Here is a 288,358-nt window from a genome sequence, read left to right as displayed (position 1 = left end):
TTCCGTTCCAAGTTTGATGATAAGGCAGTTTTTGGACGACTTGTTGGATATGTTAATGACAAAGATGGGTTCAGAGTTTGGATTCCATCTAAAAGAAAAGTGGTGTTGAGTCACGATGTAAAATTTAAGCCAGAAATTGTTTGTGATTTTCATAGTGATCATGTTGAATTTGAAGTCCCTTGGGAAGAATTTAATGATCCGAATTCATCTAAAGATGACCAATGTAAATCTCCTAGGCTGTACACTTCTGGAGGAAGCCAAACTCAAGAAAAAATTGGCACTCTCGATTCTAGAGAAAGTCAAGAGACGAGTGAATCTGAAGAAAATAAAAAGTTTCTAAAAGCAGAAGCTGCTGAATCTTCTAATGAAGAGAAACAGAAGAATAAAAGACAACGAAGAAAACCAACCTGGATGGAAAGTGGTGAATTTTGTATGGCAACAAAAGTTGATGCACCTTTTGGAGGCAAGCATTATTATGTATGTATCAAAGACGATTTTAGTAAATTTCGTCTTTGAAACATACATAATAATGCTTGCCTCCAAAAGATTTCGTGCTCATTGGTCCATTTACTATTGTTCGTGTTTTGAATGGCAGCCTATGCATCTTTCCAACCGCACAGCCGTCACAAAATTCACTCTTGGCATCTTCCACATTAATGTTCATTCCGCTGCTGAATCTTCTAATGAAGAGAAACAGAAGAATAAAAGACAACGAAGAAAACCAACCTGGATGGAAAGTGGTGAATTTTGTATGGCAACAAAAGTTGATGCACTTGGATACAAAGATCCAAACTATTTTTCAGAAATATTGCAGTCAAACGAGAAGGAAGAATGAATGCAAGCTATTAGTGAAGAACTTCAATCACTTAAGGAAAACAATACCTGGGTGCTGGTTGGCCGTCCGAAGAATGCCAAAGTATTGCAAAACCACTGGGTTCTACGGCGAAAGGTCGCAGTCAATGGAGGTACTCGCTTTAAAGCCAGATTGGTTGCAAAAGGCTGTATTCAGAAAGCAGGAATTGATTATGACGACGCCTTTAGCCCTGTGGCACGTCATGACACCATACGAACTCTGTTGGCTGTAGCTGCTTCAAAGAAAATGCTGCTAGAACAATTCGATGTAAAGACAGCTTTTTTGAATGGAATACTCGAAGATGAAGTATATATGGAACAACCAGAAGGTTTCGAAGATGGTACAGGCCGAGTATGTTTCTTAAAAAAGGTCTTTATGGGTTGAAGCAAGCGCCACGTTGCTGGAACAAACGTTTTGTTGAGTTCATGAAGAAAGCTGGTTTTTCTAACAGTGATGCAGACCCATGCCTATTTTATGGTAGACAAAATGGAAATAGCCTTTATGTGGCAATCTACGTTGATGATGGCCTGATTGTCGGCAGTAACAAGAAAGAAACTGCTGTTTTTATGGATGTTTTACAACATGAATTCGAAATAACAACTGGCAGTCTTGACAATTTTCTTGGCATAAAAATAAAGGAATATGAAGATGGAGCAATAATGATAAGTCAAGAGAAATACACAGAAGAAATTCTGCAAAGATTTCGAATGGCAGAATGCAATACAATCTCAACTCCTATTGGACGTGAGGACAATAATCAAAACGAAGAAGTTTCGTCATCTGTACCCTACCGTGAAGCAATTGGTTGTCTCATGTACCTTTCAACAGTAACTCGTCCAGACATCACTTTTGCAGTCAATAAAGCTGCTCGAGCTGTGGAGAAACCAACCACTGAAGACTGGAATAGAGTAAAGCGCATTTTCCGGTATTTGAAAGGGACCTTAAATTTTGGAATTGTATATAATAAAAAAGAAGAGTTAAAGATTTACGCTGATGCAGATTTCGCAGGTAATAACCGGACAAGGCGCTCAACAACTGGAATTCTTGCAAAGTACTAAGGTGGTGCAGTGTCATGGACAAGTCAGTTGCAGAAAGTAGTGGCCACTTCCACAACCGAGGCGGAAATAATTGCAGCTAGTGAAGGAGCAAAAGAGTTAGTTTGGTTACGTCGTCTGCTATCAGAATTAGTGGAAATGTCGGGGCAGCCTCCAGTTCTTTACATTGACAATGCTAGTGCATTGAAGTTGGCAAAAAATCCAGAATATCATCGACGTTCTAAACATATAGAGGTCTGACATTTATATGTTCGTGAAAGATATCTGAACGGTGAGATTTTCTTGGAACAAACTGATGGACACAACCAGTTGGCAGATATTTTGACGAAACCTCTTGAACGAGTTCGATTTAATTTTCTATGTTCAGAAATTGGCATGCAAGAGACAAAGCAACAATTTCATGATTTTTTCTTTTGGAGGAAGTGTTAAAAGAAAAGAAAAATTCCTTGACGTCTATATTTATGTGCTGCTCCATGACTCTGCTGTCAATATCTTTATTCTTGGCTTGTGTGTAACTTCTGTGTATTTTCTTCTAGTAAATGTTTTTTTCGTATCCAGGGTGTAATTACAAAGCTAATAAAATGTTTTCTTGCCTTTAAATAATATTTTTCATCACACCTGACCAAAAGTCTTGTTCCTCCTGCCACCGAACGTCACTAATTCCCACTATATTATAACTTTAACCTATCCATTTCCCTTTTAAAATTTTCTAACCTACCTGCCCTATTAAGGGATCTGACATTCCACGCTCCAATCCATAGAATGCCAGTTTTCTTTCTCCTCATAACAACGTCCACTTGAGTAGTCCCCACCCAGAGATCTGAATGGGGGACTATTTTACCTCCGGAATATTTTACCCAATAGGACGCCATCATCATTTAATCATACAGTAAAGCTGCATGCCCTTGGGAAAAGTAGTTTCCCCTTGCTTTCAGCCATTCGCAGTACCACAATAGCAAGGTCATTTTGGTTAGTGTTACAGGGCCAGATCAGTCAATCTTCCAGCCTGTTGCCCCTGCAACTGCTGAAAAGGCTGCTGCCCCTCTTCAGGAACCACACGTTTGTCTGGCCTCTCAACACATACACCTCCGTTGTGATTGCACCTACGGTTCGGCTATCTGTTTCGTTGAGGCACCCAAGCCTCCCCACGAACGGCAAGGTCCATGGTTCATGGGGGGGGGGGGGGGGGGGGTAATCCCATAAGAACTGTGTAACAAGTTCTGGACTAACTAACGTTTCTGTAGAAGTTTGTTGACAGTATTCATACAATCAACATATATGTGTGACTCATGCAAAGTAATGTTCTTTCTGGTCACAGCTTTCTATCAGCATCATGAACATTTGTGTATTAAAGTTACACAGCAAGAAATCAGGTGTATTCATTGACTGTGTGAACTGAAACTAATGCTGTGTTACTTTACTATCAGAACGCCATTATGAATGTGCAGTGTGAATATATGGGACACTGACGTACTGAATAATAACTGGAAGTGCCCCTGTGTGAACAACATTTTATGTACATGCCGGTCATCATCTTATCAATAGTAACAATGTATATGAAACAAGTAAAATAAATTAAAAGTTGTGCTCTGTATGTTATTGGAAAAATTACCATTAAACCAGTTTACAGAAATGTAATGATCTTCCATTGCGAGCTAGAAATCACCACAGATAGTTACATTTTAACAGATATGTTGCTTTTCATAATGTTGTGCTGTCTCCATTCTTCATACGACAGCATATTGTGTCTGCCATGATTGCATTTAAAGCATGTGCTTGTACTGAGAGAGTGGTTTGTAGTAGAATGTTTTCCAGCCCTGCAAAGTAACTGTGTTCTGCAGAACTAATATCTTAGTTATTCAGTAAATATCCAGGATACCTTAACTGCCAAGAGATATCATCTTCCAGGAATGTTTTCAGTTTAAGAAGAGTCAGGATCTATTAATTTCTGTCATTTATTTGCATTTAAATTGTGTTCAATAAAACCTGTGCTATCGAAGAAGAAGGTGTACAATACTTTTAATAACAGCTTTTCACAGAACCAATGTGAGACATAGTTGTGTGTTAGTAAAATCTGTGTGCAAAACCAAATTTGGAGGCTACACTAGCACTGTTACCAAGGTAAAAAATTGTAGCTGTGTCAATATAAAATGTTTTTAATCATAATAAAGTCTTTTAATAGTTTGGTAATAACAGAACTCTATTTTGGACTTTTAAATTGCAAAGCAAAGTTTCAGCTTCCTTTTCATCACTGTTTTTGGAGTTTAGCACTGGACAGAGACTAGCAGATGGACAACATTGCTTTATGAAGGTAACAAAAAAGAATCTGCTACTAGAATGTGCCACTGAGCTCATGATATGGCAATGTATGTTGCTCGGTGCAGTGTTGTCAGTCTGGTACACACTGCTCTCTTTTGATGATGATTGTTGGTGTTACAAGAAATAACAGATGAATTAAAAAAATAGCTGATAAATATGTACTTATCACATAATCAATTTTCTTTTCATGTATGTAATAATGCATAGTAATGCTGCTACACACTCAAATGATAACAAATTAGTGTTTCCTTTATTATACAGGGTGTATCAAAAAGAATCATCTGATTTAAAAAAAAAATCATAACTATTATGTTATTGGAGATATGTACATAAACAACATACTGTTAGAAAGAGCAAGCTCTTGAGTTTTACATGGTTCTTGCTAGGTAGCAGCAGTGTGCACCCTCTTGAGTTCTAGTAAAAATGGTGTCTGGACAACAGAAAGCGTTTTGTGTTCTACATTTTGCGTAGTACGGATCTGTAATAACCGTTCAGTGTGACTTTCATACTAGGTATGGTGTGGATCCCCCTACAGCACTGAGCATTAGATGATGGCATGAACAATTCCGAGAAACAGGTAATTTGTGTAAAGGCAAATCGCCGGGCCGTCCACGAGTGTTTGACACAGACGTCAAAAGCATCCACCACAGTTTCACAGGGGGTCTGCAGAAATCCGCATATTGAACACCTATTGGGGGGGGGGGGGGAACTTTTGAGTCTCCCATTCATCAAAAATAAAATTCATTGTACTGGTATATGTTTATTAGTTTCAGAAATATAGATAAGCCAAATTGGATGATTCTTTTGATACACCCTGTATTTCTTCTAGTTTCTCTTGCTAGTTTGAGTGTTGTAATGGAGTCATTCTTGTAGTTTGAAAATGGACAACATAAAGTGATGAATTATGAAGCATTCATGATTTTAGAATTCCCATCTGACAGTGAAGATGAAGGTCTACTACATCTGTAAATGATCTGGAATCTGCAGGTAGTGCCAGTGAGCCTGAGACTACTATGGGGACTGGACATAATTCAAATAATTATTTCAAGGATGATAATAATGAATGTGTTGCTGTTATACCAGTACTATGAGCTTTTGAAAAACACCTAAGTATACAGAAAAATCAAATCATTTCAGAAAAAAACAAAATGCTTTTTTGTAAATGCAGTTTTTAGGTTCAAAGGAAATACCACACTGCCCCAATCAAAGGTAGAGTTATCTATGCTGCATCAGTTTCTTAAATATTTTACTAACAAATTAATGGCAAAATTTATAGATTAAACTAATTTTTGCAGTGCCGAGAAAATCCAGACAAAACATTTAATTGTGTTGTGGGTTGACAGGAGAGCCAACCCCATGTTTATTAGAGGAAGCCGAAAGGCACGCGTTTTAGCTCACGCAGGCTAGCGTGAGGTCTGGAACAGGACAAGGAAATTAGAATTTAGAAAAACGGACGTAGCTGGTGGAATACTTAACTTTAATCCATAAATGGTGAACATCGCTCTTGACTGTACATGATTCATAATATCAATAGTAACCGAACATGCGCCTTGCTAGGTCGTAGCAAATGACGTACCTGAAGGCTATGCTAACTATCGTCTCGGCAAATGAGAGCGTATTTTGTCAGTAAACCATCGCTAGCAAAGTCGGTTGTACAACTGGGGCGAGTGCTAGGAAGTCTCTCTAGACCTGCCGTGTGGCGGCGCTCGGTCTGCAATCACTGATAGTGGCGACACGCGGGTCCAACATATACTAATGGACCGCGGCCGATTTAAAGGCTACCACCTAGCAAGTGTGGTGTCTGGCGGTGACACCACAAATTGCAACTTTCACGATTTTCATAAATTTATAGGCATATGTGTTATTAGTTCTTGGCTCATCCTACTTCTGTTTGTGATGTCTGGTGTTTAGCAAGTAAAACAGACAATGTCTTAGAGATACTTTGAGAGTCTAATGACCACTTTGGATTTCAATGACAATACAAAGTGACCAGTTCCTGACAGTGAAGATCGTAGTGGCTAGTGATTAACAAGTAAGAAGTGACTGCAACCGTGAAATGTGATATACCTTTTATTTAGTTTTCTTTGTATTGCTTTATGGTGCCTTTTGTACCGTGTAGCAAAACTGTATTGTACATGTTTATCATTATCAGAGTGTTGTTGTTGTTGTGGTCTTCAGTCCTGAGACTGGTTTGATGCAGCTCTCCATGCTAATCTATCCTGCGCAAGCTCCTTCATCTCCCAGTACCTACTGCAACCTACATCCTTCTGAATCTGCTTAGTGTATTCATCTCTTGGTTTCCCTCTACGATTTTTACCCTCCACACTGCCCTCCAATGCAAAATTTGTGATCCCTTGGTGCCTCAGGACATGTCCTACCAACCGATCCCTTCTTCTAGTCAAGTTGTGCCACAAACTTCTCTTCTCCCCAATCCTGTTCAATACCTCCTCATTAGTTACGTGATCTACCCACCTAATCTTCAACATTCTTCTGTAGCACCACATTTCGAAAGCTTCTATTCTCTTCTTGTCCAAACTATTTATTGTCCATGTTTCACTTCCATACATGGCTACATTCCATACAAATACTTTCAGAAACGACTTCCAGACACTTAAATCTATACTCGATGTTAACAAATTTCTCTTCTTCAGAAACACTTTCCTTGCCATTGCCAGTCTACATTTTATCTCCTCTCTACTTCGACCATCATCAGTTATTTTGCTCCCCAAACAGCAAAACTCATTTACTACTTTAAGTGTCTCATTTCCTAATCTAATTCCCTCAGCATCACCCGACTTAATTCAACTACATTCCATTACCCTCGTTTTACTTTTGTTGATGTTTATCTTATATCCTCCTTTCAAGACACTGTTCATTCCGTTCAACTGCTCTTCCAAGTCCTTTGCTGTCTCTGACAGAATTACAATGTCATCGGCAAACCTCAAAGTTTTTATTTCTTCTCCCTGGATTTTAATACCTACTCCGAAGTTTTCTTTTGTTTCCTGCTAGGTGTGCTTTTTAATTGCTTGTATCCACCTACTGCATCTACTTTTCCAAGCAGCATTCCTACAGTTGTGACCAGGTTCTGAGCAGAAAATGGTGACTTCTCAGAGCAACGGTGGGGTAAAACAGGAGGACAATGGCAACTCATAGCTACCACTCTGGGCTGCTAGATCAGGTACTTCCAGTACCCTACAACCGCAACTGCAGCAGTCTACAGCACAAGGTAGGACTACACAGCATGTCAAAGTGCCAGCATCAGCACCCATACTTTTGTTCCTGCATGCAGAGAGAATTTTTTTGTCACCACTACATTCAGAGTGATATGTTGCAGTTCTAACACATCATTGCATACCTCAGAAAATCCCAAGCAATTCTAACAGAGGAGGTTTTACAGCCTCACGGTTATGTGGTACTTAAGAGATGCTTAATTAAACATTTCACCAGAAAAGAGACTAAAGAGGTTAATGACCAATGGATATTTGTGTAACAAGTCAACCTATCAACTTCTGCATGAACTTCATATGCTAACAGGACTGGATTTGCTGTTAGAACCATCCTTATGCATGCTTTGGCTTAAGAGACTATCAGAAAATAAGAGAATATTTTGGCTGCAGACAAAGATGCCCCCTTCAATTACTGGCAGAAAAGTCTGATGCTATGATAGCATGCTTAGAATTAATAGTTGATAATGCTGTCAATGCATTACTTCAGCTGGAGGCCCTGAACTGAGCATTTCAGCAATGGTCACATGCAATCGCCCTGGAGCAAGGATTGAGGGGGAGCACTGGTTTCCAATACTGAGGAGCTAGTACAAAGTATTCAGCTTCTCATTGCACAAATTGCAGCCCTGTAAAACAACCAGTGCATGCCAGGCACAAAAATCCAGCAATTTGCAACAACAAGGCAACGGATAGTACAACAAGCTATAAAAGAGTAAGAATCACTGATGCTGGTTCTGTCAGAGGTTTCGAGATAAGGCATTCAATTGCATGGTTCATGTTGATACTCAAACTCATTCAATGACCTCTAAATGGCACAGCAGATTGTCACACAAATTTATCAGTCTCTACTACCACAAAACTACAATAAACCCTTAATCAGTTATCCAACCACTAATACTACTGTAAGCACTACAGAATTTGTTCTTTGTTTGTTCATTTATTTTGGTGCATTTAACTTGTAGCTGGTTGTTTCCACTAATGGTTCCATCCTCATACTACTGCGGTCAACAGTCATTGTCTGCTGGATTTCCTGGGCATTGGGCAGCATGTCAGTAGCATTTCCACTATAACAAGTAATTTCACCCATCACTGTTATGCATTAAAGTCCACACTTCCATGATCATTTGCATAAATGCAAAGTTGATTCTTGGGACACTATATCATTCAGTGGTCTCTGAATTCAGTTACCTTCTCTTCAACTGCAATGTTTTTTCTATCCTGGAGAGCAGCATGCTGACTTATTGCTGCATGCCTCATGAAGTCCTCCTTGGCTTTCCTGGACACAGGATGTGCCATGTTGACTTGCTCCTTAGTGCTATTTTCAAAGTCAACATCCTTAATGCCTGACATCCATTACCCACTGTATCTTCCTAGAGCATGCAGTCCCACAATGTGTGCCCACATTGCCATAGATGGAGCTATCTCTCATCTGTTTTCTGATTCTGCACAGACATCCTGATGTTAAGGAGAAATTCATATGTACTTGGGTTGAAGTGTCTCATTCATTTAGCCACAGTTGTAATATGTGATCCTTTATTGCCTTTTCCAAATAAGCCTCAGTTCGAGGCAACCTTCTTACTGCCATTTGGTTGCCTTCCTTTAACCAGTAAAATTTTCCTAATTTCCAAAAATTATCAACAAACCATCATTCAGGGTAGTGCAGTAGGCAGCTGTTAATCTTAATAACACTCCACACTGAAATATTCGCACCAACAAGGGTGGCTTCACTTGCTGAAATCTATGAATGCAAACACTTCCACCATATTGGTAATATGTATTGTTGATATACTCAGATTGTTTTCAAGGAAAATCGAAATTGCCTATTTGCAGTGGTTATAATTTTATTCATCACATTTGTACCTTTTCTGCCTACTTACTCTGTATGATGTGCAAAGCATCATGGGAATAGCTTAAAAAGCATCTTCAAGTTTTTATGTGCCTACAGGATGCTGATGTCATGGTCAACAAAGATACGTGTGTTTACAGCCAGGTCACAGTGAAATTCCTGGGCTTTGAGGTGTGAGTGGAATGACTCACACTGATTTACAGCCATTCAGAACGTTCCCTGACTGAAAACATTCGAAAACCTTAGAAGATTCCTCAGGTTGCTAATTATTGCTACTGGCACTTAACCTTGGCTGCAAAATTGATGCCACCATTAACAAATCCACTCAAAGGTAAACACACAGCAAGATCAAAAAATGTACCTTGAAATCCATAACAGGTGACAGTGCTTGGGAAAATGAAGGAATATGTTGCATATGTGTCCTGCTGGCTGCTGCCACACCTGCATTTTCAGGTGCCATGGACTCTCATAACTCACAAATGACACAAGTCAGCTGGCTGTGGGCACAGTACTCTAGCAATTTACTGAGGGCACCTGGCAACCTTTAGTACTTTTTCCCAGCCACCCACAGATGCGTAGAGGTCTTGGAGTACTACTGTCATGGAGTTTTACGCAGCAGTCCAACACTTCAGGGATTCAATTACAGGAAGAACCTTCACAATTTAATTTACATGGACCACATGCCAATCACTGCTCTAGTCAAGAAAGATCACCTAATGGCTTGGTCGTCTTGATTAGACATGCAGATTTCATATCACACACACCTAAGCATCTGGTCTGAACCTGAAGCAAGTAAAGACACATCAGGTAGTTTAAGCTTGTGGTGCGATGTCACATAGGCATGACACAAGTTTTCATACCCAAGCTGTCTTAGCACATCAATTTTGAAGCATTCCTCAGCCTTAGATATCAGGGGCACTGCTGCTGGCTTAAGAGATGGCACAGCCTGGAATCAATAAAGACTGCCATAAATTGGCACAGCAGTTTAACCACTGCCAGAGATGTAAAAAGGGCAGACTTATGTCTGGATCAACAAGATCAATTGTGACTCCAACAGCATGTTTTGGAAACATTCATGTTGTTTTGGATGGGGTGCTATCCTCCAATATCTGATTCATTATTTAATCCGAATTTTTTATTATTATCTCGACCACTGTAGACTTCAACAGTGGTGAGCACACTATTCAGTGGGTGGATTGCAAGATTCAGCACACCCCAAACAATAACAAACAATAACTATTGACAGGGCTGACAATCTGAAGCCACAATACCGGTATTCCAGGTGGCTGCAACCACATTCTCCCATCCAGCAATGGGATAGTGGAACAATTCCACTGCATCCTGAAGGTGACACTCATAGGTAATGAGGTTACATTGGCAGAGGTTTCACCAGTGGTGGTGTTATGATAGTGGTCAGCCTTCATGGAAGACGTGGAATCTATGCTGGCACAATTGGTTTATGGTGAAGCTTTATGACTTCCTGCCAAAGTGATCTCAGACAAGATGGCAAATATCCATCAACGGAGTTGAGTTCGGAATTTGGCAGACAGTTCAGTGAGACGTGCCTTCTTTGATCAACTGTTCCCAAGCCTCATGGAGAATCCATTTTTGTCCACAGGAAGCTGTCCATGTCATCACACATGTGGCTTCAGGATAAGTCTGTTCCGTCCCCACTATAGCCTCCTTACACAGGACCATTCGAAGTGGTGCATCGGGGGCCACTCACATTTAAGGTTTGCTCAGACAGACAAGAGGTGGTGGTGTCTATCGAATGGCTTAAACCATCTCATCTGAACATGAAGGTAGGGGACACACTGGCTGCTGCCTCCACGCCTCAGGTACGAGTTTTTCTGGCAGTCTGCACACAACCGAAGTTGATGCAGGCAACAGCATCTTGAACATCAGGCCCAGAACTCCACGGAGAGATACACAGGAATTTCCACTGATGAAGATGTGAGCTGGATGCATAATCAAACAGCAGCACCCATACATTTCTGGAGCTCCACGTCCTTTTGTTTTTCAAACAAAGAAAAAGGGGGAGGGAAGTAATGTATTGGCTAGTGCTCAACAAATGACAAGTGACTGCAACAGTGAAGTGTGATATATCTTTTATATAGTTTTCTGTGTATTGTTTTATGGCACCTTTTGTACTGCACAACAAAATCATATTGTATGTGTTTGTGATTATTAAAGGAGTGTTTGTTATAACTGCTTGTGCCCACTTACTGCATCCATTTATCCAAGGAGCATTCACACAAGATCACAATAAATTTACAAAATTAGCTCTATAATTTATCATCTGAATAAAAAATATCTTTCAATTGCAATGAGTGAGCACTTGATAACTGATAAACAAATTTGTGCAAACAAAGCATGCATCACATGAAGATATATATGAAAGACAAACAACATAAATGGGGGTACACACTTTTCATTTTATGTGGAGAAATGGGGTTTGCACATAATATTGAAATCTACAGTGAACAAGATAATAATTAGGGGACTGATGACCACAGATGTTAAGTCCCATAGTGCTCAGAGCCAATAATCCAAAATTTAGATTAAATAATGAATCAGATATTGGAGGATCTGGAAATGTTGTGATGTGCCTCATAATGAAAATATCAACAGACAAGAACTATAGGATCTACTGTGGCTGGTATTATATCTCTGTAGATTTAGCTGTCTACCTGTTCAAGCTAGAGATCCAGTGTGTAGGAGTGATTCAAAGGAATAGATGGATGAATCCTTATGATACTCTGTTGGACGCTACTTTACCCAATCTGAAGGAAATGTTCAGAATTATGTAAGTCATATTCTGGATGTATCCAACAAACTGCAGAACACGGGCAAACCAGTTGATGATGGACTAATTGCACTTATTGTCCTAGGAGGTTTACCAAAAGTTTGTCTGCCATTCTGAATCAGTATACATTCTCACACCACAGACGAAAATTTCCCTTCAGGGAACATCAAAGCAAAGCTCCTAAATGGAAGTGTGGAAGAGTACCTCAGATTGGACAAAGGTGGTTGTGATACTGCTTTACTCACAAAATGTTGTAAGAAATCACAGCAGGGTTCCTCAAAATACAAATAAAAAAATAAAATGTACCAATTTCTGGAATTATGATCATTTCAAGTCTGACCCAGATGCAAGAATTATCAATCAGATGCAATTATCTTTTCCGATGAAGTTTTAATACCTTTTGTGACCCAAGTATTCTGTTTATTGTTAGTGATAGTCTTTGTTTTCTCTGGTAAATGGCAATCAAAGTAATATTCAAAAATCTGCAGAAAATTGTTATATTTTTCTTTTGTGGTTGAAGAAGTAAATACAGTTTGCCAGTCTTCTTTCTTTAAGTTGAATACAAAGTAATTTATGTTACTGTCACTATAACTGCTACCCTTAATAACAGTTTTTCCTGTTGGGAGTACATTGAGTGGTGGATTAAAATGTATTGTTAGTGCACTGTGATCTGAAAAACCAAGATCTACAATTTTTACAGTGCAGTGTTAGTAGGAACCTCATCAAGACAACTGTTTAATCTTGTTGGACATATAACTTTCATATTTAAGTTGAATGACACCATTAAATTTACTATTCCTCAAGGAAATCAATGTTGAGATCATCACATAATATTATAATTTTTGAGTTATTGTGGCATGTTTTTTCTAGCAGCAGTGAAAAGTTTACGAGAAAGACAGAAAAGTTACCACTAGGTGATCTATATACACACATTGTATACATATTTAGGTTGGCATGCACTACCCCAACTATTTCAATGTCTTTGTCTAAGGAATACACTTCACAGGGATGGAAAGGTTCACAGCTAATGCTTTTTCTTATGTAAATACAAGTTCCACCACCTTCGTAATTTTTCGTATAGTAATGGTGAACTAATCTAAAGTTTTGAATATACTGATAAGGTAATTCTGACTCCTGTAGCCAGTGTTCTTACTTTATTTCTCAATCCTTGTACATTGTGACAGTATATGTTAACGGTGTCACATTCTTCTATGTGAGGAAGATTTATGTCTGCTGTGTCCTCTTGCGAAAGAGGTGACTTGCCCATAAAAAATCTTCGTTATTAGCTGACACTTTTTTTATTTTTCTTGAGGATCTTCTCAGAGATATTGAGATCTTGCTGCTTGAAGCTGTACTCCCAGAAGAAACGTGACTCTCCAACGATGAATATGATGCAGTGGGAGTATGTTGTGATCTCATAGACTTTTCTTGTTGAGCTGTTATTCGAATAGCGGTATCCAAATTTTGACTGTGTAATAATTCGCCTCCAGTTTCTTGTGTTTTTGTAGGTGAAGTTTTCCTATCTGCTTCTTCATTAATTGCAAGTGAATTTTTTGATGCAGTTGTTTCTTTTCAGCTGGTGTATTCATATAGTTTGGAAGTTTCTGTTAATAATGCGTCAGCAAGTACATGTTTCCCTTGGCAGTTTCTGTGCATTCCATGGCAGGTAAAGTAGCTTCTTCCTACGGAGCTACTGTCTAAGAACTTGACATGTTTGAATGCTTTACAGATTTTTCAGTATTTAGACATGAACTTTTTATTAAGTCATGTCTGTATGGAATGCTAACGACGAAATTTGTTGCGAAATTCTTTCCAACGTTTGGCGTAATGCTCTGAATGCATTTTTGATGCATTTTTATAGATCAGATTAGATTAGATTAGTACTTGTTCCGTAGATCATGAATACGACACTTCTTAATGATATGGAATGTCTCAAGTTAATACAAGTTGTCGATATAAGATATTACATTACACAAAATATTACATGACAATCTGAAGGAAATGTCAAATACCGTACATCATTAGTCCAGCAATCATGAATCTGTCACCCAGCACGAAGTCCCAAGTGACTGGATAAAAGCGCTGTATATAAGAAGGCTAAAATCTCGTTTCGATGTCTGGAACGGTTTAGAAAATATGAGGAATGTTGCGAATGAGATCGGGAGTGAACACGCTACGTAGGACCCACTTTGTCGAGATCGGAGGCAGATAGAGACCTCCTCCCACGTCCAAACAAAAATTCAACGTGTTAGCTAAATTTCATATGCAGCAAACTGTACGCATCGCAGTATGCACAGGACCAGCGCGACATGTGGGGAACGTGGACGTCGCGCTGTAGTATCGTGTCACGTCGCGGCTAAGCGCAAATTAAGGCGCGTTTCGCATGTCACGACACAACAGCGCGACGTCCACGTTCCCCACATGTCGTGCTGGTCCTGCGCATATTGCGACGCGTACACATACTTCGCACGCGCCGATTGGCGACGCTCTGCAGTGACAGCACCGAAACGCACGCATCTTGTAAACTCTCTCAAACGATTGTACAGAAAATATTCAGTGAAAATATTTTATTTTTGTCATACTTGTAGCGTTATATGTCATCTTCGTGGCGAAGTGCCCATCTCGCTAATGATCATATTTGGATATACACATTTTAGTAAAATACTACGCAAAATTCAAAAAGTATTACACCATGTGTTGCAGCATATGAAATTTAGCTAACATATTGAATTTTTGTTTAGTTTTGGAAGGAGGTCTCTCTATCTGTCCCCGATCTCGAGAAAATGGGTCTTATGTAGCGCATTCACTCCCGATCTCACGCCCGCGGGAATGAAATCTTCTAAACCGCTCGAGATAGCGAAACGAGATTTTGGTGAATGATGGCACACAAGGAGGAGAGTTCGTAAACACACTGAACTTCCTTATCTTTGCCGATATATCAGAAATTCTACTTTCTATTTTATTTTTTTCATTCCAGTGACAGTCATTCTTTAAGAGTTATCGACAACTAGTGAAACAACAGTTTCCTAATAGGAAAATAAACTTGAAATTTCTTCTATTATGTTGCCTCAAACCGACACAATGTTTCTCGTAAGCAATTGAGCTCGCTGGTTGCCAATTACTTGTTTTATGTCACAACATCTGCTGCAAAAAATGAGTTTGTGCAAATTATACGGTGTTTTGGCAAAAGAAGTACAATTAAACCTGTCAACAAGAGAAATGTGGCCTTACTTATAAATGGTTATGCTTCTTCGAATGAGAAAAAGTTAACAATTCACACTAAAGTAAATCGTCAATTCTGTTGGAATTTGAATCCCATAATCCATCGTATTTCTAACACTGAGCGACTGGAATGGAAACTTACCAAAGGACTTTATTCCTTTTCTTCATCTGAGCAGTATTAAAATAACGATGAGCGTACGCTTCAGTTGGAATAACACCCATATACCAGATGCTGGTTACTCACCTACTCGTTGCCATTCTGACAATGACGCGCGCGAGAGGAATGCGGAAGCTAGCCAATGTGCTTTGTGAGAGGAAGAGTTCACGTCGTTCGAAAAGCTTTGTCATGAAAGTAGATCTGCCTTTGTCAGCAATACATTTCAACAAATTAAATATATCAAATCACCACTCTCTTTCAGGATAGTCATACTTTCAGAATAATACCGAGCACTACTTCATTTGTGTAGCCTGTAGTGTAATCAGTTTATTAATGCTGGTTGTTTGTATGCAACCACTCAAATGCTTTTCATCATCACAACGAGCCGATTAAAACATAGTTATTCGTGAGGGCTTCTCGGCTGTTTCTAGATGCAATGGAAATGTGATGTCCACATGTACGTAGTATACTGTCTTACTACATCCATATCAAGCAATGATAGTGAAACTTATACAGTTCATATATCGGACGCTTTTTACCAGGAGCACAAAGGGGTCATACCTGTGGAAATTACCCCCTTTCGATTTTTTGCAACATCGCAGAGATACTGCTGATGAAATCTTCTCGGGCTTCCATCCGGGTAGCCGCGTCGAATATCCGCGACGTTTCGAAGATGATGAGAATGACTCTCATCGAAACGTCGCGGATTTTCGACGCAGTTACGCGGATGGAAACCCGAGAAGATATCATCAGCAATATACACCGGGAAAGCCTACATACACATATATCGTAGAGATACGTCAGCTTAACAGACTGCAAATACATAACCTTCTTTTACTTTCCCGCCTTGCTTCTAGATCATAAGATTTCATAACATTCACTAACCTCACAGTGAATCGTCTGTCCCTTCTTACGATCTAAAAACATTGTGGAGGCAGAAGATACAATTCCCTTTGGCTAATGGCTCACCATTTATTGAACTGGGCACTGTTCTTGACAAAAGAATAAACAACACAAAAAACTATACAAATATATGTAACTGAAAACTACTATTACTAACGAAAAGAGATGGAGCGCTTAAACAGCGAAAACCGAACCCTACTCAGTAGCAATAAAATTCAATATACCGTAAGGCTGATTTTTCGGATGGGCAATACTTCCGCTGCCCATATGCGCCATGCCTAATAACAGAGCATATGGCAGGACTCCCTTCCCGCTCCCCGCCACAACCGTAGTGGTCGCGAGAATCTGTCATCCCTACGCCTTGTCTCTTGGCTAAGGCACGATCTCACCATATACTGAAGGTGGCGGTTCAAGTTGCTGTAGAATCGGTCACTGGACGAATCAACGACCCTAGCCACCAACTAAGTCCAAATTACCCCGAAATGTTAATTGACCAGTGCGTCAGCTCAGCGTCGACATCGGTAGACTGAGGCTCTGAACCTTGATCTTGATATGTGTTGAGATTTCCCATCTGATTTCCAATCGAATATGGAGTAAGAGGAAACCTCGAATTACTGAGTTTTCTGCCTCTCACAGTTTTTGAGTGCCCAGCTCCGACTCTTCCGAGCAGATACCGATCACACTGCTCATCATGAAAAACTTGTCTCCTTCCCCTGACTGTTTAACCAATGGCTTGGGTCCTACCATACTCTGCCGCCCGCTGTGACCGAGCTGTTCTAGGCGCTTCAGTCAGGAAACGCGCTGCTGCTACGGTCGCAGGTTCGAATCCTGCCTCGGGCTGGATGTGTGAGATGTCCTTAGGTTAGTTAGGTTTAAGTAGTTATAAGTCTAGGGGACTGACCGAGCGAGGTGGCGCTGTGGTTAGACACTGGACTCGCATTCGGGAGGACGACGGTTCAATCCCGCGTCCGGCCATCCTGATTTAGGTTTTCCGTGATTTCCCTAAATCGCTCCAGGCAAATGCCGGGATGGTTCCTTTCAAAGGGCACGGCCGACTTCCTTCCCCGTCCTTCCCTAATCCGACGAGACCGATGATCTCGCCGTCCGGTCTCCTTCCCCGAAACAGCCAACCAATCTAGGGGACTGATGACCTCAGATGTTAAGTCCCATAGCGCTTAGAGCCATTTGAACCTACCATACTCTACCGAAAAACCCTGAGCGGAGAAAATCTCCGAACCAGCCGGGAATCGAACCCGGGCCATTAGGTATGCATTCCGTCGCGCTGACCACCCAGCTACCAGGAGCGGACAATATACTGATAATGCTTGGTCAAATTTGTTTTTCAAAATTTCCTGATAGTAGCACAGCCCAACATACTCATACGAAGAGCGTTCTAACAAGTCTCTTCAACGATGATCTTTGCAAAGATATAGGTGATACGCATTTCAGTTTTCTTATTAACGTCTCAACGAATACTAGCGTAAGCAAATATTTGAGGTTGGTTATTCAGCACTACAACGAGAACTGTGGAAGCAAAGTGAGTTCTTAGGTGCTGAATGTTATTCTTAAAGTGTGAACAGGGTTTCGAAGCCACGGTAAGTGTACATTCCTTCGTCTTGCATTGTAAACAAAATCAGACAAATACAATCTTATGTAGGTGAGTCAGTCCCACTACCGTCTGCACCGGTAGCTAAGTGGTCACCGTGACGCATTGCCGTCGTACAGGCCCGCGTTCGATTCCCTGCTGGGTCGGAGATTTTCTCCGCTCAGGGACTGGTGTTGTGTCGTCTTCATCATCAGTACATCCCCATCCGGCTCGCAGGTCGCCAAATGTGGCGTCGAATGTAATAAGACCTGCACCAAGGCGGCCGGACCTGCCCTGCAAGGGCCTCCCGGCCAATGACGCCGAACGCTCATTTTCCATTTCCAGTCTCACCACCATGCGCAGGCGATATTAGATGAAGCAGTGCTAAATATAGGTTTCATGGGTGCAAATTAATGTATAAATTGACATGTACAGTAATACATATAATCCTTTTTGAACTTTTGAGAAGGCAATTCTGTTTCCGCGCTGTTAAGCATATGTAATTCAAATAAGTATAGATTCATAGTTATTCGTTTGCATTAATGTAATCTCCAGCAGATTCCAAATTAAGAAATAAATACAAATTCACGCTAGTTCTTACACAACGTATCGGAATTTATTTTAAAATTAAAACTAAGCAATAGTACACATTCTTTTTTTAGCTTTAATCTGCCTTTTTTTGTAGACGCCTCGAGCTTATTTCGTTTTGGAGCGTTGGCAGTACTGGTTGGTTGGTTGATTTGGAGGAGGGGACCAAACAGCGAGGTCATGGGTCCCATCGGATTAGGATAGGATGGGGAAGGAAGTCAGCCGTGCCCTTTCAAAGGAACCATCCCTGCATTTGCCTCGAGCGATTTAGCGAAATTGGGAAAAACCTAAATCAGGATTGTCGGACGCGGGTTTGAACCGTCCTCCTCAGTCCAGGGTTCAGTTGTGTCAGAGCGACTGCAGCATCAGCAGGTCAAGAACGACGATAAGTTATTTCGGGAACCGCTGCAACAGTGTTAAGGCATACATCACACGCCTAGTCGTGGAAGTACTATTTCAAACTGTCAACGTTCTCTCTTGCCCGTTTACACGAAGCGGTATGTTGAAAAGCGATATGTCTTACAAGGGAATGGTCCAAAAAGACAAGTCGAAACCTACGCTGAAATTTTTTACGCAGCAGGAAGACAACGAAAGAAATGCACTGTCAAAATTTTAGCTGCTAAGAGGCACTATAAGAATAAAAAAAAAAGCTGAAAATTGTCAAATACGTAGTGCGCCAAGCGGCGGTAGAAACACAACCCTACTGACGCTGTAGCAACTGCGCATGTGCAACTAGGCACACACACACACACACACACACACACACACACACACGTTACTATTCTCTCGAATTAGCCACTCAAGTAACATCTATTACAAATTATCTGTTGCTTTTTGCAGTGTTGGTAAGTACTGACAATACAAATAAAGCTGAATTAATATTTATTGTGCTTTGGTAGGGCATGCCTGAAAACTACTATTACACGGTAGTGTGAAATCCAATTAACGTTCTCAATTGATGAAATATGAAGAGCATGGTTTCCAACAGAAATCATCTACTTCTCCTGAGGACGAACATATGTGTCATTCGTTAGAAGAGGCCCTTGACATACTTTCGAATGATATCGACATTTGGTTTGCAATTGTGGATACGTTAGAAGAAACAGGAAATAGCTGTGACGATCCAAGAAGACGTCAGTTGCGCCAGTAACAGTTCTAAAGAAGCATACCTTCCAAGCCGTTTTTTTTTAAAAAAAACATACTGCAACAGCTTTCAGCGACGAAGAAAAGACAGTGAAATATTAGTTAAACGAAGGAGGGAAAAAACGCTTGTAGTTACGCAGCGTGCAAAGGCGTTTACGTTTCGTAAAATCGGAGAATGAAATGTATGAATGGAAGAATGAATTACATGAAGTAAGAAATATGCGCCAAACGGAAACCCGAAACCACCTGAATGAAAGACTGTTCGAAAGATTTAGAACTGCTCGTGAGAGGGTATACGACTGGGCCCTGCAAATTGCATCTGACATGAACATTGCTCATTTCCAGGCTTCGTCGACCTGGCTACCCGGCTTCGAGAAGTTGTACAGTATAGGAAGTCGCAAAATCACCAAATTTACGTCACGTAAACGTGTAGAAAAAAAAAAAATGGTTCAAATGGATCTAAGCACTATGGGACTTAACATATGAGGTCATCAGTCCCCTAGACTTAGAACTACTTAAACCTAACTAACCTAAGGACATCATGCACACCCATGCCCGAGGCAGGATTCGAACCTGCGACCGTAGCAGAAGCGCGGTTCCGGACTGAAGCGCCTAGAACCGCTCGACCACAGCGGCCGGCGTAAACGTCTAGAGCAGCTGCCAGTCATAGACAATGCCATAGAGAAATTGATAGCTGACGTAAAGACGAAACTTGCTGTTTTCCCCGCAACTGCTGTTTATAACGCTGATCAGTCAGGTTCCGTGAAAGAACTGCGAGCACACCGCACTTCATCATTTCGGGGTGAGAAAAAGACGGCATCGGTTGCGCAATCATGAATGCAATGACACATTCATATACGATAACGTCAGTGATAAGTATGAGTGATATACTGTTTCCGCAGCCGTATATCTATCTTCAAGAACCGGAAGGCAAATTAGGACCAAAAATAAAAAGTGGACTGTTTAGTTGCAAAAATCTTGTAATCTACGTATCAAAATCTGAAAAAATGGGAAAGAATAATTTTCAACATTTTGTTCGAAACGTATTCCAACCAGCTGCAAAAACTAATTCATTGCTTTGATTGGATTCATCGTCTGAACATAGCAACGTCTCTGTCTTTGTGGAGGACGAGGAAAAACTTGCAGATGTAATGTGGATTCCGCCTGGACCTACTAGTGCGATTCAACATCTCGATAAAGAATTTTTTCGACAGTGGAAAGCATTTTTCAGGAAATTATCAGACATCATAATTCCCGATACCTCACTCTCATTTCAGGTTTATCAGCGGAACAGTATTCTTAAGCTCCTGTCATATGTGCAGTACCAGTTTTCTTCGCCACGCTTTGCGAATTTGATCAAGCATGCCTGGTATGCAGCGCAATATGCAGAACAATGGCCGGGACCTTTTCCAACTCCAACCAAGTTCTGTCTAAATAAAACTAGTGGCTACTGCGAAGTGCCTGACTGCATCAATTTTTCCTTTGTCCGGTGTGCCTGGTGCAAGAAGAATGTTTATTTTGTCATTCAATAGACACTTCACATTTTTGTCACGACTACAGGGAATAAACAAAGAACTGTTTCACTGATAGTCAAATGTACGACATTCAAACGCTATTATAAGGAATAGCCTACAGGAACTGTTATAAAATGTAGTACAGCAAGACACACTTTATTGCAACAAATGAAGTCCTCATTGATGGAAGTCGTCTACATCAAAGACTGCCATGATTTTATTTTCTCTGCTGGCCACTTTTATCAGAATTACATGTGCAACACTTGATCTGTCGATATGAAGTTATTCAAAAAATGCTTGTATAGTTTAAGCCAGGTTTTCACCGGAGCAAACAAGCAAGAGCAAAAGAGAATTCTGTCCGGTGTACCCTGTACTGGACGCCACTGCAGCTACTTAACGTGTCCCTAACCTTCCCCAGTTACCTATTCGGAAAATGGAGATCTGCAGTTAAACGTGGAATCCGAACCATATGTCTTTCGTGGCTACACCAACATCTGTGAGAAGTGAATGCTTGGTTGAAAACCATAGTGCAAAAGTTGCGGTCTGAACGGGATTTGGTCCCGCCGCTCTCTCTGGATCATGAAGCGTGCGCTTTGCCGCAAGACCATTCTTGTTTTAGGAAAAAAAATAAAAAAAATATGACCACTAGACCTTACAAGCGTAGTGGAAACGCTAGCTGTGTCACCTCTTGAGATGATGCTCGACGTCGGTAATTAATGTTCTGTTCATAAATTTCCCCTAAATGGTAACGAGAACCCAGGGAAAAATGGTAGCCGACACACAAGGAAAATTTTGCACCACTGCTAAGGAGACATGGAGATGCAATTCCGTATAAAGTGGGCGATCTCCACGCATGTCACGCTTCCATACAGATTGAGACACTTAAATTCTTCCTTCCCTGGGCCATTTTGCATACTCCGTCAAGAACAGTGTGCTCGCTATGCAAAATAATCCCCACTGAGTTGCAAAGTTTCTCATTGTGGCTCTAGCAAGAGAGAGTTGTATCCTGTATGCCGAACAATATCTCCAAAAACTAAAAACTAATAACACAGTGGCCATATGCAATGTTCGCTATCCGCGATCTCTTCCGTTCCAAAAAAAAAAAAAAAAAAAAAAAAAAAGTGGCTCTGAGCACTATGGGACTTAACATCTGAGGTCATCAGTCCCCTAGAACTCAGAACTACTTAAACCTAAGGACATCACACACATCCATGCCCGAGACAGGATTCGAACCTGCGACCGTAGCAGTCAGGCGGTTCCGGACTGAAGCGCCTAGAAGCGCTCGGCTACCGCGGCCGGCTCTTTCGTTCCCTCTAGTATAAACTATTCTACCCATATACAAGCGAATGTTAGTGAATTTTCTGCAAATGCTTATTCACACGTGTTCGCTTCCATTTGCTCCATTTCAAACCAGACTTCAGTTGCTTAAAATTGGTGTCCGTGAACTCCGGGTAATTCCGCTACGCGGTGCTGTGTGAGTGATTCGCCGATCCGCACGCTAGGCGGGCTGCTGGGCTGTACAAACCGCTGTTATACGTTGTTCTTCGCGAGGCAAAAATATGTAACTTCAATATTTTTTACAAAATACTTGCAGTGCCTCTCAGCAGTTAAGAGTTTGGCAGCGCATTTCTTTCTTTACCTTCTTCCCGTGTAGGTTTCCACATGTCTTATTGGACTATTTCCCTGTTAGATAAGTCTGTTATTATACCTCAGCAACTGCTAACAATAGTTTGTGTTTCTAACTTTACGGCCAAAAAATACTTGACAGAGGAGAAATAACAACGGACGCTTTTAAAGGTGCTTGCGGAAGAAGACAGCGGAGATATTGTTTATTTGTTTTCTGCGGAGATGATACGGTAATAATATCCAGTGTTCATGATAGTGACTTTATCTAATGTTCAAGATAGTGGCTCTGAAATTGAGTGTGATTGAAAGATTAACTTTCTTTGATACTGAAGATGATACATTTGTTGGTAGGTACAAACAAACAAAATGGATGAAAACTGATAAGCGTAAAAAGACATTCCCTGTACCAGCAAAAGATACCGTCAACGTTTTTCCAGGCCTTTAAATGATTGCGCGAGGTATTGTAGAGGAAACTGGTATGATGTATGAAACTGTGCTTTTTACAAATGTATACATTCACAGAAAAAGGTAAGAAGGAAATTATTTTGAAAGTAGGGATGTAAAGTTGACAGATCGAAATGAAATTTATGCGGTATTAGGCATTTTTCATTTGACTGGCCTCAGAGGTGGAAATCACACAAATACATTGGCACTTTGGTCAGATGATGGGACATGAATGATTGTTTTGCGATCCTGTCTGAATCACAATAGATTTTTGCTGTTTCTTAGGTGTATTAGTTTTGGTCATAAAGAAACTAGGGACATGAGACGTATAACAGGTTAGCAGCTATTGGGAACCTTCTGGATGCACTTTTCAAAATACTACATCACTAGTTACAATCTTGGAGAATTTGTTACTACTGTCGAGAAGCTAGAAGCATTCAGAGGTCGTTGTAGCTTCATATGATACAGTGCCAACAATACAATACAGTCCCAACAAACCAGCTAAATACGGCATCATAGTATTTGCTCTGTGCGGCGCCATTCTATACTGGTTTGTAGGAGGTATATTGTAGCAGAGAGCCAGAAGGAGCATTTTGTTTCTAATAGTCATTTGACATTGTATGTGGACTGACCGAGCCGATAAAAGGCACAAATAGAAATCTGACAGTCGATAATGGGTATAATAGCTATCCGCTGTCTCTCTCTCTGCTGTAAAACGAAATCACTTGTTTAGGAACCCTAAGAAAGGATAAAAAAAGAAATCCGCCTGAGTTTTTATCCAATAGAACGGTTTTGCACTTTTTGGATACCACGAAGACATTATTATGGTATCGTATGTTCTTAAACGTAACAAACTTGTTGAACTCATTTCCACAATGAAGGAGCAGCAGATGAGGCCACTAAGAAATCTCACATTATACTAGATTATAATTAGACAAAGGGTGGGGCTGATACTGTCGATCAAATGTGCAATATAAATTCAGTAACACGAATGACAGGAAGATTATCAATGGACATCGGGTACGCATTGTTGAACATGGCTGGTATAAATGCGCAGATGTTTTTTCAAGCAAGTGAGAAGAACGAGAACCATCCACGTCGAGTTTTTATAAAGAACCTTTCTTTTCAAATCGTGAAACTACATCTTATCGAAAGTTCAAGAGACGTATACACAAGAGCAACCAACGTAGAAAAAAGATAGATGTGTTATTTGTGGAAGGGCAAAGAATAAGATGTAGCTCTTGTAATGATTTTGTTTTTTCTCAGAAATTGTTCTCAAAGAATAGTTCCCTGCGAAACTGCAATGTGGGTTCACCCGAGGTCGAAAACAATTAATTTGCAATCGGGCATGGATGTGTGTGATGTCCTTCGGTTAGTTAGGTTTAAGTAGTTCTAAGTTCTAGGGGACTGGTGACCTTAGAAGTTAAGTCCCATAGTGCTCAGAGCCATTTTTGATAAAGCAGTAGCAATAAACAGCCAATCATCCACAAAAATGCAGTTCCCATCGGCTGAGGGAAGGAAATCGGCCGTGCCGTTTCAAAGGAACCGTCCCGACATCTGCCTGAAGCGATTTTAAGAAAATGACGTAAAACCTAAATCAGGGTGGCCGGACGCGTGTTTTCACAGTTGTCCTCCCAAGTGCTAGTCCAATGTGCTAACCACTACGCCACCTCGCTCGTTACGGGGTATGGGCGCCCTTGAAGTGAGCGTAATATACCTCGCACTTGCTCTTGTAAAATAAAAGAACATGCCCGCACTAGGGTTAATGCAACTACTACCCCATGATCATATTCGTCTGCGCAGCGGTGTGATCCACAAATAGGGTGTCACAAACCTTCAGGGTCGAAACTACACAAATGCTACAAGACCTGAAACTGAATGCTTGAGATATGGAACTAAAAAGTGAACATCTCGTTTTTAATTGACACAACCAGCTTACACTTTAAAACAACAGCGTGAACTCAAGAGAATTATTCGGGATGACCATTTTCCACGTGGGCGGCTGTTTATTGCTAAATATGCTCCCATACGTTCGAAAATCACGTGTTAAATTTCTGTTGCGCGTGCAGTTCTTTCGTCTCTCTTTACTAGTTCTCTGCGTTTCGAATTACACAGTTTGTCGTGAATTTCTATGAACGGCGGTAAATTCCTTCCAATTACGATGGCGCCTGTTGCGACAGTTTTCTCTGTAGATTTGCTCGACTATCTATCTAGGTACTGCATCTTACTGCACCGTACATTAAGTGCACGGTTCCTGGTCAACTAGCGAGTAATACTCCATCTTCACCAAGTCCTCAAACGTATATTAAACGTGGAAACGGACGACTGGGTGCAGTCTGTTCAGGGAGTGCAGCCAACGTAGATGAAGCAGCTGTTTTGAAACACTAAGATAGTGACCCACCCTGGCTAGTACTAAAGCCGTCCTCACACAGGACGAGGCAGCTGACGTTGAAGTGGACGCGGAAAGCACATCCGACCTCACGAGAACAGCGACTTTGCATTAACCACCAACACTCTGTAATAACGTACTTCTTCATTTAGGATTCAACATCGAGATTCGTTTCGTAATTTCATTCGAATAGAAGAGGAGATCTGCTCATCATCACTGAAAAAGACATCGACCGGCAAGATACTAACATGAGCCAGTCCATTTTACAGAGAGTTTCATAGCAAAAGCTTCCTGTGTATAGCCTGTTAACTTTCAGACGTAGACTAGCAGTCACGGTAAGATATCTGACCTCTGGGGAAACATTCAGCCGTTGGCTTTTGCAACAAGAATCCCAGCGAATACATTATTTATAGTAAAAAACATCGAACTTGGACATTATACTTGTATTAGATGTATCAGAAAGACCCACAATGTTTCAGAAAACGAAACGTGGAAAAAAATTTGGAAGGAGGTGAATGTGAACTCGCTACTTCTTTCTTCATAACTCATGACGCTACGAGCTGCGCTACGGCTTCGATATAGTAATTTCTTATATGATATTCGCTGTCTGAAGACAGTATCTACATACATCATTAATAGAGATTTAATATGCACACAGTACCAAAAAGATGCGTTTTTGATAGATCGTCGTTGTGCCGTAGCACTGAGACAGTATTCGTTCGTAGAACACACGTTATAACACTAACACATCAACTACAGGAAGCTTCTACCTACCGATGTGTAGTTTAACGTCATTTTATTATAACAAATTGTAGCTAAAACAACACGTTTTCGAGAGATCCTCAATCTGCTTATGTTTAAAAGCTTATATTCATACCACATACTCTCTGAGCAATAAATAAATAAATAAATAAAAAATACCCAAGCAAAGCAAACATTTGTGTAACGGCAAAATCGTCTGTTTCCTAGCGGTGTTTTTCACAGCACGCCTGAGCAACGCCAGTATGTGGTGGAATGTCCCATTTTACAGATGCAGGCGTGAATCCGTCGTGGTAAACCATCGACGAGAGCACCACGCCGAGCCTACCCTGAATTGTGCCACTTCTTCAACGGTGATTCTACTAAGGCGCGCAGAGTACATGGTCGTTGTCGAAACATACCACGTTTTTGTCGATCCCACGCATGTTCGACTGACTTCAAGACTAGAGAACGGGCAGGATACTCTATTCAGTTGATCCTAGCTTTCTGAAAGAACGTGTCCGTGAGAAAAGCACGGTCAACACACGAGTTATTATTCATCAACATGAAAACTGTCACCGACAGCCGGCTGGTGTGGCCGTGCGGTTCTAGGCGCTGCAGTCTGGAACCGCGTGACCGTTACGGTCGCAGGTTCGAATCCTCCCTCGGGCATGGATGTGTGTGGTGTTCCTATGTTCGTTAGGTTTCAGTAGTTCTAAGTTCTAGGGGACTGATGACCTCAGCAGTTAAGTCCCATAGTGCTCAGAGCCATTTGAACCATTTTTTTGTCACCGACATGCTGGCGACACAATTCCCATTTTTGGTGGTAGAATCTCGTCCTTGTACCGTAGAGCAGTCAGACCCTCAACAACTACGAACCGCATAAATCACTTCACCACGATTTTGTTGCACATGTGGGAAAAATACTGGAGGCAATCGATATTACCGTGTTGCTACCAAACACGTTGTTTGTTGTTATCAGGCTACGAACACATCTGGGTTTCGTCCGTAAACAACACCCGACGCCGATCCTGGGGCGCCTAGTAGGCATGATTTTTTGTCCATCTGTACCGGAGTCCATGGTGTCGCAGTATAAGGCGTGGTCGTTGCCATGGTCGTCGGGAATGGAGATTCGCACAATGCAATCGTTTCCTAACAGTTTGATGGGGTACATGACGTCTCATAGCTTCTTCGATCGTTAAGTTCAGTGAGCCGACGGTCCCTTTGACTCAAAACCTCTACATCTACGTGATTACTCTGCTATTCACAATAAAGTGCCTGGCAGAGGGTTCAATGAACCACCTTCATGCTGTCTCTCTACCGTTCCACTCTCGAACGGCATGCGGGAAAAACGAGCACTTAAATTTTTCCGTGCGAGCCCTGATTTCTCTTATTTTATCGTGATGATCATTTCTGCCTATGTAGGTAGGTGCCAACAGAATGGTTTCGCAATCGGAGGAGAAAACTGGTGATTGAAATTTCATGAGAAGATCCCGTCGCAACGAAAAACGCCTTTGTTTTAATGATTGCCACTCCAATTCACATATCATGTTTGTCACACTATCCCCCCTATTTCGCGATAATACAAAACAAGCTGCCGTATATATCGATCATTCTGTGGAGCTGACGAACTCTCTGTCAACGGCAACCGATTCCATGTCCGACTACATCACTTTGATTCGATTGCACACTTCGAGCGACTTCTGTGCATAGCGTGGTGATGTGGGTCAGATCATTGGTTACTATTGTCCTTCGGATTATGATGGATAACCACTCTTCTGTTACGCATACGTCTATAATGCATCCTCACTAGTGATTTACTTTCAACTGAAACGCTATAATCCATTGTAGTGCGGCGGCCTATCTGTAGGTAGAACTCGTGGAGTCAGTAAGGATCATTTGTCTAATAATTACCAAATGATTTCGTCCAGTGGTGTTGCATTGCTTAGTGTTGTTAATAGATTTGCTAAAAGTATCTTCTACATTTTTCCTTAATGTAGTGTACTTTAACTGGAATACTTCAACAACTGAAAATGTAAATATCACTTTACTGGATATTAATAACCGGTTCTCTAGAAATTGCCGATTAATGAATCTGCATAAACACAATACGTGCAGTTGTGTACCCTAATTGTCCTGACCACACCATTAGTAATAATACATGAGAGTCTACCAACAAATGAAACAGAATAGTCTCAGTTCTTAGATGTCACATGTTATGGATCTAAAACTAACTTCTACGTAACGGATAATATCACTTGTGGAGATGAAAATGTTGAAAATTTTACTTAATTTTCTTGTTTTCATTCACTAACGTCTTATGCCATCCTACTCCAGGGCTACCCGAGTTGAGGGAAAAAAGATGTTTATTGCACACAGGCGTGTAAAAATATATGGCGCCCATTCCTGAACCTCTTGTAGACAGCTCTTTAAACAATTGTGCACACTGACAACAGCATCACAGTACATTTACATCCTAGTGAAGTACGTTGTCAGCAACCAGCCATAGTTCGAAAGCAGCAGAATAAATCATGCCGAGTACACTAACACTCAGTCTTGGTGTAGTACAGAAAGGAGTGAGGTATTCAGCCATAAAAATATTCCACAACCGACCATGTAATGTAAAGAATTTAACAGACTCTAAAATTAACTTCAAACTCAAATTGAAATCATATTTGATTGACAACTTCTATTCCACAAAAGAAATTTTGAGTATTAATTTTGGGAGAGCGAAGGAGAGGCATTGGACATAGACTATCTGAATGTAAAAAAGAAAAAGTAACTTAAGAGATTCATATATAAATGTTCTGTATGATGGTAAACTAATCGATGATAAGACGACCTGGGAAAACAACAGTCTGCCCTTGATGCGGCCTTCAGCAGCAGGGAACTGACCTTGAGTCTGCGATCCTCTCGTCGATGCGGCGAACCGAATCTAGCGTCCGATCGACGAGTTGACGTCATTATGTCGTTCAGACGCTTGCTTTTACGTTGCTTCGGCCGCTGTTGTTCCCTCGCATCTAGACGTAATTGCTTAATTAGACACAATATTGGCAAAAGAGGATTATTGTTATTTTTGTTCAGATTAAGTATTCTAGCACTAAATGTTGCATTTCTCGAAAAAAAAGAAATAGATAGTTGAAAATACTTCTCTTTTTCAGAAACAATAGGTGATAGGAAAACATTTAAAATTTAGCGCTAAAAATAAATACGAAGGGAATCAGTTTATAAGGTAAGTGTGTACATAATGAACGATATCGAGAAAACAATAAAAAATATTACACCAGCGTTGTGTGTGTTTTCATTCATAATAATAAACAAGACACTGAAAGCACTAGCATGAATGTGGGTTAGAGGATGATCATAACAGTTTTAGGCTAGGTAGTCGCTATGTGAATAAATACTGCAATACAAATTCGAGAAACAACAGCTAATAAATTAAAAAATAACATAACTTCACAAATGACAAAAAATATTTTAGAGAATTTAATGATGTGTTATCTGTGGGCCATAATGACAACAAATGGGTATCCAGAAAAATCACCGAAACAGAATCTACGGAACAAACCAAAAATTGCTATAAATGAAGAGGCAAAAAGAACAAAAAGAAATGCGATAATGGTGCCCATTACCATCCACTTTTCTAAAAACGGATCAGCATCCAGAAATGATAGAAAATAATAAAAGATGGCATTTACATCAACAGACAGGCTATTTTACTACAACATGCTGATAACTTCAGGATACTGCAGGAGACTGATGATGACTTTCAAAGATCAATTCAGCATTAAATCTACTATTTTAGACTTGCAGAATGAAATCTCTAGAACTAAAGTAAGTTCACCACTTTCTTTACTAGTGGTTCCCGACCTTTCTGAGACCATTACTTCTGAGTCCATTCAGATACTAATATTGCCTACTAGCCCTCCGTCCCTCCCCTTGGTCCACCATCATCAACATTAGTAGTGCCCGACTTAACTTTAGAATGAAAAAGAAATTTCTTTGCAGGAAACGACGAAAGATGACTGATACTTATTTTTTGTAGATGTTTCACTAAACCACGAAGTAACGAGTCAATGAGACAATTGGTACTGCTTATTTCTAACGTCTTTTATTTATAAAATGATGAAGCAATCTCAGTGCGTCGCGAATGCTACCACAATTTCTTCTCAGAAAAGAAAGCGAACAGCCCACAATGAAAGTGGAGACTTGCTACAAAACATGTTTCCTCTGCTCCACTCCTCTCCATAGTGACACGTGTTTCCTGCAACAATATTTAAAACCAACCAACTCTAAATGTGTGCACTATAGTTACTTCTGAACTGGCAGAAATTGGAAAACTTCAGGCTACTAATGTGTCTCGCATTAACGCCAGTATCCGAAAAAAAATTTAATTATTGGTAACTGATGTAATCAGTGTTGCAGTCTTTCGAAATAGCGATAATTGTAATGATCTGCTAAAGACATTTTAGCTTTGTGACTGAAACACAGTCGAATCCTTTTGCTTTTACCCCTCAGAAAATTTCATTTTATCACTGATGTGACAATTACCCACAGCTTGGGAACCATTGTTCTATAGGGAAACATTGTTATGAATTGTGTGAATTACATATAAAATATATGCATGGGGCACAGTACATTCAGTTTGAAAAAAGACCGGATATAAGAGTGAACTTTCGCAAAACAATAGCTGTCTCAAATATACTATATAATAGTGAGAGTTAAGAAGATGAGTACTATCTTACAAAATTGAGACAAGACATTTTAAGAGCGAGTAGGGTATACAGTAGAGATGACAGGGAAATAACGAATAGATTTGGAGGCGGTAGAGTGCCTTGTATTTGGTAGGATCGGAGCTCTTATCACAATCCGGCCATCCTTATTTAAGTTTTTCGTGGCTTTCTCAAATGACTGCAGAAAATGCTGGAATGGTTCTTACTACAAAGCTACTGCTAACTACTTGTCCCATACTTGTCAGGTTCGACCTATAAATATTTAAATGCCTCTATATATGAATCATTTTTTGATTTTAAACTGTACATGTCCAACATCCTTTTGAAAGTAATTCGCGGGTTATTAAAACTTCCTGCTACCACTACTATTACCGCAGTTACTACTATATAATATTCGTAAATACCAAGATCGAGGAATACTACAGAAACGGCTTCATCGCATGGAAAAAGTGGAAGAATCCATATCCCCGTAAATGTCTTAAGATAATTTACAAGGTGGAACAAGCGATCTGGGAAGCCCAAAGAAGAAGTGGCGCGAAACGTCGACGTAAATTTCGAGCTGTTCTTTTTGGTGTAGGCAATTCTAAGGCATTGTGGATGTTGTCAGTAATGCATCTAGTCTTATCTTTTAGTTCCTTGTCGCACACGCATGGACTCACTCTTTGCAGACGTTTGCAAGCGAATATAATTTCCGCTGGTCATAAAATACAATTTTCGTATTTGCTATACTTGTAATTTGTAATGACTGTGGTAAGTTTTAAAAAATATTGAATAATTTACTCTCGATAAGCGATGCATTGACCTATTTATCTCATCCTTTCATAATTTCTGCCTTATTTTTACCCTGTAAGCAGAGTGAGTCATGTGAAAGTAATAGTACTAATAGCAAGTGAATTTACGCTTTGGGAGTACTCACCTGTTTCACTGAAGGATTTCACGAGATGTTTCATACTGTTTTTTTAAAAAGCGATTTACGTTATGATGAAATTTGCACTACTTTAACACTAGCAGGTTTGGATACTGCATTTCAGTATCCTTGTTAATAAATTACTTTTAAATTACGTCTAATGACGTAGCAACTATTGTTAGATTTATCAGTTTCGTGAATCGGCACCGTAGCTTTCCATTTTGTAGTCATGGACGTTACTGTAGAATATTTCTGCGCATCTTTATTTTCTCTTGTACTCCAGACTGCGCAGAACGTCGATATTTCATCGCAGCTCTCATGGTCCGTGAAGGCAGTGTGATTTCTTGAGTGGTGTTGTTATCGCTTAATTACTTTTGCGTAGTGAGTGACTTGCAGATGAAAGTGTTTTGAGAGGGCGCAAACAGTGCAAGGTTTAGCTGCTGTTGGCTGGCATTCTCACTAGCACAACAATAAGGAAACTGATGCGGTACAAGTCTGCAAGAGAATGGGCTTTCGAAATGCAGTACAAAAGACGCTGCGGATGTTACAAATGCTAAATATGCCTTTGCTGATTATGTTACGGACTTGTGTTCGGAACTGCTAAAACAAGCGCTTAGAGCGACATATTTCCATCGTGTAATATGTCTTATAGTAGTAGCGTCAATGATAGCACACCACGTGCAACAGAAGAAAGAACGTTTCAACAACCGTAAGATTTATAGTGTCAGCATAGAGACTTCCAAAACGCCTTCACCACCGAAGCAGAGTGCTGATCAGTGTACATTTAGAGATCAAGCTGTTTTTAATGTTTCAGATAAAGCCAGTTCACACATTTTCGTAACGCCATTACAGGGGTGAAATGCTCGTCTGGAAAACATGTGTATAAAATTGCGAGCACGTAACGAAGATCCTCGAAGTCAGTTGTCATCTAACAAAATATACTTGTGTCTTACTGCGCAAATGACAGAAACGCGTTTGCTTCTGTGTTGCGCTTTTTTTTCCGCGGAGACTTACCAACAATCGCTCTTCCCCGAGCAATTTGCGCCTGGAACAGGAAAATGCGAAAGTGACGGTGGTACACAAAAAACCAGTTTTCTGTACACGTGTTTGCTGGCAGCCTAAGTTACAGTATCCTCCATTATAAGCTTGCGATTTGTCATAGATTTTCGCATTCTCTTTTAAAGAATATTGTCATTTTTTAAAAACTAAGAACCTTATTTTTATGAACTACTTGCATCCGTTAACGTCGAGGCTGGTAAGTTATGATCTTGTTCACAGTACATCAGTCCCAGCTTTCTATAGGATATTTTACAATCCAAAAAATAAGATGATGCACCTCGTCTCAGCTGCTTTTATCATTTCTTCTTTTGACAGTTCCTGTGAAAAATCTGGAAATAGCACTGATGCTCTTAAACTCTAGAAAAAACTCCTAATGGTCGGGGAGTGAGAAGGGGTGACTAAGTCCTTCGTTGCCTGTAATTGTTTTTCGCAAGTTGTTTGAAAATTCTTTTTTGGTTCTTCATTGCGCCTCGGGAACACAGTCGCAAGTAGTTAAAAATGTGGAAACACGTGTCAAGAGGTTGCAACATTCACAAACGACGGCTACAGAAGCAGCTCCTCTGCCACAGACCACCTCACCTCTCCCTGTGTCAAACGGCGACGTAACGACAGAACGAGCATACGAATACACACATTAAAAAAAAGTAACTTCGTGCTATTCAGTCCCGTAACAAACGTCTAATACAGAGGGAGACCAAACAATATCTCAGAATCGTTTAAGTACAAGCAGTATTGTTTGCTTTGAGTAGCGCAATGTGTGCTGTAAGTTGAAAATAATTATTGTGATAAATTATTTTGCAAGGAAATGTGATACAGCTCGGCATACTGTTGCATGACTTTTCTGATTCCACTTGACGCAAATCAACATCGTTCAACATTGATGCAGTAAGTCGGATCGGCCGGGATAGTTTGTTACTTAGGCTTTCACAACAGTTTTTGCAGAATAAATTTTGGCCCAAGGTGATCATCTTACCAATTGTTACTATTGTGGTCTTCAGGCCGAAGACTGATTTCCTGCTGTGCTCCACGCTACTCTACCGTGCGCAAGTCTCTTCAGAACTGTATTCATGTCTAGGTCTCCCTGTTTAATGGTTATGAACTGTAATTTCCGTCGTTCGCTGTAAAAGTGAAAGTGAAGATAACCTCATGATACGCCTGCTTTGTGAAACCTGTGATATGGCATTAGTAAGTCCAACCAATGATATTTAATACTACCGTCATTCAACTTGTTACAATATCAGTGTACTAATTTTATGTTACTAACAGGAGATCAAAAACAGGAGTAAATGCAGTCGTCATACTGTAATCACAACAATGTTTGCACACCGCTAAAATCGCGTCTCGCTAATAGTATAAAACAGTGCAGCTAAATTGCAGAAGGTAAAAAACGTGAGCTACATTGTTCATTCATTTCTCAACTCTGCGTACGCAACGCACTCTACCGTCTCCAGATCTATTCGTTATTTCCCTGTCATTTCTACTGTATCCCCTACTCGCTCTTAAAATGTCTTGTCTCAATTTTATCACTGATGTGGTAATTACCCACAGCCTGGGAACCATTGTTCTATAGGGAAACAATGTTATGAAATGTGTTGTGTGAATTACGTATAAAATATATGCATGGGCTGGAATATTGCAGAATGATGTCTTTTCAAACCATCGGTTATACACTCCTACCGCTGTTTGCCGCCTTTGATGATGCAGTTATACAAGATTGAAATGTATCAAGATTTTTATGTCTTAGTGTTTCGAAATGTATGCAGACAAAAAATTGTGGTTAGAGCCACAACGACTCATCGAAAATACATCTCGCGGAGGCCGGAGTAGATTTACAAAGCTTGGTGGTTATTGACTTGAACGACGAATACTTCATCCGGAAAAACAGAAGTTGCTTGCCTGTCTGAAATGAAAGTAATTTTGTTTTCTGGACGGCTCTGGTTATTCTCATTCCACCTCGGGAACACGATCGCAAGTAGTTGAAAGTGTGGAAACACGTATCAGTGATGGCAACATCCACAGTCAATGGCATACAAAAGCAGTTCGGTAACACTCATCTCATAAGACGTTTTCACAAACTGATGTTATTTTGACGTTACACGCAACATCGACAACTGCAAGAATTGCTATCGACCTTGTGACAGGCATGACAAGAAAGAATACAAATATTATTGTTCCTCGTTTCAGTCGTAGCAATTAATGCTGCCGTCTTACGCTCATGCCTAACCACACACTCGGAAACACCACATATTCGGAAATAAAAAGCCAAATATTGGTGAGAAGGAAGAACATGAATTTTATTCATGCTCATTTCAGTCGCAGCAATTAAAGCTGTTCTCTTAGGTTCATGGCTAACCACACACTCACAAATAGCCAAACATTTATTTCATTCTCCGATCTCTAATCAATAGGAAATGTAAATAACATCGAATACCACGGAACACACTTGTATTATATTCAAAAGAGAATCCCAGAACCTGTTAACAAAGCTAAGACGAGAAAACTGTAACATGTAGTGGGATATGTGAACGTAACCCCACAATAATTCATAGTTGTATACATTATCTGTCTACATGTACATCTACATAGATACACGTAAGTGCCTGGCAGAGGGTTCATCGAATCACCTTTACAATAATTCTGTGTTATTCCACTCTCGAGCAGCGCGAGGAAAAAACGAACACTTATATCTTTCCGTGCTACCTCTGATTTCCCGTATTTTATTATGATGATCTTTTCTCCCAATTCAGGTCGGCGCCAAAAAAAATTTTTTTCGCATTTGGAGGAGAGAGTTGGTGACTGAAATTTAGTGAAAAGTTTCCTCGGCAACGAAAATCGCGTTTGTTTTAACGGTGCCCATCCAAAATCTTGTATCGTGTCCGTGACACTATCTCCCCTATGTCGCAATAATACAAAACGTGTTACTCTTCTTTGAACTTTCTCGATGTACTCCGTTAATACTATCTGGTAAGGATCCCAGATTGCGCAACAATACTCCAAAAGAGGACGGACAAAGCGTAGCCTAAGCAGTCTCTTTAGTATATCTGTTACATTTTCCAAGTATTCTACCAATAAAACGCAGTCTTTGGTTTGCTCTCCCCACAAAATTTTCTGTGTTCTTTCAGTTTAAGTTATTCATAATTGTAATTCCTAGGTATTTAGTCGAATTAACGGCCTTTAAATTTGACTGATTTATCGTGTAACCGAAGTTTAAAGAATTCCTTTTAGCACTCATGTGGGTGACCTCACACTTTTCGTTATTTAGGGTCAACTGCCAATTTTCGCATCATTCAGATATCTTTTCTAAATCGTTTTACAATTTGTTTTAATCAACTGATAAACGATAGACGATAAACGGCAGCATCATCTACAAACAACCTAAGACGGCTGCTCAGATTGCCTCCTAAATCGTTTATATGGATAAGGAACAGCAAAGGGCCTGGAACACGACCTTTGGGAACGTAAGCACTTCTGTTTTAATCGACGAGTTTCCGTCAGTTACTACGAACTGTGACCTCACTGACAGGAAATCACGAATCCAGTAACGTAACTGAGACGATATTCCACAAGCACTCAATTTTACAACAAGCCGCTTGTGTGGTGTAGTGTCAAAGGCCTCTTGGAACTCTAGAAATACGTAATCAACTTGAAATCCCTTGTCAGTAGCATTAAACATTTGTGTGCATAAAGAGCTAGATATGATTCACAAAAACGATGTTTTCTAAATCAGTGTTGAGTGTGTGTGTCTATAGCCTGTTCTCTTCGAGGTAATTCATAATGTACGAACACAATAATGTTTCAAAATCCTGTTGCATATCGACGTTATTAATATGGGCCCGTAATTTAGTGCATTACTCCTACTACCTTTACTGAATATTGGTGTGACCTGTCCAGCTTTTCAGTCTTTTGGTACGGATCCTACGTCGAGGGAGCGGCTGTATATGATGGCTAAGTACGAAGCTATTGAGATAAAAAGAAGAAGAAGATGGTTCAAATGGCTCTAAGCACTATCGGACTTAACATCTGAGGTCATCAGTCCCCTAAACTTAGAACTACTTGACCAAACTAACCTAAGGACATCACACACATCAATGCCCGAGGCACGATTTGAACTTGCGATCGTAGCAGCTGCGCCGTTCCGGACTGAAGGAGCTATTGCATCAGAATACTCTGAAAGGAGTATGCCTGAAAGAAATTTACTTGTTCTAAGACGACTTGTTGCAAGAAAACAATATCACTATCATTTGTTTTAAGAAATTTCCCCAAAATGTTCATCATCTTTTCGTTTCTAATCCCACAAATATTTAACGCCATAAACGTGAGTTCTCTTCTGTTTTCCATGCAGCTGATAGTTAATATTAGCTTCTTCACGCGTTCTTTTTTTTTTTTTTTTTTTGTTAGGATTCGCTTTCCGTATCAATCTTTCCTGTGTTTTTTGTGTTGTGCTTTCTCCTCTTCATTCTTCATTTTATAGCCTACCACGGTAAGGTTTGGTTTGAACTTCACCTTTGACGATTTTACTCACTATGGCGTTTCAGTGACTTACGGTAGACGGTGTTTTTCTCTGTATCGCTAGCAGGGTGCTCAGCTGGTTCGTCAGTGACAGTGAGAATTATTTTCTAAGGGTGTTTCGCTTTGCTTCCTTGCTTATTGTTTTCATTTTTATTTATAGCTGTTGAAGTCTTGTCAGTCGTTGCTGCATTGTAGCCTGTTGAGTTCCGTCGTCTATCAATTGTTGTTTACTTCCTTGTGGGGGAAGGGGGGGTCAAGATTTATGAACATCTGCACTGATTTTAAGGCATTATAACACTGAATGTTGTACCCACTGGACCATCTTTCGAGTTCGGTGTTTAACCTGGCTGTATTTTGAAAAAAAAACCTGTACTAAATCATTATTTCCTAGTTCCGGGAGAAGATTCAGAATTCTAACAGTTTTCAGTTCATGTTTGCATTAGATATGTCAATGATTCTAGCGGAATCATCACGTTTGCGGAGTTCAACTTCTACCCGAGTTTTCATTAAAATATTGTCCAGCAAAACAACATTAAACAACTTAACAAACACTATCAATCTGCGTGAATTCAGAGTAATTTGCAAGAATAATTGCGTATAGTTCGGGCGGGCCCCTAAAGATATATATCAAACGTGCGGCTCTATGTCGACCAAACGACTCACGAATTATGGTGAACGTTTAGTGCGTTGCCGGGGGACATAGTTTATCGTTTGCGGTTGTAAATAACGATGAATGAAAGCGTTACAGTTTCGAGTGCGTATAGTGTCACACGCAAAGTCTAGTCTCTCTGTTATGTAATGTGGAAAATTGTGTGAAATTTTGTTAGGACTTCGGGTTGCTTTCAAATGAGAATGGTAGTAATATTGTAGGATGTCATGGCCTTAACTCCGTGAAACTTCGCAAAAAAGGTGGGGGCGCTGATGTTCTTTTACAATTGTACTGTGCCCAGTGCACAAGAGAACATCTTTAAGAAAAAACACATGGTTTGACAGTTCCGAGTTACCGTTGAGAAGAGCGTAATTTTAATTTCTTGTTGGATGAGAGATTATACGTTAGAAGCAGCAGCTCCTGAAACACAATTGTCGACGAACAAGGTGTGCGACTACTGCAATTTTTGCTGAGAAGTCCGTTATGACATAGTCACGAACGAGATTGTTCCAGTGGGTGGACAAAACAAGGCTTTCGAAACAGATGAATCGCATATAGCTACTAGGAAATACCAGAGACGACGACCGTTGAAAAATGTAGTTGAGCATATTTGGGTATTTGGCGGCACTGAAAGAGAATATCGCAAGTTCATGTTTATTCAAGGGGGAAAAAAAAGCGTAAGCCCTCTGATAAAGCACTTTGTGTAGCCAGGCACGAAAGTGATAGCAGATGGCTTTGTGTTATACAACACATCAAAGAAAACAGGATTTCAAGATGAACTATGAATCATTTTGTTGAGTTTGTGTCATCGGACGATTCGTCTTTCCATACACAGAATGCCGAACGCTTGTGGAAACACGTGAAATCGTCGATAAAAAGAGAGGGGTAAAAATTGACCCTCCAGATGCTCTCCCGATATTTCTGACTAACATAGCAAGAGTGCATCCGGGATATGGGGAAAAAAGAGGAATAGTACGAGGGTAATCCCAAAAGTAAGGTCTCCTATTTTTTCATAAGCACAGAACTCTGTTTGTGTGGCAGTTGGTCACACTGATATAAAGAGTGCTTCACGCGATGTGTGTAAACATGAGCACGCCGCGCCGAGCAGCTCAGTCTTGGCTTGGCAGCCGTTAAGGTGAGCTCCCGTTGGATGTTACCGCCAAGTGCGAATTGCGTGCAGTTATTCGATTTTTGAACGCAAAGGGCACTGCGCGGATTGAAATCCATCGCCAATTGACGGAAGTGTATGGTGAGTCGTGCATGGATGTCAAAAATGTTCGTAAGTAGTGTAGAGAGTTTGCAGCTGGTCGGACCGAGATTCACGACGAACAAAGGAGCGGGAGACCATCAATTTCTGAGGAGACAGTGTTGAAGGTTGAGCAAAGCATGCGTGAAGATCGGCGGATCACCCTGGATGATCTCTGGATATCGGTTCCTGAGGTTTCCCGAAGCACCGCTCACAGAATTTTATCGGAAACATTGAACTACCGGAAGGTGTGCGCAAGGCGGGTGCCACGTATGCTGACTGAGGAACACATGCGACAACGAGCTGATGCTTCCCGCGCATTTCTGCATTGCCTTGCAGCCGAACAGGACAACTTTCTGGACTCAATTTTCACGGGTGACGAAACCTGGACATACCACTTTACACCTGAGACCAAGCAACAATCACGCCAGTGGCGGCATCCTTCTTCGCCAAAGCCGCGGTGCTGGCGGCGAGTTGGTATGACATGAGCGTACAAAAACAGCTACAGCATCTACAAAAATGCATCGACAGAAATGGTGATAACGTCGAAAAATAGCTAAATGTTCAAGCTCTAAACTGATGTAAACCATTGTAGAAATAAACAGGTCTATGTACTTAAAAAAAAATAAGGAACCTTACTTTTGGGTTACCCTCGTACATGAAGAAGACGTGGCTGACGAGTAAAGTAATGTTACTACTTCCATTTGAAATTAATTGTAACTTGGTAAACGTCCGTCTTTTGTTGATGCTCTAGTGAACGCTATAAACAGGATCCATAACTCCCGCCACCAGAGTCGTGTAGTCGACACAGAGTCGCATGTTCGATATATGAGGGTCGTTCAATAAGTAATGTCCCACGTTTTTTTTCTTTAGTGCATATTTATTGTTAAGAGTCAGATTTTGGTGACAATATACATCAACATGTCTTGTCCATGTCCTATGTTTCTACGTAGACTCCATCACGTTCTATGGGCGTACGCCAACGTTGTGGAAGAGCATGTATTCCCTGCTGGTAAAAGCTCTGTCCCTATAGGCGTTGCCATGTTTTCACTGCATGACTGACATTCCCGTCATCTTTAAAGTGTGTTCCCCGTAAAGAATCTTTAAGCGGCTCAAAGAGATGGAAGTCCGAGGGTGCCAGGTGTAGACTGTAGGGTGGATGAAGCAATGATGTCCAACCCAATCTGGCGATGTGTTTCCGGGTTCTCAGACGTGTGTTTGGGCGTGCATTGTCGTGTTGGAGAAAGATTTCTGCTGGATTCTTGTCCTATTGAACACGTCGGAAACGGTTCTTGAGTTTATTCAGTGCCTTCACGTATGCCGCTGAATCGATGGTTGACCCTCGTGGGATCACATCCACGAGAATGACGCCATCACAATCCCAGAAGACTGTCACCATGACTACTCCAGCAGAGGGCGTTATATTGAATTTCTTCGCCGGCCGGAGTGGCCGAGCGGTTCTAGGCGCTACAGTCTGGAGCCGCGCGACCGCTACGGTCGTAGGTTCGAATCCTGCCTCGGGCATGGATGTGTGTGATGTCCTTAGGTCAGTTAGGTTTAAGTAGTTCTAAGTTCTAGGGGACTGATGACCTCAGAAGTTAAGTCATATAGTGCTCAGAGCCATTTCAACCATTTGAATTTCTTCTTTTGAGGTGAATGGGGATGATGCCACTCTTTGAACTGCCTTTTTATTTTCGGCGCAAAGTGGTGCATCCAGCTTTCGTCCCCATTAACGATCCGTGACAGAAAGGCCTCTCTGTCGGCTCAAACGCTCAAACAGTTCAGATAAAATTGCCTTTGTTTGAACCTTGTGGTCCGTTGTGAGCATTCGTGGAACCCATCGTGAGCACCTCTTTGAATATCCGAGAGTCTCGATCATTGCAGGCGCACTTTCAATGCTGACCGACAAGTAGAGCCAATTGTCAAGTTGTGATGCGCCAGTCGGCACGAATAATGGCATCCGCACGATTCAGCATGTTTGGAGCAGTGGCTGTGACAGGACGTCCCGAGCGTGGCTGATCACGGAGCTCTGTTTCAGCATTTCCTGAGGCTGCATGTAACTGTCTTTATCCATCGCCCAACTGTACTCCTTTTCAACTGCAGCATCGCCATACACTGCACACAAACGTTTATGGATGTTCACCACGGCTCCTTTTTCTATATACAAGAATTCAATAACAGCACGCTGCTTGTAACTTGAGTCGTATGTAGACGCCATTTTGACGCTGAACTACGGCTCTGCCATCTTCCAGAACGGTACGAACTTTCACCGGCGCACACAACAAACTTCAAACGTGAAGCACCATCAAGGTCGTTTGTCTATGTATATTAATGGTTTTTATTTTAAAAAAAAAGTGTGGGGCATTACTAATTGAACGACCATCGTATATCGTTAGGGGCCAGCATGTTTGATGGGCAGTCATTCTTGGAAATTACCAAATTCAGTGTTATCTCCTGAAATATCAAAGTTATCATATAACAAATCATGGATTTCCCAAGCGGTAGGTTGAACATGACGAGCACTCTTGTTAAACGAAGACCTTAATGCATTTTTTCTGAGAGATTCAGAAGACATGGTGAACGTGAGGGAAGCGGAAAACCCGCTTCTTCAGCGAACTCAAAGGAAACTTGGTTAGTAAGAAGTAACACTTACAAGCCCGGAAATTTTACCAGATCCACTAAGAATGCTAAGGTCCACAAAGTACCACCACGAAGCACCTGATGGATGCAAAGCCGGCCACCATTCGCAGCACAAACGACCGCTAAGCACGACGTATAAATAGAAGTCTTCGATGCGACTCGGCTTAAGCGAGTGACGGCTGCCTCAACAACAAGGAAATTATTTGTTGCCTGCGGCTTTGTCCAGACGTGTTTCACGTCAGACAACAATGTTTAGGGCCGAACTGTTAATAACTAATCTATATTCCTTAATATTTTCGAGAGCAATCGAGAAACAAAGTTATTAGAGATACTATGCAGAGATGACACCAGTTACGCTAACGCTTAGTCATGTGGTTTAAATGTCCTGCCTTTGTTATTATAGTATTCTGAAGGCTTATATCGTTGACGCATTATTAACTGACATTTAACGATATTGGTGACGCGTTTATTAAAAATTTTCAATGCGTCGTTGCTTTGAAACGGCATAATACAAAACGTCTAAATATGTCAAAACCAATATGGCGCCTGTCGCATCGATTGTCGATATTGCATGTGACATCAAAATTACGTCACTTTTGCAGGAATTCTTGTGAGAAAATTGTAACACAAATAGCTCCTTGCCACAGACCAATACAGCTCTCCCTATGTCAAACGGTGACGTAAAGACAGAGCGACCACCTGACCACATATACTAAAATGTCAAATCGTTAAAATAAAAGAAAATAATGCGAAAAAGTCGTTCTGTGCAATTCAGCCCACTCACAAACATTTAATACAGAGGCAAAACAAACAATATTTCAGTATCTTAGGAATTAGCAGAATTGCTTTTGCTTTCGTTAATGTAATGTGTGTGGTACATATGAACATGTATGCATCGAACTGTGAGACTAACCACTAATGCTTTGCTGCAAGCAGTTTCAGTTACTGTACTGTCATGTTTAAATACGTAGCCATACAGGAACGGCGATTGTTTTATTTCTTTACTAAATAATAATACGTATATATTAGAAGGGCTGCTTTGGTGTTACTTTTTAAATCCACGTGCCGTTAGAGTCGGTCGGTAACTGCATTTCCCGCACGCAGCCGAGTAAAAACGTGGCGACCGTTCAAGGAATTGCCAGTCTGTTATGTTGGACCATTCTGAGTGTGACAGGTTTTTATTTGTTCCAGTTACTGGGCACAGTCCACAAGTTGTTAACAAAGAGTAATTTTCAAAATGATCTGGATTGAATTCACACAAAAATGACATTAATACTGTTAGGAGGTGCCAAATTATATGGAAGATTGCATGGAGAAAACGGAGCAAGGTATCTTTATCTCAACATCTCCCGTATTCAAAGTTAATGATACAAAATCACAAATTATAATCAAACGGGAAATTAAAGTAAGTAGCAAGCTGCTCAGAGTATGGAGCAGACTAACGCAAATTGTGGAACCTACATTTCCAGAAAATCAGTAAAACGTACACCTATCAGCAACAGACTGAGGCTGGGAGATGACCTGTGTAGTGGCCAGAACTAAGAAACTTCGTTCTCTGCCTTCAGCTGTCTACTTCCAAAAAACTGTACATGAAGAGGGCGGCACAGTGCTGTTGCCAATGCGATGGACGAGAATATCCCTTATTTCATGAGAAAACGGGGGAGCGGCAGAAACTTCCCACTCTTGCCATACAAAATGCTTTTAAACAGACACGTGGGTGTTACTGGCCTATAGCACTGCCTACACGATTGGTCAGTCTCTTCGCACCAAGCATGGTGTTGGTGACTCAATTCAATTGGACGACCAACATTTTGGAGCAAAAATAATCGTGCTTCTCATGCTGGTGGGGTGGCGTCGTGGGCTCTTAAACTTTGATGTTTATTCAGAAATGGTAAAAATCTCATAATTATTCACTGGGGACAGCAGTGACACCACAGCATCCTCTGCCCTCAGCTAGGCCATGTGTCAGCTCTGCCCACAGAAGCGTGAAGCAGGCCACCGACTCACTTCCACAAAAACTGCCCGTCTCCTTGTTGAACTCGCCTCTCTTAATGAGATTCTCTGACTGCCTTCCTTCGACGAGAACCTGAGACAACACTGGGTGTGCAACTTCCAAGCATGAAAAATGTAAAGCCTTCCTCCAAAGCCCACATGTACAGCACTGTGTTCTCAGCAGAGAAACAGTAAGAGTAAAATTCGTTGATCAGCACAGCTCAGTGACTTCGAAGGTGAACTAGTCATTGAACGTCACCTGAGTACAAACCCATCAGCCCTTCTAAAACTGCGTGAGTCGACAGTTGGTGATGTGATTGTGAAGTGGAATTGTGAAGGGACAACGATAACTAAACGAAGACCTTACGTACTGACTAACAGGGACTGTTGAGCGCTGCGGAGGGGTGTTGTAGAAACTCACATGAAATCAGTGGAAAGAATCACTCGTGAGTTTCACAGTGCTACCAACAGACAGCTAACATAATGACTATATGTAAAGAGTTAGAAAGAATGGTCATATAAATCCCCATAAGCCACACATTTTTGTAGTCAGAGCTAAGCGATGCTTGAGATGGTGTAAAGAGCGACGACACTGGGCAGTGGTTGACTAGAAATGCATGATTTGGAGCGATGTGTCACGGTACACCCTGTGACAGTCCGATGGAAGGGCTTGGCTTTGTCGAATGCTTGGAGAACGTTACGTGCCATCATTGTAGTGCCAACAGTGAAGTATGGAGGAGGTGGTGTTGGTGTTATGGTATTGGGGTTGTTTTCATGGTTAGGGTGTGCTCCCCCATAGCGCTCAAGGAAACGCTAATTGCGAAAGGATATGGACACATGTCACAGCGTTGTTCAGAGACGATGATTGTATCAGCTTGACAATGCATCCTGCCGTGAGGCAGCATCTACAAGCCAATTGTTTGCGGACAGTAACATTCCTGGAATGGACTGGCCTTCCCAGAGTCCCGATCTGGACGCAATGAACCACCTTTGAGATGAATAAGAACGTTGATTACGCTCCAGACCCCAGCTCTCCTTTCGGCAGTTGAGCCAGTATGGGCTGCGATTACTCCACATACATTCAGACAGCTCGTTGAAAGTGCCCCCAGCAAAGCCGTCATAGATGCAAAGGGTGGATCCCTGCCGTGTTAATGTCCATTAATTGGTGTCCAGATACTTTTGATAAGACAGTGTATATTCTCTTTTGCTAATATTCATGTTCTTTTCCCGTAGGATCTTACTTTCAATGATGATGATGATGATGATGAGTCCCATACTTCTTTACAGAGCGTAGGGGAACGACGCGGGAGCCCCGCGCCGCCTTACTAGGCAAGGTCCTAGTGGAGGTGGTTTGCCATTGCCTTCCTTACTTTCAAACTACAGTAAATTCGTTCGAGGAGAGCCACTACCTCAGAGCGGGAAGCACGGGAAGAGGAGACATCTGAAATCTTGTTGAAGATCTCACTCCATCATTTAGCTAGAGCGGATCACGGATACAAAAGGGAAACGAAATTAACACATTCGAAGTGGGATTTGAGTGTGACTACTCACGTGCTGAACGCTTGTCACGTTTCATAATTTGTTGATTGTCAATCAGATACGCAACCGATGATAAAGAGGGTGTTACGATAATCTCACAATCAGACAACCGCTTCAAAGATTACACGATTATATCTTTAATTCGCTGCCGACAGTAAGAAGATATGTCGCTTATCAAAAGGAGCTACCAATGTACAGATTAACCTGTCCATCTGCGTCGGAGATGTCACAAGTCACAGTACTTTATCGGTATCTCACTCTAAGGTTGACAATGCAGGATGTGATTTGCACATGGAAACAGCAATGGTTTGGATAACTTTTCAACTCTTTTATTCAGAATAATGAAGCCTATATCCGAAAGTCTCCTCTGTCTTCAGCGACTCTCGAATCCTTTTCTTTTAAAGTAATCCACGAATCTAAAAATATGCCGTTGACGTATTGACTGTTGCCTTTTGTATAAAGATCTCCGGCAGACGTTTATTTAATGATTTTTCTAACGTTTTCCCAGCACGAGTGGCTGTAATTCTGAATGATTTGCCGCCATTGCTGGTAGCGGACTGTGTATTCTCCCTGCTAACGTCCGGGGGTGGTGTTTCCCTGGTCAATATCGCTGTAGCTCCTCTACTGTTACCCGCAACGGTCGTTCGTTGCTGCACGGGGTACCGGGGTCTATTTGTACTGAGGCTTTCTTCTTTCTTGTTTAATCTATACTTACGGATTCAATGGGTTCTCTGAAGAAACGGGCATGGTAGCTCCTCTTCACAAGGAGAACAAGCGTTCTCCTCGGTTCTTCGCGTGATACCACGATCGTACACAGCGTATCACGTGAAGAAACTAGGAGTGATCAGCGCCAGCCATAAGGGGTTTAAAAAATTGAGGATGGCTTTAACATAAGCCGAGACCGGTAATATTAAACAAATGTCATTGGAATCTCGACTGTTGTTTTAATCAAAGTTAGCATCAGATCGCTGCACTCCACAGATTTATGAGAACTAGCGTGTCGGCGAATTTTAGTGATTGGTCTCACACCGCGTGTTCCACCTCTCTACTTCAGCCACACATGGGAACGACTCGCGACATTTCACTAAGTTGAAGAAACTAAAACTTACTACGATATCCGGAAGACGTCCTCATGGATAGTCTGCTTGGTCAGTTAATTACCAGTTTTTTTTAATGGGTTATTTCGAAAGACAGGCGCTGGTCTTGGCACCCTACAGACCTAAATGCAGGTACAGGTACGTCGACGAAACTTCCGTCATGTGGAGCCATAGCGAGGAACAGCTCCGTGATTTCCTCAGGCATCTGAACAGTCTCCACGCCAATATTAAATTTTTGCTATGGAGGTAGAGGGATGATGAGAATCTGGGCCGTCTATCATGGTACTCGACCGCTATCTGCCACAAACATATTTCTGCTTCTAAGGCAATGGAGAGACAACCGTGTTCTACGATGGCGGTAACTTTCAAGTTGGGGCTGCTCACGGAGAGACACGTCCTACATCTTCAAACAACTGGATACTACCGACAGCCGGAGATCCGATCTCCGTGCTTTTATTATTGCAGGCGACACACCACAGTATGTTTCCGCAAGAGGCGTAGAGGTGCCACGATGCCAACATTACATGGTGAGGAGACACAAACGGTGCCTGTTGCCTTAGAACGACGAAGGGATCTTGGTCATTTGAAGTTAAGGTTGTCGGGCCTGTTTGGGCGCAAATTCTTTGGATTTGTGGCCCCTCTGGTCACATTTCAGAGCAACGGCTCCAGCTTTTAAGAAAACTCTCCATCTTGAGAGATTTTAATATAAACTGAATGGCGAACGGGAAAAATGTTTAACCCCTCCACCCGATAGTCAGCCATGGAGGCGTGCGTTGGCGGCGTTTATTGGCCGCATAAAATTAGTTTTGATACTCAATTGACTAGTTTCGTTAGTGAACTTTTTAATTGCGCAGCTAATAGGTCCCTGCTTAGTAACAATGAACTCGTCACCATCTCAGCGTGATGAATCTATAATCGATTTTCTAGATTAATTGTACGTCGCTGTCTCTCTCTGTTTCCTGGTACTCTAAGGGCATTCGGGTAGCTTCGCTACATACTGTGTCTTTCCACAGAAAGTCTTTGGTTTTTATCTTTACAGTTTAACACTGTGTGTGCTTACTGGGACACGAACCTAGGGTATTCTCTTACCGACAGAAATGATCAGATACAAATTCATAACTTGTGTTCACAACTTCAGTTCTAGCAATGCCTCTTTTTTTCCAAATAGTGTAGGGCTCTGCTTTATACACTGAAGCGCCAAAGAAACTGGTGTAGGCATGTGCATACAAATACAGAGATATGTAAACAGGCAGAGTACGGCGCTGCGGTCGGAAACACCTACATAAGACAACATGTGTCTGGCACAGTTCCTAGATCAGTTACTGCTGCTACAATAGCAGGTTATCAAGATTTAAGTGTTTGAACGTGGTGTTATAGTCGGGGTACGAGCGATGGGACACAGCTTCTCTGAGGTAGCGGTGATGTGGGGATTTTACCGTACAAACATTCTACGAGTGTACCGTGAGTACCAGGAATCAGTTAAAACATCAAATCTCCGACATCACTGCAGCCGGAAAAAGGTCCTGCAAGAACGGGACCGCCGGCCGGTGTGGCCGTGCGGTTCTAGGCGCTTCAGTCTGGAACCGCGCGACCGCTACGGTCGCAGGTTCGAATCCTGCCTCGGGCATGGATGTGTGTGATGTACTTAGGTCAGTTAGGTTTAAGTAGTTCTAAGTTCTCGGGGACTGATGACCACAGATGTTAAGTCTCATAGTGCTCAGAGCCATTTGAACCATTTGAAGTACGGGACCAACGACGACTGAAGAGAATCATTCAACTTGTCAGAAGTGCAACTCTTCCGCAGATTGCTGCAGATTTAAATACTGGGCCATCAACAAGTGTCAGCGTGCGAGCCATTCAAGGAAACATCATCGATATGGGCTTTCGGGGCAGAAGGCCCATTCGTGTACCCTTGATGACTGCACGACACAAAGCTTTACGCCTCACCTGGGCCGTCAACACCGACAGTGCACTGTTGATAACTGGAAACAAGTTGCTTGGTCGGACGAGTCTCGTTTCAAATTGTATCGGGCGGATGGACGTGAATGGGTATGGAGACAACCTCATGAATCCATGGACCCTACACGTCAGCAGGGGACTGTTCAAGCTGGTGCAGGCTCTGTAATGGTGTGGGGCGTGTTTAGTTGGAGTGATATGGGACTCCTGTTACGTCTAGATACATCTCTGACAGGTGACACTTACGTAAGCATCCTGGCTGATCACCTGCATCCGTTCATGCCCATTGTGCATTCCGGCGGTCTTGGGCAATTCCAGCAGGAGAATGCGACACCCCACACATTCAGAATTGCTACAGAGTGGCTCCAAGAAGACTCTTCTGAGTTTAAACACTTCCGCTGTCCAACAAACTCCCCAGACATGAACATTATTGAGCATATCTGGGATGCCTTGAAACGTGCTATTCAAGGGAGATCTCCACCCCCTCGTACTGTTACGGATTTACGGATAGCTATGCGGGATTCATCATGTCAGTTTCCTGCAGCACTACTTTAGACATTAGTCGAGTCCATGACAAGTCGGGTCGCGGCACTTCTGCGTGCTCACCGGGGCCCTACGCGATATTAGGCAGGTGTATCAGTTTATTTGGCCCTCCAGCACGTCTATGGTACACACATTTTTATCCCTTCAGGAAGTTTTCCGATGGCATTCACACACACAGCTGATGGACGTTTCCGTGCGATATCCCTCCTCGCGAGATTGCTGATTCAGAGGGGCGACTCGATAGTCCAGTCGATATTGGCATTATTATTTGCAAACGACTGAGATTTGGGTTCGAGTCCAAGTCTGATACCTGGTTTTAATCTGTCGGGAAATTTATTTTCGCTACGTGTCACTAAATGACGATACGTGGAACTGTTCATAGTGATCCATCAGTCGAGTGAATACGTTAAGTAGGCCCTTGATTCTAACGGGCTTCGTATCAGCACCGGTGTTTAGAATCACTATTCCATTCGTTTCATCCGCTTCGTATAACAATTTTCGACTGCATAAATGCTCATCGCAGTCACTTATACGATACACGACACTTGATATTTCACTGACAGGTCGGCGATGGACACCGCTATTTCTCCAATAATAACACCATGCTAAGGAAGCAGTGCGGGTGTCCTCCCTATCATGCAGCTCAGCACTGAATTTAATGTTAGCGCTACGAATTTAAAATATTTTATTGTTTCTAGTGCTTCAAGGCCATAGGAAGGGTGGTTGTGACACATACAGTTCTTCTTACAAAGAAATACAGCAGTAATAAGTACACCAGACCAGTAAAAATCTGCAGTAGGGATACAGTTTGATACGTCGTGCTTGCATTGTGTCGCGGTGTAATGATCCAAGAAAATACTATGTACTCTGAAACTCTTCAAGCTCAACAACCTTCGTGAAGAGAATAATGGCCAATGTCAGTAAGTTGACTAGTTCAGCTCACTTTGTGTGTGTTCACGTGACTTAAGCCTACCCTACATTTCTGAAATTACAGTTTGTACAAAGTAATGATGTGTCCACCCAAATATATTTAATGAACAGCTCTTTAATGAACAGATAATCTCAGAAAGTTCTGACTAGAGACCCTGGAACGTACATTGTCTCGGCAAATTTTTCTTTCCTGGTGATTCATTTTCTTTTCAAGTATTATTTTACAAGGCAGTACATGAACTTTGTTTCCTTGGAACGGTAAGAGAAATTCTGCACTGCGTCTGGATTCCTATTAATTAGTTACCTGTTGCAACTAATTGCCGATGCGGACGGAAGTCTAGAACAGATATGAGATATATTCCTTATCACACTGGTGATGCAAAATCTCGAAAGGCGATAACTTGTTTTCTTGAGGGTACCAGCCCATTGTTTCTCCTCTGATATGAATCTTTACTAAAGCCGAAAGTCTGGCGTATCATGTTGTAGGACTGACTGGCTAGTCACGTAATTAATTAACATTATCATCTGAGCAAATCCATGACTTACGTGCTAGTGCCAGTGATCTGTATAATTACCAACTGAAAAACGTCCATCAACATCGTCGACAAATATTTCATTAATTGTTGGGTTCAATAAATAGAGCGCTACCCGTCTAACTTTTACTGTCGTTACTCTTAGCTTTCTGATTTCTTCGTCACCTTGAGTATCTTTCACCATGAGGAAAGCTTTCTCTGTGATAAACTCATACGTATGACGAACTAATTTGAGAGGATATCAGTAATGAAATGGGACATACGAGAAAACAGGTTCACCTGAAACGACCAGTCAAAATAATATTTACGTATTATTATTTATTACTGGAATACCAAGTAATCCTACAGGAAACAGTTGAACTCTAGAACCAGCGAAGGTTACAACTTGATAATATTCATGTCACCTGCGCGTCAGTCGACCTGCACATGAGATCGTGATGTAACTTGTCAGTAGTCCAGTATCTGCTTGCTTTGTTGTTGTATTCGGTTCGAAGACTCGAGTCATGCCTCTCCACTCTACTCCATCCAGCGCCGCCGCGCGGGATTAGCCGAGCGGTCTAGGGCGCTGCAGTCATGGACTGTGCGGCTGGTCCCGGTGGTGGTTCGAGTCCTCCCTCGGGCATGCGTGTGTGTGTGATGTCCTTAGGATAGTTTAGGTTAAGTAGTGTATAAGATTAGAGACTGATGACCTTAGTAGTTAAGTCCCATAAGATTTCACACACATTTGAACATCCAGTGCCAACCTTTTCATTTCCGAACAACTGCTGTAACCGACACCCATTTGAATCTGATTACTGTATTCATCCTTTGGTCTCTGTCTACAATTTTTATCCCGCATACCTCCTTCTGATATCAAAATTGCGATTCCTTCGTGCCTCAGGGTGAGTCTTATCAACTCACCCCTTCTTTTAGTCAAATTTTGCCATAGTTTTTTTCCATCGGTTCCATTCAGTACCTCCTCTTTTATTTCTCAATCTTCGGCATTCTACTGTAGCACCACAATTCAAAATCCTCTATTCTCTTCTTGTCTGAACTGCATGTTGTCCATGTTTCAGTTCAAAATGGCTCTGAGCACTATGGGACTCAACATCTTAGGTCATAAGTCCCCTAGAACTCAGAACTACTTAACCCTAACTAACCTAAGGACATCACACACACCCATGCCCGAGGCAGGATTCGAACCTGCGACCGTAGCAGTTCCGCGGTTCCGGACTGCAGCGCCAGAACCGCTAGACCACCGCGGCCGGCTGTTTCAGTTCCATACAAGCTACATTGCAGACAGAACCCTTAGGAAAGGACATCCTAATACGTAAATCTATTCTAAATATTAACAAATTGCTCTTTTTCAATATTACTTTTCTTGTTATGGCCTGTCTACTTTTTATACCCTCTGTACTTATATCATCTTCAGTTATTTTGCTGACTAAATACAAAACTCGTTTATTACTTTTACTGTCTCATTTCCCAATTTAATTCCCTCACCGTCACCTGATTTAATTCCGCTAGATTCCAGCATTCTACTTTTACTTTTCTTGATGTTCTTCTCATAATATCTTTTTAAGACATTATCCATTCAATTCTACTGTTTTTCCAAGTCCTTTGCTGCCTCTGGCAGAATTACAATGTCATCGGCAAACCTCAAAATTTTTATTTCTTCTCCCTAAACTTTTAACTCTCTCTCCAGATCCGCCCTTGGTTCCTTTTACAGCTCCCTCAAGGTACAGTTTGAATGACATTGCAGACAGGTTACAACGCAAACTTAATCCCTTCTCAGACATCACTTCCTTTCCACGTCCTTCAATTCTTACGCTTGCAGTCTGCTGGAGTCTGATTTCTGTACAAGTTGTAAATAGCCTTTCACCTTTGTATTTCATCCTTGCTACTTTCACAGTTTCAAAATGTATCTTCCAGTCAACATTACCAAAGGCTTTCCCTGCATCTACAAAATGTATAAACTTAGGTTTGCCTATTTTCACAGTATCGCCTCGCGTGTTCCTACATTTCTCCGAAATCCTAGCTGTTCTTCCTCAATGTCGGCATCCACGAAATTTTCCATTCGTGTCACTATTTTAGAAAGATGATATGTTGTACTGGAGGTTTGATAATATTCACAACCTTCAGCACCTGCCTTCTTTAGAACTGGGATTATTCCATTCCTCATGGACTCTGAGAGTATTTCGCGTCTTATCTTACACATCAGGTGAAAAAGTTTTTTCGCGGCTGGCTCTCCCAAAGCTCTCAATAATTCTGTGGGAATGTCGTCTACTCGAGGGGCCTTGTTGCTACTTAGATGTTTCACTGCTCTGTCTAATTTTTCTCTTAGTATCGTATCTTCTGACTCATATCCTTTTTACATATTCCTTCGATCTTTCAGGCTTCCTATCTTTGCTTAGTACTTGTTTGTTACCCAAGCTCTTGATATTCATAGAGCTGCTTCTCTTTCCTCCAAAGCTTACCTTAATTTTTCTGTAGGCGTTATCTATCTTTCCTCTGCTTATGCGTGCCCTTACATTCTTGCATTTATCCTCTGCCATTTTGCATCTCCTGGCAATCCCATTTTTTGGACGTGTGTATTCCCGTTTGCCCGTTTCGTTTGCTGCATTGGCCTTCGCCAGTTAGATTCAATATGTAATACGTTATCCAAGGATTTCTACTGAGTTTTGTCTCTTTGGCTGTTTAATCCTCTGCTGCCCGCTTTATTTCATCTTTTAAAGCTACCCGTCCGTATTCTGTTGTATCCCTTTCCCCTGCTGCAGTCAGTCGTTGTCTAATGCCTCACCTGAAACTCTTAACTACCTGTGATTCTTTCAGCTTAGCCAGGTTTCATCCAGTCAGTTTACTTTCTTGGTGCGATATCTTCAGTTTTTATCTGCTGTTCGTAACCAATAAATTATGGTCAGTCCACGTCCGCCCCCTGGAAATAGTTTTCAGTTTAAATCTGTTTTCGAAATATCTGTCTTACCATTATGCAATCAGTCTGAAATTTTTCAGTGTTTCAAGGTTTATGTCACGATTCTTAAACCAAGTTTTAGCGATGGTTAAGGTATGGTATGCACAGAATTCTACAAGGCGGGTTCCTCTTTCCTTCGGTTCCCTTAGTGTATATTATTCTATTAATTCCTCATCACAATCAAATTTTCGTCTCCCTTAAATGTCTGCTAATTTATTTTATCTCATCATACATTGTTTCAATTTTTTCAAGATCTGCAGAGCTCGATGGTATATAAACTTGTACAGTTATGCTGAGTGCTGCTTTATGTCTATCTTGGCTACGATAACGCGTTCGGTATGCTATTCGTAGTCGCTTACCTGCGTTCCTGTTTTCTTATTCATTATTAGACTTACCATTGCATAACCCCTCTTTGATTTTGTATTTGTAAGCCTGCACTCACTGACAAAAAGTGCTTTTCTTTTTGCCAGCGCCCTTCAATAATTTCCAATCTGTCTATTTGCCTTTTAAAGTACTTTACCCTACCTACCAAATTAATGGATCTAACATTCAACGGTCCGACCTGTAGAAAAAAAATGGCTCTGAGCACTATGGGACTTAACATCTATGGTCATCAGTCCCCTAGAACCTAGAACTACGTAAACCTAACTAACCTAAGGACAACACACAACACCCAGTCACCGACCTGTAGAATGTGTTTTGTTTTTCCCAATGAGTTCTTATAAACTGAAAACACAATTACTCACACCAGCCCTACAAACTGCTACATTGTCAACTACGTCAGGAATTTCGAATAATTCCTGACGTCCCTGAGCTGCAACTCTGCAATCTGCTGTCGGCGTTCCTTCTTATCTTGTTAACATCCTCTGAAGCGGTCAGGCCATCAGTTTTTTCTACAACACATGTTGAACACATAGAATGACAAGTAAACTAGATATTTTCACGTTATCAGTACACTGCTTCTCAAATTAAATAATAAGTGATGCAAATAAATGTGATTCCTATAGTTTTTCCCTGAACTCTTAAGAAAACCGACAATCTCTTTATACAGGCGAACGTCTTTAGAAATCAAAAGAGAAGACGCTGGTTGAAGGATGAGGTAACCCATACTCATCAAAGTCTTCAAAAATTCCGACTCTTCATTGCCGAATTTGGAACGTGAAAACAAAGATGTGGTCTAAGCGGTATCGTGTATCGATACCATGCCACGGCATATCAAGGTGGTAACGGACTGGCATGTTTCCGTTTGACGCTGATAGCTGTCGCGTGGGATCTGGCGGACCCAATGGAGCGCGTCCGCTGAGCTACACCGCAAGCAGTTGTGTGCTGTAAGCGCCCTCTGCCACCGCAATATAGGCATCCCTCAACCGACTTGCGCTTGGAGCCACTATGTTACGACACCTTCGTGCTCCTTCCTAGTGACATTGATAGCTGGACTCTATTTCTTGTTGCATCATTTGTAATGAGTCTCCATACGTTTCGAGAAATGTAAGTTAAGTAATTCTTCTGTTTGCTGTGTTACTTGTTCACTAATCTACTCCAGTCCAGCTTTCGTACGACGACAGTTGTTGCACCACTCTGTAGCCGCCCTCATTACTGCTGTGCACGAAGTTGTACACAGTAGTTAACATCAAATTCTGACTCAGATTCACACTTACATCGAGAGGAATCGTAAAAGTTGATTTCATACGAACACAGAGGAAAAGAGGCATGGTTAAAGCGGAGTCGGATGACGATGGAAATCTTAGACCAGGGCAAAGGCATCTTCATAAACCACCGGCTTATAGAAATTTGAAGCTGTAATGTGTTGTATCCACCTTTCATTTGTTGTGACACATCCCACATCTCTTGCCACTACTGTTTTCCATGTCTCTTGACTTCACTTAAGTAATCTGTATATGGTAATTTCAAACCAAGAACAATTCCTGTAGTTTCACCTTGCTTCGCTAATACATTAACTTCCTTGTCATTTGGTAGAAATTGCAAAAGCAAAGCCACACAAGAACAGTAACTGAACCAAATTTATTCAATAAAAATGTGAACTGAATTAATTTTAAGGACAAGTCTGGGGTGGTTATATGTAGGAGCACGACAGCGGAAACGCGGAAAACAGAATTTAATGTCTAATCCCAATGTGACAGACGGTTCTAATTCGTCTCGAAGTTTCTTCCTTTAAAGTATCACGGAATTATGACTCGTAGTACTGTTCAGGGTTATCCATGACCCGACTGGGTACGTCGAGCTCGGCATTTCTCTTGGTTGTAATCGAGTGGAGTGAGTTATGTGTCAGCATCCCGGTTCAACATCGCCATTCCATTGCACCGAATTTTTAGAAAACTTTACTTTGTATCCGATGGAGGCAGTCATCACAGGGAAACGGCGTTGTCTCTTCCAACATGTTGTCGTGTGTCGGATGGCGGGCGGTTGTCGTCCGATATGTGGCCAGACGGCAGAAAAGCGGAAGTCGGTATAGCTCCATGATCCACAACCACGGGGCTGGGGCAGACGGCTTGCGTCTGCTGGAGGACATCGCTTGTTGGTACTGCCTCCGGCGTCAGTGTGGGAGAAACAGGCAAAACTTCCATAGCGTCGTCTAGAGGAGTCGACGCCGGTGCTGACTGATTCAGAGTGGGCGCAGCAGGCAGTCCGCCGCGGCAGCGTTAAGATAAAAGGTAACATAGCAGGCGCCGTAGGAAGAGCAACGTCTCCGATGAACCAGTCTACGTCGGAGACATTCAGAACGGACATACCCTTCCGGCCACAACCGGAACAGGTGAGCGGCTGGCCATTGTACATGACGACAGCCCTGCAGACCAAGAAAGAACGACAAGTTTTCGTAATTCAGTTTCGATATGACGGACAACACTGAGGACACGGTAGGTTTCGAAAGTCTTCCTCGTTTCAGCAACGTAACTGACAACCGTTGTACAGAACACCAACGTTGCACTCGCCTACTGCAACCCAGTAAGTCTGCAGTTGCGGAACATTGTATTTCCAACGGACATTCAATGGAGTACGTCTAAACTTCGATTTTGGCCACTGCAAAAACTTTTTGAGACTCCATTATCAAAGAATCGGTTGAAATACGCATTGCGGGAAATCTAATGAACCGTAGCAGTGGTTACCAATTGAATAACGCATGGAATCCCGTCATCTCCGAAATTTGCTCGAGACGAAGACGCCAGAAGACTTCGATAGCTGCGGCCAGCGACAATACCGACGGCAGCTGATTACTGCAGTTCCACCAGCGAGGGCGCTGCCGCTGGTCGGTATGGCCCTTCTGTCTCCGCAATTGCAACGCATGCGCGGCAGCACTATCAGCGCACTATATACGCTGAAGCGGAGAACGTCTTCGTCAGTCCTTGTTCGGCTCACCTGAAGATGGCTGGCAGTTGTCCAGCCGAAATATCGTGCAATGAAGTTTATGACGACCGGCTGCAAACCCGAAATCTTTTTGAACAACGGTGGCTAAGGTTTAAAGGCGGCCACCACAACGTCCGACGGTACCTCAAACGGGAGTTCGAAAACCCTCAATGTCTGGAGGCCGAATACAGCATGATTAACCACGGCAGTCCCGTCAGAATATCGCAGCTTGAGATCGTTACTATGGCGCCGCACATCGTCGGCGCATTGCTCGTCTCTTTCTAGCTTTATGTACACACTAGCACTGAGAACGAAAACTGTATTCCGAGAACATCTTGCTTCGGGAGACGCATTTCGTCCCGTATAAACCGTTCAACTTCGTACGCTTTTGGTCGTCCATGATCCAAAGGAAACGTTGATTTAATTGTGGGTCGGCGTGCAAAACGCCGTGGTGATCGGTGAATTCGGACACGAAGATAAGCCTCTACGCCGAAGCAAACAAATGTGCGCTCGCTAGCAAGCAGCGCAACAGGCGAGACGCAAACAAGGCGTGCTCGCCTCACCACTGCCGAAAGTAGACTGCAATTCGCTGACTGCGCATATCTTGGCATTAGATGTGTTAGGTATAGATATACTGCCTATTGTGACCTTTGAAAACTTATGCCGAAAACGGAATCGAACCGGATTTCCCGCTTATTGCGAACGGTCGCCTTAACCACTTCGGCTATCGGTACACGCCAATTTATTTCGAATTAATTTATGACGGCTGTGAGTCGTTAGTAATGACTGTTCATCCAGACATGCAAATGAATAATACCTATGTCTTACATTCACCTTGAAAACATTAATGAAAATACACTCCTGGAAACTGAAATAAGAACACCGTGAATTCATTGTCCCAGGAAGGGGAAACTTTATTGACACATTCCTGGGGTCAGATACATCACATGATCACACTGACAGAACCACAGGCACATAGACACAGGCAACAGAGCATGCACAATGTCGGCACTAGTACAGTGTATATCCACCTTTCGCAGCAATGCAGGCTGCTATTCTCCCATGGAGACGATCGTAGAGATGCTGGATGTAGTCCTGTGGAACGGCTTGCCATGCCATTTCCACCTGGCGCCTCAGTTGGACCAGCGTTCGTGCTGGACGTGCAGACCGCGTGAGACGACGCTTCATCCAGTCCCAAACATGCTCAATGGGGGACAGATCCGGAGATCTTGCTGGCCAGGGTAGTTGACTTACACCTTCTAGAGCACGTTGGGTGGCACGGGATACATGCGGACGTGCATTGTCCTGTTGGAACAGCAAGTTCCCTTGCCGGTCTAGGAATGGTAGAACGATGGGTTCGATGACGGTTTGGATGTACCGTGCACTATTCAGTGTCTCCTCGACGATCACCAGTGGTGTACGGCCAGTGTAGGAGATCGCTCCCCACACCATGATGCCGGGTGTTGGCCCTGTGTGCCTCGGTCGTATGCAGTCCTGATTGTGGCGCTCACCTGCACGGCGCCAAACACGCATACGACCATCATTGGCACCAAGGCAGAAGCGACTCTCATCGCTGAAGACGACACGTCTCCATTCGTCCCTCCATTCACGCCTGTCGCGACACCACTGGAGGCGGGCTGCACGATGTTGGGGCGTGAGCGGAAGACGGCCTAACGGTGTGCGGGACCGTAGCCCAGCTTCATGGAGACGGTTGCGAATGGTCCTCGCCGATACCCCAGGAGCAACAGTGTCCCTAATTTGCTGGGAAGTGGCGGTGCGGTCCCCTACGGCACTGCGTAGGATCCTACGGTCTTGGCGTGCATCCGTGCGTCGCTGCGGTCCGGTCCCAGGTCGACGGGCACGTGCACCTTCCGCCGACCACTGGCGACAACATCGATGTACTGTGGAGACCTCACGCCCCACGTGTTGAGCAATTCGGCGGTACGTCCACCCGGCCTCCCGCATGCCCAGTATACGCCCTCGCTCAAAGTCCGTCAACTGCACATACGGTTCACGTCCACGCTGTCGCGGCATGCTACCAGTGTTAAAGACTGCGATGGAGCTCCGTATGCCACGGCAAACTGGCTGACACTGACGGCGGCGGTGCACAAATGCTGCGCAGCTAGCGCCATTCGACGGCCAACACCGCGGTTCCTGGTGTGTCCGCTGTGCCGTGCGTGTGATCATTGCTTGTACAGCTCTCTCGCAGTGTCCGGAGCAAGTATGGTGGGTCTGACACACCGGTGTCAATGTGTTCTTTTTTCCATTTCCAGGAGTGTATTAGCACCCTGAAACTCTTGCAGAGTATCCCATAACAACTGTTTCTGTTGAAAGTGAAACTGATTTATCAGAACAAAGTTGCAGAAAAGAAAAATTAATAAGGAAAATAAAATTACTGCAAGAAAAAAACCGATATTTACAAAATAAAGTAGCCCCGTTGTCATACGAAGCTAAAAGAAATGGTAGTTCAGAGCTTGCACTTGAGAACGGTAATGAATTTAAAAGCTAATGTGATAAGTTTTTACTTAAAGATTTGACACAGCTTGTTTCACTAGCGTTTCCATTCGTAATTTTTTTATTTAGTCTGTAAATTACTTTCGTTTCGTGATAACGTCCATTTCGAGCGTAGTAGTAAGGAGCTATAATTTCGCATTTACTCGGTTTCAATATGGCGTCGAGCGCAACGCTTGACTTGAAAAAAATCAACGGAGCCACCCCCTGCTTTCCTTTCTGTGTACTGTCTATTCTGTGGCCGTACCGAGGGCGTGGGAGGTAGTCCCCCGCAAAGGATGCAGACACAGAAGATGCATAAATCCTGATTGGAAAAAAAATCAAAGTCAGAAAGATAGTTTAACTCTGAAAAGGTACGGCGCAGATCGGATCCAAGTTAACTGTTCAGTTTTCCTCTGCACTGCTCTATCCGCTCAGTGCAGGAAGTAGAGCCGGTCAGGAACCCTATTAGCCAGTCGTGGAAAAATGGAAATTGGTGGTAAGTACCTATGGGACCAGACTGCTGAGGTCACTGGTCCCTAGGCTTACACACTACTTAAGCTAACTTAAACTAATTTACGCTAAGGACAACACACACACCTGTGCCCGAGGGAGGACTCGAACCTCCGACGGGGGGCGGCGCGCGAACCGTTGCTAGGCGCCCACGACCGCGTGGCTATCCCGCGCAGCTAGCCAGTCGTGTGACGGTTATTGAGTGATTATAGGTACCACGTAGCAACGTCTATCCTGGGTCGTATCTGACCCGATTGCATGAGTAAAGTTACTAATTCTACTATGAATGTTTTCACAGTTTATATACGAAAATGGCTTGGGAACAGCTGTTACACACACATGAGGCAGTTCTTGCTGAGTTACGTCGCCAGGAGGATCCTTCAGACCAAGAGGGCGGTGACTCTGACCAGAATCTGACGGTGGAAGCCTTCCAACAGTGATACGGAAGAAGATGTTTTCGACTGCAATGATGTGAGTGACAAGTACAGTAGTAAAGGAGAAAGAAAAGAAGATAGAAATTTTGATTAGGTATGGACGAGCAAACAGTCTGGACCAACAAGTCTTTACATTCAAAATATTCCCGATCCCTTTCTTCAAAAGTGATTACTCACTAACTGTCTACCCGACGGGAGGCCCTAGTCACACGACATTTCATTTTTACTCACTCGGTGCACCTAAAGGGAAAGCGCGAGGGATTACAGACGAAAAAAACATGATTTGCTCTTTTTATGACCGATAGAAAACATTGTTCGTCATATTAATTACAAAACAGAACCCACTGCTTATGTACAGCAGTCATTTTTACCTTCGATAGACGTAACTGAGATAAAAGCTTTCATTGTTCTCTTGTTCATGAATGATGTCTTGAAAGATTCTGGCTTATGCCAAGATGATATGATTTTCCGAGATGCATGGGCCGAAGATTTTTCGTTGTGCTATGTCGCAGAAGAGATTTACATTCCTTTTTCAAAATTTGAGATACGATGATAAAATTACCAGGGAGTTGAGAAAGGCTAAAGATAAACCTGTGCTGCGTTTTGGGAAATATGAGATACTTTTGTAAGTCATTGTTTCCAGTATTATAGTCCTTCAGAGTATTTGACGATGGGTGAATCGTTACTGAGTTTCTGTGGTCGGTGTCCCTTCAATAATGTTTATACCATCAAAACCTGATAAGTATGGTTTAAAAATAGTTTCATTGTGTGACGCCGGAACGTTCGATTTCAAATGGCTCTTGAGCACTATGGGACTTAACATCTGAGGTCATCAGTCCCCCTAGACTTAGAACTACTTAAACCTAACTAAGGACATCACACACTTCCATGCCCGAGGCAGGATTCGAACCTGCGACCGTAGCAGCAGCGCGGTTCCGGACTGAAGCGCCTAGAACCGCTTGGTCATATCGGCCGGCCGTTCGATCTCATTTCAGGCATCCCATGTATTGGGAAAGAGCAGACGAACAAGAAGGATGATGTATCCATACCGACTCCATATGTTCTTAGACTTACTGACGCAGTGACAGGGAGCAATCGAAAATTGACATCTGATAACTGGTTCACTTCATATGAGTTGGTAGAGAGAACTTAATGCTAGTCAGTACACTATGTAAAAGTAAACGTGAGATGCCACTGTCTATGTTGTCAACGGTCCCAGCTGGCACTGTAAGGTCCTTCTATCAAGACAACAAAAAGTTGATTCCTTTCACACCTTTAAAAAAAAAATTTGAAAAATGTCATCCTCATGTCAACAGTGCACCACAGTGCAACAGTAAGCGATGAGTCAAACAAGTCAGAGATTGTTGAATTCTGCAACCTAACAAAAGGTGGAGTGGACCTGTTGGACCAACTTCGCAAAGACAAGACTACCAAACGGAAAACCGGAAGGTGGGCATTGAGAAACTTCTTCGGACTGTTAGACACCACAGCTGTGAACAACTTCGTTTTATTCAAATGTAATAAGAACCAAGATTCATTTCCAGTAGATGCACGGGCCACGTTCCTATGTAATCAGGAGCTGTGTTTGACCAAACCCGTGATGGAAAGAAAGGATGCCCAACCCAAGTACGTATTTCGAGGGCTCTTTGTTTGGCAATTGGCAAGATGTTAGGAAAAAGGAGGAACAATCCACTGTCACACACAATCAGAATTTGTAGATAGAACGAAGAAGATGTAACGTGTATGATCCTTCGAAAGACAGAAAGGGAAAAGAACTTTGTGTCAAATGCAGTTCATACGTACATTGTGAGCGTAAAACAGTATTGTGGGTTAGGTGTGTGACTGATGATTCTATTGAAGAAACAGATATATGATATTCCTTTTTGTTTCTCGAAACATTTCATTTTTTTCTCTATATTATTTTGAGTTCTGTCAAAAAAGACAGGAATTGTGTTTCATTTTGTGTAGGTGCTTTGATTTGGATTTGACGGCCACCGAAGGCTAGCGGTTATATATTATGTCTACAAAAAGGGTTTTATCAATTTAGCCGGCCGTAGTGGCCGAGCGCTTCTAGGCGCTACAGTCTGGACCCGCGCGACCGCTACGGTCGCAGGTTCGAATCCTGCCTCGGGCATGGATGTGTGTGGTGTCTTTAGGTTAGTTAGGTTTAAGTAGTTCTAAGTTCTAGGGGACTGATGACCTCAGAAGTTAAGTCACATAGTGGTCAGAGCCATTTGAACCATTTATCAATTTAACATACTATCAGTAAACTTTATTATTCAATAGCAATGCTTATTATGTACCTACGCCCACACAAACCTCACTGCAGAGGGAGCGGGTCGGATCTGACCCGACCGTTCCGTCTATTTCGTCTCCAACCACCACATGGTTTGACGATTAAGAATTTATCGGCAGAGCAACGTGACTTCTCCTACCCCCGTGCTACCATCTGCTTTCCTGCGGCTGTAAACACAAGGTATCATCTCTCCACTGTCTTATAGCCCACGTAACATATTTAGTGGGTGGGGGAATCAATGAACACCATGGAGAGAAGGAAGAGCCGTTCTTTCAGCAGTCATAATGGAAGTGGCTCTCCCACTTCGGCATTGTGGGTACGATAGATTGAGAAGGGCTACGGGAATATGTCGGAGGTGAAAACGGCTGCAGCATGACAAAGGTTAGCATGTAAACTCTTTGTAACTCCAAAAAGCTACAGCAGTTACGGATGGGTGCTCTCGTACGGCAGGGCGTCCCTGCGTCCACCAACGGCCTCCATGTTCCAAGGGCGTTATATATTCCTGACATTGCGCCAGAATGGCGGCGATCTGCAGTATAATAAACTTAGAAGAAAAACTTCAAAAATCTAGGATCGCTAGTAAAGTACTATTTTATTTGGTTTCAGTAATACTACATTACCACATTCGGCTCTGCAGTGGATAGAACTAAGCTGACGGGGTAATATGTTTACAAATCAAGTATAACAATGATCAAAATTAATTGCCCATACGCTCGAAAAACTAACATACCTTATATTTATGTATTTAACTTGATTTGCTTAGGGCAGTCAGGTCGTCTCCTACATCGGAGCTGGGTCGCACACATATAGTACCTTTTTTACATCTCAGATACCTAAGAAATAACAATTTCAGTATGTCATCTAGTATTAAAATGATATGAGTGTCTGAAGTGGGAATGACAGTAAAAACAAAATTCAATACAAATTCACACTATCTCCTCCATCTGTGCTATGTTCCTGCCACATCATGAATATGCATGTGAAGATCATGAAAATCTCTAGATATCGGCATGTCAAATTTAAAATAAGCAATATGTACTAACATAAGGGTAGTGCGCCGAATGCAAATGCTCACACGACAGTTGACTACAACCTGAGATTCAGAGTAAACACAGCTGTTCCATATGCTTTGCATATAAATAATGGTTTCTCGAAAGCTCTTTTTTAGTTAGCATATTACCAAGTACTTGGTATTGTATATTCACTCCTTTGTTCCAAACAAAGCAATTCCAGATTGTATTACCACAGGGCCACCTGGAGGGCTTATGGGATAGTTGTTGCGTTTACTCTGAGTTTCAGACTGTATTCTGCATTGCGTGAGCAAGAGCATTTGTATTCGGCTCACTGTCCTTATGTTTGTACAAACTGTTTATTCTGAATTTCACATACCAATACCCAGTGATTTTCATGGTCTTCACATGCATGCTCATGATGAGACACGATACATGGATCAGATCATATGAATATGCAGAGCAAAAGGTATGTTCATTTTTCAAGTGTATGGTATAATGTTACATGTCCCTTACTATCAAAATGCTCGTCGATACGCAGAAAGTAAATATCCTACTTTGAACTGTGTATTATAGTGTTGTCTACATTTATATAATTTCATAAGGGCAGAAACATATTAGCAGCTAAATGTTACGTATCTTGCTATGGCTGTTTCATTATATAAGGTATTGGTTACTGTTTATGGTTCCCAATTAAAAGGTCCAAAGTTTTTTGTTTCACTAAAAGCCGATGGAATATTATTGGTTGTCGACATCATCAGTATTTATTCAAGAATTCTTGACACTTTCTACACCACCACTTGTTAAGCAAATGCATTGAGCAACATTTCAACACAATATAAAGAACTTGATAGTTAAGAGTGACCAGTCTCGAAAACAATTGAAACTATTATGGTGCTTTGGCGCCTAAAATTTCTACAAGTATTATGTACATAGCTTCCAGATCCTTCTAGAACAGCGTGTAGTTCAAATGAATTTAGATTGTCTTAACTGAAATTACTTTTCAGGTATAATGTTGTTTGGAAATAATTATTTCTGTAAATATGTATGCTACTCACAAATAATAACTAAGATCGAAAATATTGACAACGTAAAAAGTATCAGCTTCCTGTCTTTCTATAATTGTCGACCGAATTATGGATAATAAAATTAGAAATATTAAAAATGGAAACAGAAATTTTGTTTATTTGAAAAGTAAAGCATAATAATATGGGTTTCACTATAACGTGGTTTTTGACTCATTTAAGTTAACATTGTGATTACTAATTTTCTTATTTAAGATCTGTATTGCTAAATGCATCGATATGATAAAAGTATATTACGAAAAAAATAGTGTTTTAGTCATCAAATACATGCAAAATTAATTTTAGATGTGGATTATACGATGTAAGTATAAAATTTAACCTGAATTAGGCCGGAATTTATACGAAATCGAACATTTTGAAGTACGAAAGTACTTAGGAGGTAAAATTCGTTACAGTGGACAATTAATTTTGTACACTGTTATAGATGACTTGGCTGTCACATTGGTTCTATCCCTTGCAGATCATGAGATGGTAACGTAGTCTTACTGAAAACGGTGATCGAAATAAACGCTTTACTAGTGATCTTGGCGCTGTGTGTAAATAAGGCTCCTGTGATTGGTTGTCTGGCAACGAAGGAATGCAGCGCTGGTTGACGCATTGCTGTGTCACGGCTTGTTACGAGAGCGTTGCCGCAAGTTGACGTAACGTGTGGCGCTTTCTGCATGTGGGCCATGTTTTCAGTTGCGTGCCCTCGGTACGGTAATTGGAATACCGCGTCCCGAATGTCCTTGAGGTCGCGGCTGTGCACTAACACGTAATAAAGAAGCAACTCCTACCCTACAGACTTCTATCGGTGACATGGTTTATGTGGCTTTAAGTACGCTTGAATCACACAGCTGTCATCTACACAGTTCGCTCAAGCCCAACAGTGCCGTTGCTGATGGTACTTCACTGCGGTATTGCAGGGATTGAAAGGTAACAGAGCGGATGCTGAAGTAAATATGCTATTTGAACGAAGGCTTCCGGTCTTTACCGATTTCTGCCGTAAGAGGGCTGGAGTGAGTCGCAACGGTGCAGACAGCAAGCAAAAAAGGTGAAGGGGATATATGTTCCTTTGAACTATGTAATTCTCTTCATTTCTACCTGCATCCAGTACTTTTGCTGCTCCCATGTTTCGACTGGCACAATCTGATGTGTAAGTAAAACAAAAATCCAAAATTAAGTTTTCTGTGGTGAGTAACAGTACTGCAGGAGTTGTGCTTATAGGCGGCCATAATCTGTTCATCTAAGTCAGTGGGAGCAAATTCCTTTGCTCATGAGCCAATACTGACGTCATGAGGCGGCACCTCGGGCCACATATGTACCGATGTTGTTATTAATTGGTGACCTACATAAACTGGTATGTTATGAGTTCCCAACAGACTAGCTGTAGAAGGGAGCGAAAAGTTAGGCAGCGGCCCCCAGGTACTGAACGTTAAAAGCTGGCACCATTCAGAACAGTTCGTTCAAAAGTTCAAATGGCTCTGAGCACTATGGGACTTAACATCTGTGGTCATCAGTCCCCTAGAACTTAGAACTACTTAAACCTAACTAACCTAAGGACATCACACACATCCATGCCCGAGGCAGGATTCGAACCTGCGACCGTAGCAGTCGCGCGGTTCCGGACTGCACGCCTAGAACCGCTAGACCACCGCGGCCGGCAGAACAGTTCGTGTCGACTGTTCCTTGTTTCAGTCTGCAGCCACCTTAGGCTACACAGTTGTGACACTCTATTTGCCTGACGAAGCAGTGCTGTGTGGTCTGTGTGAATGGATCATTGATTAATAACATAATTGTACTCATAGTTATCAAAATTTACACCATAGCAGCTGATCGGTACAATTCGTGCAAACCTTTGAGTTGTCCCCGCTGGAAGAGCAATAATAAAACATTCCCCCTCTCACATCCTGTAACCAGCAGTGCGGCGTTACTTACCCCTCTTCCCCTTTTGGTAAGCTGCCATCTGTAGGTAGCTCACGGCTGAATTCATCAACGTGAATTAAAATTAAGCTCATCTTAAAATATTACTTCCTCTGTATTTTCTTTATTACTGAGTAGGAAAACTATGTCTTAAGAGCCTCTTAATATTAGTTGTCGTTTCTCAGTTAGGCTGTTAGGTGCTAGATGCATGTTGTTTCGGTGAAAGATCATAGAAAACAAAGAACACAAGATTTACAAACAAAATACCTTTACTGGCATTCAGAATAACCGCCTTTAGCTGGAGCACATTTATGACGCCGGTTGTAAAGCTACTGGAAACTGTCAGCAAACGCTTCGTGTGGCGTCCCTTGAAGCACATTTGTCACTCGTAGCTGGATATCCGCAGCACCTGTGTGCTCAACTTTCTCGCTGAACGCAATGCGACTGTCCATAACACCGCCCTTATTCTGCAGACTTCTTTTTCTTTCTGCTCTTAAAGGCTTATGCTTCGCTGAAATTTCGAGCGATTCCACAAGAAGCGTTTGTCGAGAGTTTCCAAGAGTTTAATTCGCGATCGGTGTTTCGAGCGATTCCACAAGAAGCGTTTGTCGAGAGTTTCCAAGAGTTTAATTCGCGATGCTGGAAGGGTGATGTAGCTAATGGTGATTACTTTGAAGGCCAGTAAAAGTATTTTGTTTGTAACTCTTGTTTCCTTGATTTTGCGAGACCATTCACCAAACTTTTCAGACGCACCTGTTAAAATACCGCTGACAACCGTGGGCAGCGCGAATAATTGAATCGGGCCGCATGCAGATTGGCGGCGACCACTGATTTAAGATGAATCCTCGAAAACACAAACGTATGCTCTACCATTGTTCTTCAGCTTCACTGCTCATGCGTTTTCTGTCGAAAGGCCACTTCGGGCAGGCCTTGCTTATGCGTTATGTATTTTGTTGTTCTAGCGCGATTGAAATTGTGACAAGCGCTAAGCATCAAATTTTCTTCGCTAATCGCCGTGATACACGTTTAAGCCATGTTGTTTTGCATAAGATCTGATATGACACTCTGTTTCGTTGTGCTTTCTCGCCAGAGGATGGGGCCTGCACAGAGAACCAGCTCCTTGGAGTTAAAGAACTCGTGTTCACAAGACACGGCTGTTAAATTCTGCGATGCCGCGTTCTTGGATGCGGCGCTCTTTGCAGAACTACTTCACATTTTCTGATTAGGTCTACGCCATGCAAACATAATGGTTATTAATATGACCATCTGTCAAAAGCCTGAATAACCACTTTTTGCAGCACGGACGTGCAGGAAGAGAGTCACTGAGGTTGCGTCACGTACCGACAGGGATGTGGAGCCACGCCGACTTCAATGGCGTGGTCAGCTGCGCTAGGCTGAGGATGCATCGCATAAGCGGCCCGATCGAGGTGGCCCCATAGATCTCTAGACTGGGTTTAAATCCGGGAGTTTGGTGGTCAGGGATGTACTGTAAACTCATCCTGGTGCTCTTCGAACTAGGCATGTACCCTGAAAGGTGTGTGACACTTTGCATTGTACTGCTGCTAGGTGCCATCGTCCCAAGCGAAAACAAACTACATGTAGGGGTGGACATGGTCCCCAAGGATAGATGCATACTTGCCTTCGCCCACTATGCTTTCCAGAACGACGAGATCACACTGGGAATGCTACAAGTAGTTCCCCAAACTACAGGGTGTCCCGCTCAAACCTCCCTGATTTCAAAGACCCAGGATAAAAAAAAAACCCACAGCAGATACGACAATGAAAAATGCACCACATTGTAGAGCATCTCAAAGAATTCATTTATTTATCACCAATACACCTCTACACGTGAACCATTTGCGGCACGAAGAGTATCGAGTCTATATTCAATTTATTGCCAAGTTCTTTGTAGCATTTCCTCTGATATTGTTGCAATCGCATTAGTGATAGTATGTAGCAATGTAGTAATATCGTCCACTTGGGTCGCATACACGCTGTTCTTCACGATTCCCCACATGAAGAAATGAAGTGGCGTAATGTCGGGTGAACATGGTGGCCAGCAGTGGGTCCTCCGTGTCCGATCCAATGAAGCCTTGTATCTGAGGATACAGAAACTGCTGCAACATGTCCAGATACACTGACTGATTCACTGTTTGTTCTGCAAAGAAGAATGGTCCAACAATCCTGTCGTGCATTAGCCCGCACCAAACATTTAGTTTAGGGCTATCACGAACATATTCAATGACAATGTGCGAATTTTTCGAACCCCAAATCCGGTCATTATGCCTATTAATCCTTCCTGATAGATGAAAGGTTGCCTCATCTGAGAAGAAACATCTTTCCAGGAAGCTGGCATCCATATCACCACACTGCAGCATATCTGCAGCAAATTGTTGTCGGCGTGGTTTGTCGTTCGGCGTCAGATGTTGCAGAATTTGCACTTTGTAAGCACACATACGAAGACGCTGGTTAACTACAAGATGCAATATTGATCGAGGTACATCAAGTTGTCTCGATGCTTGACGAGTTGACTTACGTGGGCTTCTGAGAAACGTTTGTCTGATATCCTCCACTCTCTCTTCTGAAAATCCGTAGCGTGCACCGCCAGACTGTTTCAGAACACTTCCTGTTGCCAGAAACTTCTATACCATACCTTAATTGTTTTCACATAAGCTCGATCACATTCATACACACGACGATAATTTCTTTGCACAGTAATCGTCGATTTTGTTTCTGCCAACCACACTACTGCTTACGCACGCTGCTGTGGAGTCGCCATTTTCACTTCATGCGACCTTGTTGCACTCTGGCAACGATACTTGGCACTTGTCTGCAGCTGTTCTCTCTTCCCGCGCCCGGGTTCGATTCCCGGCGGGGTCAGGGATTCTCTCTGCCTCGTGATGACTGGGTGTTGTGTGATGTCCTTAGGTTCTACATTTACATCTACATCCATACTCCGCAAGCCACCTGACGGCGTGTGGCGGAGGGTACCCTGAGTACCTCTATCGGTTCTCCCTTCTATTCCAGTCTCGTATTGTTCGTGGAAAGAAGGATTGTCTGTATGCTTCTGTGTGGGCTCTAATCTCTCTGATTTTATCCTCATGGTCTCTTCGCGAGATATACGTAGGAGGGAGCAATATACTGCTGGACTCTTCGGTGAAGGTATGTTCTCGAAACTTCAACAAAAGCCCGTACCGAGCTACTGAGCGTCTCTCCTGCAGAGTCTTCCACTGGAGTTTATCTATCATCTCCGTAACGCTTTCGCGATTACTAAATGATCCTGTAACGAAGCGCGCTGCTCTCTGTTGGATCTTCTCTATCTCTTCTATCAACCCTATCTGGTACGGATCCCACACCGCTGAACAGTATTCAAGCAGTGGGCGAACAAGCGTACCGTAACCTACTTCCTTTGTTTTCGGATTGCATTTCCTTAGGATTCTTCCAATGAATCTCAGTCTGGCATCTGCTTTACCGACGATCAACTTTATATGATCATTCCATTTTAAATCACTCCTAATGCATACTCCCAGATAATTTATGGAATTACCTGCTTCCAGTTGCTGACCTGCTATTTTGTAGCTAAATGATAAGGAATCTATCTTTCTATGTATTCGCAGCACATTACACTTGTCTACATTGAGATTCAATTGCCATTCCCTGCACCATGCGTCAATTCGCTGCAGATCCTCCTGCATTTCAGTACAATTTTCCATTGTTACAACCTCTCGATACACCACAGCATCAGTGAACTTCCTGTGTCATCCGCCAGGTCATTTATGTATATTGTGAACAGCAACGGTCCCATGACACTCCCCTGTGGCACACCTGAAATCATACTTACTTCGGAAGACTTCTCTCCATTGAGAATGACATGCTGCGTTCTGTTATCTAGGAACTCCTCAATCCAATCACACAATTGGTCTGATAGTCCATATGCTCTTACTTAAACGACTGTGGGGAACTGTATCGAACGCCTTGCGGAAGTCAAGAAACACGGCATCTACCTGTGAACCTGTGTCTATTACCCTCTGAGTCTCGTGGACGAATAGCGCGAGCTGGGTTTCACACGACCGTCTTTTTCGAAACCCATGCTGATTCCTACAGAGTAGATTTCTAGTCTCCAGGAAAGTCATTATACTCGAACACAATACGTGTTCCAAAATTCTAAAACTGATCGACGTTAGAGATATAGGTCTATAGTTCTGCACATCTGTTCGACGTCCCTTCTTGAAAACGGGGATGACCTGTGCCCTTTTCCAATCCTACGCTCTTCTAGAGACCTACGGTACACCGCTGCAAGAAGGGGGGCAAGTTCCTTCGCGTACTCTGTGTAAAATAGAACTGGTATCCCATCAGGTCCAGCGGCCTTTCCTCTTTTGAGCGATTTTAATTGTTTCTCTATCCCTCTGACGTCTATTTCGATATCTACCATTTTGTCATCTGTTCGACAATCTAGAGCAGGAACTACAGAGCAGTCTTCCTCTGTGAAACAGCTTTGGAAAAAGACATTTTGTATTTCGGCCTTTAGTCTGTCATCCTCTGTTTCAGTACCATTTTGGTCACAGAGTGTCTGGACATTTTGTTTTGATCCACCTACCGCTTTGACATAAGACCAGAATTTCTTAGGATTTTCTGCCAAGTCAGTACACAGAACTTTACTTTCTAATTCACTGAACGCCTCTCGCATGGCCTTCTTCAAATTACATTTCGCTTCGCGTAATTTTTGTTTGTCTGCAAGGCTTTGGCTATGTTTATGTTTGCTGTGAAGTTCCCTTTGCTTCCGCAGCAGTTTTCTAACTCGATTGTTGTACCATGGTGGCTCTTTTCCATCTCTTACGATCTTGCTTGGCACATACTCATCTAACGCATATTGTACGATGGTTTTGAACTTTGTCCACTGATCCTCAACACTATCTGCACTTGAGACAAAACTTTTGTGTTGAGCCGTCAGGTACTCTGTAATCTGCTTTTTGTCACTTTTGCTAAACAGAAAAATCTTCCTACCTTTTTTAATATTTATATTTACGGCTGAAATCATCGATGCCGTAACCGCTTTATGATCGCTGATTCCCTGTTCTGCGTTAACTGTTTCAAATAGTTCAGGTCTGTTTGTCACCAGAAGGTCTAATATGTTATTGCCACGAGTTGGTTCTCTGTTTAACTGCTCAAGGTAGTTTTCAGATAAAGCACTTAAAAAAATTTCACTGGATTCTTTGTCCCTGCCACCCGTTATGAACGTTTGAGTCTCCCAGTCTATATCCGGCAAATTAAAATCTCCACCCAGAACTATAACATGGTGGGGAAATCTACTCGAAATATTTTCCAAATTATCCTTCAGGTGCTCAGCCACAACAGCTGCTGAGCCAGGGGGCCTATAAAGACATCCAATTACCATGTCTGAGCCTGCTTTAACCGTGACCTTCACCCAAATTATTTCACATTTCGGATCTCCGTCAATTTCCTTCGATACTGTTGCACTTCTTATCGCTATAAACACGCCTCCCCCTTCACTGTCCAGCCTGTATCTGCGGTATACATTCCAATCTGAGTAGGATTTCATTACTGTTTACGTCTGGTTTTAGCCAACTTTCTGTCCCTAGTACTATATGGGCGTTGTGACCGTTTATTAATGAGAGCAGTTCTGGGACCTTTCTATAGGCGCTCCTGCAGTTTACTATTAGCACATTAATATTGTTATTCCCTTTTGCATTCTGCCTACTCCTACCTTGCCGCGTCTCAGGAGGCGTCTTGTCGGGCCTAGGGAGGGAATTCTCTAACCTAAAAAACCCCCATGTGCACTCCACACGTACTCCGCTACCCTCGTAGCCGCTTCCGACGTGTAGTGCACGCCTGACCTATTCAGGGGGACCCTACATTTCTCCACCCGATAGCGGAGGTCGAGAAACTTGCACCTCAGATCTCCGCAGAATCGTCTGAGCCTCTGGTTTAAGCCTTCCACTCGGCTCCAAACCAGAGGACCGCGATCGGTTCTGGGAACGATACTACAAATAGTTAGCTCTGATTCCACCCCGCGAGCGAGGCTTTCCGCCTTCACCAATTCCACCAACCGCCCGTACGAACTGAGGATGGACTAATGACCATAAATGTTAAGTCCCATAGTGCTCAGAGCCATTTGAACCATTTGAACTTGGCACTTCTAACGCGGGAATATAAATTCTTTGAGATGCTCTACAATGTGGTGCATTTTTCACTGTCGTATCTACTGTGGTTTATCTCTCCTGGGTCCTTGAAATCAGAAATGTTTGAGTGGGACACCCTGTATAGCGTTCCCTCCTCCCGCCTGGACCATTCCGACGATTGTTGCAGGGGCGTACACGCTAATGGCCTCCTGTCCGTTGAAGTATAAAACGTGATTCATGTGAAAACGCAACCTCTCACCACTCAGTTGTCGTCCAGTTTCGTTACTGGTGTATACATACCAGCCTTCGTTGCCGATGGACAGCAGTCAGCATGTGTCCATGAACAAGGTGCCCGCTGCGGAGGCCCCTATGCAGAAACGTTAGTTGAACGTTCGTTGAGGAGACACTGTTGGTAGCCCTTGGTTCATCTGGGTGGTCAGTTGCTCAACGGTTGCACGTCTGTTCTCCCGTAGACAACTCTGCAACCGTCGTTCATCTGTATTGAGTCTGGCTTCAGCCGCCGGAGACTGTGGTCATATGTGTATGAGTTGCGTTTGTGTGCGCGTGTGTGTCTGTGTATCTGTTGTCTATTTTTGACAAAGGCCTTGTTGGCCGAAAGCTTACTTTATGACAGTCTTTTTGTTGTGCCTATCTGCAACTCAGCATCTGCGCTATATGCTGAGTAGCAACTATCCTTTTTATAATATTGTTACTTTCCATTCATTTATACACAATTAAATGGAATTATTTACGAATAGTTTTTGTATATAATTTTTTTTCTCTAAATCATAAGGAAGGTGACAAAGATGTCTCTTCTCTTCATGCAAAATGCCAGAAAACTTTTGCGGAATTACCTTGCGACGATGATGATTAAGATGATGTGTGATGTTTCTCTGAGCTTGAACGTGATACGATTGAAGAAAGTGAATAGGATACAGTACTTTTTCAGATATTACTGTCACTTTTGGTGTAGAAACGGTTACTGTGAATAATGGCTACCGTTTCCTGATCTCTACCGTAAAACAAAATGAAACAAGTAGCCGTTTAGCCAAAGAACCCTGCTAAAAATAAATAAATAAAAACAATATTACTATCACATTCTTTCATGGAAACCCAGTGCTCAGATTTGGAAAGTTGGACCCAACTGTAAAACAAGTCTAGCACAAAACTACATCTCTTTTTTTTTCGCCGTAGCTGCCAGTTTTGTACGTTATATAGTATACTAGCTTAGCGCCCGCTGCTTCACTCGCGTAAATTGAATTGACCGCACGCGTTTTTTTTCTTTTTCTTTAATCACATTTTTATGTTGTTCACAAACTGCAACACTTTCTAAATTTTTCACGCTAATTAAGGCCATAGAAGCATGGTCTTTTACGAATGCACTTCTAACCAGAATGTGATTCTCATAGCTGGACTCCAAGGTTTTTGTTATACTTTTGCTTTCTTGTGGCCGTATGTTCTTAGAAACTTTCGTCCCCTAACACATATTTATTTATATCTAATTGAGAAGTGATGTATAAATTTTCATAGATTTAGCTTCAAAAATGTTTTAATCACGAAATAATTTCATAAAACTTTTCATTCCTTATCTCACTACCTTAAGGGGGCTGAAGTTCCAAAAGCACCGAAACACGTATTTTTTATTTCTAACCTAGAAGACATACCAGTTTTCAGAGATGTAGCTTTAAAAAAGTTTTAGTAGTTCTTTAATAATGAGTTATTTTCAAAAAACTTTCACCCACTATTTTACCCCCTTAATGGTCGAATTTCCAAAACTGCTGGAACACGTGTGTGTTTATTTCTGATCGAGAAACCAAATACCATTTTCCTAGTTCTAGCTTTAAACTGCCCTAATAGCGACATATATCCAAAAGGCTTTCATCCCCTATTTCATCCCCTGAGGAGTGGAATTTCGAAAAATCCTCTCTTAAACTACGCCTATAGTATAAGATCAACATCTTCTCCAAATTTAAAGTTTCTGTTAGCGGTTTGGGCTGGGCGATGATGAGGCAGTGAATCAGTCTGGTCCTATTTCACTCCCTAAGGAGTTGAATTTCCAAGAACGGTGAAACGCGATTTTTTTTAAAATTTCTAACCGAGAGACCAAATACGAATTTCCAAGGATTTAGCTGTAAAAATGCTTGCCTAATGAAATATTTCCATAAAAATTTTCATCAGCTATATCACCCCCATAAGAGTCGAATTTTCGAAAACAGTGAAGCATGAATTATTTTGTTCGTAACCAAGAAGTGAAACACTAGTTTTCATAGAGTTGGTTTTAAAAATGCTTCAGTAGTTCTTTAATAATGATTTATTTTCAAAAAGCTTTAACCCTTTATTTTACCCCCACTGGTTAAATTTTAAATTCTCAAAAATGGTGAAACATGTATTTATTTTTGACTGAGAAATCATATGCCAGTTTCCTTAGGTCTAGTTTCAAAATTGCCTTAATAGTGACACATTCTCAACTTTTCATCCCCTATTTCACCCCCTTAGACATGGAATTTCAAAACATCCCTTCATAAACGGCACCTGCAGTATAAGATGAACACACTCTATAAATTTTAAGTTTCTGTGCTTAACGGATTCGGCTGGACTATGAAGAGTCAGTCAGTCAGTCGGAGCATCGCCTTTTATGTTTTTTTTTTTTTTTTTTTTTTTTTTTGTCATCAGTCTACTGACTGGTTTTATGCGGCCCGCCACCAATTCCTTTCCTGTGCTAACCTCTTCATCTCAGAGTAGCACTTGCAACCTACGTCCTCAATTATTTGCTTGACGTATTCCAATCTCTGTCTTCCTCTACAGTTTTTGCCCTCTACAGCTCCCTCTAGTACCATGGAAGTTATTCCCTCATGTCTTAGCAGATGTCCTATCATCCTGTCCCTTCTCCTTATCAGTGTTTTCCACATATTCCTTTCCTCTCCGATTCTGCGTAGAACCTCCTCATTCCTTACCTTATCAGTCCACCTACTTTTCAACATTCGTCTATAGCACCACATCTCAAATGCTTCGATTGCTTCGATTCTCTTCTGTTCCTGTTTTCCCACAGTCCATGTTTCACTACCATACAATGCTGTACTCCAGACGTACATCCTCAGAAATTTCTTCCTCAAATTAAGGCCGGTATTTGATATTAGTAGACTTCTCTTGGCCAGAAATGCCTTTTTTGCCATAGCGAGTCTGCTTTTGATGTCCTTGCTCCGTCCGTCATTGGTTATTTTACTGCCTAGGTAGCAGAATTCCTTAACTTCATTGATTTCGTGACCATCAATCCTGATGTTAAGTTTCTCGCTGTTCTCATTTCTACTACTTCTCATTACCTTCGTCTTTCTCCGATTTACTCTCAAACAATACTGTGTACTCATTAGACTGTTCATTCCGTTCAGCAGATCATTTAATTCTTCTTCACTTTCACTCAGGATAGCAATGTCATCAGCGAATCGTATCATTGATATCCTTTCCCCTTGTATTTTAATTCCACTCCTGAACATTTCTTTTATTTCCATCATTGCTTCCTCGATGTACATATTGAAGAGTAGGGGCGAAAGGCTACAGCATTGTCTTACACCCTTCTTAATACGAGCACTTCGTTCTTGATCGTCCACTCTTATTATTCCCTCTTGGTTGTTGTACATATTGTATGTGACCCGTCTCTCCCTATAGCTTACCCCTACTTTTTTCAGAATCTCGAACAGCTTGCACCATTTTATATTGTCGCACGCTTTTTCCAGGTCGACAAATCCTATGAAAGTGTCTTGATTTTTCTTTAGCCTTGCTTCCATTATTAGCCGTAACGGCAGAATTGCCTCTCTCGTCCCTTTACTTTTCCTAAAGCCAAACTGATTGTCACCTAGCGCTTTCTCAATTTTCTTTTTCATTCTTCTGTATATTATTCTTGTAAGCAGCTTCGATGCATGAGCTGTTAAGCTGATTGTGCGATAATTCTCGCACTTGTCAGATCTTGCCGTCTTCGGAATTGTGTGGATGATGCTTTTCCGAAAGTCAGATGGTATATCGCCAGACTCATATATTCTACACACCAACGTGAATAGTCGTTTTGTTGCAACTTTCCCCAATGATTTTAGAAATTCTGATGGAATGTTATCTATCCCTTCTGCCTTATTTGACCGTAAGTCCTCCAAAGCTCTTTTAAATTCCGATTCTAATACTGGATCCCCTATCTCTTCTAAATCGACTCCTGTTTCTTCTTGTATCACATCAGACAAATCTTCACCCTCATAGAGGCTTTCAATGTATTCTTTCCACCTATCTGCTCTCTCCTCTGCATTTAACAGTGGAATTCCCGTTGCAATCCTAATGTTACCACCGTTGCTTTTAATGTCACCAAAGGTTGTTTTGACTTTCCTGTATGCTGAGTCTGTCCTTCCGACAATCATATCTTTTTCGATGTCTTCACATTTTTCCTGCAGCCATTTCGTCTTAGCTTCCCTGCACTTCCTATTTATTTCATTCCTCAGTGACTTGTATTTCTGTATTCCTGATTTTCCCGGAACATGTTTGTACTTCCTCCTTTCATCAATCAACTGAAGTATTTCTTCTGTTACCCATGGTTTCTTCGCAGCTACCTTCTTTGTACCTATGTTTTTCTTCCCAACTTCTGTGATGGCCCTTTTTAGAGATGTCCATTCCTCTTCAACTGTACTGCCTACTGCGCTATTCCTTATTGCTGTATCTATAGCGTTAGAGAACTTCAAACGTATCTCGTCATTCCTTAGTACTTTCGTATCCCACTTCTTTGCGTATTGATTCTTCCTGACTAATGTCTTGAACTTCAGCCTACTCTTCATCACTACTATATTGTGATCTGAGTCTATATCTGCTCCCGGGTACGCCTTACAATCCAGTATCTGATTTCGGAATCTCTGTCTGACCATGATGTAATCTAATTGGAATCTTCCCGTATCTCCCGGCCTTTTCCAAGTATACCTCCTCCTCTTGTGATTCTTGAACGGGGTATTCGCTATTACTAGCTGAAACTTGTTACAGAACTCAATTAGTCTTTGGCCGGTCGGAGTGGCCGTGTGGTTCTAGGCGCTACAGTCTGTAGCCGAGCGACAGCTCCGGTCGCAGGTTCGATTCCTGCCTCGGGCATGGGTGTGTGTGATGTCCTTAGGTTAGTTAGGTTTAATTAGTTCTAAGTTCTAGGCGACTGATGACCTCAGAAGTTAAGTCGCATAGTGCTCAGAACCATTTGAGCCAATTAGTCTTTCTCCTCTTTCATTCCTTGTCCCAAGCCCATATTTTCCTGTAACCTTTTCTTCTACTCCTTCCCCTACAACTGCATTCCAGTCGCCCATGACTATTAGATTTTCGTCCCCCTTTACATACTGCATTACCCTTTCAACATTCTCATACACTTTCTCTATCTGTTCATCTTCAGCTTGCGACGTCGGCATGTATACCTGAACCATCGTTGTCGGTGTTGGTCTGCTGTCGATTCTGATTAGAACAACCCGGTCACTGAACTGTTCACAGTAACACACCCTCTGCCCTACCATCCTATTCATAACGAATCCTACACCTGTTATACCATTTTCTGCTGCTGTTGATATTACCCGATACTCATCTGACCAGAAATCCTTGTCTTCCTTCCACTTCACTTCACTGACCCCTACCATATCTAGATTGAGCCATGCATTTCCCTTTTCAGATTTTCTAGTTCCCCTACCACATTCAAGCTTCTGTCATTCCACGCCCCGACTCGTAAAACGTTATCCTTTCGTAGATTATTCAACCTTTTTCTCATGGTAACCTCCCACTAGGCAGTCCCCTCCCGGAGATCCGAATGGGGGACTATTCCGGAATCTTTTGCCAATGGAGAGATCAGCATGACACTTCTTCAAATACAGGCCACATGTCCTGTGGATACACGTTACGTGTCTTTAATGCAGTGGTTTCCATTGCCTTCTGCATCCTCATGTCGTTGATCATTGCGGATTCTTCCGCCTTTAGGGGCAATTTACCACCCCTAGGACAAGAGAGTGCCCTGAACCTCTATCCGCTCCTCCGCCCTCTTTGACAAGGCCGTTGGCAGAATGAGGCTGACTTCTTATGCCGGGAGTCTTCGGCCGCCAATGCTGATTATTTATCAAAATTTAGGCAGTGGCGGGGATCGAACCCGGGACCGAAGACATTTTGATTATGAATCAAAGACGCTACCCCTAGACCACGGGTACCGCACCGCCTTTTATGTACGTAGACTGTAAAAATCAGACATTGAAATTACAAGGAAATAGAATATGTGCTGATCATTTATTGTAGTTGTAACGTCAGATAGCGGTTTCATTTAGTATTTACATATTAAGTACGTGAATATAAGATGAATTTCTGATCATAATAGGAAAAAAGTACATGAAGGAATATTCCCTACAGAAAATTTGGCGATTGATGAGTAATGCATTAAATTTTAGGCACGTTACTCATTTAAGCAGTATTTGCCTAAATATCCAAAGAAATTTTGAATAAGAGGGGGTTGCTGCAGTAGAATACAGAAATTTCTATTTGCAAATATTTAAGGTATATACAGGAGTGCATTTGATGGTTAATTTGTGCAGTCAGCTCGTCTTTGAAGTGTTCTTAAACATTCAGTTAATCGTGTAAAAGACTCGGGAAGCGAAATCTTTAAACGTTCGCACATTAAACTCCCGTGTCATTTATAATATGAACCCCAGAAAAAAGACACACGGAAGAGTTTGGTAATAGCCATATATTCCATATTATTAGAGAGAATGAAGTTGTTTCAGATGAGGAAAGTCGTCAACTCAGCAGCTGTAGGAAGACCAACAAAAACATGAGGAGGAAAGAACTGGTCTAACTGTTACGGCGTAACGACAAGCGCCGGCATGACTGTCAAGAATGGAAGAGCAGAGAGGGCTGTGAGACAACGTCAGACAATAGTACACTGAATAGGATGACACGAAGACAGGAGCGGCCTCTATAGGAAGAGAATATAAGCGCCGCGCTACCTAGCCGCGGGACATCTCTGGCGGTAATCCGCAAGCATACCGCCCTTCGATTGCTCCATTCCAGCACTAATCGAAGCGCTAGGTTTTCAGGTGCCAGCCAGCCAGCCAGCCAGCCAGCCGAGCAGCAGCGGTCTAGCCGAGCAGCAGCGGTCCAGCCAAGCAGCAGCAGCAGCAACAGCAGCGGTCCCGACCAGCAGCAGTGGTCCCGACCAGCAGCAGCAGTCCAGCCGGCAGCAGCGGTCCAGCCAGCAGCAGCGGTCCAGCCAGCCAGCCCTCCAGCAGCAGCAGCAGTCCAGCCAGCCCTCCAGCAGCAGCAGCAGTCCAGCCAGCCAGCCCTCCAGCAGCAGCAGTCAAGCCAGCCAGCCCTCCAGCAGCAGCAGCAGCAGCAGCAGCAGCAGCAGCGGCCCCGGTCCCGTCCGCAGCAGCAGCAGAAGCAGCAGCTGCGGCATTCCTGCCAGCCGTCGCCAGCGCCAGCGCCAGCACCAGCAGTGTGGGACTCTGGTCTTCATCCGTCTTTGTCTTAATCTTCGTCTTCGTCCGTCTTCGTCTGTCCCCAGTTTTTTCCTTTCCTTTTCGTCCTGTGCATTTTTGTTTATCCCTGTCTTCATGTCAGCCCCACCACCACTACCACCACAGCCATAGTTTATACTTCCCCCTCCGCCGCCACCATTACATGGTGTGCCCAGTCACACCCCCCCTCTTTCCATCCCTCCTCTTCCCACTTTCCCTTCGCCCTCACTCTTTGTCGCCCCCTCTCCAGCTCTTCCTCCCGCTCCTCTCCCTCTGATCCTTTCCCCCCACTCCTCCAGCCTGTCACTGCAGCTCCAGTTAGGGTGGTGGCCTGTCGGGCCACTGCCCATGCCCAATTCTCCCCATCGCCTTCGCCATCACCGCCACCACCGTCGCCGCCGCCTTCACCATCACCATCTCCGGCGCCGACTGCTGCATCCACGCCGGGACCTGCCCCTTCCAGCCACCTCCCTATAGCACCTGTCCCTCATGTCACCACCCACCCTTCTGCCGCCGTTAAACGCCCTAGTGGCACCACCACCTCCTCCGCTCCCAAAAAGGCCCCGCCCTGTCCTCCTTCCCCCCCCCCCCCCCCCCAGGATGCCATGGATGTCTCCCCGCCTGACCCTGCTCCCTCCGCCTCCTCCTCCCTCTTTATACAAATACCTCTTCTCCCGTCCCGATCCTTCGCTTCTCGAGCCCTGAAATCTTTCCCTCCTCGTCCACCAACACTTCCCTGGTGCCCCCATCTCTCTCCTCACTCCCAGACAGGATTCCGTTCTCATCTCCTCCCCCAGCCCAACCCTCCATACTGACCGTCTCGTGCCTCAGTAACACCCGTTTTGGCCCCAATGCCTCCCTCACCCCTGCTCTTTCTCCATCTCCTACCCACCAACCCCAACCCCTGTGTCGCCCGCCAACCCTCACCACCGTGATCACTCAGCTCAGTCCGTCGATCACAGAGGAGGAGGCGTTGGTGGAGCTCAAGGTGCATCCCACGCTGGAGGTGCGGGCAGTCCGCCGCATTTTCATCTCGGCCAGTCCCACCCGCCTTATGTGGGTTTTCTCCGAGGACACCCCCTCCATTGACCGTCTCCTGAAGGAGGGTGCCCTCCTCTTCAACCAGGGCTATAAGGTCGACCCCTCCCGTTCCCCTCCTCAATCCCTGCGCTGCCAGAGGTGTCTGCACTATAACACACACCCAACAGCTGAGTGCTGTGAGGCCCCCACCTGCCCGCATTGTAGGCAAGCGCACTTCCTCTGGCAGTGCCCTAACCTTCAATCCCTTCCCTCCTGTAATACCTGCAATCTCCCCCATCCCACCTACTCCCAAAAGTGTAAAGCCTAACCCCCTCCCACCACTCCTGAACTCACCGTCCCTGTCCGTCCTCTGGACGCTCCCACCCCTCCTGGCAATTCCCTTCGTCCCCCCCCCACACCGCTGAGGACATAATCAGGTTCCTCACCATTGTCCTACAAAACGTTCACCCTTTCCAGCGCCCTCAAACCCTCCAACAGGTCTCCCTCGCCACCCATTCCATTTTCCACTTAAAAATGTATGCTACCTACTCCAACAACCAGGCCATTTCACCTTCTCCCGTCTTGACACCCTTGTCTAAATCCCTGTCATGGTGCGACAGCACTGTATCCTTTTCAACAACATCTGCTCCCTTCCCGCCAACAAGAACCTCTTCCTGCACACCATTGCCACCCACCACGTGGGTGCCTTCCTCCCCAATGAAACTTCCCTCCAACCCCACCACACCATCCACATGTCGCCCTACCTCCTTCACTGCTCCGATAATCCCCTCCCGATTGCGCGTGGTGAAGTTGCCATTGGTCACTAACGCCAGATCCCAGTTCGGCTCCAACCTCTCCTTCCCGACCCCACCAAACACCTGATCCTTAGTCTCTTCTTCCCCGGCCTTACCGTCACCTGCGCCACCATCTATGTCCGCCCTAACGTCCCTATTCCCTTCGACTTCCTCTCCCACATTGACCGTACCTTCTCCTCCTACGTGATCGCCACCGACCTCAACATCCATATAGTCGTTCCGCCACCCAGTTACGGCAGTGGCATCGGTTCCTCTCCTCCCTTCAAGGCGACCTCATCCCCATCCCCCAGCACACCCATCCCGAATCCAACTCCACTCCCGATGTTATCTTTTCCTCCCCTAACCTCCTTGGCCCCATAACGGTGGATGTCCTGGAGCCTATTGGTAATGACCATCTCCCTGTCCTCCTCACCGTTTCAGACGGTCGTCGCCCTCGCCCCGACCCTCATAATGACCTTCCCCCAAAGTACATCCATGACTATTCGCGTGCCAACTAGAATGCCTACCGGGATACCCTCTCCACCCAGGTCGATAGCCACCCCTTCACCTACCTCCACCCTGATGACGTAACCCAAGCCACCTCCTTTCTCCAGCAGACCTTGTCTGAGGCCGTGGAGGCCCACGTCCCTACTGCCACCATCCACCCCCACCACCCTACCTTACCCCCACAGGCCGTCTCCTCCTCCATGAATCCCTCCGTCTCTACCGTTCCTTTCTCCACATTCGTGACCCGGTCACACTCTGACGCCATCGGCAACTCCAGCGACACATTCGAAATTTGCTCATGGCTAAGAAATGCCGGGACTGGCGACAGACATGCACCCTACCTATAAACTTGTCCAAGTTCTGGTCAGCCTTCTGTCACCTTACCGGAACTAAACCCTCCCCCTACTATCCTCTTCTCCATGCTGATCACCCCTTCCCTGACACCCTTACTAAGGCCAATTACTTTGCCTCTTACCTCTCCGATGTCTTTTCCATCCCCAATGATCTCCAGTTCGATTACTCCCTCTTCCCAGATGTCCGTGATCGAACTGACACCTTTGTCCCTCTCCTTGCACCTGGTTTCCAGTACTTGGACAACATTGAACACACGGAACTCAATGCCCCTATCACTCCACAGGATCTCATTGCTACACTCCGCATGAAACGCAACACCGCTCCTGGTCACGATCGTGTCACCTACCAACACCTTTGTGAAGCTCCTGTCTCTTTCCTCTCCACCCTGGCCAGCCTCTACAATGTAGTCCTGTCCACCGGTTACTACCCCGACCTGTGGAAAACCTCCCGTATCATGATGTTCCTTAAACCTGGTAAACCGCCATCTGCCGTCTCCTCCTACCATCCCATCGGCCTTACCTCGGTCTTCAGCAAGGTCCTGGAATCTATCCTCACCCACTGCATCCACCAGCATCTCCGCCAGCACCACCACCTTCCTGTTACCCAGTGTGGCTTTCGGCCATCCTTCTCTTCTGACGACCTTCTCCTTCACCTCACTCATCTCCTTTCTGAACAGCTTAATTCCTGTCGCTCCACAATCTTCCTCTCCCTGGACCTCGAACGTGCTTATGACCGCGTATGGCATTCTGGTCTCCTCTTCAAACTCCAAACCTTCGCCCTTCCCATTAACAACATCCTTCCGATCAGCTCCTTTCTCTCCCACCATCCTTCCTACATCACCATCCTGGACTCCCCTACACCTTTTTTCCCTCCACCAGTGTGCCCCAAGGCTCCGTCCTCTCTCCCCTTCTGTACCTTTTATATATGGCGGACATGCTGCCGCCGTCACCCCCATCCACCTTCTCCAGTTTGCCGATGACATCGCCTTCCTTGCCCTTGCCCCCACCCTGCAGCGCTCCCAACACCTTCTCCAATCCCATCTTCACCAGTTCACCCCCTCCAAAACCCAGGCGATCATTGTAGGCAAAACCACCCCTTCCTTCCGCCTCCTTGATTTCTATCTCACCATCTATGGCCATCCTATCCCCCTCACCCCCACCCTGAAGTACCTTGGCGTCACCCTCGATCGTCGACTCTCCTGGACCACCCATCTCTGGACAATCCAAGCCAAGGCACGCTCCTCAAGCTCCTTTCCGGCCGTACTTGGGGTCTGGACTCCTCCACCATACTCCACACCTATAAATCCCTCATCCGCCCTATCCTTTGTTACGCTCATCCGGCCTGGATCTCCGCCCCCCCTACCTTTTATAAATCCCTTCAAATCCTTGAACACCATGCTCTCCGCCTCGCCTATCGCATCCATCTTCCCTCCCCCACGTGGATCCTGTACAATGTCATTCCGTTTCCCCACCTCCTCCTTTTCCTTGAAAGGATACGGATCCTGTACACCTCCCGTAAACTCGATCCTCCTCACCCGCTTGTCTCGCCCATCCTCTCCCGCTCCCGCCCACTGCCGTGCCTGTATTCCCACGTCCCACCCGGTCTCCATCTTTCCACCCTCCTTACCCTCTCCCAAGGTGGCTTCTGCCAGCTCCCCCTCCCTGACGATGTCCTCCTCCCCCCCCCACTTCCTGTGTCCTTTCCTTTAGGCACCCTCCCTCCCTTCCCCTCCCTTCTCTTTCCTTTTCCCCCATCCCCCTCCTCCTCCCCTCTTCCCCTGGGCTTCCCCTCCCCCTTCCTCCCTTCCCCCTATCTCCCCTGCCCATGGCATCTCTGCTCTCCCCTCTCCCTCTCCCACCCCCCTCCTCCTCTCTTGGCAGGTCCCCGGACTCGTACACGCTCAGTGGACTTTCGCGCGCCGGAGATCATCGCCATCAGTGTCTCATGGCTTCATGTTTATTGTTTTTTGCATCTACATTTTTTGCACGCCGTTTTTATTGTATTGTCTGTGTCACCTATATGTCATATTATTGTACCACTTAAGGTTAAAGAGCAGCGTAATATGCTGCTGACAGCCCGCCTGTATGAGGTGATTAAAATTACAATAAATAAAAAAAAAAACAGCCGCGGGAGGAGTAGAAGACAAGCCTTCATACAAACTCTACAGAAGTGACTTATGAACTGTATTGTTCTGCTTGCCTTGAATTTGTATATAGCGATGGACATTGATTAACTGCATGACGCCATTTGCTTGTGACACACATTTGTGAATATGCAAAGTATTGTCAATTTAACTTACTGTAATAAACTCCGTTAAAATGATTTGATTGAATTGTTGTCTACCAATCCAAGAAAACAGTTTCCTAGGCACCCTATATTAGACGATAGGCAGGATACAAAAACTGATTACAAGGATTCAACAGAAAAAAAGAACCGCGCCTCGCGGCCACAGAATTTTCTTTTGTGTTTTTCTTCCGCCTTAATTCTCTCGTCTCTGTTTTGTAGAGGTGTAGGGGTGTTTACTTGCTTTAACAGTCTCTTTCGCCAGTTTCCTGAACAAGAAGAGAAATGGCTCGAGTGACTGCAACAGTTCGAAGCCCACGTAATTGCTTACAACATACCAGGTAGTGCGAAACTTCCCTATCTATTGTCCACGGTAGGCAGTGCAGTGTTTAGACTAATCCAAAATCAATTTCCTAATGCCACTCCAAGTGAACTTTCGTGGATCAGGTTGTAAATTCAGTAACTATTGTGACCAACAAGAAAATGTGGTAGCAGCTAGGTATCAATTCAATTGTAAAAAATGGTCAGAGCAAACTTATCGCAACTAGGTAACAGATTTGCAGGGTATGACGAGGAAATGCATATTCAGATGTGCTTGTGGTGCTTTATATTCAGATGCTATGTTGTGTGATGCAATCATGCACAATGTAACTGATGTCAAACTCAGAGAACAGATTTTGAAACAGTATGATCCATCATTTCAGCAAATAGTGCAAATACTAGGTCAGTACGCCGGTTGGAGTGGCCGTGCGGTTCTAGGCGCTGCAGTCTGGAACCGAACGACCGCTACGGTCGCAGGTTCGAATCCTGCCTCGGGCATGGATGTGTGTGATGTCCTTAGGTTAGTTAGGTTTAATTAGTTCTAAGTTCTAGGCGACTGATGACCTCCGAAGTTAAGTCGCATAGTGCTCAGAGCCATTTGAACCATTTTCTAGATCAGTACAATTCAGGTGCCCTGTCGGCCGATAAATGTGAGTAGCCAGCAATTTGTTGGGCTGAGTTCCTTGTTTGCGACTGGCTCATTCGGCTGCGGCAGCTTGTGCTCGCCACGCCACAGAAACAACTCTCCATGCCTCGTAAGCAGCTCGCTAAACAGGCGGCTACACAGATGAACAGAATTAAGTCATGCCCTCGGTGTTATTTATGGCACAATTGCCAAGACTGCCCCTCCCAACATGAACATAGGTATTCTTGTGGCAAGAAAGCACATGTTCAATCCGTATGTTTACAACGGAACAAACATAAGAATTCGGCCCACTCCTGAAAATCTAGTTATAAGGCCCATGACACTAATGCGGTATATTCGAAGTCTGCAACAGGCCTTAGCAAAACTAACAAGCAAGCAGTTTCATCAGTGCTACGGCAGTCCAACAAACTTTTTGTTCATTTACTTCTTTGTGGGAAACACGTGAAATTTCAGTTGGACACGGGTGCCTCTATTACAGTGTCATACATATGAAATGTTAGGCTCCCCATGCCTGTCTAAAACTAGCATGCACCTGATGGCTTATAATTGACAAGACATTCCCATTCTCGGAAAATGTGTCTCTCGCATACGTGAACAGTGACTTTTATGATGCTACAATCATGGGATTGTGAGAACATATTTGGTCTTGATTCATTTGATTTGTTTGGCTTTGAAATTCAAGACAACGTGTTGTCAGTGACTGCATTCAATGCAAAAGACGGTGTAGCTTGCTGAAAGAATTCCTGGAACTCTTTTCTGAAGATTTAGGCAAGACTAACAATTTTGTTGCACATGTTACTCTAAATGGCAATGCTCAGCCAAAATTTTTCCGTGCCAGAACTGTCCCACTACATTAGGGGACAAAGTCACTGCTGAACTTAAAAAGCTATTTGGACGATACTGTAGTAGAAGGTTGAACACCTGAAGATCATATTGCAGATTTGCGTGCTTTGTTTTGTGTGTTATCTGATGCAGGACTAAAGTGTAGACTGGACAAGTGTGTTTCTTTTAAAAACCTGAGGCGCAGTATCTTCGTCATGTCATAAATAGTCAAGGTGTACATCCTCGTCAGTCGCATTTGTTAGCCATACGAGAATTGCCAGTTGCTCGCAATGTCACAGAATTGCGGTCACTTTTAGGGAAAATGAACTATTATATTCGGTTCAGACCGAATGCTGCACAAATCGCAGCTCCATTGCATCACTTGCGTCGCAAGAATATCCCCTTTGTTTGGACGGATGAGCGCCAAGTAGCTTTTCAAAAACTTAAAGATGCATTGTCCAATGATCGATGTTTAGTTCACTTTGATCCTGACAAACCAGTTGTATTGCAAGTTGACTCTTCCTCTTACGGAATCGGTGCAGTACTTTCACACAGAATTTGTGATAAAGACAGGGTTATTGCTTTCGCATCAAAAGTGTTGTCCAAAGACCTGTGTAACTGTTCACAAAATGAGAAAGAGGCTTTGGCTATTGTGTATGGTGTCACCAAATTCCAACACTATTTGTATGGCAGAAAATTGTACTTAGTAACGGATCACAAGCCTTTGCAATCCTTGTTTCATACGACGAAACCGGTTCCTGTACGAGCTGCGCAAAAATTGTAAATATGGGCTTTGTTGTTGTCTCAATATCAGTACGAGATTGTGTAATGCGGCCCACTTTCACGTCTTCCAATTGGCCGTGATACAGACTTTGAAGCTTCTACTGCATCTTGTTGTCACACCAATACTCAGGATTCTGAATTGCTTCAATCTTTTCCACTGAACTATAGAAAAATTGCAAAGGCCACGGAAGCTATTCAGAATTGAACGTTTCGCTAACATACATTCGCACATATTGGCCTCATTCCTTGCACAGCATAAAGAACTCTGTTGTGCGCTGATAGTTTGCATGTCAGCATAGCCTCGTTATACAGAAAGGTGTGATTCTTATTCAGAATGACAGTAGACAGTCACATGTGTTGATCCCTAAAGCTTTGCAAAAGGAAGTGCTGCAGTTACCAAGGACACTGGACGATTGTTTGTGCGAAACAGTTAGAGCGTCGACGCTGTACTTCACAGGGTATGGACTAGAGATGGGCCGTACGCGAACTAACGGGTCCAAAGGATCGGTTCATCAAGATGAACGGAACGAGTGATGAACGAATTCTAAGGAACGGTCTTTCATAGTTCACTTCGGTCGCGGCTTTCTACTTGTAGTTCCCGGGAAAGGGAAACGGTCGGTCTCGTTCCCGCAACGGCACGTCGGCCGGTCTCGTTCCTGCCTCGGTCCCGTTGGCATCTGTCTCGGTCTTGCTCGGCCGGACTCGTCCTTCTCCGCGTGGCCATTCGTCGCAGTTCCACTGCCGACTGCTCATAGTTAGTTCAGCATAGTTGTTTGTTTCGTTCGCTGCGCACGCCCATTCTAGATCTGTTTCAAACCTTTTTTGAACTCTGAACTTCTGGTTCTTTTCGTATTCTATTCAACGTCCATGACCGGTAATTAAAATGTATTTTATAATTACGTAAATTTCATAAAATTACGTGGTATGTAATACATACATCTTTTCAGATAACAAGATGGCATATCAGCTTACTTCACTATTTCGATAAACAGCAGAAGAAATATTTGTAAAAAGGCAAGATTTTTTTGTTATTACACATGCAAAGGAAACCGGCACGGCACACACGAGTGGCCATTTTCCGTCTTTTTTTGATCCAAGGTAAAAGAGCACGTTCATTGTTATGGAAAGCATACCGACTTAAACCAAATGCATTCCGCGTGATAACTTCTATAATATTATTTCAGTGGTACAGGGTGGCGCACAAAAAATCGGCCCAGGGAACTAGACTGCTTACTGTCGCTTACCAATCGCCATCTATTGTTTCGAAGTTGTTTGCATTAGCTTATTTGTCATTTCTTCACTGCCTAATTATTACATGTTTATTTATTCTGCTCGTAGCGGTCAACAAATCCTGCGTAATTGGCGAGCAATCAGTACTCGGGGCCGGATTTTCGTGCGCCACCTTATATTATTTCACTGCGATCAGCCACATAACGCTGTAGTTGGCTAAACGAGATGTTTTGCAGATCACGAAAGTTACACGTGTGTGAGAATTCTGTTATGAATAAAAGCTCTGTACTCCAGAGGAGAGGCAAGTGTCCCCTCTTGCCACCTTCCGTCTTCAGTCACCTATGCTACTAATTTTCAACTTTTCCTAAGGACCATATACCAAGCACAATGAACGATGAACGAGCAAAAATGAACGGTTCCCAAAAAATAGCGATCACAAATGAACTAGTCCCATAGATGAACGACTTTGCCCATCTCTAGTACGGTGACGTCAAGTTGTCGCTGCATTCTGTTGATAAGTTGTTTGAAGTTCCTTCCAGAGGTTAGGAAGGCCGTGTCATCGGCGTACATACTGGCGGTGACGTATTGAATGGTGGGAATGTCGTTAATATACAAATTAAACGGGCATGGTGATATCACCGCTCCCTGTGAGATGCCAGCTGGGACAGTTTTCAGTGATGACTTCTTCCCATCTATTTGTACAAACTGACGCCCGTCCTGCAGAAAGCTATCAATCAGCTTGTTGTAACAATTGGGGAGACGGGTTTGATCGACACGTTTGAATATAAGCTTGTCAGGTATGCCTTTTCGATATCTAGGAAAACTCCAACTGTGGAGCTTCGTCTGTTCAGGTTGAATCGTATGGCTTCTGTGATCCGAAGCAGCTGAAGTTACGCCGATAACTGTGGATGGAAGCCAAACTGTTCTTGGCAGATGATGTTACTTTCTTCTTTGAGACGCTGTAGCAGCACTTTTTCCAATATTTTGCCGAGTGTGTAGCTTTCTGGCAACGTGGGATTTTTTCCTCTTTTGGAAATAGGAATCGTCTTCACCATCTTCCAGTCTGCAGGGAAGTAGCGCTTGAGTAAGCAGCTGATGAGGTAAAAGAACGAAGGCCTTAAGATCGGCGTTGATCAGAGTCCTTGTCAGGCGCCGAGTTGTTCGCCTTCCTGATGAGAACAGAACTCTGTTGTGTGGGGAGTTGGCGAAAGTTGGCGATTGGCTGTCGGATACGGTCCTCTTCCCTTGCGTCCTCTGCATCCTGTGGGGGCGGAGCTGTCATGTGGTGTTCATATACATCGGTATAGACAAGGGTTATTCGGAAAGTAAGGAACGATCGGTCGCGAAATGGAAACAACAGTGAGAATCCGATGAAGTTTTGCGCAGGTGTGTTGGGCAGTGTCTTTAGTATGCCCGTCGACCGCGTTACGTCGTTCTTTTTAGTTCTGAGCACACAGGGAGTACATAAAGATACCTACTATAACAATAGTGCCTCCCGCCAAATACGAGGGGCTAATGAGAAATTTCGCCTGAAGCTATGCAGCCAATATTACATAACTGTCGTGAGTTTTCTTCTTCAAAACAATCCTCAGCTGCATTCTGCAGGGGCAATGAAGATGCTCCTGCATTTTTTTCAATTGGAAATGTTTGATTACCCACAATACAGACCATAATTGTCTCCCTCTGAGTTTCATCTCTGCTCACATGAACCGCTGTCTATGGAAGCAAGATTTTGGCACAGACAGTGAGCTGTAGGCCAGTGTAGAGAATTGGTGGAAAGCACTGGCGGCAGCCTTCTATAACGAGGGTGTTGGAAAGTTGGTACAATACTACGACAAAATGTCGAAGTCGGATCGGCGACTATGAAGATAAGTAGCTGGAAGTTGTAGCTAACTGTTGCAAATAACAGTTTTGATTTTGACTGTGGTTTCCATTTCGCGGCCTATCGTTCCTTACATTCCGAATAGCCCTCGTAATTCAGCTTGGCCAAGCGAGTCGTATGAGAGACCGCCAGGGCCGCGTATTGATGGTCTCGGTTGGCGTAGTGCCCTGACAAGTTGCAACTCTTTTCTAGTCTGGAGGAACATTTCGTCTGTGTTTGTTTCTCAGGTGCCTTGACGCCATTCTTCAGCTTGGCGACGTAGCTTCCGGGACAAACGATGCATCAGCCGTCTATTTTCATGATGTCTGTATCGTTACCATCGTTTTCTGTGCTTATTCCGGCGATGCTTGATTTCTTTGAGATGAAGGAATGTTTTAAATTGACGCTCTCGACGAAAGATATCAGTTGCTGCATTTCTTGTTGCCCGTTGGATTTTAGTTGTCAAGGTTGCCTCAGCGATGTCAATTTCTGGAACTGTAGAGACTGCTTGGGGTCGGTCGGACGTTATTGTTAAGATATGTCGAAAAGAGATCACAGTTAACAGCTCTGGAGCTTGGAGGTGGTATTGGGAGTATGCCATCCTCGAGAAGTCTGAGAACTGGTAGCTGATCAGATGACAGGTCCTGGATGCTCTTGAGCTGTAGATTTGCAGCGATATTTTTAACAATCGCTATATCGAGAAAGTCAGCCTCCTGGACGGCCAAATCAGGGATACGTGTCAGCTCCCGTAGCCCATAGATGGTGACTTGGTCATTCTCTACATCGTAGAGCAGCTGTCCCTTTCGGATGGCCCTCCTTGAATGCCAAGCCCCCATGTTTGGAGTTAAGGTCTCCTCGCAGCAAGACCTTACTGAATCGGTCGAAGACAGCATGGAGATCTCTGGCCATCAACTGTTTCTTGGGGCTAATATATGCCACCACCAGAGTTATGTATTCAGTCGCCGTGAAGATTGTAGCCGTTGTGGCTCCCAGTGATTCCTGTGACGGTAGATCCTCCTGATGACGTCGTATGGTGTTTTTGACGAATACTGCAGTTCTGCCACCTCGTTGTCCAATCCAGTCGATCCTATAACCATGCATGATACGTAATTTGAAACTAGCAATCTCCGTCAGGTGCGTTTCCGATATCAGAACTATACACAACCTGTGCCGAGTAACAAATTAGTTCCGTTCAGTTTGTTTACGTCTTTTCCGTTGTCATTCCAAATGCAGTTTCGAAGGTTTCTTGTTCTGCTGCCATTCCTTAAGGAGCAGTGAACGCTTTGATTATTCCCTCCACCAGCATGAGGATTGCTGCCAGTTTTTGTTGAAGTTGCATAAGTAGGACTGCGATGTCTGTCAAGGTGCGTAGGGTGGCTGTAGAGCTGGAAACAGATGTTGCAAGTTTGTCTCCTAGGCGACAGTATGTCTGCATAGGATCGTGAAATCCGAACGTCTCGGAGTCCTCTGTAAGGTAAGCTGACATTTGGGGCTGTCCGGATGGCTGTTGTGCTGGTGCCTGACAGCCCGTCTTGCTGGTCGTCGCTGGCGTTGTCGATTGGTGGACGATCTTCACCGTCGGTTTGTTGGCCTGCTGTTGCGGCTGAACTTTTTATTTCCGTAGGAGTGCCTGGTATTTTTCGCAGCCGCACCATGAGGCGCAGTGGTCTTTATCACAGTTAGCACATTTTGCTTTGGAGGTGCAGCGCAGGCTGCAGTCCTTGGTTCGATGGTCTCCAACGCATTTTACGCAGCGGGGTGGCAGCCAGCAATAATTTGCCGTATGCTCGAAGCGTTGACAGTTTTTGCACTGTGTTGGCCCATTCTTGGACCGATAATCTTCAATGCGCAGTCTCGTGAAGATAAGATAACGGATTTCGTAGTTTATATGGTTGTTTTTTGCCTTAGGAAGGCTGACAGTAGGTGATGTACCCTGGCGTGGGGGAATCCTTTTTCACTTAATGTTCATGGAGTTGACGTTCTGTGACCTGTGATCACCACCTTAAGTTGTAAGGTGGCATCATTTTGAGCGACATTACAACTACCACTCCGGAAGTATAAACATCGAGACAGGAAACCATTAACGATATTGACATCGGCTAGGGATCTTAATTTGTAGCAGAATATCTGCACGTTGGGCGATAGTGAAGCGGACGGAGACGGGAGGCTGGCAGGAGAACGGGAAAGACACAAGCGTAGCAGGCAGGCCTGAGAGCTGAAAACAACAGCGCCCGTAAGCTACTCTGGAAACCCCACGCGGGTGGACCGCGGCTTAGCGGGAGCCACGTGACCAAGGACAAGGAGAAGATACAAGGGCTCGCTCACAAAACGCATGGCGACGTGTAGGTGGTTTTCCCAACGGCCGGAGCGGAAGCTTCTGGAACAGTCTGGAAGCTTCTAGAAGCTTCAGTCGGTTGCAAAAATGAGATTGGTCGGCGCTCGGAAACGAACGCCTTCCAGCAACATGATTGGCCACACACATTAAAAGGGGGAATAAAAAAGAACAGGAGCTACGAAAAAGCGTAGCGACTGAGAAAGACTTGTTCCTGGAGCGTCGAGGAGAGAGGTTGGTCCTGGCGAGGTGTGCGACCTCGTTACTGGGACAGAGTACTTGTAGCGAGAGCCTGAGGATCGTCTGGTGTTCCACGGCAGCCGTGGAGGTGCCCACGGAAGCTTTTGGTGAAGTAGAATTTATGTTATCTCTCTGAGCCGAGAACCTTTGCAGCGATAAGCGTCAGATCACTTTAGTGGTCGTACGAGGGAAGTAAAGTAAATTGCTGAACACGTGTCTTTTTCGTTCTATGCTGAGGCTTCACGTTGCTAGTCGCGAGTGTAGTTCTAAATATAATTGCAATTGCCATAGCTGATGTCAGTATTCCGCGCTTGAATTAACGACCGCGATTATATATCACAGGACAGTGCCAGACAGAGCGATTACCAAATGTGAATAGGCAGAACTATAATGTTGCTCGTACTGTGTTACCTTGAATAGAGTGACTTGCAGAAGAGTAAAGAATTTAACACTACTGAGTGTATCATTTCATAGCTAGTATTTTCCTTTGTCATTTTATTATGTCCTTATTTGTGTATTTCATGTTTGCAACCACCCGGAGGAGGCAGTGTTTGTAGGTCAGCACATCTGAACATTCTAGCGTATACTGAGGATATGGTTAGAAACTAATAAGATTTGCATACAACAAGTTAACGTCACATATAGAGCAAAGGATAAGCTTACCCTTCTGGAGAGCGTATAAGTGTCAGGGCGACAAATTAGCGTTATAAAATCCGTTGTGCAAAATTTTCCACTTATACGTTCGACTCTCAGGCTTAACCATCAGCAGAAAAGAGCAAAACAGAAGCGGTAGCTTACAAAGTTCCTTTTCCTCCTGTGGTTGGTGTGTGAAGTGTGGCAAGTCGTAGGTTTCAAAAAATTTAAGAGCCTTTCTTTGATCCTCAAAGGACTCGAAATGGTATTTAATTCGGTCCGTCTGGAAGATGGCCTTCAGGGTTCCGGAGAGTTGCTGTTGTAGCGCATTATTCAGTTCCACTTACTGGCCAGTATAATAAACAGTCACTGGTGGAACACATTTTTGTATTGCTGCGTCGGATGCAGCAGCGGTTTGTTGCTCCGACGTTCCTAGTTCGAGTTTCCGTGTCTGAGTGGAGTCGTCCTTGTTGTCATCTCTGGGGGTAATAGGTGCGAACCTATTGGTGGTATCAATCGTGTCAGCTCGTTGTTTCCGAGGTTTGGCGTCTCCGATAGCGCCGTTCGTGTCACGCTAGGACGATATCATCCGTTTCTGCAACGCTGATATCTCTTTCCAGTGGTTCTTGGTTCATCAATTCGACGTTCTCGCCGAATTCCAGGGTTGTTGTCCTAGCCTGTTCGACGTCAGGTTCGTCGTGAAGGACGCTACCACGTGGAGGGTACGAGTTTTCTTCGTCCGTGAAGGTTTCAATTATGCGCGTTGCCGACGGTTCCCGCGAACGCTCTTGTTTACCGGTAAAAGCGGCTGTTCGTGTGTGTGTGTGTGTGTGTGTGTGTGTGTGTTGTTCTCTTGCCGCGGCGCCAGGTGGTTGCACAGCTCCGCCCGAGTGAAACGTTGTACCGTCATAAACCATTTCCACAGCCTGTGTCGTCTCCCTGCAATGTCAATCTGCTGATGCCAAGTCGTCGTAAGAGGAGTGGCCGATGGGACTGGCGGCGGAGCAGACACCGCCGGCTGGCGATCGACCCCCCCTTGTGTGCGCGCTGCACGGTTTGCTCGCGTTCACATCGCCTTCTCGTGTCTCTTACTGCCTCTCGGACCATATTTATGTACGGGAGCAGCGGACGGCAGAAGGGAACATCTGCCGTCATCTGCTGTATGTCCAGGTAGCAGCATCCGTCCAGGCTGTTGTATGTCCAGGTAGCTTTCACGAACACATGTTATTTAGTAACTCTGTCGGGAATCAGTTTACAATCTTCGTAATTTTTGTATGAATGGAGTTAAGTTGGCTTTAATCACAGAAAAAGTTTTAGCGCGATTGCATTTAAAATATGTCGGCAGGATTTTTTTGAAGGGAACTGACAATAGAACATGACTTCTGAACTAGATCTTTGAGACTTTGTATTGATTGTTATTTACATCAAAGTCTTGAAACCTGTTATATCTTCATTATTTAATGGATGTAATCAAGTGCTGCCGGCCGGAGTGGCCAAGCGGTTCTAGGCGCTACAGCCTGGAAACGCGCGAGTGCTACGGTCGCAGGTTCGAATCCTGCCTCGGGCATGGATGTGTGTGATGTCCTTAGGTTAGTTAGGTTTAAGTAGTTCTAAGTTGTAGGGGACTGATGACCTCAGATGTTAAGTCCCATAGTGCTCAGAGGCATTTGAACCATTTAGATTACGGCGCAAAACTTTGTACGCTACGCACAGGCGCGTTATGATGTAGCGCTAGTAGCAGTGAACTGGGCTAAGTCCCGGCACATTAGCTCGCCTCTGCAAATGGTTCAAATGGCTCTGAGCACTATGGAACTTAACATCTGAGGTCATCAGTCCCCTAGACTTAGAACTACTTAAACCTAATCTACTAATCACACACATCCATGCCCGAGGCAGAATTCGAACCTGCTTCCGTAGCGGTCGCGCCGTTCCAGACTGAAGCGCCTAGAACCCTCGGCCACCGCGTTCGGCTCTGCATCTCTCAAATTTTACAGCGCCTGTTTCGCCACAAGATATTGTAAGAAGACTGCTAGATGTCACTATGTTTTTGGCTGAAGAAAATTTTCCATTTCGCGACCACAGAGAGCACACGCTAGCGGAAAGCAAAGAAAATTTTCTGCAACTAATTAGACTTATCTAAATATGATGCTGTATTCGGAGAACACTTAATGAAATTAGAACAGTCCACTCAATCACAGTGGAAAAAAAGATTTACAAGCTATTTATCCCCAACCAAACAAAATAAATTTATCTCATTTTTTAGCGAAATTGCCATGGAAAAGACTGTAAATGATCTAAAAACTTGGTACCGTTTTTGTATCATCTTTGACAGCATGCATGGATTTAACACCATGAAGAACAAGTGAATTCATGTCACAGTTTAAGCTCGACAATCGAATAGATGCTGTGGACTCTGCCACTGCTACTGCTAGCTACGAATTTTTGACCGAGACCATGGTTTACCATTGTCTCAGGTGCTGGATGTAGTTTTACAACTATGCTTGTTAATTTTATTCTGCTCTTGTCAAATTAGTTATGTCAATGGACAAATTAGGGTTTCTTCTTGTTTTAATTTTGTACATCTACGTAGACTAACATGGAAATTCCGGTTAATCAAGTGCTTGTTTCACTTGTCACATTAGATTTCGAATCCATTTCGTAAGCCTTCTGGCGACCTCGATCCAGTACGTCGTGGGAGGAAGCATTGTGGTCTGTTTCATCGGAATCATCTGTGAGATGGATTTGAAATTCTTTTCATCATTTAGGGATCGAACAAGAGGGGAATACGAAAGCAATGAACAGTGCATACCCTCTCCTGCGACTGATCTCAAGGTGAAAAACACTCGAAGGTGCAAAACTGTGCTCTGTTCGCATTTAGTTTCAGTTTCTGTGTTAATGAACATAATTTTCAGCTTCTTCTTTTTCTGAATCCTCAAATGAATTGATCGCTGAGTGGCATCGAATAATTAGTTAGCTATGTTTCTTCTTGCCCGACCGGATAGCCGCGCGGTCTAACGCGCTTCTTCCCGAGCGGGAAGGCGTGTTGATCTCGGCACGAATCCGCCCAGCAGATTAGTGTAGAGTTTCGGTGTGCCGGCCGGTCTGTGGATTTTTTTAAGTCGGTTTTCCATCTGCCTCGGCGAATGCAGGCTGATTCCCCTTATTCGGCCTCAGTTACACTGTCAGCGATTGCTGTGCAAACACTGTCTCCATGTACACGTACACCACAATTACTCTACAACGCAAACATTTGGGGTTACACTCGTCTGGTATGAGACGTACGTTCCGGAGGGCTATGGCGGGACGAAGCCTCTCCAAGGTGTTTTATTTTTTCCTTTTTATTTAAAATGGAGCTGCAAATTGCCAGAAGAAATTCCTTTATAAAATCTGAAGAAAACCCTGTACACATTAAGTCTTATTCCAACATCGACTCAGTAAGCTGTGTTAATGATCATAGATGTCTGCTTTGTGAATAACAAGCCTCTTTATTATACAAACATCTCTGAAGAAATTCGACTCGACCGTCAACGACACAAATTTGTTTTCTGTTCGTCATTTAGGACCTAAATGTAAAGTGAATAGTTCTGAAGTGGCTATAATTTCTCTGTGCTAGATCAGTGTAACAGCCATTAGGCACACCTGTAGACATTTGCTCACACTGGAGCTAGCAATTTCCTACCACTTTCGGGAGCTTCAAAACCAATTTTGTAGATATAAATCTGATTTAATACCGTCAGTATTACTTTCGATCAATATAAAGTTCTCCGTGAACCCATACGTAGACCTCAAAATGTGCAGTGTGCTTGCGTTACTGTAGAGTAAATGTATTCACACGGTTTATAGCGTACCTTTACCGTAAGAAATCAAACAATATCGGTAAAACTCATTACACCACAGATACTTACTATGGCTTGAGAAAAAATTACGAATTCCTGGCGGAAAACTGCACATTTTATAAGAAAGAGGTATGGGGCATGAATAATAAAATTAAACAACGTAGTGAGGCCTTCTGATTGGGTCACAAACTATAACATTAATTTGGAGCCACACTCGTGTTTTGTATATTAGTGTAATACAATACTCATCATACAAAAACGGGTCGTTTGCCACCATTTCTATTGAGCGTGAAATGCAAATCATAGGTTTTTTTGTGGAGCATCAATCAGCAAACAGTAAAGCATTTTCTACCCTCAAAACCGATGACGGGTAGCTGACGCTGTAGACACAGGGAGAGGGCGCAGCTCCGCCGCGGCAGCTGCTGCCGAGTCCAAGCCATGTATGAGTCCTGGAGATGCCTGACGCATGGGCCGTTCGAAGGCAGTCTGACGAGAAATCTGCCGCAAAAATGTTATTGGGCGGAACTATTATCACCGGTGTGTCAGAAAGTGAAAGACAACGTAGCTGTGCTACCATTACACTCAGGAGATACGCATTCACCCGAAAGACTCTATAAAAAAGTTTAGACAACGAGCGATTTCGCCCGCGAGACGTTGCATTTAGAAAACGCGCTGTTTACTGCTAAACCACGAGCGTAGACATAGCATAACCACTTGAACAGAAGACGAGACTGTCTCCAGGAACTGTTGCAGCCTACAGCGTTGCCAGAATGTGCAATGTGCGGACTGATAATTTATCATCTTGGCCGTATTATTTGTCTCACGTCGCTACTTAGACTCCCTTTATTTCAGAGTGCGCATACGTCAGCTTTATTATAGAGTAAAAATGATTAACGTCAGCATATGACATACAGTGTGTTAACTGTAAGACGGAAGAGTTGTGAGGGGAGTGCCGGGAGAGGAGGAAGCACAAATTACGCGTCATGCTTACACGAAAGCAGACGAAAGGCTTGGAAGAAAACTCGCTTTAAATGTTGTTCGTAAACGAAACTGGAATCGTCATGTACATTAAAAACTACATATATAAAAATTAATGTATGTATGTTTGTCTACTATGCGCTCACAAACCATTCACCCGATTGCACTGAAATTTTGGTGAGTTGTTCTCCAAACGCCCGAAAAGTGTAATGGACAATGTTTCAACAGTCAGGTCACTGTAGCATGCGTAGCACGGTAGCTCAGCGTGTTCGGTCAGAGCGATAGCTGCGCTCTGTAATAATAAAAAAAAACTGAGTTAATCGATCAACAACGAACTTAAACGGATGTCTTACGACGTCCGCCCCGAGCAGATGCAACGAACAAAAGCGAACAAAATGAGATTAATAAAAAAAAAAAGGAAATTCTTGTCATGCAGCGGACCTGGGTTCGATTCCCACTGCTCGCAATTTTTTTTAATTTTATTTCATTCCCCGCAATGTTAAACTATTAATTGTTGTTGTGGTCTTCAGTCCTGAGACTGGTTTGATGCAGCTCTCCATGCTACTCTATCCTGTGCAAGCTTCTTCATCTCCCAGTACCTACTGCAACCTACATCCTTCTGAACCTGCTTAGTGTATTCATCTCTTGGTCTCCCTCTACGATTTTTACCCTCCACGCTGCCCTCCAATACTAAATTGGTGATCCCTTGATGCCTCAGAACATGTCCTACCAACCGATCCCTTCTTCTGGTCAAGTTGTGCCACAAACTTCTCTTCTCCCCAATCCTGTTCAGTACTTCCTCATTAGTTATGTGATGTACCCATCTAATCTTCAGCATTCTTCTGTAGCACCACATTTCGAAAGCTTCTATTCTCTTCTTGTCCAAACTATTTATAGTCCATGTTTCACTTCCATACAAGGCTACACTCCATACAAATACTTTCAGAAATGACTTCCTGACACTTAAATCTATACTCGATGTTAACAAATTTCTCTTCTTCAGAAACGCTTTCCTTGCCATTGTCAGTCTACATTTTATATCCTCTCTACTTCGACCATCATCAGTTATTTTGCTCCCCAAATAGCAAAACTCCTTTACTACTTTAAGTGTCTCATTTCCTAATCTAATTCCCTCAGCATCACCCAACTTAATTCGACTACATTCCATTATCCTCGTTTTGCTTTTGTTGATGTTCATCTTATATCCTCCTTTCAAGACACTGTCCATTCCATTCAACTGCTCTTCCAAGTCCTTTGCTGTCTCTGACAGAATTACAATGTCATCGGCGAACCTCAAAGTTTTTATTTCTTCTCCATGGATTTTAATACCTACTCCGAATTTTACTTATGTTTCCTTTACTGCTTGCTCAATATACAGATTGAACAACATCGGGGAGAGGCTACAACCCTGTCTTACTCCCCTCCCAACCACTGCATCCCTTTCATGTCCCTCGACTCTTATAACTGCCATCTGGTTTCTGTACAAATTGTAAATAGCCTTTCGCTCCCTGTATTTTACCCCTGCCACCTTTAGAATTTGAAAGAGAGTATTCCAGTCAACATTGTCAAAAGCTTTCTCTAAGTCTACAAATGCTAGAAACGTAGGTTTGCCTTTCCTTAATCTTTCTTCTAATATAAGTCGTAAGGTCAGTATTGCCTCACGTGTTCCAGTGTTTCTACGGAATCCAAACTGATCTTCCCCGAGGTTGGCTCCTACTAGTTTTTCTATTCGTCTGTAAAGAATTCGTGTTAGTATTTTGCAGCTGTGACTTATTAAACTGATAGTTCGGTAATTTTCACACCTGTCAACACCTGTTATCTTTGGGATTGGAATTATTATATTCTTCTTGAAGTCTGAGGGTATTTCGCCTCTTTCATACATCTTGCTCACCAGATGGTAGAGTTTTGTCAGGACTGGCTCTCCCAGGGCCGTCAGTAGTTCCAATGGAATGTTGTCTACTCCGGGGGCCTTGTTTCGACTCAGGTCTTTCAGTGCTCTGTCAAACTCTTCACGCAGTATCGTATCTCCCATTTCATCTTCATCTACATCCTCTTCCATTTCCATAATATTGTCCTCAAGTACATCGCCCTTGTATAGACCCTCTCTATACTCCTTCCACCTTTCTGCTTTCCCTTCTTTGCTTAGAACTGGGTTTCCATCTGAGCTCTTGATATTCATACAAGTCGTTCTCTTATCTCCAAAGGTCTCCTTAATTTTCCTGTAGGCAGTATCTATCTTACCCCTAGTGAGATAAGCCTCTACATCCTTACATTTGTCCTCTGGCCATCCCTGCTTAGCCATTTTGTACTTCCTGTCGATCTCATTTTTGAGACGTTTGTATTCCTTTTTGCCTGCTTCATTTACTGCATTTTTATATTTTCTCCTTTCATCAATTAAATTCAATATTTCTTCTGTTACTCAAGGATTTCTACTAGCCCTTGTCTTTTTACCTACTTGATCCTCTGCTGCCTTCACTACTTCATCCCTCAAAGCTACCCATTCTTCTTCTACTGTATTTCTTTCCCCCATTCCTGTCAATTGTTCCCTTATGCTCTTCCTGAAACTCTGTACAACCTCTGGTTCTTTCAGTTTATCCAGGTCCCATCTCCTTAAATTCCCATCTTTTTGCAGTTTCTTCAGTTTTAATCTACAGGTCATAACCAATAGATTGTGGTCAGAGTCCACATCTGCCCCTGGAAATGTCTTACAATTTAAAACCTGGTTCCTAAATCTCTGTCTTACCATTATATAATCTATCTGATACCTTTTAGTATCTACAGGGTTCTTCCATGTATACAACCTTCTTTCATGATTCTTAAACTAAGTGTTAGCTACGATTATGTTGTGCTCTGCGCAAAATTCTACCAGTCGGCTTCCTCTTTCATTTCTTAGCCCCAATCCATATTCACCTACTACGTTTCCTTCTCTTCCTTTTCCTACACTCGAATTCCAGTCACCCATGACTATTAAATTTTCGTCTCCCTTCCCTATCTGAGTAATTTCTTTTATTTCATCATGCATTTCTTGAATTTCTTCGTCATCTGCAGAGCTAGTTGGCATATAAACTTGTACTACTGTAGTAGGTGTGGGCTTCGTATCTATCTTGGCCACAATAATGCGTTCACTATGCTGTTTGTAGTAGCTTACCCGCATACCTATTTTCCTATTCATTATTAAACCTACTCCTGCTTTACCCCTAATTGATTTTGTGTTTATAACCCAGTAGTCACCTGACCAGAAGTCTTGTTCCTCCTGCCACCGAACTACACTAGTTCCCACTATATCTAACTGTAGCCTATCCATTTCCCCTTTTAAATTTTCTAACCTACTTGCCCCATTAAGGGATCTGATATTCCACGCTCCGATCCGTAGAACGCCAGTTTTCTTTCTCCTGATAACGACATCCTCTTGAGTAGTCCCCGCCCGGAGATACGAATGGGGGACTATTTTACCTCCGGAATATTTTACCCAAGAGGACGCCATCATCATTTAATCATACAGTAAAGCTGCATGCCCTCGGGAAAAATTACGGCTGTAGTTTCCCCTTGCTTTCAGCCGTTCGCAGTACCAGCACAGCAAGGCCGTTTTGGTTATTGTTACAAGGCCAGATCAGTCAATCATCCAGACTGTTGCCCCTGCAACTACTGAAAAGGCTGCTGCCCCTCTTCAGGAACCACACGTTTGTCTGGTCTCTAAACAGATACCCCTTCGTTGTGGTTGCACCTACGGTGCGGCTATCTGTATCGCTGAGGCACGCAAGCCTCCCCACCAACGGCAAGGTCCATGGTTCATGAGGGGGGGACTATTAATTATAAAATTTAAATATACTTAAACAGGTCACATAGTATAACGTAACTGTCAATCTCTATATATAAAAATGAATGTGCGTTTCCATTTCAGACATTTTGTTCGCGGAAATGGAAACTCACCTTTTCTTGCCAGGTGTTTGTGGTGATACGCCAGGATGATTCTTGGAAAACTCTTTGAATCTTCCATTGCTACGCATGCTTTCTCCTGTGTATGTATCAGGTATCACTGAAGATTTGTAAATGGGGTGAAGCAATTTTTTCTGCTCCCTTTCCCTTTTGCATGATTCAATCACACGCAATATAATTTTGCGAGCATCGCTACGCAATACTGGTTTCCTTCTAACCGTAGGCCTACCGATAGGGGTTGTTGGCGACTCCCGAGATGGGCCAGCAACTGCCTCTTCACTCATTTGGATAATGTTTAACACAACTGCACAATAAAAACACGCAGAACAGTACAGCGCAAAACAATAACGAAGCAGACGACAATGGCTACCTTGTACAACACAGTCAGCTACGTAATGTTGGCAGCAGTCGAAACTGCGTGCCTACCGAAGCCTCCCGAAGTTTACCGACTTCTACCGTTTCAGGACTAGGGAGAGGTCTGCCATCTAAAAGTTTACACACTGTAACAGTGCCCATGTAGCAACCCTACACACACCTATAGCAGTAACCCGATCGCAACAATGCTCGCGCGGCAAATTGGTATCTATTGAGTGCTGAAAAGAACCGAACTGCGCACGCACTGGATACGCTGCCCTACGGCTAGCGGTTTCATTGTACAGAAACAGTGATCGCTTTTTTTGTTTGTTAATGAACTACACTAATGTCTAAGTAGCGAGTGAGGTGTGATATAGCGGTCGAACTATCCCTACGAGCTATGCTTGTCAGAAACGTATTTCATTTGCCACACACAATATATTTTTATTTATTAATTTTGTACAAAAATCGTCTACACTGGGGTGACAGAAGTCACTGGATAGCGATATGCACACATACAGATGGTGGTAGTAGCTCATTTCTACTCATATGACTCACGTGAAATGGTTTCCGACATGACTGTGGCCGCACGACGGGAATTATCAGATTTTGAATGCGGCTAGTCGTATGGGGCATTCCATTTCGGAAATCGTTAGGGAATTCAATATTCCGAAGTTCACAGTGTCAGGACTGTGCAGAGAATACGAAATTTCAGGCATTACCTCTCACAATGGGCTGCAGTGTCCGACAGTACTCACTTACCCAGGAGAGCAATCTCGTTGGCGTAGTTGTCAGTGCCATCATACGAGCAACACTGCTTGAAATAACAGCATAAATCAGTGTGGGAGGTGCGATAAACGTATGTGTTGGGACAGTGCGGGGAAACTTGGCGTTAATGTGCTGTGGCAGGAGACAGCCGATGCGAGTGCCTTTGCACGACATCGCCTGTCTTGGGCTCATAGCCGTATCAGTTGGACTCTAGACGACTGGAGAACCGTGGCCTGGTGAGGTGAGTCCCGATGTCAGTTGGTAAGAGCTGATGGTACGGTTAGAATTTGGCACAGTCCCCACGAAGCCGTGGACCCAAGTTGTCAACAAGGCACCGTGTACACTGGTGGTGGCTCAGTAATGGTGTGGGCGTGTTTAAATTGTATGGACTGCGCACGCTGGTCCAACTGATCGGATCACTGACGGGAAATGGTATGTTCGGCTACTTGGAGACCACTTGCAGCCATTCATGGACTTCATGTTCCAGAACAATGATGGAATCTTTGTGGATGGCAATGTGCAATGTCACCAGGTCACAACTGTTCGCAATTGGTTCGAAGAACATAGTACACAATTCGTTCAAATGATTCGGCCACCCAGATCTCCCGACGTCAATCCCATCGAACATTTTTGGGACCTAATCGAGAGGTCAGTTCGTGCACAAACTCTTGTACCGGAACACTTCGGCACTTATGGACGGCTATAGAGACATTTTGGATCAGTATTTCCGCTGGGGACTTCCAATGACTAATTGAGTCCATACCATGTCGAGCTTCTGCGCTACGTCGGGCAAAATCAGCTCCGACACAATATTAGGTGGTATCCCATGACTTTTGTCACCCCAATGTAGGTGATAAAGATTCTGCCACTGCTCTTACCATTCCTGTTGTAGGCTGTCCAAGAAAGACGACAGCAACGACAGTGTTATACGTTAATTTTTGTACACTCAGCTGACAGTGTCCGGGAATTAGTGCTTTAATGTGAAGAGGCTTTCTCACTGTGACGTGACGTGTTTTCATTAGGCATATTGCGAATGTTATAAACTCTTACAATGTCTCGTGGCAGAAAAAAGTGCCTCGCAGGCAGTCAGTATAGGAAAAAGGTGAGCTTTAATAGAAAATGTAAAAACGAAACTGAAATTTTCATTAGACACGTTATTTCAACTTGAAGAAAATTTCGATCAAGATGAGACATGCACGAATGCAGATGTAGACGTAAATCAGGATAAATCTTCAGTGGGTGAAGATGTATTTTCAGCGTCAAAGGTTAAGAATGTGTGAGCTCTCTAACGAATACAAAAGTGTTCCAGTTCAGTCTATTGGCTGCACATGTCACACTCAAATAATCAGTTATGTAGTTGATTCTGATCCCGCAAAATGGCCCGACAAAATAGACTATTTTCTTGGGACAACTTAGTCACAGAGGTCTCCCTGAAAAAAATAATTGAATTTTAGAGGAATCGTAAGGATCATTACAATGTCGCTTCTAAAAATTACAATTACACTTTTTTTATTCAAAAAGTGCAGGACTTGTTTTCTGTTTATGCTACTTTCGAACATTAAAATAATACTTACTTGAGATGGTTACATTAACTGGCGTTACATTTCCGAGACATTAGCTAGCCACGGTAGGTTCCAAGTGCACTTATAATAAATAGCACAAAAAGTGGCTGGAGCTCTTCAGAAGATTATAATATGGCAATACTGTCGATGCAGGAACTCTGCAGATATTAAATGCGGAAATCCAGCATTGGAAAAGTGCATTCTGTTGCCTTACAGCAATTATGGACTATTTGGAAGGCAATGTCTTCCTTAAGAAGATTTCCGACAAACTTTTTACTCCCAACAGTGTGTATTTCTTAAAGCTGGTTTAATTATTTTTAAAATTTGATTGAGTTTTAGGTGGACAAATAAGGAGAATAGCTCGTGGTGAAAATATGTTCGTCATTGTCCGGGAAAAAATTTCAAAAGAAACAATTTACATTCTCTATCAAGAAATTATAAATAACATATTGTCTTTATTGAAAGCTGCTAAAAACTATAGTATAGTTTTTGACTGTATACCACATATTTCTGGTGTTGAGCTGATGGCAGTAACACAGTATTCCGTTAATATGAATTCTACTGATGTTGATACGTGTGATATAAATACAAGGTGTCCATAAGTAAAGTTCCAGTTTCTAAACGTTGTAGAACGAGAACCACTGCCCAGAATGACGTCAAATTTGAACAGCACATTATTCACACAGGGGGAAACGGCATGGAACAAAAAACAATCAACTAAAATTTGACCAATAGCTGGCACTGTAAGCGTCACAACATGCACACCAAAAAGACGCACGGCAGACGGCTGTTCCTGAGTTTGCGTCTGAGACACCCAACGTGACTGTCTCCACGAAGGATAGTGCGCTACTGGAAAGCTATTTTTCAAGAACGTGACTGTGCGCCAGTAGCCCTGCAGAAGTTGCGGTCAGGCAAGGCTCAAGGGTATGAAAAGCATTGTTCCGGTGTCTGCTAAGAGCCTGGAGAAAATGGTTAAAAAATTCTAAAAGACACGTTCTTTTGAAGTGCAGTGTGTCAGAGGGAGGAAAGCAGTCGAAGACGTGGCCACAGCATTCCAGGAGGAGTCGAGCGGTGATGTGCTAACCTGCAGTGCTGGGGGAATTGCTCGAATGTTGGATACAGCTGCGAGCACGGTGCATAAAATCCTACGAAACATCCTGCATTCTATCCATACAAAGTCATTCATTTTCAGGAGTTGCTCCTGCTGACCTGCCAGCAAGACAAACGTTCGCACTGTAATTTCTTGCTCTCATGGAAGTCGACAATGAATGGCCATGGAACGTTTCTTGACCAAACGAGACTCATTTCTATCTCTAAGGGACATGTAAGTACGTAGATATGCAGAATACTGACAACGGAAAACCCGCACTCACATCAAATGGTACCACTTTATTCTGCAAAGGTGACTGTGTGATGCGGATTGACGGCATTGTTTATCGCAGGACAACAGTTTTTCGAAGAGTTCTGTTACATGTACGTCACTGGTAAACGCTATGACAGTTTTTCCGTACCGGCGTCATTCCAAACCTTCAACGGCGTGGATCGGTGGGCAGGATCATTTTTATACAGGATGGCAGTCCTGCGCACATTGCACAGCCAGTGAAGCGGGTGCTGCATTTCGGAAAATGCTAGAATTATCAGCCGTCATTTCCCTACAGCCTGGACATCCGGACCACCTGATTCTAATCCGTGTGACTTCTGGCTGTGGGGTTATCTGAATGATGCTGTATTCAGCTACGAACTTAGCCAAACTGAAGACATGCATTGCCAACGCAATCTGAACGTGACCCCTGAGACACTCTGATCTGTTGTGGAACATGCTTCTCGATTTAAACTTGTGGGAGAAAACGGCAGACAGCACGTTGAACATGTCTAGAGCCAGTCTCACGACAATTAGAAACCGATGTCATTTTGCTTTTCTTGCCGTTTTTCGTCGCAGTACAATTAAAAACTGATTTTTACCCATCCGATGTGGTACGACATTGCCGTGGTGGATGGGTTAACCAAACTAACAGTACCACAACCGTTGGCTGCCGAACAGCCACAGCCGTCGTATTACAACTAATCTATCAGTTGTGGCAGACCACATTTACGCTGAGACGCTTACAGTGCCACCTATTGGTAAAAGCTCGTTAAATGTTTTTGTTTCCTATGACGTTTCCCACTGCGTCAATAATGTACTTTTCAAATTTGATGCCATCAAACTGGTTCTTTAATTATGGACACACTGTATTAATAAACACTTTCTTGGCTTTGTATCTGTAAGAGATACATCTGCCCCCGGGCTTACAGAGGTAGTCTTAAAACAGCTAGAGGAAATGACAGTACCTATGGAGGACACGAGGGGGCCAAGGGCATGATAACGGTTCATGAAAGGCAAGAACTTACGAAAGCAAAAATGGAGTTTAGATTTACTTCCTAAGCCATTTTATGTTCCCTCCAGTAATCATTCCCTAAATCTAGTTGTAAATGATGCTGCAAACGTATCAAGATAAACCGTTTTATTCTTTTGTTTGGTGAGAAAAATTTGTTTCTGTTTTAGCATGTACTCCAAGCTGGGCAGTCGTGAATGGTCGGTGAAGCTGCTGAGCATAAGAAGATGGGACAGTAGGACTGCCGCAGTCGCCTCTCTTAAATATCACACAGGTCTATGATCCATTGGTTGAAATAACCGACGACGAAAATAACGGACAGAATGGCTACACATGAGGCTGGCATTTTTACTAACCTTATCCGTGATTTTACGTTTCTTTGTTCAGTGGTGATATCGTACGATGTTTCAGTATTACCAGAGATATATCGAAAGCTACTGACTTAGTCTGAAAAACAACAGAGTATTTCACAAACTGCAGGGAGGACCTCAAATTCCAAGATTGCCTACTACACGGTAAGGAACTGGCAACTCGACTCGATACAGGAAACCCAACTGTAGGTAGCAGAACGTAAATACGAAAGAGACTGAACAAGAGGCTGAGAGAATTGAAGATTCAGAAATGCAGCGCAAAATATATTTTTCTTTAAAGTACTGGCTGTTTAAATAAAGTGCTCTCAATGCGAGATTTCAACAGCTTAGAAGGCACATGGAGCTTTTCGATTTTTTAGCTACATTAGTCGTAAGTGACGTTCTAAGTGACAGTATTCCAAACTGCGCGACTGTTTTAGTCATTGACACGCTAAGGGCATAGCGTTATCGATTTTGAAGATGGACTTAAAATAGTCTCAGTGTTGGTAAAACTTGGTAGTACAACACCTGAAGCTTTGAAACTCATAACAGTATGGTTTTGCAAGCAACGTAAGTTACCCTTAAGTATTTTGCTAATATAGCCGGTGACAGTGGCAAGTGAAGAAAGAGGTTTAAACTGATTAAAACGTATCTGAAATCAACAATGGGCCAGGCTCGGCTGTGTGTCAACTGAACATGAACTAGCTGTATAGATTTCAAAGAAGTCATATAGGAGTCTTTTGATGCCAAAGCAAGAAAAATATCTGCAATATAAGGCAAACATGTAAACATATGCTTGTCATTAATTTTAGTTTTGGGTTATTTAAGTACGTGGTGCTGTTTGTTTTATGAAAATGCAAGGAGTTGATGAGAAGAGTGGGAAGGGAGGGGGGCGGGGGTTGCGCTTAAATTTTTCACATGGGGCGGCAAAATTACTGAAACAGGAACTGACAGTTCCATCATATGTGACTTTTTTGAGAGCCTTAGAATGTTTGTGCGTGTTTTATTCAGCTTTTAACCATAGTTGATCGATCCTTCGGAAAAACATGGGAGTTAAAGTTACAAGACTTTCAGATATACGATGGAGTGCTGTTAAGTCTGTGTTTCAGTGGTTTAAAAAGATTAGCGATGCCACTGAGGAACTTTCTGATACTTCGGAAACACAGAAATTACAGGCAGAGTCTACAGGGCCGTGACTGAGCTTCCAAATTCGATATAATCTGATCAAGAATGCAAATTTTCCTTAGGGTAGTTATGATTTTTGTGGCGACTGTGATGGACGACTTCTGTAGTTGTTGGCACCGAAGGTCGGGGGTTGGCGTGAAGCAAATGCAGCGTATGATGTTTAGATCTGGCATAAAATTGATTTTTTTGTTCTCTTATTTGATTTGGTTGTACACACCATGGATGCAATACCGATTTTGCAGACACTGAGTTACATCTCACAATTCTTTTTAAAAAAATCAAGATAAAGAGAGACACAGAGAGGTTGTATACTGACATGCAGGGCATGTATCAGCTGATAACAGATTATAGTTACATATCATAGCATTCGGCAAAAATATAATACTTGCAGACTACACAGGGAATAAGGTAAAGACTGGTACAAATACACCAATTTGTTCTGGAATGAAATTGCAACTTAATGTTCTGGTTATACGATGCCTTCCACAGACCGAATGAGTGTTAAACGATACATTGTTATGTTAACCTTACCTGATAGTGTGTAAATTTGTACAGAATCATTCTCTGAAACACAATCCCAGTCTGATACTCAAGCCACAAAGAAAGAAATGTGATTCAAACGATGTCCACAAAGTGACTTTCTACTCCGCACTGTATGTACGAGCGGCGTTCTATATGATGCAACACATTTTTTTCCTCGGTCGATTTCGATTGAAAAATGCAGAATGTACTGTGGGACATCGTGGAATATTCCTGCTTCTGCCCCTATAGTTTCGATAGGTGGTCGCGCTGTACGTAGTCTTCAAAATGGCGTCTGTAACGAAGGTGGGTTCCAAGCAGAGAACTGCCGTTTAATTTCTTTTGGTGGAAAATCAGAGCATTGGAGATATTCATAGGCGCTTGCAGAAATCTACGGAGATCTGGCACTAAACAAAAGCACGGTGAGTCGTTGGGCGAGGCGTCCGTCGTCATCATCATCATCATCAAGGTCACGCAAATCTGTCCGATCTTCCGCGTCCCCCACCACACACCTGTGACTCTTACAGTGTTGTAACGTGTGGACACTCAGTCGAGGTGATCGACGGATCACAATCAAACGCCTCGTTGCTCAGCTAGACGTCTCTGTTAGTAGTGCTGACACTCTCATCCACCAGTTGTGCCTCATCCACCCTACAGCCCAGATGTCGCACCTTCCGACTTCCATCTGTATGACCCAATGAAGGATGCACTCCACGAGAAGCACGACATGGATGATAGGAAGATTATTGATGCAGTAAGACGTTGGCTCCGATGTCTACTAGTAGTGTGGCACCATGCGGGCATACAGGCCCTCCTAGTAAAGTGGCGTAAGGGCGTCGGATTGAAGTGAGATTGTGTTGAAAAATAGGGGTTTTTGGCCAAAAGAGCGGGGAATAATATGGTGTACTGGAAAGAACGCGATTTGTATTACACTCCTGGAAATGGAAAAAAGAACACATTGACACCGGTGTGTCAGACCCACCATACTTGCTCCGGACACTGCGAGAGGGCTGTACAAGCAATGATCACACGCATGGCACAGCGGACACACCAGGAACCGTGGTGTTGGCCGTCGAATGGCGCTAGCTGCGCAGCATTTGTGCACCGCCGCAGTCTTTAACACTGGCAGCATGCCGCGACAGCGTGGACGTGAACCGTATGTGCAGTTGACGGACTTTGAGCGAGGGCGTATAGTGGGCATGCGGGAAGCCGGGTGGACGTACCGCCGAATTGCTCAACACGTGGGGCGTGAGGTCTCCACAGTACATCGATGTTGTCGCCAGTGGTCGGCGGAAGGTGCACGTGCCCGTCGACCTGGGACCGGACCGCAGCGACGCACGGATGCACGCCAAGACCGTAGGATCCTACGCAGTGCCGTAGGGGACCGCACCGCCACTTCCCAGCAAATTAGGGACACTGTTGCTCCTGGGGTATCGGCGAGGACCATTCGCAACCGTCTCCATGAAGCTGGGCTACGGTCCCGCACACCGTTAGGCCGTCTTCCGCTCACGCCCCAACATCGTGCAGCCCGCCTCCAGTGGTGTCGCGACAGGCGTGAATGGAGGGACGAATGGAGACGTGTCGTCTTCAGCGATGAGAGTCGCTTCTGCCTTGGTGCCAATGATGGTCATATGCGTGTTTGGCGCCGTGCAAGTGAGCGCCACAATCAGGACTGCATACGACCGAGGCACACAGGGCCAACACCCGGCATCATGGTGTGGGGAGCGATCTCCTACACTGGCCGTACACCACTGGTGATCGTCGAGGGGACACTGAATAGTGCACGGTACATCCAAACCGTCATCGAACCCATCGTTCTACCATTCCTAGACCGGCAAGGGAACTTGCTGTTCCAACAGGACAATGCACGTCCGCATGTATCCCGTGCCACTCAACGTGCTCTAGAAGGTGTAAGTCAACTACCCTGGCCAGCAAGATCTCCGGATCTGTCCCCCATTGAGCATGTTTGGGACTGGATGAAGCGTCGTCTCACGCGGTCGGCACGTCCAGCACGAACGCTGCTCCAACTGAGGCGCCAGGTGGAAATGGCATGGCAAGCCGTTCCACAGGACTACATCCAGCATCTCTACGATCGTCTCCATGGGAGAATAGCAGCCTACATTGCTGCGAAAGGTGGATATACACTGTACTAGTGCCGACATTGTGCATGCTCTGTTGCCTGTGTCTATGTGCCTGTGTTTCTGTCAGTGTGATCATGTGATGTATCTGACCCCAGGAATGTGTCAATAAAGTTTCCCCTTCCTGGGACAATGAATTCACGGTGTTCTTATTTCAATTTCCAGGAGTGTATATGGGCAGGGTGCAGCATTTATATGAGCGAGTGGGGTGGCGCAATGGGTAGCACACTGAACCCGCATTCAGGAGGACGGTAGTTCAAGTCTCCGTCCAGCCTTTCAGTTTTAGGTCTTCCGTGATATCGCTAAATCGCTCCATGCAAATTCCGCCGTGGTTCCTATGAAAGGACACAGCCGATTCCCTTCCACATCCTGGAAAACAATTCGGCTGCGCGGGATTAGCCGAGCGGTCTAGGGGCGCTTCAGTCATGGATTGTGTGGCTGATCCCGGAGGTGGTCCCTCGGACATGGGTGTGTGTGTTTTTCGTTAGGATAATTTAGGTTAAGTAGTGCGTAAGCTTAGGGACTGATGACCTTAGCAGTTAAGTCCCGTAAGATTTCACACACATTTGAACATTTTTTGAAAACAATTCGTGCTTGTGCTCCGCACCTAATGCCATAATTGTCTTCATTCTTTTTTCTCTCTCTTTTGGAATTTGCTTGGGGATCACAGTCTACTGTCAGTACGCAAAAGACCTTCAAATTAATGAATGATGAAACGCTATTACTAGGTTACATCATGTATTAAAATGTGTCCTCTCTAAGTTGTGTCACTGAAAAAAGGTCGGGGACACCATTAAAAGAGCTGGCGAAAAATCTGGATTCTACCGTTCATAGAATCCAAGTGGTTAAAGGAACCTCTTACATTTCTATGCGATCCATTTGTGATAGCTACGTGGCGTTACTGTTTCTCTACAAAAATCCGCTATAGTCTAAGCTATTGTCGCCTTGTTGAGCGTATTAGCGGCTTAGAGCCACCTTGACAACACAGCCTTATTAAGCGATAAGATAGCCGACGGGTTGTCAGGCAGTCTTAAGACGGGAAAGTGGCGTGCGGTGCGCTGTGGCAGCTATGAAGCGTGAGTACAACCTAACAAAATAGGTTACTAGTTAAGTAGAAGCGCATGCTGTAAATAGTGACCATGATGGATGCTGTCAGCTTTTAGAATTACAGAATATTCAGTACACTATTATCCTTTCATTATTTTCCAATAACAGCCTTCAATAATTTAATACAGTGCTGTGAATTACTGCTGGAGCGATAATAACGTCTTCGGATAGATAACAGCCAGATGTGTTATATTTCTCGTCAAAACTTTTCAGCGATACACATCAATGCTCTTTGTGCCCATCTACTTACCTTCCTCAACAGGGTACTTAAAAAATCGAAAACCATTAGTTGTGGAGAATCTTGAAACTGGCGAAGTTTGCAGGTGAAATGATGAATGATCTGTCCGTCGGATGTAGACATTAAGATTGGATGCTCTAGATGCTATACGAGAGGAGTAGTTTACTTGTGGCATCGAGTTTCCTCCTCCTCTTCTTCCCTTTCTTTGTGTACTTATCCAAAATAACAAATACATAACACTACAGATCAAAAACACTCATTACCGTTATCCATACTATATAGATATCCCCTTGGGGGTTTTAACGGACAGCGGGGGAAGTAACGGAAGTGCAGGACAGAATTGTCGGATTTGCAGCGCGTACTGTATAAATTCGAAGTCAAAATAGTCCAACACTCAGGGAATGATCGTAGAGAAGTGATGCAGAAATCCTGCAATGGGTCATGTACATGACTCTGTTGCGTGCTGGTAGAGTGTGACATTGGGTTTGCCTTATTACGGATGAAGGGAAGGGAGATGATAGAACACGGGTGCACATAGCCTAAACAGCACTTCAAATGGTTCAAATGGCTCTGAGCACTATGGGACTTAACATCTGAGGTCATCAGTCCCCTACAACTTAGAACTACTTAAACGTAACTAACCTAAGGACATCACACACATCCATGCCCGAGGCAGGATTCGAACCTGCGACCGTAGCGGTCGCGCGGTTCCAGCCTGAAGCGCCTAGAACCGCTCGGCCACACCGGCCGGCACTAAACAGCACTAAAGGACCGCTGAGCTTAACGTACATATCCGACGGGCGGATCACGTCAATAACGTCAAACCACCTCACTTTATGAGGCATTACGGAGATGTTTGGAGTTTAATCCAGAACATTGGCGGTAAGACTGGTGATCAGGAACTTCACATAAACACCTCTCCGTCCCTCACCGGCTCTACGCTGGCAGTGACAATTTTCCGCCATATGGATTCGAAGAGGCTTACGTCCGCGTCGAGTGCCATGGCGCAGACGTATGCTAGCGACGTCGGCTGCGGAGGCGGATGCGAATTATATGGGACTTGCAATAAGGAGGACCTAATTCTCCTACAGGATTTTTCGGGAGTAGACAGATGTGCGTCAGTCGACGATGATATGGACCATTCTGAAGTAAAACTTCATACAAACACATGCACTATTCTCAATGGCATTCGACACTTAATACAACTGTTTCAAACTGTCGGCGTTCGCTAGGTTGGCACCTGAATATATACACACAACTGGCGCATCCGCACACTGCCACCACAAAAGCGTGGACCGATACGTCTTATCGCTCTGGATTGTATGAGTTAGAATAGTTGGAACAACGTAACAGCGTAGCTTCGTAAACTTTCCCGGCGTAGTAACTGATGACATTAATGTTGGGTCTTCAGCCGGAAGATAACCTCATTTGACACAATATTTCGGCGGTCCGGCTGGTCGACATCTTCAGGTGAGTAAGCCGCGGCTCCGTTATGCACGACCTGTAGGCCCACGGCGCTTGCGTGAAGTTAACAGCCTTCTAGAGCAAGGCACAACCGCGCATCGGCGGTGAAAACTCGTGCAAACAATACATCGAAATCAAACACTATTGACAGTTTTTGATGACCGAAACGGAGACCGTTGTTTTTTTAATGTCAAACAAAACAGGGTTCCAACTCCTACTTAAAGGATACTCCTTACCTTTGTTTATAATATTTTGTCAGGTAGTCGGATTTCAATAGCCTCTTTCAGTACATAGTCCCAATAATGCGACTCAGGGCCAACCGCTTGTCTCATCGTACAACACTTTATGTCCTTCAGTAAGACAATGTTCGCCAACTGTAGATTTTTCTCTCTGAAATAAACGTGTGTGGCGATTATGCTCCAGGTATCGATCCTGGACCGCACAAATCGTTTATGTAATATAGGCTTTCTGCAATGCCAGAGAATTTTGTAGACATTGGGCTTCCTCAAACCCAAATCATCCTTCACTGAGCCCAGCAGAGCTCTAGTTTTAGCTGGCGAACGGAATACACTTTTGATAACAAATATCTTTAAAATTCTCCCTATTTTTGGAGGTACGCTTCCCGTGAAAGGTAGGACTGCCATCAAATTGCTTGTATCTTCTGTTGGTTACTGCAATGATCCAATCTGCAGAGCACGACGGATCTGATTTTCGGTATAACCATTCTGCTTGAACACAGCTTTTAGGTGATCCCGTTCTTGTATCAAACTATCTGGTTCTGAGATTGCATAAGCTCTTTTTACCAATATACATAGGATCCCATTGCGTTGTCTCCATCACATACAAGCGCTTGTATGTGATGCTCGAGACACTTAACGTTTAGAATGTCATCTCTTTTGGGCGCCTATGTGCTACTTACGATAATTTTGTAAGGTCTGCGTGTTATAGGTAACTATGAATATCACCATTGTTTGCCTTGACGTTGTAACCTGTATGTGTCCTAAGATCCGATGATGGCGGCTTTAGTTTCGCCGAAACAGGTAATCATGGAATAAAAAGAATTCCTGCAATCTTGGCTACCAGTTTATTGTTTTATTACATTTGTTTTCGAGACTATTTGCCGTTCCAGTTAAAAGCACTCCTGTGCATGTGCTGACTGACCTGCTAAGTACATTTCCGTTTTAAAGACAAATCATTATCCGTGAAATCTGTGCTTTTCTCAAGCCGAGTTTCCACGTCTCCAAAATGAGGTTGCAAAAGTGCTACAATATTTCTATCAACATATGTCTGCTACAGACAATTTTTCGATTATGAAACTAAATAATTCATGATTAAGTGAGTGCGCAAATGAGTGAAATTGTCTGCATCTGACCATATGTTGACTATTTGTATCATATAAAAATTATCTTATTGCTTCAGAGCGCCAAAAATAATCAAATAACAATGAAAATTTGTTTTGTTTGTGATATATACTGTTAATAAATGTGAAATATAAAACCAAGTCGCACGCAGTGCAACTGCACTGCCATTTAAATGTGGCGTGTTCACTGTTTCCCCATTTTCCCCCTCCTGGCGCTCCGAGGGCGTGCGGTGGCAGTAAGGGATATGTGCATTGAGGTCAAGTACTATGGCACTCGTGCCAGGACTTGGATAGCGAGCCGAATTCTTGGCCGCCCTGATCTGATAGGATATCTGTGCGATTACACAAAGATCAAGTGAAACAATTTGTTCTCCTTCTAGCAGCAGTTCACCATAGGTAGCTGCAGCAGCCAACGCTACCAAGACATTGGAAGAAATGCAAGTCGTTACCATTTTTTCAAGAAGGGTCATGCAATAGATGCAATCACAGATCTATGCCGATGACGTCAGTATGTTGTCGAATTACGGAAAATATTTAATGCTCCTGCATTACGAAGTTTTTTGGGGACCAAAAACCACCAATATGTAAATCAATGAGGAGCTTGCAAACCCAAGTTAACACAATGTTCCTTGACCTGTCGAAATCGACAGGAGCCAGAGTAATCATTCTGCCCCCGAAACAAGCCACAAATGGGGAAATCCACTGGCATAAGAGACTTTGAGAGAGGGAAGATTGTTATTGCCCTGTGCTTGGCATCCAGAAAACTACGAAACTGGTCGGCTGTTCGAGTGATATTGTCATGAGCTACAAGAAAAGTTGCTGAACAACAGTGAAACCATGAGTAGGTGACAAGATGTTGGACGTCCACACTTCGTCACAGAACATATTATGGAGGACGTTAATCTAGCGTTCCATGGGACCCGTGGTGATAATCGGCGGCCCCATGACAGCCCTGGACAGTATGAACATTATTACGGACCACCTGCATCCCTTCACGTCTGATGCCTTCCCAGACGGCGGTGGCACCATCCGTATGTCACAAGGCGAGAATCAGGAAAGACCACTTCCATCAGCAAGAGCATTGCTCGCTCATGAGTTTACCAACAGACAGTAGTTTGAGAAGCACGGTAGTGAACTAGTGTTGATGTGTTGCCACCAAATTCCCCTGAAATTAACCTGATGAGACACATCTGGAACACTTTCAGGCTCCAGCTTCTCGCCCACAACTCAGAGGCCCGTAATTCACTGAAATTACGTGACCTGCGCAAAGTCATCTGTGCCACATACTTATCGAAGCCTACCAAGTACACTCCTGGAAATTGAAATAAGAACACCGTGAATTCATTGTCCCAGGAAAGGGAAACTTTATTGACACATTCCTGGGGTCAGATACATCACATGATCACACTGACAGAACCACAGGCACATAGACACAGGCAACAGAGCATGCACAATGTCGGAACTAGTACAGTGTATATCCACCTTTCGCAGCAATGCAGGCTGCTATTCTCCCATGGAGACGATCGTAGAGATGCTGGATGTAGTCCTGTGGAACGGCTTGCCATGCCATTTCCACCTGGCGCCTCAGTTGGACCAGCGTTCGTGCTGGACGTGCAGACCGCGTGAGACGACGCTTCATCCAGTCCCAAACATGCTCAATGGGGGACAGATCCGGAGATCTTGCTGGCCAGGGTAGTTGACTTACACCTTCTAGAGCACGTTGGGTGGCACGGGATACATGCGGACGTGCATTGTCCTGTTGGAACAGCAAGTTCCCTTGCCGGTCTAAGAGTGGTAGAACGATGGGTTCGATGACGGTTTGGATATACCGTGCACTATTCAGTGTCCCCTCGACGATCACCAGTGGTGTACGGCCAGTGTAGGAGATCGCTCCCCACACCATGATGCCGGGTGTTGGCCCTGTGTGCCTCGGTCGTATGCAGTCCTGATTGTGGCGCTCACCTGCACGGTGCCAAACACGCATACGACCATCATTGGCACCAAGGCAGAAGCGACTCTCATCGCTGAAGACGACACGTCTCCATTCGTCCCTCCATTCACGCCTGTCGCGACACCACTGGAGGCGGGCTGCACGATGTTGGGGCGTGAGCGGAAGACGGCCTAACGGTGTGCGGGACCGTAGCCCAGCTTCATGGAGACGGTTGCGAATGGTCCTCGCCGATACCCCAGGAGCAACAGTGTCCCTAATTTGCTGGGAAGTGGCGGTGCGGTCCCCTACGGCACTGCGTAGGATCCTACGGTCTTGGCGTGCATCCGTGCGTCGCTGCGGTCCGGTCCCAGGTCGACGGGCACGTGCACCTTCCGCCGACCACTGGCGACAACATCGATGTACTGTGGAGACCTCACGCCCCACGTGTTGAGCAATTCGGCGGTACGTCCACCCGGCCTCCCGCATGCCCAGTATACGCCCTCGCTCAAAGTCCGTCAACTGCACATACGGTTCACGTCCACGCTGTCGCGGCATGCTACCAGTGTTAAAGACTGCGATGGAGCTCCGTATGCCACGGCAAACTGGCTGACACTGACGGCGGCGGTGCACAAATGCTGCGCAGCTAGCGCCATTCGACGGCCAACACCGCGGTTCCTGGTGTGTCCGCTGTGCCGTGCGTGTGATCATTGCTTGTACAGCCCTCTCGCAGTGTCCGGAGCAAGTATGGTGGGTCTGACACACCGGTGTCAATGTGTTCTTTTTTCCATTTCCAGGAGTGTATTTTTCGAATCCATGCCTCTGCTGTATTGCGTACCAAACGTGCTTACTAAGCAACAGTATGTAGTGGAACAAAGTTAAGAACAATTAGAATTTTGAGACACTATTATATTTCTGAATTAAGCATACTGGAAACAATGAACGACGATACTACAGCCTGTTCACAAGTAGTGAACTACATCTACATCTACCCTGTAAGTCACCTTTCTGTCTGTTGCAGAGATCACCTATGATAACAGTATCATTTTCCCCTCACCCATGTTATATTTGCGAACGAGCTTTCATTTCTCATCTCGTTGTTGTCTTCTTTCGTTACATCACCCGACATTTAGTAACATACACTCTTGGAATTTTAATGGTAAACCTGTCTAATGTACAACGCCTCTCTTGTAGCGACTGCCTCTAAGATTTGTTGGGTATATCCTTAAGGCTCTCGTGGTTTTTGAACGTATCCGTCACGAAACACGCCGCTCTTCATTGGAACTTCTCCATTGCTTATGTTAATATAAACTGGTAACGGTTGCAGACTGACGAGCAAAAGTCAAGAATAGACCTAACGACTGTTTCAAAGCCAGTTCTTTTAAATCTTCTTGAATTCTTAATCCCTCGTTTTTCTTTCCTTTTCTTCCAGTATTCCTTCATTGTTTCACTGTTTTTTTTTTTCTGCTCTGTCTTCTGGCCATTTAGTGCCACTTTTCTTTTCCCTCCTATCTCGGAATCCTTCCAGTTTTAAATATTTTTCCATAAAAATCTCTCTGTCCACTACTTCTTCTCCTCTTATGCTATTATTTTCCAAGTCTCTCCTAACATAAGAAATCCAGAATGCTGTTAATTTCTCTTCTCTAAAATATTTGAAGCTTTTCTTGGAGTGTCTATTGTCATCCATTCTGCATATACGCCCAAAAATAGTAACCTCCTCTTCTGTATTGTTTGTGGTGTAATGGTGCGCCCCAAAATCTCCAATAAGGATTTTAATGGAAGGACTGGACCCCAGGGTTTTGGATCGTCATTCACCATTTGTTGCACACGAAATGACTTATTCATAAAAAGTTTCAGAATTACTTTAACAACAACCCCTTTGTGGGCAAGAGATCAATAAGCAACACTTCATATGACATGAAACAATTAACAACAACTTTTACAATTAACGAAGGATCGAACGAATAATGAATTCCCAAAATTTATTTACAGTAGTTAACAAGCCTCAAAGAGCGGCAACCATACTATTATCTTCTAATAACTTTCGGGTGTGCCACCGGATCCCGTCGACATTCTGTGACATTTCGGCCCAAAGACGTCCGGCCATTTTCAGATGAGTAGAAAACTACCAGTTGCATTCACGGTATTTATACCGAATCTCGTGCGTGCGAAATGTGTTGGTGTCTTTCGGCAGCTACGTCAGGTGGTGTTATGCGCGGGACAGCCGACTTATGTGTGCTGTCCTCGGTGGTGGAACTGAGAAATGATGTGATCATTGACTATCGAACAACCTCGTCGATTCAGCTGTGACTGGACAGTTAAAATTATCCGGTCACAGCGGAATTGAGGGGGAGTCACAGTGAAATCGACGGGGTCTTTCGATACTCAATGATGAGATCATCTCTCGGTTCTACTACCGAGGGCAGCACACACAGCTCGGCTGTCCCGCGCATGTCATCACCTGCCGTATACGCCGAAAAGACGCCAGCACATTTCGCATGTGCAAGATTCGGCAAAAATACCGTGAATACAACTGGGCTCTTCAGTAGTTGTCTTTTCACCTGAAGATGGCCAGACGTCTCTGGGCCGAAACAGCGTGACAATGTCGACGGCATCTGGCTGCACACCCGAAAATTATTAGAAGAAGAAATACGCAAGGAAAACTTCTGAAGTTACGTACTCATAATAATTTACCCGCAGAAAGAGCAAGATTAGTTAAATAAAGGGCGAGACCTCTCTCCAGGAAAATTAGGGGATCACAACTACTGTTTATTAAAATAATTTTAACAATACGTGATAATTGCTATTAGCGGGGAAAAGAGACCATCATATTCTTAGTGAATACCGCAGATGAATTCTTTATGCTCACCAACATTTTCGGGAAAGAGTTTACATATGAACATTTTTTCTTTTAGAAATGTAAAAATACAAAAGCAGTAAAAAATTACCAGTCTCAATACACAACCCGAAGAGAAAGTCATATGCAGAATTAAAACCCTGTTAATGACTGTTTGGAGGGCACAAGCTATTACAGCAAACACTCCAGAATTGTGTCAAACACTTTGGGGAGCAGTACGAGACGAATACAACTTATACGGTATACGAATTCCGCGCACGAAGTCGGCTCCGTTGACACCATCGCTCACAACGGTAGACAAATGCCTCGCTAAGCACAACCGCTCGTCGGCCGCCGGAGGGACAAACTGTGTACCGATAGTCTACGGGCGTGCGAAATAATTATCACAAGCCCCAAACAGGCTCGAACACTAACGCCCGCGCACAGCAGTAAAAGGCCCACAACCAGTCGAGTTTAGCGTAAATATAGAACACGCATCAGTAAATATTAAATTACGAATTCCACAACTGCGTGCACACCAAATCAAATTAACAGAACTAAGCTCAAAACACCGCAAGGAACCCCTGTGCGGCGACACAATTTCAACCGAGTGAACAAAATATAAATTAAGAACACATGTGGAGCGGCAGCCAAATCAAGTGTATAAAAAATATATACCTTAAAATGTTCAGTTAAAACCATATCTAAATTGTCATAAAACTAGTTCATCAAATATCCAGTTATAAATCTTTCTTGCAGTCATTCCTTATGCGGTGGAGAGGCAACACTCAAAACTCTCCAGAAAATATCTGGCGGAATAACAAGGCTGTCGAATACGACCTCTGCTATGCAATACACAGTGCTGCCTGGAACAGACCAAACGCCAGTACCGATAGAGGACAAAATAACAAATACCTTCAATGTTCACAGGTTCTCAAGGGAACAGTGTCAGTGAAACTATCATATTCTGTTACGGAAAACTTGAAATACCGATCCATGCAATAAATTATGAATTCAGAGTTCAGGAGCAAACAGCAAATTGCACTTAAAACAACTTCAGGGTAAACACACCTGCAGATATAGACGCCAGAAAACATGCTCAAATAAAACAACATAAGCACAGTAAAATCACCTTAAAGGCTTAAAACATTTCCAGGGCCCACGTTTGACAGCACAATTTCTCCAACTGGTAAATAAATGAACCAGGTTCAGACAGCAACAACCGTCACCGACCCCCAAACGCCTGGTTCAAAATGGTTCAAATGACTCTGAGCACTATGGGACTTAACATCCATGGTCATCAGTCCCCTAGAACTTAGAACGAATTAAACCTAACTAACCTAAGGACATCACACACATCCATGCCCGAGGCAGGATTAGAACCTGCGACCGTAGCAGTCGCGCGGCTCCGGACTGAGCGCCTAGAACCGCTAGACCACCGCGGCCGGCCCCAAGCGCCTGGGCTCCTCGGCTTGTCCACAACACGCCGCAAGAACTGCTGACGCTGGCCTGATCCACGACCACTTTGCGAGGCACTCGCTAAGCTCGTTCCGTCCTCACCTCTCTCCAGTGACCCTTTTTGTTCCCACCATAGCGCCACCTCGCACTCGAGTCGCAACCTACGATCAAAGAGCAAAACAGTGGACAAGGGTCCATTCCCAGAGAGCCACCACGTCCCATCTGGTACGTTCTTTATGTTCTGATAAATTTCATCGTTACTTCTTAATTTTTAAGATGCTGCATTTTTCCGTATAATTCTTCTCTCTAATGCTGATAATAATTTATCAAGCTTAAAATTAATGGTAGACATTCGCTAGAATACAAGCACTCTGGTTTTATTACTGTGTTCTAATGCTTTAAGTCTTTTTGGTAAGCAATTTTTGTTGTAGGCGTTCTTTGTTACACCATACGCTTTTTCCATCTTGTGTATGCACTGCTGCATCTCTCCTGATTTCAGCAAACGTGACAAAATGACCCCCAAGTGGTAGGCAGATTATTGCAAAACCTTTGTTTCTTCTCCCTAGCGCGAGTGGCGATACTTCGGATAGTTTCAGTTTTTCATTCTAAATTCTTACAGTTTTCTCCATGAAAAGCCACTTCTTTCATAGACAAGTTACATTTCCTTAAGACTCTTCTAATTAATGTCACCCTGGAATCTGCTTTTCCGAGATCAACAGTGTAATCGAATGAAAAAGGATCTCTTTTTCCCGTTTATACGCAATACGTTAAGTTAATTTGCTCTAAGGGTGAACTCCCAGCGCGTGTGCTTATCGTCGATCCTCCGCAAGTATCCCTGTATTTCACTACAGTCTTATATTCAATATCTCTATCTAAATCTAGATAGACATATTCCGCAAGCCACTGCACAGTGCATCTTACACGACAGGCGAAGTATCAAAGTTTTGACAACGCTGTGCTGTTGACTATTTGCAGCAACATGGAGACTGTACCATTGGAGAAATCATTTTCTATGTTGGTGTTTCAGCCAGGTCAATTCATTGTTCAAGTGCAAGTGCATTCCGTCGTCGATTCATCAAGAAGCCGCCTCTGCACAAGCAGATTTATGACCGGCATTCAAAATTTTTGGAAGTTATACTTAATCTGAGAAAAGTGCACACTAATTGTTTCATCCCTGACACTTGCAAAAATATTACAAAGTTTGAAAATGTACAGTCTTTTTGCATGACACAGAATTATATCAAAAAAAGAGAAGTACATAAAATTATATAAGAAATTACATAAAACATGACATAGACACGTATGCAATATGTAGATAATTACGAAAATTCAAACAGTCGGAATGAACTATTCATAATAAAGTAAAAGATATGACGTACTGGACAAGCAAAGAAATCACATAACATACAAATAAGAAACCTACAAATTAAGAAACACAGTAGTGTAATACGAACAATTTCATGTGTGTTCACAAGAAGTACAAAATATATCAGGAATTGGCATCTTTACATTTAAGCCATGAAAACCAAAAAAATATAACCTATCACTAGAAACACATCTTCTTTATACCAAAATTTCAGATATCTGCCTTCGATTCATGATCGTGTGATTAGGGAAGTGAAAAGGGAGCTGTCATAGTCATGTGTCAACAAGTCAAGTTCACCCAAAATTGTTAAACATCCCCATGCATGCATCAAATACGTATTTCATCATCCCTACTTCAAAAATTCCTCAAATAACTTCCATCCTTCAACTATTTTAATCTCAAAAAACTAACATCCAAAATTTCTTATTCATCACGTACATTTTCCTAAAGTTTCATCTTCCAATCACATAACTTCCATAGTACTCAAATTATACCTCATAAATTATTAAAACTTCTTATCTAAACTTCAGGATATCCCCATTATTAAAAACATAAACTCAAACCCTTCTTTCTCAACTGTGCATTTCTCAAATCACCACCTCATGTAAAAGAATATTCTTCTGTAAAACCCTACATCTCACAACATTACTTCAGATCATTTCTTTAACTCTTATTTTCTCAACCATGATTAACCATCATCTTAATATATACCGCTGGTAACTTATTGCTAACTCATGAGTTTCTACCTTATATCTATTACTTAAAGTATGGAGATCTCGCTAAAATCAGAGTAGCACGTCACACTCGTTCACACACACACACACACACACACACACACACACACACACACACACACACACAAAAGCATTTAACTACAAGCAAACGAAGCGCCAAGCAAACTACTGGGTGCTTATGATTAAAATTTCCTTATTTAACATGTTATAACACAGAAATTTAATTACTGTACAAGTACCAAACTTGGTAGCATTAATGTTCAGAGGATGGGGTTCATGACTCTCCAGTTCCAACTATGACTACCAGGCGCCGTGATCATTCATCGTGATTCATAGTCTCACATACCCGATCGTCGCAGTGCACTAGTTGAAGTGCCAGCATGAACTTGGACAAAAAGAGCAGGGTATTATTGGTGAAGCTCTGTTATCAAAACAACAGTAATGCTGCAGCTGCACCTCGAGAATAGCACCGGCTGAAAGGATTACACAAGGGTCTTCTTTATCCACCAGCTATGCGGAGCAAGATGAAGAAGTTCGAATAAAGTGGAGAACTGGGCGTCGCTCTGGGAAGAGACCGACGACTGGTCGCACCACAGGTGGTTAATGAATGCGCTGTTGGTATGACACACAACGCTGCGCGCAATTCCCAATCGTCAGGCAGTGTGTGTGCTATGTCACGACAGTTGAACATCCCATGGTCGACTGTACGGAAGGTGCTTCGAACCATTCTCAAAAGGTATCTGTACCAAAGCGATACTGTACAGCAGCTTGCACCACAGGATGCACAATGACGTATTGGCTCTCCACTTTCTCGCAAGGATCAGAGTTGATGAGGGCTAGCCCTGGACCATCCTATTGGCGGATGAAGCTCATTTTTCTCTGACAGGTGAGGTGAACACACAAAATGGCCAAGTGTGGGGATCTTCACTTCCAGCTATTGTGCTTGAATCTCCACTGTATGGTGGACGTGTCACTGTATGGTGTGGCTTCATGGCTACGTTCATCATTGGCCCATTCTTTTTTGAACTGGTTGGCGATCAAAGACCAAAGACGTGCAGTGTGACTGGCCAGCGTTACTGCGATATGCTTCACCAGCATGTGATACCCACCCTATAGGTGAGAGACGCACTGAACTCAACAGTTTTCATGCAAGATGGGACGCCACCACACATCGCTAGTCAAGTAAGTCTGCTTCTCCGAAACACAGTTGGAAACAATCGAATCATCAGCCGCTAGTTTCTAAATGCCTGGCCTGTACAATCACCTGATGTCACTTCCTGTGTTTTCTGGTTGAAGGATTACCTGAAGGACAGGGTTTACCAGGTGAACATTCACACATGTTCTGATCTGAAGCGCACCATATCAAGAGAGATGTCCAGCATACCTACAGACATGCTACGTTCTACTGTACAGAAACCAATCCTGTGCTTCCAGACTCTTGTGGACACTTATGGGCGCCATACTGAGCCCCTTTCGTAGCACTTATGGTCCGGTACGTACTAGTATGAATGTAATGGTATGATGTACCGTAGCAGTCACACATTAAAAGTGTTTCAGTTGAATTGATTCTGCATTACTTCTCTTCCCCAAGTCCTTGTCATTAATGATACCAAGTTTGGAGGTCATGCATTAATTAGTTTCTGTGCCACCACGTTTTAAATAGGGAAAGTTTAATTACAACCACCTGGTATACAACATAACATCTTAAAGAAATTTCATCACTAATGCAATTACACACAAATAAGTATCGAAAACACAAAATCATGGAAAGGTAAGTTGTTGTAGCACAACCAGCAGTATATCACATCCAAGCAAAAATTGGTTTAACCAGTGCAGAATGTATTGCATACGAACATAAATCAATCTGCCTGTCAGGTGAAGAAAAATGACACTGAAACATAACATATAGGGTTATCTACACTAGCTTAGCTGTGGAGATGGGTGTACCATGGTACTGCTTATACTAAATATGTGTTATATAGTAAGTTATAAATGTTTGCTGAAAAGGACTGTTATTAGTTACAAGAATTGTGCTCTTTTTTTTCTTTGTGACAATTTCCATTCTCGCTTTTAAAAGTTTTTGAGTAAGTGTCTCCCAATGATCTTTCAGAATGTAAAAATTTTTCAGTAAAATTCCTCATCATGAACTTTCAAGATGTCTGGTGAACAGAAAAGGTTAAATTTTTTTTTAAGTTTACAGAGGTATCTAAGGAAAATTTGCAAGAAATACTGCTGTCATGCACACAGGATAGTTATAAGAAATGTGGTACTGCTGGTCAGTAAAAACAACTAAGTGCCAAACCGTATTCCATCTAACATTTCACTAACTCATACATCAAGTCTTTCAGGCATTCGAGCAAAAATTTTCATGTAGAGTGAGTAAATCATTTCATATTATTCAAGTGTAGCTAGCAGTTCATTAGACATCCACATTTCCTAGCTTGCATCCTACTAAATGTACCACACTTCCTTCCACATGTGTCAACAGAAAACAGAATCCCCAACCAATCCCTATTCACAATTACCTCAAATACCATCAACATACATCGTCATAATACGTATCATAAACTTCATCACAGTGTCATCAAAACATAGCACCAAAGGCTTCAATGCACAAGTAACCTCATATCTCATGAAACTTCATTATTTTTCCGATACAATGCTTATTCTCTGCTTAGTTTTCATAAATTGGCAGATAAGAAAAGCTACATTGTTAGCTGCTTACTAAGACAATCACTTACAGTACCACTTCCACTCTTCTCAAAACTAAGAAACTTGAATAATTTTTACTGTTGTTACCTTAGATATTTTATAGGATTGTATGCAACACTTTCAATATACTTATTTACCACATACCAACTTAGTAGAAAACAAAATTTCATTGCATGCCTAATGAGGCACATAAAATTCCATACATATCACTGTCTACAGCATTATACATCACCAACATAATATTTACTCAACAAATCGCTTTATGTGAGGTACATGGCGCATTCATTTTGATTTTCATGTACATAGTGTTTCAACTTCGATTGTATTCTTGTGCGCTATTCTTTTAATTCAGTAGGGTCCATTGTAGAGAAGGAAGAATTCCTGTCTGAGAGACTTACCTTTACAAGATATCGGAAGAGATTTGATCAACACTTTTTGTCCTACATGGGATTTTATGACTTGTGGCTTCATATTATGAGATTTCCTGTGTTTTTCAGCGGTATTTGCAATACTTGTTAAGGGTAGTTGTATAATATCTTTGACCCATAATTTTTTGGTGTGAGAAAACTGTAGGAATTCTTTAATTTTGTCTGGTGGCTATTGGTTCTTTACCACTAAGATTGGTGTCAAAGAAGTTGAGTCTGCACAACTTGTTAATCTCTTTCATTATGACCCATAATTTTCTGGTGTGAGAAAACTATACGAATTCTTTAATTTTGTCTGGTGGCTATTGGTTCTTTAACACTAAGATTGGTGGTGTAATCTCCCCACGGAAAATTAGCCTCTACCACGCAATAATTAATAATGGTCAACCAAATCATCCACATGTATTTACGTTTGAAAAGTATCTGATCAGATTTTCTGGTAATATATGCGCCGACAGCTCGTCGACGCCAAGGTATTTTTCTAGTACGTTTATTCTCTGGAACAACAGAGGTACAGAAATTTATGCTCCATGGTTATGATAGAGAGAGAAAGGAACAGCTTCGGAAAGTATCGGTTGGAGGATTATCGGATTGCTAAAAGAGATTTATTTACTCTTCTTCGCGCTAAAGCGAGCTAGGAAAGTTTGTGCCGCTTGCGTGATAGGTAAAGATAAAGAAAACCTGAAAAGGAAAAATTTACATGAGACTTGGAACCAACAGAAAACGGAACATGTACGGAAATGGATTCAATATACAATTTTCCTCAGAAATAAGGTTTGTGACCTTTTTATTCTAGAGTGAATGACGAATGAGTTCTCTGTCTGAATCATTGATGATTGTCTGGGCCCTGTAATTAATTGGGAAGTTTCAGCTGTGACGAAGAGAGCCTGCAATCTCGGAGTTTTTTTGAAATCGTCCAAAAAGGCTTCGTCCACATCTGAAATTTTAGATCTGTCGTAAACTGAACGAATTGTAAAAAACGATCGATTTTCCCAACTGAATGCAGCGCTTAATAATAACAAATGCAAAGATCTTTTCTAGCAAGTCAGCCGCTGAATATTAAGACGAAGGGCTCCACCAGAGATTCTACTAGGCTGATTTCACGTAATTAATATATTTAAACTGTACACAGATAAAGGACAGAGAGAGAGAGAGAGTGAATGGAATTCGAGAAATTACTCAGAATCCTCCTTTAGCATAATTGTTTGTCTGTCTTTCACCGGATCAGCCTAATAAGAAAACACGAAGCCCTGACTTTATTGTACCGATTTATGTGTGAGAGTGAAAGAGTAATAAAGGCGACAGATACACCTCTGTACAGACAAAACATTACACCAAGTTAGCGGCAAGCTGCATTCACATAGACTTTCATCATTTACAGAGTAGAATTCATTATAATGGCCAATCCGTGACAGGACACGTTTTTGGACGTTGTTAAAATAATTTTGTTCTCTGTTTCATGTGAACTACGACGAGACAACTTAACTTGGAAAAGAGAAGAAATACTCGCAGGCCTATAAAGTGGATATACAAATGAAAGCAGCACGCTGGGCGCAGAAAACGGGCTAGATGTATAATTTTTTATTAAAGCTTGCTAGTATTGAGGAAGTAGACGTAGATTTGAACATTTACTAATTGTGTTCATGCCAGATGTAGTTTGATTGACCTGCCCTAGTTGCATTCGCCTGTATAAGTACTATAAGAAAGTTAACACAGAAGTATTCTTGTGTGAAGGGAGAGATATATACATACTGACATTTATATGGTTTTAACTAGGGCAATGTTTAAGATGAGTCAAGCAGAGCAGAGCAACACGCAACAGCCTTCAGCTGTTAGCACTGATGATAGTGATGTAGTAAGAAGTGTTGTAGAACCGATTGCTACAGATAGTGCAATATACATATTGACATTTATATGGTTTTAACTAGGGCAATGTTTAAGATGAGTCAAGCAGAGCAGAGCAACACGCAACAGCCTTCAGCTGTTAGCACTGATGATAGTGATGTAGTAAGAAGTGTTGTAGAACCGATTGCTACAGATAGTGCAATAGAACGCCCTGTAGACACGGCTGGAGATGTAACAGCAGGTATGCAACATGGATTAGATCCATTAGTAATTATCATGAGACAGATGCAAATGATAACCGAGAGTATGAATAATATGAAAACCGACATTAACGCGAAATTAGCCTCAGTTACTGAAGGGCAAAATCATTTAAATACTAAATTAGCCTCAGTTACTGAAGGGCAAGAAAATCTGAAAATTGACATTAATGCGAAGTTAGCCTCAGTTACTGAAGGGCAAAACCATTTGAATACAAAATTAGCCTCAGTTACTGATGGGCAAGAAAATCTGAAAATTGACATTAATGCGAAGTTAGCCTCAGTTACTGAGGGCCAAAATGATTTGAACGCGAAATTAGCCTCAGTTACGGAGGGGCAGGAAAATCTGAAAGCTGAGATTAAGCAGCAGTTACACGACAGTTTTTCCGAATTAGAGCAGCGGATAGAGGCGAAGACAAAGGAACTTAAAGATCAGGCCCAAGAGACGGAACGAAAATTAACTGCACAAATAGAATTGGTTAACGCTCAATGTGAGGAATCTACTCAACGCGTACGTGTAGAAATGAAGGAGTATGTGGCTATTAAGATAGATACCGTACGGGAACAGGTGGAAATGGTTCCGCAATTAGTACAGAAGCAAGATGCCATGTCATGTGCAATTGCGCAACTTCCTGAATTGGCACGTACACAGACGAACCTAAAGGAAAGTGTTGAACATCTGATAGAACGTCAAGACGTTATAGACCACCAAATTAATGTATTAACGGGTAAATTATCCGAAATCACATTAGAAAACAAAAGGCTAATGTGTGAAAACGTTGAGCAAAATGTTAAAGCAGCATTCCAGAGGCTATGTGGCAAACAGGAAGAGAATTTGTTTGCGAAAGGACTTGAGGAAGTGCGACAGCAGTTAGGTGCTGATTTCGAGCATTGGAAACAAACGATAGCAGAGTCGATACGCGTTTCACAACAAGGCTCAGAACAAATGAATACAGGCCAGCAGCAGAAGTTGGCAGCGACGATAGAGCCAGTCACTGCACATTCGCACACTTTACCGACTTGTGTAAGTAACTCAAATATTAAATTGCCACGAGCTAGTTGTTCGCGTGAAGTTTTATCTGACGGAGATTACGAAAGCCTTTGCCATGCCGAAGAAAAAATGATAAAGCATCGGCAATTCCAGATTTTTAACACTGACAAAAGGGGGGTCCATCCGATTGCTTTTATTAGAAGTTTTAGAGGAGTGCTACCCAGAAATTGGTCGGAGTGGCAGAAGATCAGTTTCGTTACGGGGTATATACAAGGTTCGGGGGCGATCTGGGCCTCCGACATGACTTCTGTTTGCTCGACCTATGACGATTTTGAGAAAGCGTTTTTAGCAAAATTCTGGTCAGAAGGGGTACAGGAACGCCTAAGGCAGGAGATGCTCTACCCAGAGCCTTTCTCTTTTTCAAAAGGAAGCCTTAGGAAGTATTTTGAAAAATATACAAATAAAACTAGATATTGGGACAGACCTATGCCTTTGCCAGACATAATAAACATACTTAAGGCAAGATTACCAATTAACATCCGGAATCAATTAATTTACGGCAACGATAAAGACCTGGAGTCGTTCCTTACGACGTTAGATCACATAGACATTATAGAAGAGAACAACCAGAAAGCCCGTAACAACAGATTCCAATATAGGGAGATAGAACCTCCGCCAAATGGTAGGCAAGGGAACGCACAGAGATCGATAAATAGTGGAGAAACCCCTCAAAATCTCAACAATAATACCGGCAATAGTCTTGCGAGGGGCTATCCAAGGAACAACAGGAATGGGAAAAGATACAGTCCCGTATGGGGAAACGAAAGGAATTTCAGACCGCAAGCCTGGAACAATAACGGTAATAGAAAGTGGAATCAACCGGGGGGAATAAACTCAAATAACCAACATCAGTGGGGACGGACATCTACGAATCAACCGGTAATTACCGAAGTGACGGACGATGTCAACCACCAGGCGAATCAAAATCCAACAAACTTGTAAGGACCCACTCGTGCCCCGGAGGAGCGGTCAACAATTGGTTGAGGGGCAACAGGATATGTGTACCCATGCTAACGTATAATGATGGACGATTACTGGCAGATGAATTGACCGAGGACTTAGAACTCCAAGATGAGGATAAGGAACACGTGGCAGTAGCCGAAGTGCAAGTCATTTTGGAGACTGTACCTATAGTGGCGGTTTTAGACACAGCTGCAACCACAAATGTTATTTCGGAGGCTCTATTCAACAAGATCAGAAATATAAGACGAGTACCAATTTTTCCAGTTCAAAATTGTAGAATAATAGGCGCCGTTGGGGCTAGATCGGCTAATGTAAAAGTGCAGTCACTACTTAGTGTAGAAGTCGGAAATGTAGCAATATTAAGCACATTCCTTGTTGTGAAAAATTTGGTGGTAGACTGCATTATCGGAGTCGACAACCTACGTCAATACGGATGCAGAATAGATTTTAAAACAGGAAAAATTTGGTTAAATGTAAATAAACAAGAAATTGAGTTGGACTTGTTGAAAAAGGAAAGCCTTACCAGAAAATATAATAGTGGGATCAGTGTGCAAGTAATCAGGACTGCACAAAAGTCTAAACAGCACGTAAATAATGAGTTCCAAGTCAAAGGAGATTTCGGTCAATTAGTGTATGAGAAGTTAAATGAATCCGACTGTATTACTGAAGAGCAGAAGAAGCAGCTCAAAGAATTATTATTAGCGTATGAAAACGTGTTTGATGAAAGGCCAGGAGTTATTAAGGGATACATATGCCATCTCTACGTTAAGCCACACGAAACGTATTGTAGAACTTTCTATCCTGTTCCCTGGAGGCTAAAGGCTCAAGTTCAAAAAGAAATAGATCGCAAGTTGAAATGGGGTTTGATCGAACCCTCTACAAGCCCATACTGCTCCCCATTGTTGGTCGTGCCAAAAGCAAAATGAATGCTCGTAAAAAACATAACAATAAACTGTGTGTGTAGTGATAGAAACCTTTAAATTGAAGTAGTTAATCAGTGACATAGAGTATAGAAATAGTGACTAACTATTATTATCGAGTGTTGTAAAGAAGATAGTGGAGATAGGCTTCACCTGTGTTGGGGTGAATATAGAACTTTAGCATTGCTAATGTCATCAAGAATGATTAAGGATCTAACTGACCTTCAAGAAGAATGAAATGTTTCCCGCAAATGACGCTGAATAATCAAAAGAGGTTCCGAGTGAATATTCATATATAATCTCATGTGAACGCTTACATGTGTAAACGTGTGAAGGGATGTGTTGTGGTAGTGAATCGTGAGTGACGGTTAACGCCGCAAAGATAATTTCCCGCGCAAAACAGTTGACGTCGGCGCGAGAATTAAAATCGATATAGACGATACAGATATGCTTTGTAAGAGACTCGCACCAAACGCGAGGATAAACTGATTCATGTTGAACTCTAAAAGGAATAGGTGTTATAATTAGAAGTTAAGGGTTTTTAATTTATTAACGAATGATTAAAGAAAGTAATATTTATAGATTCAGTAGTAATTTAATGGTTCGTGTTCGTTTGGGAATTTTGTGTGAAAAATCCATTTCCATATATGAACACGGATTAACACCGTATGAATCAGAGAGTAATTGAAAGAAGCGAATCCGCATTCCTCAATGCTAATAACTTTTACATTTCAGCATTCAAACGAAGAAATATGTGTATTTAGAATAAAAAGTTTTGAGTATAGCTAAATTATATGACTTATCAAGGAAATATGAATGATGTCTCGGTATAAAATGAACTACACTTTCCATTATTCGATGATTTGAATCCAAAATCTCATGTAAGTTACATAAATCCTTTAAATTACGAATAACAAATCAGTCATAGAAAATCTGTTAAAATTTTTGGACTTATAAGCACAAGTGGGGAGGTAAAGTCAAAAGGAGTATGCAAACGAGAGTAAATCGGATGATGCTTTTGGCAACATCATGAGTTAATGGTTGAATTCCTTGAAGTACGTCGTAACAAAAAGGATCCATGAAGCCATAAGGATTTTGCTTTCAAAAAGGAGAATCTTGGACGGTGCAATCTAATCAGTTCTCTTACAGGAAGAGTTTCCCTTTTGGTCATTGCTAATTCTTTTGGAATGAATGTTGCATGTGAATTCGAGTACCCCTGTTCCTTCTACTCTTCCCCTTGTGGGCCGCGTAGATCAACTACAGAGGGGGCCGCGTAGAAGACCGACTACAAATGTGGACGCCGGGGACATGCAAGACCCGGGGGAGTTTAGCACCGCAAGATATTGTACTAGGAGCAAGATTGTAAAACGAGAATTCACGTTATTCATTGTAAAACGTTTTTTTTGCTAGAGGCATAAACCACTCTTCTCCAAATCGTGATACAAATTGATCCCTGTTTTTCCTTTAGAGATGAATTTCAAAATTATTTTTGTTCTTCTATAGGCTTTCCTATCTTCTATGTACCGTTGGCTGGGGGTCTAGGCTTAAGAGGTTTTCCAGGGTTTCCCTGCTTAAGAAAGTTCCCGAATGGGTAGACCCTGACATCAGTTCATAGAAGATCATCTTCCTTGGTTGTGCACAGCAAACATAACACCTAGATGCACGTAAAAGCAATACAGCCGCGGTACCTGTCTCTTCATTTCTTCTGTCTTCAACATTTCTTTTCTTCGTCTGTCTCATATATAATATTCTTTTTCAATCGGAGGACTGACAATCATCACTTCCGGGTTATCCACGCTAATAGATAGCTCGCGAAGTGTGTTCGGTGAATCAAAATTGAGCTCACAAACTTCGCTCGCTGCGAGGGGCATTGTAATCTCCCCACGGAAAATTAGCCTCTACCACGCAATAATTAATAATGGTCAACCAAATCATCCACATGTATTTACGTTTGAAAAGTATCTGATCAGATTTTCTGGTAATATATGCGCCGACAGCTCGTCGACGCCAAGGTATTTTTCTAGTACGTTTATTCTCTGGAACAACAGAGGTACAGAAATTTATGCTCCATGGTTATGATAGAGAGAGAAAGGAACAGCTTCGGAAAGTATCGGTTGGAGGATTATCGGATTGCTAAAAGAGATTTATTTACTCTTCTTCGCGCTAAAGCGAGCTAGGAAAGTTTGTGCCGCTTGCGTGATAGGTAAAGATAAAGAAAACCTGAAAAGGAAAAATTTACATGAGACTTGGAACCAACAGAAAACGGAACATGTACGGAAATGGATTCAATATACAATTTTCCTCAGAAATAAGGTTTGTGACCATTTTATTCTAGAGTGAATGACGAATGAGTTCTCTGTCTGAATCATTGATGATTGTCTGGGCCCTGTAATTAATTGGGAAGTTTCAGCTGTGACGAAGAGAGCCTGCAATCTCGGAGTTTTTTTGAAATCGTCCAAAAAGGCTTCGTCCACATCTGAAATTTTAGATCTGTCGTAAACTGAACGAATTGTTTAAACGATCGATTTTCCCAACTGAATGCAGCGCTTAATAGTAATAACAAATGCAAAGATCTTTTCTAGCAAGTCAGCCGCTGAATATTAAGACGAAGGGCTCCACCAGAGATTCTACTAGGCTGATTTCACGTAATTAATATATTTAAACTGTACACAGATAAAGGACAGAGAGAGAGAGGGAATGGAATTCGAGAAATTACTCAGAATCCTCCATTAGCATAATTGTTTGTCTGTCTTTTCACGGATCAGCCTAATAAGAAAACACGAAGCCCTGACTTTATTGTACCGATTTATGTGTGAGAGTGAAAGAGTAATAAAGGCGACAGATACACCTCTGTACAGACAAAACATTACACCAAGTTAGCGGCAAGCTGCATTCACATAGACTTTCATCATTTACAGAGTAGAATTCATTATAGTGGGAAAGAAGTTGTTCTGCACAACTTGTTCATCTCTTTCATTATAAGTTCTGATGGGGCTGAGTGTGGAGAATGTAATGAAATAAATATTGGCTCAATCTTTTATAACATTAAATTACATAGCCAAACATTGGGTTGAAACTGAGGACTGTTATGTGATATGTTCTTGTCAACATGTCTTACATGGAGTAAAAGTTCTTAATGAAAGCTTTGGGCACTGTTTTAGCTGTAGCCTTACGAAAACGGGGGAGTGATACAAATTCAGACGTCAACTCCACTGCGACGAAAACATAAGAAAAAATATTTCTGGATCTGACCAGTGGTCCCAGTAAATCTAAGCCTGGTAATTGTTTTAGCTTGGATGGTATGATTGGAAACAATGGGGAACTGTGTGAGATGTTAGAAGGTTTGCCTTTTTGACAGAGTTTACACTTTGCAGGCGCTATTCATAGTCTTTTCTCAATGTTTTTAAAATAGTATGTGGTCCATAATTTATGCAACACTTCCATAGTCCGAAATGCGTGTATCTTAAGTGCAAGTACCATATCAACTTATTGGCGAATTCCTCTGGAATACACACCACCCAGAGTGGACCATTTACAGTGCTACATTTAAACAGTATACCGTTTCTGACCAAATAAAACTGTCTGATAGCTACATCTCTCGTGGCTTCCCATTTTTCTTTAACATCATTCCAAATGGAATCTTTATTTTGTTCTTCTGTTATGTCGAGTAATGAATTTGAGATAAAATTTTCGAAAGCTACTTTTTGTAGAGAAAGAAAGCTAAAATTAGTGTCCTGTAAAGTATCTGTGTTGTTAAAAGCTAAACGAATTGGGGCACAAGATAAAACATGAACAATGATGTTGTCTTTTCTTGGAATGTAAAAGATTGCGAGATTATTTTCTTACAAGGTCAGTGCCCAACGACATAATCTTTTATGGTTCAGCTTGGAGGACATTAAAAACTGCAAGGCTTTGTGGCCTGAATAAACTTTCGTAAGATAGAATAATCAACGAAAGGATAACGTTCTACGAGTCGGGGCGTGGAATGTCAGAAGCTTGAACGTGGTAGGGAAACTAGAAAATCTGAAAAGGGAAATGCAAAGGCTCAATCTAGATATAGTAGGGGTCAGTGAAGTGAAGTGGAAGGAAGACAAGGATTTCTGGTCAGATGAGTATCGGCTAATATCAACAGCACCAGAAAATGGTATAACAGGTGTAGGATTCGTTATGAATAGGAAGGTAGGGCAGAGGGTGTGTTACTGTGAACAGTTCAGTGACCGGGTTGTTCTAATCAGAATCGACAACAGACCAACACCGACAACGATAGTTCAGGTATACATGCCGACGTCGCAAGTTGAAGATGAACAGATAGAGAAAGAGTATGAGGATATTGAAAGGGTAATGCAGTATGTAAAGGGGGACGAAAATCTAATAGTCATGGACGACTGGAATGCAGTTGTAGGGGAAGGAGTAGAAGAAAAGGTTACAGGAGAATATGGGCTTGGGACAAGGAATGAAAGAGGAGGAAGACTAATTGAGTTCTGTAACAAGTTTGAGCTAGTAATAGCGAATACCCTGTTCAAGAATCACAAGAGGGGGAGGTATACTTGGAAAAGGCCGGGAGATACGGGAAGATTTCAATTAGATTACATCATGGTCAGACAGAGATTCCGAAACCAGGTACTGGATTGTAAGGCGTACCCAGGAGCAGATATAGACTCAGATCACAATATAGTAGTGATGAAGAGTAGGCTGAAGTTCAAGACATTAGTCAGGAAGAATCAATACGCAAAGAAGAGGGATACGGAAGTACTAAGGAATGACGAGATACATTTGAAGTTCTCTAACGCTATAGATACAACAATAAGGAATAGCGCAGTAGGCAGTACAGTTGAAGAGGAATGGACATCTCTAAAAAGGGCCATCACAGAAGTTGGGAAGGCAAACATAGGTACAAATAAGGTAGCTGCGAAGAAACTATGGGTAACAGAAGAAATACTTCAGTTGATTGATGAAAGGAGGAAGTACAAACATGTTCCGGGAAAATCAGGAATACAGAAATACAAGTCGCTGAGGAATGAAATAAATAGGAAGTGCAGGGAAGCTAAGACGAAATGGCTGCAGGAAAAATGTGAAGACATCGAAAAAGATATGATTGTCGGAAGGACAGACTCAGCATACAGGAAAGTCAAAACAACCTTTGGTGACATTAAAAGCAACGGTGGTAACATTAAGAGTGCAACGGGAATTCCACTGTTAAATGCAGAGGAGAGAGCAGATAGGTGGAAAGAATACATTGAAAGCCTCTATGAGCGTGAAGATTTGTCTGATGTGATACAAGGAGAAACAGGAGTCGATTTAGAAGAGATAGGGGATCCAGTTTTAGAATCGGAATTTAAAAGAGCTTTGGAGGACTTACGGTTAAATAAGGCAGAAGGGATAGATAACATTCCATCAGAATTTCTAAAATCATTGGGAAAAGTGGCAACAAAACGACTATTCACGTTGGTGTGTAGAATATATGAGTCTGGCGATATACCATCTGACTTTCGGAAAAGCATCATCCACACAATTCCGAAGACGGCAAGAGCTGACAAGTGCGGGAATTATCGCACAATCAGCTTAACAGCTCATGCATCGAAGCTGCTTACAAGAATAATATACAGAAGAATGGAAAAGAAAATTGAGAATGCGCTAGGTGACAATTAGTTTGGCTTTAGGAAAAGTAAAGGGACGAGAGAGGCAATTCTGCCGTTACGGCTAATAATGGGAGCAAGGCTAAAGAAAAATCAAGACACTTTCATAGGATTTGTCGACCTGGAAAAAGCGTTCGACAATATAAAATGGTGCAAGCTGTTCGAGATTCTGAAAAAAGTAGGGGTAAGCTATAGGGAGAGACGGGTCATATACAATATGTACAACAACCAAGAGGGAATAATAAGAGTGGACGATCAAGAACGAAGTGCTCGTATTAAGAAGGGTGTAAGACAAGGCTGTAGCCTTTCGCCCCTACTCTTCAATCTGTACATCGACGAAGCAATGATGGAAATAAAAGAAAGGTTCAGGAGTGGAATTAAAATACAAGGTGAAAGGATATCAATGATACCATTCGCTGATGACATTGCTATCCTGAGTGAAAGTGAAGAAGAATTAAATGATCTGCTGAACGGAATGAACAGTCTAATGAGTACACAGTATGGTTTGAGAGTAAATCGGAGAAAGACGAAGGTAATGAGAAGTAGTAGAAATGAGAACAGCGAGAAACTTAACATCAGGATTGATGGTCACGAAGTCAGTGAAATTAAGGAATTCTGCTACCTAGGCAGTAAAATGACCAATGACGGACGGAGCAAGGAGGACATCAAAAGCAGACTCGCTATGGCAAAAAAGGCATTTCTGGCCAAGAGAAGTCTACTAATATCAAATAGCGGCTTTAATTTGAGGAAGAAATTTCTGAAGATGTACGTCTGGAGTACAGCATTGTATGGTAGTGAAACATGGACTGTGGGAAAACCGGAACAGAAGAGAATCGAAGCATTTGAGATGTGGTGCTGTAGACGAATGTTGAAAAGTAGGTGGACTGATAAGGTAAGGAATGAGGAGGTCCTACGCAGAATCGGAGAGGAAAGGAATATGTGGAAAACACTGATAAGGAGAAGGGACAGGATGATAGGACATCTGCTAAGACATGAGGGAATGACTTCCATGGTACTAGAGAGAGCTGTAGAGGGCAAAAACTGTAGAGGAAGGCAGAGGCGGGCCGCATCAAACCAGTCAGTAGACTGATGACAAAAAAAAAAAAAAATTAAAAAAAATGCTTGCCAAGTAAAAAAAGAAGCACTCCGTCTTCAGGCCACAAGTGGCCCATCGGGACCATCTGACCGCCGTGTCATCCTCAGTTGAGAATGCGGATAGGAGGGGCGTGTGGTCAGCACACCGCTCTCCCGGTCTTTATGATGGTTTTCTTTGACCGGAGCCGCTACTATTCGGTCGAGTAGCTCCTCAATTCTTGCCAAGTAAACAGTACCTAAATTTCGTAAACACCCAGACAATGGTTAAGGAATCTAATTCTTTGATTGAGTTATTTGTTTCTGGTTTACTTGACGCTACTGGCAAATGAAGTACTCTTTTGGACAATGATTCCATTCTCAATGTGCTCTTGGAAAAGATGATCTCTAGTTCTATTTTGGAAGAATCTGTAGATAAGCAGAGATCTTTTGAGAGATCAAGATGACCTAAAATAGGTGTGGTGAGCAGTGCCTCTTTCAGTGTACTGAACTCTAATTGTGCTTGAGCATTTCAGTGTCCAAAGGTGTTTTTGCCTATCAAACAACATGATGTTGTAGTCAAAATTTTCAATTTAAAAAATCAATGCCAAAAATTTACTACCCCTAAAAAGCGTCTGACTTTTCTGTTAGTTGTAGGTAGTGGGACTGCTTCTAGTTTTTCAGGGTCAGGTGCAATACCATCTGGTGAAATGATATGGCCTAAAAATTTTACACTTGTCTTAATGAAATGTGATTTTTCTAAGTTTACCGTCAAACCAGAACCTTAAAAATGTCCAACAAATTTTCTAAGATTTTGTTATCTGTGACCAGCTTGGTTCTGCTATCAAAATATCATCAATGTATGTGGTGATGTCCCTTAGATGGTCTAGAAGAATAATGTTTAGTCCATGAATAAATGCTGCTGATGAAATGTTTAAACCAAAAGACAATTTACAGAACTGGTAACATGTTCCAAAGCATACAAAGGCTGTGTATTTCCTGCAGTCAGGATGTAACTCCATTTGCCAGAAACTGGAGTATAAATCTACAGAAGACAATACTTTTATGCCATAGAAATTTTGTAATAATTCATCAAGTGTATGGGGTCTGTCTGTTTCCAGAAGAATGATAGAACTGACCTGACATGAGTGCTGGACCAATCTAATTTAACCACCTCTTTTTTCAACAATGTGCAATCAACAGCTGGTTCAATAACACAGTTTTCTAGCATCGACTGTATCTCAGCCTACGCCTTTTCTCGGTAATGAACCGGTATCACATAAGGTTCTTACACAGAATTTCTTGAGCTTTCTATCCTGAAACTGGTATTGAAATCCGCTGATGGAGCCGCATTTATGTGTAGCCGCTACTACATATTCTTGTAAAATTTCGCCAAGTTCTTTACTGACTTGTTCATCACAATTATCTGTTTACTCGATCTTCCACTTGATTAGTGTACGTAAATTGATTACCCAGTCGTAACTGTCGTTGTTTATACAATGATAAGCTGTATTACTGTCAACAGAATCGGATGAGCATCATTGTATAGGAAACATAGGCGGATAATCTCTTCTTCTTGTGAACTTAACCAATCTTCAAATTTTAAAACGACATGTTGACCCAAAATTGTTAGATTAATTTCTGCATCATTAAAGTTCATTATCGATTTTTATTGATTAAAGGAACTGACACCTAAAATTATTTGAGTAGAGAGGAACGGCACAATGAGAAAGTTCATACAAAATTATATCCCTGATGAGTAGATTCCAGAAAGGTCTCCTGTTCAACATCAGCAGTTTTTCTCGAAATGGCACCTTCAATGTAATTTCCGCTAGGGTTAGTGTTGGGAAAAGTGTTGTTTTTGTGCATTTATAATATGCTGACTATCTGATAACTGATATAGCGTTACCTGAGTTCTTACGGTAAAATTATTATTAGCAATGCAAATGTTGATTACAGGCTGTGCAGTTCGTTTTGGTCCAACTTCGTTTTCCTGGAGCAGAATGCGCTAATATCGTCGAACAGTTATGGCAGCAGAGTCTTCTGTTTACTGTCTTTTGCCTTCTGTTGCCAGGACCTGAAGTCATCGTTTATTCTCTTTACCCTGTCGCTGACTGTCATTGGGTGTCGGTGATCTAACTTCGACTAACTCTACCTGCCGTTGTGGTGACGATCTCTCAGATTTCTACTATATAGACTTGGTTTGCTGACTGTTATTCTGATATTTCTTGTTGCCTGAAATTTCATGGTTATGTCAAGTGTTGTTTTGACCCGCCTGATTACACTGAATGAATGTTTGTCATTATTATTGTGGTTGTTACTATATTTATGACTGTTTCCAAAACGATGTTTATTTCTGGAATAATAATTCGAATCGTGGCTTCCGAAATTGCACCTGTTTTTGTAGTTGTTTTGGTGCCAGACCTGCATGTCTTAAGGGTGATGTCTGTGATCACGTCTGTGATTTTTTTTGCCATGAAATTAATTATATGATCTACCGTTGTTCCTGTTTTCATGTAGTGACTATGAGCAATCGTAATTATCAACCTTGTGATCAGCTGATTTTCCTGTTACAAATGGTTCAAATATTTTTCTAATTTGTCCTTACACCTGCTTGCCAAGACTATTTGACGTAAATGGGTAGGTATTTTCGTGAGGCAAATTCTAATTAACTCAGGTGGGCCGAGTAGATGGTACAGGTGTTGGTTTCGCCGTACCAAGTCCTCCAAATAGTGTACTGAACTCGAGAATTCTGATTGTTCAAAGTTGTTGAACATGATTATACTGTGTCTGATTCTACCCTGCTTTGATGTAGACCAGTATGAAGTTAAAAATGCCTTCTGATTGACAATCTCTTATAATCGATCGCATTCTGACTGATGATTCATTTTCTAGGTATCCTCACATAAATTCTAGCTTGTGTTCAAGGGCTAATCTGTTGGTAATGCATAGATAAATTGATCAAGCTGCGCCCCAGGATGGATTTCGTTAATGAAATTTCGGAAAACTTTGAACTCTCGTACAGTGAGGATGTGTTTATAATCGAAGGCTTGGCATGTGAAACTGTTCACGTTGGTAATCTCCCAAACGCCTTAAGTTACTATTGTTGTCTAGGTTTTCATAGCATGGACCTGTGTCTCCGAATAAACTCTTGTCTACGGTGTTGTTCAATTTTTCTTCAGTACGCGAAAGTTATGACTGTATTGTTGCAATGTCATTCTTTTGTAGTTTATTGATTTTTATCTGATTTTCCTTGAAATGTTGCAAACATTGGTATTCGACTGTGTTCGCGAAGTGCACAGGCACTGTGTCATCGGTTAGCAGACAGATTTGTCATTTCTGTGCGTAGTTAATCTATTTGTTCACAGATGTTACTTATTTGTTCTTTCTATACTTCTGATCGTAAATGTAAGGTTTTTAATTTTTTAGTAGTTTATATGACATCTTCTTGTAATAATGCGGTGTACTCTTTTTTCGTTGGGATCTCAGTAATTTTAGCCATATTTCTGCGCGGTCAGTTATTTGTGTGTTTTTAGTTTGTTCAATGTCGGTTTCTAAAACTTGTAATTGGTAAGTAATACTGTCAAACATTGGTTGAAAATCTTTCCTTATTTATTCCCTGAGTTGATACGTAGCTGGTTTATTCCCGGTATCAAATGGATACTGTTAAAATGTCTGCGCAACATATATAAATAATCCACGACACGTACGAAAAGAATCCGTCTGTACTATGGACATAGTGACATTCTAAATATACAGGGCGCTATACGGACAAACACACGACGTCCCGAGATCACGTGACCAGGCCGGCAATGTATGTTGACAACACAAAATCTGTTCTGCGCATGTGAATGCTCACTCCAGAGATATTTACTCTAAGGTTTGCACACCATAAATTGCCGACCTATCGCCTAGCGATTCTTGTTCAGTCTGACAATTATCGTTTCGGAATTTTGTTCTATTTTAGGTGAACTTGGCGTAATCAGATCACGTTCCGTGTCGGTTACTATATAGATGCGAAACAGTAACTGTTCGTTATTAAATGGGTTAAATGACATGCTTTCGCTGTGTTGCGTCAGGTTCTGTTGCTGTACGTCACTGCGCTAAGCGCGTCTGGCAGTCATTGTTGTAGCAAATTGAGATTGACAGCCGTTACCAAAAAATTGTAATACGGTTTATCGCTCAGAATAAATTTCTAAAAAATGCAGTAACTGAAAACGTGACGTAACTATTGCCTAACAGCAAAATCCAATAGTCAAATTTTTACACGTAAAGAAACTTTGTTGCACGTACCGAATATCTGTCACACGTAATGAATATTCGCTACACGGCAATAACATGAAAATATAGAAAATTTCACACGTAAAAATTACACAAAACATAGCTGTAGGGAAATAAACATGAAATTATAAGTAAATAAAACATGCGCTGAGCTTTGAGCTGTAGCAAAAAGGAGAAAAAAATTATCTGACTGCTTTCCAAAAGAGCCAGCGGGCAGACCGAAGCAGTGACAGACAACTGAAAGTTATTTGCACTGACCCGATCGTTCGTTCGTTCATGAGCATTAAAATGTTCCCTGCTTTCTACTCATATTTGAATGTACTGTCCTCTGTTATAAAAAGGTTGAACTGATATTACTACTGCAAACAGAGTGTCTCAGTGCACACATTTACATAAAGACAAAACTAACTGGTGTTCACTGTGCTGGAAATTAAATCAAAACTGTTACTAAAAAACCATTACCAAAATCAAACTTTGCGCTGCCCAGATAAACTGCAACACTGAAATTACGTAGCAACACTATGAAGCACACACTGCTCACTGACCCATTAAAAAACTGAATTACAAAAAAATGCTTAGAATTTGCGCAATATAAACGTGAGATGACAATCGAAAGAACCAACAAATTTACAGCAGAATCAGCAGTAACAGCACAGTATGAAGAAATCGTGCATTCTAAAATATGCTAAGTAAAATTAAACTACTGGGAGAAAGATTGGGATGATTTTTCCACAAAAAATTTCTTACTTGAAATGAAAATACTAGTCCATTCATTATAATGACACATTAAACTTATTTCACAAGAACATGAAACTCACAGAAAGCCAAAAACTTTACTTTCTTTAGAAAAGTCTTGCAAGGCAACGATTTAACGTTTATGCAAATTGAAATAAATTAAACTGAAATGACCCAAACGGAGGTGGGAACGTGGACTGTTCTGTTCCAAGAATTGGTAACATTTTCAGTACGCACCAACAAAAAAATTATTACCGTAAAAACATATCCATAATGGAAATCCATTTTTTCGGTTCCATAAATGATGCGTCTGCAAGTCCTTCCATCAGATTAATAATTCCAGCAAAATTCCTCCTCCAATAAGCATTACGCTAAAAGTTCTGCCAGCTTCCTCTATGCTTGTCGCTCTACAAATTAGCCAAAGATACACTAAGTTCAGAGATACTACTGTCACAGTCGTAAGTCGACTATTCTAAAGATGTCACACGCGACTGCTTCGCTTTCGTAACATGAAATTTCCACTTTCTCCGCTCGGGGACTGGGTGTTGTGTTGTCCTTATCATGATTTCATCCTCATCACCGGCGCGCAAGTCGCCCAATGTAGCGTAGACTCAAATAAGACTTGCACTTCGCGGCCGAGCTTCCCCGGATGGGGCCTCCCGGCCAACGATGCCATACGCTCATTTCATGTCCACTCATTCTGAAACTATCCGCAAATAAAAGTCTAGTCCACCAATATATGTCCACCTTTCACGCGCTACTCAACGGCTTTTCAATATCTAATGCCACATAGGACACCGCCTCTATGCTACGAGGGTAGGACAGGCCAGCATTTCATAACTTCTAATTGGAAACCCCATTCGCAACGTTGTATTCCACCGACATGTCGAACAGGGGACTACTCTACACGTCACCGTGGGTGTATAACGAACTACGACGTATCAGGCGGTGCACCGCGACCCGCGCTCAGGTACCATCCAGACGTAGAACAGACAGGGGTTCTAAACATTACAATACTTGCGCAGTGTTTATTGCCTGCACACCTATCTGTCATTTAAAGAACGGACGTGCAAGTGGACAATGAATTGCAACCACAGAAGAAAAACTTGAAATGACATTGATGTAAAGAAAATTCTGGAGAAATGTTGAGGCTGCTGTTGCCTTGTATGTCGGGCATTTTCCATACATAGCTCGCTATCGTTCCTTTTTTTACAAGGATGTGAACGCCTTTTTGTCTGATGGCAGCCTACAGACCGACAAAAGGAAACGAAGCAAACTTGTTACAGGAGAAGCTAATGAAATCACTACAACCCACAGATAAGCAACCAGCAATTACATCCTGATTCCGGTATGTTCGTTGGTAGTACTGTCACAGTCGCCACGCGGTTAAAGGCGCTTCAGTCTAGAACCGTGCGACTGCTACGGTCGCAGGTTCGAATCCTGCCTCGGGCATGGATGTGTGTGATGTCCTTAGGTTAGTTAGGTTTAAGTAGTTCTAAGTTCTAGGGGACTGATGACCTCAGATGTTAAGTCCCATAGTGCTCAGAGCTATTTGCACCATTTTGAACTGTCACAGTCCTGCATCGTCATAAGTATAATCCATACCAAGAGTCACTGCATCAAGAACTTCATGACGCCAGTCTCCATTGCCACAGGCGAAACGAAGAATATGCTTCAGGCACAACGTATGTAGATTTTGCCGTGGAATCGTATTCTGCATTAAAAAGGGGGGTTGTCCTTAAAGATTTCAAAGTTGACGACTCTACTCACACACAGGGTGGCGTCGCGGGTCGAGTGTGGTATCGTTGGAAGTCCCCCTCCGAGACAAACTAATTGAAATTATAACTTTTTTTTTATCCGATGTGTATTTCCCCCCCCCCTCCCCCACCCAGGGGCTCAGCATTCATTTGCTGAGTACGGGCTTGGCGACCCCGGGGTCCTGAGCTGGGAACTGGTCAGCGCCGCCAGTCTCCTGTCACCGTAACCCCCAGACATGCTTCAGCGACCACCACATGGCGCGGCGGTGGAATGTTGTGTGCTGCGGGGAATGGCAATCTTGGTTTGACCGCCTGGATTGCGAGGAAGGTAAACCTCTATAAAAAAACCCCAATCTTACGGTGTGCTGCGCGCCTATAAGATGCATGGCTGTTGGGGTGGAACAGTCGCAAGCGGGCAACCTCTGGGGCACCTGCCGCGCCCCAGTTGTATAAGGCTTACCTAGGCACGCGGGGCTCTGTCTAGGTGGACTTCTAGTTCCCTAGCTGCTCGTGGGACCGAGATGGAACCCTCGAACTTTTATTCTTCTCCTGCCAGCGGAAAGGGTGGACCGCTGGTAGGTTCTAACACCCAATCCAACAAGAGGGCTCGTGTAGCCAGTCCTCCTGATTCAGGTAGTAGTAACAGAACGCATGCTGCTTCGCAGAATGTGTTTTTCATAATTAAAAGAAAAGATGGGAGTTTTGAAAAAGTTTCGCCATTTTATATACAGAAGGGCTTAGAAGGTATTGCTGGCACATTAAAATCTGTAAAGCGCTTGCGAAATGGCACCTTGTTGGTTGAAACATCTAGCTTCCAGCAAGTCCAGAACCTTCAGAAGGCACAATTTCTTGGGGAGTTTGCGATAGAGACTGAATTTCACAACACCTTGAACTACAGCAAGGGTGTTGTGACTTGCAGAGATCTCGTTGACATTCCCCAAGACGAACTGAAGGCTGAATGGTCCCGGGAAGGAATTGTCGACGTGCAACACATTATGAAACGGGTGGATGGTGCTCTCATAAAGACTGACTCATTTATCCTTACATTTAACACCACCAAATTGCCAGAGCATGTGAAGGCAGGTTTCCTACGTCTCAGTGTACGGCCTTATTACCCCAACCCCATGCGGTGTTTTAAATGCCAGCACTTTGGACACACTACTCTCGGCTGTAGAGGGGAAGCCACTTGCGGGAATTGTGGTAAAGCCGCCCATGAGGGAGTTGGTTGCTCCTCTCCTCCCAAGTGTGTCAACTGCTCTGGGGATCACCCTGTGTGGAGTAGGGAATGCAGAGTTTTCCTTGAGGAACGGAAGGTCCAGGAACTAAAAACTGCAAAACGCATCCCGTATGGTGAGGCGAAGAAAATCTACAAGTCCATGCAGCCGCCCACGTTCGCTGCTTCCTTTTCTTCCGTTCTCAAACAACCAGTCTTGAAAACCGATGCCGCTACACAAACGGAGGTTGCTACTGTCAGCACTAGCACCTGCGCTTGTCAATGTACGTGTGCTGCTGCCGTTCCTGTGAAGCCTGCTGCTCCCCCCCCCCCCCCCCGGCCTTCTGACCAGGCCGTGGTAGCTGACATCATGGAACTTCCTGCCCATTCCCGGGTCCAGTCTTGTGCACTGCCCAGCACTGCTACACCCCCTACTGCTTCTGAGGTTTTGGCTCCAATGCCACCTCAGGCCAGAACATCGAAGCCAAAGACAAAGGTGAAGACTCGCCCACTAAAGGAGACTGCAGTTATACAGTCTCCTGATGTGGATGTCATTCTCTCTGACGTCTCTCTCGACTCCTCTTCTGAGGCGATGGAGGTTGATGTCAGACTGGGGCAATCATCTCGCCCCAAAACAGCCTCCACCTGTTGTGGGCTCTCCTCCCCAACAGAAAATGAGAATGAAGATACTCCCACCCTGATAGATGGCTCCCATTATACAGTGGAACATGAATGGATTCCGGGCACATGTGGAGGAACTGAACCTCCTAGCACGGCAACGCCCCCTGTGCTTGTGTTTACAGGAAACGCATTTAAAACCATCTGATGCTCCTGTACTAAGGGGCTATACGTCATATCGCAAAGATGACCTGACTGGAGAATGGGTCAAAGGCGGAGTCGCTGTGTTTGTCAATAATGACCACTACTCCTCTGCCCTCCCCCTGGATACTGACCTGCAAGCAGTTGCAGTTGAAATTCATTCACCTCGGAGGCTTACCGTTTGCTCCCTTTATTTACCCCCTCTGGATGCAATGACCTTAGACGCTCTCACAGATCTTATCGACCAACTCCCCCGCCCATTTCTTCTCCTGGGAGACTTCAATGCCCATCATGTCCTGTGGGGCTCCACTTCTCTTTGCGCTCGAGGTCGAATTTTGGAGAGCCTCCTAACATCTCAAGTGTTGTGCATCCTCAACACAGGTACTCCGGCTCATTTCTCTACTGCTACAGGGTCATTCTCAGCCATTGACCTATCTTTCTGCTCTCCAACCCTCACCGACTCTGTTCACTGGGAGGTCATTGACGACCTTCATTCCGGCGATCACTTCCCTATCCGCATTCATCTCCTGGATGGTGTATTGCTGGAGCCGCGGCCACCATCGTGGATGATTGGCAGGGCTAACTGGCCACTGTTCACTCGGTTGGCTGTCTTTAACCGCCACAATAACGTACAGGAATGGGTGGATCACATCACGCTTGTGGTCCATCATGCTGCTGACCTGTCCATACCACAGTCTTCTGGCCCTCCTAAGCGGCGCCTTGTGCCTTGGTGGACGGAAGAGTGCCGTTCAGCCATCCGGGACAGGCCTTGCGGCTCTTTGCCGATTTAAATGCCGCCCAACAGCGGTCAATCTTACCGCCTTTCGAATCGCGAGAGCCAGGGCACGCCGTGTCATTAAAGAGAGCAAGAAAAGGTCATGGCAGGAGTTCCTGGACTCCATCAACCGTTCCACTTGTTCCACAAGAGTATGGGAAGCCATCCGGAGGATTTCTGGTAAACATAGCCGTTTACCAATAGCTGCTGTCCTGAACCAGGGATGCCTCCAAACGACACCCAGAGCCATTGCTCAGACGCTGGCAGAGCATTTTGCACAAAGTACTGCCACTGCAAATCAGGATCCAGCGTTTCGTCGCTACCGTGCGACTGTCGAAAGAGCGACCTTGGACTTTCGGTCGAACAGTTCTGAGGCCTACAATTCCCCTTTCTCCATGTGGGAACTTGAATCGGCACTTACTGAGACTTCTGACACTGCACCAGGTTACGACCGCATCCGGTACTCCATGCTTCGACATCTGCCAGCGGCGTCAAAGGAAATCCTCCTCGAATGTTTTAATCTCATATGGCAGACAGGAGTGTTCCCCACCTCGTGGAGGGAGGCAATTCTCATCCCTCTCCTCAAACCAGGGAAGGACCGTACATGTCCCGGTAGTTATCGTAGTACCGCCTTGACAAGCTGTGTCGGAAAGACCCTGGAACGGATGGTTAACCGGCGTCTGGTCTGGCTGTTAGAGACCAGACAGCTCCTTAGCCGCTTTCAGTGTGGATTCCGAAAATTTCGGTCCACGGTCGACAACCTGACCCTCCTAGAGGCGGCTGTTCAGCAGGCTTTTCTCCGTCAGCTTCACTGTATCGGTATCTTCCTTGATATCAGTAAGGCATATGATACTACTTGGAGACACTGTACTCTTGCACAAATGCATTAATTGGGCTTTCGTGGCCGCCTCCCCATTTTCATTCGGTCTTTCCTGTCTCAGCGGTTTTTTCGGAACCGCGTTGGTAACACACTGTCCGATCGCTTTGAGCAAGAGAACGGTGTCCCCCAGGGCAGTGTTTTAAGCGTTACCCTCTTTGCTATAGCCATCAACAGTATAACGTCTACAGTGAGGAGTCCAGTACAGTGCTCCTTATTTGTGGACGACTTTACTGTTTTCTGTTCCTCCTCCAGTGTTGCAACCGTGAGCCGTCAGTTGCAGCTAACAGTGCGGCGGTTAGAGGAGTGGGCTGCAAAGACGGGTTTTCGGTTTTTTGCCGAAAAGTGTGTTTGTGTTCATTTTAATTGTTCTCGTCATCTTTTTACTTTGCCTGCCTTGCATATGGGGGATACTGTCCTACGTTTTAGAGACATAGTGCGGTTTCTGGGCCTAATTTTTGACTCCAGGTTGTCATGGCGGCCACACCTACGTGACTTGAAAGCCAGAACGCTGAAGGCACTGAACATCCTCAAGTGCCTCAGCCACAGGTCTTGGGGCGCGGACAGGGCGCGTCTCCTACAGTTTTATGGAGCTTTTGTGCGTTCACGGCTGGACTATGGGTGCACAGTATATGGGTCAGCGAGGCCATCTTATTTGCGGATCCTTGACGCTGTTCACCATGCTGGGATCCGACTGGCCACGGGTGCTTATCGGACCAGTCCCGTACCCAGCCTCTGTGCTGAGTCTGGCGAACCGCCACTTACCATCCGGCGGCAGCTCCTGCTGGTGCGCCAGGCTTGTAAGTTTCTTGCAGCTCCCAGATCGCCTGCTCACCATCTTGTTGCCCATCCACCTCTGGACTGCCTTTTTTCCCGCCGTCCCCGGGCTACGTTGCCGTTTGGGATCCGTGTGCAACGTGTACTAGAGTCCCTCGGTGTGGAGTCTGTACAACCCCAAATCCAAGGTTTTAACCGCCTGCCACCCTGGTTACTGAAGAAGCCCGGAGTGATTTTAGATTTATTGCAGTACAAGAGAGATTGCACTCCTGCCACCGTTTTTAATGCAGCATTTTCTGCCATTTCATCTGAGCACCACGACTATGTAGCTGTTTTTACGGATGGGTCGAAACAAGGGGATTCTGTTGGTTGCTCAGTTGTTTTTCCATATCGTGTCCTCAAGGTCCGACTGCCTCAAACTTTTACTGTCTTTGATGCAGAATTGCTTGCGATCTTGCGGGCACTGGAGCACATGAGACATTCTTCCTCTCCTAAATTTCTTGTCTGTTGCGATTCACTCAGTGCTCTTCACTCATTGCAACGTTTGTATCCGGCAGACAAAATTGTCCAGACCATCCAGGATGCCCTCCTTCGACTACAGCGACTGGGGAAGGTTGTAGCTTTCTGCTGGGTTCCGGGGCATGTTGGCATTGCTGGGAATGAAAGGGCAGATCTCGCAGCCAAGGAGGCGTGTCTCGCCCCACAAGTATCTCAGTGTGCTATCCCCTTGCACGCACTCACCTCGCTGTTGAGCTCACGGGTCATGCGTCGGTGGGAGGATGAGTGGCTGGAAGTGACTGACAATAAGCTCCGTATAGTCAAGCCCACAACGCGTGTGTGGTGTACTTCCTTTCAGCCTCATCGACGGGACGAGGTTCTCCTCACTCGGCTTCGAATAGGCCACAGCCCTATGACGCACGGCTTCCTGCTCCGGCGAGAGGACCCTCCAATTTGTGGTGCTTGCGGCGTCCAGGTCACTGTGCGCCACGTTTTATTGGATTGCGTTTTATTTTCTGACCAGCGGGTCGCGGCTGACTTGCCAGCGGACCTGCCATCTCTTTTAGGCAACACTCGGACGAATGTGGTTAAAGTTTTAAAGTTCTGTACCCTGTCAAATGTTTTTACAAAGATTTTAGGGAGAGGATTTTAATTTGCTCACTGTGTGACAAGCTCGCCCATATTTTATGTAAGTGGCCAGCCAATAACAATTTCCTGTGACATTCTTGTTGCTGTGTTTCCCCTTTCCTTAGGTTTTACTTTCTTAGGTAGCATTTTCCTTCTTTTCCTGCTTTGTTTGAGTGTGTGCTTTAGTTTTCTTAGGTCTGTCCACATTCGTTCCTTTTAATGTGTGTCAGGGCGCTGATGACCTCGATGTTGAGCGCCCATAAGCCCCAACACACCACCACACACCACCACCACTGTATTTTTCACGACATATCAGTGTCTTCAGTTAAAATGAACACCCCTGTATACCTCCACAGCGAGCGCTGCCACCTGCTGTACACGTGAGTGGCTATTGCACGTTTACGCTGAACATAGGTGATGGTCATATTAATGTGACTGTACCGTGGATATCCAACGACATAACATTTTTTAGCTGTTAATAGCCATGGTTTTAAATTTACGGTTTCCCTTTCGTTCACCACTCAGTACCACATTCCATAATAAGAAAGTACAATGATATATTTGTAGTTTGTTTTAACAATACGCCATACACACAAACAGTAAGTACTGTGCACAGTAATCACCGTACATTCACATTAATTACACAGTGATTAAATATTAATACGTTGAATAACATTTTACGATGGGAAATGGCATTACTATATTTTCGATTTAATGTTCACGATACCCACTAAACATTCCGTGCTATCTACAATAAAAAGTACATCCGTACAGTATTTACACGGCTTGGTGACCTGCCATCATAGTTCCGAGTGGTAGTTGCGTATGAGAAAAGGAAGTAACGCGTATGATCATTAGTTTCTTGTCCACGGTACACGACGAAAATCATAAAAACGTACCATCGATCAAACGATTATTTATCATCTGCCATGAACACAGTATGATTGTACTCAAGCACACAACAATCACCTTCTGTCTCCGCTCCAGACTACTTGTTGGTGTTTTTCTCTGTCGACCTATCGGTATGTTTCTTCAACTCAACACATCCCTCTCAGCATTACATTTCCAAAATTCCGTGTACATCGATTTAAAATTTTATTCAAAATTAGTATTTCACAGTCTTCTGTTAACGGAAAATAATTTTGGATAACATGTTAATATACGCGGGAACACACAGCACCAGAAAAAATAAAAATAACAGTTTCGTTAATAGCAAAATTATGACGTAAACGGAAACAAAATTACACAAAGAAATAAAGTTACAAAACTCATCTTAAAATAAATCTTCCATTGTACCTAGAACAGTAAGCAGAAAACAAGGGGAAAAGGAAGAACAGGAAAAATGAAAAACTCTATATCGTACTGTGGTATGTGTTATGGACAGTCAACAAACACCAGACTGGTTATTAAAAATCCATAATCTTTGCAACAATTTCAGTGGGAAAAGATAACCTAAAACTCTGCAAATAATGGATAGAGTTGTTGCCGTAAACTCTGTCGCAACACATGAACTAAATGTAAACGGAAAAGCACTATAAATCTAGGACAGCAGTCACTGTGAACAACGCCAGTGTCATTCCTTGACGAACGCTGATGGCTACAATACCTCACTCGACTCGAAAGCGAGGTCAGCGTCGTTAACGTCGTTATAGAGAGATCACTGGACATCTTAGGCAAAAGTTCGGAAAAGGCAACGTCCATAGCATGACGGAGGAAACATCTCGGTGGTCGTCTGAAGCAATTTACGGGAACAGAGTAAAGCATACATCAGTACGACCAGACTGGGATATGTTCCCCGTTATTTGTAATGATACGAATGTATCGTGTGGTAACAAGACAGTGTTATTTATTTGTGGATATAGTTTTATGTTAGTCAACAATGTGAGCGAGAGAGATAGCAGAAACAGTATGGTGCACGTTTAGCGACTCGTGGCCTATGAATTGCGTACCGGGGCGGTTTCCTTCTTGGGATAGGAAGTAGGAGCGAGCCCGTTACAAACTCGGCGGAGAAGAGAATGGTCGCCTAGCCTTGTGTAAAATCAACCTGACCAGGAAACTTTCAGACACAAATTCATCTGTCACTCCTGAGGAAGAAGCTTGTTACAATACCAGATGGTTTGACAGCACGGAAGAAGCTGCTACAGGTTATGCTCTGAAGCTAACTGCCAAAAAAAGGCCTAAGCTTTTGGTGTTGGAACAAGAGGGAGCTTATATCGACGGTCAGTGTTAAAGGGGAGACGTGTCATACAGAGACTGGACAAAAATATGGAAATACCAAAAATTCGTTGCCACGGCTAATAGGATGTAGGGAAACAGCTAGCAAAGCATCATCCAATCACCTCGGAATGGATAAATACAGGTCATGTATGGTCCTCAAGGCAATCTTACACATGATATGAAGATAGTAACTGATCTCGAAAGAACAGTTACCATTGATGACCGTGCAGTTTCTCTAGAATAAATGATAATTAATTGAAACCCTCAGCTGCCAACAGGTGTTGTTGAGATACCTTGATGGGGACAGCTGAAAATGTGTGCCCCGACCGGGACTCAAACCCGGGATCTCCTGCTTACATGGCAGACGCTCTATCCATCACAGCCACCGAGGACACAGATTAACGCATGAATGTATGAACGTATGTAGATTGTGGACTTTTGGGAATGTGGGTCTGACAGGAAGCGTGCAAGGGATAAGTCCCTGCAGTCGCGTTATTCATCTGTGTCCTCGGTGGCTGAGATGGATACAGCGTCTGCCATGTCAGCAGGAGATCCCGGGTTAGAGTCTCGGTCGGGGCACGCATTTTCAGCTGTCCCCATCAAGGCATGTCAACAACACCTGTCGGCAGCTGAGGGTTTCAATTAATTATCACTTAGCAGTCTTATACCGTTATCCCTTCAAAAAATTGGAGATTTCAGATAACAGGATGGAGGTGGATAACGATCACATATTCTTCTCTCAGAGACAGACCACAAAGGATCAATGGTACTGTGATCTGGTGATCGCGGTGACGAGGGGAGAAGTGACAATTCATCCTCGTTCTCACAAAATCAGTCCTGGACGATGAACGGGGGCACGGTCTTCTTCAAACATAGCATCACCATTGAGGGTCAAACATTTTACCATGGGAGGGACCTGATCATTCAAAACGGCCACATACTCCTTGACAGTAATGCGACTTCGCAGAGTAATCATGGGGCCCATGAAATATCACTATATGGCTACCCTTATCATCAGCCAGAAGTTGTAAACAGTCTGAATCACGAGTCATCTGACCAAATGACGTTCTTCTATTGCTCCATAGTCCAGGTTTTATGGCTTTGGCCTCACATTTTCTGGTTGCGGGTATTTGCATCACCGATTAGTGGTTTTGAGGTTACAGCTCGCTCTGCAGTCGCCTGCTTATCGAGATCCTTCGAGTTGGTAGGGTGCTAACAGGGTTCACGAGTGCGTCATTCAGTTCTGCAGCGATTTTTGCGGTTGTCGTCCTCTTAGTTTTTTAACAAACCTGGGAAATGAACGTCTGTCACAGTCACTCAATGCACACTTTAGTTCGCGTTGTGACTTAGTGGAAGGTCTTCTTCCGCTTTTCCTGTATGCGGTATGAATCTTCTATACGGTGCCTCTTGAAACATCAAGCCGCCGTACGAAGAGCAACAACTTGCCCACATTGGAATTCACTTGGCTCCGAATAATGCTCCCATAGCACCACAGACACTGCTCTGTCGATGACTGTCACTTACAATCGCACAGGTGCCGTTCAAGTTCATTTACAACAGTTCAACCTGAAGGAGTGGCTAGCGTCTGAATTTATGTTCAAGTGCGCATTTCTGCCGGTGCTTTCATATTTTGGTCCAGTCCCTGCACATCCTTCTCCGAAAAGGATGAGCCTCTGCTTCCGACGCCTTTTCCGCTGTTCACGCACGATGACGTAATTGTCACCGTAGCACACCATGTGTCAGCATCCAGGTACACTCCCCGCGCGTAGCAAGAATCTGACACAGTTGTTTCTTTTATTTCTCCCAAGCTCGACGACATGTGGTGCGCTCCTCTCATCACAGCTTGTGCTCTGAAAGCTGTAGTGTGTTAAGTTACGTAGCGTTCACGTACTTCGTTCCATGGAAAATATTTTAAAAAATGTTGACTATGTACAGCGACGTGTTCACCATTACATTTTTATGTTCTTTTGTTTTTAGTCTCATCTCCTTCAGAGAACAAAGAGGCGCTAGCGTATTAAGACTTCTTGTTAGAAATACGCATGAAAGTTGTAATGCAATTGTTGATTATCGCGTTGCCTAGACAATTAGCGATTATGCATAATAGAGGGCTCACCTCGACACACTGGATATTTGCGCTATCAGTCAAAATGAAATTATTTGATTTTAACATTAAAAGTTTGTAAGTATTTTCAGTTAAGAGTAGATGAATTGTTTTCATTTGCTTTCCATCAGAATTAATACTATTCTTTAAATGCACTTATTACTCACGTCAGATAAAACCATATTCCGTCGATGTATTTCAGCGTTCAAAGGTACTGGTAGCACTGGTATTATTGTGACGATATTCACCATTAAAGTCATTTCCCTCTTCAAAGTCATCAATCGTCGTATCAAATAATAAAACGCAATAATGACAATGTTTCTCATAGATAGTTTCTTTGGCTGGCTCTGTGCACAATGGGACTTAACAGCTATGGTCATCAGTCCTCTAGAACTTAGAACTACTTAAACCTAACTAACCTATGGACATCACACAACACCCAGTCATCACGAGGCAGAGAAAGATATTTTCTTTCAGAAATATTGACAACTCCCGTAATATTTTATCGTCACGGATACTTCAAGTTGATTTATTTATCACCACAGTGTACAAACAATGCCACGTATTTAAGAATAACTAACGTGGATACGTAAATGTGTACTGTATGGAGACGAAATATAAAACGATAACAGCATTAAAATGAACATAGCATTTGTTCGAATTTATTTTATTATCACTTATAGAAGTCACAGAAGATGTGACGTGGCTTCGGGCTTTTACCTGCGGCAGATGGCCGTCACCAGGTGAAGATTTAATCCGATGACGTGAAATTCTCGTGCCAAGCGAAGAACAACCGTCGGCTCAAACACGATGTCTGCGTCGCTCGTTTGTTAGAAGATCAAACTGGTCTACTAAAGGGACTAATTTGACTGTGCTTGTCTGCTCTCTTCTGGAACATCACTGCTCTGTACGGGATCCGCATCAGAAAGTGTTGACGGAGGACATCAAGAAATTTCAGAAAGGGCAGTTTGTTTTTATTACTGGAAAATAGAGGAGATAGTATCACATATATAAAACGTAAGTTGGGGTAGCAATCGTTAGAACAAAGACTTTTTCGTTATGGCAGGATCTTTTCACGAAATTTCAATCACTAACTTACTCCGAATGTGAAAATATTTTGATTGTGCCCACCTACATAGAAATAAATAGCGTAAAAAACAAGAGAAATCAGAGTTCACGCGGAAAGATTTAAGTGTTCGTTTTTTCGCGAGCGCTCGTGGAGAATGGAACGGTAGAGAAGTAGCTTGAAGGTGGTTCGATGAACTCTCTACCAGGTATTTCATTGTGAGTTACAGCCGAAAAAATCCACATTGGTTCAACCTAAATCCTGTGTCAATACAAATTCATTGAGAATGTGTATGATTCTTGAACGCTTCTTATGTTCTTAAATTCTTTAGTATGAACAACCAAAATAATTGCTTGTTGCACCCCATCTTACATATCTGGAATTAACTCACGGTCTCAGGACCGCTGTTCATCCTGCAAGAAGGATCGAACCAATGCCTTTTCATCAAAGAGCATTTAGTGAGTACTATTGCGATTAATGTGAGCGGTTACGCTTTCAGAGGGATCATCGAGTAACATTAATCTGTCAGCCGCATTACATTCATTTATTTAAACTAGCCACATAGGCACATTTAGTCGGAGTACACAACGAGCCATTAGGTACCCCACTACCGTCGGATCCAGGCCAAACACCTCAGACGGTATTATTCATTAATAGCTTTAAAAACTGACGCTACCATCTAGAATTTTACTCGTTTACCACAGAAGCGACAAACTATCATGTATTTGATCATTTTTATAAAACCTGCAAAATCGTTTATGATAAAGTTCATCCGTCTTGTTATTCAGCATAATTGATTACTCATACTTCTGTTTTAGACCCACTACCCTATATACTGAACTGAACTGTATTCATCTTTGTTTTCAGAAATTTTCCAATGTGTCCCTGCAAGATATATTCTTGCCATAATGGGATTCTGCGCCATTTCTCTCCAGTTCACCATGAAAGCCAATCTTTCAGTAGCCATTGTTGCAATGGTGAAAACGGACGAAAATGCCAATGAAGAGAAGCTTTTGGTAATGAAAAGTAACTTCACTGCTCCGGAAGGAACATGTCCAGGAGGTGGGGATACGGAAGACTCACAAAGTCAAGTAGGTAACACGTTAAGACTATGTTGGTACGTTTTATATTAGCTTACTGTCGATGTTTTTGCTCTGGTATTAATTCGCCAGGAAAAGTTTTACTCTGACGAAATGATTCTTATGGAGTAATCATGTTTTAGCTTAAAACTGTCTTTTGTAGTTGATGGTTGAAAGGTAAACATGTTTTAAAAAAGCTGGAAAATCCAAACCAAGACGTTCCTGCAGCTCTTCAATAAGTGGTGCCCTGAGTCGCAAAACCAGCTCTACCTCGACTTTTACGCTCTCCAATTATTTCTTATTGTTCGATTCAGTTTCCTTTTTTCCTAATGGAAACGCATAAATTGACCTGCTTCTCCTGTTCACAAAAGGTTCTCGTAATGACACAGCTGTTTGTATCGAGTACTTGCTACATTCCTGCGATAGCGTCATTTCAGCGTTATCAGATATTGATACTCTTACCCAAAATTAAACCTTGTGTAGACGCTGTGTCTAAAAAAAGTGAAATTATTTAGCCGTTTTATGTGTAAAATACTGGATTTAATTTAATAAATGAAAGTCTGTGTCTTCACGTCGCACATTAAATTATACACTGAGAGTTTTCTTAAGTATCAAGTGTAATAACTCTACGTAACTGAAACTTGACTTCGTACACTTAATAATAACATTTGGGCTGCCAGTTTTTACTGAGTGTCGTGATATCTTTCCTATACGGGAAATAATGCAACTTTGATAACATTGATAACGATATTTGTTTATACCAGAGGATATCTTATTGCAAACGGAATGCCATGGCCGGCCGAAGTGGCCGTGCGGTTAAAGGCGCTGCAGTCTGGAACCGCAAGACCGCTACGGTCGCAGGTTCGAATCCTGCCTCGGGCATGGATGTTTGTGATGTCCTTAGGTTAGTTAGGTTTAACTAGTTCTAAGTTCTAGGGGACTAATGACCTCAGCAGTTGAGTCCCATAGTGCTCAGAGCCATTTGGAATGCCATGAGATATCAGATATCAGAAGTATCCCTCGAAATCACAGCGTTTCACATTGTCCTTTAATGATCTGTTGTTGGCTACGTAGTCGAAAAGTCTCCAGAAGAAAGAAACACACTTCCACTTGTTACATCACTTTAGTATTTGAAGTTTTCATTGCTTTGTCTACAGAAGAAACGTCCACAAGGCAGTTTATGTGTCCAGTTACCTATTACCATTTCTAGACTCCAACATAGGGGCCTCCATTATATGCGCTCTTTAACGACAAACTTCAGCAACTTCAACTGCTGTTTATATAGATCTGCAAGATCTTCAGGCTGCTGTCAGTCCGAGTAAACTTTTCTGTGTTGCTGGACTACTTCATTTTCATATTTTTCGCCATTTGAATTCCATATGACGGAGATTTCAGCAATTGCGTTGGAACACTGAGTTTGCTGAGAAGGAGCAGAAAATCAAAATCATGCTGCTAAATGACATATAATAGTGGGTCAAGTAAACAGCGTGAGAAAGCGGTGGAGGGGGAGGATGAATATCTTCCAGGTGGAAAGAGGTCTTCTACATAATCCAAAATTTCTGTGAACCCTCATGTATGAAAAACTGTAACATTTGAAACAAGACTTTTTAATGGAAAATACGATAATTCCTACCAATGTTGTATTGGCCTTGATTTATAAAACGTGCTGTCACATAAAAGAGAGCTACTCTCTGCTCTTTCGGTACAATTAACCCTCGACTACACTGTTCACATAATGACTTCAGGAAACAAACTAAAAATCATTTGCATCCCAACTGTGGTGTGTAGTTGTAGTGTTGTCAGTGACTTTGAGAAAGCTGTTGATTGCTGGAACTCTAACTAAAATAGAGTTGTTTTGAAGATCTCCAAATAATAATAATAATAATAATAATAATATAACGAGTGGTCTTGTTTTTGAGAATAGTGTCTCTTAAAATGTGAACCTCAAATACGCTAAATTTATGATATGTGTTAATGGAAGCTTTTAACACACTACTGGTCATTAAAATTGCTACACCACGAAGGTGACGTGCTACAGACGCTAAATTTAACCGACAGGAAGAAGATGCTGCGATATGCAAATGATTAGCTTTTCAGAGCATTCAAACAAGGTTGGCGTCGGTGGCGACAACTACAACGTACTGACATGAGGAAAGTTTCCAACCGATTTCTCATACACAACCAGCAGTTGACCGGCGTTGCCTGGTGAAACGTTGTTGTGTTACGACCCGTGGCTCTACCCTTCATTCGATCCCTGCGAAACCCTACATTTCAGAAGGATAATGCACGACCGTATGTTGCAGGTCCTGTATCGGCCTTTCTGAATACAGAAAATGTTCGACCGCTGCCCTGGCCAGCACATTCTCCAGATCTCTCACCAATTGAAAACGTCTGGTCAATGGTGGCCGAGAAATTTGGTCATCACAATACGCCAGTCAGTACTCTTGATGAACTGTGGTATCGTGCTGAAGCTGCATGGGCAGCTGTACCTGTACACGCTGTTTGACTCAATGCCCAGGCGTATCGATGCCGTTATTGCGGCCAGCGGTGGTTGTTCTGGGTACTGATTTCTCAGGATCTGTGCACCCAAATTGCGTGAAAATGTAATCACATGTCAGTTCTAGTATAATATATTTGTCCAATGAATCCCCTTTTATCATCTGCATTTCTTCTTGGTGTAGCAATTTTAATGGCCAGTAGTGCAAGTTCTCAGTGACCTGGCTAAGTCTAGCACTTGGTTTCGCAGAACTTGTGACCTAATTTCTCCTGAAGCTGCTGACCAACACACCTCCCATGACTGCTACCTAGAAGCAGAATTCACCTTTTCCTACTGCGATTTTATCCCGACCTGTCTTTTTCCTTTACGCTAATATTCTGCTTCAACCTAGATTCAACTACATCTTGATGAGGCCTTCCCTCTACTACTTCAGATAGCAAGCCAAACTGATTTACTAGCTGAATTTCTAAAGTTTTTCAACACTTTCCCTTTTTCGTCCTTTGCTTGCTACCTTTTCCTAGCACCCCGTCTCCTTTTCTCCCCGTAGCCTACGTAATTAAAAATTCACGTTTTCTAATTCAGCCTTAAGGGCACAAATTTTTGCCTCCCGTTCAGCGATTTTTCTATCCTTTCTATACAGTCCACGTTGCCATGGAAGAACCTCATTAACTACCCCCGTTTCCTCGCCGCTACATTCAACCCAATGAAACCATAACCTACAATTTTCACAGAACACTCCCTCCTTCAGATTGCTGCGGCAACCACCACATTTGTCACACATGGTTTGATAGAAAAATTTATGCAAAAATTTACACAAAATTTATACGAAAGCAGAGAATAACTTGGCACAAGTGCACTGAAGTTTCGTAGTACGTACTAACACGTAACTAAACGCTAATGTCAACAAACTTTTAAACTTACTTTCGAAAGTTTTAATTGCTTACCTAAACTCTATATGAAAGACACGATTTAACTTACTTTGAACCGCTAAGTCTTGTCAAAAAAATAAAGATCTACACTTGCTCGAAATTTACGCCTAAAATGTAAATGAAACTAACGATTATTGGCCTTTACGAAATACTTTCTTTTCGATCTAAATGCGCACAGAAAAGCGAAACCCTCAATAGGTAGCCTAGCGAAGAAGTAAATGCACTAGTCTAAAATGTAATATTAACTAAATTAGTTCGATACTAATCACTCAACTGAAGAGAGCTTCGTGGACGTGCGTCTGCCAGAGATATTAGACCCACTGCACTGCCACATGTCATTAACTTCGCTGTCATACGATAATTACAGCCGACAGTAGCTGCTCTTTGATTACAACTACCCTGCACTTTGAGGATTTCCTTTGGAGCTGCCTCTGTTTGCTGTGACGCAGGAGGGCGAGTTCGCGTGGGACGAGACGATGCAGGGCTACGTGCTGTCGTCGTACTACTACGGCTACGTGGCGATGCAGCTGCCGGGCGGCTACCTGGCGGAGCGGTACGGCGGCCGCTACGTGTGCGGGCCCGGCGTCTTCCTCAGCGGCGCGCTCACGCTGCTCAGCCCGCTGGCCGCGCGCGCGGACGTCTACCTCTTCATGGCCGTCAGGGTGCTCGCCGGCGCCGCCTCGGTCAGCACACTCCTCTCCTCTCACCCTATAAGTCACGCAAAACGCGAGCACACCGGACGGCAAATTATTCACTCCCAGGAGACATCACTTTAGTACCGTGTCTCTCACATCTAGCCCTGAAAACAGCCTCAATAAGTTTCTCCACAACTTTCTCCAGGTATGCTTCCCTTGCCTGACAAAAAACTTAAAGGAGAAAACTAAAGGGCAGGAGCAAACGAAATGTAACTTCAACAGTTGAGAGGGTATGTGTTGTTATTTTTGTGATTACAATATAGAGTCAGATTTCGAAAAACTTAGATAGTATGAGCCTACTTACGAACGTGACGTTGCACTCCCTCTGTCCTGGACGCATGCACTGACTCGCTTCGGAAGGGTGTCGTAAGGCCGTTGTATCCTCTCCTGGAGCAAGCTGGCCAACAACTGTATCTGGTCCTTCATACCCTGGGTACTGACACTGGGAGAGAGGTGTCGTTCGAGCTGCTCGCACACTTGTTCTATTGATCACACACCTAACGATCTTACTAGTCACAGTAGTACCTCAACTGCACGCAGTCATTTCTTAGAGACAAGTCCTACGTATGGATTACTGGTGTCGTGCTGGAAAGTGGCACCACCATATTGTCACATTAGCAGTGACACATCACGATGGAAGATGTCCGTGACGTACCGTTCTCTCGTCAGAGTTCCCTCAATCATTACCATCTGTCACCTGCAGTTATACCCAATGGCTCCTCACACCATGACGCCAACTGTGGTCAAATCGTTCAAATGGCTCTGAGCACTATGGGACATGACATCTAAAGTCATCAGTCCCCTAGAACTTAGAACTACTTAAACCTAACTAACCTAAGGACATCACACACATCCATGCTCAAGGCAGGATTCGAACCTGCGACCGTAGCGGTCGCGCGGTTCCACACTGCAGCGCCTACAACCGCTCGGCCACTCCGGCCGGCACTGTGGTCACATGCGGTCGTTCAGAACTGGACAAAACGCGACTTCATTCATTAGCACACCATGCTCCCCACTCACGGCGCCACTACAAACGCAGCCGTTTGTGTTGCGGTATTGACAGCAGCCTACGGATGGAATAGGAACTCCCTAGGCCAGCTGTTTCTAGTCTCCGAGCAATGGTGCGGGCTGACACAGAAAGTTACAGATGATCGATTACTTGTTATATAAACCATAGGAGGAGGGGGAGGGGGAGGAAGGAAAGGGAAACACTACTGATATCAGCTGAATGAGGACTTAGCGCAGCATCAGCGGCGACGAGCGAAAATGTGTCCCGGAACGGGATATGAACATGGAATCTCCTGCTTATCAGGCACGTGCGTTAACCATATTCGTGTGGTGCGTAAAGAAATATGAATGTTTTAGTTGGACCACTTTCTTCGCTTTGTGATAAATGGCGCTTTAATAGTCACAAACATATGGCTCACAATTTTAGACGAACAGTTGGTAACACGTAGGTTTTTTTAAATTAAAATGCAGAACGTAGGTACGTTTGAACATTTTATTTCGGTTGTTCCAATGTGATACATGTACCTTTGTGGACTTATCATTTCTGAGAACGCATGCTGTTACAGCGTGATTACCTCTAAATATCACATTAATGCAACAAATTCTCAAAATGATGTCCGTCAACCTCAATGCATTTGGCAATATATGTAACGACATTCCTCTCAACAGCGAGTAGTTCGCCTTCCGTAATGTGCGCACATGCATTGACAATGCGCTGACGCATGTTGTCAGGCGTTGTCGGTGGATCACGATAGCAAATATCTTTCAACTTTCCCCACAGAAAGAAATCCGGGGACGTCAGATCCGGTGAACGTGCGGGCCATGGTATATTCAATAAAACAGATGTTATTATCTTTCCACACCTTTATTCTTCATGTCTCCACATTTGCAGCCATCTGCATGTAGACGGCTGCTAATTGTAGCGTGTAACCTGGCGGTGCGTGGGACACAGCGTGCTGTAATCGAATTTCGGATTCGGAGAGGTCGTCTACACACGGAGCACCCTCTCCTTCAGCGTGACAATGCCAGATCGCACATGAGCGCTGTAACATCTGCAACAATCAGACGCCTTGGGTACATTGTTATCGATCATCCTCCTTACCCTCCGACTTGGCACCATCCGATTTTCATCTGTTTCCAAAACTGAAAGAACACCTTCCTGCACTTCGCTTTGGTAGTGATGAAGAGGTGGAAGCAGAGATGAGGTTGTGGTTCCACCAACAAATTCAAACATTCTACAGCGACTGTATCAACAAACTGGTTGCTTGTTGGCAGAAATGTGTTCGTCACCAGGGTGACAATATGCACAAATAAATATGTGAACATGAAGAATAAATATGTAGGATGCTAATAACGTTTCTTTTATCTAAAAACCTTTAACAGTTTTCACATACAATATTCGGAGATATTACTTTCCAGCATGTCCTCGTACATTTCATACTGTTGCTTAATTGATTAAGGAGTAACAAGAAAATTGTTTTCCGTCGGCAGCTGCGTTATGGACAGATTATAGATGGAAATATCGGTTTTAATTCCAGCGTCAAGTATGACAAACCCGAATTAGTTCAGTAACGCATTTATTTACTACGTACAGAAAGGCTAATCTGCAATTGCTACAGTTATTCTACACTACTGGCCATTAAAATTGCTACACCACCAAGATGACGTGTTACAGACACGAAATTTAACCGACAGGAGGAAGATGCTGTGATATGCAAATGATTAGCTTACCAGAGCATTCACACAAGGTTGGCGCCGGTGGCGACACCTACAACGTGCTGACATAAGGAAAGTTTCCAACGGATTTCTCATACACAAATAGCAGTTGAGCGGCCTTTCCTGGTGAAAAGTTGTTGTGATGCCTCGTGTAAGGAGGAGAAATGCGTACCATCACGTTTCCGACTTTGATAAAGGTCGGATTGTAGCCTATCGCGATTGTGGTTTATCGTATCGCGACACTGCCGCTCGCGTTGATCGAGATCCAATGACTGTTAGCAGAATATGGAATCGGCGGGTTCAGGGGGGTAATACGGAACGCCGTGCTGGATCCCAACGGCCTCGTATCACTAGCAGTAGAGATGACAGGCATCTTATCCGCATGGCTGTAACGGATCGTGCAGCCACGTCTCGATCCCTGAGTCAACAGAAGGGGACGTTTGCAAGACAACAACCATCTGCACGGACGGTTCGACGACGTTAGCAGCAAAATGGTTCAAATGGCTCTGAGCACTATGCGACTTAACTTCTGAGGTCACCAGTCGCCTAGAACTTAGAAATATTTAAACCTAACTAACCTAAGGACATCACACACATCCATGCCCGAGGCAGGATTCGAACCTGCGACCGTAGCGGTCTCTCGGCTCCAGACTGTAGCGCCTAGAACCGCACGGCCACTCCGGCCGGCCGTTAGCAGCAGCATGGACTATCAGCTCGGAGACCATGGCTGCGGTTACCCTTGACGCTGCATCACAGACAGGAGCTCCTGCGATGGTGTACTCTACGACGAACCTGGGTGCACGAATGGCAAAACGTCATTTTTTCGGACGAATCCAGGTTCTGTTTACAGCATCATGATGGTCGCATCCGTGTTTGGCGACATCGCGGTGAACGCACATTGGAAGCGTGTATTCGTCGTCGCCATACTAGCGTATCACCCGGCGTGATGGTATGGGGTGCCATTGGTTACACGTCTCGGTTACCTCTTGTTCGCATTGACGGCACTTTGAACAGTGGACGTTACATGTCAGATGTGTTAAGACCCGTGGCTCTACCCTTCATTCGATCCCTGCTAAACCCTACATTTCAGCAGGATAATGCACGACCGCATGTTGCAGGTCATGTCCGGGCCTTTCTGGATACAGAAAATATTCGACTGCTGCCCTGGCCAGCACATTCTCCAGACCTCTCCCAAATTGAAAACGTCTGGTCAATGGTGGCCGAACAACTGGCTCGTCACAATACGCCAGTCACTACTCTTGATGAAGTGTGGTATCGTGTTGAAGCTGCATCGGCAGCTGTACCTGTACACGCCATCCAAGCTCTGTTTGACTCAATGCCCAGGCGTATCAAGGCCATTATTACGGCCAGAGGTGGTTGTTCTGGGTACTGATTTCTCAGGATCTATGCACCCAAATTGCGTGAAAATGTAATTACATGTCAGTTCTGGTATAAAATATTTTTCCAATGAATACCCGTTTATCATCTGTATTTCTTCTTGGTGTAGCAATTTTAATGGCCAGTAGTGTAGAATCAGTAGGTTAACAGTAACGGGTACTTCGCATTTAGGACAGGTAACGCTGGCGAAAGCGTTATAACAGCGAATGAATTAGCAGCTGTAACGTAATTGTAATGTAACTAAGTGAAATGACTAGCAGTTGTACTTATGTTAATGCAGGAAATGTAAAGCAGCAGTACAGTCTATTTTCGGTAGGGTCTGGGTATAGATACTAGTGAAGAGTTCCCACTGTTTCCATAAATATCTTTAGGCAAATCCAAGGATTGATACTACGATTCCAATCTACTACCTTATATTATGATTGAACATTTACAGCCAAATATATCCCAACAGAATTTGGAGAGCGTAAGTTTGGATGAACATCGTTTGTTTATGTTATGCAAATACATCATGAAACACGTAATTCGAAAAGAAACTGTTGTTTTACAATGGCGTGTTCGACAAATCTGTTCTCTTATTTTTAAAGCGATACGTTCAGAATCTGTCGCTTTATGTTCTGATTCCAATGGAGAAATACTTTTAAACGGTGAAAGATCATTGACATTTGTTACTAGCCGTCTTGTGTTTTCATTTGACTTCACAGATACCAAAGAATCATTCTTACTACGAACGTTTCGTTATATTTCGATACTACTCTAAGAGCTGACGAACAAAGTGACACCACAATCACGTCAATGCAATGTCTAGTAGGTGAAATTTGGGCATCCAGCCAGATTAGAATCAGTGATTGATTTTCGAGTCATGATGTTTCGACGACTACCCTCGTCGTTTTTATTGCTGATTTGAACACTAATTTCGGATATTTACTGTCTTCGTGTCAACCATACAGAGTGATCTGTTTGCCTTAAGCTTCTTTTTTGAATCCACGAATTCTAGTTTTTGGTGAAGTTCGTGGATATTTATATGCCAAAAATAAAGGTCTGACAGCAATAACTTAGAACAAGAACCTGTGATACAACTTCACTTTGTTCTTCTGATAGTAGAATGCGTTCTAGTATGGTACTGAAATAATAAGTTATAAAACCCCTTTCTTCTTTCTTCATCATCTTCATCATCATCATCATCATCTTCTTCTTCTTCTTCTGCGAATCCAGCTAAGCCTTATGGCCTGTACCGGCCACACCATCTCTAATTAGAGTTTCTCACATTCCCTCTTCCAATGGGATTATATTCCATCGTTTGTCGAGGGATTCTCTGAAGTGAAATATGCAGTATCTACTCTTTCCAGTCCTTCGTTAGGATTACTTTTCCATTTAATGGCTTTACTCCTAGGTCTTTTCTTATGTCTTCCCTCGTGAAACTTATCACAGATCTAAGGAACTTAATTTCTGATGTTTCAAATTGTCGTAAGTCTTTTAATCTTAAATGTCCAACATTCTGCTCCATACAGTACTGTGAGTAGTGCCATGACTTACAGAATTTTATTTGGGTTTCTCTTCTGGTTTTACTTCTTCTTGTTCCATTTATCAAGCCACATATATGTTAACAGGAGTTAATTTTCTTATTTTTGTCTTCTTCTTCTTCAAAACTTATCCTATCCCAGATACTGGAAATTAGTCATCTTTCCTAAAAAGATAGTTTTTGTTTTTGTTGTTGATATCTTCAGATTATAATTTAAACTTACACTGTGTAATCTGTTTATCGCTCTGCACTGCTTCTTCACATGTCTCACCAGTTTCTCTGCTAACTCCCACGTAACAAACTCGTAAGTTCATGTCGCACAAGTTACTTTCTTAAATTGTGGGCGAGTTACTATACTACATCATTTATATTACTGTGATGTTTTGGTGATGTTTGTGGACGAGTTATTATACGTCATTTATTTTACTATGCTTGGTTTGATGATGTTTCTTGTTATTTTCTTTTTCATATCGTTTATTCTACTGTACCTTGTTTATCAATGCTGTTTCGATGCTCACTGGAAAATTGACTTGTTGGATGATACAGATCTTGCTGATCCAAAATAAAAGTGCAACTAGTACTCTTATTTGATTAAGAAAAATAATGGTTGCAAAACTTAAGGTTACGTCGGGGGAAGACCATAGTTCAGGAATTTTCTTCCGTAACGGTTGAACCACCCATCCAAAAAACTTGAAATTCCGTTTGTGTTGTAGCGTGATCCTGTATTTAACTGCACTGGAAGTATAAACAGCAAATATCAGAATAAATGATAGATACACTGTGATACTGGAAGCATTGCTCAGCTGGCATTTTTCCATTGATGTCTGGGTAAGATGCCACTGTACTGGGGAAGATGCATCTGTGTGAAACAAACAAATTTTGCAAAGCAGTTAAGTATAACTCAGCAAAACTAATTTATTTTGACTATGAGAAATATCAGGAGAAAGAACACTGGCGTTCTACGGATCGGAGCGTCGAACGTCAGATCCCTGAATCGGGCAGGTAGGTTCGAAAATTTAAAAAGGGAAATGAATAGGTTAAAGGTAGATATAGTGGAAATTAGTGAAGTTCGGTGGCAGGAAGAACAAGACTTTTGGTCAGGTGAATACAGGGTTATAAATACAAAATCAAATAGGGGTAATGCAGGAGTAGGTTTAATAATGAATAAAAAAATTGGAGTGCGGGTAAGCTACTAGAAACAGCATAGTGAATGCATTATCGTAGCCAAGATAGACACGAAGCCCACGCCTACTACAGTAATACAGTTTAATATGCCAACTAGCTCTGCAGATGACGAAGACATTGAACAAATGTATGATGAAATAAAAGAAATTATTCAGAGAGTGAAGGAAGACGAAAATTTAATAGTCATGGGTGACTGGATTCGGTTGTAGGAAAAGGGAGAGAAGGAAACGTAGTAGGTGAATATGGATTGGGGGTAAGAAATGAAAGAGGAAGCCGCTTGGTAGAATTTTGCACAGAGCACAACTTAATCATAGCTAACACTTAGTTCAAGAATCATGAAAGAAGGTTGTATACATGGAAGAAGCCTGGAGATACTGACAGGTTTCAGATAGATTATATAATGGTGATACAGAGATCTAGGAACCAGGTTTTAAACTGTAAGAGATTTCCAGGGGCAGATGTGGACTCCGACCACATTGTTTATGAACTGTACATTAAAACTGAAGAAACTGCAAAAAAGGAGATGGGACCTCGATAAGCTGAACGCACCAGAGGTTGTACAGAGTTTCAGGGATAGCATAAGGGAACAACTGACAGGAATGGGGGAAAGAAATACAGTAAAAGAAGAATGGGTAGCTTTGAGGGATGAAGTAGTGAAGGCAGCAGAGGACCAAGTAAGTAAAAAGACGAGGGATAGTAGAAATCCTTGGGTAACAGAAGAAATATTGACTTTAATTGATGAAAGGAGAAAATATAAAAATGCAGTAAATGAAGCAGGCAAAAAGGAATACAAATGTCTCAAAAATGAGATCGACAGGAAGTGCAAAATGGCTAGGCAGGGATGGCTAGAGGATAAATGTAAGGATGTAGAGGCTTATCTCAATAGGGGTAAGATAGATACTGCCTACAGGAAAATTAAAGAGACCTTTGGAGAAAAGAGAACCACTTATATGAATATCAAGAGCTCAGTGACAACCCAGTTCTAAGCAAAGAAGGGAAAGCAGAAAGGTGGAAGGAGTATATAGAGGGTCTATACAAAAGTGATGTACTTGAGGACAATATTATTGAAATGGAAGAGGATGTAGATGAAGATGAAATGGGAGATAAGATACTGCGTGAAGAGTTTGACAGAGCACTGAAAGACCTGAGTCGAAACAAGGCCCCGGGAGTAGACAACATTCCATTAGAACTGCTGACAGCCTTGGGAGAGCCAGTCCTGAGAAAACTCTACCACCTGGTGAGCAAGATGTATGAGACAGGCGAAATACCCTCAGACTTCAAGAAGAATATAATAATTCCAATCCCAAAGAAAGCAGGTGTAGACAGGAGCACTTTCTAGCCGCACGGCGCATTGCCTCCAGTCGTGTTAACCAGCAAGGGTGGTTGCTGCACCGTCCCGGAAGACCATTTAAAAGCTCGTGCCCCTCCGCCGACTCTCTCTCTGCTAAACCGCTGTGCCAAATAAATGGAAAAAATATAGCTTCTCAAAGATCGAAGTCAACAGCTAATTTAATTTCAAACTTGACCGTAGGCAACGTGTGCATTTAAATATGCATTTTGCAATTAGTAATACGAATTATTAAAGGAACACATCAGTTACAAATTCATTTTGTTAACAGACTTGGGGAGCATAAAAACATGAATGAAATACGTAGGATGGTGCTACATCAATAATTTAGCCACCTCAGAAAGTGATTGTTGAACCATTTCTAAACACATCCTTATTCATGTATGCAAATCTGTTATTCATTTCGATTTGAGAAAGTGGAGGCATACTGTCTTCGAATTGAGGTTCTTCCTTTTCGCTATAAATATGCAGTACGGTGCAAGGAATTTTCCTTCGGCATTGCAGCAAGGAATTGCAGTTATGGTTTCACCTTTTTCTACAGACATTACACGTTGAACGTATTTGGAACCTTTCACTGCTGACTCTTTTCTGGATCCGTTGTTCAGCTGAAGCTCACACTCGTCCGTGTTCTAATTTGTCACACGCTGTTGAAACGACTTGTTCTTCTGGATGATATGTCAGGAGACGGAAAAATCATTTTTTATCTTTTTTGACACGTTCCCAATCCTCTTACGAGGGATAAACCCTGAATATTCCTTTGGTTCAGCCGGTCATAGACTGCCATTATACTTAAATTATTGAATACGTTAGGTATTCCATTTTTCTCTGAAAATGGTTATCTCAACTGCCGAAGTGATTTTAGAGGAGGTGAATATCCAGTATCGTGCAATCGTCGGATATAGTCCACAAGTTTGCTTTCATTTTCATCATCAAGATGTTCTGAAGAAGTTTCCATTATAAATTAAGAGTAGTATTTTGTTGTTGCTAGAATTCTAGCGCCTGTAGTAACTACAAACTTGACTCCACTATTGATTTTATGATAATGTTCTTAACCGCAGCGCCTGGTCGATCTTTACTTAAAATTTTGCATTCCATTCTTCATTTCAGGTTTTTGTATGGTATTGGGTAGAAATTCGATACATCCCACAAGGTCATCTTCCTATTATGATATCTTTACAGCCAGTAGAGATAAGCTTCTGACTATGAAGCTCTATTTATTTTACTCCCGTATTGATGATTCATGGTAGGTTACCCTAAAGGTAAATTAAAGCTTTACACATTTTCTTCAACATAACCTCCATTAGAAATTACTAATGCCACTATCTTGAAGCCACACAGTGCGGTCTCCATACACCCATTATAATCACGGTCAAAACGCAAACATCTAAAATCGTTAGTATTAACAAGAACTGAACGATAAGTTGCATACTTACCACTATTTAATTCAATACGTTCTCCGATTACTTTGTCTTTAATGGATAAATGAGGTCACCTTTCTTCTTCCCGCAGACAGTACCTTCTCAATAACAAAGGGTAATGGATAGTTTTACCACCCATTGGATATTGGTGGAAATATCAACATTGTGGCATCTTCCATCTATTGGCATTTTCTACCAAATCACCTCATATCAATATGGCGTCCAAGAAGCAGAAAACTGCAATTTAGTGACGAAAAGAACTTCTCAACGCGTCAAACTTGGTCTTTATGAGGTCACAAATTACTTTACGTCATTTATCATTACCTCAGCAATTATTATCAGTGTATGTTTGAAAGTCGTTATGAAATCTCTATGATTTGGTCTACATCTACATCTACCTGGTTACTCTGCAGTTCACACTTAAGTGACTGGCAGAGGGTTCATCGAAACATTTTCATACTATTTCTCTACCATTCCACTCTCGAATGGCGCGTGGGAAAAAGGAACACCTAAATTTTTCCGTTCGAGCTCTCATTTGTCTTATTTTATTATGATGATCATTTCTCCCTGCGTAGGTGGGTATCAACAAAATATTTTCGCGTTCGGGAGAAAAAATTGGTGATTGAAATTTCGTAAATAGATCTCGCCGCAAAGAAAACCGCCTATGTTTCAGTGACTGCCACCCCAACTCGCGTATCAAATCAGTGACACTCTCGCCCCTATTGCGCGGTAACACTAAACGATCTGCCCTTCTTTGCACTTTTTCGATGTCCTCCGTCAGTCGTACCTGATAAGGACCCCACACCGCCCAGCAATATTTCAGCAGAGGACGGGCATGTGTAATGTAGGCTGTCTCTTTAGCGGGTTTGTCGCATCTTCTAAGTGTTTTGGCAGCAAAGCGCAGTCTCTGTTTCGCCTTCCCCACAATATTATCTATCTGGTCTTTACAATTCGCAGGAATTATCTATTTCAACTTCACTACAAGATAAACTACCCCCATGAACCATGGACCTTGCCGTTGGTGGGGAGGCTTGCGTGCCTCAGCGATACAGATGGTCGTACCGTAGGTGCAACCACAACGGAGGGGTATCTGTTGAGAGACCAGACAAACATGTGGTTCCTGAAGAGTGGCAGCAGCCTTTTCAGTAGTTGCAGGGGCAACAGTCTGGATGATTGACTGATCTGGCCTTGTAACACTAACCAAAACGGACTTGCTGTGCTGGTACTGCGAACGGCTGAAAGCAAGGTGAAACTACAGCCGTAATTTTTCCCGAGGACATGCAGCTTTAATGTATGGTTAAATGATGATAGTCCCCCATTCGGATCTCCAGGTGGGCACTAATCAAGAGGACGTCGTTATCAGGAGAAAGAAAACTGGCGTTCTACGGATCGGAGCGAGGAATGTCAGATCCCTTAATCGGGCAGGTAGGTTAGAAAATTTAAAAACGGAAATGGATAGCTTAAAGTTATAGTGGGAATTAGTGAAGTTCGGTGGCAGGAGGAACAAGACATTTGGTCAGGTGAATGCAGGGTTATAAATACAAAATCAAATAGGGGTAATGCAGGAGAAGATTTAATAATGAATAAAGAAATATGAGTGCGGGTAAGCTACTACAAACAGCGTAGTGAACGCATTATTGTAGCCAAGATAGACGCGAAACACACGCCTACTACAGTAGTAAAAGTTGATATGTCAACTATCTCTGCAGATGATGAAGAAATTGACGAAATGTATGATGAGATAACAGAAATTATTCAGGTAGTGACGGGAGACCAAAATTTAATAGTCATGGGTGACTGGAATTCGAGAGTAGAAAAGGGAGAGAAGGAAACATAGTAGGTGAATATGGATTGTGGGTAAGAAATGAAAGAGGAAGCAGTCTGGTAGAATTTTACACGGAGCATAACTTAATCATAACTAACACTTAGTTCAAGAATCATAAAAGAAGGTTGTATACATGAAAGAATCCTGGTGATACTAGAAGGTATCAGATAGATTATATAATGGTAAGACACAGATTTAGGAACCAGGTTTTAAATTGTAAGACATTTCCAGAGGCGGATGTGGACTCTGACCACAATCTATTGGTTATGAACTGTAGATTAAAACTGAAGAAACTGCAAAAAGGTGGGAATTTGGGGAGTTGGGACCTGGATAAACTGAAAGAACCAGAGGTTGTACAGAGTTTCAGGGAGAGCATAAGGGAACAATTGACAGGCATAGGGGAAAGAAATACAGTAGAAGAATGGGTAGCTTTGAGGGATGAAGTAGTGAAGGTAGCTGGTAAGGTAAAAAGACGAGGGCTAGTAGAAATCCTTGGGTAACAGAAGAAATATTGAATTTAATTGATGAAAGGAGAAAATATAAAAATGCAGTAAATGAAGCAGGCAAAAAGGGATACAAACGTCTCAAAAATGAGATCGACAGGAAGTGCAAAATGGCTAGGCAGGGATGGCTAGAGGACAAATGTAAGGATATAGAGGCTTATCTCATTAGGGGTAAGATAGATACTGCCTACAGGAAAATTAAAGAAACCCTTGGAGAAAAGAGAGCCACTTGTATGAATATCAAGAGCTCAGATGGCAACCCAGTTCTAAGCAAAGAAGGGAAAGCAGAAAGGTGGAAGGAGTATATAGAAGGTCTATACAAGGGCGATGTACTTGAGGACAATATTATGGAAATGGAAGAGGATGTAGATGAAGATGAAATGGGAGATATAATACTGCGTGAAGAGTTAGACAGAGCACTGAAAGACCTGAGTCGAAACAAGGTCCCCGGAGTAGACAAGATTCCATTAGAACTACTGACGGCCTTGGGAGAGGCAGTCCTGATAAAACTCTACCATCTGGTGAGCAAGATGTATGAGACAGGAGAAATACCCTCAGACTTCAAGAAGAATATAATAATTCCAATCCCAAAGAAAGCAGGTGTTGACAGATGTGAAAATTACCGAACTATCAGTTTAATAAGTCGCAGCTGCAAGATACTAACGCGAATTCTTTACAGACGAATGGAAACACTGGTAGAAGCCGACCTCGGGGAAGATCAGTTTGCATTCCGCAGAAATGTTGCACCACGTGAGGCAAAACTGACCCAACGACTTATCTTAGAAAATAGATTAAGGAAAGGCAAATCTACATTTCTAGCATTTGTAGACTTAGAGAAAGCTTTTGACAATGTTTATTCGAATACTCTCTTTCAAATTCTGAAGGTGGCAGGGATAAAATACAGGGAGCGAAAGACTATTTACAATTTGCACAGAAACCAGATGGCAGTTATAAGAGTCGAGGGGCACGAAAGGGAAGTAGTGGTTGGGAAGGGAGTGAAACCGTGTTGTAGCCACTCCCCGATGTTATTCAACCTGTATATTGAGCAAGTAGTAAAGGAAATAAAAGAAAAATTTTGAGAAGGTATTAAAATCCATGGAGAAGAAATAAAAACTTTGAGGGTCGCCGATGACATTGTAATTCTGTCAGAGACAGCAAAGGACTTGGAAGAGCAGTTGAACGGAATGGACAGTGTCTTGAAAGGAGGATATAAGATGAACATCAACAAAAGCAAAATGAGGATAATGGAATGTAGTCGAATTAAGACTGGTGATGCTGAGGGAATTAGAATAGGAAATGAGACACTTAAAGTAGTAAATGAGTTTTGCTATTTGGGGAGCAAAATAACTGATGCTGGTCGAAGCAGAGAAGATATAAAATGTAGTTTGGCAATGGCAAGGAAAGCGGTTCTGAAGAAGAGAAATTTGTTAACATCGAGTAGAGATTTAAGTGTCAGGAAGGCGTTTCTGAAAGTATTTGTATGAAGTGTAGCCATGTATGGAAGTGAAACATGGACGATAAATTATTCGGACCAGAAGAGAATAGAAGCTTTCGAAATGTGGTGCTACAGAAAAATGCTGAAGATTAGATGGATAGATCACGTAACTAATGAGGAGGTATTGAACAGAATTGGGGAGAAGAGGAGTTTGTGGCACTTCTTGACAAGAAGAAGGGACCGGTTGATAGGACATGTTCTGAGGCATCAGGGGATCACAAATTTAGAATTGGAGGGCAGCGTGGAGGGTAAAAATCGTAGAGGGAATACACTAAGCAGATTCAGAAGGATGTAGGTTGCAGTAAGTACTGGGAGATGAAGAAGCTTGCACAGGATAGAGTAGTATGGAGAGCTGCATCAAACCAGTCTCTGGACTGAAGACCACAACAACAACAACAACATTTTATTATTCAGTGAAAAAGAGCTTTAGTTCAGTATGCCATTACTGTCGTGTGTGCCGTCGAAGCGCCACACCAACTTGAGGCGTCTTTGTAAACATGCGATTGTAGGCTCTCGTTTAGTGATTGTATAGCCAAATAAATACAAGCTTTTGTTTGTCGTTCTCCATTCCCGGGAACGTAATTTTGCGACCTGCGATTCCTGTGGATCACCACATCATCTTGCAGCGTACAGTCTTTAGTGTTGAACGTGCTTCGCCTTCTTCGTCGAATTCCGGAGCTATTGGTGATGAACTTCTGGGACCACTTTCCTATGGGTGGTCACGTCTTTGAATCCTGTTTATAAGCCGCAATAGTTCTTGGAAAGCATCCCACTGATGCTTTCGTATGCAATATACATCTTACTTCTATATTCTATATTAGAGAAGTCATCGCTGAGGTACAGATCTCCCTTCCGTCATTCCTACAGAATTTGGCTCGATAAGAAAATGCAGAAATTCCATATTATCGCCTTGATAGCTGTCTCCCATTGCTTTACCTCAATCTGTGTGTGACGTGTTAGATAATAACCGAGTAGAATACATCACTACAAGTATTATTTGTGAAGTTAAGTATGGTGTTTACTCAACTTGGATAAGTTTGCAACAGATAGAAAGCAGAGTATGAAGTTCACGGACCATAACAGCACCATACCAGTCCCCAAACTTGAGCCACCCACCGACAGACAGATCACCACTAACAGTCTTCTGTTCCTTCACAAGATAAAACACTATCGAACAGTGGCCAGTGGCAGTGGAGCACCATCTGGTGGTCATTAACCGTAAGCAGCCACCTCCCACGACTAGTCAGCAAATTTTTGCCTTTTGTCTGTATCTGATTTGTAAATGCGTGAATCTATCTAATTTTGGGGTGCTGAATTCACTGGTAAAATGAGATTTTTCCCTGTCACGAGACATTTCCTAGACACATAGCAGAATCAGAAACAGTACTGGCGAACGTTAACAGAATTAAAACGAACAGGAAATGTATATTCCGAGCTTTATACTTCAATACTATTTAGTACTTATATATGGCCATGGGAATTTAAGGAGATGGGACCTGAATAAACTGACTAAACCAGAGGTTGTACAGAGTTTCAGGGAGAGCATAAGGGAACAGTTGACAAGAATCGGGGAAAGAAATACAGTAGAAGAAGAATGGGTAGCTTTGAGGGATGAAGTAGTGAAGGCAGAAAATATAAAAATGCAGTAAATGAAGCAGGCAAAAAGGAATACAAACGTCTCAAAAATGAGATAAACAGGAAGTGCAAAATGGCTAAGCAGGGATGGCTAGAGGACAAATGTAAGGATGTAGAGGCTTATCTAACTAGGGGTAAGATAGATACTGCCTACAGGAAAATTAAAGAGACCCTTGGAGAAAAGAGAGCCACTTGCATGAATATCAAGAGCTCAGATGGCAACCCAGTTCTAAGCAAAGAAGGGAAAGCAGAAAGGTGGAAGGAGTATATAGAAGGTCTATACAAGGGCGATGTACTTGAGGACAATATTATGGAAATGGATGAGGCTGTAGATGAAGATGAAATGGGAGATACGATACTGTGTGAAGAGTTTAACAGAGCACTGAAAGACCTGAGTCGAAACAAGGCCCCGGAAGAGGACAAGATTCTATTAGAACTACTGACGGCCTTGGGAGAGCCAGTCCTGACAGAACTCTACCATCTGGTGATCAAAATGTATGAGACAGGCGAAATACCCTCAGACTTCAAGAAGTATATAATAATTCCAATCCCAAAGAAAGCAGGTGTTGACAGATGTAAAAATTACCGAACTATCAGTCACGGCTGCAAAATACTAACGTGAATTCTTTACAGACTAATGGAAAAACTGGTAGAAGCCGACCTCGGGGATGATCAGTTTGGATTCCGTAGAAATATTGGAACACGAGAGGCAATACTGATCCTTCGACTTATCTTAGAAGCTAGATTAAGAAAAGGCAAACCTACATTTCTAGAATTTGTAGACTTGGAGAAAGCTTTTGACAATGTTGACTGGAATACTCTCTTTCAAATTCTCAAGGTGGCAGGAGTCAAATACAGGGAGCGAAAGGCTATTTACAATTTGTACAAAAACCAGATGGTAGTTATAAGAGTCGAGGGGCACGAAAGGGAAGCAGTGGTTGGGAAGGGAGTGAGACAGGGTTTTAGCCCCTCTCCCATGTTATTCAATATGTATATTGAGCAAGAAGTAAAGGAAATAAAAGAAAAATTTTGAGTACGTATTAAAATCCGTACAGAAGAAATAAAAACTTTGAGGTTCGCCGATGACATTGTAGTTCTATCAGAGACAGCAAAGGACCTGGAAGGGCAATTGAACGGAATGGACAGTGTCTTGAAAGGAGGATATAAGATGAACATCAACAAAAGCAAAACGAGGATAATGGAATGTAGTCGAGTTAACTCGGGTGATGCTGAGGGAATTAGATTAGGAAATGAGACACTTAAAGTAGTAAAGGAGTTTTGCTATTTGGGGAGCAAAATAACTGATGATGGTCTAAGTAGAGAGGATATAAAATGTAGACTGGAAATGGCAAGGAAAGCGTTTCTGAAGAAGCGAAATTTGTTAACATCGAGTATAGATGTAAGTGTGATGAAGTCGTTTCTGAGAGTATTTGTACGGAGTATAGGCACGTATGGTGTGTGAAATCTTATGGGACTTCACTGCTAAGGTCATCAGTCCCTAAGCTTACACACTACTTAACCTAAATTGTCCTAAGGACAAACACACACACCCATGCCCGAGGGAGGACTCGAACCTCCGCCGGAATGTGCCGCACAGTCGCCATGTATGGAAGTGAAACATAGACGATAAATTATTCGGACCAGAAGAGAATAGAAGCTTTCGAAATGTGGTGCTACAGAAAAATGCTGAAGATTAGATGGATAGATCACGTAACTAATGAGGAGGTATTGAACAGAATTGGGGAGTAGAGGAGTTTGTGGCACTACTTGACAAGAAGAAGGGACTGGTTGGTAGGACATGTTCTGAGGCATCAGGGGATCACAAATTTAGCATTGGAGGGCAGCGTGGAGGGTAAAAATCGTAGAGGGAGATCAAGAGATGAATACACTAAGCAGATCCATAAGGATGTAGGCTGCAGTACGTACTGGGAGATGAAGCAGCTAGCACAGGATAGAGTAGCATGGAGAGCTGCATCAAACCAGTGTCAGGACTGAAGACCACGTCCGCCCCCTGTAGTTGAGTGGTTGGCGCGACAGAATGTCAATCCTAAGTGTCCGGTTTCGATTCCCGACTGAGTCAGAGTTTCTCTTTCCTTCAGGGACTGGGTGTTGTGTTGTCCTAATCATCATCTTTTCATCCCCATCGAAGCGCAAGTCGCCGAAGTGGCGTCAGATCGATAGACTTGCACACGGCGAACGGTCTACCCGACGGGAGGCTCTAGTCACATGACATTTATTATTTATTTATGAACATGACGCCAGTAGAATGTCTAAACCAGATCAGAACACAATTTCAGCTTAATTCTTCTTTGAAATTCGAACATGCCACCTAGTGACGATTTGTAGGTCTCCTATCACTCAAATATATATATATATATATATATATATATATATATATATATATAATTAAAAAAGCTCTTGAGCGGTGTAATCGGTAATCTGTGTTCATTTCGAAGTTTTCGGTCCGTGAGACGTTCTCGGTTTTCCTTTCGGGGATACTGTTTGACGTCAGAGATGGAGGTTGCGCTGTTCCGCAGGCTGCGGCCGCACTATGTCAGCGGTACGCTGGCAGCGCTGGCCAACGCACACGAGCGCGGTCTTAGGTGGCAGAGGGTCACGCACAGGCTCACTGGAGCTGCGTGTTGGACACGTCCTTGGCGTCCCTCATAGTTAAGTACTGCACGACAGGCAGATACATTTTTGCAAACGGCTCATATTTTAGTAAATCAATCTTAACTTGTCCGACTCCACTGGAAATAGGCAAGAGAAATTTTTTATCGCATCTCTCTTCTTAAACAGAAATTACTCGTCCATATTCTCTTAAAACTGCCTTGCATGATCACAAGGGATTTCAAATGGCAGCTTGAATACTTTTACAATAAGCAAACCTAGGCCAAAAACGTATCTGAACCCACCCTATACTTCCATTAACGTGTACAAATTTCATAACATCTCCTGTCTCGTCAATTACACGGTAGCAAGTTTCACATAAGCAACAGTAGCTTACAGCGAAAAGCTGCAACCGTCATAACAAGCTGGAAAGGACCTAGAATGGCTGTTTGTTTTCTTTTTGGGGGGTGATGGTATCTTTGCCTAGTTATTTTGTATGCTGTTTTAAATAAAAAATTAATTTGCCTCTGATGGATTAATCAGATAAAAAAATAACTGCCAGGCTAAACAGTTTATTGTCCGTAAATCCATACACTGATTCATAGGATGGCGATTAAGTGAACTGAAATTAGCTCGAGCCCCTAATACAGTGGTCAGGGAACTCAATATATAAATTAAATAAATAAATTAGCTGGAAAACACAGGCAGTGTTCACAGCTAAAATTAGCCCAAGTTTAACTCCACACTAACTCCAATAAATATGACTCTAGCCGATACACAGTGCCCTAAACGTAGGTGTCGATTGTTAACAGAAAATTCTTCAAAGTCCTACACTGGCAAACTGAGCTAAACTTCAGACTTACGCTATGCATTAAGGATTCAAATAAATTTCACACGCAAAAATACACGTTCTTCTGAAATACCATCATAAATAAAGAGAACTGGCTACTGCAGAAAAACTCTGAAACATTTCGCTTGAATTCAATGGGAATACAAAGTGTCGTGACACGGCGCGAAAAAATTTCTGTCACCGAAAACGATTGCGGCCGCATCACCATTCAGACCAGCATAGATGTTGTTTCAATCTCGTTGCAAACTGTGAGAGCGAACAAAACGGCCACCACTCTGTTAAGGATTAGGACATCACCAACGCGGAAACACCTGGCGTCTACGTCACTTCGTGACTTCGTACTGTCACCAGCTTGATACACAATTTTTTACACATAAACGATATTAAAACTCTGAATGTGCCATTACTGCTTGCTAAAATTCACTTAGTTTTACGTGCAGAAGTTCGTCAAAAGTACTTCAAAGTGCCTCTTCTTGAAATCAACGAAATCTTCAAACAACGAACGTTAAAAAAACAATGTGAACAACGTCAATTTACAGTCCACAAAATTAACTCAGCGAAACAACTGTGCAATAGTGAAATATTCAACGGCAATACGGCAAACTTTCCTTGCTCTCTGCAGTATACAGCTCAGTGTCAACACGACCGTTCGTAATTAGGTTTCAATCGAAAAAAAAATTCCACTGAGGTAGCGAACAACTGCAGGAGATATGGCTCCCTCATTGCCCTATTGATGGCTCAGACAGACAATTCGCAACGTAAAAGATAAGTTGCAATATCTGCTTGGAAGGGACTTCCCGGACTCGAAAACATAAATTTCAAAACTCGAAGTCGCCTATTAGGTGAAAATCATTCAGATTACATAATCGCAATGACAAGAAAACATCAGATGAGTCTTAATCACTACAGGAAATAAAAAGATGATCACACAGTTTCCAAAAATATTACAGGGTGTTGCCACGTCCCAGGGTAGTATCAAGGAGAATATGTTCCCACAGCGGAGTTGCTTCTTGAGTATCTCGTACTTGCATTTCGAAGACACGCACCAGGTAGAAACCGAGTTGTCTATAAATAGGGGTCAGAGCTAAAAAGTAGTTACGAATAATATTCATATTCACCCATCACAACACGAGCAACATAAATCAAGAACAGAGGGAGTAACTTGGGTGGCCGTCCTCTTCAATAGCTGTCATAATTATTCTTGTTTTCTGCCTTAAGGATGTTGTTGTTGTGGCCTTCAGTCCGAAGACTGGTTTGTGCAGCTGTCCATGCTACTCCGTCCTGTGCAAGCCTCTTCGTCTCCGAATAACAACTGCAACCTACATACTTCTGAATCTGCTAACGGTATTCATCTCGTGGTCTTCCTCTACGATTTTTACCCCGCACGTTTCCCTCCAGTACTAAATTGGTGGTCCCTTGATGTCTCAGAATGTGTCCTATCAACCGACCCCTTCATTTAATCAAACTGAGCAACAAACTTCTTTTCTCCCCAGTTCTGTTCAGTACCCCAACATTAGTTACTCTATCTACTCTTTTAATCTTCAGCATTCTTCTGTAGCACAAAATCTCAAAAGCTTCTATTCTTTTCTTGTCTGAATTGTTTATTGTCAATGTTTTATTTCCTTACGTCGCTAAACTCTGCCTTCAGAAAGGACTCCCTAACATTTAAATGCCGAGCCCAGTGGCGCTGTGGTTAGCACGCTGGACTCGCATTCGAGAGGACGATGGTTCAAATCCGCATCCGATCGTGAGTAAAGTTTTCTGTGACTTCCATAAATCGCTTCAGGCAAATGCCTGGATGGTTCCTTTGAAGGGCACGGCCGACTTCCTTCCCTAATACGGAGAGACCGATGACTTTGCTGTTTGGTCCCCACCCCCAAACCAACCAACCACCCAACACTTAAATATATTTTCGGTGTTAACAAATTTATCTTCTTATCATTCCCAGTCTATATTATATATCCTGTCTACTTCGGCCATCAGCAGTTATTTTGCTGCCCAAACAGCCAAACTCATCTGTAACTTTAAGTGTCTCGTTTCCTAATCAAATTCCCTCAGCATCACCTGTTTTAATTCTACTACATTCAGTTATCCTTGTTTGGCTTTTAATGATAGTTATCTTATATCCTTCCTTCAAGACGTTTTCCGTTCTGTTCAACTGCTCTTCCAAGTCCTTTGCTGTCTGACAGAATTACAATGTCATCGGTCAGCTTCTTTTATTCTCCCTGAGCTTTAATTCCTACTCCAGATTTTTCTTTGGTTTCCTTTACTGTTTGTTCTTTGCACAGATTGAATAACCTCGGGTTAGGCTACGACCCTGTCTCACTCCCTTCTCAACCACTGCTTCCCTTTCATGCCCCGCAACTCTTATAACTACTATCTGGTTTCTGTACAAGTTGTAAACAGCCTTTCGCCCACCGGCTACAATCAAAATTTCAAAGACAGTATTCCAGTCGCATTTTCAAAAGCTTTAAGTCTAAAAATACTATGAACGTAGGTTAGCCTTTCCTTAACCTCTCTTCCAAGCGAAATCGTAGTGTCATTATCACCTCGTGGGTCCCTACATTTCTCCAGAATACAAATTGATCTTTTCCGAGTTCACCTTCTACCAGTTTTGCCATTATTCTGCAAAGAATTCGTATCAGTATTTTGCAGTACTGACTTATTAATCCGATAGTGTCCGGCTTTGGTGGCTGAGTGGTCAGCGCGACGGAATGTCATACCTAACGGCCCGGGTTCGATTCCCGGTTGGGTCAGAGTATTCTCCGCTTAGGGAATGGATGTTGTGTTGTCCTTATCATCATCATTTCATCTCCATCGACACGCAAATCGCTGAAGTGGCGTCAACTCGAAAGATTTGCACCAGGCGAACGGTCTACCCGACGGGAGGCCTTAGCCACACGACATTTTTTTCAATCCGATAGTTTGGTAATATTCACACCTGTCACCACCTACTTTCTTTGCAACTGAAATTATTACGTTTTTCTTGAAGGCTGAGGGTATTTCGCCTGTCGCCTTAGGCACGCCACAAACAATTTTAAGACGTCCTTCTCGTCCAGCGAAGCCAAGTGAAGAACGATGGCCTCCGCCGTTGTTCAGAACCTCATTTAAACATGTTCTCTCACTACCAACTAGAATGAGGCTAGATTAGATTACACCATGCAAAAACAGATGCTGCAGCAAATAAAAACTTACACTCGAAATTTATTTCTCGTGTAATTATTGTACAAAAAGGGATAAAATACTCATTCTCGCTTTGCAAACCGATGGCTTGTAGAGATTTCTTTGGTACTACACAGTTCTCTGTTTGTTTTCCTGCTATACATGTTTCTAAAATTAACGGGACAAAACCACGTTAGTTTTAGATGCAAATACAATATTGTATGGTGGTCACTAATTATTACACTAAAATGCCGATTTCGGATCAAGTAGGAGCCGTTGGAAATGTTCACAGTCGATTGTCAATATTTTATTTGTGGGTATTAATGTATGGAAATGATAAATAACTTAAGCTTCTCATTTCAGAAATCAGAAAATTCGCTTCTCTATTGTGCGTCCTAAGAGATATCCTGGTAAAACAATGGCAAGGATACGAAATATACCAGGAGCCAGGGAATACCATGCATCGTTTATCCCAGTCGGACAGTCGGGGTAGTATTCGTTTGATCTGTAGCCTTTTCTTATACTGAACTGCAAAGGTTTACTGTCTGCTACGCAGTAAAACAACCAAATAGAAACAGTGCTACCGATATGCTGCCGACTTCCAGGTTTCGCTACTGCACTTTGAAGGAAACAACAACTACTACTGGACCGTTGTTAGGAGTTAATAGAAGATGAATTTTATGCAAAAACGGTTTAACAAAAGGGGAACTTGTTCTATCATAAAACGAGGAAAGGAAATAGTCATGTATCAGCGTCAAGACCGGGGATAACAACATTCTTCGTGATGTGCGCTTTGCATGCGATGACGTGGAACCTGTAAACGGATTTACTAACTATTCCGCGATTTTATTTTGCACACAACATTTTTAGCCTGTCGCTGCTGACACATTCTTCTCTACATCCCTGTCATCATAGTTTCATTAAAGGGAAACATCAAAAACACTTGAGATGCCACAGTTCGCATATACTAGTCAGACATTTCTGACACATTATGATGAATCGATGCTTACATTATATGAACTTCTATGAATTAGATGATGGGCAACAAACTATTGACAACAGCTAGTATTTCACGTTTCTGTCACCTTAACAAACCAGATCTAGCAGATGGACGTTCAGTGGGTCGCTAAAGATCTGATAACAACACGGTAAGTTCAGAGATGGATGAGACACAATCCTCAAGCATATGGTGTTTGCTGGTAATAACATGATTTCATGTCCATGTGGAACCATGTCTCAGTGTCGTCCAGGTAGTTGTGCTGAGATCGATATAATTTTTTCTTGTTGTTGCTGACTGTCAAACGTTTTAGTAAAACGAAAGGTAGACCAGTACTAACAACAACCATCCGTTGGCGGTACAGACTAATGGCCACCGCAACCTGCAACTAAAAAGTTTATTTTTTGTTTGGATACTGTTAGAGCTGGCACGTATTTCTGCATGATGTCATGATGGCTGATACGCTAATGTACTAAAAACGCATGTATAAAGGAAATGGTCAAGAATCATATTGAATCCACCTTATATTTGTCTTACATATAATTTAATATTTTAGTTGCCACATCTACCGTAAATATTACAAGTAGTGGAGATTACATCTGAATTATATCACCCATTTCGAGGAAACCAGCGACGACGCAGCATGCCAAACATTTGTCACCCTCCTACACATGACAAAGCCGGTGAGCAGACACTGTCATGTGGGCTGTAGGAAAAAGGCTGGACTCTGTGGTCTCTAACGATTCGCAACAGAAGTTGTAAAGCAGGAGCCCTCTTGTCTGTGCCGCCAACGGATATTTGTTGTTAGTACTGGTCTAGCTGGGTAGCAGCTTTCATTTTACTTACACGTTCGACAGTCAGGAACAAATAGAAAAAAATATTTCGATCTCAGCACAACTATCTGGATTACACTGAGACAGCATGATTCGCATATAGACATAAATCATGTTATTACCAGCAAATACCATAAGTTTGTGGATTTTGTCTCATCCATCTCTGAACATACTCGTATTGTTACCGGATATTTAGCGACCCACTGAACGTCCATCTCCTAGATCCGGTTTGTCAAGGTGACAGATACTTGAAATACTAGCTGTTGTCAATGGTTTGAAGCCTATCATTTAATTCATGGAAATTCATATAATGTAAGCATCGATTCATCATAATGTGTCAGAAACGTCTGACTAGTATATGCGAACTGTGGCATCTCAAGTGTTTTTGATGTTTCCCTTTACTGAAACTTTGATGACAGGGATGTAGAGAAGAATGTGTCAGCAGTGACGAGCTAACAATGCTGTGTGAAAAATAAAGTAGCGGATCAGTTAGTAAATCCGTTTACAATCTCCGCGCTATTGCATACCAGGCACACATCATGAAGAATGTTGTTATACCTGGTTGTGATGCTCATACGTGACTATTTTCTTTCCTCGTTTTATGGTGGATAAGTGCCCCTTTTGTTAAACCGTCTTTGAATAAAATTCATCTTTTGTTAACTTCTAAATGCGGTACAGTTGGTTTTTCACTTGTTATTTCCTTGAAGGTGCGGTAGCGAAACCTGGAGTTGGCAGTATGTTGGTAGTACTGTTTCTATTTGCTTGTTATGCTATGTAACAGACAGTAAACCTTTGCAATTCATTTTAAGAAAAGATGACGGGTCACACGAATTCTGTCCCCGAATGCACATCCTGTATTGGCTCCGACTGGGGAAAATGATGCACGATATTTCCTGGTTCCTAGTGTATTTTCTATCTTTATCATTGCGTTACCAGAATATCTCTTAGGACTATCACTGTACTTCGTGATCCGGTGAGCCGGCAAGTCTGTGGATGGTTTTTACGCGGTTTTCCATCTGCCTCGGCGAATGCGGGCTGCTTCCCCTTATTCCACCTCAGTTACACTATGTCGGCGATTGCTGCCCAAACAAGTTCTCCACGTACGCGTACACCACCATTACTCTACCACGCCAACATAGGGGTTACACTCGTCCTTTGTGGGACGTTCCCTGGGGGGTCCACCGGGGGTCGAACCGCACAATAACCCTGGGTTCGGTGTGGGGCGACGGAGGGGTGAAGTGGACTGCGGTAGTCGTCGTGGGGTTGGGGACCACTGCGGCTGCGGCGGGGACGGAGCCTCTCCGTCGTTTCTAGGTCCTCGGTTAACATAACATAACATCACTGTACTTCAAATTGTTTTGTTGATCACTTATGAAAAAGAATATGTACGAGTTTCACTCATTATTAGGAACAGAAAGCTTATTTTTGGAATGAGGAGACTTTCATACCTGTTTTTTTTTTTCATTAAAAAGACATGAAGGCCAATCACAAGCAATGGGATAGAAATATGTAATTGTTCTTGAAAGTAAACCAGTTGAATATCTTGCAAACTATTCTTTCGAAGAGGATTTGAACGTAATAATAGATAGAAATAAAGCAGTGTGAACAATCATTGCACTAGATCTACGTTTTGTGTTGTGAAGTTTTTATGCCCTGTCATGAAATGAAATAGCCTACGCGGCAGAAAGAAAACTGCCAGTAGCCTTAACCGAGAAGCAAATGTAGCATCCATCTGAAATAACAACACTGAGAAATTAAATCAACATAGGAATATAAAGCGAAACAGAGTTCGTGATTAAAGGCCTACCGTCTTTGTAGCTTTATCGTTTCACGCTTCGATGGTCAAGTAATGTTAGACTAGATAATAAAAACGTGAGAACTGATAATCTTCCTCGTCCTTCAATGTCAGCTTATCGATCTCATGATGAATAAAAGCACTCCATCGCAAGAGCTTTGCTAGTATCCGCATGACAACATACAATCACGTGATGAGCTGTTCTTTCGCCGGCCGGAGTGGCCGTGCGGTTCTATGCGCACCAGTCCGGAACCGAGCGACCGCTACGGTCGCAGGTTCGAATCTTGTGATGTCCTTAGGTTAGTTAGATTTAATTAGTTCTAAGTTCTAGGCGACTGATGACCTCAGAAGTTAAGTCCCATAGTGCTCAGAGCCATTTGAACCATTTCGAACCAGCTGTTCTTTCCTTGAGGTAACCATCAGGTGCACTTTCGTCGCATTAACGCCTCATAAATTGGAAGCTCCAGTTCAAGTATGATGTTAAATGCCTCCAAGTGCTGAGAGACAACTGGGACACTACCACAGAAAAATTCAACTGAGATGGAGTTTTCCAAACTCCGCCGCTAATGGCACAGGCAAAATCGATTAAAATTTACTGGAAGATTTCATAACTTTAAAGTTTAAGCATACTGAATATAAATACATAACAGTATAACCTACTTAAAGAGGAAACTTCGAGAGTTTTACAAAACATTCCATGCGTTCTATAGAAACTGGACGTGTAACGTAACAGATATATAGGTGCAAGTCACGTGACCCAGAAGACTTCTCAAACAATTCTTGTGGAGTGTTCTCAGTATCTTTCGTAATTCGGCATGTCATTTCTGGCAACGTCACTGAAAGTGGAGGGGTGTTCGCCTCACCCCAGACAGAATTCCACAGTATCCACGCACTCAGAAAATCGACGAATGGAGTGGTCATTCACAGAAAATGTTATCTGCGGACGATGGATGACCATTCCTGGCAGTGGGCGAGCGGTTCTAGGCGCTTCAGTCTGGAACCGCGCGACCGCTACGGTCGCAGGTTCGAATCCTGCCACAGGCATGGAAGTGTGTGATGTCCTTTGGTTAGTTAGGTTTAAGTTGTTCTAAGTTCTAGGGGACTGATGACTTTAGATGTTAAGTCCCATAGTGCTCAGAGCCATTTGAACCATTTTTGAACCATTCCTGACATTTCTACAGTATTGCACTGTACTCTTAGACTCTCTTATGCTTTATGGAAAATGAACACTTGTTCTTCTTCTTTCGCTGTGTGTTGAGGCATTAATTAATTCCAACGCGAGAAGGTACGCGTATCATGTGATAACATTCTCTGCGAAGAAAAATGAGTCAGACCCACGTGGTTTTATAACTAGCACAAAACACATTTACTTCTCAATTGTTACCTTCGATTTAAAGGCTTGTAGAACTGTTATCAATGTCTCATATGGGGTAGGTCAGTAATGAATTACCCACATAAATACGAGCTATATATCCCTTTTGTCACTCATAACATTTCATTCTGTGACACACTGATGCTGGTCATTAATGTTCTTCTAATTCACATGAAGTATCTGTTTCTGTACGGAATCAACACGAACCATTTCAGTCGCTTCCCTGGAATCTTCTCCACTCCTATGCAACCACTAGTTGGATCCACGTACGAATTTCTGCAGCTTCCCTAGGAAAATCACACTGTCGTCCGTAGACTTTGTCGCATATGCAGTTAAATGCAAGAACTGAAGCTGTTCTTCCTAAGTTGTAAATTCAGGCATTTGTGTTTACTACCATATCAAATTGTCCAATAATTCGTAACATGTTACTACACGTGCAGCAGAGCAATACACATGACCATTTTATTTTCGAAGGATATGATAATGCATATTGTGCCAATAATTTATTGCCTTCTTAGTGTAATGGTTGTTTCCCAGGTAATCGGCACCTTGCAGCCCTAAATAAGCAAAGAACGGGATTATGTACAATGTAGGAATCGTACAAAAACTGTGGCCGTGGGAAGTTAGCTGCAAACAGTACGTCTGAAGACTACCGAAAAGTCAGCTGTGCAACAGGTGCTAATAATGAAGTGCTCTACGTGGCAAAATGTATGACTGACCACCTACAATAGTTGAGCAAGTTTGTCTAAAGAGTTCATCTCTTGCAGTTGCGTATAGTTGGGTTCAAAATGGTTCAAATGGCTCTAAGCACTATGGAGCTTAACATCTGAGGTCATCAGTCCCCTAGACTCAAAACTACTTAAACCTGTCTAACCTAAGGACATCAAACACATCCATGCCCGAGGCAGGATTCGAAGCTGCGGCCGTAGCAGCCGCGTGGTTCCGGACTGAAGCGCCTAGAACGGCTCGGCCACCACGGCCGGCTATTGTTGGGACTTGGTGACAGCGTCCACTATAGACATACTTTCGGACTGATGCATAAAGGTTTAAGCGATAATAAAAACAACAACAACAACAACAATACTGACACTGACCGTGTTTATGAGATTTCCATACCAATGTGGAAAGTCTCATAGTGATCACGTGACACACTATTAAAGACAGATGCGACAAATATAGATGACGTACACAATTCGTTCATCTGGAAATACACTCCTGGAAATGGAAAAAAGAACACATTGACACCGGTGTGTCAGACCCACCATACTTGCTCCGGACACTGCGAGAGGGCTGTATAAGCAATGATCACACGCACGGCACAGCGGACACACCAGGAACCGCGGTGTTGGCCGTCGAATGGCGCTAGCTGCGCAGCATTTGTGCACCGCCGCTGTCAGTGTCAGCCAGTTTGCCGTGGCATACGGAGCTCCATCGCAGTCTTTAATACTGGTAGCATGCCGCGACAGCGTGGATGTGAACCGTATGTGCAGTTGACGGACTTTGAGCGAGGGCGTATAGTGGGCATGCGGAAGGCCGGGTGGACGTACCGCCGAATTGCTCAACACGTGGGGCGTGAGGTCTCCACAGTACATCGATGTTGTCGCCAGTGGTCGGCGGAAGGTGCACGTGCCCGTCGACCTGGGACCGGACCGCAGCGACGCATGGATGCACGCCAAGACCGTAGGATCCTACGCAGTGCCGTAGGGGACCGCACCGCCACTTCCCAGCAAATTAGGGACACTGTTGCTCCTGGGGTATCGGCGAGGACAATTCGCAACCGTCTCCATGAAGCTGGGCTACGATCCCGCACACCGTTAGGCCGTCTTCCGCTCACGCCCCAACATGGTGCAGCCCGCCTCCAGTGGTGTCGCGACAGGCGTGAATGGAGGGACGAATGGAGACGTGTCGTCTTCAGCGATGAGAGTCGCTTCTGCCTTGGTGCCAATGATGGTCGTATGCGTGTTTGGCGCCGTGCAGGTGAGCGCCACAATCAGGACTGCATACGACCGAGGCACACAGGGCCAACACCCGGCATCATGGTGTGGGGAGCGATCTCCTACACTGGCCGTACACCACTGGTGATCGTCGAGGGGACACTGAATAGTGCACGGTACATCCAAACCGTCATCGAACCCATCGTTCTACCATTCCTAGACCGGCAAGGGAACTTGCTGTTCCAACAGGACAATGCACGTCCGCATGTATCCCGTGCCACCCAACGTGCTCTAGAAGGTGTAAGTCAACTACCCTGGCCAGCAAGATCTCCGGATCTGTCCCCCATTGAGCATGTTTGGGGCTGGATGAAGCGTCGTCTCACGCGGTCTGCACGTCCAGCACGAACGCTGGTCCAACTGAGGCGCCAGGTGGAAATGGCATGGCAAGCCGTTCCACAGGACTACATCCAGCATCTCTACGATCGTCTCCATGGGAGAATAGCAGCCTGCATTGCTGCGAAAGGTGGATATACACTGTACTAGTGCCGACATTGTGCATGCTCTGTTGCCTGTGTCTATGTGCCTGTGGTTCTGTCAGTGTGATCATGTGATGTATCTGACCCCAGGAATGTGTCAATAAAGTTTCCCCTTCCTGGGACAATGAATTCACGGTGTTCTTATTTCAATTTCCAGGAGTGTATTAGTGGCTGCCGAGTTCTTTCTGAGTAACGGGCACGGAAAGATAAAAAAAAACCAGAAAGATACTCGCTTTTCTTTCTCTTTCTGGGCTATCCTTAACGAAGAAATGTCTACACCTGCACAACAGGTAATTTAACTGCCAGACGCAGGATATTCCATCATCAAAGAGTGGGAACAGGCACAGACTGTGCTAGACACGTTGCAGGAGAGCTATGCCGAGCGGGGTAGCCGCGCGGTCAATGGTGTCTTGTCACGGTCCGCGCGGCTCCCCCGTCGGAGGTTCGAGTCCTCCCTCGGGCATAGGTGTGTGTGTTATCCTTAGCATAAGTTAGTTTAAGTTAGGTTAAGTAGTGTGTAAGCTTAGGGACCGATCACCTCAGCAGATTCGTCCCATAAGCCCTTACCACAAATTTCCAAAATTTCAAGATAAGCGGCCACTAGTTCGCACCTATACATTTGGCAACCACCCCAACGACCTGTTTCCTCCACCTCTCTACAGACTGCGGTATCAGGCTGCCGAATTTAAAATTGATTCTTCACGACAAGGCAATTAACGTCCATATGAGGTCTTCCAACAACAGTCGTCATCATTACATGAACGCGAAGAACAAGTGCTTATTGAGAATACCGTTTCGATGATGCCATCAGATGCAGTACGTTTGAGAAGCAACAATAATATATTTGAATATCCACAGTGTTTGTCTTACATCGTTAAATATGAAATTGTGCTTCAATGGATTTTGACATACGAGGGTTGGAACTTTAACAGTGGCAACTATTTATTTATAGCTCGTACAAAATAGATACATGTTTCAAAGTCTGATTGACCTTCAAAGTAGTCACCAGCGTTGTGTATAACCCGTTGTCAGCGATGTGGAAGTCGTAGGATACTCTTAGCAGTGCCAGTCGTGTTGACAGTTCAAGCGGCGCGGTCTATTGCACGACGAATCTGTAGCAGTTCTGAAGCGAATGCCGTGAAGTGTTTCCTTCAGTTTAGAAATCGAGTTGAACTAACGAGGGCTTAAGTCAGGAGAGTGCTGTAGGTGGTATAGCACTTAGCAGCCCCATCAGTCAAACAAATTAGTAACAGCTTGCTCTGTACGTACTTAAGCACTGTCCTGCAAAATGTTGGTCAGGTCCTGCAGCAAGTGTCATCACTTCTGTCTCTAAGCTGTTCGTAGGTTGTGTTCCAAAAATGAACAACGTAGAGGAAGAAGTGAAGACACCTCCGTCAGGACCTAACCATAATTTTGCAGGAAATGCTCAAGCACGTACACTGCAAGCTGTTACTGATTTGTGAGACCTTAACTTTTTCCGGTGAATTGAATTTTCAAATAACTTACGGGTTTGCTGCCGGGTGACGTCGTCGACCACCGCCGAAATATCGACGGTGGTCGACCACGTCACCCGGTAGCAAACCCGTAAGTTATTTGTTACTGATCTGTTTGATCTATGGGGCTGCTAAGTGCTATACCACTTACTGCACTTCCCCGTCTTAAGCCCTCGTGAGTTCAACTCGATTTCTAAACTGAAGGAAACACTTCACGGCATTCGCTTCAGAACTGCTACAAATTCGTCTGGCAATAGACCGCGCCACTCGAACTGTCAACACAACAGGCACTGCTACGAGTGGCCTACGACTTCCACATCGTTGACAACGGGTTTTACACAATGCTGGTTCTAGGCGCTTCAGTCCGGAGCCGAGCGACTGCTACGGTCGCAGGTTCGAATCCTGCCTCGAGCATGGATATGTGTGATGTCCTTAGGTTAGTTAGGTTTCAGTAGTTCTAAGTTCTAGGGAACTGGTGGCCTCAGATTTTAAGTCCCATAGTGCTCAGAGCCATTTGAATCATTTTGAACAGTGCCGGTGACTACTATGAAGGTCAGTAAAACTTTGAAAGATGTACAGGGTGTTTCAAAAATGACCGGTATATTTGAAACGGCAATAAAAACTAAACGAGCAGCGATAGAAATACACCGTTTGTTGCAATATGCTTTGGACAACAGTACATTTTCAGGCAGACAAACTTTCGAAATTACAGTAGTTACAATTTTCAACAACAGATGGCGCTGCGGTCTGGGAAACTCTATAGTACGATATTTTCCACATATCCACAATGCGTAGCAATAACATAGCGTAGTCTCTGAATGAAATTACCCGAAACCTTTGACAACGTGTCTGGCGGAATGGCTTCACATGCAGATGAGATGTACTGCTTCAGCTGTTCAATTGTTTCTGGATTCTGGCGGTACACCTGGTCTTTCAAGTGTCCCCACAGAAAGAAGTCACAGGGGTTCATGTCTGGCGAATAGGGAGGCCAATCCACGCCGCCTCCTGTATGTTTCGGATAGCCCAAAGCAATCACACGATCATCGAAATATTCATTCAGGAAATTAAAGACGTCGGCCGTGCGATGTGGCCGGGCACCATCTTGCATAAACCACGAGGTGTTCGCAGTGTCGTCTAAGGCAGTTTGTACCGCCACAAATTCACGAAGAATGTCCAGACAGCGTGATGCAGTAATCGTTTCGGATCTGAAAAATGGGCCAATGATTCCTTTGGAAGAAATGGCGGCCCAGACCAATACTTTTTGAGGATTCAGGGACGATGGGACTGCAACATGGGGCTTTTCGGTTCCCCATATGCGCCAGTTCTGTTTATTCACGAAGCCGTCCAGGTAAAAATAAGCTTCGTCAGTAAACCAAATGCTGCCTACATGCATATCGCCGTCATCAATCCTGTGCACTATATCGTTAACGAATGTCTCTCGTGCAGCAATGGTAGCGGCGCTGAGGGGTTGCCGCGTTTGAATTTTGTAGGGATAGAGGTGTAAACTCTGGCGCATGAGACGATACGTGGACGTTGGCGTCATTTGGACCGCAGCTGCAACACGGCGAACGGAAACCCGAGGCCGCTGTTGGATCACCTGCTGCACTAGCTGCGCGTTACCCTCTGTGGTTGCCGTACGCGGTCGTCCTACCTTTCCAGCACGTTCATCCGTCACGTTTCCAGTCCGTTGAAATTTTTCAAACAGATCCTTTATTGTATCGCTTTTCGGTCCTTTGGCTACATTAAACCTCCGTTGAAAACTTCGTCTTGTTGCAACAACACTATGTTCTAGGCGGTGGAATTCCAACACCAGAAAAATCCTCTGTTCTAAGGAATAAACCATGTTGTCTACAGCACACTTGCACGTTGTGAACAGCACACGCTTACAGCAGAAAGACGACGTACAGAATGGCGCACCCACAGACTGCGTTGTCTTCTATATCTTTCACATCACTTGCAGCGCCATCTGTTGTTGAAAATTGTAACTACTGTAATTTCGAAAGTTTGTCCGCCTGAAAATGTACTGTTGTCCCAAGCACATTGCAACAAACGGTGTATTTCTATCGCTGCTCGTTTAGTTTTTATTGCCGTTTCAAATATACCGGTCATTTTTGAAACACCCTGTATCTATTTTGTACGAGCTGTAAATAAATAGTTGGCGACTATTAAAGTTCCAACCCTCGTAATTAAGTGAAACACTGAATAATGTCAAATAAAGAGGAAAAACATCATACATGTTTTTTTCAGACGGTTCACCAATGACATAACGGTTGAATAAGAATATTAGACGTCATATTTTGGAACTGGTTTACAAAAAATGGTTCGAATGGCTCTGAGCACCATGGGACTCAACTGCTGAGGTCATTAGTCCCCTAGAACGTAGAACTAGTTAAGCCTAACTAACCTAAGGACATCACAAATATCCATGCCCGAGGCAGGATTCGAACCTGCGACCGTAGCGGTCTTGCGGTTAACCGCACGGCCACTTCGGCCGGCGAACTGGTTTACGATTACAGTAAGCTGTCACCTATTATTGGTACGTATACATTTATTTACATTAGTGCTGAGAGTACTTTATACATCGAAGTTTTGAAAAAGTTATTCGTTAAAAACAATCGAGCAAGCATTTGAATTCTGTTTCCTTTTTTCAGGGTGTTGTTATTCCGTCTCTCCAGGCTATGGTATCCAAGTGGTTTCATCCAAAGGAGAGGTCGAAATTCTCAGGATTTTTATTTTCAGGTATTAATATTAAGCTAAGACATTTAATGTAGCGATAGTTTCCACTCGCTTTTTCAAGCTGTAGCACTCCTCACGTTTCCTATGACTATAATTTCTTTTGTAATTTTATAACAAGTTTTCTGCAGTTCAAATAGTAGTTACTTGTAAATACCGTTCTATACATTTCCAGTTCTAACAACTTTCAGTCCTACTCGAGATATTGACAAATGGCAACGCCACTGTTTATCTTTCACAGTGACATATTTCGCGGATAATGTCTAATTATCACGAAGTTATCTAGATAAACTCTTCGCTGTAACGAGCTCCTGGCGCCTGAGTTACGGACGCGCGTCACTGTTGGACGACATCAAGGTCGCAACCCATTTCTTCCGGCAGAAGACAAGAGAGGGTGGTGGGCAGAGGGGGGAGGGAGGGGGAGGGGCGGAAGAACGTTCCTGGGGGAAAAAAAACGTCCATAAGTGTTCGAGTCAATGTGCAGCGCTCTCTCATCAATACCACAACCCGACTTCCTTCCCCGTCCTTCCCCAATCCGATGAGACCGATGACCTCGCTGTCTGGTCTCCTTACCCGAAACAACCAACCAACAACCGGCCGTGTGTTCTGGGTGCTTGACATTTTTTCAGACACTGTACCAAATCTCATATTCAGCATAATTGTCCCATGGGAACGCTTTGAGCTTGTTAATTGTGAAGTTCACACCTGTATTACAGTAGGCCTATAGCGAAAGCTGCAAAACCTACAAAAATGAGGGACTTTTGACGGCAACTTCATGCATATAATGAGAGAAGTGAGAGCGATATAAATGTCAATAAGGAAAAGTGAAGCACAAATAGACACGAGAGGAATGGGAGTGACACTTAAAGGAAAGAAAATGTTATTATAATGAGCACTTCTTCCTTCATAGTGACATACACGATGGTGACAAAAGTCAAAGGATACCTCCGGATATCGTGTCGGACCTACTTTTGCCCGGCGTAGTGCAGCAGCTCGTCGTGGCACGGACTCGTTAAATCGTTGGAAGTCCCCTCCAGAAATATTGAGCCATGCTGCCTCTACAGCCATACATTATTGCGACAGTGTTGCCGGTGCACGAACTGATCTCTCCATTATGTCTCATAAATGCTCCATGGAATTCATGCCGGGCGATGTGGGTGGCCAGAACCAGTCGCTCGAATAGTGCAGAATATTCTTCAAACTAATTGCAAACAATCGTGCCCCGTAACATGGCGCATTGCTGTCCACAAAAAATCCATCATTCTTTCGGAAAATGAAGCATATGACTGCATAGTCTCATAGGGTCAATTGGACGAGAGGGAGCCACCATCAGCTTGCACTGTGCCTTGTTGACAAGTTGGGTCCATGGCTTCGTAGGGTCTAGGCCACACTCGAAACCTATCATCAGCTCTTACCAACTGAAATCGGGACTCATCTGACCAGACCGCGGGCTTCCAATCGCCTAGGGTCACGGGCTGAGGAGAGTCGTCGCAGGCAGTTTCGTGCTGTCGGCAGAGGCACTCGTATCGGTCGTCTGATGCCATAGCCCATTACAGTCAAATTTCGCCGCACTGTCTTAATGAAAACAGTCCGTAGTACACTTTTGCAGAAATGGTGAAAACATTGAGGCACCCACCTTAGTAGCTTTTGTCAATCTTTATGCTTTCCTGCAGGCTGTGAGTCCGACACTTTTTCGCACAGCACAAAGTTCTTCAGGCTGCCCCTCTTTTTCGCCGCTGTACATCAGTATCTTGAAATGCACGATCGGATGTTTTTTTATGCAACACAGAACCTCAATTCTCTGCTCGAACTTGTAAATGCACGATTTGGCTAAACAAAAATTTTTCTGGTAATAAACTTTTGGTTGGCTGTTTAACTAAAGGCGATGGCTTGAAAAGACTTGCAAAGTCTTCGAAATCTGTCATTTGCATATCATATAATTCGATCAGTTCCTTGAAGCGGCATTGACGTACAAACTATTGCCAGTCCCATAGTGTCGCAGTTAAAGTATTTGAGCTCAGTCTACTTTTGACTCGTTCAGGAACAGCATGGACACCAACTACGATAAGAATTTATCATTCATCACTTTAAGATTAGGAACAGATTTCATAATCCAAAAATATGACACAATGGGGAAGTTACGATTCGGACCTCTGCAGCTATCAGTTCGTATAGTAAGTTCCTCAGTTTGAATTTCAGACGAGTTAGCCAGGACCCACTTCAGCAAACAATATGGCACTTCTTTGGGTCCACGTCCTGCAGCTATTTCATCCACATGCAACAATGGGATTTCTACTCTGACACATGAAGGATTCTCACATTATAGTGTGTTTTATCTAAGAAATCTCTGGACATATATTTAGTAATGTGTGGTGTCGGCAAACATTTCTGAAGATCGAACATGACAACCTTTTCTTTAATCCAGATTATTTAGACCGATTTTTGTCAAAGGTCTTGTTTTTGTGTCTTATATTACTGACAAGTGGGCATCATAATCTTATTTAATATGGATTGCTTCTGCATCTGTTATATCATTCTTTAGGTTCATCTGAAATTTGTCACTGTCATCACAGGTATCTTTAGCAGGTTCCTCGACACCAAAGTCAAACTTGGTCTTAAAATGCCATGGTAAAGTCACTGCTTTGTAGTAAACTCTTCCTTCACTTGTTTTCCCTTGCAGTGCTCTAAGTACAAAGAATACATTTTTGATATATTGAGATGGCTACGAAGATACCTGATTTCTCTCGGCTGTAGGGACTAATGCTTTTGGGGAACATTGTGATGTGCATTCTGACACCGTTCCTTATTTCTTCGGCCAACTTATTTGGTGGAACTTTCTTTTCTCTCCGATATGGTTCAACAATTCCATCAGCAGAGTTTCGTACCAAACTGTGGTGACATACACTTCCGAAATACTCAAAGTATTTAACAAAATTGTTTTGCAAACTTGAAGTCTTTGGCCTTGAAAGGGAACTTCACCACCGGAATCGTCTGCCTCACTACGACAGCATTCGATCTTTTCATCGTGTATTTCATAGTTGCATGTCTTACCGATGTCGTCATCATCGGAGCTGACCACATAGTAGGACCCTATACACCTATACTCGGCTACCACCTATGAAAAAGGCGGAGACTTCAAAACATAAGGAAGCAACCAAATTAATACGACTTAAAATGATTAAAATCATCATTAGTACAATTGAAATGCCATTAATTGTGTTTTGGTCTGAAGTACATTTTTATGTACATTTATGTAAATGAATATCTTATGGCCAACCAAAATGAGAATTGAAAATCATATGCCTGGGATTCTTCATTCGTTAGCAACATATCGATTCCATCAATAACGTTGTCTTAAGAAACCACAACACCCAATCCATTTGCAGTGTCATTTTCCTAAGTAAATAAGTAAAATAGCATTATTATGGAAAATGTAATCAAATTTGCTGAATGCAAATGTCACATTATGAGTAATAGAGGCGTAACTTTGATTGATCGTATGATGTGTCAGTTCTGTATATTCCAGCCAGTCATTTTCGTCAGAAGGAAGAGCAGCTTCTGTAATTGTGTTACGATATTAATATGGCCTCCTGGCGGTAAAGCATCCAGATCATTCTTCTCCTAAATCGGGGAATGTGCCACAAGAGCTTGTTACTTTCCATTATAACGAATAAAACCCTACAATTTGCAATAGTTATGCACACTGACTGAAAGTTCTCGGTTGATGAAGGAGTGAGATTGTAGGATAGAATATTAATTCTCGAGGTATTTGAAGTACTTAAACATTTGCTTACCTGTACTAATTTCAGCGCTAGTTCCACAAATGCTGTTCCAAACATCAAAATATACAGAAGTTTGCTATTTGCACATGATTAACAATGCATCTGATGATACGGAAGTAATGTATAACTGAGAGGTAAACTATCGTAATAGCCGATACGATCAGGAGCGCGGCGCTCAACATTCGGCTCACTTGAAGCATCATCACTAACAATTGTTTACCGCTGGATTCTGCTTGCACATACGATAGTATCACATTGCTGAATTCCTATTCTGTGAAACGTACACATACAACAGTTCACCCCAAAGAAGATACAACTTAAACAAGCCACAACCTCAAAATCGTCATTCTTGCACTAGCGATAGTTTACCTCAGGCGTCAAGAGTTATTGTCCTGCTGTCATCTGAGATTCTCATCACAGCTCATGCTGTTGATCAAAAGCCCAGGTATATCTCGAGATTTCCAGTATGCGTGTTCTCTTGTTCAGGTATTTACGCCGGCAGTCTGATAGCTATGGCTGTTTCCGGCGTGCTGGTTGAAGCAGGAGGGTGGCCGATGGCGTTCTACTTCTTCGGCGCCGTCGCTGTCGCTTGGTTCGTGCCCTGGCTGTACCTCATTTACAGCACCCCAGACGACCACCCACGAATATCGTTGCAGGAGAAAGAGTACATAAAGGCCGGTTTTGGGCAGCAGGTTAACGACAAACAGGTGAGTGAACTTATAATTGTTTTGTTATTCCCTTAGAATTGTGGACGTACACGCCTTTAACTTGTTTCGAAGTAAGGTAGGTCTATGCGCCCAGGGAAAGAAATCGGAAAAGACTGAATTACATTTTATTTCGATATGCTCTGACGTTTAATCTTCATTAATTCCATACGTTCCACTTATCAGGCGTTATCTCTTGAAGCGTTCACGTGTATGCTGCCTATCTTATCATCTAGGAGAATCCAATACATTTTCAGTTTAGCGGCTACAACAAAGAAAACTGACAGTTGTTATTGAAACTCGTGCGCAAATTGGTATAGTGGATGAGGAAACGTTTGAAAGATCATTGTGGCTCATTGAATGATGTAATGAGATAAATATCTATACTGCCGTATATTATGCGTGCTGTTAATGGAGACTACACGTACTGATGGTACTGGCGGTGATGATGGAGATGATGAAGAGACTAAGTAACGTAAATATGGAAATTGGTATACAAAAGTTAACGCGACAGCTGGACCGTTCTTTACTTTGTAACATAGGTAATTGTGGAGAAGTGGTCACTGGCCCATCTAGATATCCGTCTATAAACCACTGAAGTCTTTTGTTGAACCCATATTTACGATGTTAGTCATTTCGAGTCATTCTCTTAAGAAGTAGATGGGAAAGAACCCTACGTGGAGGTGGAAACGAGAAAGAGTTCTTGCAATAAATACGTGTAGCGAAATACAACAAAGCACACCCAGCGCAAAAAGTTTCTTTGGCTTTAGTTGTTAGAAAAGGATAAGACGGATACGTTTCAGGAACCCAACATATTAGCGAGTGGCCGGGAACAAGACATTTCTAAACATGGTGACGTCGGCAGAGGAGTGGTACAACAGCGGACAGTGACAGTAAATGTGAGTGGAAAGGAACACGGAGGCAGCTCTCAGAAATAGCACAGAATAAAGAAAACGGAGAACGAGAGATGATATCAGAGGAAGAACACCAACGAAGAAAAGCTAAGACATTTAGCATAGTGTACAGCATGAATGGGATCGAAAGGGCTCTTAGGATTCTGGGGCCCAGTTGATTTGAAGGCTTCGCGTCGAACATACTGGCTCGATATTTAAAAACCTATAAAATTATACACTTTACATGAAAGAAAATATATTGACTGCCCGCAAAGATCTGTCCGCAGGTAATGTTTATCCTGTTTAATTCCGCACTATCGTTACAAATGAGCGTTATCTTCGGAGAAAGGAGAGCTGCAATGAAGAATTTAATCCACTAGGACTTGGTGTATTACTGTACCCGAGACACGTTAGGGTCTCGCATGACTAGACACTTCCTTCTTCCTCCCCCACATTCCGTATCTTCTGTTTTGGTAACATGTAAGCTTACTATAAATGTCAGTGAGTATGAGAACATATTATCGTGTACAAGTTCATTGCCTGCTACAGAAGGGATACGGTTTATGAAGATGAGCGACGTATGACCAAACCGGCCATTTTTGAACACGTGTTACGGTAATAGTGTCCATGTCACTTTTATTCACAGACAGAAACTCGTTTTTCGCTATTTCCACCGAAACTGTCACCATTATTCAGCTTCTTGATGCCCCAACTAGTCTCTTTTAGTCGCTTTCTCACATTTTATTTGATTTATGGTTTCACTGCAACACGTCCATATGATGTCAGGTTATTCAGTACTAGCAGAACAGACTGTAGGCTAGCCTTTGCCTCCTTGAGGAACAGAATATTTGTTGTTTATGTTAGAATGGATAAATATCTCTGTAGTCAATAGGACTTGTTAACATTAGTGGACGCAAGGTGTGTGACGACAGTCTATACACCAGAACGTGTTTAAGAGCAAAATGGTTCAAATGGCTCTGAGCACTATGAGACTTAACTGCTGAGGTCATCAGTCCCCCAGAACTTAGAACTACTTAAACCTTACTAACCTAAGGACACCACACACATCCATGCCCGAGGCAGGATTCAAACCTGCGACCGTAGCGGTCGCTCGGTTCCAGACTGTAGCGCCTAGAACCGCTCGGCCATCCCGGCTGGCGTTTAAGAGCAGTTCTAAAGCGGTTACCTAACGTATGTGTCAAGATGGGGCAAAGGAATTATTTTAGCGAATTCCAATGCGGCTTAATTGTAAGGGTCCAGACCTTCCATCCTTCCTACAGAGAACTTCCGTACGAGTTATATGTATATTTCAGGGGCCCCTGCAGGTCATGTAATTGTTAAATCGAGACGTAAGGAAAGCACTACACCCGATCACTGGATCACGTCGCCCTTACATGGGCCTGGAGAGGACGCTGAGGGTGCTTGACGAAGAATATTTTTTGTATATGTTGTAACATCATTGGAACTGCGTGGAGGCTCTGTAATTATATGTAGTTGTTTTACTTCTCTGGAATCGGACCAATATTTACAGCCTACGATACAACGAATAATTATGGTCATGAGAACACTTTGAACAGTAATTCGCTTCCCAAAATGTGTCGACAGTTTGAAATGAGACCCTAAGGGTATTAGTCTAGTTTATTGTTGTTGTGGTCTTCAGTCCTGAGACTGGTTTGAAGCAGCTCTCCATGCTACTCTATCCTGTGCAAGCTTCTTCATCTTCCAGTACCTACTGCAGCATACATCTTTCTGAATCTGCTTAGTATATTCATCTCTTGGTCTCCCTCTACGATTTTTATCCTCCACGCTGCCCTCCTGTACTAAATTGGTGATCCCTCGATGTCTCAGAACATGTCCATCCAATCGATCCCTTCTTCCAGTCAAGTTGTGCCACAAGCTCCTCTTCTCTAGTCTAGTATTTAGCGTGATAACTGTCCTCTCTATAGAGTAAAGGAAATTTCGTCATGGGTGGAAGAAAGTGGGTTTGGTGGACTGGCTCGCTCAAAGCTGCAACGGGAACCTCAGTTTTAGCATAACTGAAGTAACGGCTACTGCCAAACCAATACGCCTGAACACGGACGACAACTAGAGGAACAAAATAATAATAATAATAATAATAATAATAAAAGAATTTCATTATTTTAAACATAGCTGCGTATCAGCGACGGTCCACGTAATTAGATTACAAACAGCCGACCCGTTGCAAAGGTTAAAGTGCTCTTTACCTAGGTTTCGATAAGTATAAACCTATCTTCTTCAGAAGTAATCCTGAGGAAAATGAACATCGTGATTTATATGAAAGGTATACACATAAGTCAAGATTAGGGTTCAACATATATTAGGAGAATCTTATGCTACAAAATATGAGAAGGATTTCTTGTACTTACAGTATTACATTAACATGGAGTGCTACGTCGCTGCCTACGAATGTAATAACATAATAGAAAAAGAAATTAAATTAGCTCCTAATAGTCAGTCGGGCGAATATAGTATAGTAAAAAGCATTAATCATAAACTTAGAGAACACGACGCCTTGGTCACTAAGAGTGACAAAGGTAACACCGTTGTCGTGGCTTATAAAAATGAATATATAGAGAAAACTGTAAAGGTTTTTGAGGAAAACGACATCACTGAGGTTACCGTAGATCCTACTGCTGAACTGCAAAATGAAATCCGGCGTACTCTAACTAATTCCGTCAGCCTGTTTAATAAGTTTCAAAAGAAAGGGCTCATAAATATGAACCCGAAACCACCTGTGCTCAGAAGCCAGTTTAAACTGCACAAACAAGATCATCCGATCCGCCCTGTAGTGAATGGTATAGGCAGTCCACATCACTCTCTTGCTAGGTGCCTCCATTTTAAAATTAAAGATGCTTTCACATTTGAAAATAACTTTTCTATAAAAAATAGTAAGGAATTAATTAACAATATTCAATCTGTAAAATGTACACCTGACACTAGACTGGTGTCCTTCGACATCGTCAGCCTCTATACAAATGTCCCCGTGGATGAAACCATAGACCTTATAAAAGAAAATCTTTTTAAGCATAAAAAACTAAGTGAAACTCAGATTGCTGAACTTATTGGTTTGCTTAAGGTCGTATTAAAATACAATTATTTCACATTTAATGGGAAAATGTATATGCAGCCAGATGGTCTGGCAATGGGCAGCCCCCTCGCCGGTATTCTAGCAGAGGTTTTCATTAACGCCCTGGAAACAGCATTTTTCAATTCTATTTCAGAATTACACCAAAAAATCCGCTATTATGCACGTTATGTGGACGACATTTTCATTGCTTTTGATGGCAATGACCATGAGTTAGAGCAGCTCTTCAACACTTTCAGTGGTTTACATGAAAAAATTTCCTTCACAAAAGAACTTCAAAATGATAAACGTGAGCTTAATTTTCTAGATTTAACAATTTCTATACAAGATAATACCTTTCATTTCAATATCTTCCGCAAGGAAACATATTCAGATAATGTCATTCCTGCTGACTCAACTCATCCTAAAGCGCACAAACTGGCGTTTTTTCATTCCGCCATTCACCGAATGGTAACCACGCCTTTATCACCTGCGGATCAACAAAAGGAATTGAATGTCATCAAAACGATTGCTGTTAATAATGGATACAACCAGAATATGATCGATCAATTGTTTAATAAGAAAATTCCCCAAAATTGTTCGACTTTGAGTAATAACCTCTCCACAGATACCACAGAAACTAAAAAATTTATTTCCATCCCTTGCTTGGGTAACATATCGTATAGGATTAAACGTCTCCTAAATAAAAAATATAACTGTAACGTCTCCTTTTCTACAGACAACAGTCTAAAAAGAAATCTTATACATTCAGTAGAAATTGCTAACGATTGGTTTTCTAATTCAGGTGTATACAAACTAACCTGTAATAACTGCCCCTCATACTATATTGGTCAAACAGGCAGAGCTGTTAAAACACGATATAAAGAACATCTATTAGGTAAAAAAGGAGCTAATGTTCACAACTCTACCTTTGCTGAACACCTCTTGATAGCCGGCCATACGCCTAAACAGTTAGAAGACACGGTTATCCTACACAGGCAAGTTAAAGGACGGAGACTAGATCTGTGGGAAGAGTTATTTATTTTTAAACATCTAGCGCTCAAAGACGGTAATATACTCAACGATCAGTTGAACCTTGCCTGTAGGCAATTTTTTGAAGGCTTTAAACCCGTACTATTTAATTCATAACATTAATGTTGATAACCTCAGTTGTCTATTTCCTCAGGAAGCTATAATGTATTTTTATATCTCTAAGCTCACTACCTTTTATGCAATGTGTTTTACTCTTGATGTATGGCTGCCACTACACTGGCCCTCATGTAATTCTCGCTTATCCCAAAACCTCGGATCCGAGTGAATGTGTATTAGCTGGATTGTGGACCAGCTTTATGATTTATGTCTTAGGATGCCATTACTGTTTATTCTTAAGCTTTTGACTTATATACGTTCTATGTGCTTCACTAATTTGGTAATATAATTTTATTTTGAGCTGTATATGCCACTGCATGTAACTCATGGCGTATGCGCCACCTACCTTTTTGAAATATGTTTCTACGTTATTGTTTCTAAGGTTCCTACATTGTCATAATGGGAATGTTAAATGCTTTCCTTTTATTTACTGTCACTCTATCTTAGAACGCAATCAATATTTATATTTTACATATTGCTTCAGTACCCCAATCGGCACATAGTACGCGACCTGAGCGCCACCTGCCCTGGCCGCAGTGCTACCACGCAGGCCGATTTTACTCAGTTGCTAACGCGCTCTCCAACTTCCATGTACTTAATTTTATTTATTTGACGAACCCTACTCTTAGGGCTTTATTTGATTCTGACTAATGGAGCTATGGAGATCTTTGTAAAAATGGCAGCGACGTAGCACTCCATGTTAATGTAATACTGTAAGTACAAGAAATCCTTCTCATATTTTGTAACATAAGATTCTCTTAATATATGTTGAACTCTAATCTTGACTTATGTGTCTACCTTTCATATAAATCACGATGTTCATTTTCCTCAGGATTACTTCTGAAGAAGATAGGTTTATACTTATCGAAACCTAGGTAAAGAGCACTTTAACCTTTGCAACGGGTCGGCTGTTTGTAATCTAATAATAAAAGAAGCAATCCTTCCATTGTTAAAAACAGTTTATAAATTCACTTATAGGGATGTTCTTTATTTCTTCCAGCGATTTTTGTTTTACCTCCTCCACAGTGGCAAAACGCTTTTCTTTCATGTCTCTATTGAGTCTGGGGAACAAAAAGAAACCAAGGGGGCAGGACCTGGTGAGTAGGGGGTGCGGGTGGACAATCGGTGTCGTGCTGTTTTTGGTCAAAACTGCTTTACGGAGAGGGCCGTGTGGGCCGACGCGTTGCCACGATGGAAGAACCAGTCGCCTGTGCGCCAAAAATCTGCCCTTTCCTTCAGGATACTCTCCCTCAGTCTTTTCAAAACCTCCAAGTAGAGCTCCTGGCTGACAGTTTACCCGAGGGAACGAACTCCGCTTGCACAACACCTCTGCAATTTTAAAAAAAAAAAAAAAAAAATGAGCGTTTTGTTGACGTTTGACTTGATTTGCCGAGCTTTTTTGGGACGAGGAAAGCCATTTGTCTTCCACAGGCTTGTTTGCTGATTTGTCTCGGGGTCGTATCCATAGCACCACAGTTTATCGCCAGTAATCACCTCGGGAGAAAATTCAGGTCCTCTTTGAGCTGATTTTGAGGCTCAAAACATGCCTGGAGTCGATGCTCCCTTTGCTCGTCTGTAGGAAGGGGAGGGACAACTTTGGCTGCAACCCTTCTCATGTGCAAATCATAGGATAAAATCGTCTGAATTTAACTCCATGATATTCCAGACACCTCATAAAGTTGATCAACGTTTCGGCGACGGTCTTTACGAACGAGGGCAATGATTTCGTCGACGTTTTCGTCACTTCTTGACGTTGAGGAACGTCCTGAACGGGTTGATCTTCAACTGACATTCCTCCATTTTTTTAAAAGTGAAAACCACTGGTAGACTTTGGTTTTACTTAAGGCAGTATTCCCATAAGCAGTCTTAAACATTGTAATAGTTTCCGCGTCCGATTTCCCCAACAGGGAACTTCTTTGTTGCTGAACAGCTGTTTATCAAACGTCCCCGAAGTTATGCCACTCGAAGCATACGCTGGACAAACATCAAGAGGAAGGCAAGACTAATGCCTGATTGCCTACTGTCGTTTATCATTCCTGGATATTACGAAAGTCCAGCTGGTCACTAACGCCATATTTTCTCCTCGTCTTTCAGGCCAACCTCCAAAATGATAAATCAGACTTTGAATTCGAGTCCTCTGAGTGCATCAAAAACACACTGATCTGTTCTGTTTATAGCTCGGATTGGAATAAACAATAGAAAATAAACCTTCAGCTATCTACAGCCAAAGTGTTTTACTATATACAGCGCGAAGTAACTCTTCTAAATATTTTAGCTAAACAGTTAATGGGTGACCTGCAACTTTACACAGAGCATGAACAGTGATGCCACCAGGCATCTTTGCATTAAACGAAAGAATGAAACAAATGAATATAACTTGAAGCCTTAATAAATGTATGATCCTAGTAAAATTTTAATCAAAAGTAAGATATTGCAGTGCCTGTGTTATTTCGAATTACGATGCAAAATTCCTCCAGACATGTATGTATGTTCGAAGGGACAGGCACTGTGGCGACTACAGCTGTTAAGAAATACGTGAAATGTTCTCGCAGGTGCGAATACGTTTCATGTACAGTCAAAAGCGTTGCAGTTTCTCTTTCGACGACTTGACTGAATTAGCACATGCCACTGACCTGGAGTAGGGATCCCGTAAAAACGTAGGTCGCTTCAAGCAAAAAAGTGACAAGAGCCAACGTGAAAATTAAAAGAAAACAAAATGTCTTCTGAAGTATCAGAGGACAATGTCCGAACTGCCATTCTTACTTTTTGTTACAAAAGACATCAGACGACAATTTTTGCGACAGTGGGAGAGCTCAGAAACTGACGAAGCAATCAAAATTGTCATCTGCTATTACAGTTTTGGGTCACTGCGAATCAACACCGCATCGATGGTTCAAAAAAAAATGGTTCAAATGGCTCTGAGCACTATGGGACTTAACTTCTGAGGTCATCAATCCCCTAGAACTTAGAACTACGTAAACCTAACTAACCTAAGGACATCACACACATCCATGCCCGAGGCAGGATTCGAACCTGCGACCGTAGCGGTCGCGTGGTTCCAGACTGTAGCGCTTAGAACCGCTCGGTCACTCCGGCCGGCGCATCGATGGATCGCTCTTACTCATGAGTTCCTGTAGAATATTTTGCAATTTCTCAAGAAGAGCAATCTTGTCTTGAAAAGTCACGAGAGATCCTGCCATGTGAATCTCAAACGTCTATAGTAAACTTCCAGTGAACAGATCATGTTAACCGTAAAATTCGGTCTACGTTGATCTCAGTACCGACGTCGAGAATTCGAGTGACACTTTCATCTTGTTTTATGTATGTACGTATGAGAGCGAGAACTGAAATCCATTACAATTGTGGACTTGAGAAGAACACTCCGCATTCTACAGAACAAAAGTTGGTGTTTAACGTCCAATCGACATCGAGGTACAAGAGTTCGGAGGATATAATCAATAAGTCTTCACTCCTCCGATGAAACGTACCGGAAATGGTGGACGTGTCTATGTGTGCTAGCGCTGATTCCTGCCCACATCATCGCTATATTTGAATATGTCTCGCAAAAATATTGGCTACCACACTTTCCCCAGATGTAAAAGTTACATTTATTTGGCCGAACACGATACCGTGATTCGTCAGAGAATGAAGCACAAGTCTAATACCCATTCGACGTGCTCCAGTTTTACAATTAAATATGTTTATGCACAGCGGGGTCACGTTGTTATTAGCACTACAAACAGTGTCCTAATTGTAGGTGTACACCTCACCTTTGAGAAAACGATTGGGAACAGTACGGGCTAATATTATCGGTCCTGTCGAGGTTTTTAGTATTTGTTCTAGCTGGCATGCCTGCCTTTCATTCGGCACTCGTGGAAGAATTCGCTGTCGGAAAGGAATTTTGCCGTCTTCATTTGCTCTCTGGAACACTGAAGCGGAATTCGCCATCTCTCACTTGTGTCTATATTTGTTAATATCAGAGTGAACACTATAAATGACTGCCAACTAACTCTTGCAAGTTTAATACTTGTCACTGTCCCACTTACCAGTAACATTTATGATTGATGTGTATACTGTCGTTTTGCTGTTATCATAAGACTTCAAGCTCAGCGTCTCTCATGGTGCTATCCAGGGAGAGCAGGCTGCCGACATCATGTTTCCGTATATTCCTTGATATGGTACCCCAAAGTGCTTTAGACATTCCATTCGAACCAAGAATTATCATGATATACTGACTGATGTCCTTTTTAACCAGTGTATATGTAACGTTGCTTACGAAAACTGGAATCTGGGAATATTTTCCTGTGCATAATGCGAAGTTGATGTTTTTCAGGAGAAGTTGCCCGTCCCGTGGATGAAGATTCTGACTTCTGCACCAGTGTGGGCAGGAATAGTGTTCCATTCTGGGACTGCGTGGGTACTGTACACTATGCTTTCTGATCTTCCGACTTACCTCAAGTTCATACTTCATTTCGGCGTTCAAGATGTGAGTGTGGAATACTATTATATCAGTTTTACTTTACGGACGCATTAGTCGAAGTGTTTGTTACTACGAATATAACTTCCTGTTGCATTTTTTTCACTGGTAAAGAAAAATGGTTTACACTGTTTTTTACAGTTGTGTTGATGCAATCATTTCAACTCATAGCTAGCAACGCATCTGGCCTGCGGGAAGTACATCACAGCCCCGACGTACGCACTAAGTAAAACGCGATGCACTTAATCGTTAAAGTCACCGAAATTAGAACAATAATCTGAACTGTGTAGCATACAAATGATGCAAGTTCGCTTTAAGTCTCATCTACTATCGATTTTTCAGATTTCTGTCATATGACCATCCTGTACAATGTGGTCAGAAACAGTCTGAATAGCTTGTAAGGATACTGCAGGGGAGATTTTGCTGAGAAACAATTGTTAAGAAATAATTCAATTTGTCGCACCGTTTTCGAGTTATCATTGCAGTTAGCCAACGAGGTCGTCTTGCGAGTAAATTTAAGCACTTGCTCAAATGGCTCTGAGCATTATGGGACTTAACATCTGAGGTCTTCAGTCCCCTAGAACTTAGAACTACTTAAACCTAACTAATATAAGGACATCACACACATCCATGCCCAAGGCAGGATTCGAACCTGCAACCGTAGTGGTCACGCGGTTCCAGATTGAAGCGCTTAGAACAGCTCGGCCATAGCTGCCGGCCAAGCACTTGCACGCGCTAAAATGCTGTAAAGCACAGACATCTGTGGATCTGTGACTTATCACTCTTTCAGATGCTCATTACTACTTAAAATGGATCTGTTCGAAAGTGATAAATCTAAGCTAGGCGAGCAAAAACTACGTGTGTTCGGTCTGAGAAAACCACACGAAGAACACGTATGGCGACACTGTCTGTGTCAGGCTGCTTGAATTTGCTCGCGCAACCGCCTCATTAGCTAACTTCAATGCTAAATATCTCGGAAACGCTGCAACGTGTCAAATTTTTTTCTTAACAATCATTTCTCAGAACAACCTCCTCTGCAACACCCTTACATGATTTTCAGATTGTTTCTAATCGTCCTGTACAGAAAAGTGATACAATGAAACGTCAAACGAACACGTTCTAACTAGGAAGGCAATGAGAATTTTTGAATACTGCCCATCCAGCTAGCACGCAAGAGTAATCTCATTGGCTGCCTATATTCAGAGCCAGTGATATCACAGACCAGGTCCTCCCTATTAATGACGTCATCACTTTCATCAGTAATGTCATCGTCCTTATCAATGACATCATCAACCAATGCCACATTTCCCCCTGCCCTCCCCTCTCCTCTCCAACCAATCGAAATCCAAGATGACAGAAGTAGCTCAATTGTGCATTGTACTCGTCCCCTTCTCCAGACAACCGCATCCTAACCTTAAAATGAAATAGTCAATAAAAATCCAAGAGGGCGGATTTAACCCAGTTGTTTTGACAAGAAAATGAAAAAAAATTCAAGATGATGGCATAGGCACAGTTTAGTTTGTTGCCCCTCCAGTCAGAGCCTAGTATTTTAGCCGCTATTAAAATCAAACAGCTAGTTACCATGTAGTATTATAGCAGTCATTGAAATGAAACAGCCCATCACAGGATAGCCATCTTGGCTGTGCTCATAAGTATCTGAATGGCCTGACTTATTTGTGCAAAAAATACGTTTGCAATATTTTCACATCTAAAATACATTAGAAAAACACACACACACACACTTTATAAATACACAGCCTCCACCTAAACTGCGTGGAACAGAACGCCATTAAAAGAAACATTAACTGTGTTTTCGTTCCTGAGTACAAAAAAGTTGTTATGGAGTGTCTTGTCAGTCACATCCGTAAATTTCATTGGAAATTATATGGCACTCATTGTTGAATATAAGAACAATTATAAAGCATACGCATCATAAATAGTTCAAAACCATTTTTCACGGATGCAGTGTAATTAACAAATTAGAAATTTATAGTTGCTGAAGATGAGTTTTACTTTAAATATTATTCCACAGGACTTATAAATGCAAAATGATATAAACTGTTGCTTTATGCCTCTTTTGCTTGTTGTCAAAAACAGAGGACAACACTTTTGAACATCCAGTGAGCGATTATTGTACCAAGCATGAGTTAAGACACAACAAGATCTCAAATCGTATATGATACATATGACTGGGCCTAGTCGAAGTTAAGTACAAAACGAACTGTTGTAATGCTTACAAATTGGAACGATAGAGCTAAGTCTCTCTAAAACATTTACCAATCATAACTGTGACTCTCTAAAATTGTAATCAACTAATGAATGATACCAATATTTAATAACAATGTTGTTGTTGTTGTGGTCTTCAGTCCTGAGACTGGTTTGATGCAGCTCTCCATGCTACTCTATCCTGTGCAAGCTTTTTCATCTCCCAGTACCTACTGTAACCTACATCCTTCTGAATCTGCTTAGTGTATTCATCTCTTGGTCTCCCTCTACGATTTTTACCCTCCACGCTGCCCTCCAATACTAAATTGGTGATCCCTTGATGCCTCAGAACATGTCCTACCAACCGATCCCTTCTTCTGGTCAAGTTGTGCCACAAACTTCTCTTCTCCCCAATCCTATTCAATACTTCCTCATTAGTTATGTGATCTACCCATCTAATCTTCAGCATTCTTCTGTAGCACCACATTTCGAAAGCTTCTATTCTCTTCTTGTCCAAACTATTTATCGTCCATGTTTCACTTCCATACATGGCTACACTCCATACGAATACTTTCAGAAATGACTTCCTGACACTTAAATCTATACTGGATGTTAACAAATTTCTCTTCTTCAGAAACGCTTTCCTTGCCATTGCCAGCCTACATTTTATATCCTCTCTACTTCGACCATCATCAGTTATTTTGCTCCCCAAATAGCAAAACTCCTTTACTACTTTAAGTGCCTCATTTCCTAATCTAATTCCCTCAGCATCACCCGAATTAATTAGACTACATTCCATTATCCTTGTTTTGCTTTTGTTGATGTTCATCTTATATCCTCCTTTCAAGACACTGTCCATTCCATTCAACTGCTCTTCCAAGTCCTTTGCTGTCTCTGACAGAATTACAATGTCATCGGCGAACCTCAAAGTTTTTATTTCTTCTCCATGAATTTTAATACCTACTCCGAATTTTTCTTTTGTTTCCTTTACTGCTTGCTCAATATACAGATTGAACAACATCGGGGAGAGGCTACAACCCTGTCTTACTCCCTTCCCAACCAATGCTTCCCTTTCATGTCCCTCGACTCTTATAACTGCCATCTGGTTTCTGTACAAATTGTAAATAGCCTTTCGCTCCCTGTATTTTACCCCTGCCACCTTTAGAATTTGAAAGAGAGTATTCCAGTCAACATTGTCAAAAGCTTTCTCTAAGTCTACAAATGCTAGAAACGTAGGTTTGCCTTTCCTTAATCTTTCTTCTAAGATAAGTCGTAAGGTCAGTATTGCCTCACGTGTTCCAGTGTTTCTACGGAATCCAAACTGATCTTCCCCGAGGTTGGCTTCTACTAGTTTTTCCATTCGTCTGTAAAGAATTCGTGTTAGTATTTTGCAGCTGTGACTTATTAAGCTGATAGTTCGGTAATTTTCACATCTGTCAACACCTGCTTTCTTTGGGATTGGAATTATTATATTCTTCTTGAAGTCTGAGGGTATTTCGCCTGTTAATAACAATACGCAGTGTAAAAACCACACTCAGCCATCCGCCCACCCACCCACCCAACCACCCACCCACCCACCTACCCACCCACCCACCCACCCACCCACACACACACACACACACACACACACACACACCATAGCCAAACACCATATTAGAAAGTAATTAAGGTGTTTTTCTTACTATGTATCACTTAAACTACAAAACACGAGGACAGCAACTGCTTGGTTTACACCCAGGAAATGATCAAAGAATGTGCCAGAGTTATATCACCTACAAAGAAGATGACAGAATCGATGTGCCCAAAGTAAAATCTGTGACAAAACCGTATATCATTTACCGAACACAGAAAAAACTTGTAGGTTACTTATCGTAATATGCAAGTACAATTATAGATCTCTTAAATGCGCGTTTTGCACCGAAATAAAATTCTAAAATTCCAGGCACGAAACACATTTTGCAATCACAATGGGTCATCAAATGAAATACTTTCACATCTAAATTGTCTGTATTATTTATTGAAACAGATACAGCTTGGATATTTGAACTACTATCAAAAACGAAATTAAATGAGCGAATGACATTTGTGACCAGAATCCTCTGCCTGATGCAGGTCTTTTTAGCTGACGCTACTTCGGCGGCTTGCACATCGATGATGATGAGGACAACACACACACACACGCACCCAGTCCCGAGCAGAGAAAATCTCCAACTGAGCCGGGAATCGAACCCGGAGTCCTGAGACGCTAACCACAAGCTGTTGACACCACTGATTAGAGCTGTTAGATCAAGCAAGACTTATTAACGATAAAAGTTTGAGTGTTGTACCACACTTTGCAAGCACAATGGACCTCTAAATTATAGTTACACATCTAAATCGTCTGTATTACTTATTAAAATAAACGGAGCTCGCTTAGTCACATTACTGAATTATAGATTAATAGATGCCATGGTTCGATATTTGTACCACAGATTACATTCATCTAAATGCGCAAAAATCGGGTGCAAAACACGCACACGAGGACGAACAGCCTAAATGACAACTTCCTATGCTCCCAAAAAGCATTTCATCCACACATCTGCGGTGCATAGCACTACTATTAAAACGCGTTTTGTTGCTTCGACAGAAACCTCTATGGAAGGTGGAGCTGTTTTCCTCATAATCTCAATCAGTCTTGGATCAATGACTGAATAAAGTAAGTTCACCATTATTTATTTAAGCACTTCATGGCTCTAGCTAACATTTAATGTTCTCGTATGCAAATTACCATTGAGTTTTTCACTTTGTTTTACACAACTATAAGCAGTAATTACTGGTTACTGAAGTTCATTTATTTCAATGTAACATGAATTACTGCCTACTGTTATTAAGGTCAGCAAGAAAACTAATTGCTCTGCCTCATCATTCAGATCGATATCTGCTAACGAATTGTTGGAGACAATCTTCCAGTCAAGAAAATCATCATCTTTCTCATTGTAAGCATTCTTTCCTTCTTCTCCATCTTCTGCTTTTAAAAAGATATTGTGTTTAACATCTTCGTGTTGCTCTGTCTTATAGAATCTCCATAGCAGCTGAGAAACGGTTTGATACGTATGCTTCTGGAATTTCATCCTCCCCTCTGACAAAATCTGGCTAGATTTTTTGCTTCCAACATTAGGCTCTGCTGGATTAGGGTCTGAAATTTCGTCCTTTCCCTTATCTGTAGGAGAGATACCTTAGCTTATAAGCACTGATTGCCTTCAGAATTTTACCACAGTTTTCAAGATCCCGTGTATCTCTGTTTAGGAGATTTAATTTTAAATAATAGATTATATAATCCTTTCGTTCCTGGATAGCTTATATTGTTAATTATTAAATCATCTCCATCAATATCGACCAGTGAATTACCAATCATCCACACTTTTGGTATAGGTTCAAATCCGATGCCGTACACTTTATCACAAAAAATGATGTTGCAAGTTTACCCCCTCCCTTTCGTCACTTTCCTTCATCTCCATCGGCATCGTCGACACTGTACTCTTCTTGTTCTTCTTCACTTCCAAAATCTCGACCTTCTGCTTTCATAAATACATTATTTTCTTTGGCTTCATTATTTTCGTCTTCGTCCATCTACTTTTGGAACTGCTGTCCCAATATCTCTAGCGGTTCAGTAATAGGACTAAATACATTTTAAAGTACAGAGTCAGCTTCGAATTGCCTTTTTTGCAGCAATGCCAATTTCCTGCAGACATTTCGTCGAGATTTCATCGTTTGACTTTTAAAGGTAATCTTTTGTCGAATGGATATGAGAGGCATGTTGACAGCAGTGGTGTGAATTGTGTGTGAAATCTTATGGGACTTAACTGCTAAGGCCATCAGTCACTAAGCTTACACACTATTTAACCTAAATTATCCTAAGGACAAACACACACACCTATGCCCGAGGGAGAACTCGAACCTCCGCCGGGACAGCAGTGGTGAATCAACAACTGAACCGATTCCAAGTAATCACTGCTCACGAGTAATGGATGATGTAAAACAAGTTATGAAAAATAGAATGGCGTCATTCACATAGTCTATTTAAGAAGTGGATCTGATCAGAGCGGATTGGAACGGAATGAATCAGAATGGAACGAGTAGAAACATACCGGATTAGATCACCAATAATAAAACGTAACGAGGCAGAACACACAGGCCGCTTAAGAAAACAAAACAGATTGTCGCCAAAAGTAAATGGAATGGGCCACTGTTTAGGAAAAATGAAATGAATGACCATTTAAAAAAAAATAAAACAGGTAACCAATTAAGGAAAAGGAACTGGTCGCTAGAATGGCCGAAACACACAGACAGTTTAAAGAAATGGAACGGATTACCATTTAAAAAAAATAGCCAATCTGGTTACCATTTAAAAAAAGAAACAAGTGGGACACGAAGTCCATTTAGAAAATGGAATAGACTGCCATTTAAAAAACGGACTAGGTCATTGTTGAAAAACAAAAAACAGAATGGGTCAGAATATACAGATCATTTGAAAAAAAACTGTATTGTCTCTTTAAATTTCACCTGTGTGCTCATAACATCGAAAGAGAATGATGTACGATACATCCACATCTGTCTCATCATCCTAATCAGTAAACTTTCTCGCTGATTTATACGCCTCAGTAAATTTTATCTGTCTCTGTGTAATGTGCTAACAACATTATAATACACTCCAAGACAACGACACACCAAGGATGGAGCCGGCCGCTGTGGCCGAGCGGTTCTAGGCGCTTCAGTCAGGAACCACGCGGCTGCTACGGTCGCAGGTTCGAATCCTGCCTCGGGCATGGATGTGTGTGATGTCCTTAGGTTAGTTAGGTTTAAGTAGTTCTAAGTCTAGGGGACTGATAACCTCAGATGTTAAGTCCTATTCACAGACCAACAAATAATTATAGTTTCTGAAAAATTGATGGTTTATTCAAGAGGAAGACGTTCACAAATTGAGCGAGTCAGTAATGTGTTGGTCCACCTCTTTCCCTTATGCAAGCACTTATTTGGTATGACACGGACTGATAGAGCTATTGGATGACCTCCTGAGGTATATCGTGCCAAATTCTGCCCAATTGGCACGTTATATCGTAAAATCCAGAGATGGCTGGAGGGCCTGCCCCTAATGCTTCAAACGTTCTCAATTAGGGAGAGTTCTGGCAACCTTGCTGGAGGAGGCAGCGTTTGGCAAGCACGAAAGCAAGCAGGAGAAACTCTCGCTGTGTGCGGGCGGACATTATCTTGCTGAAATATAAGCCCAGGATGGCTTGCCATGAAGGGCAACAAAACAGGTCGTAGAATATCGTCGGTGTACCCACTGTGCTGTAAGGGAGCCGTGGAAGACAACTAAGGGAGCCCTGCTATGAAAAGAAGTGGTACGCCAGATCACCATTCCTGGTCGTCGGGCCGCATGGCGGGCGACAGTCAGATTGGTATACCACCGCTGTCTGTGGCGTCTCCAGATATGTATTCGGCCTGGATTCATGTTGACTGGAGTAGAGTTGTCTTGAGTGCTGAGTCCTACTTCGAACTGAGCACAGATGACCAGCAAAGACGTATCTGGAGATGTCCTGGACAGCCCGCCATCGGCTCGATAACCAGGACTGATAGTATGGGAAGCCAGTTTATTTCATAGCAGGACCCCTTTGGTTGTCATCCGCGGCAATTATACAGCACAATGGCACGTCGACAATATTCTACATTACGTTTTGGTACGCGTCATGGTAAGTCATCCTAGGCCTACATTTCAGCAAGTTAATGCCCATCCGCATACAGCGAGAGTTTCTACTCCCTCTCTTTGTGCTTACCAAATCCTACCTAGGCCAGCAACGCCGCTGGATCTACCTCCCCCCCTCTCCCACCAAATTAAGAACGTTTGGAACATTGTGGGCAGTGCCGTCGGACCATCTCGGGATTTTCACAATATAATGCGTCAATTGGATACAAAATTTGGCATGAAATCCCGCACGAGACATCCAACAACCCTATCAATCAGTGCCAAGCCGAATAACTGCTTGCATAAGCGCCAGAGGTGGACCAATAAATTACTGACTTGCTCATTTAGAGAACCTCTTTAACCTGAACAAATCATCGAATTTTTCTGAAACTATAATTATTCGTTTGTCTATACGTGTAAATTACATCTACTGATTTCCGTCCCATCCGGGTAACTTCTTCGTGGTGTGTCTTTTTTTGTCTTACAGTACGTATTATACACTGAAGAGCCAAGGAAAATGGTAACCTGCCTAATATCGTGTAGGGCCCTTGCCAGCTCGCAGAAATGCCGCAACACGACGTGGTATGGACTCAATTAATGTCTGACGTAGTGCTGGAAGGAACTGACACCACAAATCCTGCAGAGAAGTCCATAAATCTGTAAGAGGGGATGGAGATTTCTTCTGTACAGTGAGTTATAAGACATCCCAGGTATGCTCAATAATGTTCATGTCTGTGGAATTGGGTGGGCAGCGGTAGTATTTAATCTCGGAAGAGTGTTCCTGGAGCCACTCAGTAGCAATTCTGGACGTGTGGAGTGTCGAATTGTCCTGCTGGAATTGCCCAAGTCCGTCGGAACGCACAATGGAAATGAACGAATACAGGTGGCCAGACAGGAGCTTACGTAAGTGTCATCTGTCAGAGTCGTATCCAGACGTATCAGGGGTCCCATATCACTCCAACTGCACACGCCCCACACCGTTACAGATCCTCTACCAGCTTGAACAGTCCCCTGCTGACATGCAGGGTCCGTGGATTCATGAGGTTCTCTCCATACCCGTACACGTCCATCCGGTCGATACAATTTGAAACGAGACTCGTCCGACCAGAAAACATGTTTCCAGTCATCAACAGTCCAATGCTGGTATTGGCGGTCTCAGGCGAGACGTAATGTTTTGTGTCATGCAGTCATCAAGGGTACACGAGTGAGCCTTCGGCTCCGGAAGCCCATATCGATGATGTTTCGTTGAATAGTTAGCACGTTGACACTTGTTGATGGCCCAGCACTGAAATCTGCAACAATTTGCGGAAGGGTTGCACTTCTGTCACGATGAACGATTCTCTTCAGTCGTTGTCGGTCCGGTTCTTGCAGGATCTTTTTCGGCCGCAGCGATGTCGGAGATTTGAAGTTTTACCATATTCCTGATATTCACGATACACTCGTGAAATGGTCGCACGGAAAATCCCCACTTCGTCACTACCTCGGAGATGCTGTGTCCCATCGCTTGTGTGCCGACTATAACACCACGTTCAAACTCACTTAATACTGATAACCTGCCAGTTTAGCAGCAGTAACCCATCTATCAACAGCGCCAGACACTTGTTGTCTTATGTAAGTGTTGCCGACCGCAGCGCCGTATTCTGCCTGTTTACATATCTCTGTATTTGAAATACACATGCCTATACTAGTTTCTTTGGCGCTTCACTTTAGATGCAATCGAAGGACCACAGTTTTCCCTCAGTAGCTGATACCAAATGCGCTGTGGGCACAAATCTTGATTTCGTAAGTCTCAACTTGCTTTTGTTTGTTGTAAAAAATTTCAGTTTGCCAGATTTAGATTGCTTAGCATCATAATGAGACTTGCAAACATCTGTGGATGCTTATTGCCGCAATCTCCTAGCATCTGATAGCCTAGTCGTGATTTAGTCATCTGGAGGATAACGACATTCACCTTCTCAATTGACCCCATCCTCAATTGTATCTGGGAGGGGGGGGGGGGGGGGGGGGGGAGGGGTGTTAATGGCAGTCACCCACAACATTGCTGTAATGTGATCATGTGACTTGTTGGAAACAGTCAAAATTATTTAGGACATGCTAAGTGATGTAAGGGAGGCCAAGCTAAGATGTCTACATAATCTTACCCAGGGTAATTGTCGTCACTATATGGAGCTGTATCAACTATTACTTTTTTGCCAGCTTAGCACTGTCTCTATAAGATGACAGACATTTTCTACTGGAAGATAAAATTTTCACCCCACCTACAAGTCGCTATAATGTTTGTCTGGCCTTGAGATCATGGCAACGTTTCTTAACTATGTGAATGTGTGGTACAACGTTCCAGTATGCTATTTCATCAATAAAATAGTTCCACCATCATGGATTTTTTTTTAATTTTCTGCTATAACCTCTATTGTAGATTCACCATCTTGGATTTTGGTTGACTGTTTGATTTTAATATTGGAGAGGGTGGTTGGAGAGGGAAGGTGCTACAAAGCCCAACTGGGATAATTTGACCATCTTGGTAATTTTCCATTAGCACAATTAGGTTAGTTCTGCTATTTTGAATGTCGATTGATTGGAGGAGAGAGGGAAAGGAAAAATGCAGAATGACTTGATGATGTTATTGATAAAGATGATGTCACTGGTAAAATTTATTACATCACTGAGAACGAGGGTCTGACTTATGATATCATTGCCCTGTATTTAGGCAAGTGGTGAAGTTCTTCTCAGGTGTTAGTCATCTACATCTGCATCTACATCCATACTCCGCAAGCCACCTGACGGTGTGTGGCGGAGGGTACCTTGAGTACCTCTATCGGTTCTCCCTTCTATTCCAGTCTCGTACTGTTCGTGGAAAGGATTGTCGGTATGCCTCTGTGTGGTCTCTAATCTCTCTGATTTTATCCTCATGGTCTCTTCGCGAGATATACGTAGGAGGGAGCAATATACTGCTTGACTCCTCGGTGAAGGTATGTTCTCGAAACTTCAACAAAAGCCCGTACCGACCTACTGAGGGTCTCTCCTGCAGAGTCTTCCACTTGAGTTTATCTACCATCTCTGTAACGCTTTCGCGATTACTAAATGATCCTGTAACGAAGCGCGCTGCTCTCCGTTGGATCTTCTCTATCTCTTCTATCAACCCTAACTGGTACGGATCCCACACTGCTGAGCAGTATTCAAGCAGTGGGCGAACAAGCGTACTGTAACCTACTTCCTTTGTTTTCGATTTGCATTTCCTTAGGATTCTTCCAATGAATCTCAGTCTGGCATCTGCTTTACCGACGATCAACTTTGTATGGTTATTATTATTATTATTTCGTTTGGCATCAAGGATACATTACTTGAATTGAACAGCAATGATGTTACTGGTAACACAATATGCATGTACTACAAATAAAATAGATTACATTCATTTATGGTAATAAAAGTCTTAGATTAGATCGATAAATCAATAATATACACATGGATAAAAACACTAGGATGAGTTACATGTAAAAGAAAAATGTGGTTTTTATAAACAGTAATATTGACAAACAGAGCTTGAAGTTGTAATAAAAACTGTAGGTTAATATCTAAAGTATCCAGCCAGGAGATTGCTTCCTCAGAGACCTCATGTATGCTGGTCAGAGTTCCAGCATATTTCCGTAGGGGACACTCTATGACTATGTGGTGTATTGTTTGTCGTTGGTGTCCGCAGTCACACTTGGCACTTTCAGCGATTCCCCACTTATGCTTCAAGTCCTGCCATCTTCCGTGCTTGGTGCGTACGCGATTTAGGGTGGTCCACGACCTCCTAGGTAAGTGGAATCCAGGAGGGACTCGTGTAGGATCAGCAATGAGACCTGCAGAATCGGGATTGGCTGCGAACCATTCTTCCCGCCATGCTGTTTCTGGTTGGAATCCTTCAGCAGTAAGCCTTTTTCCAAGTCTCCAGGGGGGTTTCCTGGACTTAAGACGTAGGCTTTGAGTGACATCACAGTCCTGGTGTAGCGGTAACTCGGGATTCTTGGAGCATTTCTACCGTTCCCTTTTCAACGCTGCTTGACGTCGTAACTTCGGTGGTGCAATATTAGACAGAACAGGTAGCCATTCTGTGGGTGTGGATTTTATTGTCCCGGATATGCTTCTCATGGCTACATTCAGCTGCTTGTCTACCATGGCTGTATGAGCGCTGTTCAGCCATACTGGGCTGCAATATTCTCCAACAGAGTATACAAGTGAGAGGGCAGTCGTTTTGAGTACTGATGCCTTAGTTCCCCAGCTTGTTCCGGAGAGTTTGTGTAATATATTGTTTCTGGTTCTCATTTTTAAAGCTGTTTCAGTTAGGTGTTTTCTATATGTTAGCGAACGATCCAAGGTCACACGGAGATATTTTGGGAATGGGTTATATAACAGCAACTGATTTCTAAAGGAAATTTGCGGTTTATGGAGAGCATGCCTATTACTCAGATGGAAGGTGGAGGATTCAGTTTTATTTCTGTTTACTTTGAGTCGCCATCCATTAAAAAATTCATCTAGAATTCGCAGATCCTGAGTGAGAGTGATTTCTGAAGTTGTAAAATCGTTAGCCTGCGTCACCAAGGCTATGTCATCAGCATAGATCAATGTTGTTGCTTTCGTTTCTGGCAAGTCAGCGACATATAAATTGAAAAGTAGGGGGGCCAATACTGATCCTTGTCGTAGTCCGTCATTTAAATTGTATACCTTGCTTACTTGACCTTTTAGGTGAACTTGGAATTTCCTGTTTATGATCATTCCATTTTAAATCACTCCTAATGCGTACTCCCTGATAATTTATGGAATTAACTGCTTCCAGTTGCTGACCTGCTATTTTGTAGCTAAATGATAAGGGATCTATCTTTCTATGTATTCGCAGCACATTACAATTGTCTACATTGAGATTCAGTTGCCATTCCCTGTACCATGCGTCAATTCGCTGCAGAGCCTCCTGCATTTCAGTACAATTTTCCATTGTTACAACCTCTCGATACACCACAGCATCATCTGCAAAAAGCCTCAGTGAACTTCCGATGTCATCCATAAGGTCATTTATGTATATTGTGAATAGCAACGGTCCTATGACACTCCCCTGCGTCACACCTGATATCACTCTTACTTCGGAAGACTTCTCCCCACTGAAAATGACATGCTGCGTTCTGTTATCTAGGAACTCCTCAGTCCAGTCACACAATTGGTCTGATTGTCCGTATGCTCTTACTTTGTTCATTAAACGACTGTGGGGAACTGTATCGAACGCCTTGCGGAAGTCAAGAAACACGGCTACCTGTGAACCCGTGTCTTTGGGCCTCTGAGTCTCGTGGACGAATAGCGCGAGCTGGGTTTCACACGACCGTCTTTTTCGAAACCCATGCTGATTCCTACAGAGTAGATTTCTAGCCTCCAGAAAAGTCATTATACTCGAACATAATACGTGTTCCAAAATTCTACAACTGATCGACGTTAGAGATATAGGTCTATAGTTCTTTACATCTGTTCGACGTCCCTTCTTGAAAACGAGGATGACCTGTGCCCTTTTCCAATCCTTTGGAAAATGGTCCAGATTTTTCACTGCCTTCCTACTGATGTATAATGTTCTTCTCAGTACACTAGTGTTCTGGAATGAAATTTGAGCTTCAACCGGTAATCTTTAGTATCTGGCTCTAACAACTGAAGCCAAAGGTCTTTCTGCAGAGGTAACACCAGTTCCAGCCATATCACCTAGGTTAAACGCTGTTGGGCTTGTCTAGCACTTGGATGGGTCACAGTCCCGGTCTGCCGGATGCTGTAGGCGAGCGTGGTGCACTCAGCCCTTGTGAAGCCAATTGAGAAGTAGCGGCTCTGGTCACTAAAACTGACAACGGCTGGGAGAGCGGCGTGCTGACCACATGCCCCTCCATATCCGCATCCAGTGACATCTAAAGGCAGAGGATGACACGGCGGTCGGTCGGTACCGTTGGGCCTTTCGAGACATGTTTGGACGGGGGTTTCTAATAACTAAACAATAATTTTAAATACTGAATTTGCATTTTGGTATTAATTTTATGGTTTATTCAGTCTGTTTTATGGACTATATTCGCTTGAAGTGACTAACATTCCTTGTTCCAGATTTGTCAACGTCGCACTCAAGCGTAAGGCTACTAACTAGAAAAATACATCTATTCGTAAAAAGGATAGAGATATGATCCTGACATCTCTTCATATGAAGTAACGTAGTAAAAACTTAAAGAAGGTAGTGCCTACATGCTACGCAAACTGTTAATTGTCATTACCTTTTATACAGCTGTGAGGCATTTTAGAAGCATCTATTTATGAAACACTGTGGTTACTGAAAATGTTAACTGGTTAGCACATTAGTGAATTATGTTCAAGGTACTCAAAGACTTCATGGTTACTGTTGCGGGAAAAAAAGAAACCGAGTGAACCGCTGCTAAAGTAATCAAATAGGAAATCATTGCAGCGGTGTCAACTAGGATTCACACACTAGAGTAAGTCTGTTAGAAAAGTCATAACGATGTTCTTATGTGAACGTCAAAGGATTTGACTCATCGTCTTGCTTACTGTAATTCAATATATAAACGCCGACAGACAGCTTGAGAAATTCGTTCTGAGCCATTTAGAATCAGAGGAGTAAACGGTTGTGAAATAGGGTGTTTATTGCACAACATCCCAGTCTACAAACTGCACGGTCGAACGGTCTGTTTTCTCTATAACGTTTGTTATGCTCTTTCGAACCACAAGTTCAGTACCAATTTCTTCCTTTTCAACAATCTGAAGGAGAACAAAGGGTAAATGCTGCTGTGTACGACTAGTCAAGGGGGTTAGGCCCAGGGACGTGTGACATGAAACACAAAATTTGATGGCCCGCCTCGCCAGATGCCTGGAAAATGATGGGCTTATTGTGAAAAATTACCGTATGTCTGCGCAATATTGAAAGTAAGTTTTAAGAATAAATATGCATTAGTATACGAGTACGTCTGAAAAAAAGCTGTAATTTAACTTTCGAAGTACGAATCGTTAATTCATCAATGTACACTTAGGAAGTTCGCCTCGTTAGTTGAGCGATCTGCGCGTCTAACTGCCATGCCCGGGTTCGCTTCCCGCTAGGGTCGGAGATCTCCTCTGTTCGTTGACTGGGTGTAGTGTTGCCCTCATCATCATTTCATAACCATCGACACGCACGCCGCCCAGTGTGGCGTCAACTGAAAAGACTTGTTTCTAGGTGGCAGAACTTCTCCAATTGGGGACTTCCGGTCATGAATACCTTAAATTATTTTATTTCATACACTTAGGAATTTCTGACATCAGGAGTGAAATACCTACCCATACCTAGAGAAGACAGAAAAAAACATTTGGGTTATCCACAACAGCAAGTCAATAACATCAAATATCGCATGTTTTCAGATCACGCTACATTGAGTAATGTGCTCAAGGGATTCGGCATGGAAAGCATCGATTTAAACCTGCCACCATTTGCCTGTCGAAATTATAGAAACTCTTTTAGTTTTGGTGATGGACGATGCGAAATAAGCTTTGATGAAACTTGTGCAAATATCGTGAAATGAAAAGAAACGTTGTAATGGACGATAAAAGTCGGCTACTATTTGTCGCCGAAGTCATGGGAATTCAGTGGCTTTCGAATATAGAATATCAGAAATATGCTAAGACTAAAAAACTAAAGACAAATAACTGCTTTTGAGTTGGTTTTCTAGGTATAGGATAATACCATGGCTTCTTAAAACTTCGTAAAACTCCTGTATTTCCACGTAATAGTCTAGACGTTCCCAGCTGAGTAATGCTCTAATGGCAGTTAGGAGGGGCATGGTGCGTAGTGTTGTTGGAATTGCGTGACTTGTATTAAATCGACCAGTGCAGAATTCCAACTACGCAAAGATCGATCGCAACGTCGACCAACAACGTCGATTGTAGCAACGGTCATGCGACTTTTTGACCACACTGTAAGACTTCAGGAGAGGTGGAAAAGAAAATCGAAAAACAGGAACTGAGCTGCGGAAGAAGGAAACGAAGCAGACTGCGCAAAAGAAATATGTAACAAAATGTTTCAGGAAAATGGAAACAACTGGCCAAATATGACCTCTATCAAAAGAAGAGAAAGATGGCGAAACTTTCCTCATTAGGGACAAGCAACAAGGTACCAGTCGGGAATGCTACACAGTTTCTGAATCAGGTAGACTGCAAACATAAGGAACTCAGAATCTACCCTTATAAATTAACAATTGCAACCACTCTTGGTCCGCTTTAACCAAGTCCTGTGGATTGGATTCACTACAACCTAATCAGGTGACTACTAGGAAGCCTTCCAGATCAAATTCGAAATTGAAACTTCCTGGCAGATTAGAACTGTGTGCCGGACCGAGACTCGAACTCGGGACCTTTGCCTTTCGCGGGCAAGTGCTCTACCAACTGAGCTACCCACGCACGATTCACGACTGGCGGAAGTAAAATTGTGAGGATGGGTAGTTCAGTTGGTAGAGCACTTGCCAGCGAAAGGCAAAGGTCCCGGGTTCGAGTCTCGGTCCGGCACACAGTTCTAATTTGACAGGAAATTTCAAAACCTACGCACACTGCGCGGCAAAATTTCGTTCTGGAAATTCGAAATCACTGTACTTGTGGAGTGCAGAGAGTGCTCTACAAACGACAACAGTCCAGTACTTTGTTGTACGCTCCTTTCTATATGATTAATGCTCACAACCGATAGCAGCTTATACATGTTACGTTTCTACGATCCCACAGCAATCATTGCAGCCTTACATTTTCTGCTTTCTGATAGCTTACAAGGTCACCCTTCCTTATTAAATATGCGAAAGTATTTAAAGTGATATGACCTTGGATCAGAGCAGAAACTCATCACACTCAGTGATTTTATTCTGCAGAATAGAACAATACAAAGCATTCTCAACTAAGTTCGGGAGTATCTAGGAACTAGTTATCAATATCTCATTGACAGTTGAATAGAAAAACCATTTCTGGAGACATTTATGCTTCGAGGTATGTTAATATACCTACTCACATAACATATACTTCTTGCATTATTTTAAACTATGGGAACGATTCGAAAAATGTCATTGCACGTTTAGATTCCATAAGCGTCTATTTGCATGTGAATATGGTTTGAAAACTGACGGCACTGTCTTTTAAATAGATGTAATTTCCCGCTTGTAGCTTCAGTTTGCATCGTCCACTAGGAAATTTATGTGTTTGGTTTATTTGGGGAAGAACCCAAAGACCAAGGTCATCTGTCCCATCGGGTTAGGAAATGATGAGGGAGAAAGTCGGTCGTGCCCTTTCAAAGGAACCATCCCGGCATTTGCCTGAAGCGATTTAGGGAAATCACGGAGAACCTGAATCAAGGTGGCCGGAGGCGGGTTTGAACCGTCATCCTTCCGAATGCGAGTCCAGTGTGCTAACCACTGCGCCACCTCGCTCGGTGAAATTTGTGTGCGAATATGCTTTCAAACTGATGTCACTGTCTTTTTAATGCATACAGTTCTCCACATGCAGGTTCACCTCACATCATCCACTAAGAAATGTTACCTCTATGTTTCAGAGCGGACTCATCTCATCGCTGACGTATCTGTTTTCCTGGATCAGTGGCGTTGCATTTGGATGGTTGTCGCAGACGTTGCGAGCCAAAGGCATTCTTTCACATCTCACGTGCTACCGGCTCTTCAATGGAATAAGTAAACATTTATGTAGTCTGTGTGGAGTCAAATTTTCAAATGTGTGTATGACGACCATTTTATATGAAGACAGCTGTTACAACGCTATACTTACCTACTGCCGGCCAGTGTGGCCGAGCGGTTCTAGGTGCTTCAGTCTGAACCTCGCGACCGTTGCGGTCGCAGGCTAGAATCCTGCCTCGGGCATGGATGTGTGTGATGTCCTGAGGTTAGTTATGTTTCAGTAGTTCTAAGTTCTAGGGGACTGATGACCTCAGATGTTAAGTCCCATAGTGCCCAGAGCCATTTAAACCATTATTAAACTTACCGACTTTTCCTGCTGGCGAAAATATTTTGTAAAACACGTTGTGTAATACGAAAATTCCATCATCTCCAGTAACTTACGTTTCTGTCCAAATCTGTATGTGCTATAATTTTTGGCGTGATATAGTTCCACAAAGATTTATGACAGACAAAGTCTTATGTTCAGTAACTTTTCATATGATTTGTTTTAAATTAAATCACGTATCTACACATCCTGCCCACATTTATTTAAATGTATGATAGTGGCTATGTAAGACATCATTATGTATATTTTATATGAGGGCTATTCGGAAAATAAGGTCTGATCGGGCATGAAATGGAAAATACAGTAAAAATCCGATGAAGCTTTGCAGACATGCGTTGGGCAATGTCTCTAGCATACCTGTCTATCGCGTCATGTCGCTTTTTTCAGTTCTGACCGCACAGTGAGCACATAAAGACTCCTACAAAATAGTGTCTCCGGCAAGTATGAGTGCCTGGTGAAAGATTTCGCCTGAATTCATGCAACCCACATAACATAAGTGAAAATTCTCGGCCGCCCTCTGCAGGGGCAATGAAGACGCCCCTGCAGCGTTTTCGATGGAAAGTGTTTAATCACCCACCATGAAGCCCGTAGTTGGCTCCCCTCAGTTTCCACTCCGCTCACATGAGCCGCTGGCTATGAAGACGACATTTTGGCACAAACAACGAGTTGCAAACCAGTGTAGAGAATTGTGGAAAGCACAGGCGGTTGCCTTCTGCGACGAGGATATTGGAAAATTGGTACAACACTGCGGCAAATGTCTAAGTCGGATCCGCTGTGTATAGAAGTAGCTGGAAAGTGTAGCAAACTGTTACAAATAAAACATTTTTGATTTTCGCGGTGGTTTCCGTTTCGTGACCGATCGGACCTTACTTTCCGAACAGCCCTCGTAGTATGTAAACAATAACACATATCTGTCATGTTTTTTAGTCGGTAAGATTTGTTTGAATGAGCGCAATGGGACAGCTAATTGTGGGTTTACCTTTTATTACACTTCTGGCCATTAAAATTGCTACACCACGAAGATGACGTGCTACAGACGCGAAATTTAACCGACAGGAAGAAGATGCTGTGATATGCAAATGATTAGCTTTTCAGAACATTCACACAAGGTTGGCGCCGGTGGCGACACCTACAACGTGCCGACGTGAGGAAAGTTTCCAACCGATATCTCATACACAAACAGCAGTTGACCGGCTTGCCTGGTGAAACATTGTTGTGATGCCTCATGTAGGGAGGAGAAATGCGTACCATCATGTTTCCGACTTTGATAAAGGTCGGATTGTAGCCTATCGCTATTGCGGTTTATCGTATCACGACATTGCTGCTCGCGTTGGTCGAGATCCAATGACTGTCAGCAGAATATGGAATCGATAGGTTCAGGTGGGTAATACAGAACGCCGTGCTGGACCCCAACGGCCTCGTATCACTAGCAGTCGAGATGACAGGCATCTTATCCACACGGCTGTAACGGATCGTGCAGCAACGTCTCGATCCCTGAGTCAACAGATGGAGACGTTTGCAAGACAACAACCATCTGCACGATCAGTTCGACGACGTTTGCAGCAGCATGGACTATCTGCTCGGAGACCCTGGTTGTGGTTACCCTTGACGCTGCACCCACAGACAAGAGCGTCTGCAATGGTGTACTCAACGACGAACCTGGGTGCACGAATGGCAAAACGTCATTTTTTCGGATGAATCCAGGTTCTGTTTACAGCATCATGATGGTCGCATCCGTGTTTGTCGACATCACGGTGAACGCACATTGGAAGCGTGTATTTATCATCACCATACTGGCGTGATGGCATGGGGTGCCATTGGTTACACGTCTGGGTCACCTCTTGTTCGCATTGACGGCACTTTGAACAGTGGACGCTACATTTCAGATGTGTTACGACCCGTGGCTCTACACTTCATTCGATCCCTGCGAAACCCTACATTTCAGCAGGATAATGCACGACCGCATGTTGCAGGTTCTGTACGGGCCTTTTTAGATACAGAAAATGTTCGACTGCTGCCCCGGCCAGCACATTCTCCAGATCTCTCACCAATTGAAAACGTCTGGTCAATGGTGGCCGAGCAACTGGCTCGTCACAATACCCCAGTCACTACTCTTAATGAACTGTGGTATCGTGTTGAAGCTGTATGGGCAGCTGTACCTGTACACGTCATCCAACTTCTGTTTGACTCAGTGCCCAGATGTATCAAGGCCGTTATCACGGCCGGAGGTGGTAGTTCTGGGTACTGATTTCTCAGGATCTATGCACCCAAATTGCGTGAAAAGTAATCACATGTCAGTTCTAGTACAAGGATGGGCATGTCATTTGGCAAATGTATGTTGAGCATATGCTAACGGCATTGATTAGCGATAATAACTTTACTGATTCGTGTGTAGCTTGTAGATGTTTCCTGAAGAAGACTTTACAATCCTATAATTACTTATAATAAGGCATTGCTGTACCTGTGCAGCGTATCACACAGTTTGGCTTAAGTAAAATGGTGATGCTGCATCGGTTAACGAGCTCCTTTTGGTTTCAGCTAGCATCGGTGCAGCTGCGTGCCTGGTGGCGATAACCCTGGTCGAGTGCCAGACTCAGGTGATCGTGGTCCTCCTCGTACTGGTGCTGGTGGCCAACAGCGGTCTCTATGGAGGCAGCTACCTCAACCACGTTGACCTGGCTCGGAACTTCGCTGGAACGATTGCTGGGATTTTGCACTTGCTCATGAATTCCACCGGGATTTTCACGCCACTTGTCATCGGAGCTCTGACGAAAGGAAACGTGAGTATTTGTACTAATCTGTGGTCTTGTATACGAAAAGCGACCCCTTGTGAGCAACTAAATTGTAAGTGAAGTGAATGTCGAATGACTAGGGCCTCCCATCGGGTAGCACGTTCGCTTGGTGCAGGTCTTTCGAATTGACGCCACTTAGGCGACTTGCGCGTCGATGGGGATGAAATAATGATGATTAGGACAACACAACACCCATCCCCTGAGCGGAGAAAATCTCCGACCGAGCCGAGAATCGAACTCGGGCCCTTAGGATTGACACTCAGCTACCGGGGGAGGACAATTGTAAGTGGTATCGTACTCTATGGCGTGCCCTTGAGTTATTCTCGTTTTAAAGCAATTTATGCCTCTGTACCTTAGAATAAAGTGGTGATTTTTCTTAAAGTGTTGTGGAATCCTCAAAATTTTGTTATTGGTCCTGTTTACTGCAGACAGATATACTGTGCATTTACCGTGTGGTCTTTATGTCCCAACTCCTCGGAGTAGCTACGGGTCAGACGAGACTGCTTCTTTGAAGAAACTTGTTTTTTTTGTTGGCTCTCTTTCCCTTGGATGACTTCACTGTAGTCGTTTTCACATTTGACTTGATTGATGACGAAGCGTTAGGTCGTGGAACAATGTATCTATGGCAATGCTTCGGGATTTTGTAATAATAGAAAATGATAGAAACTACTCTCGTAATACTACGATAGAGCTAAAGAGAGAGAGAGAGAGAGGGGGGGGGGGGAGAGAGAAAGAAAGAAAGAAAGGGACTGTAATATTATATTCTGTTCACTTTCCTGTGAGGAATTATACCTTATTTTGTTTGCAAAAGTTGGTGAAATAATTCGTGCTGCACTAATTTCACACCACACTGCTAGTTTCGGATCATGCAGAAGCTCTTAGTGTAACTGGCGAGTATTTTCACTACTCGATCGTCGAGTGTTCTGCCATTTCACGTACCCCGATGAATACATCCACACTTCATACAAGGATCATTTCAGGATTGACCTCTCTATCAAACACAGAGTGCGATAGGCAGCTGCAGTACTGATGTCGACCAACAATATCTTAATCTATCAGTCTGCGGCTCTACGCACTAACAATGTGAAAGTTATCAGATTGCATACCTGCACAGCTGTGTTAGCAGACGCTACTGAGACAGCAGTGTGAAGCCCTAAATGTTACAACGATTTTTTGGGACTTCCGTCTGAAACCGATACGGCGTCCGCTGCAGTCAGACGCCCGGGGACCGTTCGCGGTCATTGCCCTCCTCCCCGGTACTGTTCCACTTGCAATGCTGGGCAGAGCTTGCAGCGTACCTGAAGCACCCTATATAATACTTGTACTGTAATGATTCGATTCCTATAAAAAGAAATTCGTTTTCAAGACAGTATCAGAAACTAATGGTCGCAAAGTGGTCACTTCTCATAAATTTTATTAGTTGCTGAAATATATTGCCTTCTGTAATTAGGCCCATCTAGCATTGCGTATCTACGAGAAGCTGTGTGGTCCACATGAAAGTTTGTCTTTAACCGTGGTGATATTACCGCTGCGTAATTTCTTCTGCCACAGATCTTATGATATGAACGAGAATTGCTGGTTAAAGTTACTTCTGAAAATTTCCCTTAGGCAGCGGTTGATATGGACCTGTGTTCACTGGGAGGATAAATTCCTGTCAGATCTGAAACCGAATGTCGCTGACAATGTATTTCCCTCGTCTTCTATCCCCGTCGGCTTGAATTTTTCTGAGGCCACTGTTCTTACACAGAGTTACATTACTGCGACTGTTATACGATTCCTTGAAGAAACAGTGCGCGTTGATAACCAACAAATTGGGTAACTTTATTCCCGATATTGCCATGGACACGTGCAAACGCCATAGCTCGCTTTTTCCAGTCTGTCTTGTTGGCCCATCTTACTGAGGTGGCACAGCTCTTCATTACCATGACTTAGCCGGCAAAGAACGGTCACTTGAATGCTTGGTAATGTGTCAGAGTCGCCAAAGTTCCCTGCCAGCTGGCAGCACTGCATCCAGCTTTCAAATGCGAAGCACTGCAGGCGAGAACAGTAGTCTTCTATACAGCTGTGATAACAATGAGGCGTTATCATAGAGACGTATACAAAATTGCGTTACGTGATTGGACGAAGAAGACGCGTGAAGTAGCCGGACCAAGCCCACTGCAGCTGTCAGCGATCTCCTTCCATAAACTCTACTGCTGTTGCGCGCCATTAGCCGACTGGGTGATTTCTACGACTGACCACAACCTCAGGTTAGTTTCGCAGATATTTTGACGGATCCGATCTGCCCATCTAAGGTCGACGATTTTCACTTAGGTGCAGGCCCTACCTGTCGGATCTACACTACTGGCCATTAAAATTGCTACTCCAAGAAGAAATGATTATGATAAAGGGGTATTGATTGGACAAATATATTATACTACAGCTGACATGTGATTACATTTTCACGCAATTTGGGTGCATAGATCCTGAGAAATCAGTACCCAGAACAACCACCTCTGGCAGTAATAACTGCCTTGATACGCCTGGGCATTGAGTGAAACAGAGCTTGGATGGCGTGTACAGGTACAGCTGCCCATGCAGCTTCAACACGATACCACAGTTCATCAAGAGTAGTGACTGGCGTATTGCGACGAGCCAGTTGCTCGGCCACCACTGACCAGACGTTTTCACTTTGTGAGAATGTGCTGGCCAGGGCAGCAGTCGAACATTTTCTGTATCCAGAAAGGCCCGTACAGGACCTGCAACATGCGGTCGTGCATTACCCTGCTGAAATGTAGGGTTTCGCAGGGATCGAATGAAGTGTAGAGCCACGGGTCGTAACACGTGTGAAATGTAACGTTCACTGTTCAAAGTGCCGTCAATGCGAACAAGAGGTGACCGAGACGTGTAACCAATGGTACCCCATACCATCACGCCGGGTGATACGCCAGTACGGCGATGACGAATACACGCTTCCAATGTGCGTTCACCGTGATGTCGCCAAACGCGGATGCGACCATAATGATGATGTAAACAGAACCTGGATTCATCCGAAAAAAATGACGTTTTGCCATTCGTGCACCCAGGTTCGTCGTTGAGTACACTATCACAGGCGCTCCTGTCTGATACAACGCCGGAGGCGGTGTTCTCGCGGTTCTAGGCGCGCAGTCCGGAACCGTGCGACTGCTACGGTCGCAGGTTCGAATCCTGCCTCGGGCATGGATGTGTGTGATGTCCTTAGGTTAGTTAGGTTTAAGTAGTTCTAAGTTCTAGGGGACTGATGACCACAGCTGTTAAGTCCCGTAGTGCTCAGAGCCATTTCAGCCATTTTGTGATACAACGTTAAGGGTAACCGCAGCCATGTTCTCCGTGCTGATAGTCTATGCTGCTGCAAACGTCGTCGAACTGTTCGTGCAGATGGTTGTTATCTTGCAAACGTCCCCATCTGTTGACTTAGGGATCGTGACGTGGCTGCACGATCCGTTACAGCCATGCGGATAAGATGCCTGTCATCTCGACTGCTAGTGATACGAGGCCGTTGGTATCCAGCACGGCGTTCCGTATTACCCTCCTGAACCCATCGATTCCATATTCTGCTAACAGTCACGGGATCTCGACCAACGCGAGCAGCAGTGTCGCAATACGATAAACCGCAATCGCGATAGGCTACAATCCGACCTTTATCAAAGTCGGAAACGTGATGGAACGCATTTCTCCTCCTTACACGAGGCATCACAACAACGTTTTACCAAGTAACGCCGGTCAACTGCTGTTTGTGTATGAGAAATCGGTTGGAAACTTTCCTCATGTCAGCACGTTGTTGGTGACGCCACCGGCGCCAACCTTGTGTGAATGCTCTGAAAAGCTAATCGTTTGCGTATCACAGTATCTTCTTCCTGTAGGTTAAATTTCGCGTCTGTAGCACGTCATCTTCGTGGTGTAGCAATTTTAATGGCCACTAGTGTAGTTTCTCAGTTATATCCAGAGCCAGGGTCCCTTCCTGTGTAGGGGATTTTTGTGATTTAAGCGTAGACCAAGGACTGCAGTGTCTGCTCGACAGGCCAGAGGCCACGGACCATAGTTCAGTAGCTGCGACTTTTCTCTCGCCGAAAGTACGACGTACAGTGCGACGTTTTTAGACATTATTTTACTGCTCTGGATTTTGAAAGTTAGTATGGAAGCTAGTAGGAGAAAACCGAGGCAGCCACCGGAGACTAGTATACTATGTACTCATAGATTTCTCGGAAGAATAATTGTGCAAAAGGTGTCAAAAATGGATTGACGAAAGACGAAGCTGCAGACATATTGGTCTGATTCAGAATCGTGTGTGTTCCTCTGAGAGTCGTGAAGGTTTCATACGCTAGGATGAGGAAGCTCTTGATCCTTTGTAAAGTACAGTAATTCTTAATACCTGTAAAATAATAGACACAACATAGTTATGGATAATACAATAATGAGATCAGTGAAAGCTATTTTTTGTTGGCACTTACCATCGTGTTGGTTTAAACAGGTCTTCTCCCCTCCCTTTTATTGGATTCTTTGAGGCAACTGGACGATTCTGAGCTCTTTTCCGATACGCGATATCAAATGTTGTAGCATAGATTTCATTAAACGTTGGTCTACAGCTGGAATAACGTCTAGAAAAGTTTCAGCCACCTCTTTGTACACCCTGTTTTTTACATTCTTGTTCGTGAAATGAAACAACTAAATCTTGCTGTCACACGAAAACCACAAGAAAATTCATTGACTTCCTCAACGTAGCCCTTCGCAGAAATCCACTAGTGCGTCCCAAGCAGGGAGGGTGGGATCGCCGGTTCCGAGAACTACAGGAAAGGAATGAAGGACTCGTTTCCAGGTGTGCACAGGCAGCATCTGCGGGATTCTCAAAATCTTCCAGCTTCTGGCAGCGCTCAATAGCCATCAGTATTATCGTTTTAAATGGGTGACTAATATTTTGTCCGGCGAGTTGCATTTAGGAATTTTGCTAAGACATTACAGAGTATGTAGAACTGTAAAAAAAATTGAGTATTGTTTTAGATTTGATAACTGACTTTCATGTAGGTTTTGACGCTGATTTTAGAATTTCACGTAAGGTTTGTCTACAAAAAGGGTGAATCTTGGAGGAAAATCCTAAAAAAGGCCACTTTTTATATCAGTATTATTTATGTACAGTGTTAGTACACCATATTAAACATAGGTTAATCTCATACATAGAGTAAGATAAGTTGGTAAGGCTTCATTACAGCACTACTACAAGTCTTTGTAGTAACGTTTCCTTTTTCCTTCTAAACTTCTTTTTGTACTTTTCTTGCTGTGGAATTGAGGATTTTGTCTTTTTAACATCTAACAGTAGTCAGCCATCTTTTTCATGTCCCAGCGTCTTTGACACCTTCGTTCATTTCTTTTATGTCTTGATGGGATCGTTCTCCTTGTTCTTCACTGACAGATGCAAGATTTCCCGGAAAATAATTCAGATGATAATGAAGGAAATTAACTTTAACACTCATGTTGCAACCAAGCAATTTGTAGTCAATTAACAGATCGGCAACAATATTCTTTTAGTTTGGGTCTTTTTTACTTCCTATAAAACTGTGTTGCCACTTGTTTAAGAGATTTCCATGCTTCCCTTTCCTGGTTTTTCATTTTCAAGTCGAAGTTTTCATCTTTCATAAGTTTTCTTTTACCAGGCCCAATAAATGTCCATTCTTTAAATTTTACCAGATACGGCGACTGATTTTGAAAGAATTAACAGTTTTTTTTTCTATCTGAATCGTTTTCATTTGACGGCCCGTCATACATGACCATTAGTACCATAAAACGGTAAGCGAGTAAAGTGGCGCAGTGCTAAGGCACTGTACTCACATTATGGAGGACAGTGGTTCGGATCTGTATGGCTACACAGATCTAGGATTGATGACAAATGCCGGATGGTTCCCTGGAAAGGACAGGGACGATTTCCTTCTCCTGTGCGAGCTTCATCTCCGTGTCTAATGATCTCGTTGTCGACGGGACGTTGAACCCCAGTCCTCATTTCGTCTTTCATAAAGCGATACGTTTAAGCAATATAAGTAATATCGAAATTCAAATGTGAGCATCTTCAAGCAGAAGAAGCACGTAATATGTCTGGAGCAGCATTCTTTAGATGTGACGCGTTGCTCCGTCACGTACAAATGGTTTCCTTTGTAAGAGTGGACGTTCATCTTATCGATTAAGAAAACCCAATACGCGTCAGCCTTGATAAGTCTTGTCATATACACACTTGAGAGATATTTCCAACGGAACTGGCGGTATTGGGTAACTATAACCTAGGTAAGGGATTTTACACATTCTCACATGGTATGTACTGATCATTCTGAGCTGATATAACATTGGGCAACTTCTAGTACGAACAGCAGTTCGTCATGGTGTGGATTCTGAAGATGATGATGTTGAATATATTGGTTTTAGAGTGCTCAGCGGCTTAGTTTGGCCTTGCGAAATGTGAAGTTGTGCAATTTTTTGAATTGAGCAAAGGAGGCTCTCCTTACAAAAAAGAAGTTACTCTATTTGTATGCCAAGGGAATATATTAGTGACTTTTCGAAAAAAATGTGACAACGTCAGCTTCTGGCAGGCCGCGAACGGCTGCCCTTTCGAACAAAATGTAAGGGAAGAGGCAATCTACTGCAGGTAGCAACAATGCAAGCATCGCCCGTATCAGTAATGTTAAAAATTATATTGAACCAGTGAACATAAATCGCTTTAAAGGTAGTTCTTAAGCAATTAAGCAATTAAATTATCCAAATGCGACGAAAATTGGTAGATGTGGTATACAGCTACACAAATAATTAAACTTTCAGAAAAATTGGATGATATTTATTCAAGAGAAATAGCTTCACAAAATGAGCAAGTCAATAATGTATCTGTCCACCTCTGGCTCTCATACAAGCGATATTGGGCTGCTTCACACTGAATGACAGAATTGTTGGAAGTCCTCCTGAGGGATACCGTGAAACATTCGACACTACTGGTGCGTTAGATCGTCAAAATCCCGATATGGTTAGAGGGCCGTGTCCATAATGCTCCAAACGTTCTTCAAAGGGGAGTGCTACGGCGACTTTGCTGCCCAAGACAGGGTTTGGCAAGCACGAAGACAAGCGGAAGAAACTCAGGCCGTGTGTGTGTGCATGTATTATCTCGCTGAATTGTAAGCCAAGGATGGCTTACCATGAAGAACAGCAAAACGGGGCGTAGAAATCATCGACGTACCGCTGTGCTGTAAGGGTGGCGCAGGACAACCAAAGGGTCCTGCTATGAAATGGAATGGCGCCCGAGACCATCACTCCTGGTTGTCGGGCGGTATGGCGGGTAAATAAATAAATAAATGGCGTGCGACGAGGGCCTCCCGTCGGGTAGACCGCTCGCCTGGTGCAAGTCTTTCGATTTGACGCCACTTCGGCGACTTGCGCGTCGATGGGGATGAACACGACACCCAGTCCCTGAGCGGAGAAAGTCTCCGACCCAGCCGGAAATCGAACCCAGACCCTTAGGATTGACAGTCTGTCGCGCTGACCACTCAGCTACCGGGGGCGGACGGTATGGCGGGTGATTATCAGACTGGTTTACCACCACTGTCTGGGGTCTCCAGAAGTGTCTTCGGCCTGGAATCTCACTGACTGGAGTAGAATTGTCTTCAGTGATGAGTCCTGCTTAAAACTGAGCCCTGATGACCACCGAAGACATGTCTGGAGATTTCCCGGACAGTGGTGGGATACCAACCTGACTGTCGCCCACCATACGATCAAACGCCAGGAGTAATGGTCTGGGGTGGCATTTCTTTTCGTAGCAGGATCGCATTGGTTGTCATCTGCCGCAGTCTTATAGAACAGCGGTACGTCGACGATATTCTGCGCCCCGTTTTGTTGCCCTTCTCAGCAAGCCATCCTGGGCTTACATTTCAGCAAGATCATGGCCGCTCGCATGCGGCGAGAGTTTCGACTGCTTACCTTTCGGCTTGCCAAACCCTATCTTAATCAGCAAGGTCCAAGATCTCTCCCCAACTGAGAACGTTTGGAGCATTGTAAGCAGGGCTCTCCCATCTGCTAGGAATTTTGCCGATCTAAGGCGCCAGTTGGACAGAATTTGGCACGATATCCCTCAGGAGGACATCCAACAACTCAGTCAATGCTAAGCCGAATAACTGCTTGCGTAAGGGCCACAAGTAGGTCAACGCGTTATTGACTTACTCGATTTATGAAGCTCTTTCTCTTGAATAAGTCAGCCAATTTTTCTGAAATTGTAATGATATGTTTGTCTGCACATGTACATCACATCTACAGATTTCCATCCCATTCGGACAAGTCCTTCGTGATATGCCAGTTTCTTTTTTTTCTTTTTTTTTAGCTTAAAGTGTATAATGGGAGATGTGGGCCTGGTGCTTTATTAGCAGACTTTCAGTATTTGGCTTCAGTTTTTATGTATTTATACAACGTACGTCAGTTTCTCAATGACATTCCACTTCAACTCTGAATAGGGCGCACGGGAGTCTCCAATATAGCCAGACGTGATTCCACCTCTTCTTTTTTTGTGGGGATAAATGAAGAAAAGTGTGTTCAGCTCCCCTTTACGTAGTGACATACAAGAAGTGAACAACGGAGTAACAACTGCCATCACGTACATCGAGTTAAGTTTATGACGAATTTAGCTACCGTCTAGATATTGTTCGTGCTGTGTCTGGAGGACGCAAAGAGCATTTGTAATAGCATACCTAAAACTTTAGGATTTTACGAGTATTTTGCAATTCGGCCCATTGTTGTAGTATGTTTTTATCAATAAATATACAGTTTGGAAATCAAATCATTCTTTTTACAACACCCTCCATCTTCTCCTGAGGCACACAATGCCTGTGTTAATGAATTATTGATACAGCAGTTACTGCCACCATGTACACTAATGGTAGTTTGATTCACATTATATCGGAACCACTGGAGAACTGAAGACGTGAGACGATTTAATATATTACATGGGTCAAACCTCTGTAAATAACTCACAATTACAATTTTTAAACAGATGCATTCCTGCAAATGTTTTTAGGACAGCTCATACTATCTGTCTAGACCACATCACACCAATCGCAGCCATATTTCCGCCCTGCACATCCTTCTCAGCTGCGGACGGTATCTGTTTTTCCACCGGTGGCCGAATGGCGCCATTAAATAGACATGGGTATGTAATATTGACTACTTGCAAGTGGCTTGAAGTCTAAATAAAAATCCGCCATAGCTAGACATGACTGTAACAAGATTTTTGAATAACAGATTTAATTTCTTCAACATTCATGCCTTTATCGATGTTTCAGAAGAATCTTTGGTTGTGAACCTTATGCATAGAAAAATAAACCTCTAACAATGACATTTTCACTCTGCAGCGGAGTGTGCGCTGATATTTAACTTCCTGGCAGATTAAAACTGTGTGCCGGACCGAGACTCGAACTCGGGACCTTTGCCTTTCGAGGGCAAGTGCTCTACCAACTTTTTTTCTTTTTTTTCCTTTCTTTGTTGATCTCATTTTGTTCTATTTTGTTCGTTGTATATGATCGGGGCGGACGTCTCATGACACCCGTTCAGGTTGTTCATTGAACCGTTCACTCAGTTTTTTTATTACAGAGGGCAGCTAAAGCCTCTGACCGAACAGTACTGAGCTACCCAAGAACGACTCACGCCCCGTACTCACAGCTTCAGAGACTAGATACTGGCAGAAGTGAAGCTGTGAGGACGGGGTGTCGGTCGTGCTTGGATAGCTCAGTTGGTAGAGCACTTGCCCGCGAAAGGCAAAGGTCTCGAGTTCGAGTCTCGGTCCGGCACACAGTTTTAATCTGCCAGGAAGTTTCATAAACCTCTAACTTTTTTCATTTAACGTACACTCGTATTTACTAATATCTTTGAACTTGTAGCTGGTTTCATTTCCGAGAGAATCCAGTTTCAGCCAGTATTGCAAATATTTTTGTGCGATTAAAATAAGTTGCGACTTTTGACAATTCGTCCCGATTGAGGTGACATGATGAGTTTGCCCACGTAACCCCCCCCTCCTCCACCTCATGATACGATTGTTTTCCTTCCCGCACCATCAGGAATTTGGCAGATGTAGCGCACCATGTTGCCACCCCGTCGGTGAACAATAGCACGTGTTATCAAGTATCTGTCGCTTGAGTGTTCGTCTCGTCTCGTTGTGAAGCGCAGTGTTTTTAAGAGAATTGTAGGTTTTGTGCTCGTCAACTGTCGCTGCGAACTAGCGTTTTTTGTATTGCCGTTGTTTTAGTAACAGTGTGATATGTTTCAAGAGGAGGCCTGGCATATAAGCGACCGTCTGAGAACACGTTCTCTGGCTTCAACCATATCGAAGGTTGTAACGAAAATTCCAATCCACGGACCAGGCCATGAGTTAGTATATCATCGAGAGAAATTGCTTAATGCCCTGGAGATGCAATTATCTGTATGGCGGGACGAGCGTTTCATTCAGCGATGACCCGTGGCTTCACGAGACATTGACAATAGAACGGATGGACCGCACAGCTGAAGGAATAATAAAAGCAACGTTAGGAATGGGAAGGGTGGCGGGGTAGCCGTCCTTCACGTTGCCTCGGCTCGTGGCCTCATTTCAAACTGTTTATAGCAGTTTTATTGCAGAAAGAAAAGTGACTACCCTGAGGAAATGAATGCCCCATATTTCACGGAATATTTTTTCAATTTTCTGCTACAAAATGTTTCCCCCAAATCAACGATAGCAATAAACGAAGCGCCATGTCACTCCGTTGTTAAAGCTCCGACAGTGCAGGGGGGGAAACCAGATATTTTTCTGCGGACACGGGATTAGACCTGGTATGAATAAGGCTGAATTAATGTAACTTACTGAACTGTTGAACCCAAAAAGACCATGCTACCAGGTCGACGGACAGACGGTGAGAGGGCATAGTCTCATCAGGATTTCCCCATACCACTCTTATTTAAACCCTGTTAAATTTGGGTGGACTAAGGGAAAAGTTAAGTGCCAGGAAAATGGTTCAAATGGCTCTGAGCACTATGGGACTTAACTTCTGAGGTCATCAGTCCCCTAGAAAATAGAACTACTTAAACCTAACTGATCTAAGGACATCACACACATCCATGCCCGAGGCAGGATTCAAACCTGCGACCGTAGCGGTTGCGCGGCTCCAGACTGTAGCGCCAGAACCGCTCGGCCACCGCGGCCGGCCGTGCCAGGAAACAAAAGACATTCTGTCTCAGTAAGGTGTAAATGCTGACCAAAGAAGCTATTTTGAACTTTACCCCACAGGACTAATCTCGAGTTGTGGGTGATATTAAGAGCTGGCCGGAGTGGCCGAGCGGTTCTAGGCGCTACAGTCTGGAACAGCGCGACCGCTACGGTCGCAGGTTCGAATCCTGCCTCGGGCATGGATGTGTGTGATGTCCTTAGGTTAGTTAGGTTTAAGTAGTTCTAAGTTCTAGGGGACTGATGACCTCAGAAGTTAAATCCCATAGTGCTCAGAGCCATTTGAACCATTTTTTGATATTAAGGAGGTGGATCAGTGAAGGATTGCTATAGAAGCAAATCTAAGAAACGGCGATTTGTTAGATCCGGTTCCGAATGCGCGGATAATGGCGATGATTCTTCCCTTGGAGTCGCAATATTTCCACGTTAATCGTATGTACAAAATGTTCACTGACGTAAATGCTCTGTTCGGCGTTGTCACTTATTACTTACTATAATGATACACACTCCACAGACGCAGCTGAAAATAGTAAAATATCAGTCGCAATATGCGAAATGTAACGATGTTTAAAAAAAAGTTTTACCGTTTTACTTTTGCGATATTGTTATGACAGGCAAATGAAAATTGACACAAGCTGAAACTGTCCGCTACTGTAGTGCAATACAGCTAATCTTGTGTAAAGAATATGACAGCCTACGATGGACATTTGAAATGGTCTTAGTTTTAGCATTCGGATGTTTATTGCTAGACTGGCGCCCAGTTACCGACTACACGCTGGAAGTTTGCGTGGACAGCGCTGGTGACAAAGCTCACCACTACAGCCCGCGTGCATTCCTGTCGTTTTCTTCCACGAAGACCTTCAATGGCCTAGTATCCCTGACTGCCTGTCTACACGAGCTCCTGAAAAACTTTTGCAGGGGGGCCAACACTTGTTCGTGAATGGGCGCAATGGCCTCGATCACTCGTGCTCCGTAGATCATGTTAACGATACAAGTTACGTTGTCAAAGTATCATTTGAACAAAAGATTCCACAGACAATTTAGGAAATACAGATACGGTTACATGCCGGCCATTTACTTGTTTGTAGTACCTAATTCTCTCTATTCAAACATTACACTAGGGTATAGTAGGAGTCAAGGAGAAATAACTTGAATCTGTATGTTACAACTTTTGAACTGTCTGTCACGCCAATTACTCCAATGTCAAAATATCCAGGTTTATATATTTATACGCTACGGTCGCAGGCTCGAATCCTGCTTCGGGCATGGGTGTCCTTAGGTTAGTTAGGTTTAAGTAGTTCTAAGTTCTAGGGGACTGATGACCTGAGAAGTTAAGTCTCGTAGTGCTCAGAGACATTTGAACCATCTATTTATACATTTCACTGAATCAGTGAAAACGACCGACTGAAGGGGGTCAGAGGAAGAAAATGCTAGTGTTTAGTTTAGTAATAATTAGTTTCATCGCTCTGTTTGTTGTGCTTCCGAATTCACTACATGTTGATACCAACTTGCTGGTATGTGCTGCTAGAAATTGCTCTCTATTACATAAATTATTTTATGTTATCAAATTTATGTTCCTGTCTTTGCATTCAACCAAAAAAATAGCAAGCACGTCCTCAAAGTACGCTCGAGTGTAATAGCATTTTCTTCCGCTGACCTCTTCAAATCTGCTTACTGATTAAAACGGAATAATAAATACACTCCTGGAAATGGAAAAAAGAACACATTGACACCGGTGTGTCAGACCCACCATACTTGCTCCGGACACTGCGAGAGGGCTGTACAAGCAATGATCACACGCACGGCACAGCGGACACACCAGGAACCGCGGTGTTGGCCGTCGAATGGCGCTAGCTGCGCAGCATTTGTGCACCGCCGCCGTCAGTGTCAGCCAGTTTGCCGTGGCATACGGAGCTCCATCGCAGTCTTTAACACTGGTAGCATGCCGCGACAGCGTGGACGTGAACCGTATGAGCAGTTGACAGACTTTGACCGAGGGCGTATAGTGGGCATGCGGGAGGCCGGGTGGACGTACCGCCGAATTGCTCAACACGTGGGGCGTGAGGTCTCCACAGTACATCGATGTTGTCGCCAGTGGTCGGCGGAAGGTGCACGTGCCCGTCGACCTGGGACCGGACCGCAGCGACGCACGGATGCACGCCAAGACCGTAGGATCCTAAGCAGTGCCGTAGGGGACCGCACCGCCACTTCCCAGCAAATTAGGGACACTGTCGCTCCTGGGGTATCGGTGAGGACCATTCGCAACCGTCTCCATGAAGCTGGGCTACGGTCCCGCACACCGTTAGGCCGTCTTCCGCTCACGCCCCAACATCGTGCAGCCCGCCTCCAGTGGTGTCGCGACAGGCGTGAATGGAGGGACGAATGGAGACGTGTCGTCTTCAGCGATGAGAGTCGCTTCTGCCTTGGTGCCAATGATGGTCGTATGCGTGTTTGGCGCCGTGCAGGTGAGCGCCACAATCAGGACTGCATACGACCGAGGCACACAGGGCCAACACCCGGCATCATGATGTGGGGAGCGATCTCCTACACTGGCCGTACACCACTGGTGACCGTCGAGGGGACTCTGAATAGTGCACGGTACATCCAAACCGTCATCGAACCCATCGTTCTACCATTCCTAGACCGGCAAGGGAACTTGCTGTTCCAACAGGACAATGCACATCCGCATGTATCCCGTGCCACCCAACGTGCTCTAGAAGGTGTAAGTAAACTACCCTGGCCAGCAAGATCTCCGGATCTGTCCCCCATTGAGCATGTTTGGGACTGGATGAAGCGTCGTCTCACGCGGTCTGCACGTCCAGCACGAACGCTGGTCCAACTGAGGCGCCAGGTGGAAATGGCATGGCAAGCCGTTCCACAGGACTACATCCAGCATCTCTACGATCGTCTCCATGGGAGAATAGCAGCCTGCATTGCTGCGAAAGGTGGATATACACTGTAGTAGTGCCGACATTGTGCATGCTCTGTTGCCTGTGTCTATGTGCCTGTGGTTCTGTCAGTGTGATCATGTGATGTATCTGACCCCAGGAATGTGTCAATAAAGTTTCCCCTTCCTGGGACAATGAATTCACGGTGTTCTTATTTCAATTTCCAGGAGTGTAATTAAAACAGAGCAAGAACAATAGCTGGCTCATGACCGAAACAAGGGGATCGCCCATTGTGCCATCGCCCCATGCAGATTGTGTAGCGTCCTTCTAGTATACTATCCATACTTCGCAGTGCTGCACTATGCAACCTGTTCCTTAAACAGAAACAAACTCAGGCCGTCGCTGAACCATGTATCCCCCCCCAAAAATTATCTTCTCCACTAGAATATCTTTTCTACGATTATACAGTCAAAGCCTTCCGATACGTTGCAGAAGATTCCAGCTGGAGATGGTTTATTATTAAGTTAAAAGCTTCATTTCACAAAATTTTCTTGAACCAATTTTCTCACCTACTTTTAAAAAGGTAATTAAGAAGTTATCCTGTTATGACATCGCCGGTCGGGGTGGCCGAGCGGTTCTAGGCGCTACAGTCTGTAACCGCGCGACCGCTACGGTCGCAGGTTCGAATCCTGCCTCGGGCATGGATGTGTGTGATGTCCTTAGGTTAGTTAGGTTTAAGTAGTTCTGAGTTCTAGGGGACTGATGACCTTCGAAGTTGAGTCCCATAGTGCTCAGAGCCATTTGAACCATTTTTTGTTATGATATAGCCAAAACAATTCCTTTGAGTTTTTTGACTTTCCACTGCGTTGGTTGGCAACATTCTCGGTCCGTTGTTCCACCGATTAGATTGGTCATGGTGACGTACGCACTCTCTCATTGTGTTGATCTGTTCGACACACTTTTGTAGATAAATTCATGAAGTTCATGTCGATGACTGTAGTCGCTCTGTGGGTGGGTTTGCAGAGAGCTGGAACAGCAGCTCAGAGTGTCCAACCCTCCCATGGACCCCACCAAATATTTTGATTTACTGATGGGGTGGAAACACCAGTTTAACGACGAATTATCAGTAAGACATAGGTTAGAGTAACGCATTATCGCTTACTGAGGGAAAATCACAAACACAAACAAACATGCAGTCTTCGACTCGAAGTAAACTGACTAGCGACAATGCTCACCAATGATGCACTCTTGATGATTAAACCAGAATAATTCAAAACTATTAGAACAGCAAACTTAATAGCGACATCCATAGAATGATAGTAATTAGCAACTTGACATGTACAGTTGACTGTTACAAAGATGTATTTTAGCAGTGTATGACTATCGATTCGCTGTAAGACATTTCTGCTTAGCTATTAATTCTACAGTTACGAGAAACTAAATTGTAGGTAGCTGCAGCTACTGTGTCTGAAGAAGAATAAAATAATTGAAAGTATCACACGAGTAATTCGTAGTTATACCTTGTACTGCGTGTCGGCGTCACATTCGACCACAGAATGAACAAAACCAGCGATATCAGCGCCGTTGATCACGTCCAGATCACGGCTGTGCATTGCATGGGACACCACAAATTAAAGGTCGAGAAGTCATTGGGATTCTCAGTTTCCATAGTGCGAAGCTTGTACCCTGAGCTGCCTGATTCGGGGGAAACCATCACTCCGGACTTTTCGGCAGACAAAAACCAACAACCTATTGACAATAGGTAGAGGTCTGTGCGGATGCGGACATCTCCACGTAAATCCACAGCAGGAAGTACTTTGCAGGTAAAAGCACACACTACTGCAGACATCTGCAGGTACATCCACAGAAATAGCTACTTTGCTGATAAAAGTCCATGATAATGCAGACATCCTCAGGTATGTCCATAGCAATCTAGACCTAGACTGCCCTGCATTTCACAACTAAGTGACTGGCAGAGGTTCTTCGAAACACCTTCAAGCTATTTTTTCCACTGTTCCACTCACGAAAAGCGCGCAGGAAAAAGAACACTTAAATATTCTTGCGCGAGCTCTTATTTCTCCTATTTTATTACAATAATCATTTCTCCCTATGCCCTATATGTACTGGCGCCAGCACAATATTTTCACACTCGGAGGAGAAATTTGATGATTGAAATTTCATGAGAAGATCCTGTCGCAACGAAAAACGCCTTTGATTTAATGATTGCCAACGAAATTCACGTATCATATCCGTGGCACTTTCTCCTCTACTTCACAATAATGTAAAATGAGTTGCTCTACTTTGAAGGTTTTCGATGTCTTCCGTCAATCCTATGTGGTAATGATCCCACAGCAGACAGCAATACTCCAAAGGAGGACGGACAGGCATAGTGTAGGCAGTCTCTTTAGTAAACTTCTTGGATCTTTTAAGTGTTCTACCAATAAATCACATCTCTGGTTTGCTTTCACCATAATATTATCTACGCGATCATTCCCACAGAAGTCCCAAAGTATTTAGATGAATTAACATCCTTTAGATCTGTGTGAGTTATTGTGTAACCAGAATTTAGCAGATGCATTTTAGTATTCATTTGGATCACTTTACAGTTTTCAGTAATAGCTACTTTGCAGATGAAAGCCCAAGCTGATGCGGACATCCACAGTAATAGTTACTTTCAGGACAAAGAGTCACACTGATGTGGATATCTGCAGGTATATCCACAGTAACAGCCACTTCGCAGATAAAAGCCCATGCCGATGTGGACTGCCTTGGGTATATCTGGGAATATGTGCAAAAATGGTTACTTTATGGTTAAAACTACAATGTGTGAGCTTCCCTCGAAATCTCGTCGGAATTTTCCAAGTGCAGTCACGCCTGAAGTGAGTTCAACACTACAGATTCTTTGATGCTCAAAAAAATTCGGGGCACGGTGCACTCATCTTTTTTGTTGATGATCCCGTTGAAGTCGAAGATATGTATTGTGTATATCGAGGTTCATTGCAGAAACTCTGCAGAAATTTTACATAAATATTTTGTTAAATGAATCGAAGTAAACTACTGAAGACTGTCATTTTCAGTAAAGTATATTCTTCATTGTTAACGTTACATATTGCTCCACCTATGTTCCATACACATTATACTTCGAACATGGACACTAACATTGCAGAATCCTTTCACACACCAGAATGAACTAATGCACCTGTCTTATAATACACCTGACAAACGACACGAATACTCAGTTTCTCCGTGCCAAATGTAGCGCACCGTTTCCAATGTCCATACAATTTTTGTATATGGATTTATTTACGGAGATCACTGGGAGTTATTTAAAAGTAGACTACATATCAAACAGATGTTGGGAACTTTAAATTGATATATCAACTTCTGTGTAACGATCACATTCTACATAAATATAATTTAGCATTCCTGTTTCCAATAGACCGAGTAATTTGATCAGGCTAGCTGTTGCTAATACTCTTAAAGGAATCATTAGAAGTGAATTTTGTCTTTTTTCTGAACATGATTTTTCAACTTTAACTATTGTTTCGACGTTACAGAATTCCATAAGTTAAGTTAGTTACTGCATTTATGTGAATTCAGTGAGTTTCGAAAATTCAACTAGAGATGCAGCTTACGTATTTAGTACTTGAATTTTATCCAAGTTCAACAGTTTTGACATGATCGAAAAACCATTGTATTTACTCTGTCTACTGAGCTTTTCACTGAGCTGTGAATTATCGAAAGGCGATAAAGTTTTATAAATACGTAAATTGCGAGTCTAAGTGTTTCATCAGATTGTGTATTAATTTGTATTCCTTATGAATTTGGTTGACTTTTCGGTTTGATATTTTTATTATTTTTTTTATTTGATATTTTCTGTTGGTCTGTTATCTATATACAAGAACAGATCAAGTGTTGCACATGAAGTAGCATGAATATAGAAAGTAATATTTTGATGCAATTTCAAATGTGTTAGTATAACTTAGCATTATGGCGTTTAAGGAAAAAATCTGCATAGTATGTTTACATAAAAAGAATAATAATAATATTAATTAGAAAAGAATAAAAAATAAATGTCCACGTATTATCATTTGGCCATCTGGCTAACAGGTATATATTCATCCGGAATCCAGAAACGCGCTACTGGTCTGCTACACTTTGTAACAGTGGTAGGTCACAAATTTTGCACTTCAAAATTCTTAACAACACTACTATACAACATTACACTACATAGCACTATAATGCACTACACTATTATACTTCGTATCAGAACCAAAGTGAGTTCTCATTTGCCTGGATTATTAGCCCTCGGCGTGCTGACGTAGAACGCAAGATTCACAGGATCTGTGCTGTTGTACCACCAGAGGTGTACAGATTGGATGATGGCTGTCACGGTTTCAGGAAATCCTTCCTGCTCCTCCCTGAGGCTCATGTCCTCACTCTTTCTGGAAGGTTGCTGTAGGCGGATGTTCTGCCCTGGCGCGTCTCGTTCCCATGTAGGCTTGCAGTTCAGAAGTTGATATTTTAACTCTCAGCGAGTTCGGCTTATGCCACAGTTCCTCATTTAGTATTATATTATAGACTGTTGTATTACCAAAGACGTTCCTGCCCTGATCTGTAACATCTTGTATAATTACACATTATTGCCAATTGTGGTAGGTTCTCCTAACTGTTTCCGCACTGTCCCACATTTCTTGCCATTCTCTAACAATGCTTGCGTTAATTTCATTATTCGATGTGTCTCTTGTGCCCAGTATGTCCTTCGCCTTACCTTATTCGCCCTTACTGGGCCAATATTGTGCACCTCTGTTCCTTACCGCTAGGTCTAGATGTAGCGAGCTTAGTGTCTGCAACAGCGCCTCAGTCGTTGCCCAGCGCAGGAGTACACTCCTCTATGCTCACCCCAGAGCCTGTGCTATTCTTACCTTTCTGGCTCTCGACATTCGACCCATGGCCCACAATCGCTGGTAAGATGGCGTTGTGGTAGGTTTTTATTGCATGTAGTGACAGCTGAAAACTGCTTTGGCCAATTGTTGTTGTTTCGTTCAGGATGATAATGCACGTATGTTAGTCGACTTCCACGTGTGCATGAAAGTTTTGCTTTTCGTCAATGTTAACTCTAAGGTATCTATATGCGTCTTTTCTTTTCAGAGACTGGTCATTTATTCCGATTGTGGGGTTACTCGTTTTTGATAAAGTTTCTTTCGGCAACATTTAAACTGTTTTGTGTGCTGCTATCGTTAGTTTGTTTTCTACACACCAGTTACTTAGTTTTTAAGAACTACTCGACTATTTTCCTTCAATTTAGCCTTTGTGTTGCCTGTTGCTGTAATTACCACGTCGTCCATAGGCACTGCAGCCTCTAATGTTTGCAGAACTCTGGACCACAGACCGAACCTTGTGGGCAGCCTTTCGCAATTTTCTTTCCAGGACATTCTAGTTGCACCTACCTGTCTGTGCAATAATCCCGTAGACTGTTATAGAGACACCTGGGACAGTCCATCCGTTCCAGTCTTTTGAACGGGCAGGCCACCACAAATTATCAAATGCCCCAGCTATGCCAATCATTATGCTCATAACATACTTGTCGTCTGAAGTGTTCACAATATTCATTGCATGATTTATCGCATCCTCGCTGGATTTCTCTTTCCTGAAACCGTACTGCACGGGCTTCGCCAGCCGGAGTGGCCGAGCGGTTCTAGGCGCCACAGTCTGGAACCGCACGACCGCTACAGTCGCAGGTTCGAATCCTGCCTCGGGATGGATGTGTGTGATGTCCTTAGGTTAGTTAGGTTGAAGTAGTTCTAAGTTCTAGAGGACTGATGACCTCAGAATTTAAGTCCCATAGTGCTCAGAGCCATTTGAGCCATCTTGCACAGGCTTCATGCCTACTGCCCGCCTGTGTTCACTCAGTCAGCAGCACATGAGCATCTTCTGTACTTCGGCTACAGCATTTACCAAGGAAATCGGCTTGCCAGATTTCGGTCCTCTTGGATCTTTGTCGTTCCCTTCTTTTAGTATAATGGTATTCGTGATTTTCCAAATTCTTACAATCGTCCCTACAAAAAACATTCGTTTAATAACACTGTCATATGTGGCACAGTTTGGTCCACTAACTGTGCAACACTTCTGCCATTATTCTGTCAGGCCATGCTGCTTCATCAGATCCGCTTGTTTGTTCCGGTTGTATCTTAAATTCTGCCTTTAAAAGTTCCCACTCGCCATAAGTAGGTCGTATATTCACCGGAGCTGGTTGTTAGCGTCTAAATAATTATCTGCGTTTATAATTGTGAAGTAAATGAGATAATACTGTCGTCGTTGGAAAGTAGGTGTGCTGAGTGGCTTATTCATGACATGAAGGCCAAGTTCTAGTATAGTGTCCTGAAGACAGAGTCCTCTTTCATTCTTTGCTATGTCACAATGTTGATATCACGTTCGCGTCCATTAATAAAAGGTGTCTTTCGTGTCGACCCAGTATTGTTGCTGTCTTTTAAGTTGTCTGTACGTGGTTGTATCTCCTGACTGTATTGAAATTATTGATAAGTTATGAACAATTTTCCCAAGGCACTCATTATTTCTGTTTTCACCATGTGCTCATCATAGAGCTGATGTGCTTTCGTTACTGTTATGTCTTTATCTGGCATCACAATGGCGGCTGTTGGATGAAGACCTGATGTTATGGTCGATCTTTGCTGTAACTGGCATCTACAGTGATACCCCATTTCTGCATTATGGCGTCTGCATACATCGCTTGAGTAGGTCCAACTCCTCTAAGACTTTCCCGAGTTCTTGCATCACCATGACACTGTGCATTGCATTTATATGGCCGATTTTAGTCACTTGCCTCTATCTCACTGCGATTGGAGTGCGAGGTGGCTGCATACGAAGGTTCAAATGGCTCTGAGCACTGTGGGACTTAACTTCTGAGGTCATCAGTCCCCTAGAACTTAGAACTACTTAAATCTAACTGACCTAAGGACATCATACACATCCATGCCCGAGGCAGGATTAGAACCTGTGACCGTAGCGGTCGCGCGGTTCCAGACTGTAGCGCCTAGAACCGCTCGGCCACCCCAGCCTGCATACGAAGGCTACGGTAACCTAGTGAACAAATATCCATGGGGCTATTCTGTAATCATACAGAGTTCGGCTATGTGTCATCACTAACTGCTCAAATTCAAATGGTTCAAATGGCTCCGAGTACTATGGGACTCAACTGCTGTGGTCATTAGTCCCCTAGAACTTAGAACTACTTAAACCTAACTAACCTAAGGACATCACACACATCCATGGCCGAGGCAGGATTCGAACCTGCGACCGTAGCGGTTGTGCGGTTCCAGACTGTAGTAGCGCCTTTAACCGCTCGGCCACTCCGGCCGGCTCCATTAACTGCCTGTACAGATGCTCAATATCAAGTCTCTTCTGCCTCCTCTTAAAAATGACGTCAAGTACGGTCCGCAGTTCCTTTGTACACAGATCAAAACATGTTTTGCGTCAACCCAGTTCCCAGAACTCCTGAAGATACACGTTGTCTGCGGATATTGCATCACAGCCACTCTCCCTTTCACTGTTCAGAGATGTAAACTACCATGCACGAGCAGCGCCTATTAGACGGAGGGGGTCCGACAGCCGATCAGTTCCAGTCATTCCACCAGGAAAGAGGTACACGGCTCGTGTTGTCTGTAGTTCATCCATGCCTAGACGGTCAATACCGCAGTTCGATCGCTTCCGTATTGTTACTTTGTGCCAGGAAGGGCTCTCAACAAGGTAAGAGTCCAGGCGTCTCCGAGTGAACCAAAGCGATGTTGTTCGGACTTGGAGGAGATACAGAGAGACAGGAACTGTCGATGACATGCCTCGTTCACGCCGCCCAAGGGGTACTACTGCAGTGGATGATCGCTACCTACGGATTATGGCTCGGAGGAACCCTGACAGCAATGTCACGATGTTGAATAATGCTTTTCGTGCAGCCACAGGACGTCGTGTTACGACTCAGACTGTGCGCAATAGGCTGTATGATGCGCAACTTCACTCTCGACGTCCATGGCGAGGTCCATCTTTGCAACCACGACACCGTGCAGCTTGGTACAGATGGGTCCAATAACATGCCGAATGGACAGCTCAGGATTTGCATCACGTTCTCTTCACCGATGAGTGTCGCATATGCCTTCAACCAGACAATCTTCGGGGACGTGTTTGGAGGCAAGCCGGTCAGGCTGAACGCCTTAGACACACTGTCCAGCGAGAGGTTCTCTGCTGTTTTGGGGTGGCATTATGTGGGGCCGACGTACGCCGCTGGTGGTCATGGAAGGCGCCGTAACGGCTGTACGATACGTGAATGCCATTCTCCGACCGATAGTGCAACCATATCGGTAGTACATTCGCGAGGCATTCGTCTTCATGGACGACAATTCGCGCACCATCGTACACATCTTGTGAATGACTTTTTTCAGGATAACGACATCTCTCGACTAGAGTGGCCAGCATGTTCTCCAGACATGATACGTATCGAACATGCCTGGGATAGATCGAAAATAGCTGTTTACGGACGACGTGACCCACCAACCACTCTGAGGGATCTACGCCGAATCGCCGTTGAGGAGTAGGACAATGTTTACCAACAGTGCCTTGATAAACTTGTGGATAGTATGCCACGACGTGTAAAGGCATGCATCAATGCAAGAGGACGTGCTAATTGGTATTAGAGGTACCGGTGTGTACAGCAGTTTGGACCACAACCTGTGAAGGTCTCGCTGTATGGTAGTACAGCATGCAATGTGTGGTTTTCATGATCAATAAAAAGAGCAGAAATGATGTTTATGTTGATCTCTATTCCAATTTTCTGTACAGGTTCCGGAACTCTCGGAACCGAGGTGATGCAAAACTTTTTTTGATGTGTATATTTGTAGGCAGGTTGTTGACACTGAGCTAAATATGGTCAACTTCCTCCGTGACAAGAAAACTTATGGTACACACTTTGAGATCAATGTGCTTAACCAGGTGTCTTTTTGCTATGGTTAACACACATAAATTCTCTAATTTAGCAAGTCTTATTGCGTTTTCACACATTTCGTACATACACTGCGGGTCCATTTTCCGTGTCATGTCTTTCCTGTTGCCGTCTGTAGCTTCCCCTATGATCTGCGTATTTTCATAATCTTCCTCCATTAGCTGTTGCGTACTATCACACTTCACTGCTATAACGTGTTGCGTGCTGTCACGCCTTGCTTTCATTGCACTTTCAACTTTTTCTGAATGTCCTTTAAATCTTCCTGCCTAGAGGTAGGCATTTGTTCGTTCCTTGTTTCGTTTGTTCTTAGCCATTTCCGCAAACTCCATTCCTTCTCTTCATTATTCGTGTTATTGGCCTTTTTATGGTCCATCTCATTATTGGCCTTGTCTGTATGGTCAGTCACGTTTTCGGTTTGTGCCACTGTGTCTCTTCTCGCTATACCCTTCACACTGGATTAGAACAATTTGGAGCTTTCTGCATCTTGCTTTCTTTTCCACGCCGGTTTTCGTTTTTTACAAAGATGACAGGTAATTTTATAGTCCGTTTTATCAGTGGGCTCGGGTTTAATGGGCTTCTTTCTGTACAGTGTAGCATCTTATTCTACTGTCGACCTGATATTTGCCTCATTTTATTTACTATGTAGTACTGCAATTGGTGACTGCAATGTTGTCCTTCGCAGTAGTTGATCAAATCGAATGCACATTCCTATTTGTGTAAACAACTGTGCTCTGACTTTTGGATTTACCCGCATTACGTAATATTGCAAACTTCTCCCGTGGACCTGTTTTAAACGTTTTGTTTGTTCTAAGAACTGCTCCGTGTCTGAGGTTCCCTCCAAGTTCTGTTTGTAGAGTGACTCAGTTCACTGTCTGGCATGATAATTGGGACATCGTATACTATCACTTTCGGCCTACACTTCCTAGGTGCTTCCCATTTCATTTCTTTATTTACGCCCGAATTCTGTTTCAGTTTCCTGATTTCCTCTTCTCTTTCAGTTATGACTACACTGTGAATTTTGTTTCAGCTTGCCTGTTTTCACTTCTGTCTCATTTTCATTTGTGACTGTACTGTTTAGTGTCTTTATTTTTAAAGCTTATCTTTTCTTTCTTCGGATGAATTAGCTCTTTCAGTCGGGTCTGTATTTCCTTTCCTCTTTGTTGTACTTGAATTAGATAAATTGTGTGATACCTTGCTTGGCTTACGTGATCTCAATAATTGATTTTGTGGCGGCCGTCTGAACGAGTAGGGGCAGTGGCGCCACACTAGCGAACGAACGGACCGTCTAGTTTTTGTTTTCTTGCCTAAGCCTGGCGTATATTTTTCTGATTGTTCTATACGTCCAGTCAGTTTTGCGTGTGATACTGCCCAATGAGTGACTTTTTATTTCAGTTCTAGTACTTTTGCGGCAGTAATCTTTGTGGTTACGTGTGACAGTGTCACTGAGATACTGAAAGAACTGAACTGGCAGACTGTTGAAAAAAGACGGTAAACTGTCCCGACAAAGTCTATTAACAAAGTTGCAAGAACCAGCTTTAAATGATTACCCTAGGGATATACCGCAACCCCTACGTATCGCTCACAAAGCGATCGTGATGATAACATTAGAATAATTACTGCACGCACAGATGCATTCAATCTTTCTTCTCGCGCCTCATACGTGAATGTAAACCCTAATAATTGGTGCAATGGAACGTACCCTCTGCCGTCCACCTCACGGTGGTTTGCAGAGTATAGACGTAGATGTAGATTCCTTATTAACGTATTATAGTATACTTCACGGTAAATGATAACAGCCGAACAGTTGCAGGATAAAGATTTATTAAAATTCTTGGCCACGGTTTCGGTATATCTAAATACACCTGAACAGGAAGACACCTTCATTAGCAAAAACTATGCATCGGAAGTGAGAAAGAAAAGACACTATAGCTAAAGTAACTGTAAAATTACCAGAGTATTACAAGCACAAAAACTTTTAGTCACTTACTAAAATCACATCCTGCAGTGGAGATACATAAAACAATTGCGCCAAAGGCGTCGTCAGTAGTTAAAACATCATCTCCATGTATACAGCATAATACTGGACAGAGGGTTGATGCAAACACAGCATAGCAACATTACCTCGCCTGTGAACTAGCGTGAAGAGGATGTGAACGCCCTAGGGCAGACAGTTTCACCGAGAGAGGGCAGTTGTGGTATGCGCGAGACACTCGCGCACATTAATCAGTCTGGTAATGAAGATAGAAGGTTTGAATTAGCACAACTTTTTATAATTTTGATGTGCATGTGTATGTATCCGTGAATTTTAATGTGCGCGAGTGTCTCGCGCATACCACAACTGCCCTCTCTCGGTGAAACTGTCTGCCCTAGGGCGTTCACATCCTCTTCACGCTAGTTCACAGGCGAGGTAATAATGCTATGCTGTGTTTGCATCATCCCTCTGTCCATAATTATGTTGTATACATGGAGATGATGTTTTAACTACTGACGACGTCTTTGGCACAATTGTTTTATGTATCTCCACTGCAAGATGTGTTTTTAGTAAGTGACTAAAAGTTTTTGTGCTTGTAAGAATCTGGTATTTTACAGTTACTTTAGCTATAGTGTTTTTTTCTTTCTCAGTTCCGATGCAAAGTTTTTGTTAATGAAGATGTCTTCCTGTGCAGGTGTATTTTACTTCTGATGAAGGTATATTTAGATATACCGAAACCGTGGTCAAGAATTTTAATAAATCTTTATCCTGCAACTGTTTGGCTGTTATCATTTGCCGTGAAGGATTTCAACAGTTGCTGTTTCAGCCATGTTTAAAATCTTGTATTCTAGTATGTCCTCAAGTTCGTCTGATTCTACATTACCTGTTCCTGAGTGCTCGGAAGTTCTTGTGGAGCGCTTTGTTGCACTCTCTGTGTCCCTTTTCGCCTCATCGACGTTTCATAAAGCGTGGATGAAATACCTGGGCCCCGCTACGTTGGCACTCACGTACATGTACAGGCGCCGTTGTTGCTGATACGCCTTCCGTCTCCACAGTCGCCGACGTCACACGCCTCCACCGCCGCTAGTGCCGATGCCACGGGTGGTCGGTGCTGCGACAGCTGCAGCCGGTGTCGTTACTGCTGCTGACGTCAGCTGCGCCCCACTTGGCCTGAACGCTGATGTTGACGCTTCGCAATTCGACGCTGCGCGGCGCGACGCGGCCCGGGCCGCGGAGAACGATTGTTACACGCACACCAATACACGAAGAGTGTTTATACGCCTCTTACTGTCACAGTAATGGTTAAAATGGTTCTGAGCATTCTGGGACTTAACATCTGAGGTCATCAATCCCCGGCCGGCCGGTGTGGCAGTGCGGTTCTAGGCGCTTCAGTCCGGAACCGCGTGACCGCTGCGGTCGCAGGTTCGAATCCTACCTCGGCATGGATATGTGTGATGTCCTTAGGTTAGTTAGGTTTACGTGGTTCTAAGTTCTACGGGACTGATGTCCACAGATGTTAAGTCCCATAGTGCTCAGCGCCATTTCATCAGTACCCTAGAACTTCGAACTACTTAAACCTAACTAACCTAAGGACATCAGACACATCCATGCCCGAGGCAGGATTTGAACCTGCGACCGTAGCGGTCGCGCGTTTCCAGACTGAAGCGCCTAGAACGGCTCGGTCACAACGGCCGGCATCACAGTAATGTCCGCACGTTTCACACTCACCAACAGCGGAATTGATGCCGTTGCATGCACTCGCTAACCGAACGTAAACGTTAGTGGATTCCGTTTTCCACCGTAAGTCCGGTTTTTTACGAGATGTGGTCATTATTGAAGTAAATCAAGTGAATAAAATCATATAGTATGAATGCTTACTATGATGATAAAAGTTATTTTTGCGAAAATTTTTAAAATAATACAGTGCAAGCTTTCACTGCTGCTACTGACATCACTTGCAACTTGTACATCACGTACAATTTCCGGCCCAATAGGCCATGGTTGATGTAGAATTTTTTTTCCTAACGTTTATTCCCTGACTGCGGGAGACATCTTCAGAGATAAGGAAGATGAGGTCCCATATACCGAGGAGCGTAAGGAACGATGCGGGAGACCGCACCGCCGACTAGGCAAGGTCGTAGCGGTGGTGGCTTGCCATTGTCTTCCTCCGACCGTAATGGGGGTTAATAATGATGATGAAGACAACACAACAATACCCAGTCATCTCGATGCACGGAAAATCCCTAACACCGCCGGGAATCGAACCCTGGGACCCGTGCGCGGGAAGCGAGAACGCTTACCGCACGACCACGAGCTGCACACTCACAGATAAAGTGGCGACAAATTAAAAGAAATACACATGAGCCAATATGATATCCTTTTTAAGTTTGATGTGTCATTATTTACCATGAAACCAGTGAATGAAGCTATTTCATGCAGAGTGGATATTTTTCCAGCAGATATTCTGTACTTACTCAGACACTGTCTCACTACGATCTATTTTCAATACAATAATCATTTTTGTGAACAGACTGACAAGGTGGCTATGGGCACTGCTCTTAGTGCAGCTGTGGCCAATTTGTTTATGGGGGAATTTAAACAACGGGCGTTGCAGACTGCCAGTAAAAGACCAGCCAGATGATATCGCCGATACTTTCGTAGTATGAACGCTCGCTGCAGAGGAATTGGATGCCTTCCTGATACATCTCAAAAGTATCAATCCAAAAATGCATTTACTACGGAGTCGGAGATAATGGCCAACTGACTTTCTTGAATATGTCTGTTATCACTTGGTAGGGACGTTGTGCCAAGGGTATACAGAAAAGCCACGCATACTGACGGTTACCTCCACAAAGTTTCTAACCACCACCCCGGACAAAAAAGAGATGTGATTATAACCATGGTGAATAGGGAGCACAAAATTTGTGAACCGAATTATTTCAAATATGAGCTTGAACATCTACGATCGACAGTCAAGAACAATGGTTATTATAACAAGGAGATAGATCGGGTACTTCGCCCTAGGGAGAGAATTTGAACTGACGAGGAACTACGGCCGCTCGAAGGGAAATTGTTTCGTTCATCAATACATTTGCAGGTCGCAATGGGGAAATGTTGATCAAGTATGGTTTGGAAACTACCTTCAGATGCACCAGATCCACCAGGAAGATAAAAGAATGTTTAAAATCGGCAAAAGATATACGAAATCCCTTGGCTATACTGGGAGCATATAAAATTCCTTGTAGTTGTGGAATGGTTTATATAGGTACCAAAAAAAGATGTGTTAACACCCGTATGGTTAAACGCAAGAGGAATTGCCGCCTGGGACATGCGAATAAATCGGCAGTAGCGGAACATCTGTACTAAGAGGGTGATCGTGAAATAAAATTCGCTGAGACGAGTGTCATATCGAAAACATCGTATTATCAGTGCGTAGAGAGGCTATTGAGATTTATAAACACCGCAATAATTTTAACAGAAAAGAGGGAGATGTTAAATTACATAAAATTTGGATTCAACACTGCAACATAAGAATGACGATCGACTACCTTCAGTCGAGAATGTTGGCACTACCAGAAATAATCTCGTAGCTGACGTCACGCGATGGACTGTGGTGCTCTCTACAGCGCTCCCCGAAGTTCTGGTTGTAGTTCGCCATTTTACCTCTGAAGATTCCCTCCCCAGTCGGAAAGGAAATATTAGGGGAAAGTTTTATACACCGATCCCGGAAGTTGTAAGTGATGTTTAAAATATTTTTTCTTCATATTGTTGGACTCGAAAGGTTAAGTGTAGATGACTACTATAGTGTGTGTGTAGTATAGTTTCGTGTCCGTGTTGGGAACCATGAGAGAAGGGAGACAGTAAAACCCAGTCCCTGCACATAGCCTGCTCCTCTCCAAGAGTAACACCCAGCCCGACAAGCTTATCGTTCCCATCCGACAGACGTTTCACCATCAGAAATGTCGCGTGCTCTCACTTCACGAGACAAGGCAGACAGGTTTGGAATTTAGTCCAAGAAACTTGCGCAAAGACTTTACGGAACCATCGCTCATATTTCCTCTGCCGAAAAGAGAAAGGCAAAATTATCAACACCACGCTTCATACCCAGAGGGTCACGTATCCAAGTACTGTACCGGCCCGCCCGACGGAGCTTAACTTCGAAGGTCCGACGGGAACCGGAGTATCCAGCTCGTCACGGCCGTTGACAGTAAATGAAGTATTAGTCACAGTTAAATTACTTCTCAAGAGGGCGCAAGCGTCATAAGCGGCCACTTAGGAGGCCAATCTGAGATGGGCTCCAGACGTGCCGAGTGTAACCGTGTAACATTTGCATGTGTGTGTCTGTGTGTGAAATCTTATGGGACATAACTGCTAAGGCCATCAGTGCCTAAGCGTACACACTACTTAACCTAAATTATGTTAAGGACAAACGCACACGCCCATGCCCGAGGGAGGACTCGAACCTCCGCCGGGACCAGCCGCACAGTCCATGACTGCAGCGCCTGAGACCGCTCGGCTAATCCCGAGCGGCTGTAACATTTGCATCCAAGACGAGTAATCAAGATTTTTATGGCTGGGGGAGGGGGAAGAGGGGGCAAGGGGCTAGTGTGGTTGAAGAGCTACATTCTGGCACGTACAATTTGGAAATTAAGCTCTGTCAATAAACAATTCTACCAAATGTTATTTCTACCTAGTAACATTTCTATCACGAGAACCTCTACAACATACAACATCTACCACTACATCTACCACTTTTACACTCTATCAGTAACAATGCTACAATTAAAATGACTAGCAAATCGTAAACCATCTGAAACAAAACTTTACCGGAACTATTCTATACCCCTAAACATCTTCACAGAAAGACTTACCTTAAGGTAACTTTACCGTTTTCTGACATCTCGGAAACAGAACTCTACAGTACCAGAATTTAATCCTGCAAGAAAAATCGAACTCCAGAATGAAATTTTCACTCTGTAAGTGCTCTACCAGGTAGAGCACTTGCCCGTGGAAGGCAATGGTCCCGAGTTCGAATTTCGGTCCGGCACACAGTTTTAATCTGCCAGTAAGTTTCATATCAGCGCACACTCCGCTGCAGAGTGAAAATCTCGTTCTGGAAACATCCCCCAGGCTGTGGCAAAGCCATGTCTCCGCAGTATCCTTTCTTCCAGGAGTGCTAGTTCTGCAAGGTTCGCAGGAGAGCTTCTGTGAAGTTTGGAAGGTAGGAGACGAGGTACTGGTGGAACTAAAACTGTGAAGGCGGGTCGTGAGTCGTGCTTGGGTAGCTCAGATGGTAGATCACTTGCCAGCGAAAGGCAGTGGTCCCGATTTCGAGTCTCAGTCCGGCACACAGTTTTAATCTGCCAGGAAGTTTCAAAGTCAAACTATTTTATCAGTAAACTGTGTCTCATGAGACGAAAAGTCGGAGCAGCCTGTATGTTCTAATGTGTGCCAGAAGCTGTTTCACCAGTTGAACATTCTTATCAAGAAAACTGGAAAACGATACCTGTCACACTTGTAATAAGCTTCATATGCAGATTTCCAATTCTGCAGAAGAAGAAAAATTGCAATTTCAGAATTTATGTTAAGCAGTGTGAAGAAGGTATATAAAAGTACGCCACAGAGTGGAGAAAATAAAAAACTATCAATAAGGTATAATTACGTGTCCTTTGAGCTTTGTTTCTTGTCTCCCTTAAAACTATATAATCGCTGTTCTTCTGCCTGAAAAGATTTAATTTCTACATCTACATCTACATTTATACTCCGCAAGCCACCCAACGGAGTGTGGCGGAGGGCACTTTACGTGCCACTGTCATTACCTCCCTTTTCTGTTCCAGTCGCGTATGGTTCGCGGGAAGAACGACTGTCTGAAAGCCTCCGTGCGCGCTCGAATCTCTCTAATTTTACATTCGTGATCTCCTCGGAAGGTATAAGTAGGGGGAATCAATATATTCGATACCTCATCCAGAAACGCACCCTCTCGAAACCTGGACAGCAAGCTACACCGCGATGCAGAGCGCCTCTCTTGCAGAGTCTGCCACTTGAGTTTGCTAAACATCTCCGTAACGCTATCACGGTTACCAAATAACCCTGTGACGAAACGCGCCGGTCTTCTTTGGATCTTCTCTATCTCCTCCGTCAACCCGATCTGGTACGGATCCCACACTGATGAGCAATACTCAAGTATAGGTCGAACGAGTGTTTTGTAAGCCACCTCCTTTCTTGATGGACTACATTTTCTAAGCACTCTCCCAATGAATCTCAACCTGGTACCCGCCTTACCAACAATTAATTTTATATGATCATTCCACTTCAAATCGTTCCGCACGCATACTCCCAGATATTTTACAGAAGTAACTGCTACCAGTGTTTGTTCCGCTATCATATAATCATACAATAAAGGATCCTTCTTTCTATGTATTCGCAATACATTACATTTGCCTATGTTAAGGGTCAATTGCCACTCCCTGCACCAGGTGCCTATCCGCTGCAGATCTTCCTGCATTTCGCAACAATTTTCTAATGCTGCTACTTCTCTGTATACTACAGCATCATCCGCGAAAAGCCGCATGGAACTTCCGACACTATCTACTAGGTCATTTATATACACTCCCGGAAATTGAAATAAGAACACCGTGAATTCATTGTCCCAGGAAGGGGAAACTTTATTGACACATTCCTGGGGTCAGATACATCACATGATCACACTGACAGAACCACAGGCACATAGACACAGGCAACAGAGCATGCACAATGTCGGCACTAGTACAGTGTATATCCACCTTTCGCAGCAATGCAGGCTGCTATTCTCCCATGGAGACGATCGTAGAGATGCTGGATGTAGTCCTGTGGAACGGCTTGCCATGGCATTTCCATCTGGCGCCTCAGTTGGACCAGCGTTCGTGCTGGACGTGCAGACCGCGTGAGACGACGCTTCATCCAGTCCCAAACATGCTCAATGGGGGACAGATCTACATCTACATCTACATCTATACTCCGCGAGCCACCTTACGGTGTGTGGCGGAGGGTACTTATTGTACCACTATCTGATCCCCCCTTTCCTGTTCCATTCACGAATTGTGCGTGGGAAGAACGACTGCTTGTAAGTCTCCGTATTTGCTCTAATTTCTCGGATCTTTTCGTTGTGATCATTACGCGAGATATATGTGGGCGGTAGTAATATGTTGCCCATCTCTTCCCGGAATGTGCTCTCTCGTAATTTCGATAATAAACCTCTCCGTATTGCGTAACGCCTTTCTTGAAGTGTCCGCCACTGGAGCTTGTTCAGCATCTCCGTAACGCTCTCGCGCTGACTAAATGTCCCCATGACGAATCGCGCTGCTTTTCGCTGGATCATGTCTATCTCTTCTATTAATCCAACCTGGTAAGGGTCCCATACTGATGAGCAATACTCAAGAATCGGACGAACAAGCGTTTTGTAAGCTACCTCTTTCGTCGATGAGTCACATTTTCTTAGAATTCTTCCTATGAATCTCAACCTGGCGCCTGCTTTTCCCACTATTTGTTTTATGTGATCATTCCACTTCAGATCGCTCCGGATAGTAACTCCTAAGTATTTTACGGTCGTTACCGCTTCCAATGATTTACCACCTATGGCATAATCGTACTGGAATGGATTTCTGCCCCTATGTATGCGCATTATATTACATTTATCTACGTTTAGGGAAAGCTGCCAGCTGTCGCACCATGCATTAATCCTCTGCAGGTCCTCCTGGAGTACGTACGAGTCTTCTGATGTTGCTACTTTCTTGTAGACAACCGTGTCATCTGCAAATAGCCTCACGGAGCTACCGATGTTGTCAACTAAGTCATTTATGTATATTGTAAACAATAAAGGTCCTATCACGCTTCCCTGCGGTACTCCCGAAATTACCTCTACATCTGCAGATTTTGAACCGTTAAGAATGACATGTTGTGTTCTTTCTTCTAGGAAATCCTGAATCCAATCACAAACCTGGTCCGATATTCCGTAAGCTCGTATTTTTTTCACTAAACGTAAGTGCGGAACCGTATCAAATACCTTCCTGAAGTCCAGGAATACGGCATCAATCTGCTCGCCAGTGTCTACGGCACTGTGAATTTCTTGGGCAAATAGGGCGAGCTGAGTTTCACATGATCTCTGTTTGCGGAATCCATGTTGGTTATGATGAAGGAGATTTGTATTACCTAAGAACGTCATAATACGAGAATACAAAACATGTTCCATTATTCTACAACAGATTGACGTAAGCGAAATAGGCCTATAATTATTCGCATCTGATTTATGACCCTTCTTGAAAACGGGAACGACCTGCGCTTTCTTCCAGTCGCTAGGTACTTTACGTTCTTCCAGCGATCTACGATAAATTGCTGATAGAAAGGGGGCAAGTTCTTTAGCATAATCACTGTAGAATCTTAAGGGTATCTCGTCTGGTCCGGATGCTTTTCCGCTACTAAGTGATAGCAGTTGTTTTTCAATTCCGATATCGTTTATTTCAATATTTTCCATTTTGGCGTCCGTGCGACGGCTGAAGTCAGGGACCGTGTTACGATTTTCCGCAGTGAAACAGTTTCGGATCACTGAATTCAGTATTTCTGCCTTTCTTCGGTCGTCCTCTGTTTCGGTGCCATCGTGGTCAACGAGTGACTGAATAGGGGATTTAGATCCGCTTACCGATTTTACATATGACCAAAACTTTTTAGGGTTCTTGTTTAGATTGTTTGCCAATGTTTTATGTTCGAATTCGTTGAATGCTTCTCTCATTGCTCTCTTTACGCTCTTTTTCGCTTCGTTCAGCTTTTCCTTATCAGCTATGATTCGACTACTCTTAAACCTATGATGAAGCTTTCTTTGTTTCCGTAGTACCTTTCGTACATGATTGTTATACCACGGTGGATCTTTCCCCTCGCTTTGGACCTTAGTCGGTACGAACTTATCTAAGGCGTACTGGACGATGTTTCTGAATTTTTTCCATTTTTGTTCCACATCCTCTTCCTCAGAAATGAACGTTTGATGGTGGTCACTCAGATATTCTGCGATTTGTGCCCTATCACTCTTGTTAAGCAAATATATTTTCCTTCCTTTCTTGGCATTTCTTATTACACTTGTAGTCATTGATGCAACCACTGACTTATGATCACTGATACCCTCTTCTACATTCACGGAGTCGAAAAGTTCCGGTCTATTTGTTGCTATGAGGTCTAAAACGTTAGCTTCACGAGTTGGTTCTCTAACTATCTGCTCGAAGTAATTCTCGGACAAGGCAGTCAGGATAATGTCACAAGAGTCTCTGTCCCTGGCTCCAGTTCTGATTGTGTGACTATCCCATTCTATACCTGGTAGATTGAAGTCTCCCCCTATTACAATAGTATGATCACGAAACTTCTTCACGACGTTCTGCAGGTTCTCTCTGAGGCGCTCAACTACTACGGTTGCTGATGCAGGTGGTCTATAGAAGCATCCGACTATCATATCTGACCCACCTTTGATACTTAACTTAACCCAGATTATTTCACATTCGCATTCGCTAATAACTTCACTGGATATTATTGAATTCTTTACTGCTATAAATACTCCTCCACCATTGGCGTTTATCCTATCCTTGCGGTATATATTCCATTCTGTGTCTAGGATTTCGTTACTGTTCACTTCCGGTTTTAACCAGCTTTCCGTTCCTAATACTATATGCGCACTATTTCCTTCAATAAGAGATACTAATTCAGGAACCTTGCCCTGGATACTCCTGCAGTTTACCAATATTACGTTAACTTTTCCTGTTTTTGGTCTCTGAGGACGGACGTTCTTTATCAACGATGATAATGTCCTCTCTGGTAAGCCGTCAGGTATTTTATCGTTTCGCCCAAGGGGGGGGTCCCTCTAACCTAAAAAACCCCCGTGTGCACGCCACACGTACTCTGCTACCCTAGTAGCTGCTTCCGGTGTGTAGTGCACGCCTGACCTGTCTAGGGGGGCCCTACAGTTCTCCACCCAATAACGGAGGTCGATGAATTTGCAACCATTATAGTCGCAGAGTCGTCTGAGCCTCTGGTTTAGACCCTCCACACGGCTCCAAACCAGAGGACCGCGATCGACTCTGGGCACTATGCTGCAGATATTAAGCTCTGCTTGCACTCCGCGTGCGATGCTGGTTGTCTTCACCAAATCAGCCAGCCGCCGTAAGGAACCAAGGATGGCCTCAGAACCCAAGCGGCAGGCGTCATTCGTTCCGACATGTGCTACTATCTGCAGCCGGTCACACCCAGTGCGTTCAATAGCTGCCGGAAGGGCCTCCTCCACATTACGGACGAGACCCCCCGGCAAGCACACCGAGTGCACACTGGCATTCTTCCCCGACCTACCCGCTATTTTCCTGAGGGGCTCCATAACCCGCCTAACGTTGGAGCTCCCTATAACTAATAGGCCCGCCCTCTGTGACTGTCGGGACCTTGCCGGAGAATCGGCCACTGGCCCAACAGGCGAGGCATCCTGTGGTGGCTCGGAAACGATGTCATCACCACTAGGAAGCACCCCGTACCTGTTGGAAAGGGGTAAGGCAGCTGCCACGCGGCCAGATCCCACCTTCGCCTTTCGGCCAGGCACGCGCGAGCCCACCACTGTCCGCCATTCACCCTGGAGTGATGGCTGACCGGTAAGATGCTCACTGCCGGAAGACGCAGCGACATCAAGGGTTCCATGTGATTCCAAGGCCACCGAAGTATGAATAGGTCTCACCACAGTTGCCCCAACGCCACTACGAGCCGACGCCTGCGCCTCGAGCTCGATGAGCCTAACAGACAAAGCCTCCACCTGCCCCCGAAGAGTGGCCAATTCTCCTTGCGTCCGCTCACAACAACCACAGTCCCTACACATGACTATGTTTACCCTACTCTATACGGTGACAAATTCCCAAGATAATCTTCTGATGAGCTACTCTGATAATCAAGAAACACTCACTGAAATACGAGACGCGAAAACTACGCTAGGTTTTCCCAGAAAAACTATTTAAAAGCTAAGCGCAGCAAATAAGTACAAAAACGCTTTATACAAACAGTACTCGCTACTGCTGGTGCTCTCGCTCTGGCTGTCACAAGACAACTGCTGATTCAAGTGACTAGTGGCTAACGGCCGCGAAACAAACAAAAGACGGTTTTAGGGCGCTTTCTGTTCTAAACGATCAAGAAAACACTAAGAAATCTAACACGAAAACTACGTAAAGTTTTATCAAGAACTGTTAGTTACTATGCAGAGCAGATAAACACAAATAGAATCCCTTCCTTAGTGGAAGGTCGTAAACAAAATGCAAAATAAACGCTTTATACAAACAGTACTCGCTGCTGCTGGTGCTCTCGCTCTAGCTGTCACAAGACAACTGCTGATTCAAGTGACTAGTGGCTAACGGCCGCGAAACAAACAAAAGACGGTTTTAGGGCGCTTTCTGTTCTAAACGATCAAGAAAACACTAAGAAATCTAACACGAAAACTACGTAAAGTTTTATCAAGAACTGTTAGTTACTATGCAGAGCAGATAAACACAAATAGAATCCCTTCCTTAGTGGAAGGTCGTAAACAAAATGCAAAATAAACGCTTTATACAAACAGTACTCGCTGCTGCTGGTGCTCTCGCTCTGGCTGTCACAAGACAATCCGGAGATCTTGCTGGCCAGGGTAGTTGACTTACACCTTCTAGAGCACGTTGGGTGGCACGGGATACATGCGGACGTGCATTGTCCTGTTGGAACAGCAAGTTCCCTTGCCGGTCTAGAAATGGTAGAACGATGGGTTCGATGACGGTTTGGATGTACCGTGCACTATTCAGTGTCCCCTCGACGATCACCAGTGGTGTTCGGCCAGTGTAGGAGATCGCTCCCCACACCATGATGCCGGGTGTTGGCCCTGTGTGCCTCGGTCGTATGCAGTCCTGATTGTGGCGCTCACCTGCACGGCGCCAAACACGCATACGACCATCATTGGCACCAAGGCAGAAGCGACTCTCATCGCTGAAGACGACACGTCTCCATTCGTCCCTCCATTCACGCCTGTCGCGACACCACTGGAGGCGGGCTGCACGATGTTGGGGCGTGAGCGGAAGACGGCCTAACGGTGTGCGGGACCGTAGCCTAGCTTCATGGAGACGGTTGCGAATGGTCCTCGCCGATACCCCAGGAGCAACAGTGTCCCTAATTTGCTGGGAAGTGGCGGTGCGGTCCCCTACGGCACTGCGTAGGATCCTACGGTCTTGGCGTGCATCCGTGCGTCGCTGCGGTCCGGTCCCAGGTCGACGGGCACGTGCACCTTCCGCCGACCACTGGCGACAACATCGATGTACTGTGGAGACCTCACGCCCCACGTGTTGAGCAATTCGGCGGTACGTCCACCCGGCCTCCCGCATGCCCACTATACGCCCTCGCTCAAAGTCCGTCAACTGCACATACGGTTCACGTCCACGCTGTCGCGGAATGCTACCAGTGTTAAAGACTGCGATGGAGCTCCGTATGCCACGGCAAACTGGCTGACACTGACGGCGGCGGTGCACAAATGCTGCGCAGCTAGCGCCATTCGACGGCCAACACCGCGGTTCCTGGTGTGTCCGCTGTGCCGTGCGTGTGATCATTGCTTGTACAGCCCTCTCGCAGTGTCCGGAGCAAGTATGGTGGGTCTGACACACCGGTGTCAATGTGTTCTTTTTTCCATTTCCAGGAGTGTATATTGCGAAAAGCAATGGTCCCATAACACTCCCCTGTGGCACGCCAGAGGTTACTTTAACGTCTGTAGACGTCTCTCCACTGATAACAACATGCTGTGTTCTGTTTGCTAAAAACTCTTCAATCCAGCCACACAGCTGGTCTGATATTCCGTAGGCTCTTACTTTGTTTATCAGGCGACAGTGCGGAACTGTATCGAACGCCTTCCGGAAGTCAAGGAAAATAGCATCTACGTGGGAGCCTGTATCTAATATTTTCTGGGTCTCATGAACAAATAAAGCGAGTTGAGTCTCACACGATCGCTGTTTCCGGAATCCATGTTGATTCCTACAGAGTAGATTCTGGGTTTCCAAAAACGACATAATACTCGAGCAAAAAACATGTTCTAAAATTCAACAACAGATCGACGTCAGAGATATAGGTCTATGGTTTTGCGCATCTGCGGGCGACCCTTCTTGATGACTGGGACTACCTGTGCTCTTTTCCAATCATTTGGATCCTTCCGTTCCTCTAGAGACTTGCGGTACACGGCTGTTAGAAGGGGGGCAAGTTTTTTCACGTACTCTGTGTAGAATCGAATTGGTATCCCGTCAGGTCCAGTGGACTTTCCTCTGTTGAGTGATTCCAGTTGCTTTTCTATTCCTGGGACACTTATTTCGATGTCAGCCATTTTTTTCGTTTGTGCGAGGATTTAGAGAAGGAACTGCAGTGCGGTCTTCCTCTGTGAAACAGCTCTGGAAAAAGGTGTTTAGTACTTCAGCTTTACGCGTGTCATCCTCTGTTTCAATGCCATCATCATCCCGGAGTGTCTGGATATGCTGTTTCGAGCCACTTACTGATTTAACGTAAGACCAGAACTTCCTAGGATTTTCTGTCAAGTCGGTACATAGAATTTTACTTTCGAATTCACTGAACGCTTCACGCATAGCCCTCCTTACGCTAACTTTGACATCGTTTAGCTTCTGTTTGTCTGAGAGGTTTTGGCTGCGTTTAAACTTGGAGTGAAGCTCTCCTTGCTTTCGCAGTAGTTTCCTAACTTTGTTGTTGAACCACGATGGGTTTTTCCCGTCCCTCACAGTTTTACTCGGCACGTACCTGTCTAAAACGCATTTTACGATTGCCTTGAACTTTTTCCATAAACACTCAACATTGTCAGTGTCGAAACAGAAATTTTCGTTTTGATCTGTTAGGTAGTCTGAAATCTGCCTTCTATTACTTTTGCTAAACAGATAAACCTTCCTCCTTTTTTTATATTCCTATTAACTTCCATATTCAGGGATGCTGCAACGGCCTTATGATCACTGATTCCCTGTTCTGCACTTACAGAGTCGAAAAGTTCGGGTCTGTTTGTTATCAGTAGGTCCAAGATGTTATCTCCACGAGTCGGTTCTTTGTTTAATTGCTCGAGGTAATTTTCGGATAGTGCACTCAGTATAATGTCACTCGATCCTCTGTCCCTACCACCCGTCCTAAACATCTGAGTGTCCCAGTCTATATCTGGTAAATTGAAATCTCCACCTAAGACCATAACACGCTGAGAAAATTTATGTGAAATGTATTCCAAATTTTCTCTCAGTTGTTCTGCCACTAATGCTGCTGAGTCGGGAGGTCGGTAAAATGAGTCAATTATTAACCTAGCTCGGTTGTTGAGTGTAACCTCCACCCATAATAATTCACAGGAACTATCCACTTCTACTTCACTACAGGATAAACTACTACTAACAGCGACAAACGCGCCACCACCGGTTGCATGCAATCTATCCTTCCTAAACACTGTCTGTGCCTTTGTAAAAATTTCGGCAGAATTTATCTCTGGCTTCAGCCAGCTTTCTGTGCCTATAACGATTTCAACTTCGGTGCTTTCTATCAGCGCTTGAACTTCCGGTACTTTACCAATGCAGCTTCGACAGTTTACAATTACAATACCGATTGCTGCTTGGTCCCCGCATGTCCTGACTTTGCCCCGCACCCTTTGAGGCTGTTGCCCTTTCTGTACTTGCCCGAGGCCATCTAACCTAAAAAACCGCCCAGTCCACGCCACACAACCCCTGCTACCCGTGTAGCCGCTTGCTGCGTGTAGTGGACTCCTGACCTATCCAGCAGAACCCGAAACCCCACCATCCTATGGCGCAAGTCGAGGAATCTGCAGCCCACGCGGTCGCAGAACCGTCTCACCCTCTGATTCAGACCCTCCACTCGACTCTGATCCCTATGACATTATTTCGTAAGCTAAATATCCGTGCAAGCAAATTTATTTTTAACGCAATAATGTTTTAGGTTTTATGGTATAATTTAATGTTCTACACAATCGAAGGTCTTGTCAAGCTCACGAAAAATACGAACAGGGTATTTTTTGTATCATTTTTTCAGAATTGCGTTTCTGGAGATCGTGTATTGCTTCCATTGTAGAGAATCATTAACGAAAGTAAAACTGGGCAGTTGTCAAAAGGTTATTATTAGAAAAAAATTCTTATAAGATGTCTTCTCAAAAAGTAGAAATTACTTGCTTATTTCCATTTTTGTGAGTGGGTGTTGCTACTGTACATCTCAGTTATATGTCACTATCGACTTCTGCTTTAAACATTAGATGTGCGCTTATGCAGGAGTGTCATAGGTTTTAGAGAGATAGGCTTATAGAACTACGCCATACTTAAGCGCTATGGTTTATAAGTCAAATCTTCAAGCCTCTGGTTGCTTCCTGCCATTACTGCTATTACTACCAATAATCTGTACACAATAAATATTTCGTAAATACTAGTGCAGCTTCTTAGCCACTCGTTATGTGCGTACATTACAGTGATAACACAGAATGTGTTTTTTGTTAACAGCAAACTCTGGCGCAGTGGAACATAGCCTTCTACATCGCAGCGGGCGTAACGTGTGGCTGCTTCGTTTTTTACCTGATTTTCGGTTCAGTGGAAGAGCAGAGTTGGAACAGACCTCCTGAGAAATCTAAAGACCCTGAAAAATCATCCCCAGTTCAAGAAACGTAGCAGTACTTCTAAATTTCACTCTTGCTTCATCTGTCTAATTAACTGAATTTAATTCGCTATCTACAACTGCCTTTATTGTATGTTTATACTTTTTTGACAAATAAATAATTGTTTTGTACTTTCTTATCACCAGTTTCCAACTTTAAATTCACTATAAGTTAATTATTTATCATTGCAAAGTTTCAGACATCTCTGATATAGCGAACATTTGATTGTGGTAACGTGTCTCAGCAGAATAAGGCATAAGTGAAAACTTTAGTTACTAGTGTGAAAGTGCTAAATGTAATGGTTACGACACAGAGTTATTAATAGTAAGTAGGTTCAAATCTCTGGCTGATCATCTGTTTCTAAGCTTTCTGTGGATTCCTAAACCAGTTCAGATGATTGTGTAGTTGGATCCATCAACCAGCTACCATTTCTTCCCATCTCCGTCCTTACCCGGCTTAGCAAGTGCTGAATCTCAGAAGACGTAACTTTTTCGATGTACTTAGTGTATAAAGTAGTACTCAAGGAGAGGAACTTTTAAATAATATACTAAAATTAATTTTAAAACTATTATATGAGTTTCTGTGCTCATTTTTGCATTCTTTCGTGGCTTTTCTTTTTTAATTTAATCTCCATGAAGTATTACACTAAGATGTGACAACCATGAAAGTTGGTGACAGTGTTAGCTCTTCCAACACGTGCGATAATGCGACACATTTTTCTCAGATTCTTCCGCCAAGGATAGCCATCCGCTGCGAGTTTGCGCCTGATTTCATGCAACCCAGCATAATGTACTTGTCATGCATTTCTATCTTCACGACATATCTCGGCCGCACACTGCAAGGACAACGAGGATGTTCCTGCAGCGTTTTCGATGGGAAGTATTTGATTACACACCATACAGCCCGGACTTGACTCCCTCTGATGTTTATCCCCTTTCATATGATCCACTGGCTATACGAGGACAATATTTTGGCACAGAAAACGAACTGCAGATCAGCTTAGAGAAGTGGCGGAAAGCACAGGCGGCTGCCTTCCATGACGATGGTATTGGAAAGTTGGTACAACTCATCGACAAATGTCTGACTCAGAGTGGCGACTATGTAGAGAAGTAGCTAGGAGAGGAGGTGTAGCTAACTGTTGCAAATAAAACATTTTTGGTTTTCACTGTGGTTTCCATTTCGCGACCGACCGGACCTCACTTTCCGAATAGTCCTCGTACTAACTGACTTGTATACGTAGGGTAGTGGGTTAGATTCCACTCTAATTTTTTAAAAATGTTTATTGAAATGACATCTTGTGTTGTACATTAGAGAGTAAATGGAGTGTGTGGAGGAAAATAAATCTTTTCAGGGGACAGTGCACTGGTCACCATTCCTCAGTTTGTAACAGTTGGTCTTCCCGTACTCGAGCATTCAACTGTATATGTTACATACGTCATTCGTCATTCTGAAGAAGCATCCGGAGTATCAGAGGGTGCAAAGAACCTCTCCGTGTACTGGAGAAAATGCGGGAAGTCTGTCCTCCCCTCCCCCCAACTGCTTCTGAACAATCATGCAGACACTCGTTGTGGTGCTTCTCAGCGTTCGTGTCTCCTATGTGTATGGTGAAGATGGCTGAAACTGCGCAGTGTTCTTTTTTTTTGTAAAACATAGAAGAGGAACACGTCAAAAAGCTATGAAAAACAGATACCTCTCAATACTTTTGAGAATGTATTGAAAAAACATCGGTCGCTGTCGGTAAAGGAACTTGCAGTATTGTCACCCAAGTTTACTGGTGTTTCTGTGACAAGTGTAATGTGTGAGCATAAGGAAAGCCGCAATACGGGTAAACTGTCAATTTCAGAAGAGACAAGAAAATGTCAATCGTGTGTTTTAGGAACATTTGACGATTTCGATAAAAATGCTGTGCGGTCAAACGTGCAGGCATTTTTCTTCAGGAACGAAGCGCCTGCAGTAAAAAAAAGGTACTTCAAGCGGTAAATAATGAGTATGACTTGTCTACTTTTAAAAAGAACGATATTTTGTCAACTGACAAAAGCTACTGGTTTTTTACTTAAAAATTAGAAAACAAAATAGCGCAATTACGGATGGAGAGGATATTGCTTTGTGGAGAAGGCATATCTCCTGTAGATTCAACACTTCAGACCCGTAAAACGGAAAAGTTACTATCTTGACAAAACATGGGTTAACGCAGGACATGTAACTCAAAAAATGTGGACTGATAAAACAGAGACTGTTAAGAGACAAGCTTCTGATGCAGGTCTACCACAGGGGTTAAAAAATCCGAAGGGAAAAGGAAAAAGGCCAATTATAGAGCATATAGACAGCAACTGTGATTTTGTGGAGGATGCTGAATTGATTTCAGAATAAAAAAGACCGGAGATTATTATGAAGATATGAATGGTGAAGTGTTTTTAAAATGGTTCACAGATATACCACCCAAATTAGAGCCCTACTACAATGTTACAATTATGAACACATTCGTATTATAGCTCTAAGGTTATGCATACGCCATAGAAATCTTCCAGGAAGGAAGATATTGTAAACTGGCGCATGGGAGAGGGAGCACATGTCGACCCTACTGTGATTAAGCTTCAATTGCTGAAACAGGTTGAAGCTGACGTTGAAGACTGTTAGCTGCAACAAGCAGAAAACGTGCTTTGTTGGTGCTGCACATTTTAGCGATTGAGACCCAATAAACTCACGCCGCAGTATTCTGCTTCGGCACGCCAGTGTAGAAGTGTGCACAGAAACAGCTAAGTGAAAATCCTTGCAATACCACGTTCATTCATATATAAAAGCCGACTTCGGAATTTTCCTTTGTGTGAGACCACATGTAAAAGATTCGTGCGCCGATTTCAAGTTCTAGATACGCATATTTTACTGTTCCCGGCACTTCTACATAATCTTTCAGTCATTGTATTAATACCTTATTGTACTGAGATGTACAGTGAAATTTTGAACATTCGTGAGTGCCGCGACAGACTTTTACTGTTATCTTCAATTGTAGGTTTAAACCAAATTTTGCTCATTGAAAATTTTTGAGAACAGTAGAGCTATCCTCGTTCAAAACGATCGTTCTCTGATTTAATTGTATATTTACGCGAGAAATGGGTTATTTTTGAGAATTTTCGAACGAATACAAAACTATATTGTGGATACGTACTTTATTTCGTAGCAAATTAGTGTTTGTTATTCACAGTTACTGCCAAAGAACACATAACTCCTGAATTTTTTTTATATCAACGCAAATAAACGTGCGTTTTTGAGAGTTTTCGGAAGCTACCATTGTCCTTTGCAAAATCTACTAGTAATTTGTAGTAAATCGGCGTTTGTGCTTCAGTTACTGTAGCATTCTAACTGAGATATTGTGTTACATCTAGTTTTCTTTAAAGAGAGGTAGCCCTATATATTATCTGCCTTTATCGTAAATAAACTCTGTCTTCGAGTTTTCTAGCAAATATTATTAACCTCTAAACGTTTTAGAAAACTAGAAACTTTTACCACAGTTTTTTCTGTTGCCTTAATAGAAATCTCGTTTTGTGTATTTGCTTCAATTCTTTTAGGGAATTAGCAAATTTTTAGCTCATCTGATTAAAAGATAACCATTGGGTTTAATACAAAGTTATTTGTTCACTGCCCTGTAATGTACAATACACTAGCCAAAACGCAGCTCCACTGTGAATGTTGTTCTCGAACACGGGATGAGTTGATTAACGTTTGTAAGCAGCTGGAAATCGCCCCGACTACTGTTAAACGATTAGCAGCTACTGCGAACTGGTGTGTTGGGAGAGCTCCCAAGAACCTTGTACCTAGTGATACCGGTACCAGAGGTACCTGAAGCACTATCCTCTCCTGTGGATCCTGACTCGTCTGCAGAAAGCACAGAATCTGTCATTGCTCGACCACTTGACTGGGAGTGACGAGTCAGTGGCAGATATAGGCGTCCTGTACAGGGGTTACAGGGACCATGAAGGACTCAGGGTGTTGTGTCGATCCTCCTAACCAACAAGTCTAAGGTGCTGTCTCTAACAGAAACTGAAACTGAGCCAGTGGGACTCACTTCACCTGTTTTGGAGAAACGTGTTTTGTCCAGTGTCACGAGGAGGCAAACGCAAGGGTTGGGAGGGGTTTATTAATCGTTGGCAACTCAAAGATACAGCGATTGATGGTTTCCTCAGGAAAATGGCAGCAAGGAACAAGAAAGGACATCGAGACAACTCATTGTGTATGCCTGGGGGCCTAATTCAACAAGCTGAAGAGGTTATTCCAGCAGCCATTGAGGGAAACTGGTGCAGACAACTGCATATTGTGCCGCATGTTGCAACAAATGGTGCCTGTCTTCTGGAATCTGAGGTCATACTTGGGTCACTCCAGTGACTGGCAGAGAAGGTTGAGAAGACCGGCCTTCCACGTGGAGTTTCAACGAAGCTCGTTATTTGCACCAGTGCCCCCAGAACTGATCGTGGCTCTTTGGTTCTGAATCGATTGGAAGGACTGAACCAGAGACTTCGAAGGATCTGTGACAAGCTAACTGCGACTTCCTGGACTTAGGCCATAGGGATGAGAACTGTAGGGTCTCCCTAAAGAGTCAGGTGTGCGTTTCACGTCAGAGGCTACAACTCTGGTAGTATAAGATCGAAAGAAATATCTTCCACAGGTATTTCTTAATTTCCGACACGCATTTTAGTGAGTACTACACCTACGTTTGTTGTCAAAAGTACGATTATATGGGGTATCAAGTGAAATTTGTGACTGGACTGAGAACTTTTATGTAGGGGGGTCGTATTACGTTATCTTGGATGGAGAATCATTGCCATGTAGAAGTAGCTTCAGCTGTGATCCAGGGAAGTTCTGGGATTATTGCTGTTCATGTTGTATATTAATGACCTTGCACACAATATTAACAGTAATCTCAGACTTTTTGCAGATGATGCAGTCATTTATGATGAAGTACTATCTGAAAGCAGCTGCATAAAATTCTATCAGAACTTTATAAGATTTCAAAGTGGTGCAAATATTAGCAACTTGCTTTAAATGTTCAGTGACTATAATATCAATGAGACACAGCTGGAATCGGCGAACTCATACAAATAAGTGGGTGTATCACTTTCTAGGGATACGAAATGGAATGATCACCTAGGCCCAGTTGTGGGTAAAGTAGGTAGCAGACTTCGGTTTGTTGGTAGAACACTGGAGAAGTGCAATCAGTCTACAAAGGAGGTTGTTTACAAACCAGACGTGCGACGACCCTTCCTAGAACAGTGCTCAAGTGCGTGGGACACGTACCAGATAGGATTAACAACGAATATTGGATGTATACATAGAATGGCAGCACGAATAGTCACAGGTTTGTTTGATCTGTGGGAGAGTGTCACACAGATACAGAAGGAATTGTACTGGAAGACCCTTGAAGATAGATGCAAACCATCCCGAGATACTACGGTATGTTGATGATTTTCACTTATGGACCGTCTGACAGCAACTGAATAAAACACAATTTTAGTGCCATACGCGTTTCGCCTTTATTTTCTGCAAGGCATCATCAGTGGCCTGTAATATGTACATATGTTAGCTATTTTATTTACATTTTTTGTCACTGTGCCTATAGGTTATAAACAGTTCTGGTGGTTGGTATTTCCTATTAAGTAGTAATGTTTTGAACTGTACTTACAGGTTGCGTAGACAGTTTCTTACATATTACGCTCCTGTTGCATTTTTGGTCTTGTTCTTCTTCCTATGAGCGCCAATTTGCTGTTTTTTCTGCATTCCACAGCACTATGCACTGAACGCTTTTTTTAATGCAATGTTTTGGTTTCTGTTGCCGACTGTCAAATGTTTTTGCCAAAGATCGAATATTACTGCCAAACTTATGAGTGTAACTATCGAAGTATCAGTGGTCTGTTCGTGTATGCATTTGTGTGTGTGTGTGTGTGTGTGTGTGTGTGTATTTTGGTGCTATATATACTTTTTTTATGTTATCATTTCCTTTATTAAGTGTAGTAAGGAGCCTGTGCTGATGTGTGTTTGTTCATTTATCACATGTTTGTTTTCTGCTATGGCTTTCTGGATGTGGAAGTTCTCTTGCATTTGTATAAGATGTTTGTCATGGTTGCTTATTCTCATTATTTTCATTTCTTGTTCCATGTTTGTAGGATGATGGTTGTAGTGTTTTAAATGCTCTGCAAATGTGGAATGGTTTGTTTCATACTTCCAACATCTGATATGTTCTTTGTATCTTGTTTCAAAATTCCTGCATGTCATGCCTATGTATACTGCATCACAACTTTGACATTCAAGTTTATATATTCCTGATTGTTGGAATTTGTCCCTCTTGGTAGCTGGCTGGCTTAGGTGTGATTGAAGGGTTTGCCCAGGCTTATATGCTATTTTGAAGCCCTGTCTCTTTAGGATGTTTGCAACTCTGTGTGTTAGTTTATGTGTGTAGGTCATGGTGTACCATCTGGTTCTTTTCTGTGTGGTGTTGTCATTGTGTGTGTTTGTTGAGTGTGTTTGTAAGTTTTCAGCTTGTGAGTTCTTTTGTATTGTGGAAATGTTGTGTTTGTTTTTTATTTGTGTTTTTATTTTTTGATTGAGCCTGTGTACCACATGTGTGTCATACCCGTTGTTCCTAGCTATTTGTATGATCGTGTTCATTTCTTGTTCATAGTTTCTCTTACTGAGTGGGATTCTGTTTAATCTATGTAACATGTGCCTTAGTGCTGCAAATTTCTGGCTTTGGGGGTGGTTGGATGTGGAATGTATTATTGTGTCCGTGGCTGTTGGTTTTCTAAAGATGTTAAATGTATGTTTTCCATTTTCTTTTTTAATTGTAATGTCAAGAAAATTTATTTGATTTTCTTTTTCTTTTTCAAGTGTGAATTTTTATGTTCTTATGAGCTTTGTTTATTTCTGAATGGAGTTCATCTATTTTTTCACTTGGCTCGTCTACCAAACAAATAATGTCATCCACGTATCTGTACCAATATATGATTTTGAAACTTTCATTTGTGGTTATCTTATCAAATATCAGATTTTCAAGGTGACTGATGAAAATGTTTGCTAGTGTTCCTGATATTGGGGATCCCATGGGCAGTCCATCAGTTTGTAGATAATATTCTTCCTCAAACTGAAAGTAGTTTTGTTCAGTTGTCAGTCTGAGCATATCTGTTATTTCTTTTATTGCGTCTGTGGTGAGGTTGCTGTGGGATGAGAGATTTTGTTCTATGATTTCTATTGTTTCTGTGATAGGGATGGAGGTATACATATTTTCTATATCGAATGAAATCAGTGATGCTGTGTGTGGTACCTGTATGTTCTGTATATTTTCTATTAGGTTTCCTGTGTTTATCACTGTTCTGTTGTTTTCTACTTTATAGTGTTTTGTAACTAACTTTTGGAGGTGTTTGGCTATGCGGTACGTTGGGGCTTTCTTGAAGTTGATAACAGGTCTCATTGGCATTCCGTCTTTATGTACTTTCGGTTGACTGCAGAGTGTTGGTGCTTGTGGGTTTTTCTGTGTTAAGTAGTATTTTTGTTTGTCTGTGAGTGTGTGTTCAATGTTTTTCAGTGTTCGTTTCACATTTGCCTGGAATCGTGTAGTTGGATCTGACTTCAGTTTTTGTATTGCGTTGGTGTTTATGTATTCCTTGGTTTTTGTGATGTATTGCTCTTTATCCATGAGTACTGTTACATTGCCCTTGTCTGCTCTTGTTATTAATACGTTGTTGTTTGTTAACTTTTGTTTTAACCTTTTCATAGTAGCTGCTTCTGTTTGGTTGCTCTTATTGTGTGTCTGCTGTGTTTGTTTTATTATGCCTTTTATTTCTTCTTTTACTAGTTCTCTTGTCAGTCCTATGTTTATTTCGCAATTATTTTGTTGTTCTTCCCGTGTAAGGATGTGTTCGGTTTCTACTATGAGATTTTCTATGTATTGATTGTTCACCTTGCTATTGGTGCAGTGTTTCAAACCTTTTTAGGTTTGAATCGAATCCGTCATTATCCACTTCCCCAAACTATCAATAAATCAAATAAAGCTATTGTTAATTTCTTGGAGTCGTAATAATATAGCACATCAGGCGGCAGTTACATACAATGATGTGACAAAAGCCATGGGATAGCTCCTACCTCCTAATATCGTGTCGGACCTTCTTTTGGCCCGCATAGTGAAGCAACACACGTGACATGGGCTCAACAACTCAGTGGAAGCCCCCTGAAGAAATATTGAGCTATTTAGCTCTATAGCCGCCCATAACTGAGAAAGTGTTTCCGGTGCAGGATTCTGTGCAGGAACTGACCTCTCGGTGAGGTCCCATAAATGTTCCATGGGATTCATGTCGGGCTATCTGGGTGTCCAAATTATTCGATCGAATTGTCCAAAATGTCCTTCAAACTGGTCGCGAGCAACTGTGGCGGATGACATGGCGCTTTGTCATCCATAACAACTCCATCGTTGTTTGGGAATACGAAGTCCATGAAAGGCTGCAGGTGGTCTCCAAATAGCCGGACATAACCATTTTCAGCAATTTTCGGTTCAGTTGGACCACAGCACCCTGTCCATTCCATGTAAACGCAGGCCTCACCTTTATAGAGTCACCACCAGCTTGCTTGTTGACAACTTGGGTCCATGGCTTCCTGACATGTGCGCCACACTCGAAACCTATTATCATACATCCCAGAATGATTTCTGCCGTTAGCTGACGTAGTTTTGCTTGTCTGTTAGCACTGACAACTGTCCCCAAATGCTGATGCTGTCGGTCGTTAAGTGAAGGCCATCATCCACTGCGTTGTCTGTGGTGTGACAGGTAATTCCGGAAATGTGGTATTTTCGGAACACATTTGACTGTGTGCGTCTCTTAATATTGAATTCCCTAACGATATTCGAAATGGAATGTGCTATGTGTCTTGTTCCAACTACTACTCCGCATTCCAAGTCTGTTAATTCACGTCGCGCTGGCATAATCACGTCGAAAACCTTTTCACACGCACCACCTGAGTACAAAAGATAGCTCCGCCAATGCACTACCCTTTTATATCTAGCGTATTCGATATTAACGCCATCTGCGTACGTGCATCTCGCTATCCCATGACTTGTCACCTCAGTGTATATGGAGACTGGTAACAAGGACGTCACAGCCTGCTATAATCTTCGGGTCCCCAGCCCGACTGCCATTGTCAACGTATGGTGATTTTTTTTTTTGGTCATCAGTCTACTGACTGGTTTTATGCGGCCCGCCACAAATTCCTTTCCTGTGCTAACCTCTTCATCTCAGAGTAGCACTTGCAACCTACGTCCTCAATTATTTGCTTGATGTATTCCAATCTCTGTCTTCCTCTATAGTTTCTGCCCTCTACAGCTCCCTCTAGTACCATGGAAGACATTCCCTCATGTCTTAGCAGATGTCCTATCATCCTGTCCCTTCTCCTTATCAGTGTTTTCCACATATTCCTTTCCTCTCCGACTCTGCGTAGAACCTCCTCATTCCTTACCTTATCAGTCCACCTAATTTTTAACATTCGTCTATAGCACCATATCTCAAATGCTTCGATTCTCTTCTGTTCCGGTTTTCCCACAGTCCATGATTCACTACCATACAATGCTGTACGCCAGACGTACATCCTCAGAAATTTCTTCCTCAAATTAAGGTCGGTATTTGATATTAGTAGACTTCTCTTGGCCAGAAATGCCTTTTTTGCCATAGCGAGTCTGCCTTTGATGTCCTCCTTGCTCCGTCCGTCCGTCATTGGTTATTTTACTGCCTAGGTAGCAGAATTCCTTAACTTCATTGACTTCGTGACCATCAATCTTGATGTTAAGTTTCTCGCTGTTCTCATTTCTACTACTTCTCATTACCTTCGTCTTTCTCCGATTTACTCTCAAACCATACTGTGTACTCATTAGACTGTTCATTCCGTTCAGCAGATCATTTAATTCTTCTTCACTTTCACTCAGGATAGCAATGTCATCAGCGAATCTTATCATTGATATCCTTTCACCTTGTATTTTAATTCCACTCCTGAACCTTTCTTTTCTTTCAATCATTGCTTCCTCGATGTACAGATTGAAGAGTAGGGGCGAAAGGCTACAGCCTTGTCTTACACCCTTCTTAATACGAGCACTTCGTTCTTGATCGTCCACTCTTATTATTCCCTCTTGGTTGTTGTACATATTGTATATGACCCGTCTCTCCTTATAGCTTACCCCCACTTTTTTCAGAATCTCGAACAGCTTGTACCATTTTATATTGTCGAACGCTTTTTCCAGGTCGACAAATCCTATGAAAGTGTCTTGATTTTTCTTTAGCCTTGCTTCCATTATTAGCCGTAACGTCAGAATTGCCTCTCTCGTCCCTTTACTTTTCCTAAGGCCAAACTGATCGTCACCTAGCGCATTCTAAATTTTCTTTTCCATTCTTCTGTATATTATTCTTGTAAGCAGCTTCGATGCAAGAGCTGTTAAGCTGATTGTGCGATAATTCTCGCACTTGTCAGCTCTTGCCGTCTTCGGAATTGTGTGAATGATGCTTTTCCGAAAGTCAGATGGTATATCGCCAGACTCATATATTCTACACACCAACGTGAATAGTCGTTTTGTTGCCACTTCCCCCAATGATTTTAGAAATTCTGATGGAATGTTATCTATCCCTTCTGCCTTATTTGACCGTAAGTCCTCCAAAGCTCTTTTAAATTCCGATTCTAAAACTGGATCCCCTATCTCTTCTAAATCGACTCCTGTTTCTTCTTCTATCACATCAGACAAATCTTCACCCTCATAGAGGCTTTCAATGTATTCTTTCCACCTATCTGCTCTCTCCTCTGCATTTAACAGTGGAATTCCCGTTGCACTCTTAATGTTACCACCGTTGCTTTTAATGTCACCAAAGGTTGTTTTGACTTTCCTGTATGCTGAGTCTGTCCTTCCGACAATCATATCTTTTTCGATGTCTTCACTTTTTTCCTGCAGCCATTTCGTCTTAGCTTCCCTGCACTTCCTATTTATTTCATTCCACAGCGACTTGTATTTCTGTATTCCTGATTTTCCCGGAACATGTTTGTACTTCCTCCTTTCATCAATCAACTGAAGTATTTCTTCTGTTACCCATGGTTTCTTCGCAGCTACCTTCTTTGTACCTATGTTTTCCTTCCCAACTTCTGTGATGGCCCTTTTTAGAGATGTCCATTCCTCTTCAACTGTGCTGCCTACTGCGCTATTCCTTATTGCTGTATCTATAGCGTAGAGAACTTCTAACATATCTCGTTATTCCTTAGTACTTCCGTATCCCACTTCTTTGCGTATTGATTCTTCCTGACTAATGTCTTGAACTTCAGCCTACTCTTCATCACTACTATATTGTGATCTGAGTCTATATCAGCTCCTGGGTACGCCTTACAATCCAGTATCTGATTTCGGAATCTCTGTCTGACCATGATGTAATCTAATTGAAATCTTCCCGTATCTCCCGGCCTTTTCCAAGTATACCTCCTCCTCTTGTGATTCTTGAACAGGGTATTCGCTATTACTAGCTGAAACTTGTTACAGAACTCAGTTAGTCTTTCTCCTCTTTCATTCCTTGTCCCAAGCCCATATTCTCCTGTAACCTTTTCTTCTACTCCTTCCCCTACAACTGCATTCCAGTCGCCCATGACTATTAGATTTTCGTCCCCCTTTACATACTGCATTACTCTTTCAATATCCTCATACACTTTCTCTATCTGTTCATCTTCAGCTTGCGACGTCGGCATGTATACCTGAACTATCGTTGTCGGTGTTGGTCTGCTGTCGATTCTGATTAGAACAACCCGGTCACTGAACTGTTCACAGTAACACACCCTCTGCCCTACCTTCCTATTCATAACGAATCCTACACCTGTTATACCATTTTCTGGTGCTGTTGATATTAGCCGATACTCATCTGACCAGAAATCCTTGTCTTCCTTCCACTTCACTTCACTGACCGCTACTATATCTAGATTGAGCCTTTGCATTTCCCTTTTCAGATTTTCTAGTTTCCCTACCACGTTCAAGCTTCTGACATTCACGCCCCGACTCGTAAAACGTTATCCTTTCGTAGATTATTGAATCTTTTTCTCATGGTAACCTCCCCCTTGGCAGTCCCCTCCCGGAGATCCGAATGGGGGACTATTCCGGAATCTTTTGCCAATGGAGAGATCATCACGACACTTCTTCAATTACAGGCCACATGTCCTGTGGATACACGTTGGTGTAGGATATGGAATTTGTAGCGCTGCTACAGTCTGGAACCGCGCGACCGCTACGGTACTTCGGGCATGGATGTGTGTGATGTCCTTAGGTTAGTTAGGTTTAAGTAGTTCTAAGTTCTAGGCGACTGATGACCTCAGAAGTTAAGTCCTATAGTGCTCAGAGCCATTTTTTGTAGCGGTGCAACTATTTTTCAAGTAACGTTTTAATAGCAAAAATGATACAGACAGTGAACTATTAGTTACTTATAAAAAGTGTGTGCAGTGTATATATTTGAACAACAATGGCTGGTCAAACCAAGACGGTGATGTAATTAATGGAGAGGGCAGTGTTAGTCAGAACGGTGTTGCTTTGGATCTGTTTAATGAATCGGGATTAATTAACAGGATTCCCAGAAATCCCGCTACGCGCTTCGAACCATCGTCCTCACTTGGTCGCAGCGGACGATCCACCATCAAGCTCAGGGTGTGTTTTCTCGAGCGCATTGTCGGTAGCGAACTCATCAGCATCGCCACGCGGCCAGACACAGCGGTACACTTCAATGCGGCAGCCCACACCTCACCCTGGTGCGACATTCAAATTGCTGTGGATGTGTGACGTTTCGTGAGAGAAGCAGTTGACAACAGAATGGGACGGCCCAGGAGAGCCGTGTGATGTCGAACGTGTACTAGTCATTGCCTGTCACCTGTGTAAAACACCATTACGGACATTTCGACCATCCAAAACGACCCAAGTCGATTACTGGTGATGTGACCGTGAAGTGGAAACGCGAAGGAATGACCACTGCTAGACCAGGACCAGGCAGACCTCATGTATTAATGGACAGGGATCGTCGTGGAGGGTTGTTGTAAAAAACTGCATGAAATCACAGAAGGAATCACTCGTGAGTTCCAGAGCGCTAACAGCGGTCCAACTGGCACTATTACAGTGCACAGGAAGTTGAAAAGGATGGGGCACAACGGTCAAGCAGCTCCTTCTGTATCAGTACTACGTTATGCTTGAGGTGGTGCAGAGGCCGACGCCATTGGTCAGTGGATGACTAGAAATAAGTGATTTGAAGTGATGAATCACGCTCTTCCATTTGTCAATCCGACGGAAGATTTTGCATTTGATGGACACCAGGAGAACGTTACGTAGCAGCATGTATAGTGTCAACGGTGAAATATGGGGTTGGTGGTGTTGAATTCTGGGAGTGTTTCTCGTGGTTAGGTTTTGGTTCCTACATTGCGCTTAAAAAGACACTAAATGTAGGATAGGAACACAGCTCACAGCATTGTGCACTGGGTGCAGTAAAGGAACAATCCGGAGAGGATGACTGTTTGTATCAGCAGGACAATGCACTGAATCATGAAGCAGCATCTGTGAGGCAATGGTCTGTGGGCAATAACACTCCTGTAATGGACTAGCCTGGCCAGAGTTTCGACCTGAATCCATTTGGGATGAGTTAGAACGTCGACTCTGGTCCGTACTTCAGCGTCCAACATCACTACCTACTCTGGTTTCAGCCATTCCTTCCTTTCAGGCACACCGCTCAAAGTAACCTCAGCAGAATCCAAGCCGCCATAAAGGCCCAGTTTAATGTCCACTAATATTTGTCCGAATACCTTTGATCGGATACGCTTCTAGTCACAGGGAGATATCCGCAATCCTTATTTATACAAAATAGGGGAGAAATGGTAGGAATCAAACGGCCTTGGAATACGGCCTACGACGTGTAATGGCCAACACTGAACAGAATAAAAAGATTAGGCTTTCTTTTCTGTCTGTCGATCGCTATTTTTATGATACTGTACCTCGATCAGCAATAAACGGAACGGTTGAAGGATCACTTTGTTGTCCGTCTGTCTGTCCGATAGTTAAGACTCCTTTAAGACGTCACATATTATGATACTCTCAAACTCGCTCAACAAGAACTATAGATGAATTATCTATATACACTACTGGCCACTAAAATTGCTAGATGACGTGCTACAGACGCTAAATTTAACAGACAGGAAGAAGCTGCTGTGATATGCAAATGATTAGCTTTTCAGAGCATTCACACAAGGTTGGCTTCGCTGGCGACACCTACAACATGCTTACATGAGGAAAGTTTCCAACCGATTTCTCATATACAAACAGCAGTTGACCGGCGTTGCCTGGTGAGACGTTACTGTGACGCCTAGTGTAAGGAGGAGAAATGCGTACCATCACGTTTCCGACTTTGATAAAGGTCGGATTGTAGCCTATCGGGATTGCGGTTTATCGTATCGCGGCATTGCGTTGGTCGAAATCCAATGACTGTTAGCAGAATATGGAATCGGTAGGTTCAGGAGGGTAGTACGGAACGCCGTGCTGGATCCCAACGGCCTCCTATCACTAGCAGTCGAGATGACAGGCATCTTATCCGCACGGCTGTAACGGATCGTGCTGCCACGTCTCGATCCCTGAGTCAACAGATGGGGACGTTTGCAAGACAACAACCATCTGCACGAACAGTTCGATGACGTTTGCAGCAGCATGGACTATCAGCTCAGAGACCATGGCTGCAGTTACCATTGACGCTGCATCACAGACAGGAGCGCCTGCAATGGTGTATTCAACGACGAACCTGGGTGCACGAATGGCAAAACGTCATTTTTTTCGGATGAATCCAGGTTCTGTTTACAGCATCATGATGGTCACATCCGTATTTGGTGACATCGCGGTGAACGTACATTGGAAGTGTGTATTCGTCACCGCCATACTGGTGTATCACCTGAAGTGATGGTATGGGGTGTCATTGGTTACACGTCTCCGTCACCTCTTGTTCGCATTGACCACACTTTGAACAGTGGAAGTTACATTTCAGATGTGTTACGACCCGTGGCTCCACCCTTCATTCGATCCCTGTGAAACCCTACATTTCAGCAGGATAATGCACGACCGGATGTTGCAGGTCCTGTACGGGCCTTTCTGGATACAGAAAATGTTCGACTGCTGCCCTGGCCAGCACATTCTCCAGATCTCTCACCAACTGTAAACGTCTGGTCAATGGTGGCCGAGCAACTGGCTCGTCACAATACGCCAGTCACTACTCTTGATGAACTGTGGTATCGTGTTGAAGCTGCACGGGCAGCTGTACCTGTACACGCCATCCAAGCTCTGTTTGACTCAATGCCCAGGCGTATCAAGGCCGTTATTACGGCCAGAGGTGGTTGTTATGGGTACTGATTTCTCAGGATCTATGCAACCAAATTGCGTGAAAATGTAATCATATGTCAGTTCTAGTATGATATATTTGTCCAATGAATACCCATTTATCATCTGCATTTCTTCTTGGTGTAGCAATTTTAATGGCCAGTAGTGTACGTAATTAAAGTTTTGTAGAACTCGCAGCGTGCGAGTCGTATTCGTACTTATCTGATCTTTTTTCCGATGTTTCCGTTATTTCTCCCACAACTGGAAACTAAGAGACCGAGTTGGTAGTAAATTACATGGACCTTCATTAATAAACCGTGGCGCATCGTGTATTTTCGTCGATAATCTGCATGTCAGTCAAGACAGAGGTCCTTCTCATGACCACAATTACGGTTAGTTGTGTGGCCTAGGACACCAGTATCTGGGGTGTTGCTTTCTTTCTTCAGGTTTGTTTCGCTACTTGTAATGCATTGCATTGTTTCAGTTATAAAGCCATAGCCACACTGTTGAGGAGTGATTAGTGGCGTGTGTGCGGGTGTACGAACGTCCACAGAGAGAGTAAACAAGGACAAAGATAATGAGTACGTTTGGACATCACAAGGCCCCGCTTCGTAAAGCAACCCACATTGATCAGGACAATCGTGCTTTTTTTTCAGGCAGTGCGAAAGGCAGGCCGCAAGATGGGCGGAAGCAAATGCAAGAGCAACTAAATGCAGCATGTGCAGCCTGTACTTGTCCAATAGCGCAGACTCCAATGAAATCCATTCACAAAAGAACAGCTAGCCCTCAAGCACCACAGCTGTCAATATACAATGCGCAGCAAAATTAAAAGACCACATTTTAGAAAACCTGTAATTGATTTCCATTGCGACGTGCAAGTTTGATTCGGCTCATAGGTGCCTACAATTTTCCTCTGGGTTGTGCAAAAGCGTGGCACCCTGTGACGCCATCCTAGGGCTCAACGATGCTTCAGACAGCAAGGCAACTGGCATCGGAAGGGTCGGGGGACCAAGTGGGTACCTGCCTGCACGCGTCTCTGCTACCTCGCAGGTTTTCCCTGTAAAGGCAAATTTTTGAAATTCTCAACAAAAACGGGCGAGTGCCATCGAGGATAGTGCTGAACTTGTCGTCACAAGAAGAGATATTTCAAATCAATGATTCACTGTATCACAGAACTTCGCCTAAGTCAGTCTTCCACCGAGAAATAATTAGCAAACCATTGATATACTGCAGTCAGCAACGAATACAACCGTAATATTATGGATAACTTTATCAACAAGATCCCGATGAATTTAAATTTCCACTAGGTCTGTTACCTGCTAATACTAGATTCATCAAAACCCCTTTTATAGGCACTCTAACGCATGACCTTGAAAAGCTATTTACAAAATACTGTGCGGACATCCCCTCTTCTTTGACAAATAAAGTCCAAAACCAGT

The 288,358-nt window shown here is 43.0% G+C and overlaps 1 protein-coding gene across 1 annotated transcript; it reads left to right on the top strand.

The window, feature by feature from the left end:
* The first annotated feature begins 113,290 nt into the window (after positions 1–113,290).
* On the top strand, positions 113,291–271,553 carry LOC124775487 (sialin-like). Its single transcript, XM_047250320.1, has 9 exons — positions 113,291–113,324; positions 158,229–158,452; positions 162,316–162,549; positions 195,848–195,935; positions 200,198–200,418; positions 209,876–210,028; positions 227,512–227,644; positions 230,511–230,752; positions 271,389–271,553. Exons 1-9 carry the CDS (start codon positions 113,318–113,320, stop codon positions 271,551–271,553), a joined length of 1,467 nt encoding a protein of 488 aa, XP_047106276.1. The 5' UTR covers positions 113,291–113,317.
* Positions 271,554–288,358: the final 16,805 nt, after the last annotated feature.

Source organism: Schistocerca piceifrons, chromosome 2, assembly GCF_021461385.2.
Source record: "Schistocerca piceifrons isolate TAMUIC-IGC-003096 chromosome 2, iqSchPice1.1, whole genome shotgun sequence".
Classification (NCBI taxonomy): Eukaryota; Metazoa; Arthropoda; class Insecta; order Orthoptera; family Acrididae; genus Schistocerca; species Schistocerca piceifrons.
Note: the sequence above shows the minus strand (reverse complement) of the source record. Positions and strands in the feature narration are given on the sequence as shown.

Bases quoted from the DNA above. Each gene is read 5' to 3' on its own strand.
- LOC124775487 (XM_047250320.1), top strand. The intron at 162,550-195,847 runs GTCAGCACACTC...TCCTTTTTTCAG, and splicing joins TGCTCGCCGGCGCCGCCTCG to GGTGTTGTTATTCCGTCTCT. The intron at 210,029-227,511 runs GTGAGTGTGGAA...TCTATGTTTCAG, and splicing joins TTCATTTCGGCGTTCAAGAT to AGCGGACTCATCTCATCGCT.